This window comes from Microcaecilia unicolor, chromosome 2 (genome assembly GCF_901765095.1).
Source record: "Microcaecilia unicolor chromosome 2, aMicUni1.1, whole genome shotgun sequence".
NCBI classification, from domain to species: Eukaryota; Metazoa; Chordata; class Amphibia; order Gymnophiona; family Siphonopidae; genus Microcaecilia; species Microcaecilia unicolor.
Window position 1 is genome coordinate 338,619,981 of NC_044032.1, and position 288,358 is coordinate 338,908,338.

At 47.2% G+C, this 288,358-nt stretch overlaps 2 protein-coding genes across 6 annotated transcripts; both read left to right on the plus strand.

The window, feature by feature from the left end:
- The first annotated feature begins 34,375 nt into the window (after positions 1-34,375).
- LOC115463674 (CD9 antigen-like) lies at positions 34,376-43,697 on the plus strand. 5 transcript variants are annotated; one of them, XR_003941056.1, is made up of 2 exons: positions 34,376-34,638; positions 42,643-43,697. XR_003941056.1 is itself a non-coding variant. In XM_030194380.1 (2 exons), exon 2 carries the CDS (start codon positions 35,581-35,583, stop codon positions 36,415-36,417), a length of 837 nt encoding a protein of 278 aa, XP_030050240.1. In that variant the 5' UTR covers positions 34,384-34,638; positions 35,534-35,580; the 3' UTR covers positions 36,418-36,611. The 5 variants fall into 5 exon arrangements, 2 of the variants coding, with proteins under 2 accessions (XP_030050240.1, XP_030050241.1); XR_003941057.1 differs by lacking the exon at positions 42,643-43,697 and adding an exon at positions 35,017-35,056; XM_030194380.1 differs by lacking the exon at positions 42,643-43,697 and adding an exon at positions 35,534-36,611 and having other exon boundaries at positions 34,384-34,638.
- Positions 43,698-47,590: 3,893 nt separating this feature from the next.
- DCAF10 (DDB1 and CUL4 associated factor 10) lies at positions 47,591-224,461 on the plus strand. Its single transcript, XM_030194379.1, has 7 exons — positions 47,591-48,040; positions 64,578-64,691; positions 82,738-82,935; positions 120,526-120,728; positions 163,593-163,703; positions 209,762-209,907; positions 223,328-224,461. Exons 1-7 carry the CDS (start codon positions 47,697-47,699, stop codon positions 223,694-223,696), a joined length of 1,485 nt encoding a protein of 494 aa, XP_030050239.1. The 5' UTR covers positions 47,591-47,696; the 3' UTR covers positions 223,697-224,461.
- Positions 224,462-288,358: the final 63,897 nt, after the last annotated feature.

A 288,358-nucleotide genomic window follows, 5' to 3' on the forward strand; every position in this document is an offset into this window, starting at 1 on the left:
CAGAGGCTATTCCAATAAAATAATTACCACTCTCCTGCAAGCCCGCAAGCGGTCCACTTCCGTGGCTTATGCCAGGATTTGGCGCCAATTTGAAGTCTGGTGTGCTTCCAGAGAGATCACACCCCTGCGGGCTCCTGTCTCGCCGATTCTGGACTTTTTACAGGATGGTGTAAAAAGGCTTGGCCTATAATTCCCTGTGGGTGCAAGTGGCAGCATTGGCCTCCCTGCGTGGCAAGGTTGAAGGCGTGTCTTTAGCTGCTCATCCGGATGTGGCACGGTTTCTTAGAGGGGTGTTTCGGCTCCGTCCTCCCGTGCGTGCACCTTGTCCAGCTTGGAACCTGGGGCTAGTGCTCAAGGCCCTTCAGGGTGCTCCCTTTGAACCGCTTCTGCGTGCTTCAGAGAAAGATTTGACACTGAAGGCCGTCTTGTTAGTGGCCATTACTTCAGCGAGACGGGTGTCAGAGCTCCAGGCGCTGTCCTGTAGAGACCCTTTTCTGCAGTTTTCAGAGTCAGGGGTCACGGTTCGGACCGTGCCTTCCTTCTTGCCTAAGGTGGTTTCAGCGTTTCACCTAAACCAACCTATTTTCTTGCCCTCCTTTGTCGAGGAGGAGTTTCCAGAATCTTTTGGGCAATTGCATCTGTTGGATGTGCGCAGGACTCTGCTGCAGTATCTGTGAGTTACTAACTCTTTCATGACCTCTGATCATCTGTTTGTTTTGCTATCAGGTCCTCGCAGAGGGTCTCCAGCGTCTAAAGCCACTATTGCCCGCTGGCTTAAAGAATCTATCTTTTCAGGTTATTTGCTTGCCGGCCGGCCTCCGCCTGATGCCTTTAAGGCGCATTCCACTAGAGGAATTTCCTCTTCTTGGGCTGAAACTGGAGCACTCTCTCTTGAAGAGATTTGTAGTGCAGCAACATGGGCTTCTAAGCTCTCTTTTGCCTGACATTACAGGCTGGATGTGGCTGCCAGGAGGGACGCACATTTTGGAGCGCAAGTGCTGGCGCGTGGTGTGGCTTGTTCCCACCTTATCTAGGGATTGCTTTGATACATCCCATCTGTAATGATGACAAGGAAGGGAAAATTAAATTCTTACCGTGATAATTTTCTTTCCTTTAGTCATAGCAGATGCAGCCATGATCCCTCCCTGTCTGATGCTATCTGCTGTAAATCTATTTCAGGTTCTGTTCGTGTTTCCTGGAGATTCCGTCCTTGGTAGAAAGTTGGAAACAGTCTTCAGGATTCTTGTTCAATTAAAGGAGGATGACTTAATTCCCTCCAGTTTCATGTTTTGGAGGATGAGTTTATTCCCTCCGGGAGGATGAGTTTATTTCCTCCAGTTATGTCTCAGTGGAGGATGAGTTTATGCCCTCCGGGAGGATGTTTCATTCCCTCCATTCTGAGTTAATGCCCTTTGTTGTAGGGCCATTGTTCGCTGTGAGGAAAGCTCATGTTATTCCCATTGCGGTTTGCCATACTGCTTTGGAAGCTTCAAATACTGAAGAGAGGCAGTGGAGCAAGCTGGTATGAGGCACTGAAAAAAGTGTGCTCTCTATCTCCCTCTGCTGGTTGATGGACACAACCCATCTGTAATGGCTGCATCTGCTATGACTAAAGGAAAGAAAATTATCACGGTAATAACTTAATTTTCCCGTGATCTTTATCTATGATCATTTTCTATGGTTCTTTAATAATGTATTTATTTATGAAAGGGCAAGAGGAGATACACAGTGAAAGAGGAGAAAATGCAATTAAGAAATCTGAATAAATTGCAGTAATTAAGGAAGAAATTAAAAATACAGAAGTAAGAATGTTCTCTTCTCATTTCACAATATAATCGTTTTGGAAAATAAGGAGCAAACCATCTGCATATCTGAAATTGAATCAGGAGTTTGTCTGCCATAACTGTACAGCAATGTCTGAAATGAGAGGAGTATCCAAATAAAGTTAGTGAGATGAACAAAATTTATGAATGCTCTGAAAGAAGCAAACACAATGTAAACACTACAGAGCAAAAATGTTGTTTCTTATATATCACACAATAATGAACTAGAATTTTTTGAATGCGCTTATATTTCTTCACAGGACTATCACAGACACATAGGTCTTCTAAAAGGTTCACTGATTTTAATCATTGCACATTGGTTTTTTTTTTTTTTTTTACTTTTTAAATCCCAAACTTCACCATATCTATATTAATAAATCCCACCTTGAACGTTCTGAAGCTCACTCCAAGGCAGAGAAGCTCACTCTAAGGCAGAGAAGCACAAAACTCCTGTAGTCTTCATAGGCTAGGACCAGTCACCCTCAATCATAGACCCGCCCTCAGCCACGCCCCATCTGTACATAAAACGCTACCTCAACATTCTGAAGACAACCTGCTGAAGCCATCTGCAAAATCCCTAAACAGTTCATAAGTTCATGGTGGTGAAGTCATCCAACTCACCATGTCTCTCTGCCCCGTCCTCGAGGGCGGAACACAGAGAGTAAAGGGATCCATAAAGGCACCCCTACCAACTGGCAACCCCCTCCAACAAACAATGACCCAGGCAGGGGGAGTGTTTCCATACTCCTCCCCCTGCCTAGGAATCGCTGCAGACTGCTGGCAAACTCCCCAACCACACGACCACAAAAGCCACCCGCAACCCCCACACACACACAAACACACACATAAACACACACAAACGCAAACACACACACATAAACACACAAACACACACATACACACACGCAAACAAATGCAAACACACAAACACGCAAACACAAACACATAAACACATGCAAACGCAAACACACACAAACACACATACACAAATGCACACACACAAATGCACACAAACACACACAAAAACACACACACACACAAAAACACACAAACATACACACACAAAACACACAAACGCAAACACACACACACATAAACACACACACACATAAACACACACACATAATGACACACACAAACACACACACACATGAACACATACACACAAACAAACACACACACACACACACACATAATGACACACACACATAAACACAAACACACATATAAACACACACACATGAACACATACACACACACAAACAAACACAAGCAAACACACACAAACATACACACAAAAAAACATACACACAAAAAAACACACACAGAAACACAAACACACACAGAAACACAAACGCACACAAACAAACACACAAACACACACACAAACACACACAAACGCAAACACACACACAGCAAACACACACACATACAAACACACACACACACAAACAGCCTTGACGGTGCACCTCTAAGTGCCCCCCCCCCCGCCGCATCGCCACAACAACCCGTGCAACGGGGCATCAGAAAGCCCCTACCCCCCTTCCCTCCTCGCCGCATCACCCAACCCCTCCTCCGCTGCTTCACCAAGCCCCTCCCCCCCCACATCGACCGCCTCACCACCCGCGACCGCTAATACAAACTCTGTCCGGCGGCTGCTGCTGCTTCTATTCAGCAGCAGCCCATACATAAAGAAAACAAAAAAACAACCTCCTAAAACGCACCTCCGTGGAGAACCATCTCACATTGGCTGACGTCTCTACAGCCGCTCCTCCTCTCCCCTCAATGTCAGTGCCCTTGCCGGAAGACCCCGGAGAAACGCCGAGACGTCAGAGGGGAGAGGAGGAGCGCATGCTGAGACTTCAGCCAATGTGAGATGCTTCTCAACGGAGGTGCGTTTTAGGAGGATTTTTTTTTGTTTGTTTTCTTTATGTACGGGCTGCTGCTGCTGAATAGCAGAAGCAGCAGCCGCCAGACACAGTTTGTATTAGCGGTTGCGGGTGGTGAGGGGGTTGATGAGGGGGGGAGGGGCTTGGTGATGTGCCACGGTGGGGGGGGGGTCGGGTGATGCGCGAAGGGGGGGACAAGGGGCTTTCTTTGGGTGCTGCGCCGGCTGGGGGGGGAAGGGGGGGTCTCGCTGGACATGGGTGGCTGGAAGGAAGCAGGGGGAGGGGAGGGGAGGGTCGCTGCACATCGGTGGCTGCAGGGAGGGCAGGGAACAGAGAGATGGGGATGGGACTCCACACACCACATGGGTGGGTGCCTGCAAGGGGGACAGGGGATACAGGATGGACACTGCAGGGCGGGCAGGGGGACAGAAGGGTTGGTGGTCAGGGGGGACAGGTGGGTCGATGGACATGGCTGGCCACGGGGGGGAACAGGGAAAAGGAGAGGAGGGTCTTCAGACATGGGTGGCTGCACAGGAGAGGAGGGTCACTGGACATGGGTAGCTGCAGGGGGACAGAAGGGTCGGTGGACATGGCTGGCTGCAGGGGGGACAGGGGAGAGAGGAGGGACGCTGCACATGCGTGCCTGCAGGGGGACAGGAGGGATGCTGAGGGGGGAGCCTGAGACCACATGGGTGGCTGCAGGGGGAGCAGGGGAGACAGGAAGGACGCAGCAGGGGGAGAGGAGGGTTGATGGGCATGAGTGGCTGCAGGGGGATGCTGGACATGGGTGGCTGCAGGGGGAACAAGGAGAGGAGGGTCGCTGCACATGCCTGGCTGCAAGGGGGCAGGGGAGAGGGAGGGGGTGAGGGGGTTCCTCACACCACACACGCAGTCACTCATTCTCTGTCACATACACTCTCACTCACACACTCACTGTCTTTGTCCCGCTCTCTCACACAGTGTCACACAGAAACACAAACACTGTCTCTCACACACTCTCTCTCTCGCACAAACACATACACTCTGTCTCTCTCTCTGACACACACACTCCATCTCTCACACACGCTCTTTCTGAAACATACACTCCAAGGAAAACCTTGCTAGCGCCCGTTTCATTTCTAACAGAAACGGGCCTTTTTTACTAGTATATATATATATATAGTAAAAACATTGTTCCGAAAATACTTGCATATGCAGATGATCTTTTACTGATGCTGGACCCGGCTCACTCGACACTGAAGGGCCTATTGGAAGTGCTGAGGAGATATGGGGAGCTGTCGGGATTTAAGTTGAATCTTACAAAGTCACAGGGCTTACCTCTGGGTGGGAAAGTTAGAAGTAGCTGGGGAGATCGGTTTTCATTAGCTTGGGCGACAGACAGGATTAAGTATTTGGGGGTCTGGGTTCTGACAGATTTGTCTATGTTATACAAGGTAAATATGTTTCCGCTACTGGCGGAGACTCGTCGACTGCTGCAACTCTGGGGCGCCCATCCCATCACTCTGACTGGCCGTATAGCACTCTTCAACATGATGATAGCTCCAAAGTGGCTTTATTTGTTCCAGATGCTGCCGCTCTACCTGAGGCGTAAAGAAGAGCGGCTGTTGCATCGTCTAGTGCAGGGCTTCTTGTGGAGGGACAGGCGCCCCAGACTACCGATGACTGTGCTATAAAAGCCTAAGGCTCATGGGGGTATGGGATTGTTGAACATTAGATATTTGGTAGTGTCCTGTGTATTGAGGCATATTCGAGACTGGCTGGCAGGTACCTGGGACTTTACGCCCACTGAGATAGAAACTCTACTAGCCTCTAAAGAGCATCTGGGATGGCTGGTGCACACGACGAATCGTAAGCCGCACTTGAAGATTATGGAAAACCCGTTTATTAGTTCAGCAAGAGCTGCCTGGAGATGGCTGTGTAAACGACAACTTCTCGCCAGCGGCCACGCCTTTTTTGCCACTGCATAAAAATCCAGACTTTCCAGTGGGCACATCCTCAAAGACCTTTCGTGCCTGGCAGGCACGTGGGATTCACTACCTCTATCAGCTGTTGGACGAGGAAGGGAAATTAAAGGAGTTTACAGATCTGCAACATAGTAGATGACGGCAGAAAAAGACCTGCACGGTCCATCCAGTCTGCCCAAGAAGATAAATTCATATGTGCTACTTTTTTTTATTTGTACTGTCCTCTTCAGTGCACAGACCGTATAAGTCTGGCCAGCCCTATCCCCGCCTCCCAACCACCAGCTCTGGCACAGACCGTATAAGTCTGCCCAGCACTATCCCCGCCTCCCAACCACCAACCACGCCTCCCAACCACTAGCTCTGGCACAGACCGTATAAGTCTGCCCAGCACTATCCCTGCCGCCCAACCATCAGCCCCGGCACAGACCGTATAAGTTTGCCCAGCACTAGTCCCGCCTCCCAACCACCAGCCCCAGCACAGACCGTATATGTCTGCCCACACTAGCCCCGCCTCCCAACCACCAGCTCTGCCACCCATTCTAGGCTAAGCTCCTAGGAGTTTAAGATACCGGTCCTTGACTCATTTGCATACTATCAGATACGACATTATGTTGATTCGCTTGGCTGGGAGAACCTTTGCGAAGATGTTCAGGACACTTTAAACTCGGCCCTTACTTTAGGGTCTCAAAGCACAGTGCCACTGAGATTTTTTCATCGGAATCTGCTGGACACGACAGAAGACGTGGACTATGCAGGCTATGCGAGGAAATGGATGGTGGACCTGGAAGCAGAGGTCTCCGAGAGTTTGTTCATAGATTTCCTGAAAAGCATACTGAAGAAGGTTACTTTTTCGCGTGACTGGGAATTGCAATATAAGTTCGCCTTGAGACTGTATGTAGCGCTTAATAGATCGTTTAAGGCGCAATTCGGAGATTCAGGGGCATGCCCAAAGTGTAATATGGATCTGGCTACATTGGGCCACATGTTTTGGACTTGCCCTTCAGTAACAAGATTCTGGACGGAGATCCTAGGTGCTATGCGGACATACTGGAACAACACAGTGCCCTTGCAGCCGCTGCTATTGTTTGAAGAGTTTAAGCAAGGGGATCTTAGAGTGCCAGGGTTCAAGGATTTTTTGAGGAGAACTATTTTACAAGGAAAGAGAGTGCTGCTCCTGAATTGGGGAGAGTCAAATAGCCCAACTCTGGCGCAATGGAGGATACAAATGATTGAGAGATTGAAACTGGAGAAATGAGGAGTCCAAGACCTTGAAACTGCAGAAGGCAGACATTTGCAGGCGGTGTGGAGTCATTTTTGGGACACGTTGCAACCAGCAGCCAGAAGCAGTCTCCTCAATGGTTAAATGCCTCTAGATACCTTTGTTGAATGTGTCGTGTCTTAGCTTGAGGAGGGGTGGGGTGGGGGGGGGGAGGGTGGAAGGGGAAGGGGGAAAGTAAAAGATGTTACTGAAATGTTCTTTGCTGGATAGGATTGAATAGATGTTTACTGTTCACTGTTTTCCACTGTATTATGAATCTGTTCAGAATAAAAAAGATTTAAATATAAAAACATGGTTCCAAAAAAAATCACTTTTCTTTTATAGTTATGGACCAAGTTTCTCGTGTCGTTGTTTCAAGGTACCCAATAAAGCACAGTCTTTCAAACAGTCTGCAAGAGCCCCTGCAAATTAAAAAAACTACTGTAAGAACTCCAAAAATATTTTGGTCAAAGCTCAAAAAGCTATACAAAGTCAATAGACAAACTCCAATGGTGAAAAGAAACAGGCAGGAAACAACTTACTAGTTTATACAATCCAGCTTATTTTTGAAAGAGAAAGACGCCCATATTTCGACCCAAATCGGGAGATGGGCGTCTTTCTCCCGTGGGCGCCCAAATCGGTATAATCGAAAAACGATTTTGGGAGTCTCCAACTGCAATCTCGCGGGAACGGACAAAGTTGACGGGGGCATGTCGGAGGCGTGGTGAAGGCGGGACTGGGTCGTGTTTATCAGCCGAGGAGAGATGGGCGCGCTCGGTCGATAATGGAAAAAAGAAGGGCGCCAGAAGCGAGAATTTGGGTCACTTTTTCTGGACCCTTTTTTCTCACAAACAAGTCCCCAAAAAGTGCCCCAGCTGCCCAGATTACCACCGCAGGGAATCGGGGATGACCTCCCCTGACTCCCCCAGTGGTCACTAACCCCCTCCCACCCAAAAAAAAGAACTTTAAAACCTTTTTTTTTCCAACCTGTATGCCAGCCTCAAATGTCATATCCAGCTCCATCATAGCAGTATGCAGGTCCCTGGAGCAGTTGTTAGTGGGTGCAGTGGACTTCAGCCAGGTGGACCCAGGCCCACCCCCACCCCCCACCTGTTACACTTGTGCTGGTAAATGGAAGCACTCCAAACCACACCCAAAACCCACTGTACCCACATCTAGGTGCCCCTCTTCAGCCATTAGTGCTATGGTAATGGTGTAGAGTTGTGGGCAGTGGGTTTGGGGGGGATTTGGGGGGCTCAGCACCCAAGGGAAGGGAGCTATGGACTTGGGAGGTATTTTAATTTTTTTTTAATTGTTACAAGTGCCCCCTAGGGTGCCCGGTTGGTGTCCTGGCATGTGAGGGGGACCAGTGCAGTACGAACCCTGGCCCCTCCCACAACCAAATACCTTGGATTTGTTCATTTTTGAGCTGGGCGCCTTCGGTTTCCATTATCGCTGAAAAACGAAACTGCCCAGCTCAAATCTGCCCAAATCTGATGCATTTGCCTGGCACAAACCTTATTATCGAAAAAAAAGATGGACGCCCATTTTTTTCGAAAATACGGTCCGGCCCGCCCCTTCACGTACCCATCCTTGGAGATAGGCGCCCATGGAGATGGGCATTCGCGTTCGATTATGCCCCTCAATGTCTTTCAACTGATGAAAAATGTCGTCCCTAACCAGGAAGTGACCTCAGTACTGCATTTAAAGCTCTGAGAAGACGGGGTCTGTACCGGATGGGCATGATCAAAGAGTGTTTTGATAATTTTATAAAGATCCCAGTAGTCAAAGAAAAGCCCACTACTCCACCTCCCAATTTAAACCCTTAGGTTCCATGGTTTCCAAATTGTATGTCCATTTTTGTTCAAGACGCCAAAGATATTTAGCACTGTCACCGCCACAGCGAGTTTCCGGGGCTTGTATCACCACAAATTTCAAATCTTCCAACTGATGATTCATCATATGCCAATGCTGAACTAAAGGCGCCATGATGACACCATTGCAAATGCTCCAAAATCCATATTCGTATCCTGCAAGCCCTAAATATAGTTTTTGATATGGGCAAAAAATTAAGTAGGCTATCCAGCTTATTTTCGAAAGAGATCACCGGCCATCTTCCGACACAAATCGGGAGATGGCCGGCCATCTCCTGAACTCGGCCAAATTGGTATAATCAAAATTCAATTTTGGCCGGCGCCAACTGCGTTCCGTTGCGGAGCCGGCCAAACTTCAAGGAGGCGTTTCGGCAGGGTAGTGAAGGCGGGATGGGGTGTGGTTATGAGATGGCCGGCTTTGCCCGATAATGGAAAAAAGATGGCCAGCTCTTACGGGTACTTCGCCGGCTTCACTTGGTCCATTTATTTTTAGGACCAAGTGTCAAAAAAGTGCCCCAATTGACCAGATGACCACCGGAGGGAATTGGGGGTGACCTCCCCTTACTCCCCCAGTGGTCACCAACCCCCTCCCACACCAAAAAATAAACCAAAAAAACCAACTTTTTTCCAGCCTCTGTGCCAGCCTGAAATGTCATACCCAGCTCCCTGACAGCAGTATGCAAGTCCATGGAGCAGTTTTTATTTTTAAATCTTTTTATTAATTTTATCATAATTACATAGAGTGGAGGAGTGGCCTAGTGGTTAGGGTGGTGGACTTTGGTCCTGGGGAACTGAGGAACTGAGTTTAATTCCCACTTCAGGCACAGGCAGCTCCTTGTTACTCTGGGCAAGTCACTTAATCCTCCATTGCCCCAGATACAAATAAGTACCTGTATACAATATGTAAGCCACATTGAGCCTGCCATGAGTGGGAAAGCGCGGGGTACAAATGTAACAAAATAAAATAAAGATGATAGTACATCAAAATGTACAAGAAATTCACAATATCAGATAAACTGTAATACAATAAAGGAAAAAAAAAGGATTATTATAATTTGTCCACAATTGGGGGATCCAAGACTAGGAAATAAGTCAAGGTATTGAGATACACTAGAAAATAAAACATATTGTTAATCCACATTGACCGGAAGGATATTAGGATCATGCAGCCTAGACAGTACATTTAACTGGGAGATACCACTTCCGGGGTATCCCTCACACTCTCCTTAGCAGTAATAAATTCTTGTAATCTCTTGGGACAAGGAAAAAGGTAATTAACACCATTTAAAGAAATCATGCACCTACAAGGAAATTTAATAACAAAAGTTCCACCAAGGGAAAGAATTTTTGATTTAAAAAGCATTAATTCTTTCCTTCTGACTTGAGTTTCTTTAGCTAGATCTGGAAAAATCCTTTTCTCCCATGAAGATAGCATTTATTTTTCGGAAATAAGTACGCAATATCAAGTTTTTATCCATCTCCAGTGCAAACATGACAATCAACGTAGCTCGATCTGAAATTTCAGATTGCTCTAGAAACTCAGTTAAATTCAAATTTTGTGGAGATTCTGGTGCTCCATTTATTGATCGCAACGATTTTTTTAAGATATTGTGTTCTTGTCACTGGAGGGTGACTTTCTGTAGGCATATCCAGAATCTCAGAGAAATACTTTTTCAAAAGTTCAATAGGTGAAATAAATGAAGAAATCGGAAATTTCAAAAATCTGAGATTATTCCTTCTAAGCTGATTTTCTGTATATTCTATTTTACGTGCCTGGACTTAATTTTCCTTTATTACAGTCGCCACTATAGTTTGCAAAGATTTTAATTCAGAGTCAAAAGTCTCCAATTTAGTTTGATGGCTTTCAATTTTAGTGGATATCTGTAAGTTATTTGTCTTAAGTTGACTTATTTCACTCTGAGCAAAGTTAAATATCTGCTGTAGAGATGTGTTTACCCCTTGAATGGCCTCCCAGAGTGTGTCCATAGTGACTTTTTCTGGTTTTAAGGATCCACATCTTAACCCAGAAGATAAATCTCCTTGGGTTATACCTAGGGGTAAAAAGCCCCTTTCTGTTGTTAAAGTACCTGGGGTAGAAGCGAGAGCTGGTCATCCTACAGCCGACGGAAAGTCGCCAACTTCGGACGCTTCCTCATACGACCCAATCTCTGTCCCGCTTATCCTTCCAGGTTGTGGAGGGGTCAAACCAGAGGAAGGACTCAATGTAGCTCCCTCTGTACTGTGTTCAACAGTTGGCGTTGTGGAAGTTCTAGAAGCTTGAGCCAGCATTCCCGGTGGGCGGATTCTGAAGCTCTCCAGCGTGGGTTGCGACATGGTGGGATTACTAACTGCACTTGAGGAGGTAGGAGCTACAGTTTTACCTTTTCTCTTCCCCATTTCGCCTGGGGAGCGCTCCGTATTGTCAACCTGCAGCGGTGAGTTTCTGGAGGTCATGCACATACCTCCGGTCAGGCAGCCATCTTGGATCCCTGGAGCAGTTTTTAATGGGTGCAGTGCACTTCAGGCAGGTAGACCCAGGCCCATCCCCCCCTACCTGTTACACTTGTGGTGGTAAATGGGAGCCCTCCAACCCCCCCCCAAACCCACTGTACCCATATCTAGGTGTCCCCCTTCACCCATAAGGGCTATGGTAATGGTGTAGAGTTGTGGGGAGTGGGTTTTGAGGGGCTCAGCACCCAAGGTAAGGGAGCTATGCACCTGGGAGCAATTTCTGAAGTCCACTGCAGTGCCCCCTAGGGTGCCCGGTTGGTGTCCTGTCATGTCAGGGGGACCAGTGCACTACAATTGCTGGCTTCTCCCACGACCAAATGCCTTGGATTTGGCTGGGTTTGAGATCGCCGGCATTAGATTCCATTATGGGCGAAAACCGATGCCAGCCATCTTTGACATTTGGCCGGCCCCAACCGTATTATCGAAACGAAAGATGGCTGGCCATCTTTGACATTTGGCCGGCCCCAACCATATTATCTAAACGAAAGATGGCCGGCCATCTTTTTCGATAATACGGTTCGGGACTGCTTTTTGCAGCGCCGGCCAAATAGATGGCCGGCCATCTATTTGGCCGGCGCCGTTTGATTATGCCCCTCCACACTCCTTTTGTAGAACAGTAAGTCTCGGAGGATTAATTAATCCCACCATGCTTACTGGAATGTTTGACATACTGAGTGTTTAACGCATGTGGATACACACTGCAATGCCCACATGCCTTGTGTCCCATGATAATCTCAGCATTGGGGATGTCTTTGACATAGATTGTGCAAGTCTCTCCTGTAAATTCTGATTCCATGAAAATGCAAACCAGGGATATTCCTGAAACACTGCATGCTATTGTAATATATGCCAATATCCCTTGATAATATGTTTGATTTGGAAAGCTTTATTAGAATATGGCAATACACAAACAATATGAGACTCTGATGCTTGTTGAGTTGGAAATAACAGCAAATTCCTATGAGCATACAAGGCACGCTTATATGCTTTCTTAATAAATGTAAAGGGATAGCCATGCTCAAGGAATCTGGAAAATATTTATTGTATTGTTTGATTGATTTACCGCCTTTTTGAATGAATTCACTCAAGGCGGTGTACAGTAAGAATAAATCAAATGTAAGCAATAGACAGTTACAGCAGTAAAAATATTCAGATAACAATACAAAGTATGGCATAGTATACTACTTACGATGTCAACACAATATGTAATAGAACAGTTTAATAGATAGCATAGGGTATAAAGATGGAACATATAGATAGATAAGAGAGTAAGAGGAATGAGAAAATAAGGTGACTAATTTAAAGAAAGTTGCACATTAAGTCAGCAAAACATCCTGGTACAAGTAACCCAAATGCTAAAGGCACCCAGGCTATACACTTTGGTTCCGATGTTACTGAAGGATGACCTGGAGGCATATTTTCAAAGCACTTTGGGAGGCTAAGTTCCATAGGTTTCTATGGAACTTTGGGAGGCTAAGTGCTTTGAAAATAAGCCTCCTGGACTACTTTTTGATAAACTTTGAGAGAATCGCTCATCTGGCTGTAAGCATCAGAGATGGCATATTTAGGGAACCTGCTGACTGGTAAGTAGTCTATATTTCAAGATATCAACTTAAATGGGACAGCCACCTATGCAGAAGTAAAGGCTGTCATTCTGGACAGGGCAGATTGCACTCAAGAGGCCTATTGGCAACATTTTTGAAAGGGGTCTCTAAAAATAAAAGAGAATCCTTGGAGTTTTTTTTTTAACTTTAAATGTTTATTGAAAATAATTTTGGAAGTTACAACAACTCACATCAAAAAGGAAACATATCCCCACATGACTTCATATTGTCAAAACAATAACTATCTCCCAATCTCAAGGTAAACTGTCCACTACTTATACCATTCCACACTTCCAATTTTAGAATCCCCCCATAACCCCCCCCCCCCCAACTCCCTCCCTCCCCCTCTCCACCCCTCAAACTCGTATAATCTTGTAGTTTCTTATAGTGGCTCAAGGAGGTAGCCTGGAGATGACTCCAACTGGAGGGCAAGACTGGCCTGGAAATACCAAGAGTCATCCTCCTTGAACAGTTCCTTGAGGGGCTATCTCCATCCATGAGTGGGTGAGGTGACACCCTAAATTGATGCCAGAGAGCACTTTGGAGGCAGCTAAGGCCTTTTTCTAAGCCCAACTCAAACCTGAGTCCTACAAAGATAGAAAATGAGATGGGAGTCCTGGGAATAGAAGAGAGAAGGCAGGATCCAAGAATTGTAAGGACCTGAAACAATCTTCTAGGCCGGCACCCCAGAAAACGGGGTTGGAGCAATGGAGACTCTTGTCCCTACGTACCCTCCACCAACCCATTTGTGAGAACCGCTGTCTCTCACATGTTTCAGGTGGGGGGAGAAAGGCCACATGGCTCGGGACTGCCAAGAAGTAGATGAAGACGCCATGGATGTGAACATGGTAGCCTTTAATTTGTGTTGTTTTGTGGAGGCTTTCCTATTTGAGAGATGAAGCTGTGTGCTGCAATTTGAATTGAATGGGAACCCCTATCAAACACTGATAGACTCTGGTAGTGTAAGGGCACTGGTTTGGTGGGGAATAGCCACCTAACTCCAACTGAATGATGAATGAACTGTGAATTTGTTATGCATGCATGGATACCAGAGACAATATTCTACAGGAGAATTGTGAAAAATTACAAGAGGCCCTTACGAGACTGGGCGTCTAAATGGCAGATGATGTTTAATGTGAACAAGTGCAAAGTGATGCATGTGGGAAAGAGGAACCCGAATTATAGCTACGTCATGCAAGGTTCCACGTTAGGAGTCAAGGACCAAGAAAGGGATCTAGGTGTCGTCGTTGATGATACGTTGAAACCTTCTGCTCAGTGTGCTGCTGCGGCTAAGAAAGCAAATAGAATGTTAGGTATTATTAGGAAAGGAATGGAAAATAAAAATTAGGATGTTATAATGCCTTTGTATCGCTCCATGATGCGACCGCATCTCGAATATTGTGTTCATTTTTGGTTGCCGCATCTCAAAAAACATATAGTAGAATTAGAAAAGGTGCAGAGAAGGGTGACGAAAATGGTAAAGGGGATGGGACGACTTCCATATGAGGAAAGGCTAAAGAGGCTGGGGCTCTTCAGCTTGGAGAAAAGACGGCTGAGGGGAGATATGATAGAGGTCTATAAAATAATGAGTGGAGTTGAACGGGTAGATGTGAAGCGTCTGTTTACGCTTTTCAAAAAATACTAGGAGTAGGGCATGCGATGAAGCTACAATGTAGTAAATTTAAAACAAATCTGAGAAACTTTTTTTCTTCACTCAACGTGTAATTAAACTGTGGAATTTGTTGCCAGAGAATGTGGTTAAGGCGGTTAGCTTAGCGGAGTTTAAAAAAGGTTTGGATGGCTTCCTAAAGGAAAAGTACATAGACCATTATTAAATGGACTTGGGGAAAATCCACTATTTCTGGGATAAGCAGTATAAAATGTTTTGTACTTTTTTGGGATCTTGCCAGGAATTTGTGACCTGGATTAGCCACTGTTGGAAACAGGATGCTGGGCTTGATGGACCTTTGGTCTTTCCCAGTAAGGCAATACTTATGTACAGCTGACATATCCATCAAAACACCAGTTTGGCAGGTTCAGTTGGAGGTTGTGATTTTGCCGTGGCTACCTACCCAGTTGTTCTGGGTCAGGATTTTCCAAACTTTGGACTCCTCTGCTGGCCTGAAGAAGAAGGAGACTCCCAATGAGTATACAGAGAACACAAAACTGCCTAAAGCCTGCAATCAACAGCGGTTAGAGGATCTGCTGTGCCCTCTGAATTTAGGATCTACAGTGGATGAACCTCCTTTAAATAGTCTGCCTGAGTGGAACGGAGAAAGAACTTATTGTGGATAAATGACAAAGATGGAGGTCCTGAATTTGTCTGTAAGCAAAGGTACATCATTTATGGGAGGAGAAGGACCTCTCTTGGGTCAGCCAGTGGGAGTTCAGAACTGACCCTCAGGTGTCACAGAATCCAGGATGGTGAGCCCTTGGGCTGCAGCCAGGCTGCAGCAGACAAGTCCTCTGGGGAGGCGCAGACCAAAGGCGAACCAGGCACTGAATACAAATAGGATACCAGACATGGCAAATAGACAGAGCACACTCAAGAGAAGCAACAAGCATCACCAGAAAAGGGAGATAGACCACTCAGGCGGGCCGCAAGGCCGACCCAGAACCCACTCGTACAGAGTCCAAGCATATGGGCCTCACAGGTAAACTGGAACCGAATCATACCAGAGGGAAGGGGAAAGAAACGGAACAGAATATTTTTAGCAAGTACCACTCAAGCAGTGCACACACACTGCACAAAACAGAGCCACAAACAAGGGGTCAAAAGACCCTACACACAGGCACAAAGAAACTGAAAGGGAAAAGACAACCTCACGTAGACTCACATGGTAGAAACCACAAGTAAAAGATAAGAAAACCACACAGGAAGGCAGCACAGGACTGGCCTAGAACCACAGCTATAAATAAATAGTCTTAACCAAGTCAAACAGACATCACACAGAGAGGTAGTTCAAGGCTGAGCTAGTAGTCTCATCTAAACGGAAGAGCTGTCCACTTGTGCCACACAGAGAGGCAGCTCAAGGCTGAGCTAGTCACAGCAAACAGAAGAACCACCCACTCAAACAGAATCAAACAGCGAGGATGCACAGGACTATGCTAGTAGACACAGCTAAATGGAAGAACAGCCCACTCAGGCCACACAGAGAGACCACTCAAACAGAAATCACACAGGGAAAACTCAAGAGAAGGCCACATGAAGGAACACTCACGGCTATGCCATACAAAACAGCACTCAGGGAAGCCACTCAAAGGGATACTCAAGGGTGTGCCACCAGGTACTCAAGGAAAAAGGGAAGCCACTCATAGGAATACACGAGGCTGTGCCACGCAGCACTCAAGGGTAAAGAGAAGCCACCTATAGGAATACACAAGGCTGTGCCACAGACTGAAATAACAGACACTACAGACAAAGTGAAAAGCAAGCAAACAGGGAAAGCTGCCTTTATATACAGAAATCAGGTAAGTAGCAATGCTTACAAGAATCAGGAGACAAACACAGCAGAGAAAGAGTTAAAGCAGGCTAAAGGGAAGGCTGCCTTTAATACACAAGTCAGAAAGAAGCAGGGCTTACACTGCAGTCAAAAGTCTAAAGCAAACAAAGGGAAAAACAAACAATGTTCTTACCAGAACTCAGCCAGCACCCACAGCCAGGGAGGGAAAGGAACGGCAGGCAGAGACAGAGCACACCTAGCTGCATGGAAGCAAGGTAATCAAGGAAAGCAGCTGGGCGGGCAATAACCGGCTCTCTGAAAAGTGAAAGGTAACAAGGAAAACCACACAAGGAAACAGAACAGGCTTAAGCTGGAGAGCCTAGACAACAAGGAAAGAATCTATTCAGGTTCAAACCAGAACCACACACACACACAGAAAAACAGAACAGGGCTTTGCTTGGGAGCAAAGTTAACAGGCAAGTAATCCATACAAGTTTAAAAGAGAACAACACACACAGAGAAACAATAGAGGGCTTTGCTTGGGAGCAAAGTTAACAAGAAAGTAATCCATACAGATTCAATCCAAAACCTGTGCCACAGAGACACAGCTTAACAAGAAGACCAGTTCCCACAGAATCAAACAACAGTACAACAAGAAAAAGGAAAATAGACCTGTTGCAAAGGCAACGCAGGAAAGCTCCCTGTGTTCTTATAAAGGAGTAGGCTGATGATATCACAAGTAGGAAATGAAGCAGAAGCAGGGAGACCAAAGAGAGGCTTGGCTAACAGGAAGAACAACAACAGGAAAAAAGGCAGACTGGGGAGGTTACAGAGCTAGATACAGAGAAACAGTAGGTCTGGACATAAGGGCACGGCCACAACCGTGACATCAGGTTAGTACAGCTGTTACAAGAAATGATTTATTTTGGGGAAAATAGCTCTAGAGAGCACTCGCTACTGTTTATAATTTAAGAGCAGGTGCTGTATTTATAAGTTTTAGGATATTAATTTCTCCACCAATCACCAAAGGTGATAATTGCAATAAATTAAATAAATTAAGTATATATAAAAGATACCATATACTCAGAACACAAAGAGACCGTATTTTTAGCTTCAAAAAGGTTGATTTAATATGCAATTGCACACGAGAGGTAGGTTTTAAAAGGATCTTAGAACAGAGAATTTGTGCATAAAATAGAACAAAGTAGCAGGTAGGTTAACTTACAAGTCCTTGTTACAAGCATGCTGTGGTCCAGCTGATTGATGAGCACATGTTGAGGAGCAAGGCATCAGGGCTTCTGCAGTGAGTGGATCTGAGTTGCTTGCAGCTGAAGAGAATCTGACTCTTGGGAAACAGCTTTTGCTTTTATATCTTGCAAGCTGCAGGAGGATATGCCATGTGGATCTTTGTCCTGGTTTCCACACGACCCTTGGGCATTTGCAAAGCATTGTGGTATCTTGGTCTCATGTCTGCACACGACCCCTGAGTCTTGGTCTCATGTCTTATGACATCACAAGACTTGCTGTCTGGATTTTGCTGGCAAATGGTCTTTTGATGTACAGGGCTTCCTGCTCAGTCTCTGGAGCAGATACACATTACAAGTCCTTCCTTCCTGCACATGTCTGAAAGCTGATGGGAGGGGCAGGTATACCTTTGACAAGCAAATGTCCTGTTTATGGTTTTCCTCTGAGTTCTTTGTTTTCAATGGGGTATTCAGGTGCCCACCTTAGTCAAGCCTTTGTTAGGTGGAAGGGCAGAGGAAGCTCTTTTGTCTTTGTTAAGTGTTTGTAATTGACTATCCCTGCTCTCAGAAGTTCCCAGAAAAAGGGATGAGGAGAGAGGGGCTTGAAATGAAACTATTCTCTCTGCTGCAGTGTCAAATATATAAAAGCTGCACAAATATATTGGTGTATATATAATCCAGCAAAATATCATGCTACACATTTAATTCTGATGATTGGCTTATACCATAACACAGCAAGGCGGGGAGAACTAACTACTATATTGCTGAATTGGAGGAGGACTCAGAGCAAGCAACTAGATGTATAAGGAGACTAAGAGAAGGACTCCCTCCACATTCAACTGGCCAAAGCTCAAAGCCAGATTAGGAAGCAAGCTCAAAAAATGAAGGAATTTGAGGATAGCCTGAGAACCCTTATAAAGCAAAGTGGAAAATTTATGGCTGAAGTTCAGTCCATCTGGAATGCAGTTGAAGAAGAGAGAAAGGGTTGTTGGAGACCATTGAACAGCAAGCTGAAGAAATAAGGCAGTTGGGGACCAAGCCACTGGGAAGGTACCTTGCACAAGTAAGATTGAAGTTGGAATATGTTCCCGAAAGTCCCATTGGTATCCTGGATAAAGGAGCAGGACATTACAGAGTTAAAACCCAGTTTGGAAATCCAGACTGCAAAGGTGACCCAGTGCAAGAGCAACTGAACTCCATGAGACCATCTTGGAAGATTCTGCCGTAGGATGCCAAAGAACTGCAGGAAGCCAAAGAGATCACTAGGATTACCAAACAATATGAGAGTATTGGGGGCACATTAAGTAGCTGCAAAAGGAGCTGGTAGGCACAGTATCCCTGTGGCAGTACTCCAAGCTGCAAGGGCAGCTGATGGGAACCTGGTGAAGCTATAATTCAGCTCTATAATGAATCCACATGCTGCCCAGCATGAATACCATGCTACAAGTTCAAGAATTTCAGGGGAAAGCAGCAGAGCTGGACAACGGCACGAGTCCTATGGGAACAGCTGGTTCAGGTCCAGGCTCGACTGACCCAATCGGAAGCATCTAAATATGTGATGTACAAGGAGCTAAAGGGCTTAGCTAGCCAACTCAAGTAAACCTTCTAGGGGAGAGACCCCTTAAAGGAACAGAATCATAGGGTGGGAGATCACTTCAATTAAGTCCTAAGGAGTAATGGAGGAAAACCACTGGGAGTCAAGGATCATCCTAACCAGGAAGTCCAAGTGAATTGCTCCACTACCCGGAAGGGTTAACTAAGGTTTCCACTGGAGATGGGGAGATTTGCCTGATACCAGGGGTGAGAACCTGAGTGACCCGAGTCCTGCTTGTCCCCCTCTCTACACCACCTGGGCACATCTTCCCCTCCTCCTTCTGCTTGTCCTCCTTCCCTCATTCTCAGCTCCTCCACCCCCCCAAGGCACACACCCATTCTGCTCACCCTTCTCTCTGGCACAGTTCTCCCTCCCTCACAGCATACCTCCAGCTCTCTCTCACCTCTATAACACTCCCAACACATTCCCCCTACCCCCCCTGCCAAGCTTAACCACTCTTTTCATACCCTCCACCCCCACAGCCCTCTTTCCATGGGTTTCTCCACTGCAAACAAACTTCTTCTAATACATGACCTGGAGCCTAAGCTGTACAAGCCAGTGGGGAAGAAAGCAGCTGCATGCCAACCACATCTTCTTTCTCCAACCCCTGGGGCTAATTACAGTATTTGAAGGTATGGCAAGTGCAGAATTCTGCAATGTGAAGGGGCACAGAATTCCCCCAGGAGTAAATAGTGTAATGCAAAGAATAAAACTTTGAGCAGATTGCAGAGAAGGCAAGGTCTCCAATGCTGGAGATTTACCACCGCAATGCTGGAGATTGAAGACCAATGAGTGAAGTTTTTTTCATGGGCCCCAGTCATGTGTAAAACTAGTTCTGGCAGATGCTACTACTACTACTACTACTTAACATTTCTAAAGCACTACTAGGGTTATGCAGCGCTGTACAATTTAACATAGAGGGACGGTCCCTGCTCAAGGAGCTTACAATCTAAGAGACAAGTGAACGGACAGTCCGATAGGGGCGGTCAAATTGGGGCAGTCTGGATTTAGTGAACGGTAAGAGTTAGGTGCCGAATGCAGCATTGAAGAGGTGGGTTTTAAGCAAAGACTTGAAGATGGGCAGGGAGGGGGCTTGGCGTAAGGGCTCAGGAAGGTTGTTCCAAGCATAGGGTGAGGCGAGGCAGAATGAGCGGAGCCTGGAGTTGGCGGTGGTGGAGAAGGGTACAGAGAGGAGGGATTTGTCCTGTGAATGGAGGTTACGGGCGGGAACAGGGGGGGAGGAGAGGTAGTGAGGGGCAGCAGACAATGCATTTGTAGGTAAGAAGGAGAAGCTTGAATTGAATGCGGTATCTGATTGGAAGCCAGTGAAGTGACCTGAGGAGAGGGGTGATATGAGTAAATCGGTTTTGGCGGAATATGAGATGTGCCGCAGAGTTCTGGACAGATTGAAGGGGGGGATAGATGGCTAAGTGGGAGGCCAGTGAGGAGTAAGTTGTAGTAGTCAAGGCGAGAGGTAATGAGAGCATGGACGAGAGTTTGGGTGGTGTGTTCAGAGAGGAAAGGGCAAATTTTGCTGATGTTAAAGAGGAAGAAGCGGCAGGTCTTGGCAGTCTGCTGGATATGCGCAGAGAAGGAGAGGGAGGAGTCAAAGATGACTCCGAGGTTGCGGGCAGATGAGACGGGGAGGATGAGGGTGTTATCAACTGAGATAGAAAGTGGAGGAAGAGGAGACGTGGGTTTTGGTGGAAAGACGATGAGCTCGGTCTTGGACATGTTCAGTTTCAGGTGGTGGTTGGACATCCAGGCAGCAATGTCGGATAGGCAGGCTGATACCTTTGCCTGGGTCTCTGCATTGATGTCTGGTGTGGACAGATATACTGTAGCTGGGTATCATCAGCATAGAGATGATACTGGAAACCATGAGATGAGATCAGGGCGCCCAGGGAAGAGGTGTAGATTGAGAAGAGAAGAGGTCCAAGGACCGATCCCTGAGGAACACCAACAGATAGGGGGATAGGGGTGGAGGAAGATCCATGAGAGTGAACTCTGAAGGTGCGGTGGGAGAGATAGGAGGAGAACCAGGAGAGGACAGAGCCCTGGAACCCAAATGAGGACAGTGTGGCAAAAAGTAAGTCATGATTCACAGTGTCAAAAGCGGCGGATAGATCAAGGAGGATGACATATTCCAATCAATATAAAATAAAAATATTTTTTCTACCTTTGTTGTCTGGTAATTTAGTAACATAGTAAATGATGGCAGATAAAGACCTATATGGTCCATCCAGTCTGCCCAACAAGGTAAACTCATTTTACATGGTATGTGATACTTTACACCCAAGTTTGATTTGTCTTTGCCATTCTCAGGGCCCAGACCGTAGAAGTCTGCCCAGCACTGTTCTTGTACTAAGTTCTGAAGTTAACATCGAAACCTCTTAAAATTTACACTCTAGCCCATCCATATCTATTCAGTCACGATCAGGGCGTAGACTGTAGAAGTCTGCCTAGCGCCAGTTTTGCTTCCCAGTTACCAGCATTGCCACCTAATCTCCGCTAAGATTCCATGGATCCATTCCTTCTAAACAGGATTCTTTTGTGTTTATCCCATGCATGTTTGAATTCCATTACCATTTTCATCTCCACCACCTTCTGTGGGAGGGCATTCTACATATCCACCACACTCTATGAAAATATACTTCCTGACATTACTCCTGAGTCTGCCCCCCTTCAACCTCAATTCATGTTCTCTAGTTCTACCGCCTTCCCGTCTCCGAAAAAGGTTTGTTTGTGGATTAACACCTTTCAAATATTTGAACGTCTGTATCATGTCACCCCTGTTTCTCCTTTCCTCCAAGGTATACATGTTCAGGTCAGCAAGTCTCTCCTTGTATGGTTTGCAACGCAAATCCCTTACCATTTTTGTAGCTTTTCTTTGCACCGCTTCCAGTCTTTTTACATCTTTAGCAAGATACAGCCTCCAAAACTGAAAACAATACTCCAAGTGGGGCTTCACCAACGACTTGTAGAGGGGCATCAACACCTCCTTTCTTCTGCTGGTTATACCCCTCTCTAAGCAGCCTAGCATCCTTCTGGCCATGGCCGTTGCCTTGTTGCATTGTTTCTTCAACTTTAGATCCTCAGACACCAACACCCCAAGGTCTCCCTCCTGAGTGAAGCTTACTAATCTCTCCCCTCCTATCCGGTATCTCTCTTTTGGGTTTCTGCACCCCAAGTGCATCACTCTACGCTTCTTGGCATTAAATTTTAACTCCAGTTCACACAGGGGAACATAGCTTTATATTAGAGTATGATCACTGCATACGATCTACTGTTACTTAAACATTAACACTTTAATTATTGCCAATATATGTACATATATTATCAACAAACTTATTCAATTTCCATGGAACTCACTTCCACATGCCTTTCACATCGTCATCCACGCAAGCACAACAAACTTACACACACCACCCGCAAAATACAGCACACCGACAAGACATTGCAATGCTTGTACTTAGAGTTCAAATCCAGCGTCTTCCTTTGACTTTTGATGGTGTTATAAAATGCTCTTTCCTTGCATTGAGTTCAAACAAAATTCCAAAATAGCTGCCACGGGTGGCTTACTCAAAGCTGCCCGCAGTTTTATAATATGAAAGATAAAGTACCAGTTATTCCAAAATCATAGAACGCCACATGCAAATAATGAGTCTTAATATATAATCAAGCTTCACTTATATCCTTCGCCAGCTGAATATTGTGGTTGACTGCTTGCGTGGCAACACTGCGCGGCATAAAGAAGGCTTCCGTGAGAAACCGAAAAGGTCAACTTAATGACATGACTTTAGTTCCTCAATGCGAGACCGCATTTCGTGGTGTACTTCATCAGGAGAACCACTCCCAAAAACCATCGGGACAGAGTTTGGAAGGCGGAAATTTGGATTTCCCACTTAGACATCTGGCTTTGAGTAAGCCGCCCGTGGCAGCTATTTTGGAATTTTGTTTGAACTCAGTGCAAAGAAAGAGCATTTTATAGCACCATCAAAAGTCAAAGGAAGACGCTGGATTTGAAATCTAAGAACAAGCATTGCAATGTCTTGTCGGTGTGCTGTATTATGCGGGTGGTGTGTGTGAGTTTGTTGTGCCTGCGTGGATGATGGTGTGAAAGGCATGTGGAAGTGAGTTCCATGGAAACTGAATAAGTTTGTTGATAATATATGTACAGTGGGGGAAATAAGTATTTGATCCCTTGCTGATTTTGTAAGTTTGCCCACTGACAAAGACATGAGCAGCCCATAATTGAAGGGTAGGTTATTGGTAACAGTGAGAGATAGCACATCACAAATTAAATCCGGAAAATCACATTGTGGAAAGTATATGAATTTATTTGCATTCTGCAGAGGGAAATAAGTATTTGATCCCCCACCAACCAGTAAGAGATCTGGCCCCTACAGACCAGGTAGATGCTCCAAATCAACTCGTTACCTGCATGACAGACAGCTGTCGGCAATGGTCACCTGTATGAAAGACACCTGTCCACAGACTCAGTGAATCAGTCAGACTCTAACCTCTACAAAATGGCCAAGAGCAAGGAGCTGTCTAAGGATGTCAGGGACAAGATCATACACCTGCACAAGGCTGGAATGGGCTACAAAACCATCAGTAAGACGCTGGGCGAGAAGGAGACAACTGTTGGTGCCATAGTAAGAAAATGGAAGAAGTACAAAATGACTGTCAATCGACAAAGATCTGGGGCTCCACGCAAAATCTCACCTCGTGGGGTATCCTTGATCATGAGGAAGGTTAGAAATCAGCCTACAACTACAAGGGGGGAACTTGTCAATGATCTCAAGGCAGCTGGGACCACTGTCACCACGAAAACCATTGGTAACACATTACGACATAACGGATTGCAATCCTGCAGTGCCCGCAAGGTCCCCCTGCTCCGGAAGGCACATGTGACGGCCCGTCTGAAGTTTGCCAGTGAACACCTGGATGATGCCGAGAGTGATTGGGAGAAGGTGCTGTGGTCAGATGAGACAAAAATTGAGCTCTTTGGCATGAACTCAACTCGCCGTGTTTGGAGGAAGAGAAATGCTGCCTATGACCCAAAGAACACCGTCCCCACTGTCAAGCATGGAGGTGGAAATGTTATGTTTTGGGGGTGTTTCTCTGCTAAGGGCACAGGACTACTTCACCGCATCAATGGGAGAATGGATGGGGCCATGTACCGTACAATTCTGAGTGACAACCTCCTTCCCTCCGCCAGGGCCTTAAAAATGGGTCGTGGCTGGGTCTTCCAGCACGACAATGACCCAAAACATACAGCCAAGGCAACAAAGGAGTGGCTCAGGAAGAAGCACATTAGGGTCATGGAGTGGCCTAGCCAGTCACCAGACCTTAATCCCATTGAAAACTTATGGAGGGAGCTGAAGCTGCGAGTTGCCAAGCGACAGCCCAGAACTCTTAATGATTTAGAGATGATCTGCAAAGAGGAGTGGACCAAAATTCCTCCTGACATGTGTGCAAACCTCATCATCAACTACAGAAGACGTCTGACCGCTGTGCTTGCCAACAAGGGTTTTGCCACCAAGTATTAGGTCTTGTTTGCCAGAGGGATTAAATACTTATTTCCCTCTGCAGAATGCAAATAAATTCATATACTTTCCACAATGTGATTTTCCGGATTTAATTTGTGATGTGCTATCTCTCACTGTTACCAATAACCTACCCTTCAATTATGGGCTGCTCATGTCTTTGTCAGTGGGCAAACTTACAAAATCAGCAAGGGATCAAATACTTATTTCCCCCACTGTACATATATTGGCAATAATTAAAGTGTTAATGTTTAAGTAATATTGGAGTACTTTGGTAGTAGATTGTATTAAATTTTAACTGCCAGACCCTCGACCATTCTTCTAATGTTTGGAGATCCCTCCTCATCGTTTCTACTCTCTCCAGGGTATCCACTCTATTAGCTATTTTTGTGTCATCCGCAAAAAGGCAAACCTTTCCTTCCAACCCTTCAGCAATATCTCCCACAAATATATTAAACAGAATAGACCCCAGCACCGACCCCTGAGGAACCCCACTGCTCATCTTCCTTTCCTCCAAGTAGATTCCATTTACCACCACTGTCTGCCACTTGTCGGTCAACCAGTTTCCTATCCAGTTCACCACTTTCGGTCCTAAGTTCAACCCTTTCAGCTTATTCATGAGTGTTCTGTGGGGGACCGTATCTCCTCTTTCCTCTACACATTAATTGATTTGTTTGCCTTATTTTTTGTCTACTAGATTGTAAGCTCTTTGAGCAGGGTCTGTCTTTCTTCTATGTTTGTGCAGCGCTTTGTAGCACTATAGAAATGCTCAATAGTAGTAGTAGTAGTAGTTGATGAAATCAAAGTAGATTACATCTGGTGCACATCCTTCATCCAGTTCTTTGGTCACCCAGTCAAAGAAGTCAATAAGATTCATTTGGCAGGATTTTCCTTTGGTAAAGCCATGTTGCCTCGGGTCCTGTAACCCATTGGCTTCTAGAAAGTTAACCATCCTTTCTTTCAGCAGCGACTCCATTATTTTTCCTACCACCAACATGAGACTTACCGGTCATGTAATTTTAATTATGGTCATTTAATGTTTCTTATTGTGTTGGTCCTAGTCTCTGGTTTTGTTTTTCTTCTGTCTTTTCTTGCCACTGTAACCTGTCCATTTGATATTTATTTTTTTTCTCCGTGTATATCATCCATCTTTCCTGTGTCCCTATCCTCTACCTATGCTCAGCATCTCCCCTTTCTGTGTCCCTATCCTCTCCTCACATTCAGCATCTCTCTTCTGTGTCTATATCCCTCCTCCTATGTTCAGCATTACCCCTCTGTATCCCTTATCTCCCCATATCCATCATCGCTCTTCTTAGTCTCTGTCCCCCCCTTGTTCAGGATTGTTGTTATCCTCCTATGTCCAGCATTGGCCCTTTGTGTCCTTATCCCTCCCAATGCCTATCATCACTGCTATGTACCTGTTCATACTCCTTCTCTGTATCCAGCATTGTCCTTCTGCATACCCACCCATGCAACATCACCTTTCTGTGTCCATGTCCCAGTGCTCCCCCATGCCCAGCATCTTCCTTCTGTGTCCCTGTCCCTTTTCCCCACTCTCTGTCCTTTGGCCACATGGTCTCTCTCTGGCCTATGCTTCACCCACTCCACCCCCATGTGGTTCAGCATCTCTCTGTTTCTGACTTAGCCCAGCATCTCTTCCCTTCTCTTCCATCCATTTCCTCCAGGCTGGAATTTCTCCCTGTCTCCCCCCCCCCCCCCCCACAGTCCTCTCCCTAGTGCGGTATCTCCCCTCTCTAGTCCCTGATCCCTCACCTACTACTACTACTACTATTTAGCATTTCTATAGCGCTACAAGGCGTACGCAGCACTGCACAAACATAGAAGAAAGACAGGGGTAGAAAGGTAGATTTGGGAGTCATCAGCATAGAGATGGTAGGAAAAGCCATGGGATGAGATTAATGAACCAAGGGAAGAAGTGTAGATAGAAAAGAGGAGGGGACCAAGAACAGAACCCTGAGGTACGCCGACAGGCAGAGGGATAGAAGTAGAAGAGGATCCACCAGAGTGAACACTGAAGGTGCGGAGGGAGAGGTAGGAAGAGAACCAGGAAAGGACAGAGCCCTGGAATCCAAGTGAGGACAGGATATCGAGGAGTATGCTGTGATCGACAGTGTCAAAAGCAGTGGAAAGATCAAGAAGAATGAGGATGGAATAGGTCATTGGAGACTTTAGTAAGCGTAGTTTCGGTTGAGTGGAGAGGGCGAAAACCAGATTGTAGTAGGTCGAGAATAGCATGTGAGGAAAGAAAATCAAGGCAGCAGTGGTGAACAGCACGGTCAAGTAATTTGGAGAGAAAAGGGAGGAGGGAGATGGGTCGGTAATTAGAGGGACAAGTAGGGTCAAGCGAAGGCTTCTTAAGGAGAGGTGTGACCACAGCATGTTTAAAAGCAGTAGGGACAGTTGCAATGGAAAGTGAGAGGTTGAGAATGTGACAGATAAAAGGAATAAGAGCAGGTGGGATAGCATTAAGAAGGTGGGTGGGAATGGGATCAGAGGAACAGGTGGTACATTTTGAGGAAGAAAGGAGAAGTGTAGGTTCCTCTATAGTAACTTCAGGAAAGGAGGAAAAGGAATGAGGGGAAGGAGAGAGAGGGGAATGGACTAGTGGAGGGAGAGGTGGCGAGGTAGAGAATTCAAGGTTTATCTTTTGAACCTTGTCGTGAAAGAATTCAGCAAGGGTCTGAGGAGATAATAAAGGGGGAGTTGGGGGAGGGGGCACCTTGAGGAGAGAGTTCAATGTGGTGAAGAGAAGTCGAGAGAGAGCCAAGAGAGTTGGTCAGTTGGATATAATAATCCTGTTTGGCGCGTAAAAGAGCAGATTGGAAGGAGGTCAGCATGAACTTAAAGTGTAAGAAATCAGCAAGGGCCCGAGATTTCCACCAGAGGTGTTCGTCGGAGCGGGTACAGGAACATAGGTAGCGGATATTAGAAGTCAGCCAAGGTTGGGGTTTTGTACGCCTTATAGGGCAGGTCATCAAAGGTGCAAGAGTGTCTAAGGCAGAGGATAGAGTATTGTTGTAAGAAGAAACAGCCTCGTTGACAGACGTGGACGGTGCCACAGTAGACAGGAGGTTTGAAACATGGGAGGATAGAGATGAAGGGTCAATATCGTGAAGATTCCTAGATAAATTAGATAAGATAGGACGGGACTGGGAGGGAGGAGATTTAAGTGTGAAAGTTATAAGATGGTGATCAGAGAGGGGAAGATCAGAGGCAAGGAAACTAGAGGGTGAACAGTTGGAGGAGAAGATGAGATCAAGACAGTGACCATTTTGATGAGTGGGGGAGGTGGAGCATAGTTGGAGATTAAAGGAGGATTCCTCCAGGCTGGAATTTCTCCCTGTCCCCCCCCCCCCCCCCCCCCCCCACACACACACAGTCCTCTCCCTAGTCCGGTATCTCCCCTCTCTAGTCCCTGATCCCTCACCTACTACTACTACTACTATTTAGCATTTCTATAGCGCTACAAGGCGTACGCAGCACTGCACAAACATAGAAGAAAGAAAGTCCCTGCTCAAAGAGCTTACAATCTAATAGACAAAAAATAAAGTAATCAAATCAATTAATGTGTACAGGAAGGAGGCGAGGAGGGTAGGTGGAGGCGAGTGGTTACAAGTGGTTACGAGTCAAAAGCAATGTTAAAGAGGTCGGCTTTCAGTCTAGATTTAAAGGTGGCCAAGGGTGGGCCAAGACGTAGGGGCTCAGGAAGTTTATTCCAGGCGTAGAGTGCAGCGAGACAGAAGGCGCGAAGTCTGGAGTTGGCAGTAGTGGAGAAGGGAACAGATAAGAAGGATTTATCCATGGAGCGGAGTGCACGGGAAGGGGTGTAGGGAAGGACGAGTGTGGAGAGATACTGGGGAGCAGCAGAGTGAGTACATTTATAGGTTAGTAGAAGAAGTTTGAACAGGATGCGAAAACGGATAGGGAGCCAGTGAAGCGACTTGAGGAGAGGGGTAGTATGAGTAAAGCGACACTGGCGGAAGATGAGACGGGCAGCAGAGTTTTGAACTGATTGGAGAGGGGAGAGGTGACTAAGTGGGAGGCCAGCAAGAAGCAGATTGCAGTAGTCTAAACGAGAGGTGACAAGGGTGTGGATGAGGGTTTTGGTAGAGTGCTCAGAAAGAAAGGGGCGGATTTTACGGATGTTGTAAAGAAAGAAATGACAGGTCTTGGCGATCTGCTGGATATGAGCAGAGAAGGAGAGAGAAGAGTCAAAGGTGACCCCAAGGTTTCAAGCTGAGGAGACAGGGAGAATGAGAGAGCCATCAACAGAAATAGAAAATGGGGGGAGTGGGGAGGTGGTTTTGGGGGGAAAAATGAGAAACTCGGTTTTGGTCATGTTTAATTTCAGGTGGCGATGAGACATCCAGACAGCAATGTCAGACAAGCATGCTGAAACTTTGATTAATGAACCAAGGGAAGAAGTGTAGATAGAAAAGAGGAGGGGACCAAGAACAGAACCCTGAGGTACGCCGACAGGCAGAGGGATAGAAGTAGAAGAGGATCCACCAGAGTGAACACTGAAGGTGCGGAGGGAGAGGTAGGAAGAGAACCAGGAAACTAGAGGGTGAACAGTTGGAGGAGAAGATGAGATCAAGACAGTGACCATTTTGATGAGTGGGGGAGGTGGAGCATAGTTGGAGATTAAAGGAGGATTCCTCCAGGCTGGAATTTCTCCATGTCTCCCCCCCTCCACAGTCCTCTCCCTAGTCCGGTATCTCCCCTCTCTAGTCCCTGATCCCTCACCCATAGTCCATCATCTCTCCTGTCCTCCTCCTGCTCCCACAGGTGCAGGTCCAGAGCCTCCTTTCCCTCTCCCCCCTGTGAGTCCAACACCAGAACCAGAACCTCCTCTCCCTCCTCTCAGTGAGTCCAGCACCAGCACCTTCACTGATGAGTCCTGCACAACTCCTCCCCCCCCCCCCCCCCATACACACACATCCCTGGTGAGTTCAACACTAATCCGCAGATGCAGCCCTCCTCCCTCAGCGACCCTCGTCCTTAGACTTCAAGCCTTTCTTCGTTGTTGGTAAGAAGCTAGTGAAAATGCAGCCTGACTCAGCCTCGGTTTTTTCCCTGTGCTGCGGCCTGCCCTTCTGATGTAAAATCCTGTTTACGCTTGGGCGGGCCATAGTAGAGGGAAGAAGCTGGGCCAGCGCAGGCTGCATTTTCACTACCTTTTAACGGGAAAGAAAAACTTAAAGCCTGAGGGTCACTGAGGGAGGACGAGGGAGGAGGACTGCACCTGTGAGGGTTAGAAAGGAGAAACGCTGGAGTAGGGGAGAGAGACATCGAGAAACAGAAGAGAGAAGGAAAGAGTGAGATTGATGCTGCATCGGGCGGTGGAGGAGGATGCCAATGGTGAGATCAGACCCCTTAAGCATGTGAGCTGGAGAAGGGGCCCAATTGCATGTGTCACATGCCGAATGCATGTGACTTGGTATGACTGAGCAGGGCTGGTCTTAGCAAGTGTGGGGCCCTATGCAGACCAATTTGGTGGGTCCCCACCCTAGCCCTGCCCACCCTAGTTCCACCCCATTGATAAGATTATACCATTTTTAGAATTTTTTTTTATTTATGAAATTTCAAATAAAGACAAATGAAGCTAAACTTGTACAAAAAAACTGATTGAAATAATAAGCACAATGCTATCATGAAACCTCCCCTCCCCAGAAGTTATTCAGTTCAAGTCCACTACAATTAGTAGTTCCAATTCTCATAACAAAGGAGAATAAAGGAAAAATATTAAGAAAAGATCCAGTACTTTCAAATTCCCCTATTACTCTGTAACCCATCAAACCAGAGAGGCAAGTAGCCACATCAGTTACTAAAATAGTTTGAACTGATTGTACCTACTTTATATCAGATTTTGCTATTTCATGATTTCCATTCTCAGATTTTAGCTTAGTAATCTTTTCTTCCTGTGATTGCAGTCTAGCTTCCAAATGATTAATTCGAGGTGTCATATCATTAATTACTGGAAGCAGTGTTTTAGCTAAATCTGCTATTGCCATCCAAATTTTTATCAGGAGAAATATCTGCAGATCTATGTGAAAATAACCCAGATATGTTAGAAACAGCCTCTTCCAAGCCAGAAGATCTTACTTGCTCAGCTTCTCCAGCAACTAATGTTGTTGGGCCAAATTCCTCTCAGGGAGGCAGACATTTCCAACCCTTGCACCGTCCGCAAGCGTCGTTAGATGAGAGAGACACTTCTCCTGATTTCCTGCCTGCATGGAATTCGATTTCGATTTGGCATAAGTGCACAACTGTTGGCGTCAGCAACGATGGCTGACCTGACGTCCTCACCACCTCCGACCAGGCTCCAGCTTTTCCCGCTCAGTGACTCCTGCCCTCGCATTCCGGAAACAGGAAATACATCAGAAGGCGGGACATTGAGCGGGAAGCTGGAGCCTGGAGGTGAGCCGTCGTGCTGCAACTGTCTGTCGTCGCCGTCGGGGCCGTCGCTGCCTGGGCTGGCTCGCTGGCATCGATCAGTTAGTCGCCGGGGTCCGGGGACTCGGGAGCTGACGGTGGGCTCAGCGGGCCCAAGCCGGGGGTGGGAGCTGCGCCAGTGGTGGCGGGACTAAGGCAAGCAGCGGCGGAGGTCGGAGCAGAGGCACGAGCGAGGCAGAGTTGAGGCATGCCGCGTGGGGCCTATGCGGCCGCCTTGGTCACCTCTGCCTAAGACTGGCCCTGTGGCTGAGATTGTGATTAATAATCATGATCATAGGTCTTTACTGGAATTCTGTTAGCATTTTATGGAGCAAATGTATATCTTTTCCTCTTCTGTTCAGAAGAATTAAAGCAATATGTTCATGTGATTGCTGTAGATTATTTGAAAATACAGGATCTATTACATTTTTTTAAAGGTACAAACATGGGGATAAAAGTGAGCTGGCTAAGAAAGTTTCAGAAAGTATTTGACAAAATCCTTCATGAGAGACACCTAGGAGTAAATTGTGAGATACACAGAGATTCCAAAGGTGGCCTATCCTTTCACCACCAACGCACTGTGCGGGGATTCTGATTTGTATATGTTCTGACTGCAGCTCTATTAAAGAGAAAGATAAAGCACACAAGAATTTGTTCACCAAGTCGAGAGATACCAATTTACCCAGTTCCAGGTTGGAGTCTTTTTGACTAGACCTGTTTTTTTTTACATCCTAAAGCAGTGTGAGATTTATAGTGCCTGATCCTGCCCAATGAAACCAGTGCTGCAAGTTCCATAATGCACCAGGGTGGGGTGGTCAGTGTGAACTGGATAATTTGGCATCTCTTCAAATCTAAATAAAGTAACTGAACACTGATAGCCAGATGCACTAACTCCATGGAAAGAGTCCTTCCCTTACCGATCCCTTAGCTAAACGCGCTGTGATTGGCTGAGACCTGGAGGGGCATAATCGAAAGGGACGTCCAAATAGTTTTGATATGGACGTCCTTGCACGTTCCATTCCCCGATTCTCTCCGGCGGTGGTCATTTTGGTTCGAGCACCTTAGTCGTAAGAAAAACGCGTCCAAGAGAAGGACGCCCATCACAAAATCTGAAGAAAAAAAAACGTCCGTGTTCGTCAGGGATGTCCTTTTTTTTTGAGTGAAGGACGTCCAAGTGTTAGGCACTTGAAAGGATGTCCCTGACGAGCACTTGGACGTTTTGTTTTCTTCTGTTTTTTCGATGGGCATCCTCCTCTGCATGGGTCCCGCTCACAGCAGCCCCAACGAGAGGTGGTTAGGTTTTCCACGGTGCTTGGGGTCGGAAACGGTAGAGCATCGCCAGGGCCATGCCTAGGGTCTCTGGCGCCCCCCTGCAGACTATCAGTTGGCGCCCCCCCCCCCCCCGTGAAAATGATCACGCCCCCCCCCCCCCCCCAGTGAAAATGATCGCTCACCACTTGCCACACTGACAGGAATTGTCAGCAATATTCTTAGAAACAAATTGCTATACATTGCAAAATAAGATAGCAGATGTAAATTCTCAAAGTAGACATATTCCAAACGCTAAAATGAAAATAAAATGATTTTTTCTACCTTTGTTGTCTGGTGACTTTCTTTTTCCGATCATGCTGGCCCAGTATCTGAGTCTGCTGCTATCTGTCCTCTTAACTCCATTTCCAGGGCTTCCTTTCCATTTATTTCTTTACTTTCCTCCTTTCTTCTTTATTTCTTGCTCTATATCCATTTCCAGCAATTTCTTCTCTCTCCTTGGGTCCTGTCCTCCCATCCATGCCCATCCTTGTCCCTCTATGCCCTTCCCTCCTCCATCCATAGCCAGCAATCCTCCTCTCTCCCCCCTCCCCTCCATTTCCAGCAATTTGTCCTCTCCCTGGGCCCCCATGTCCATCCTTGTCCCTCTTTGCCCTTCCCTCCTCCATCCATAGCCAGCAATCCTCCTCTCTCCCCTCCCCTCCATTTCCAGCAATTTGTCCTCTCCCTGGGCCCCCATGTCCATCCTTGTCCCTCTCTGCCCTTCCCTCCTCCATCCATAGCCAGCAATCCTCCTCTCTCCCCTCCCCTTCCAGCAAATTGTCCTCTCCCTGGGCCCCCATGTCCATCCTTGTCCCTCTCTGCCCTTCCCTCCTCCATCCATAGCCAGCAATCCTCCTCTCTCCCCTCCACTCCATTTCCAGCAAATTGTCCTCTCCCTGGGCCCCCATGTCCATCCTTGTCCCTCTCTGCCCTTCCCTCCTCCATCCATAGCCAGCAATCCTCCTCTCTCCCCTCCCCTCCATTTCCAGCAAATTGTCCTCTCCCTGGGCCCCCATGTCCATCCTTGTCCCTCTCTGCCCTTCCCTGCTGCATCCATAGCTAGCAATCCTCCTCTCTCCCCTCCCCTTCCAGCAATTTGTCCTCTCCCTGGGCCCTGCTGCTGCCCTCCCATCCATGCCTCTCTGCCGTCCCATCCATGCCTGTCTCTCTGCCCTCCCATCCATGCCTCTCTGCTCTTTCCTCCGCGCCCTGGGGCCTTTAAATTTTTTACTTCCGGTCGCAGCAGCGTCAGTGAAAGCGGAGCGCTGCCGACGTCTCCCTTCCCTTCGCGCTCTTGGTTCCCTCAGTGTCCGCCTTCTTCTGACGTCAGAAGAAGGCGGGACACTGAGGGAACCAATGAGTGCAAGGGAAGGGAGACGTCGGCAGCGCTTTCACTGACGCTGCTGCGACCGAGGTAAAAGATTTAAAGTCCTCGGCGGCGCGGGGCGAGGGTAAGCACCACGGCGGCGCCCTCCAGAGGTGGGCGCCCCCCTGCGGCGCTTACCTCGCTTACCACATCAGCACGGCCCTGAGCATCGCATCGCATTATAATAGTAATTAGCTCATTTGCATTCTGTTTTCATTAGCTGCTACCGTGACAGGAAAATGGCTCGGAGAACCCTTTTGTGCATGTCCCGGTTTACTACCTGCGCGCTAAACTGGCTAGAACCAGTTTAAAAACCACGTTGCTGGCTCATTTAGTGCATCTGGCCCTGACTACTTATACTTGGATGAGAAATTCAGGCTGCAAACTCTTAGCAAGTTTCCTTGGGAAATTTTAATATCAACAGCAGACCTTGTGGGGAGGGGGGGCAGGTTTGTCCAGAGAGAGGAGGAAAGAGGCAGGGATTTATCCAATTACTGCAAAATACAACAAAAGTTTATTGACCTTATGATTTCTAGATGTCAGGAAAATGTAAGGCATTAGGACCCTAGGGTGCTGAATTACAGGAAATGTCTGTTAAGACTGGAGAAACGAAACTTAGCTTCATTTTTTCTTTAATATAGAAAATCCCTCTGTGCATGTTAGAACACACCCAGTACCACAGAGTCAGAACTGAACAATGGTTTCTTCAGTTTCCTACTGAAAGTCGTGCAAGAAAGCAGTTTGCAGAGGTAAGAGAGGAACATATCTTACTGTATTATTTATTTAGTTATAATTTATTTAATGCGTTTGACATATCGCTCGAGCCTACACATAAGCATAAAGCAGTTCACATACAAATAGGGTTCACATATGTCCTCTTTTAAGAGGACATGTCCTTCTTTTGGACTTCTTCAGATGTGTTTTCCAGGTTTTCTTTAATTTTTAGGAAAATGTCCTCTTTTTTTTATGTACCTATGACCAACACACAGTAAGTGAAACAATCTCATTCTGTAGCCTATTAGTCAGTTTGGACACGTGGGGGTGCTAATGAGAGAGAAAGGCATTGCTGATCTCCTCTCTGTTTCCCTGCTGGTTGAATTTACTACTACTACTAATCATTTCTATAGCACTACTAGACGTATGCAGTGCTGTACACTTGAACATGAAGAGACAGTCCCTGCTCGACAAAGCTTACAATCTAATTAGGACAAACAGGACAAACAAGAGGTAAGGGAATATTAAAGTGAGGATGATAAAATTTGTCAAAGGAATTTTGTTCTTGCAGTACAATTTTAAGCATATGTCAGGAAAAACCTTTCACACTAACTCAGAAGTCAGCCAAAGTTGTTGAAGGATATCCGCTTTTCTGCTAAATATGGTTGGGGTCAGACTCGGTCAAATTCAAATCTGGAAGTTTTTGAAAAGTAGATTAATTGTCTACTATTTGATGTGTGTTTATTAACGAAAAACCAATTACACATTTGCTATGATTAAATATTTATTTAGCAAAGGTAGCAACCATTTTAATTTTTTGTGTCCTCTTTTTTTTTGGTCTCCACAAATATGGCAACCCTACATGCAAATTTCTGTATAGGCACTTTCTGTCCCAAATGGGCTCACAATCTAAGTATTATATCTTATCAGGGAAAAAGAAACATCTACAGCAGAGCAATTTGCTCAGCATTGGCACCATGGCTGTACGAGGAGAAACCACATGCATCAAACATTATCTGGTGGTCTTTAATTGTCTTCTGTGGATCTGTGGGATGGTGCTTCTGGGTTTTGGCATCTGGATGTGGATTGACGATAATTTGGCAGAGGTCTTGGACCTGGAGTCGAGTAACACCACTTTCTATACGACTGTGTACATCATGATCGCAGTTGGTGTCTTCGTAGCACTGCTGGGTGGTCTGGGCTGCTATGGCGCAGGCCGAGAGTCCATGAGTTCTCTGGCAGCATATTTTGCCTTCCTCCTGGCTGTCCTTATCGTCGAGTTGGCTGTGGCTGCCGTGATCTATGCCAACCAGAATGGGGTGGTTTCTGTACTACAGAATCTCTACACCTATGCTTATGTAAAGTTTCTAAAGACAGAGAGGACATCTCTGGGACTGACCCTGAGAGTACTGCACCATGCGCTTGACTGCTGTGGTGTGACAGGGGTCCTGGATCAGATCATCACCAACACCTGCCCTGCAAGGTCAGGACTGGCCGTTTTCACACTGTCATCCTGCCCTTCTGCCATTTCTACCATGTTCGAGAAGCAGAGCCATGTTATTCTGGGCGTGTGTCTCGGGTTGGGTGGGGTAACCATCCTGACCCTGATCTTTACTGCGGTACTGCTAGCTGGGATTCGTGCGAGGAGGCACAGGAAGCAGCTGCAGCACAGCACCAAACCCATTGCCCTAACTTCCATATGGCATGGGCAACAGCACTGGCAGCCAATCAACACAGCTTTTCAAGAGCAGCAGCAGACGAACACACCTTTCTTCTACACAGCACCGGAGCCTGTGGAGTTTGGCAAAATCTAACACTGTCTGATATTCATTTTGGATTGATTGGAACAATGATAAATCCAAATCCCAGCATAAATTCCCTTTCCAACAAAAGTCACCCACCCCACCCCACCCCACCCCACCTAGTATATTTCATTCAGATGTACTAGTAGTTTGCTCTGTATTTATCTTTCCAAATTACATACATGGAGGGGCATAATCAAACGAAAACGTCTATCTCCATGGGCGTTTATCTCCGAGAATGGGTCCGTGAAGGGGCGGACCGAACCGTATTTTCGAAAAAAATAGACGTCCATGTTTTATTCGACAATTTGTGAGCTGGGCGTTTTTGCTTTTCAGCGATAATGGAAAATGAAAGCGCCCAGCTCAAAAACGAATAAATCCAAGGAATTTGTTCGTGGGAGGGGCCAGGATTCGTAGTGCACTGGTCCCCCTCACATGCCAGGACACCAACTGGGCACCCTAGGGGGCACTTTTACAAAAACAAAAAAAAAGGTAAAAGAGCTCCCAGGTGCATAGCACCCTTCCCTTGTGTGTTGAGCCCCCCAAATCCCCCTGAAAACCCACTGCCCACAAGTCTACACCATTACTATAGCCCTAAGGGGTGAAGGGGGGCACCTACATGGGTACAGTGGGTTTGGGGGGGGGGTTGGATGACTAACATTAAGCAGCACAATTGTAACAGGTAGGGGGGGATGGGCCTGGGTCCACCTGCCTGAAATCCACTGCACCCCCTAACAACTGCTCCAGGGACCTGCATACTGCTGCCAGGGAGGTGGGTATGACATTTGAGGGTGAAAATAAAAAGTTGTGAAACATCATTTTTTGTGGTGGGAGGGGGTTAGTGACCACTGGGGGAGTCAGGGGAGGTCATCCCCGATTCCCTGTGGTGGTAATCTGGTCATTTAGGGCACCTTTTGGGGCCTTATTCGTGAAAAAACAGGGTCCAGGAAAAGTGCCCTAAATTCTAGCTACAAATGCATACTTTTTTTCCATTATCGGCGAAAGGCGCCCATCTCTGTTTGGGTGATAACCATGCCCCAGTCCCGCCTTCACCACGCCTCCGACACGCCCCCATCAACTTTGTACGCTTTCGCGATGAAGTGCAGTTGAAAACGTCCAAGTTCGGCTTTCGATTATACCGTGTTATTCGTTTTTGTGAGATAAACGTCCATCTCCCGATTTAGGTCGGAACTTGGGCGTTTTTCTCGTTCGATTATAAGCAGGATAGTAACATAGTAGGTGACGGCAGAGAAAGACCTGTATGGTCCATCCAGTCTGCCCAACAAGATAAACTCACATGTGCTACTTTATGTATATACGGTGGTTGCCAGATGGGAAAAATTTTCCCCGCCCAAAATCAGCCTTAAACCAGCCCAAAACCCGCCCAATGTCAAACCCCGCCTCCAACGTCATCGACCCTGCCAACGTCACCGACCCCGCCCCCTGACGTGACTCTGACGTCATTTCCCCGCCCCAACGACACCTCTGGCGTCATAAACCCCGCCCCCGATGTCAACCCCGCCCCGGAAAAGCTTCTATTGGACCAAATTGGACCAATAGAAGCCCCGGAAAAGCTTCTATTGGACCAAATTAGACCAATAGAAGCCCCGAAAAAAGAGCCCACACCCTGCACAGCTGCAGTGAAAAAGAAGCCCAATTTCCCGCAGCCCGCAACCTTCGATAATTTCCCACATCCTGGCTTAAAAACCAGCCCAATTGGGTGGGAAACCAGCCCACCTGGCAACTCCGTTATATACCTGACCTTGATTTGTATCTGCTATTTTCAGGGCTCAGACTGAAGTCTGCCCAGCACTAGCCCCGCCTCCCAGCCACTAGCCCTGCCTTCCAACCACCGGTGCTTCCACCCAATCTCTGCTGAGCTTCTGAGGATCCATTTCTTCTGAACAGGATTCCTTTATGTTTATCCCACACATTAAAAAAATTAAACATCTTTTGCCAACTTTGCGGGATACAAGCATGTAATTCACAGATGAGGCATTTCGCTAGCTTTTGAACTTTAATTTCTGCACATTCGTCAGGACTTCAGCCCTTGGGCTGCTCCCTTCATCCTTCTGTCTGGCGTGTTTACCCCACTACTTCCCCCCCTCCCTGGCCCAGTCCAAGCCCCAGCACTGAATCTTTCACCTGTCTCATTCACATTAATATAGTAAAGCTCCCACTGTGCATTGCATTATTTGTCATTTTCTAGTCACAAAATGCAGTGTTCTTTTTATGTGTTAAAGCCTTGTTGTTGATACTTTACATTTGATTTCTAAAGTCTGAAATAAAATCAGAGTTGGAGAGGGTAAGGTATGTTCTCAGATTAAACTGACAATGGGATCACTGCACTTAGGGGGTCTTTTACAAAGGCGCGCTAATGTTTTTAGCAAGCGCTAAACACTAGAGATGCCCATAGAAATATATGGGCGTCTCTAACGTTTAGTGCGTGCTTATTTTTAGCATGCTTTAAAAAAGCTAGCACACTTTTCTAAAAGGATCGCTTACTTTGATCTAGAGTTGTTCACTAAAGGTCAGCGCACACTTTTTTTTAATGCAAGTATAAGACAAAACCTTTGCTCCTCGATACTGAAATCAAATACCTTGCAAAAATGTGCACTGACACAGGACAGCGCACTGGACACTTGCTCAAACAGGTCTGTGCTAGTAGTAACTATTGTAAACCCCCTAGTGGTAGAACAGGTAATTACAATAAGTAAAGAAATAAATATATAGGAATGTCAGTTTCAAATAGGGTTCCCAAATAAACTCCATGCAACCAAGGGATTTGACAAGAAAAAAAATATTAAATATTTTATTAAATGGTAAAGTAAATAGAAACACTTGCTTATGTTCCTTAAAGTTGGTACCAATTGTTAAAGTTTGATAGTATTAAATAAAACTAGTGTAAGGTGTTAAATACTTTGTGATAAGTTACAAAGGCAATAAGATGTTCAAAACTACAATTACAGTTACCAAGACCCCGACCCCACTTCTGCAATAACACAAACCATCCCAAACATGTACACCACCCCAATTATTGTACTAAGATCTGATATATATATATATATATATATATATATATATATATATATATATCTCCTACTATATAAATGATCGACTTGCCGCGCACAGGTCTCTCCCCACATTGTTACCAACCGCCTGGGATTGCCGCCCCTCCCCACCGACGTTGCTACCACTTCCAAGTTCACCCCTGAAGTCGCCGCCGGCCCCCCCTGACCTCCGAAAGCGCAGCAGGCAGTACCAGATCACCTCCGTTCGCCCTTCCTTCCCTCCCTGTGTCCCGCTCTCAACGAAGTTACGTCACACGAGGGCGGGACACGGAGGGAAGGAAAGGCGAAGGGAGGCGATCTGGCGCTACCTGCTGCGCTTGCCGCTTTCGGAGGTCAGGCGCTGTGAGTTTAATGGAGAGGGCCTGGCCCGGGTGGAGGGGGGCCGGCGGTGACTTCAGGGGGAAACTTGGAAGCGGTAGCGACGTCGGCGGGGCGGGAGATCCCGGGCGGTTGGTAACAACATGGGGAGAGACCTGTGACCGCGGCGAGCTCGGAGGGAGGGGAGGGACCCTGGAACTCGGAGGGAGGGGTGGGAGCCCTGGAACTTGGAGGGGAAGGGAGCCTTGGAACTCGAAGGGAGGGGTGGAGGGGGAGTGAACCTGGAACTGAGAGGGGAGGGAGAGGAGAGGGGAGGGGCCCTGGAACTTGGAGGGGGCCCTGGAACTCGGAGGGAGGGGAGCCCTGGAAGTCGGAGGGGAGGGGAGCCCCTGGAACTCGGAGGGAGGGGGGCCCTGGAACTTGGAGAGCCCTGGAACTCAGAGGGAGGGGGGCTCTGGAACGGGGGGAGGGAGGAGCCCTGGAACTCGGAGGGAGGGCGGGAGGAGCAGCCTCAAACTGGGAGAGGGGACCTGGAACTCGGAGGGAGGATCAGAGGCATGTCTGTCTCTCACTCACACACACATACACTCACTCTCTCTCTGAACTCACTTTCACACTCTCTCTTTCACACAGACACACACACTCTCTCTCTCTCTCACACACACACAGAGCGGGACAGCAATGCCGAGAATGGATCCCAGGCACACACACACCACACATACAGTGAACTCATTGAAGTCCAACAATACCACACCATACCCCATATAGGTTACAGGAAGATGTATGGGGGAGGGGGGGCAGGCTACTCAAAAACAAGCCCTGCTTTGCTGAATCAAACAACTGGCTATAAGGAACAAATGACCCTCCACTGTCACAGGGACTCCTAGCAGCTCTTTCACTCTCACACACACACTCTCTCTCTATACCCCCAACTTTTCCCCGCACCCTTTCAAGCACTACACATTATTTATCAAATTTTACATTATATGTCAGAAATAAAAAATCTTGCCCGTTTTAACAGGCTTTACGGCTTGTGTGTGTATATATATATATATATATATATATATTTCAATTTGTGCACACAATAATGTTACCAGTGTATCAAATCTTCGCTAGCATCGCTGCTTTCTTGCGTTGGGTACCTTGGTCTTCTCCACATCCATGTCTCCTCGGTTGGCGAGGTCAGCTCACCAGCTCAGGAACTCCAGGATACCTACTTCTCTGACTCAAAGAACTAAAAAAAAAATGAAAATCCTGACTCCCTGTGCTCGTTGTGTGTGCTAACCTCAATCAGTATTTTCTTTGGCAAGGGACCTTGTGGGCTAACTAAATTCAAATAAAAAGATAAGCAAGGGAAATTCCTCTCTAGCCCTCCCAAAACATGACCCCTTTTCTTTTATTTTGTTATACATCCTAACCAAAAGGTGTCAGTGCTGTTTCTGGGCTGCCAACGGTGTTATTCCTGGATATTCAATGCCAGGCCATGTCCGGGCTTCGGCATTGAATATCCAGTTTATGTGGCACCAGTTAATACATAGCTGGTTAAAACGCTATTCAGAACTTAACCGGCCATGGGTTGCCGCATAAAAATAGGACTGTGTTTTGTGGGGTCCCATTTATGCAGCTTCCCTGGTCGGTTAAGTGCTGAAAATCGTACTTAACTAGCCAAGCGCTGACTCTGCCCACAGAACACCCTCTCCCCCCCCCCCCCCCCCCCCCCCCAAATAGCCAGTTTTCATGAACTGCTAATTTTCAGTGGTGATAACTGGTTAAGTGCCGCTGAAAATTAGCAGATAGCCCCAAATAAGCGATTTAACTGGTCAGTGGCCATTTCTGGAAGGTTAAATCATTTTGAATATCGACCAGCTGATTTTTTTGCTTGCTTTTAAATCCACGCTAATAAAATAGATATTTATTAGCATGGATTTAAATGTGCCTTTTGCTAATGTCTACTTGAATTTCTGCACAGAGATTTTGTGTACACAAAGCTAATTTCTACATAGGGCAGACACAAAATCGTGTGCAAAAGCTGAGATAACCTGTGTGGAAGCCTACTGCATTTGCCCTAGTATGTTTAAAGAATGTATCTTTGAGTTGATGCATGCATCTGTATAATTTCTGGAAATTATACTGAAAGGGGAGTTCAGGTTACAGGACTTTTATCTGCAAAGTAACTACTTTTGAAAGAGAAACAGAACATCAGCCCACTGGCATAGCCACAGAGGGCCTGGTGCCCCACCACCACTTTGGGCTCAGGTCCCCTCCTTAACTGCAGCATCCTTGAATGGCTGACGGGGATGCCCAAGCCCTAGCTGAAGAGATCCACTGTCTGAACCCCCCTTTTTCCGGTGTTGCCTGAGCAGCAAGGAAGTTGGCAGTGTACTTTGAGCCGCCAACACCAGCATTCCTCACACATGCTTTTATGCATGAACTGCGCGTACACGAGGACTGCCAGCATTGGCGACTGGAAAGTATGACATCCCCGCCCTCCTTACTGCTGAGGCAGCATGGGGGAGTGGTTCAGGCAGTGGATCTCTTCAGCTGGCGGAGCTTGGGCATCCCTCCCGGCAAAAGTAAGATTTTCAAAGTGAGGTGAGGAGCAGAGAGGAAATGTGTCCCCCCCCCAAGTCTACCCCTGCCCCCCCCCCAAAAAAATGGGCTGCTGGCTACACCCCTGCATCAGCCTACTTATTCTATGTTTTGTGCAAATCTGTCTACAGTTTGCATGTTTAACCAAAATTAGAAATTCTGTTAGTGTATGGTTTCTGCTAGCAGTCTGGCATGTGTTTTTTTTTTCTTTGAAAGTGCATTGTTCTAACTTGAGTAATATTTCCAATACTGTCTTTAGGTGAGTTGTTGCTGCTTTGGTGCCAGGGATATCTGGGAACTGTCTGGAAGTTTTCATCAAAATTAGCTGGAAGGAACCCCAAGTAACATACTGACAGGTCAATATTCAGCTGCCGCAGTCTGTTAATTTTTAATCCCACGACCAATACAAAAAAAAATTGAGCTATTCGGCACCACTATCTAGATAGTGACCAACACTGAATATTTGGATAATGTAGTCAGCACCAGAACTTATTCAGACATGGGGATTGTTAGTCCATTATCCAGATAACTTCTGGAACCGTCCTGGTTCAACTAATGTCTGCGCTAATAGGCGGTTAGTGCCAGGTTTGGGTGCACATTAATGTGCATCAAATGGTTTCAAGATGGGAACTGTTGGAGGAGGCGGAAGGCCTCCAATTATTTAATATACAGAATTAATTCCTCATATTTTGGACAGGGAGAAATGAAGATTCCTCTCTTTCTAATCATGGGAACAGCTTGCTGGAATAGCAATTACTCTCTACCCCTCCTCTTGCCAAGTCAGGTAATTAAACCTGATTGCCCACGATCTCTCCCATTGAATATGGCCAGGCCTAAGGGAATTCAGGAGACAGAATTCTTTCCCATGCCCTTTGAAGTAAGGCTACTTCAGTCCAGGAGAGAATTACTCTTTTTGTTGTAACTATAAGAGGACATAACACATAACACTTGCAGAAGACATCTTTCTGTCTAAAACAAAAGATCAATACTGTATCTCACAAAGGAGAGGCAATTGAACTTCTCTGAGAAGCAGACTACTGGGGCCAGGCAACTGAAGCCCTTTTGTAGCTTTCTTTATTATGCATTTCCTTGAAAAACAAGAGAAACTATGTTCTGACATGTTTTCCATCAGGTGAGAAATATATCACATCTGAAGGGAAGCAGTTTTAACTCTTGTCTTTAGAATAAGAATGACCTGGGCTGTCAGAAGGAAAGTAATTAACTCTTGCCTCCTCTTTTTAGAATTAGAATAAAAGGGAAATACTAAGATAAATAGATCAAAGGTTCTGAGGAATATATTATTGTGTGAGAAAAGCTGTAAAGATGAATAGAAGAGATATAATATCCAAAACATTGGGACAAGAGACCCTGCATCTTCAAAGGGAATGTAAACAGATGTTATGTATTTCTTTATTGACAGGAGATCCTGACTGACTGTAAGATGCTAATTAAGGGGATGAGAGACACCCTCCTCCTTCTTGTGCTCCTTTTGTATTGAAAGGGAAAAGAAACCATATATAATATTTCTCTGCCAGATAGGAGGCTGGTCAGTGTGCAGCGCTCTTGGCCTCACGCCAGAGAACTGAGAGACTGCCCTGACCAACTTTCCATTGTAATTTCTATTTCTATAATATGTTCTTCTTCCTATTCTAGACTGTATCTATTCTATTTCTTATTTTTGTCCTAATTCTGGATAAAGAATAAACCTGTGTTTTCCCCCAACGGAAGCTTCTCTTGGTTTTCTTCTTTTTGTTTTTATTTGTTGTAGTGTAAATAGTCCTTAATCCAGCTGTCCGGTTTCTAAAGATAACAGTTGAGAGGATTTGTCTGCGTAGTACTGCTGGCCTGATTGGACTCCGCTGGCCGCAGGAACAGGCGCAAACAGAACTGAAACCATTAGCACAGACTGCATTAACATGCATTTAAATGAATGTTAATTGTTAAGCCAATGGAATATGCATAAGAATGAGTATAAAACAAATTAGCTTATATTGGAGCTCAATCTTACTCAGCTGCTAAAAACGTATAAAAAACCGTTAATAGAAGCTGAATTGTTTTATACTCGAGCATATTCCGTTGGCTTCACAGAACCCGACGAAGGCTTTGGTGGCAAAACACGGCTCATGTTAGGTTCAGTTTGTCAGCTTTGGTTCAATAAACTACTTCTCTGATCATTTTGAAGATTGTGGTGGCTTCTTCAGTTATTATGCACGCTGTAGCCACGCTAAGAAAAAAAAGGTTTCTCAACTGCGTTTAGTGCAGGAAACGTTCTGCTAGGTCCAGAGCAGCATTAGAAGAATTGGTTGAGAGGAGAGGTGTCTAGCGCACCCCTTCACTCCCTTTAACCTGACCACCCTGCTGCACCGGCCCCCAAAAAATACCCTGGTGGTCTAATGGCCCACCCCTCCCAACCCACTTTCAGAATCAACCCTTCACCAATATAAAAAATAAATATGCCACCATGATGGAAGAATGTGAAACCCTATGAACAGTGTGTAGTAGCAAAGGAAAAGTGTAACCAACAGGACACTTCCAAAAAGACGGGAGACAAAGATAATCACAAGGTTTATTCATAAAAAGACTCAACACAGCACCATGTTTCAGCAAGAGTGCCTGCCTCAGGAGTCTAAAAAAAAAAAAGTGAATGGGCTGTGTCAGCATTAGAGCGCGGCTTAGTAAAAAGAGGGGTAAGAGTCTAATATCAAGTGCAAACGGGAAGACTATTTACAAGCTTAAAACACAGCTTTTTGTGACACTGTTCTATTGAGTAGTAATTACTATACTTTTTATTTGATTTAATCTAATGAGTAATAATTGGATTATTTTATTTTTTTGTCTTGTTTTTATACGTATGTAACTTTGAAAACAACCTAGGTTTTAAGGTGATTATATATATATATATATATATAGTAACCAGGTCACCCTTCCAGGTGAGGCCGAGGCTGTTCCTGCTTAACTTCAACCGACTCTTCCTGACTGGATAAACCAGCCCAACTCTTGACCGGGACCTGCTCCTTCCCGTCCCGTGTCTCCCTCGGTTAGTCAGCACCATTCATGCTCACTCATCTTACGGTCCCCATGGACTCCAGCACACTCAAGATTCTTAGAAAACACTAGGCTTTATTGTTCAAGCTCTTTCATCACAGCATTAGTCTTCATTTGATCACCTCCTTCACCTAGAGGATTCAGCTTAACATTTACATTTATTTCCTTAACACAGTTCAGTTCTATTTCCAAACAGCAACTGCTGGTCTTGCTCAGAAACATATCATAACCCTCATCAGCACATAAGCAGACAGTTTCTGGGTTAATTGCTTCCACCAGTTTCTCCCCCACTGGCTCACTTTGGCTTCCCCCATCCTCCACAATCTAGGTAATATATAAGCCACCAAAGCTTTTACCTTTCCTCCTTGAGTTTGAGCAAGACCAGACACCTCCATACACTCTACCCCTTCTTCTTCCCCTACTTCCTCTTTATTGCATTCCATGTCCTGCTCCACCCTGAGCTCCCCCAGCTGATGCTCATTCCCTAAGTCAGAACTCATTTCCCAATCATTCATTTCTCCCTCCCCTTCCTGAGAGTCCTGCTGGAACCGCAGTGGCTTCTGGGGAGGGTAGTTCCTTCCCTGAACTAGTGGCTTCTGGGGGAAGTAGTTCTTTCCCTGAACTAAAGACTTCATCGGCATTTTGGCCAAATATATCTATATCTATCTATCTAGCTAGCTACAATCTCCTAGCGCCAGAAGTCAAATTTTGAATGTTCTGGGGGATTACTTAGGTCTTCATAGGTTAACATAGGTAGGATAGATACTGGAGAGTTGACTTGAGTTTGGACTTCATCGAGGGGGGAGGGTTGGAGATCTAGGGTGGGGGTGGGCATGGAATATTTTGGATTATTGAAGGAGGCTATAAGAACACATGCCGTCTTTATGATTTTTGATAATTTTTGGAATTGGTTTTGGTAGGTTGAGTTGGGGGGTGAGGTGGTTATAGATGTTGCCTGGTAAAAGCATTAAAGAGGGAATAGGGATTTCTGGGATGGTGTACCCAGGAGGATTTACAAATAATGTTGTATTTCAATGACTGTTTCTAATGTTAGCTTCTTACATTTGAATAAAATAAATTTTCATTAAAAAATATATGCCCTGGTGGTCCAGTGCCCCCCGCCCCGCAGCTAAGCTAAAGAAACTCTACTGCAAAGCTAGTGTAGAAAAATTGCCACGGCATGCTCAAAGTAATGCAAATTCATGACATGTGAAAATGGCAGCAGTAATCTGCTGCTCAGCATAAAATGTAATTTTTTCTGTTAGTGCCTGAGCAGTGTCTGGCTCAGGCATGACAGTCAAGTAGACGTTTAAAAAAAAAAACATGCTGCGATAAGCCCCTTACCTCCAACCCAATCCAACACCTCTTCCCATAAGTATTGCCATACTGGGACAGACCAAAGGTCCATCAAACCCAGCATCCTGTTTTTTTCAACAGTGGCCAATCCAGGTTACACAGTTCAATCCATTTTATGCTGCTTATCTTAGAAATAAGCAGTGGATTTTCCCCCAAATCTATTTTAATAATGGCTTATGGACTTTTCCTTTAGGAAGCTAGCCAAACCTTTTCAAACCCTGCTAAGCTAACTTATTTTACTAAGTTCTCTGGCAATGAATTCCGGAGTTTAATTACACATTGAGTGAAGAAATATTTTCGGATTCGTTTTTAATTTACTACTTTGTAGCTTCATTGAAGGTATTCCTAGTATTTTTGGAAAGAGTAAACAAGCGATTCACGTCTACCCATTCAAAATACATTCATTATTTTATAGATTTCTATCATAACTCCCCATAGCCGTCTTTTCTCCAAGCTGAAGAGCCCTAGCCACTTTAGCCTTTCCTCATAGGGAAGTCATCCCACATCCCCTTTATCATTTCTGTACCGTTTCTAACTCCAATATATATATTTTGACATGCAATTACCAGAATTATATATAGGTTGATAAAGGTGACCATTTAGACCAAAATTTGGAACAGGCTTTTTTTTTTTTATAGCAGTGTAGTTTCTTAGGAGCACTAATGGAGATGGGCTTAGGCGACGCGCCTCTTTTCTTTCTTCAGGTTTCCCGCCGGAACGCTTTGGCTGTGTAGAGCATTAAAAAAAAAAAAACAACAACAAAAAGCCAACGGAGAACTGGAAGCAGCAGTATGGAGTGGAGAGAGGCGTGGGTTCACGTTGGCCGCGCATGCGCGGTGACGACAGGCAGACGCTGGTAGAGCGAGGTCGGAGCTCGCGCTCTCCTCCCGCCCCTCAGACAGCGCCGGCAGCATGAGCGCGTCCCCTCCGCCGTGCCGGAGGATAGGGCCCGGGGCGGAGGGGGACGCGGCAGCCGAGCAGCAGCCTGATGAGCAGGGGGTCCCGCCTCACCCCTCGTCGGACTCTGACAATGTTCCAGAGTTGGCCTCCTCACCGGGGAAAGCCGCGGGCGGGCACGGGAAGCTGTTCCGCTGGTTGCGGGAGCGCTGCGTACGGCGCGGACTGTACGTGGACCCGGCCCGCGACAACTACCGGAGTATGACAAGCCTGTATAGTTCCATCAGCCCCACGGACTCGGTGAATCTGAGCACCAGGACCCACGGAGCCGTCTTCAACCTGGAGTACTCCCCAGACGGGTAAGAGCCAGGCGGCTGGTGAGGGGAACTGTACCCCGCTGGTCCCTCCCATCACTCGAGAAAAGGGTGGGAAGAAGGACCAAAACAGCCGCGGCTCGGGTGTCGTGGTCTGCACAGCTTTGTGGCGCGCGCAGTAAAAGTTCCTACAGCATAGCGGTGGCGCTTAACCTGCAGCTGGTGCGGCAACAAGTCACTTCCAGCGCGCTTTACCTAGTGTCCTCTGAAGCTCTGGGAACTGCCGTGGTGCAATTCCCTTTGCCTGTAATGACGCAAATAGCGGTGCTACCTTCAGTTACTAGTATATAGTGCTTGTGATATGAATGACGACATGCAGATTGTGTATTGTTTAGTGTACTTCAGTTTTTATTTTGAAGAACTTTTTTCAAGCACATTTCTTTTGAGTAGTTGCAGCACGCCAATTACTTTGTTTCACCTGGTAGTTCACAAACCTATCCCAGAGGACCTGGCAAGCTGTCCACAGGTCTACCATATTTGCAGGAAAGCCAGATTCTGTAAGCAGTGAAAATACTGATAATGTAACAGAAATGCATTTTCTGCTGTACACTTCCCAAAAAGCAAGCATCCATGAGCTGCATGTTCCATTCTCTTACTTTCCATCCCCTTCTATCTATTTATTTAGTTATATTTGTACCCCGCGCTTTCCCACTCATGGCAGGCTCAATGCACTTACATATACAAGTACTTATTTGTACCTGGGGCAATGGAGGGTTAAGTGAATGACATCCACCCCCAGGTCCGCAGTCCACTGTCTAGCAAGGGACTCCACATGTGGAATACCTTGGGCAGCTAGGCTGTCTTTATACCTAACAGATAAGGCATTAAATCTAAAGGGCAATGCCCAAAAGTCCTCATCACATTCATTCCACTGGAGACTAGAAGGGGATTTTTTGGAGCATTTCCTAATGTCAGATTTGCAAATAGTGGAAAAAATGTGTATGGGAAGGCTCCATTTGCACCTAATATCAGCAAAAGAGGGAAAGGTGCCCTCAGAGTAGCAAGATATCACCCAAAGTGGCACAACCCTTCCAGGACAATGTCTGCCAAAGATACCGCCACAAAACCCAACATGACCATCTTGAAAAGTGCACATCTCCTCATCAGAAACAGCAGGAAATCTTTCCAGCACTCACATAATTGTTTAATCTTCTCTAGATGAGCATGTACACTGAGATGGTACAAGCAACGTCTATTGGGAGCCAGGTGTATTCCCAAATAATGCATGGCCCCCTGGGCCTACGGAGGGGTACACCCAGGGAAGCCACACACAAGCCTTGACCACCAAGATATTCAGATTTATCATAATTAATATGCAACCCGGAGAAATGCCCAAAGGAGGTGATCAAATCAATGAGGGGCCCTAAATCCTCACTAGCCAGAAAAACCAACATGTCATCGGTGTATTTCCTTCTTTTCCCTTCCCCCTCCATGTATGTTCCCCTCACCACTCTTTTTTTCAGCCCCCGCCTGTACCTCATCAACCATTTTTCCAGCCCCCCTCCCTCCTGTTTTTATTTACCGCTTCTTATAGACCTCTTTCTGACTCCGTCACACGGGGGACTAAAGGTACTTAGTTCATATATCAGGTTCTGTATAGTTTCTCTAACCTCCATTGTCACCCAATCATAAGGGGGTCTGTTCTGGGGTGGCATTAGGAGCCGTAATTGAAAACTAATTCCCATAACTACAGCTTTCTGTCCAAAACTGAGTGTCACTTGTATGTGATCTACCTTAGGCTAAATGTTAGGTAAAGAGAAGATAGAATCAATAAAAATAGAGACAGAGATAGGTTTAGATAGATAGGTACATTTTATTTCTTACCCAAACACAAGTCTTCAAGTTGATACAAATACAGACATCAGATTCTGGTTTCAGCCGCACAGGGCTTCGCCGTCTGACTGAAGCTTTGGAGAAGACTCTCTAACCAAGCCAAAATCTTCCTTCTTTTATACTCTATCCTCTCCATAGAAGTGAATGGTGAGATACCTAGCTAATATTTCGCATTTCTGAGAGCATACTTTCCCATGCTGTCTGCTGTCGGATGTGCCCACCTCCTTCCGTTCTCAGCTACTGCTAATTATCAACATGTTTTGGGAAGCGTTGAGATAACAGTTTCACATCTTCCGGCTGCAATACTTTTCATACCATCTCAATACCTTTCATACCATCTCATGAACTCTGTATTACCTCTGTATCATTGTATCATCTGCTTTTTTTTTTTCAGATTCTATTAACTTGCAGGAAGAGCAAGTCCTTGCTCAGCCAGTCATAGATTTTTAAACCTAGCTGGTATTTTTACAGCCTGAGTCCTAAAATCTGGCCTTCCACCCTTCCGGTGGGCATCTTGCTGTAGTATAATTATACATTCCCCACTTGTCACCCCCTCTGAGGAGGGGTGACACAAAGCTCGTCAAGCTCGTCATCATCCATTCCAGAAGGTGGCAAGCTATCAAACGAGAGGGGGAGTTTTGTTCTTATGGATTGCTAGCAGATATTATGCAAGACAGAAAACTTCACTCTTAGGTGGTATTGTTTTGGGCATATGGAATTCCCTTTATATTACCCAACCCCTTGGGCCTTAATCTTGATGTTACCCCTCTTGAGGCGTACTCAAACCTGTAGTGAGAGAGGTTTTATGAATGAGTTCATCTACAAAATCCCATGAAGTATAGGTATGCGGGTAATAGCAATTTCAGGTGGATCATACTAATAAATACTTTCAAGTCTTGCTATGACTTCTATTGTATCTGTTGCATAGTACATGGGGAGATAATCTAATGTATGTATCTCAGTGGTCCTCATCCATCCACCTCCCCACCAGCCCTGAGTTAGGTGGCAGAGCCGGTGGTGGGAGGCGGGGATATTGCTGGGCAGACTTATACGGTCTGTGCCCTAAAAATGACAGATACAAATCAAGGTAAGGTATACACAAAAAGTAGCACATATGAGTTTATCTTGTTGGGCAGACTGGACCATGCAGGTCTTTTTCTGCCGTTATCTACTATGTTTCTGTGTTACCAGGCCCCTCCCTGAACCTACCTTGATGCGGCCTCGTGGCAGCAGGAAAGAACCCCACTTTTTCCTGCCCACTACTGCTTCTTTGAAATGGCTACAGAGACTTCAAGTGGTAGCCGAAGTCTTGGTAGCCTTTTAGAAGAAGCTGCGGCCTAGTCTTTCTTGGTTTACAGCCTGCAGAAAATCTATTTTACTGAATGCATATCCATGTCATGAATATACATTGTGGTTATCCTGAAAACCTGACTAGCTGGGGGTTTGCTAAGACAAACTGGGAACCACTGCAGTAGATATTTTTTTCTGGAGGGCTTACAGTCTGAGGGGCCCTTTTACTGAAGTGTGTTAACCAGTTAATGTGGCAATTAGCACACTGGGGCCCATGCAAAAAGCTTGCTGCATGGTTAACTTGATGTTTTCTCCGAGGACAAGCAGGCTGCTTGTTCTCACATGTGGGTCAGCGTCCACGGCAGCCCAGGAATGGAGATTTTCCAGCAAAACCTAAAAAAAGGTCTGCGACAGCCAGTAGGGCGTGGGACGGACGCACTGCGCATGTGCGGCCATCTTCCCGCCTCAGTTTTTTGTTTTCCGCGGTGGAGAGTGGCTGCGTGTTGTTCTCTCTCCCTCAGGTCCCAGGAAAAACTTAGGCGCCTACGCGTTGTAGTTACCGCTTTCTTTTTGTTTTACATTGCCTTTTTTTGTCTTTTTCTTTCCAGTTTAAAAAAAAAAAGGAAACCCTCTTTTTCTTAGTTTTTGTCCACTGTTAAGTTTCCTTTCATTTCCGTTGCGGCCTTCTTTGGCTGCACGTCCGCGGTACTCCTTTTTGTGCCCTTGGCACAATCGAGCCATTTGATTTCGCCACCGCGATTTTTCCGCTGATGTCATCGAAGCCTCCCAGCGGCTTCAAGAAGTGTGCTCGGTGCCAGCGGTCGATCTCGGGCACTGACCTGCACTCCTGGTGCATCCAGTGCCTTGGGCCCGACCATCGCCCAGATGCTTGCAAGCTGTATCTGAGCTTGAAAAAACGGACACAGGCGTCGAGAAGAGCTCTTCAGGACCGTCTTTTCTGAGCTCCGATGATTCGGCATCGACATCGGGGAGCGCAGGTAATGGCTGTCCGAACTTCACCTTTAGCTGGGAGTAGTGAGCTGTCCATTGGGTCTCCACCTGTCTCGAAGGACGGACCGATGTCAGACCCGACCCTGAGGAGGCGTGTGGATTCCACATCCTCCTCGGTACTGAGGAGTACCGGTGATGTGCTTCGAGCGAAGGCGAAGAATCATCGGCACCGGTCTCCCTTGAGACACGGTACTGGGAGCTCTGGGGAGTTGAAGGATTCAGCACTCGGAAAGCGTTGACGCCGGGACGAGCGCTCACCCTCCATACAAGAGGTGTCGGTGCGTCGATCTTCGGACAGCCCGGTACCACCTCCTAGACCATCACAGATTCTGACCGACTCCGGTACCAGCCCCACAGCCTTCCTCGACAGCGACTCTGGAGGAGAGCATCTGAGCCATTCTTCCAGACCTTCTGGAAGGGCTGCTGCATCAGTCTGTTCCGGTACCGGGGGTGCTTGCGCCCTCGGTACCGTCGATGGAAGCGGCAGATGGCTCCGTGCCTGTGGTGAGGTCCCCGTCGCCGATATTGCTTGTGGCATCGGCCTCGGCTGCCACCTAGGTCGACTCCCCGTTGACGTCGTTGGAGGGAGCTTCATCGCCACCGGCATGGGAGTTGACTTCTCATCATCGCCATAGGGGACATGGTTCCTCGGCGTCGAGACGGGTCCGGTTTCGGACTGCAGTCGAGAACTCTTGTCCGATACCGAAGAGGATGCCTCTGGGATGAAGGGGAAGATCCCAGATATTTCTCTTCCGAGGAGTCTTGTGGTCTTCCTTCTGATCCTACTCCTTCACCTGAAAGAAAGCTTTCTCTGCCGGAGAATCTTTCCTTCTCATTTGCCCGGGAAATGTCTGTGGGCATTCCCTTCCCTGTGGTTACTGAGGATGAGCCTAGGACTGAGATGCTCGAGGTCCTTGACTATCCTTCGCCACCTAAGGAGTCATCCACTGCCCCTCTGCATAATGTCCTTAAAGAGACATTGCTGAGGAATTGGATGAAACCGTTATCTAATCCCACCATCCACAAGAAAGCGGAGTCCCAGTATCGAATCCATGGAGAACCTGAGTTGATGAGGTCGCAGTTACCTCACGACTCTGCGGTTGTGGATTCCGCTCTCAAGAGAGCCAGAAGTACTAGAGATTTCGCCTCGGCGCCCTGGGGCGAGAAGCTAGGACTTTAGACTCTTTTCGGAGGAAGGCCTATCAGTCCTCTATGCTTGTGTCCAAAATTCAGTCCTACCAGCTGTATATGAGCATTCACATGCAGAGCTATGTTAAGCAACTGGCAAACTTGGTGGATAAGCTCCCTCCGGAGCATGCCAGGCCTTTTCAGGAGGTGGTCAGGCAGCTGAAGGCGTGTCGTAAATTCCTGTCCAGGGGTGCTTATCGCAGTGGTGTGCTGGAGCAGGCTCTCACAGGCTCTCGAGAGCCGTTTGTTAAGTTTTTAAGAATTTTGGGAGCCGGTTCTCTATGGCTACTTTAACAAATGGACATAATAGTGCCAGATTTGCAACTAACCAGCATCTATAACCGCCCTGCAGGATCTATTCAAAGTTGGCACTGTCAGCGCAAATGGTAAAATGTACCAAAGTTCAAAGCCAATTATTTAAAAAGAGTCTGCCTGAATCAGCTTGTGAACAGTATCATCTGAAAGAGAAAATTGTGCTCTACAACACTGATATGTTTTTGTTTTGCAATGCCACCATTAAGTAGCCATTTACTCAGGTCAAAGTATGTTATATTTCATACGCTTGATGCGCTAATTTTTCTTCACTTCTAGGAAATTGATTCTTAACAGTCGCTTAAAAGTATTGATATAATTATTTATTCATTCGTATTTTATTCGTTGACTGTCCAATCGTTTATTGTGCGCTGTTATGGTGGATTGGAAACGTTTGTGAAACGTCAGTTGAACAGAAAGATGCTTTCATAAGCTTTATGCATCCTCATGGTCCCGCTACTTCATTTTATTGGCCGGTAAAGGATGTTTCAATTGAATGTAGAGGGCGGAAGCCAGATTGAAGTGTTTCAGTTGAATGTAGAGGGCGGAAGCAAGATTGAAGTGGATCAAGAATAGCTTGAGATGAAAGTTCAAGACAAAAGTGGTGAATAGCATGTTCAAATAGCTTAGATAAGAAAGGGAGGAGGGAGATGGGGTGATAGTTGAAGGGCAGGTAGGGTCCAATGAAGGTTTTTTTTGAGGAGTGGTGTAAATATGGCGTGTGTTTTTTTTTTTTTTTTAATTATTTTATTCATTTTATATTACATTTATGTCAATACATAAATGGGAAAGAAAAGAGAAAAATATCAATTAAAACAAACATTAAGGAAAAATATCATTTTTGTTAGTCCACATTATTGTCCACAATTGGGGGATCCAAGATCAGGGAAACAATCTCGAAGAAAATAAGAAAAACATGGAATGGTTAAATCTTACAATTCATATTTTCTTGCGGGAGGAAGGTTAATCGGTAATTGCAGCCGTACAGTGATAACTTAAAGGAAGTTGCTGCAGAGGGTTCTTCATCTGTTCTTTTAACTCCACAAACTCTTATCATTTCCTGGGTTCAACAAATAAGTAATCAGGAAATAAAACACTTACAAAGGAATCGCTCTAGGAAGGTCCCACCTAGGGTAATGATTCTTGGCTTAAAAGCCAAGAGTTCACACCTCCTAGTCTGCGATTCCCTTGATAAGTCACGAAATATATTTATCTTTGAACCCAAAACAACTATCAGCCATATGTCGGAAATACAATTTCAAAACATTGTTCCTATCTAAATCAAAGGCAAAAGTCCCTAATAATATAACTCTATATATACAGGGTATTTTAGGGAAATTTATCTTTCTCAAGTTATTTTTCCTTAATTGGTTCTCCAGAAGTTCCAATTTTTTACAAGAAACATAATTATCCTTCATTACCAGATTAACTGATTTTCGTAGAGAAACCATTTCCGAAATCAAAGTCTTTATTTTTTTTATCTTGGACTTCCTCTTTGTTAGATAAGTATTGATATAATCACATATTTATTCCTAAAAAATTTTTGACATCTGAAGAAGAGAGTTATTCACACTGCAGCACTTCCCATAGTACGTCCATTGTGACATTGTTTGGCTTCACCAGGTCCAGTTTCTCCACAGAAACTGCTCCAGATATCTTCGGGGGGAAGAGCTCACTCTCCATTCCCCCAGTTGGTTTATTATCCGGAGTCAGTGCTGCGCCAGGACCTCCTCGGATTGCATGAAAATCCTAACCAACTTCGGGGTGTTTCCACTGTCGACCTCCATAGCGAAGTGTTACTGTTTCTGGGTCTTAGAGAGGTCATGCCAACAGGGGGACTCAAAGTCACTCCCTCTCCACTGAGATTCGGCAATAAAGCCTTGCTGTTCCCTGAAGCAGGAACCGATATCCCCGACGTTATGACCCCGTATCTCTCCAAAATAGACTGAGAAGTGGTGGGAACCCCAGCCGTGTTCGAGGAGGACAACACCACGGCTTTGCCTTTCTTCTTCCCCATTCTCTGGGGAGCGCGCCTACTTCAGGTATTCTGGTGTAAAACGGGAACTCAACTAACGTACATCCTCCCTCGACGCCATCTTGGATCCTCCAGTTTGGGACACTCTTTGTCTGGTTTCTCCTCAGAGGCCTGCTTGATATGGGTAACCCTTCAGCATAGCCCTCTGAGACATTGAAACACGGAAGCCCCTCCACCACTTACAAGGTGGTGTCCCTTCGAGGGGTAAATATGGCATGTTTGAAGGCATCAGGAGCAGTTGCAGTGGAAAGTAAAAGATTGAGGATATGACAGTAGGAGAGAGTGCTGAGTAGGTGGGTGGGAATAGTGGAACATGTCAGTTTGGTTGGAGGAGGAGGAAAGAAAATGTGCAGTTTTCTCTTCAGTGATTTTAGAAAAGTTTGAAAGAAGGTTGATAGTAGAGAATGACACGGGGGTGGGGATGGGGACAGAGCCCATGGGGACGGGGACAAACTTTGTCCCTGTTTCATTTTCTACTTTGAAGTCTGTTAATGAACCGGACTGCTGTTTATGTTTGAGTGATGCAGACAATGATATTTAGATTTTCTTGAAAAACAAGCAAACATGCTGGCCACAACCAGCAAAATTTGCATGGGGGATCTTGTACATCCTGCTACCAGCACATCTTCTATTGCAGGAAGGACTGTGGAAGACAGGAGAGCTAGACTGAACCTTGAGATTGTTTATGACATTAAAAAATCATAACAGTGCTTCATAGCTCATATTTCTCCCCTGTAGGGCATACAGAACGGGTTGTATTTTGTACCCCTGGAAATTTTAACAGGGTGGATTAGGATTCCTCGGGGTAGTAAATAGAAATAAAACAAAAGAAAATAAGGTGATACCTTTTTTATTGGACATAACTTAATACATTTCTTGATTAGCTTTCGAAGGTTGCCCTTCGTCAGATCGGAAATAAGCAAATGTTGGTAGATTTTATTTTTTATTTTTGTTACATTTGTATCCCGCGCTTTCCCACTCATGGCAGGCTCAATGCGGCGGGCAATGGAGGGTTAAGTGACTTGCCCAGAGTCACAAGGAGCTGCCTGTGCTAGGAATCAAACTCAGTTTCTCAGTTCCCCAGGACCAAAGTCCACCACCCTAACCACTAGGCCACTCCTCCACACATGACAGTATATATAAGTGAAACATCAAAGCATTTCAGTGACAGTCTAACACGATGGGGGGTGAATAGGTGAGAGACAGGAAGAGTCGGGTGGATGAGGGACAGGGAGATATGCATGGAGACAGGAGGGTGACAAAGTAGTACAATTTTATGGTTTATAATGGGCTAGAAAACCCAGATCTTTAAGTCCTGTCTGGTGGGTTTCAAACTATTTCATCATTCTGACTTCAAAGGTCTTAACGTTCCTGTATTGTTTTAAAGTTCCCTTTCAGGATTCTTAACTATGAAATCACTAGTACAGTGTTCTGGTTTTGTAAAGTGCTGCCCCACAGGCGTGACATCTTTATTGGTACTAGCATTTTTCATATGGTGTCTATGTAAATTAAATCTCTTCTTTAGCATCTGACTGGTTTTGCCAATGTAGCAGCCTTCATTGCTTTTTTTACACTGAATGATATATATATATATATATATATATATATATATATATATATATATATATATATATATATATATATATATATATACACCACATTAGAAGATGAGCATGTGAAAGATTCCTTAATGTTGAATATTTTTCCTTTGTGAATGACCTTGGGGTCCTGTGAAATGTTTTGGCATAGTTTGCAGCTGGATATATTGCAAGGATGTGTGCCATTCTTTTCTTTTTGAGTCCGTGTTGGGCGCTTACTTCTAATTAGCTTGTGTTTTTAAGTTGGGTGGCTGTCTGAAGGCCAGCACTGGTGAGGATGGGAATATCTCTTTCAGTAATTCATCCTGGAGTAGAGGCTGCAGATCTTTTATGATTTTTCTTAATTTTTCCAGCTCTGTGTTGTATGTCACTATAAGGGGAATTCTGTCTGTGGCTTTCTTTTCTTTGTACTGTAGCAGATTTTCCCTGGGTGTTTTGAGGGAGGAGGCAGTACTCTTCGAGATTATTTGGGGGTTGTAGCCTTTCTGTTCAAGGATGCAGTCAGGATTTGAAGGTGTCTGTCTCTGTCTGTTATGAAAATACACGGCCATAGTCTGGGAAGAAGGTGAAAGCACTCTTAGGAGAGAGTTCAGTATGGCAAAGAGACATCTGGGGGTTAGAGCCAAGAGGGTTTGTCAAGTGGATGTAGTAGTCCTGTTTGGCAAGTGAAGAGCAGACTGGAAGGAGGTCAGCATGAATTTTAAATGTATGAAGTCTGCATGGGCACAGAATTTCAGCCAAAGGCATTCAGCAGGTCGGGCATAGGAACGTAGGTAGCATCTAAAAAATCTTTGGTGTCTACCGTGACTCCTAATGTGGAACCTTGCATGACGTAGCTATAATTTGAGTTCTTCTTTCCGACATGCATCACTTTGCACTTGTTCACATTAAAAATCTGCCATTTAGACGCCCAGTCTCCCAGTCTCGTAAGGTCCTCTTGTAATTTTTCACAATCATCCTGCGATTTAACGACTCTGAATAACTTTGTGTCATCAGCAAATTTAATTACCTCACTAGTTACTCCCATCTCTAGGTCATTTATAAATATGTTAAAAAGCAGCGGTCCCAGCACTGACCCCTGGAGAACCCCACTAACTACCCTTCTCCATTGAGAATACTGACCATTTAACCCTACTCTCTGTTTTCTATCTTTTAACCAGTTTTTAATCCACAATAGAACATTCCTTGTCAGCAACAGCAGATGAAATCTTTAACTGTATCCGCCTACCAGCAGGTGGAGATAGAGAACACTGAAAGCACATGGTGTTCCTGGACACCCAGCCCCCTCTGCCTTCAGTATATCTCTATCTCCCAGAAGGTGTGGACATCGCTCTCTCAGCTCCTGGATTTCTGCCTGGCGTGGCTCCTGTGCTTTGCCAGTAGAGCGGGGGGTGTTGTGCCTGGTGATGCCCACTTTAAAGGCATATTTGGTTTACCCTGTCCCTGCCTTACCCCATTCCCCCTCCTCCTGGAGTTCCTTTGTGGCTGCCTGCCTCTAACTTTCCTCACAGTAAAAAAAAAAATAAAAAGAGAGAGTCTCGCTTTCTCAGCATGGCGATTTTTGAGGCTTTCTCCAGAGCTCCTGTTTCGGTGCAGCTTGATCGAAGCTCATTTGACTCGGTCTCCTGAGGTGAGAGTGGTGCCCAGCTCCTCCGGGGAGGTTCCCACTGACAGCGCTTTGTGCGGGGGGTTAAGCGCTGCTCCCTCTGTGGGAAACGCAGACCAGCAGCGGGGCTTTGCAGCACATGCTGCCTAGATGCTAATGCTGGCATGAGCATGGCGGGCAGTGATTCTTCCCGCCTGACAGAGTTGGTAGCGGGCGCCATCTTGGAGGCTCCGCATGACTGGACCCTCGCGGTTGCGGAGGGGTCTGAGTGCAGGGGGATGCCTCATTTCGAGGTTTCTAGAGGAGCTATTGCCTCCGTTTCCCCCAATGTGGGGGCAGAAGCACAGGGTGAGTTTTCTCCCCTGAATTTGTGCTTCTGATGCATAAGGCTTTTATGTTAAAAAGAGCACTGCCTGAGGCTCCTGACAATTCTTTTTGGACTGGGTTGCCTACAGTTCTTGATAGCCCAGCGTCTGCTGGAGACTTTATTTCTTCCCTCGAGCTTTTGGCTGACGCTAAGCGTAGACGAGTGAATACCCCTTGTGAGGGGGACTCTTCACCCTGTTCTCCCCCGTGGTCTAGTTTCGGTGAGTCTGAGGGGTCTGGCAGGCCCTCACGGACTGATGATCCAGACGAGGGTAGCTGCTTGCCACAGGAGTTGCATGACCCTAAAGTGGTTCAGATTTTCCACCGCGACGAGCTGCCAGCTCTCATTTCTGATGCCTTACGGGCCCTTTGTATTGAAGATCCTGACGAGGGCGCTGCCTCTTCTATTAATCCTCGGATGGCTAGTACTAAGAAGCCTTCTCGGGCTGTTCCCGTGCATGCTTCCATCCAAGAGCTTATTTCAGCTCAATGGTCTGACCCTGATGGTCCCTTGAAGGTGGCCAGGGCTATGTGTCACCTTTACCCTCTGAGTGAAAGTCAGCTGGCTCTCTTTGGGATACTTAAAGTGGATGCGATAGTCACGGCTGTGACTAAAAAGACTACTCTTCCGGTGGAGGGAGGGGTCACTTTGAAAGATATGCAGGACTGGCGGCTGGAATCCGCGCTGAAGTGGTCCTTTGACAATCTCAGGCCTGTCCTTATGGGCGGCTATTTGCAGTTCCTATGCAGCTCGGGCCTTCCTTTCCTGGTTGCAGCAGTCCGTTGAGCAGCCCGCCGATGGAGCGGGTTCCCTCGCTGAGGTCGGCCCGCGTATGGAGCCTGCCCTGTCTTTTTTGGCTGATGCCCTTTATGATCTGGTCAGAGCTTCGGCTAAGCAGATGTCAGTGGCGGTTGCTGCCCGCCGCTGCTTTTTGCTCCGGCATTGGGCGGCTGACATGGCCTCTAAACAAAGGCTGGTGAGGTTACCCTTTCGGGGCCTTCTTTTATTTGGGGAGGATTTGGAGAAGATTGTTAAGAACCTAAGGGACTCTTAAGTCCCAACGGTTGCCTGAAGATAGGCCATGGCTTCTTCCAAAAGTCCTTCTTTTCGCTCCTATTCCTGGCCATGTTTTCGCGAAGCTCGCAGGTATCGCCCGGGGCGCTCTGCGGGGTTTGGTCAACGTACCCGTTTCCAGCAGAGGAACTCCTTTCGTTCGGACAAATGCGCTGCAGCGTCCGGGCAACGTCCAGGAGTTCAGGGGCGTCCTCCACAATGATGGGACGCTGGTCCACTCGTCGGTTCCCGCAGTAGGGGGTCGTCTCTCCCTCTTTCTCGAGGAGTGGACCAGGATTACTTCGGATCAGTGGGTTCTGGACCTGATCAGAGAAGGTTACCGCCTAGAATTTGCTGCCCTGTTGGGAGACGCATTTTTGGAGTCCTGATGCGGCACGGCCGTCAAGCGGGCGGCGGTAAACGAGACCTTGCAGGTGTTGCTGAAGCTCGGAGCGGTGGTTCTGGTTCCTCGGGTCGTTCAGACCTATCCTTGACTTGCGCAGAGTCAATGAGGCCTTAGGAGTGCGACATTTCCTTATGGAAACCCTGCACTTCGTCATTGCGGCGGTACAGCCAGGAGAGTTTCTTACGTCTCTGGACCTCAAGGAAGCGTATTTGCATATTCCCATCTGGCCGCTACATCAGCGGTTTCTCCGGTTTGCGGTATTAAGTACATAAGTAATGCCACACTGGTAAAAGACCAAGGGTCCATCGAGCCCAGCATCCTGTCCACGACAGTGGCCAATCCATGCCAAGGGCACCTGGCAAGCTTCCCAAACGTACAAACATTCTATACATGTTATTCCTGGAATTGTGGATTTTTCCCAAGTCCATTTAGTAGTGGTTTATGGACTTGTCCTTTAGGAAACCGTCTGACCCCTTTTTAAACTGCCAAGCTAACCTCCTTCACCATGTTCTCCGGCAACGAATTCCAGAGTTTAATTATGCGTTGGGTGAAGAAAAATTTTCTCCAATTTGTTTTAAATTTACTACACTGTAGTTTCATCGCATGCCCCCTAGTCCTAGTATTTTTGGAAAGCGTGAACAGATTCTTCACATCACCTGTTCCACTCCACTCATTATTTTATATACCTCTATCATGTCTCCTCTCAGCCGTCTCTTCTCCAAGCTGAAAAGCCCTAGCCTCCTTAGTCTTTCTTCGTAGGGAAAGTCGTCCCATCCCCGCTATCATTTAGTCGCCCTTCGCTGCACCTTTTTCAATTCTACTATATCTTTTTTGAGATGCGGCGACCAGAAGTGAACACAATACTCAAGGTGCGTGCGGTCGTACCATGCAGCGATACAGCGGCATTTTCCTTGTCATCAAGCAGATGAAGCCATTACGTATGGGTTGTGTCCATCAACCAGCAGGGGAGATAGAGAGCACTCAACTTTTCACAGTGCCTCATGGCCAGCTAGCCCCACTGCCTCTTCAGTATTCTCTATCTCCCCAAGCAGGGTGGCTGCAGCTTCTTCGAGCTCCATCAAAAATCTGCCTGGGGGTGGCTCCTGGCTTGCCAGTTGTTAGCCGGGGTGTTAGAGGCTATAGCAGCTTCACTTTGAAGGCACATAGGTCAGCCCTTTCCCTGCCTTACCCATGACCCCGTGGATGTGGACATATTAGCTTGCTTTTCCCTGTCCTTTCCCACTCAGTGGATGCAGGCACATTGGTTCGCCTTTCCCTGCCTTTCCCACTTATCTGAACCTCCGGAGTGTTTTTATTTACCTCTTTTGCCTCTGCTTTCCTCAAAGCGTAAAAAAAAAAAAAATTAAAGTTGTGTCGCGCTTTAGCGCAGCGATCTTGGAAAAGAGGTTTTTTTTTTCTTGAGATTCTTCTGCAGATTCTGGACTTTTTGCAGGATGGTGTACACAAAGGCTTGGCCTATAATTCCCTGAGGGTGCAAGTGGCAGCATTGGCCTCCCTGCGTGGCAAGGTTGAAGGCATGTCCTTAGTTGCTCATCCAGATGTGGCACGGTTTCTTAAAGGGGTGCTTCGGCTCCGTCCTCCCCGTGCGGGCACCTTGTCCAGCTTGGAACCTGGGGTTAGTATTGAAGGCCCTTCAGGGGGCTCCCTTGAACCGCTTCGGCGTGCTTCAGAGAAAGATTTGACACTGAAGGCCGTCTTTTTAGTGGCCATTACCTTGGCGAGACGGGTGTCGGAGCTCCAGACGCTGTCCTGTAGAGACCCTTTTCTGCAATTCTCAGAGTCAGGGGTCACGGTTCGGACCATGCCTTCCTTCATGCCTAAGGTGGTTTCAGCGTTTCACCTAAACCAGCCTGTTTTTCTTCCCTCCTTTGTTGAGGAGGAGTTTCCAGATTCATTGGGCAGTTGCACCTTTTGGATGTGCGCAGGACTCTGTTGCAGTATCTGCGAATTATAAATTCTTCAGGACCTCTGATCATCTTTTTGTGCTGTTTGCAGGTCCTCGCAGAGGGTCTTCAGCGTCTAAAGCCACTATTGCCCGTTGGCTCAAAGAAGCTATCTTTTCAGCATATCTGCTGTCTGGCCGGGCTCTGCCTGAAGCCTTAAGGCACATTCCACAAGAGTGATTTCCTCTTCCTGGGCGGAAACTGGAGCACTATCTCTTCATGAGATTTGCAGTGCTGCAACATGGCTTCTAAGCTCTTTTTCACCCGACATTACAGGCTGGATGTGGCTGCCAGGAGGGATGCGCGTTTTGGAGCACAGGTGCTAGCGCGTGGTGTGGCTTGTTCCCACCCTATTTAGGGATTGCTTTGTTACATCCCATACTTAATGGCTTCATCTGCTTGATGACAAGGAAGGGAAAATTAGGTTCTTACCATGATAATTTTCTTTCCTTTAGTCATAGCAGATGGAAGCCATGAGCCCTCCCTGTGTGATTGTCTGTATTGCAGTGATTCTGATTTTAGGTGCTGTTCTTGTTTCCTGAAGTTATATTCCTTCCTTTGGGAGTTGGAAAACAGTCTTCAGGATTCTTGTTACAGTGATAGGAGGATGAGTTCATTCCCTCCAGTTCATGTTTTGGGAGGATGAGTTTATTCCCTCCAGGAGGATGCAAGTATTCCCTCCGTTTATACAAAGTGGAGGACGAGTTTATTCCCTCCAGGAGGATGAGTTCATTCCCTCCTTTTGTTGAGTTTATGCCCTTGTTAAGGGGTCATCGTTCGCTGTGAGGAAAGTTCATGTTATTCCCATTGCGGTTTGCCATACTGCTTTGGAAGCTTCAAATACTGAAGAGGCAGTGGCGCTAGCTGGCCATGAGGCACTGAGAAAAGTTGAGTGCTCTCTATCTCCCCCTGCTGGTTGATGGACACAACCCATACGTAATGGCTTCATCTGCTATGACTAAAGGAAAGAAAATTATCATGGTAAGAACCTAATTTTCCCTTTTACTAGTGAGACTCATAACATGATGTCTGCTTTAGTGGTCCTTTACCAGAAGAAAAAAAAATCTGCATGAATATAACACATTCTAGGGTGTCTCTATTACCAACCCCTCCAAATGACACACTGATTACGATTTAAAACTTACTATTACTCTACCTATGAAAAGTTACTCTGTTATTATACTTTCTTTGTGTACATCCATATGCTACACAAACTGACGTTTGAAAACATAAGTGAGGATAAATAAAAATGCTACCAAAAATAATAATAAAAAGATAACATGGATGCAGCATGTAGGTTTGTTTGTTTTTGTTTTGAGTGTATGCAGAATGATGACTGCGTGGGAAGGGGAAACGGAGATTAACCTAAGTGGCTTCAACATTTTGACGTCATGCCATCTCCTGTTCTAATTTGAACCTCCTTGGGTTGAACAGTACTAATCTAACCTGTTTTTTTGTATGCAACTGCCACATCATATGACTGGGCTGCTCATTATCAGTGGACAAATTATTAAATGGTGTGGTCTTTAGGTTGGGGTCACTTGCTTTCCTCACTATGTCATAGTTGTCAGCAGATAAAGAAAAGTTGTATACCTGTAAAAGATGCTTTCCATAGATATCCAAATTAATCAGGTACACAATTCCTGTCCCCTCTCCAAGAACTGCTTCACTTCATGAACTCTGGGGGAGCTGTTCCATCACAGTGCCACGAGATAGCGTCCACTTGTGTCTGATTAATCCTCCAACCTATGCGAAGTACTTGTTATTGGTCAACAACTTTGCTGTTTTCATATTTGCATGCTTATAGAAGAAGAAATCCACTGTGTAAATAAATCTATCTGTGATTATTTTTCCTTTAGATCTGTGCTGACTGTTGCATGTGAACAGACTGAAGTCTTGCTATTTGATCCTGTATCTTCAAAGCACATCAAAACTCTCTCAGATGCTCATGAAGATTGTGTCAATAATATCAGGTTAGTCCTTAAAATATTAACAATTAATAGTCTGATTTTCAGTATGGTATGACTCTGATCTTGGCCCTTCATAATGAGTTAGGATTTCTAAAAATTGTTAAATCAGGCGTATAGCAGCGTTTTTTTTTTTAATATATATCTGCATATTCTGTATTGTTTCCATATGACTAATAGCAATCACAACATGTAAATTGGTCTGATTTGATAATTTTGATAATGCTGTCATCATTTAAATCTACCCATAATCTACTAGTAATTGCTTCAGAACTACATGCTTGAGTTGCTAGATACCTTATGTTCCTGCAACCTAACTGCACTCCTTTCTGAACCTGCTGCGCCACTGATGAAGCACACACACTCCCATTATTCTGTGTCCTTGATCACATCCCAGGGAATTACATGATTATGAATGCACAGAATTTTGCACATGCATAATTCCACAAAATCGCATAATTCTCCAGATGCAGGCTTGGCCCAGTTGCAGGTACTTGTGCTGTCATCAGCAATTATTGCTTTTGTCCGTGTGGGCTGAATGGAATAGGAGAATGCTTCTTTCCACTGAAAAGCAGTCTATTTCTACTTGCTTTCAGTACTACCCCAGATGTACCTTTTCACCATCACACAGATACCCAGTCTTTACTGCTGCTGATTAGTACTGCTGTTCCCCTCTGCTCCAAAGCTATATAGTATACCACCACCACTTCAAGATTCAGTGCTTGAACCACTGGCAGTCATGGGCGCTCCCTCCCACTACATCCTGTAGGGATCTTAGAGGTACTTATATCAGATAACAATGAAATGAACTCATGTCTAGGTTGGTACCTCTTATAGCCCTAACGACATGCTAGCTTAGCTGTGCAAATAACCCAAAGCCCCAGTTGGAATATATATATACTAGTAAAGAAGGCCCGTTTCTCAGAGCAATGAAACGGGTGCTAGCTTGTTTGGGGGGGGTGACTCACATACAGAGAGCAGGAGCATGGCCATCCAAATGGATTTCTTCTGTCAGCGCTGTTCGTGTTGTCGGTTATGTCTTCATTGCTGCTGGCGCTCCGTTTCGTCCAGTATCAGTGCTCCGCCCTCGTCGTCATCACGTAGTGACGCGAGGGCGGGGCACACACTGATGGGAAAGCGGCTATCTCGACGCCTCAACTTCCGGTGGGGAAAGCTGATCTCGACGCTTCAACTTCCGGTGGTGGCTTCATTTAGAACATTGGGGTTGTGAATTATATAGATAGATTGTTTATTATAGAGAAAAGTATATAAAAATAATTCTGTAGCAAATGCCAAGCTAAATATAAAAGTACTTGTTATACAAATAGATTATCACCAGAATATATAATATAATATCATCCTACAGACTAACTAAAGGAAGTGATTATACAAATCACAACTGATTTCCTAACACCACAAAGAAAATGTTTTATTCAATGTGGAGACTTAAGCGAATAAAACCTTATTTTCCCCGTGATGTCTTCCGCAATCTGATACAATCTGTGGTCTTAAGCCAGGTGAATTACTGCAATGTTATATATGCAGGCTGCAAAGAATATCTACTCAAGATATTACAGACTGCTCAGAAAACTGCGGCAAGACTGATATTTGGAAAATCTAAATTTGAATCCGCTAAGCCCCTTTGCGAATTACTGCACTGGCTTCCCATCAAAGAGCGAGTTGCCTTCAAGGTTTGCACCGTAATTCACAGGATAATTTACGGGGAAGATCCAGAATATATGCTCAAACTGGTTGATTTACCACCTAGAAATAGATCCAGTCTCTCACGATCCTACTTGAATCTACACTACCCAGATTGTAATGGTCTCAAGTACAAATCCATTCATGCCTCCAGCTTTACATTCATAGGCTCAACTGTGAAATGCCTTACCCAAATCAGTAAAATCTATCCAGATCTACCTAAATTTCAGAAAATTATTGAAGTCCGTACTGTTTAAAGAGCTTACTCTCCAGGTTCAACATAATTTCGATCAACTCCTAATTTTTACCAAAGTCATGGACACTATTCTGTATTATCTTTTACATATTGTTTGCTTTATATGATACTATCTTTACTTTTTACTATGTAAGCTGCATTGAGCCTGCTCTATGTGGGAAAGCGCGAGGTACAAATGTAATAAATAAATAATGATTATTGTGAAAACTTCACTTGTCTTATGCAGAATACAAGTTAGCAGCTGAATAACAGACCAAAGTCCTGACGTAAACCTCTCTATTTCAAACACAACTAAAGACTAACTATCCCAGAACACAGGAATGTACCCTTGATCTCACCCTGCTGTCTGTCAGACTCCAGTGGGGGAGAAGCGGAACTCCTCAGAGTCTCTACCTGAAAGATTAAGCGAGTCTCTCAGTCCGGGAATAAGGTCCAAGATTTATGTATCTGAATGTAGATAGCACAGTCAGTAGATGAGGCCTTGTTGTAGCTGAGCTAACCTTGTCAACTGCTTACAAGGTATGCAGTTCACTGGTTTAGGAAAACAGCTCTGGCTCTTCAGAGCTTTCTATCCACCCGCCAGTCGTCTGGAGTTCTTCCTTCTCGTGTCTTCTCTTAACTCTCCTCCCCTACTGAACTTTCTTCAGTCCAATCTTTGGTATCCAAAAGGTCAGATGATACCTATGGACCAATCACTTATGATGACATCATGTCCAGCCACCTGCATGTTCCAAAAGCAAACCTTTGTTATAGATGTCATGCCATCTCCTTGTTAGCTCAGATCCTCCAGGATGATTGCATATTCCCGTAGCCGAGAGCTTCTCTCCCCCACCGTTCCCAGGAGATAACGGGGCTAATTGGCAATACAGAGAACATGTCCTTGGATGACGTAATCAGGCAATGCTATGCAGTAATTTTCCTTTGCAAGAAAGCTGGATTCTGCTAGTTACAGATGTATTCAGGTCATAGGTTGCAGAATCCATATTCTAAGAATGGCTCAGGCTTGTATAGGCCAAGACCAGCAAAGGTGAGATCTCAGGTAAATACCCTTACAATCCCTATGAGTAGCTGATTTTTCCATCAACAAGACAGGATTGAGTTGGTGACGTCATCTGACATTGAAGGGGTAGATTTTTAGAATCTAACTGGTAATTGTGCTTTCACAATGATTGGAACTGAGAGAAGGTTGGCTTTTTTTTAAGTCTTAAAGGGAATTTGATAAAGGGATGGGGGAATTAGTTTGAGCTGCTTAGAGTGGGGTAAATGTTTTTATTGATGATCGTTTGATTGTTAGCTGTTCTCTATAATTGTAAACTGAAAAAATGTGGAATGTGTTTGAATATTAAGTTATTCCAGTGTTGTCCTTTTGTTCTGTTTTGTTTAAAAAAAAAGAAATGCCAAAGTTGAGGTTACAACTTGGCAAGAAGTACAGCATAAAAGAACTTCAACACTCACTCTGGATTATATTCCAGAAAACAAGCATTGCGCTTCAAAGTCTTCCAGAGTGTGGAGAGATCTATGTTTCAACAATTTTTATTGATGATCCAGCATGTTAAACACAGCCAACAAGCTCAATATACAACAAATGAATATCAAAACCTATTAAAAAGAACAAGGTAATAAATTCCTTCATCAGAGTTTTAACAATTTTCTCCCCTCCCCACCCAGACCTTTTGGCCCCCCTGATTTTTTATGTTCATATCTGTTTAATGAGATTCAACAAATATCAATAACCAACACAAACTGAATCTCCTCTGGTCCCTTCCCCCCTCTCGATATCAAACATACCAAAGGAGCAGAAACTGTAGCATGAAAATATGTGCTGCAGATGGGGCCTCCACTCTTAGGACCCCTACCTGTCTAAAACAGAAAATGTACCCATTCCCAACAGTAATTGTATTCCCCCCCCCCCCCCCCCCCCCCAAAAGTGCTGTGCCTGACTCCCTCCTTAATTATTCATCATTGTCCCAGTGACAACTTGTTCAGAATCTGGCTACGTGCTGTTGCTGAAATCTTATGTAGATAGTTCTCCCAAACTGCAAGAAATCTCTGTTGCCTCTTAGGTGATAAGTGTGCTCCTTGTGATTCCCAGATCATAAGCTCATGGAGCTTATTCCTCCAGTACCAGAAGGAGGGTGGATGATCTAATACCCAGTGATTGAGAATGCATTTCCTGCCAAGGACAGAGGACTTCTCCAAAAATAACTTCTCACCCAAGGTGCTATCTCCCCATAAACTCGGGCGCTAAAAATTGCTCTCTCAAATGTGAAAACCAGGTGGCGCCCTAAAACAGACTGGAGAAACAGAAATACATCTCCCCATAATGATTTGATCCGTTGGTACTGCCACATCCCATGAAAAAAGGAGGTGTCTGTCATCGCACATTTCCTACAGCTTGGAGTGTCCTCTGCCCCTGCATGATATGCCTGTCGCTGAGAGAAATAGGCTGTATGTACAGTTCAGAAATGACACTACTGCAGCTCTGAGCTATGTTCTATGCGAGGGGTTCCTTGAAGAGCTACAGAGAGAAGCTGAGCCCGAACTAGTTGTCCCATGTCCTGTATCTAGCGGTCTGTAACTCCCTACAAAGCCATAGCTGGTGACCAGTGGCTGATTTCTTTATGGAAATACAAGATCGAGATTTGGCCCAAAGCGTCCCCTTCCAAGAATTCTTGCATGTGCCTTCCAAAGTCAGTCACAAACAGAAGGAAAAAAAACTTCACAGGTGAAATACACCAAGCATAAAACAGTAGAGGAACAAATGAGAAGAACCTCTCACAGATGGTGTCCGAAAATTCTTTATTACATTAGCCTTCAAAAAGGATAGATAAGGGAGATCCAACATGACTCGTGTTTCGTCCCACTGGCCTGTATCAGAGGACTAGAAAACTACAGAAAATACAAAATAAATGAACCTCTAACATATATGCTATACATAAAAACATAAATATATAAAAAATGTTTTAAATATGTGTGTATATATATGTATGTACGTGTGTGTGTATGTGTGTGTATACACACACACACTCACACGTATATATATATATATATATATATATATACACAGTGCGGTCCGCTTAAGTGCAAGGGTCTGGGACCAAAGAAATACATGGAGTTAACCGGAGCGTGCACTTAACCGTTGTGACCCAAAGAAGCTCGAAATCTGATAAGCACTTTGTACTGTTTATTATATGTACAGTATACAGTCTCCGTAGTGACACAAAGAAGCTTGAAATCTGATAAACATATGTACTGTTTCCCTATCATCAAGCCGATGAATCCATAGACTGGTGGGTTGTGTCCATCTACCAGCAGGTGGAGATAGAGAGCAATCTTTTGCCTCCCTATATGTGGTCATGTGCTGCCGGAAACTCCTCAGTATGTTCTCTATCTCAGCAGGTGTGTGCTCACACAGCAGCAGCTCTGGCTAGGTCTCCAAGCCTAATTGTTTAGGTTTTGTTGAGTACCTGGGGTTGAGGGCTCTTCGTGAGCAAGTGCAAACCTGGTGGTGCCAGTTCCCTCCTTTTCTCCCCCCTCCCGCTGGCTCCGTTAAAAAAAAAATAAAAAATTTTTAAACATTCAAAAAGGACGTCCATTTGCAGCTGCTCACTGGAACAAGTCGTCGCTGCTCGGAGCAAGAAGTAGGTAATTTTTACCTTTTAATAGCGGGCAGGGGGTTCCCCGAACGGTCTCCACGTGGCTATGGCCGTGGATGGCAATGGGCGCGAAAAGACGCTCCCGGAACGCGTTTGCGCGCCTAGTGGGAAAGCGGGGGGATCGAAGGTAGAGTCGCCATTTTTGGGCGCCCTTTCGGAACCGGGAGAGTTCACCGGTTTTTCCTCTGACGCGGCAGCCTTTCCCGCCTTAGGCGCCCATCCCCCGCTGGCCACCCTCTCGGTCATGACCGGCCACGCGGCTCGGTCGGCTTCTTCTTGGGCCTCCCTCGAGATGGGAGACGTTAACAGCATGGTCGCTCTTGAATCGGGCGGCAGTAAGAAGTCGGTGAAATTAAAACGCCCTTCTTCCCGCGTTGCTCCTTCTCGGAGATTCGCGCCGGACGCGCAACACGCCTCTCCCCCCGCTAATGGGAGCGCAGATGGAGGGCGCCTCTAGGGCCGCGGCACAGGTTGCAGAAATGCACAGACTGGGGGGTTTTCTCCCCTGAGTTAATTTTGCTGCTGCAGCAAGCCTTTCTTATGCAGAACCCTGCCCACCTCTCTGATCGGGGTGATGCGGCCTCTATGCTTAAGCGCCCTCGGGTGGATCTTCCACCCTCGGGGGACTCGGTCTCCTCTGATGTGGATGACGGCAGCGTATCTGAGTTCTCCCAGAGATCCTTAGCGGAATCGATGGAAGAGACTGATCCTCGCTCGGATGGAGCGGACGACCCCTCTGCAGCGCGGCTTTTTTCGCTCACAGGATTTGCCCAACCTGCTTGTGCAGGCCATGAGCATTTTGAAGATTGCCTCTCCGGAGGAAGGCTCTCTCTTAGCCTCTATTGGTTCCGCCATTATGCTGGGAATGAAGCGCCCGCCTAGAACCTTCCACGTTCATGAAGCCATGCAGACCTTAATTTCAGCGCAATGGGATGCCCCCTGAGGTGAGCCTGAAAGTAGCCAGGGCTATGTCCCGTCTGTACCCCTTTCCTGAGGGGGAACGGGAAGCCTTTGTCTGGGCCACGGTAGATTCCTTAATCACTGCCGTGACTAAGAAAACGGCACTGCCGGTGGAAGGTGGCACTGCCCTGAAGGACGCCCAAGACAGGAGAATGGAAGCGGCCTTAAAGTCGTCCTTTGAGGCGGCTGCTCTGAGTTTGCAAGCCTCGGTTTGCGGCTCCTACGTGGCTAGGGCGTGCCTGACTGTTTTGCAGCGGGCTTCCCCCTCAGACACCTTCCTGGAGGGCGGAATGGCCGACCCTGGAGTCGGGTTTGGCCTACTTGGCAGACTTGCTATATGATGTTTTGAGAGCCTCAGCCAAGGGCATGGCTCAGACAATCTCTGCGTGGCGGTGGCTCTGGCTTAAGCACTGGTCTGCTGACCATGCCTCTAAATCTCGCCTAGCCAAGTTGCCTTTTAAAGGCAAGCTGCTCTTTGGGGACGAGCTGGACAAGATCGTGACGGAGCTCGGCACGTCCAAGGGCAAGAGGTTGCCGGAGGTCAGGACTCGGGCCGACTGCCCGTCCTGGTTCCTCTAAGGGCCGGTTCCAGGAAGCCCGTCGGTACCGGCGGGGCAAGTCGGGCTCCTCCTACTCCGCTTCCTTCAAACGGAACTTCTCCCCCAAGCAGCATTCCTTTCGTAGGGACTGCCGTCCCGGAGGTTCGTCCTCCGGTCCGCCCCCAGGGTCGCGTACCTAATGACGGAGACCTGGTCCATGGCCCAGTGCAGATAGGAGGAAGGTTGTCCTCGTTTCTGGGAAGTGATGTTGTGGAATTGGTCTTGCCCTCTCTCTAATTCAGTTGTCAACAAGAAGTCAGAGTCCCAGTACAGAGTCCATGGTGAGCCTGTGATGGTGAAGGCCCAACTTCCTCACGATTCCATGGTGGTGGACTCTGCTCTCAGAAGAGCCAAGAGTACTAGAGACTATGCCTTGGCATCCCCGGGCAGAGAGTCTAGGACCTTGGATTCTTTTGGGAGGCGTACGTATCAGGCTGGAATGCTTGCCGCCAAGATTCAAACATATCAGCTGTACACCAGCATTCATTTACAGAACTCGGTCAAGCAACTGCCCAGTTTAGTGGAAGCTCTCCCTCCGGATCTTGCTGAACCTTTTCACCAGGTGGTCAGGCAGCAGAAGGCATGTCGCAAATTCCTGGCCAGGGGGGCTTACGACACTTTTGATGCCGCATCCCGAGTAGCTGCTCAGGGTATCGTGATGCACAGACTCTCATGGCTGTGTGTCTCGGACCTGGATCAGAAGACCTAGCAGCGAATGGCGGATGTTCCTTGCCGGGGGGATAATCTTTTTGGAGAGAAGGTTGAGGATATGGTCGATACCCTCAAGAAGCATCATGATGCTATGGATTCTCTCTCCCGCCTGATGTCTTCTGCTACTACCTCCTCCTCTAGGAGGTTTTTTGGAGGGAGGACGAATGCTCCCTATTCCTTTAATATGCGTAGGTACGCTCCTGCCTCTCGACAGCCTGTTCAAGCTCACTCCCAGCAGGCTCGTTCTCATCAGCAGCGTGCGCCAAAGGCCCCTCCGGCTCCCCAGCAAAGCAAGGGACGGATTTTTGACTGGCTCCAGAGCAGCATAGCCGAGATCAAAGTGTCCGTACCGGACGATCTGCCTGTTGGGGGGAGGTTGATATTTTTTCATCAAAGGTGGCCTCTTATAACCTCCGACAGGTGGGTTCTTCAAATAGTCTGGTCAGGATACGCTCTCAATCTGGAATCCAAACCTCCAAATTGCCCACCGGGAGCTCAGTCCTTCATTTCCTAGCACAAGCAGGTACTTGCAGAGGAACTCTCCACCCTTCTAAAGGCCAATGCGGTCAAACCCGTTCCACCAGGGGAAGAAGGGCTGGGATTCTATTCCAGGTACTTTCTTGTGCAAAAGAAAACGGTTGGGGATGTGTCCCATCCTAGACCTAAGGGCCCTGAACAAATTCCTAGTCCGAGAAAAGTTTAGGATGCTTTCCCTGGGCACCCTTCTTCCCATGATTCAGGAAAACCACTGGCTATGCTCTGTGGACTTAAAGGATGCCTACACTCACATCTCGGTGCTCCCAAATCACAGGAAGTACCTCCAATTTCGACTGGGAACTCAGCATTTTCAGTACTGCGTACTACCCTTTGGTCTCGCATCTGCGCCCAGGGTTTTCACAAAGTGCTTGGCAGTTGTTGCAGCATCGCTACACAGACTGGGAGTGCGTGTGTTTCCTTATCTCGACGATTGGCTGGTGAAGAACACCTCGGAGACAGGAGTTCTATGTTCCATGCTGATTACTATTCAACTTCTCGAGCTGCTGGGGTTTGTCATAAATTATCCCAAGTCCCATCTGATTCCCGTACAAAAGTTGGAATTCATAGGAGCTCTGTTGAACACACGGATGTTTTGAGCTTATCTTCCCCAGGCAAGGGCAGACAACCTTCTAGCCTTAGTGTCCTCAGCTCAAGCATCCCAACAGATCACAGCTCGGCAGATGTTAAGACTTCTGGGCCACATGGCCTCCACAGTTCATGTGACTCCCATGGCACGTCTACACATGAGATCAGCTCAATGGACCCTAGCTTCCCAGTAGTGTCAGGCTACGGGGATCTAGAGGATGTCATCCATCTCTCCACCGATTTTTGCAATTCCCTTCAGTGGTGGACCATTCGCTCCAATCTGACCTTGGGACGTCCATTCCAAATTCCTCAGCCACAAAAAGTGCTGATGACAGATGCATCCCTCCTGGGGTGGGGAGCTCATGTGGATGGGCTCCACACTAGAGAGTTGCACGGGGACAGAAATCCAACCCGTCCTCACTGGAATCCAACCCGTCCCCATTCATCCCCGTGGGGAATCTAACCCATCCCCGCCCGTCCCCACGGGGAATCTTACCAGTCCCCGTCCGTCCCCGCAAGAATTTAACCTGTCCTCACCCACAAGAATTTAATGGTACATTAAAAAAAATTCCTGTCAGCTCTCTCAATCTCTGGGTTTGAGCCGCAGCACTGCAGGCAAGGAAGGAACGGAAGTTGGAACACTCTGGTGCGCACATATAAGTCTTCTCTGATTCACTGGAACTGTGTGCTAAGAGATCACCACAGGCACGTGCCAGTAGGTCAGGTGACATCTGATACTCACGCTTATGTCAGAGCTGAGGTCTGCGCATCAGTCCAGAAGCAGAGAGGATTAATAGTAAATGACGGCAGATAAAAACCGGATTGGTCCATCCAGTCTGCCCAATAGTCACAATCATTATCAATTCATGATTAAATCAACAATGACTGTGATATTATATACGTGATTATGGTCTTTCTGTGGCGTTTCTGGGACATAGACCATAGAAGTCCACCTGGCCCTATCCTTATGTTCCAACTGCTGGAGTTGCCCTCAAAGCCCACTCCAGCCTATTCATCTTCTCATTTGTGGGACACAGACTGTAAAAGTCTGTCCAGAACTGTCCTCATGTTCCAGCCACTAAAGTTGCTGTCTAAGCCTTTTCCAGCCCACCCTAAACCAGATTGCCATATGAGAGACAGACCGTACAGGTCTCCCGGTATCAGCCCTAGTTCATCACAGCCAGAGTCACCATGTAAGTATCACACGACATATCCACACACATGCAGCCATTTAAGTTTAGGTTTTTTATAACTGCTATTTTCTAAATAGAGATCCTCTGTGTTCATCCCTTGCCTTTTTAAATTTCGTCAACATTTGTATCTCTACCACCTCCTTAATGGAGGCTTTCCACATCTGTGCTGTTAAAGCAAGGAGGAGGAGGAGACAGCACTCAAAGAACTTGGTACTCAGTAGGTGAGAGGCTGGCGCAAGTGCAGCATACACTTCCACGGGAACCCCACAGGAACTGCTTCCATCCCCACGGGAACCCCACAGGAACTGCTTCCATCCCCATGGGAACCCCACAGGAACTGCTTCCGTCCCCACGGGATCCCCGCAGAACTGCTTCTGTCCCCGCGGGAATCCCGCAAACCCTGTTCCCGTGCAAGTCTCTACTCCACACTCAAGGAGTTTGGTCTTTTCAAGAAACGCATCTTCAGATCATCCTCTTGGAATTATGAGCGATCTGGAATGCGCTAAAGGCTTTCAGAGACCGTCTCTCCAACCAAATTATCCTAATTCAGACAGACAATCAGGTTGTGATGTATTACACAAACAAGCAGGGGGGGCACCGGATCTCACCCTCTGTGTCAGGAAGCTGTCAGGCTGTGGCTTTGGGCGCACTAGCACTGCATGCTTCTCTAGGCTACGTATCTGGCAGGCGTAAACAACAGTCTGGCCGACAGGTTGAGCAGGATAATGCAACCTCACTAGTGGTCACTCAACATGGACGTTGTCCGCAAGATCTTCCAAGCGTGGGGCACCCCCTCGGTGGATCTTTTTGCCACTCAGGACAATCACAAGGTCCCTCGATTCTGTTCCAGACTTCAGGCCCCTAGCGTCAGATGCCTTTCTTCATTGGGGGACAGGTCTCCTGTATGCGTATCCTCCCATACCTCTAGTAGGGAAAGCTCTGCTGAAACTCGGGCAAGACCGCGAACCATGATTCTGATTGCACCTTTCTGGCTCCGTCAGATCTGGTTCCCTCTTCTTCTGGACTTGTCCTCCGAAGAACCGTGGAGATTGGAGTGTTTTCCGACCCTCATCACTCAGAACGAGGGGTCGCTTCTACATCCCAACCTCCAGTCTCTGGCTCTCATGGCCTGGATGTTGAGAACTTAGAAGTTGCCTCTTTAGGTCTTTCGGAGGGTGTCTCCCGAGTCTTGCTTGCTTTCAGGAAAGATTCCACGAAAAGGAGTTATTCTTTTAAATGAAGGAGGTTTGCCATCTGGTGTGACAACAAGGCCCTAGATCCTTTTTCTTGTCCTACATGGACCCTGCTTGAATACCTTCTACACTTATCAGAGTCTGGTCTTAAGCCTACTCAGTAAGAGTTCATCTTAGTGCAATCAGTGCTTACCATCAGCGTGTAGAAGGTCAGCCTATCTCTGAACAGCCTTTAGTTCGTTTTATGAGAGGGTTGCTTTTGTCAAAGCCCCCTGTCAAACCTCCGCCAGTGTCATGGGATCTCAACGTTGTTCTCACCCAGCTGATGAAGCCTCCTTTTGAGCCACTGAATTCCTGCCATCTCAAGTACTTGACCTGGAAAGTAATTTTCTTTGTGGCTGTTACTTCAGCTCGTAGGGTCCTCCGCACTCATCCTAAGTTCTTGCCAAAGGTGGTGTTGGAGTTGCATCTGAACCAGTCAATTGTCTTGCCAACATTTTTTCCCCGTCCACATACCCGCCCTGGTGAGGACAAGTTGCACACCTTGGATTGTAAGAGAGCATTGGCCTTTTACATGGAGTGGACAAGCCCTATTGACAGTCCGCCCAGCTGTTTGTTTATTTTGATCCCAACAGGATGGGAGTTGCCATCGGAAAACACACCATCTCCAGTTGGCTAGCAGATTGCATTTCCTTCACTTATGCCCAAGCTGGGCTGACTTTGGAGGGCCATGTCACGGCTCATAATGTTAGAGCCATGGCTGCGTCAGTGGCCCACTTAAAGTCAGCCTCCATTGAAGAGATTTGCAAGGCTGCAACGTGGTCATCAGTCCACACATTCACATCTCACTACTGCCTTCAGCAGGATACCTGACGTGACTGTCGGTGTGGGTAGTCGGTGTTACAGAATCTGTTTGGAGTTTAGAATCCAACTCCACCCACCTAGGCCCATTTCTGTTCTGTTCCAGGCTGCACTCTCAGTTGTGTTTGTTTTCAGGTCAATCTGAGTTATGTCGTCGCCGTTGCAAGACCCAATTGACCATTGTTCATTGTTTTGAGTGAACCTGGGTGCTAGGGATAACCCATGCGTGATGATGTCCAGCCTGCTTGTCCTCGAAGAAAATGAAGATACCTTACATACCTGTAGCAGGTAATCTCCGAGGACAGCAGGCTGGACATCACAACCCTCCCTCCTCCCCTTTGGAGGAGTTGTTCTTCTCGTTTGCTTTTTATATAACTGAGGAAAGCGCGCGGGCGGGAAGTCACTCGCGCATGTGCGGTGCGTTGTCCCCGCACGCACCTCGTCACTTCTAGAATTTTTAAAGTTTTTCTGTTTTAGCTTCCGGAGCTCCTGGGCCGTCGCGGACGACGACCCATGCGTGATGATGTCCAGCCTGCTGTCCTTCGAGAATACCTGCTACAGGTATGTATCTTCATTGTCTTGGCAAACCATCACTATGAATTCTTGGGTTCTGAGTATAATCCAGAACTACCATTTCAGACTTGTTAGGCGGCTTGCCAGATTGACCTTTGCACTGGATCCACCTCCCTCCCTCTTATGCCAGCCTCTTACAACAGGAAGTTTCTTTTTTGCTGCAGTCCAGTGCCATAGAACCTGTTCCTCCACAGGAGAGAAATAGGTTTGTATTTCAGACACTTCTAATTCTAAAGACATCAAGAGAGTTGCATCCAGTTATGGCCCCAGACCTCAACTTTTTTGTGTGCATGGAGAAATTCAGTGGGACCACATTCCCTCTATTTTACTATTTCTAAAGAAAGGGATTGGTTCTATATGGGAGTGGGCAAGAAGGAAGCCACTGCTGAAGAAAAGCCATACAATGTGCCATGTAGCATTTCCAAAGAAACACTTGGGGAGACGGTTTTGTGGTCTTAACGCTAAATGAGTATGGTGTAAAACACACCTCATCATCCTTGTAGTAAACATGGTGGTGATAGCAATATGGTTGGGGATATTTAGTCACAGCTGGGATAAGGAGGCTTGTGAAGAAAATTGAAGGAAAACTAAATGAAACGATACAGGCTAAGCTGCTTAATTTATTAAGTGCCTAAGACAAATAATTTTACAGCTGTGTGCAAAAATTTAGGCATATCTACCATATGTACTCATGTATAAGTTGATCTGTATAAGTCAAGTGCAGTTTTAGGACTAAAATGCTTTGACGTGTAAGTTAGGACTGGGTCCCACATTGCTCCCACTCTCTCTCTTCCCGTCAGCATCTCCTCTGCCTCTCTCAAACCTACCCCCCTTCCCCCATGGCCCACAGCTTTTCAGATTTCAACAGTGGTCAGAAAAGCTAATTCATCAGATTTCAGTATGTGAGGTTTATATATTTATCCCTCACTTATAAGTCTTCATTCAGTTTTATGCACCACTCTCTTGCTCTAAACTTTGGTAAGTTCACTAAAGCAAAATGTTGTAGAAAAATATTTTAACAAATCACCCTTCCTATTTAAGGAAAATGTTTTATTCAGTAATCCGTATTTCTCAGCACCCATACACACACCTTCTTTTCCTTTTACCAAAAACAAAAAAGAATCGATCAATTTCAATCAACAACTCTTTCCTCTTTGAACCTACAGCTTGAGCTATCAGCAAGCAAATGGCTTTCAGCTGTTTCCAGGTTTCCTGATAATTGTCATGTACACTTTCCAGCAGACATATGCTGTCCTCTAAATGTACATACTGAGCCCAAACTTTCAACCAGCCAGAACAGCTATAGATTTTTAACATCACTTTGCTTATTACTCCCCAGTCTCGCTTACACACCTCCTTCAAACCTCTCTAATTTGAACACACAAGCTTGGAGTTTTCCTTCACCAGGGAGAAATATAGCAGAGGCTCTGTCCCTCTAAAGCAACCTCAACATAGCCAGTCTGTCTACAGTACTTCCATGACGCTAACAATAGCAAGAATGCTATGGCACGGATGAGAATGACCCATATATAAGATGATCCTGGTTTATTGATGTGATTTTGAAGTCACAATTTCTCAGTTTATACACCAGCATATATGGTAATCAAATTGTTTGAATGAATCCCTAAATGAAGCTGTACCTTTACATGTTACAATGTTAAGCATGACATGGGCAGATTATAGAAAAACTAGTAAAAAAGGCCCGTTTCAGAAAGCAATGAAACGGGCGCTAGCAAGCGATCGCTGGTATCCGAGCCCTGCTCCCCGCCCCCACGTACCGCAGCGCGCGCCTACCTGCACCATGATGTCCAGTCGCAGCAAGTCGTTTGCGATGCTGTGCCCGTATTTCTCGTAGGAACTACGGCCGCTTGGCGTACTCGGCCCGGTAGACCTTCACGCCTGCCTCCTGGCGCTCTGTTCGGATTCCTGGGCAGGGGGAGGAGTAGGGAAACACACGTGTTTCCCTACTCCTCCCCGTCCACATTGGACAATCGCTGCTCCTCCCCTCTCCCTGATGTTTCCCTACTCCACCTCCACATTGGGCAGTCGTGGCTCCTCCCCTCTCGCTGAAGTCACGATTATCTACATGATTGACACCACCACCGGATATCTACTCCATGAGGGACACCACCACCGGAAGCCACCAGGCAGCCTCAGAACGCTGGAGGTGAACTTTATTATAGTAGATGTAGGCGTGGGGTGCTTTTTCATACTGGCCACTGGGGTACCAAATTATACCCCCCCAAAAAAATTAAAAAAATTTCTAGACTGCTCTTTGGGAGTGAGTAAAGCAGTGTAATTGAATAAAATTTAGAAGATTAAAGGTGGCGAGAGCAGGGAGGAAACCTGGTGTGAATGGGTGCTACCATTGGGGCTGACTTCAGAAAGTGCAGGCCTCGCTCTGGCTACCTCTGCTTGAATCAGCTTGGGGGATTGGTGCCCTTTAACATCTAGTGAAGCTTGTGGCGAGAGGTCTCAGGGTGTGCCCCTTTGGAGCACAGCAGGAGTGGCTAGCTCTGCTTTCCTAGGTTGGAAGATTTACGGTGTTGGAAGATCTTCATGGGGAAATGTAAAATCAAGAATAAAGGTACTGTTTGTTCTGTTTTAGTTGTGGATCCTATGGATAAACACTTGCTTTCAGGGGGGACGCTTTTGACTTCCCCTGATGGACCTCCTTCCTTGGAGGAAGCTTCGATTTGGTCTGGCAGCTGGAACCCCTCCTCCCCTTCTGCAAGTTTTGTTAGCTGATTCCCTAAACTGCCTGCTGCTGCTTCATTGCTGAAAGCTGAAGTAGCACAGGAGACTCTCAATATCTGTGACTCTGATATTTACACCTCCTTTGAAACCTATATTAATTTCTGCTGAGTCCACAGTTTTGGAATCTGGGAGACAATGTTTCTTTGCAGGATTTATGGCAAGCTATGTGTGTTCTGGAGAGTTGTTTCTGGTGTACTATTGCTCAAGTATGTGCCTTCTCTCAAGATACTGTCTCTTAAGATTTCCAATGTTGAAACAAATCCTGAAAGTTTTACAGATTTAAATGACCTTGAGTTTCCACTCTGCAGGCTGTCTCCTCTACTTCTATTAAAGATTCTCATATGATTCATTTAAAACTTGAAATGTTGGCAAAAATAGTTCACACTGATAGAGGAGGGTTGATCAGTCAGACTGGGTGTCTTCTGAGGTGCCCATTTAGTAAAACATGTGGTGTTTTTCATTGCATAGAGCTCAATCTTTTAGCATGATAGATGTGAGCCTAATAAGGAGCTGATTGAAGAGGTGGCAACATGAATTAGAAGTGGGAACCACTTCTGGTCCAATACCTCCCAATGTACAAATAAAGTACCCCCAATGGAAGACACATGGTGGGGTAGGGAGGGGGTGGATATTAGCTAGAGTTCTTAAGATCAACAACTGATTCAAGTTACCACTGAGGTAGTGTTGCAAAGAGGTAGGCAGAAGGCAGATCAAAAAATATGCACTTCAGATTAAGCGATATCTGTGTCTGTATCTCAGCAGTCCTTGTTTTCCAGGTGTGCCTTGCTGTTGATGAAAATATTACCAGATCCACACTGTCACATGTAAAGAGTAATGGTAAAGCATCATCAATTTTGATACACCGCCTTTCAGTGGTACAAACAAAGCAGTTTACATATATTATATGCAGGTACTTCTTCTGTCCCTAGTGGGCTCAATCTTAGCGATCACTCAGACATCTCCGTACAGCAGTTCCAACTCAGGCACAGCCCTTCAAGCACATTCTGTGCATGGTACAAACAGGGTTTAAAAATGCACAGTCATTCCACTAGAACTGCACTGAGCCTCAGCTTGTAGAATACTTTTGCACAGTTTTTGCAGGGGGAACCGTACTCCTGTTTGCATTTGGTATCGGAGCTAGCAGACCTAACCACTACCCCATGTCTCCCGTTATAGCTCAGGTGGAGTCAATGAGAAGTCCTTGGAAGCGGTGCTGAAGTATGATGAAGTCTCCTTGACAGTTCTCTGGGTCCTCAAAGTATCACCAGCATTAAAAATGATTCAGTTAGCTTATTTGCCCAAAAATTTAGACAAGGCTGCTCGGGTGCTGAGCACAAGCCTTAAGTACCTGCTGTGTTTGTGAGCACTTTAGTGGCCCCTCCCAAAATAAAAAAAACTTAGGGAAAATAGGCTGGCTTTTTTTTTAAAATCACAATAGTGTGCAAAGTAATACAGTGGCGCTTTTGCCAGTGTGACCTCAACACTTTTTAGGTACTTTTTACAGATACTGATGCAGTAAAATGTATGCACAAATGTGCAACTGGAAAAATAAACAGATCACAAGTAGAAGTCAAACAGCAAGGCTTTATTAATTAAGACCCAATGTGGCTACGTTTACCCCCAAAGGCTGTATTAGGGAAAGCATATAAAATGAAAATTAATTTTTATTTTTTAGTTTGGTTTTTATCAAATTAAAAAGTAAAACAAAAACAACAAAAGAAAGTACTTCTCAGTATATATGACAGGTGTGAGAACATGCATTCAAAGAGAAATAAAATTTAGTGCTCTGTGTGTAGTAAGCAGTATATAATCGTAATAAAAAACAAGTATCATTTGTGTATACCGAGAAACATACAGCAAATGCTTAAGATTATAATTTAAAATACAAGAGGTCCTTAAGAGGATAATTAAAATAAAATGTGACAAACACTTAAGAGAATAATTTTGAAATAAGAGATGGTATATGGTACAGTCTGGATTTAAAAGTATAGGATAAAAAGCTTTCTAAAATAACATAGCTAACTGATCAATAAAAAAGCCTATCCTCAGTTAGTATTTATTTGTAGCATTTGTATCCCACATTTTCCCAACAATTTGCAGGCTCAATATGGCTAACATTTGCCGTAATGGCGGTTGCCATTTCCGGGTAACAGAATTACAAATGGTAATGTGTTAAGTTGCATACATACATGGTAACATACATGTAACATAACATACGTGAACAGATCATGGTATAGATATAATGGTGTTTATTCAGAATCTAAAAGATAAAAATTCAAAATTGGAAGATGGAAAAAAAAACCAGAAGAATATCTTAAAATAAAAGTATACTCCTTCAGAGTGGCAGGCATAACTCATCTTAAACAAATGTTTTTTTAAATTGGGGCATTCCAGGCAACTAAAATGCCAGTTATAACTAGTAAGTTTTTTAAGCCATTGCATAGTCAAATTTTTTTTGAACTATTTTCAGGTTTCTTGACAATAGACTGTTTGCAACTTGCTCTGATGACACTACAATTGCACTTTGGGATTTGAGAAAACTGAACACTAAAGTGTGCACATTGCATGGTCACACCAGCTGGGTGAAGAATATCGAATATGATACAAACACAAGGCTACTGGTGACGTCAGGATTTGATGGAAATGTTATCATTTGGGACACAAACCGGTATGTTAAATTCCAGTTCTTGACTGATTTAGGTTTTTGCCTAGCCTTTGATTTCAAGTTGAAAAGGGAATAACTTTTTGTGTCCATAGATATAATTTTTTTCTTCTGATAGACTGCATAGTAAAAGACTTCACAAATTATGAGGGGGGGGGGGGGGAAGTGTCACAAAACCTGCTTTTGTGGTTATGACATTGGCAGGTTCTCTATAGAGACATCAGTTTGCACTTCCGGTGAGTTATATGCTTTCTATGGCATCACAGAAAGCACTGGCTTAGTATTGTGTGAGCAGTGAGGATTCTGTATCATTTAGCAACTATTTTGTGCACCCTTACCCTTACTCAGAACAAGGGCAGGGGTTTGGCACAATGAACTCATTCCCAACTCTGAGGATTTTTCCCCTATTTAACATTTTTTGTGCCCACCACAGCTAGTATGATAATTGCAATGATGCTTCTGGGCCAGAGTCCATGCACACAACTCCTCTTGGGACCCTGTATGGATGCTGATTCTGGGCAATGGGTGTCGCCCTTAAGTAGTGACCATGCTTATCTCTCAAGCCACTGGGCCAGCTCCTGCTTTAACTGTTTTAATATTAAAATAATATTTTTAATATGTTTTCAAGACACCACTTAATCTTTGTTGTAGTTTATAAGGATGCTACTTTCACTTTTTCAAAGGTTGCTTCTCGTGTCAAGTTTGGATTCCCTGTTGGTTTTCACATGTGCACCCATCTTGCAGTATTTTCTTGCCTTCAAAAGTGCTTCATTGATACGAGCACCTTCTGGGAGCCCAAAAAGTCCTACTCCAGTGGTTCCCAAACCTGGTCCTGGAGGTACCCCAGCCAGTCAAGTTTCAGGATACCAACAATGAATGTTTGTGGGAGAGATTTGCATGCATTGCCACCACTGCATGCAGATCTCTCATATGAATGTTCACTGTGGGTATCCTGAAAACCTGACTGGATGCCTTCAGGACCAGGTTTAGGAACCACTGCCCTACTCTGAGTGGAACCTCTTCTCTCCTCTGTGTCCAACTGTAACAGAAACGGAGGTAGCAGTATGGAGACAGCAAGAATAAATGTGTTGGATCAGCCCACCCAATGACCGCTTCCCATGCACATTTCCTTTTTGAAAAGGAATAGTTTGGGGGAGGGACCACACTAGGCTGGAACTTGATTTACTGTGTCTTTTTATTGTCATTTGCCAGGCTGCAGCACTTGCTGTGTGACTGAAGGAAGGTGAAATAAAGCAAAGAGGAGCACGAAGGAAGATCTGGTTAGAGGAGGAATGAGTGTGAGGGGAGAGAAATACGAGGAAAGGGCGACTTGATGGATGGAGAGAGAGGGTAAAAGACAAGGGGGAAGGAAGCGAAGGGGAAAGGAGGGACATCTGGCTGGAAGATTTGACTGCCCTTTTTCAGTAATTTTTATCAATAGAAATCAAACAAAATAAAACATGGAAAAGAAAATAAGATGATACCTTTTTTTATTGGACATAACTTAATACATTTCTTGATTAGCTTTCGAAGGTTGCCCTTCTTCCTCAGATCGGAAATAAACAAATAAGTAATTTTTGGAAGAGAGCACTGCCAGCTCTTTTCAATAACTGCTGAGAGCTAGCAACTTTTTCAACTGTACCCATTACAAGTGAGAGGCTTACAACTGGTTTTCTAAGCACAGGAAGCAAAAAAATTTATATTTTGGGAGTCGGTTGGGAGAAGGATCGTGTTCAGAGAGAGATGTGACACATGATTGCAACACTTTTCAGTGCTGTTGGGATGTTCCTTACATATTGGTAGATATTTTTACTCCAAAATACTCAAGAATATTGTTTAAAATAAAAAGGAAGAGCGAGGTACTGTATTTTCATGGCTAAGCAACCATTTGGCATTCTGATAATTTTTCTAAAATTCAGCAGTACTGGTGTTAGATAACATTGCATATGGCACATTTGAACTATGAAAAATATGTCCCCTGACCTGGGTGCCAGGGTTGCCCAGGGCCTAAAATTTGGTGTCTGCCCTGAGAGGGATGTCAAGACCAGAAAGTATGACTGGTTACAACGGACGGAGAAGAGCTGGGTCCAAAAAGAGGAGTCATAGTACTGGGGGTAGTGGAGGCTGCTGAGGCTGGGTAAGAGCAACAGTAGAGGTTTTGTTTACTTTTTGTCTGATCAAGTATCATCAGATGACATCACTCATCTATGAAGAGTAATATCCTGTTGTCCTTGGAGAGCACCTGTTAACTGTAATCTATGCTTACTACAGTTTCCATTTCTGCATTTTCTAAAGGTACACTTCATGTTGGAGTGCCTCTTAGAAATATATGGCCATTAATTTGAGAGGGTGTTGGATAGCTGGTTGATGCCTATTAACTCAATTTAGGTAATAATGGAACTTAAGCTGGTTGATGCCTATTAACTCAATTTAGGTAATAATGGAACTTAAGCTGGTTGATGCCTATTAACTCAATTTAGGTAATAATGGAACTTAAAGAAAACTATCATAAAGCTGTTAAGCCTTCAGTTCCCTGGTAAGCTCTTGTGCATCACAGCAAGGTTCAGCCCCAGGCCAGCTTTCAGTGTCATAAGTCATCTTCCTCTTTCCTTGTTTCACTGTCCTATCACAAGTGGTGCATAGAGGCTTCTAAAAATGGGAGCTTGGGTATAGCTGGGACCCATCAAAGCTTTTGCTGGCAATTTTCTATTAATGCACATTATCTTGCTCCCTAAGCAGTGATCCTGGGGCTCATCTCCCTGATTGAGCTGAGTGTCTAGTTAGTCTGTCAGAACAGCAGCCTGCAGGACATTATTCCCAGGGCTGAGTTCTCCCTCTTGAAGTGAGGCTTCAGTCTACAGAAAGGGAAAAAATATACAAACTAAGGGGTGAGGAAAAGGGAGGGTAGGATAATATATACACAAATAAGTGATACAAATAAAATTTAGACAAGGCTGCTCGGGTGCTGAGCACAAGCCTTAAGTGCCTGCTGTGTTTGTGAGCACTTTAGTGGCCCCTCCCAAAATAAAAAAAAAACTTAGGGAAAATAGGCTGGCTTTTTTTTTTTTAAATCACAATAGTGTGCAAAGTAATACAGTGGAGCTTTTGCCAGTGTGACCTCAACACCTTTTAGGTACGTTTTACAGATACTGATGCAGTAAAATGTATGCACAAATGTGCAACTGGAAAAATAAACAGATCACAAGTAGAAGTCAAACAGCAAGGCTTTATTAATTAAGACCCAATGTGGCTACGTTTACCCCGACGGGATTTGCTTCGATGTTAGTACTGCTAGATTTCTCAGCAGCTTTTGACACTGTGGATCATGATATCTTGCTAGCACAACTGACAGAAACAGGTATCAATGGAACAGTACTTGCCTGGTTCAGATCCTATCTATCAAGACAGGCAACAATCCATAATGATTGGCAGCAACTCATCACCACCATGGACACTGACCTGCGGGGTACCACAAGGATCGATACTGTCACCTATTCTGTTCAATATCTACCTCAAGCCACTAGCTGAGCTGATTCGGTCAATGGACACTCAGTTCTACATGTATGCGAATGATGTGCAGTTACTCATATCCATTGAACCTGACTTACCTACAGCCTTGTTAGACAAGTGATCAGTTTATTCATCAATTCAAGAATGGGCTAAACACAACAAACTTTGCCTCAACCCAAGTAAAACCGAGCTTCTCTGGGTCCCTAACACAAGTGGATACATACCTGACATCAAAATCCCTTTTGGGAAGTATGAACTCCCCCTCAAATCACAAGTCAGGAACCTTGGAATACAGCTAGATTCAACATTTACTCTGATTCCCCAAATCCAAGCAACCTTCAAGAGCTGCTTCTACTATTTGCGACAGCTACGCTGCCTCTCTCCTTACATCGAGAAGGTAAATCTTATCCCAGTTGTGCATGCCATGGTAACATCAAGACTGGATTACTGCAATGCACTATACAATGGTCTGACTACAAAGGGCCTGCCTTTTATATAATAAATTATTCTTTTTATTTATATTCATTTTTTATTTTATCCCATTATTTTCAATTTTTATCAATCATGGGTACATATATATATGTTTTTTATATATACAAAGAGCCTGCACCAGCTCCAGTTGATTCAGAATGCAACAGCAAGACTCATAGAAGGTTGCAAGCGACGTGACCACATCACACCATTTTTGCAAAAACTTCAGTGCAATACAGGGCTAAATTTAAAACTCTGTCTGATCTTCAAAGCCCTGAAAGGAAATGGCCCCGAGTATCTGAAGAATAGGATATTCCATTTCATCAAGCAGATCAATCCATAGACTGGTGGTTGTGTCCATCTACCAGCAGGTGGAGATAGAGAGCAATCTTTTGCCTCCCTATATGTGGTCATGTGCTGCCGGAAACTCCTCAGTATGTTCTCTATCTCAGCAGGTGTGTGGTCGCACAGCAGCAGCTCTGGCTAGGTCTCCAAGCCTAATTGTTTAGGTTTTGTTGAGTACCTGGGGTTGAGGGCTCTTCGTGAGCAAATGCAAACCTGGTGGTGCCAGGTCCCTCCCTTTCTCCCCCCTCCCGCTGGCTCTGTTAAAAAAAAACAAAAACCAATTTTTTTTAAACGTTCAAAAAGGACGTCCATTTGCAGCTGCTCACTGGAATAAGTCATTGCAGCTCGGAGCAAGAAGCAGGTAATTTTTACCTTTTACTAGTGGGCAGGGGGTTCCCCGAATGGTCTCCACGTAGCTATGGCCTCGGATGGCAAGGGCGCGAAAAGACGCTCCCCGCAACGCGTTCGCGCGCCTAGCGTGGAAGCGGGGGGGCTCGAAGGTAGAGTCGCCTTTTTTGGACGCCCTTTCGGAACTGGGAGAGTTCACCGGTTTTTCCTCCGGCGCGGCGGCCTTTCCCGCCTTACGCGCCCATCCCCCGCTGGCTGCCCTCCCGGTCGTGACCGGCCACGCGGCTCGGTCGGCTTCTTCTTGGGCCGCCCTCGAGATGGGAGACGTTAACAGCTTGGTCGCCCTTGAATCGGGCGACAGTAAGAAGTCGGCGAAATTAAAACGCCCTTCTTCCTGCGCGGCTCCTTCTCGGAGTTTCGCGCCGGACGCCATTTTGGACGCGCATCGCGCCTCTCCGATCTTGGGATCGCAGGTTGAGAGCGCCTCTAGGGCCGTGGCGCAAGCTGCAGAAATGCACAGGCTAGGGGGTTTCTCCCCTGAGTTCATTTTGCTGCTGCATCAGGCCTTTCTTATGCAGAACGCTGCCCCCGCTCCCTTGTCTGATAAGAGTGAGGAGGCCTCTGTGCTCAAACGCGCTCGGGTGGATTTTCAGCCACTAGGGGACTCGGTCTCCTCGGATGTGGATGATGGCAGTGTGTCTGAGTTCTCCCAGAGATCCTTTGCGGACTCTATGGAAGAGACTGACCCTCGCTCGGATGGAGCGGAAGACCCCTCCGCAGCGCACCTTTTTCGCTCGGAGGATTTGCCTATCCTGCTAGGGCAATCCTTGAGCATTTTGAAGATTGCCTCTCCGGAGGAAGGCCCACTCTCAGCCTCGGCTGGCTCTGCCATTATGCTGGGAACGAAGCGCCCGCCTAGAACCTTCCACATGCATGAAGCCATGCAGGCCTTAATTTCGGCGCAATGGGATGCCCCGGAAGCAAGCCTGAAAGTAGCCAGGGCTATGTCCTGTCTGTACCCCCTGCCAGAGAGGGAACAGGAAGCCTTTATCTGGCCCACAGTAGATTCCTTAATCACTGCCGTGACTAAGAAAACGGCACTGCCGGTGGAAGGTGGCACTGCCCTGAAAGATGCTCAGGACAGGAGAATGGAGGCGGCCTTAAAGTCGTCCTTTGAGGCGGCCGCCCTGAGTCTGCAAGCCTCGGTTTGCGGCTCCTATGTGGCCAGGGCGTGCCTGACTGTTTTGCAGCGGGCTTCCCCCTCGGATCCTTCCTGGAGGACGGAATGGCCGACCCTGGAGTCAGGCTTGGCATACTTGGCAGACTTACTGTATGATGTTTGAGAGCCTCGGCCAAAGGTATGGCCCAGACGGTCTCTGCGCGGCGGTGGCTGTGGCTTAAGCATTGGTCGGCTGACCATGCCTCTAAATCTCGCCTAGCCAAGTTGCCTTTTAAAGGCAAGCTGCTCTTTGGGGACGAGCTGGACAAGATCGTGACGGAGCTCGGCACGTCCAAGGGCAAGAGGTTGCCGGAGGTCAGGACTCGGGCCAATAGTGCTTGCCCTGGTTCCTCCAAGGGCCGGTTCCAGGAAGCCCGTCGGTACCGGCGGGGCAAGTCGGGCTCCTCCTACTCCGCTTCCTTCAAACGGAACTTCTCCCCCAAGCAGCATTCCTTTCGCAGGGACCGCCGACCCGGAGGTTCGTCCTCCAGCCCTCCCCCAGGGTCGCGTACCCAATGACGGGGACCTGGTCCATGGCCCAGTGCGATAGGAGGAAGGTTGTCCTCATTTCTAGGCGAGTGGACCAGGGTAACTTCAGACGCTTGGGTTCTGGAAGTCATCAGAGACGGCTACAAGTTGGAGTTCTGCCGGCCCTTGAGAGATGGGTTTGTAAACTCTCCCTGCAAGTCCCAGGTCAAAGCAGCTGCCGTACAGCAGACTTTGAACAACCTGATCTGCCTGGGTGCGGTGGTCCCGGTGCCAGTAGATCAACTTGGCAAGGGGCGTTACTCCATTTACTTTGTGTTGCCAAAGAAAGAAGGCTCTGTTCGACCTATTCTCGACCTCAAGGGAGTCAATCGGGCCTTGAAGGTCCAGCACTTCCGGATGGAGACTATCCACTCCGTAATAGCTGCGGTGAAAGGGGAATTCCTGGCATCCTTGGACATCAAGGAAGGTTACTTACATATTCCCATCTGGCCTCCTCATCAGCGCTTCCTGCGCTTCGCAGTCCTGGGCCGACAAGTTCAGAGCCCTCCCTTTCGGGTTGGCCACTGCCCCGCGGACCTTCTCCAAAGTGATGGTGGTCATTGCGGCTTACCTCCGCAAGGAAGGAGTACAAGTCCATCCCTATCTGGACGACTGGTTGATCCGAGCCCCCTCTTATGCAGAGTGTGGGAAGGCTACGGACAGGGTGATTGCCCTTCTGAGCTCCCTGGGATGGGTCATCAACTGGGAGAAAAGTCAGCTGCGCCCGACTCAGTCCCTGGAGTACTTGGCAGTTCGATTCGACACCCTAGTGGGCAGAGTGTTCCAGCCGGACAACCGGAACGGCAAGCTTCGGGCCCAGGTGGACCAGTTCCTAATAGCCTCCACTCTCCGAGCTTGGGATTATGTGCAGCTCTTGGGCTCCATGACGGCCATGATGGAAGTAGTGCCCCGGGCCAGGGCCCATATGAGACCCCTACAGCACTCCCTGCTGCGGCGGTGGACTCCAGTATCGGAAGATTACGCTGCACGCCTTCCCTTGGATCCAACGGTGCGCAAGACGCTGGGTTAGTGGCTGAGCCCAGACAAGCTGTCCGCAGGAATGCCTCTCACGACCCCGGAGTGGGTGGTCATCACGACGGACGCCTGCTTGACGGGCTGGGGGAAGCCCACTGCCTGGGAAGGACAGCTCAGGGGCTCTGGACGCCTGCAGAAGCGAAGCGGTCTATCAACCTCCTGGAACTCCGAGCCATTCGGTTGGCGCTTCTGGAGTTTCTCCCGGTCCTGGGGCTGAGGCCAGTACGAGTCCTGTCGGACAATGCCACGGCGGTGGCATATGTCAATCGCCAGGGAGGTACCAGGAGCGCCCCTCTAGCCAAGGAGGCCATGAAGCTATGCCTATGGGCGGAAGCGAACCTGGAACAGCTGTCGGCGGCCCACATTGCGGGAGTCATGAATGTCAAGGCGGACTTCCTCAGTCGCCATACTTTGGATCCCGGAGAGTGGCAGCTCTCGGATTGGGCGTTCTCGGACATCAGGAGGCGCTGGGGCCAGCCGAGCCTGGATCTGATGGCGTCCTCAGCCAATTGCCAAGTGCTGCGGTTCTTCAGCAGAGGACGGGACCCTCGATATCTGGGAGTCGATGCTCTTCTCCAGCAGTGGCCGGCACAGGAGCTTCTCTACGTGTTCCTGCCCTGGCCCATGTTGGGCAGAGTGCTAGGCCGGGTGGCAAAGCATCCGGGCTGGGTGATCCTAGTGGGTCCGGATTGGCCCAGACGTCCCTGGTATGCGGACTTAATCAGGTTCTCAGTGGACGGTCCTCTGAGGCTGCCAGCGGAGCGGGGCCTCTTGCATCAGGGTCCCGTGGTGATGGAGGATCCCTCCCCCTTTGTTCTTACGGCCTGGCTCTTGAGCGGAAGCAGCTGAGGAAGAAGGGCTTCTCAGACAAGGTTATCGCCACTATGCTGAGAGCGAGGAAGCGCTCTACTTCTACTTATGCCAGGATTTGGCGTACCTTTGCATCGTGGTGCAAGGCAGGCACTCTATCGCCCTCCACTGCTCCAATATCTTCGGTCTTGACTTTCCTGCAAGAAGGTCTGGAGAAAGGCCTGTCACTCAGTTCGCTGAAAGTCCAGGTGGCGGCTCTGGCTTGCTTCAGGAGCCGTCTGAAGGGTGCTTCCCTGGCGTCACAGCCGGATGTGGTGCGCTTTCTCAAAGGAGTTAATCACCTGCGCCCTCCTCTGCGCTCAATGGTGCCTACTTGGAACCTCAGTCTGGTGCTATGGGCCTTGCAGAAACCGCCCTTTGAGCCCTTGTCGATGGCATGGCTGAAGGACCTGACGTTGAAAGCGGTCTTTTTGGTAGCCATCACTTCAGCCAGAAGAGTTTCTGAGATCCAAGCACTCTCGTGCCGAGAGCCGTTCCTGCGGTTCACTGAGGCAGGAGTGTCGATTCGCCCAGTGCCTGCCTTTCTGCCCAAGATTGTTTCTCGCTTCCATGTGAGTCAGCAGCTCTGTCTACCATCCTTTCGTAGGGAGGACTACCCAAAGGAGTACCCTGCTCTCAAATGTCTGGATGTGAGATGAGTCATCATCAGATACTTGGAAGTGACCAATGACTTCCAGAAGTCGGATCACCTGTTCGTGCTGTTCGCAGGCCCTCGTAAGGGTCTGCAGGCATCTAATCCTACGGTAGTACGTTGGGTCAAGGAGGCGATTACAGCTGCTTATGGGGCTGCACGGAAGCCTCCGCCTATTCAGCTGAAGGCGCACTCTACTAGAGCACAGGCGGCATCGTTGGCAGAGTCCAGATCCGTCTTTGGAAGAGATTTGTAGAGCGGCAACTTGGGCGTCGGCTCATACCTTCTCACGACATTACCGCCTGGATGTGGCAGCTCGGGCCGAGGCCCAGTTTGGAGCTTCAGTGTTGCGTTCAGGGATTTCTAGGTCCCGCCCTGGGTGAGTACTGCTTTGGTACATCCCACCAGTCTATGGATTGATCTGCTTGATGAAATGGAAGGTAAAATTATGTATCATACCTGATAATTTTCTTTCCATTAATCATAGCAGATCAATCCATAGCCCCGCCCGGACATATGTATTGTTTTTTGTTCTGGTTATATTTCAGGTTCCAGTTTAACCTTCAGTTTCTGTTCAAGAAGACTTCGTGTTCAAGTTCCTCCAACTGGATTTTCCTTTAGTTGAAACGATTTTGTGTTACAGTGAGCTGCTGCATTCCTCTCCCCCTGTTTCGGCGGTGGCTGGATTGATAACTAAATTATGCCGGCGCTCCCTCCCGCTTCCTGCGGCAGTAGGGTAGCTTTGTATTCCTCCCGCTTCGGCGGTGTTGGGGTAAGCCAGCTCCTCCCACGGTTGCGGTAGCAGGATAAGCCAGATCCCCCCGCATCGGCGGGTGTGGTGTCCCTCCCCCGCTTCGCGGGGATGAGCTGGACGGATTCCCCTCCCCCGCTTCGGCAGTGGTGAGCTGGGCAGAGTGTCCCTTTGTGGGTGTAATTCTCTAAGTGCTGAGTCCTGCGGATGAAGCTTTGATATCGACATACTGAGGAGTTTCCGGCAGCACATGACCACATATAGGGAGGCAAAAGATTGCTCTCTATCTCCACCTGCTGGTAGATGGACACAACCCACCAGTCTATGGATTGATCAGCTATGATTAATGGAAAGAAAATTATCAGGTATGATACATAATTTTACCATGCATTTCTCGCAGTGCACATAATGTTCGAACATGTAACGCTCGGAGAGTGCAGCTATTATCACAATTGGGCAGATTGTAGCGACTCCATCGTGATCGTCTGTCTCATACTGCCACGACTAGACAACTAGCGGATTGTCAGAGAGCGATACGGGCGTTAGATTTGGAGTACATAGCTAATTCATTGCATTGAACGAGACGGGAGTATTTTGAAGGAGGTAGTAAGGCAGGTCGCTTGCTGGCAGCTAAACTTCGGAAGCGGTGGGATCGGAATATGATAATGCAGATCAGGGCTCCAGGTAGAGAGGTAGTATCAGGGGATTCTAGAATTGGCTCGACTTTTGTGAGATATCACTCTCAAATCTATGAGGCGGGGGTTGGGATTTCTGGCCGTGAGTTAGAGGCATATCTAGAGTCTGTCACACTTCCGCAATTACCTGAACTAGCCACACAAGATCTATCGGCTCCCGTTACCAGTGAGGGGGTGTATATGGTGATAGACCAGCTCCCTTTGGGGAAGGCCCCGGGCTTAGATGGCTTCTCGAACTTGTTTTATAAGAAATTTGCCTCCCAATTGGCAGATCCACTGGCCTCCTGTTTCAATTCTCTATTAATGGAATCACACCTTCCTCTGTCTATTCGCCAGGCTGGGGTGGCTTTGCTTCTCAAGCCTGGGAAAGATCCCCTTAGCTGAAGCTCTTATCATCCTATTTCGCTGTTAGGGGTCGACTATAAGATTCTCACTAGGATTTTGGCACTAAGGCTGCAACGATATCTTTCGGATCTGATCTATGGTGATCAGTCTGGCTTCACTCAAGGTCGGCAGCCTAAGGATAATATGACACTTGTTGGATTTGGTTTGCTTGGCTCGATGGGATAAGAAATAGGCAGTAGTTTTGAGTATTGATGTGGAGAAGGCGTTTGACCAAGTTTCGTGGCCATTTATGATGGGGATGTTAACGTCGATTTGGTTTCTCAGGCAATTTCATGAAGTGGCTATCTCTTATTTATGATTCTCCAGTTGCAAGTCTTCGTGTCAGTGGGACATATACAGAATTTTTTCTGATATCAAAGGGCACTAGGCAGGGATGTCCATTATCCCCACTGATTTTCGCGTTAACAGTAGAGCTGTTAGACCAAGCGGTAAGGGAATGGGATGACATTGGGGGGATTTGAGTAGGTTGTCAAGAACATAAAATTATGCTCTACGCAGATGATATACTTCTTATTCTAATTGAGCCTCTTCAATCTCATAGCTGTTCAACATAAGTTGATGCAGTATGGACATTTATCGTGATTTACTGTTAATGTTTCAGCATTGTAGTTGCTTAATCTCACTGTGGTGGAACCTCAGTTGTCAGAACTGCATAGCCGCTTTCATTATTGATGGGTACACCGATCTATTCATTATTTAAGGGTTCATATTCCGGATGATTTGGATCAGCTTTATGAATTAAATTATCCACCTTTGCTCTCTAAAGTAATAGATGACCTCAACCACTGGAAGGGTCAGGGAGTCTTGTGGTTGGGCCACATTAGTGCTGTGAAAATGAACGTGCTCCTTCTATATCTTTTTGCTCATCTCCCATTGCACACTCCCAAAGGATTCTTACTTAAGGTTTAGCGTAAGGTATTTCATTATATCTGGCAACATAAACCTCCGTGAGTATGTAGGGCTTGAATGCATGCTGGTCGGGAACTAGAAGGAATGGGGGTCCCGGATTTTGCTCAATATTATTGAGCTGCGCAGCTGACTATTTTTGATTCTCCTTTGAAATGCTGGGTACAATTGGAACAAAGCTGTGGTGGGCAGGATGCAGTTGACCTATTTACCTTGGCTTTCATTGTTACAGTTGCGTATGTGGATGGACTTGGCGCCTTACAGTATGGCCTGCATATTAGCTGAATGGTATGTTAGGAGATGGGCGCTGTTTCCAAAACAATGTTATTTTTTCTATACTCCCATTTTACATTCACTGGGGTTTTTAGCACCTACTCTTTCAGGAGTGTATAGAAGGTGGGAGTCTAAGGGGTTACGGACTCTGGGACAATTGCTAGTAAAAGACAGCTGTATCCCCTTTGAAGTTTTGAGAGAATGATATGGGTTGCCTGACGCAGATTATTTTTCATATTGTCAAGTGCAGGATTTCATTCACAGAAAGTTACTGCCGGATTGGCGACGGGGACCAGTCTGTACTGAAGCTATTTAAATTAGGGGTGGGGAAAGGGTTAATTTCTAGGTTATATAAAGCATTGTTTGTTGTATAGCAAACCTATCACTCAAAAATATGAAATTGGCTGGGAAGGAACTGTTAGGAATGCCTCTATCTGACTCACAGTGGCAATTGATTTACACAAGAATTACCAAAGTTACAATAGCTTCCAGCTATATTGAGCATGGGTTTAAGATGCTCTTTCAGTGGTACTATACTCCAGCACGTTTGAAAAAGATTTTCAACTGGTTCTGGCCTCTGCTGGAGAGAGTGTGGATTAGAGGGAACTTTTGGTCATATCTGGTGGACTTGTCCCAGGGTCCAGAAATATTGGGAGATGGTGTCCCAATTTCTACATCTTCTGTTGGGAGCAACCTGTGTGCCTTCTGCTCTTGTTTTTCTGCTTAATGGTTCGTCTTCATCGGAAGACATGTGAGCTACAAGATTGACTCACATAGTGGTAACTGCTGCTAAGCTATGCCTGGCAGTGGCTTGGAAAAAACCAGAAGTGCCCAGTAAGGACCAGTTGATTGCAAAATTGGACTATCTTTATTTAATGTCAAAACTAACCGCCATTAAGCATGGTCGGATAGGCTCCTTTTTCGCAGTGTGGACTCCATACAGAAAACTGTTAGGCCATTGTTAGCAATATGGTGGGTTTTTTTTTTTTTTGGGGGGGGGGGGGAGGAAGGGGGGAATAACGGGAATTGATAACTATGTGAATGGATCATTTGTTGGCATTCAGCCTGTGTAAACATTGTTGTTAATAAAATTAAAAAAAAAAATGGTCACCAAAGATGTCCTCTTTTAACCTTGGATTCTTCAAATAGGCTGGTAAGGATACACTCTCAGGGCAAGATGCACTAAAAAATCATTAAAGCCCTTCCCTTACCGATTCCCTTAGTGAATCGGTAAGGAACGGGCATGCATCAAGGAATAGGAATGCAAATGAGCCCGAGATCACTGCCGCTCCCCCCTGCATTGAAATGACAGCTTCCCGCAGCCCCGGCCTCCCCGCCTTGAGGTCGTCGCCGCCGTCGCTGCCCCCCTCCGTCTGCCACCGGGCCGGGCCCTCACAGCGCCTCTCACCTCTGTGAAGGCGCTGCAGCAAGCAACAGCTGATCGCTTCCCTTCGGACTTCCCTCCTTTCCTCCCTGGCCCGCCCTCCTCCGACGTAAGTTACTTATGTCAGACAAGGGCGGGCCAGGGAGGAAAGGAGGGAAGTCCGAAGGGAGGCGATCAGCTGTTGCCTGCTGCAGCGCCTTCACAAGGAGGTGAGAGGCGCTGTGAGGGTGCGGCCCGGTGGCAGACGGGGGAGGGGGGAGCAGCGGCGGTGATGACCTCAAGGGCGGGGGCGGGGCCATGGGGGTGCGGAGGATGGCGAGGAGGCCGAGGCTGCGGGATGCTGTCATTTCAATGCAGGGGGGAGCGGCGTCGGAAGGGAAAAAAGAAAGCCAGGTGCTCGTCAGGGACATCCTTGAAGGACGTCCATGTTAGGCAAGGACGTCCCTGACGAGCACTTGGGACACGCAGCTTGTTCTTTTTTTTTTTCTTTCTTTTTTTTACATGGGTGTTAGGCGCTTTTCCCACTGGTCTCTATGGGTCTGTTCACAGCAGCCCCAGCCTAATGAGAGGTGCAGACTGGGGGGCTCATGTAGATGGGCTTCACACTCAGGAAGCCTGGTCCCCCCAGGAAACAGATCTACAGATCAATCTCCTGGTGCTCCAAGCGATCTGGAACGCTCTAAAGGCTTTCAGAGATCGGCTGTCCAACCAAATTATCTTAATCCAAACAGATAATCAGGTTGCGATGTATTACTCCAACAATCAAGGGGGCAGTGAATCTCACTCTTTGTGTTAGGAAGCTGTCCAGATGTGGCTCTGGGCATGCCGTCATGGCATGTTTCTACAAGCCACTTATCTGGCAGGCATAAACAACAGTCTTGCCGACAGACTGAGCAGGGTAATGCAACCTCACGAGTGGTCCCTGAAGATGGTCGTAGCCTGCAAGATATTCCAAGCGAGGGGCACCCTCTCAGTGGATATTTTTGCCACTCAGTCCAATCACAAGGTCCCTCAGTTCTGTTCCAGGTTTCAGGCCCACGACAGACTAGCGTCAGATGCTTTTCTCCTGCATTGGGGGACAGGCCTTCTGTATGCTTATCCTCCCATACCTCTAGTAGAGAAGACTTTGCTGAAACTCAAGCAAGACCACACAACCATGATTCTTATTGCGTCCTTCTGGCCACGTCAGATTTGGTTCCCTCTTCTTCTGGAATTGTCCTCCAAAGAACCATGGAGATTGGAGTGTTTCCCAACCCTCATCACTTAGAATTAGGGGTCTGTTCTACATCCCAACCTCCAGTCTCTGGCTCTCACAGCCTGGATGTTGAGAGCCTAGAATTTGCTTCCTTGGGTCTTTCGGAGGGTGTCTCCCAGGTCTTGCTGGCTCCCAGGAAAGATTCCACTAAGAGGTGTTACTTTTTTAAATTGTGGAGGTTTGCCATCTGGTGTGACAGCAAGGCCATAGATCCCCTTTCTTGTCCTACAAAGACCCTGCTTGAATACCTTCTACACTTATCAGAGTCTGGTCTCAAGACCAACTCTGTAAGGGTTCACCTTAGTGCAATTAGTACGTATCAACATGTAGAAGGTAAGCCTATCTCTGGACAGCCTTTAGTTATTCGCTTCATGAGAGGTTTGCTCTTGTCAAAGCCCCCTGTCAAACCTCCACCTGTGTCTTGAGATCTCAATGTCATTCTCACCTAGCTGATGAAAGCTCCTTTTTAGCCACTGAATTCCTGCCATCTGAAGTACTTGACCTGGAAGGTCGTTTTCTTGGTGGCTGTTACTTCAACTTGTAGGGTCAGTGAGCTTCAGGCCTTAGTAGTGGGTGCACCTTATACTAAGTTTCATCACAACAGAGCAGTCCTCCGCATGCACCCCAAGTTCTTGCTGAAGGTAGTGTCAGAGTTCCATCTGAATCAGTCGATTGTCTTGGCAACATTTTTTCCCTGCCCTCATGCTCACCCTGGCGAAAGCAGCTTGCACATCTTGGACTACAAGAGCGCGTTGGCTTTTTACATGGAGCACACGAAGCCCTTCAGACAGTCCGCCCAGTTATTTGTCTCCTTTGATCCCAACAGGAGGGGATTTGCCATCGGTAAACACACCATTTCCAATGGACTAGCAGATTGCATTTCCTTCACATATGCCCAAGCTGGCATGACTTTAGAGGGCCATGTCACGGCTCATAATGTCAGAGCCATGGCTGTGTCGGTAGCTCATTTAAAGTCAGCCTTCATTGAAGAGATTTGCAAAGCTGCGATGTGGTCTTCAGTCCACACATTCACATCTCACTACTACCTTTAGCAGGACACCTGACACAACAGTTGGTTTAGGCAGTCAGTGTTGCAGAATCTGTTTGGGGTCTAGAATCCAACTCCACCCTCTTAGGCCCATTTTATTCTTTTCCAGGCTGCACTCTCAGCTAGTTTGTGTATAGTTTCAGGTTAATCTGAGTTATGTCCTCGCCGTTGCGATGCCCAGTTGACCAGTGTTTATTGTTTTGCATGAGTCTGGATGCTAGGGATACCCCACTTGTGAGAATGAACCAGCCTGCTTTTCATCGGAGAAAGTGAAGATACTTACCTGTAGCAGGTATTCTCCGAGAACAGCAGGCTGATCATTCTCACAATCCCGCCCACCTCCCCTTGGAGTTCTCTTTTTTTTTTCTTTATCCTTTTTTATTAAACTGAGGAGTTTGGTTGCTCGGCGGGCGGGAAGGCACTCCGTGCATGCACAGTCTAGTGTGGAGCTTGAATCAGAAGACTAGCAATTTTTTTTGTTTTTTTATTATGCCGGTTCCCGGGCCAGCGTGGATCATCGACCCACTTGTGAGAATGATCAGCCTGCTATCCTCGGAGAATACCCTCTACAGGTAAGTATCTTCACTTTTCTGTTTATATTCTGCTACATTGTCAATTAAGCCACTGATACATACTGTATGTTTTCTTAGTGACTGTCACTCTTATCTCTCCAATCAGTAATCCAATCTCTTATCTCACTGGTCGATTTTTCCCTTTCCTGAACAGCTGCTGAAAAACATATTACAGCAATGAATACTGTATGCTGAATATATACTGACGTGGGACATTGCCTTTTAAAATTAAAATATTTATATTTTACACTCTTGTGGAGCTTGACTAGTTAAAATAAACATCTTATTTCAATAAATACATACTCCAGCATGTTTTTTAAATGAATTACCATATTGCCTAATAGCAAATAGCACACACGGGGAAATGCACCAAGTTTTTTTTTTTGCACAGGTCGAAAACATTTTGCTCGTGGTGACGTAGTCCTTAGAGGGAACTCCATAGATGGAGGACTGTTTAGACCAGCTTCCTTGCTGGCATGCTCATTGTTAAGCGGTGAGTTCAGTGACATTAAACACAGTACCTCCACAGAATGGCCATCAGTGTCTAATGTGCTCAGCTTTTGGTTTGAGACACCTCTTAGAATTGTCCTTGGTATTCGAGTTTAATGGGTGATAACATCTGTATATACTTCAGTGCATTTTTTTTCCAGGTTATCTCACCAAGGCTGTGGCTGTTTTCAAGATTAGCTTGTTAATGGCATATTCATGAAAACATGCAGTAGTGATGTAGGGTTTGCCACAAAGGGGGGGGGGACCTAGAGATTATAAATTAATTAGATCTGCCTCTCCTATTTGGGCAGCGGAAGCCAGGGGCTCTCTCTAGTAAATAATTTGCGTGTTCCCACCAATTACTCTGACCTCATACTCCCCCAGACTGCTCTTTACACAGTCTAGGAATTAACAAACTCCATAATCAGAAGGACTCGCTGAGATATAAGGAGATAGTTTATTTCAATCTTACCAGTAGCAGTACAGGCAAATCAGGCAGTCACATGATGGAGCAGCATTACATGACACGTCTGTCACCTGCCTTCTCTTGTAGCCTTCCTTGTCCCTTCTCTGTTCTTCTGATCTAATACCCCTCAGACTGTTCCTTATATACTATTTTAACCCTATTCATTTCAATGGACCCCAGCTTTGTCACCAGGGTTCTTGGCCCTTATCAGTTTGATCAAAATGACTTCACATACTATCAAGCTCTAAGTATAAACAAGATATGCTCAGAGCGCATCTTATTAGATGACTTTGCATGTTCCCCAAACTCTCCCCTAGCCCCCTCCTTTGGATGTTCTCACCCGGGGTGCAGCTGACCCAGTACTATCTCTACTTAACCATAGCAACTCTTGCTCATGACGTCTTGTAGGTGCCAGTCTCCTCATTATCTACAGAGTAGATTCCCTCCACCCTCTGTCAGCTCTCTGAGCACTTACTTCAGCATTTGCTACAGTAAAATGTAACTGTGTCAAAGGTGATCTCTGATTTCTACAAGCTAGCTCTCTTTTGTATCAGAGATGATTTTTATTTTAAGAAGCCTAGCTCTTATTATGAGCCATTGGCCTGTATTTTACTGAGAGCAAGGGCTAGCATAACTCTTCAAGATCTTTGTGCTTGCCCAGTTTTGCTCTCCTTTGCTGAAGCCAGGTTTCCCCCAGCTATTTGATTTTGTAGATGTTCTGGGTGGTTTGTATCAAGTCAGGAAATTAGAGGTTGCTGGGATACCCTTAAACGGGTTACAGCTAAGCATTCTGTTCTTTAGGACTTTTAACTTGACAATGAACTCCATATTAGCTTCTGAACTGCTTGCTGTACTTTGCCAATACTGTACTCTTTCTGTCCTCTGTGTGATCTCTGCCCTTTCCATCTGGTTTCTCATCTTATACTAAGTAGCCTAGATCTTTTTTTCAAGTCCTGGAACTATGCTTTTGTCTATAGCACTGATGCACTCTGTTTTTCCTTATCGGGTTACTCCGATAGTAAAGGGAGCCACAAATACGTTTTTACATTATCTGCTATACTTCTTCCTCTCTGTTGCTAGGCCAGGGCCTATATAGAAGTCAATTGTGATCTCGCTCTGTTCTGCTGGTAAGAAGTGCTGTAAGATTGCTGAGAACATAAGTAAATTGTAGGGTTTGATTTACTCCATGAGAGCTGCTCTTTTCTCATGGTACCATTTGGTCAGGTGACATCATTTCCTCTTATCCTTGGAGTAATTCTAAATCCAGTTCAAAAGAAAGGGAAACAAAGTGGTCTTTCCTCAGCAATCCTCCAGACCGTTCAAGACGCTTGGGTTATGCACTCCTACCAGCAGAGGGAGACTGAGAACACTAAAACTCCTTATACAAGTAGCCTGTGCAGACCTTCTACTAACCAGTATTTTCTCAGTCTCAGCAGAGGGTAGATGTGTGCAGCCTGTGCAGTGTACTCAGTCTGGTAGGCCCGTTTGGGGTTTCTAGGTTGGGTTGTAAATGTTAGAGAACCCATACTTGGATCTCTATTACAGGGTGTAAGTCCTAAGGGGCTTCTTATTCCCTGTGGGGTGTCACACCTGGGTGGCCGGGTCCCTCCCCCTGTGCTCTTCCTCTGGAGGACTGCTTGACCTCGGCTACAGACCTTGTTCTGTACCCTTGAGGCATTTAGGTATCAGCAACAAGGTTTAAAAAAAAACGTTTTTAAAAGGCGGCTATTTTGGCCGTTCTTGTGGCAGTCCAGAGATAAAACGTCTTCAAGGGTGTTCTTACCTTAGGCGGTTTTGCCTATTAGTCTGTCAGAGCACAAAGCAACTGTTTGTTTTTATTGTGTTCGCAGCCATTATATCTAAGCCGGCGCGGTGTTGGTTTTGCGCGAAGCCTACGTTGTCAGTGCTCTTGCCCCCCATGCTTTCCCCTGAGTCGGTGGAGGTGTTGGGCGGCGATTTGACCGCACCATCTGGGCCGGCAATGGCGGGGCCGGTTTTGGTGGGAAACGCGGCCATTTTGACTGCGCGTGCCAGGTCCCTCCTCCCCCCTCCCTTTGGCTCCATTTAAAAAAAAAAAATTTGAACGTCCTTTTAAGGGCATTTATTTCAAAGTTTATATCAGCGTTTATTGCAGCTGCTCACTGGGACACCAGTTCGTTACAGCTCGGAGCGAAAAGCAGGTAATTTTTACCTTTTGTAGCGGGCAGGGGGTTTCCCGATCAGTCTCCACGTGGCTTATGGCGTCGGAGGGCGAGGGCGCGAAGAATCACTCCCCGGACCGCGTGTGCGTGTCTAGCGGGGGTTTCAAAGCCTGAATCGCCTTTTTTGGGCGTCAGTTTAGAGTCCGGTCAGTGTCTCGGTTCTTCCTCCGGTGCGGCGGTTTTTCCCGCCATAAACGCCCATCCCCCGCTGCTCGCCTCCCCCCCCCCCCCCCCCCATTTTGGCCGGCCACTCTGCTCGGCTTCTTCTTGGGCCGCCCTCGAGGTGGGAGACGTTAATGCTATGGTCGCCCTTGATTCGGGCGACGGCAAGAAAGCGGCAAAAGTTAAGCGCCGTTTTTCCCGCGTGGCTCCTTCTCGGAGTTTCGCGCCGGACGCCATTTTGGATGCGCAGCATGTTTCTCCCCTGCTCTTGCGAGTGCCGGTTGAGGGTACGTCTAGGGCCTTGGCCCAGGCTGCAGAAGTGCACAGTCTGGGGGGTTTCTCCCCTGAGTTCATTTTGCTGCTGCATCAGGCTTTTCTTATGCAAAACGCTGCCCCTGCTCCCCTGTCCGATAAAGGGGTTGAGGCCTCCGGAAGCAAACGCCCTCGGGTGGATTTCCAGGCCCTAGAGGACTCTGTCTCCTCTGATGTAGATGAGGGCAGCGTATCTGAGTTCTCCCAACGGTCCTTTGGGGATTCCTTGGAGGAGACGGATTCCCGCTCGGATGGAGCGGATGACCCCTCTGCAGCGCAAATCTTTCGCTCAGAGGATTTGCCCAACCTGTTAGTGCAGGCCATGAGCATTTTGAAGATTTCCTCTCCGGAGGACGTCTCTCCCTCAGCCTCTGCTGGCTCTGCCATTATGCTTGGGACGAAGCGCCCGCCTAGGACCTTCCACGTGCATGAAGCCATGCACACCTTGATTTCGGCTCAATGGGATTTCCCAGAAGCGAGCCTTAAATTGGCTAGGGCTATGTCCCACCTCTATCCTCTGCCTGAAGGTGAACGGGAGGCCTTTCTTTGGCCTACCGTGGATTCTTTAATCACTGCGGTGACTAAGAAAACGGCGTTGCCGGTGGAAGGTGGCACGGCCCTAAAGGACGCCGAAGACAGAAGATTGGAGGCGGCTTTAAAGTCGTCCTTCGAGGCGGCTGCTTTAAGTTTGCAGGCCTCAGTTTGCGGCTCCTATGTGGCCAGAGCGTGCCTGACGATTGTGCAGTGGGCTTCCCCCTCGGATCCTTCCTTGAGGGCTGATTGGCCGGCCCTGGAATCGGGCTTGGCCTACTTGGCAGACTTGCTGTATGATGTCTTGAGAGCCTCGGCTAAAGGTATGGCTCAGACAGTCTCTGCACGGCGCTGGCTTTGGCTGAAGCATTGGTCTGCTGACCACGCCTCTAAGTCTCGCCTGGCTAAGTTGCCTTTTAAAGGCAAGCTGCTCTTTGGGGTCGAGCTGGACAAGATTGTGACCGATCTCGGCACGTCTAAGGGCAAGAGGTTACCGGAGGTCAGGACTCGGGCCAGTGGTGCCTGCTCCGGTTCCTCCAAAGGACTGTTTCAGGAAGCCCGTCGGTATCGCCCGGGCAAGTCGGGCTCCTCTGCCCCCTCTTCCTTCAAAAGGAACTTCTCCCCCAAGCAGCATTCCTTTCGCAGAGACCGCCGTCCCGGAGGTGCGTCCTCCGGTCCTCCCCCAGGGTCTCGAACCCAATGACGGGGCCCTGGTCCACGGCCCAGAGCAGATTGGGGGATGCCTATCCTCGTTTCTGGGCGAGTGGACCAGGGTAACTTCAGACGCTTGGGTGCTGGAAGTCATCAGAGATGGCTACAAGCTAGAGTTCTGCCGACCCTTAAGAGACGGGTTTGTGCACTCTCCCTGCAAGTCTCCGGTCAAAGCTGTGGCAGTGCAGCAGTCTTTGGACAATCTGATCCGCCTGGGTGCGGTCGTTCCGGTGCCAGAAGATCAGCTTGGCAAGGGACGTTACTCCATTTACTTTGTGGTACCAAAGAAAGGAGGTTCTGTACGGCCTATCCTCGACCTCAAAGGGGTCAATCGGGCCTTGAAAGTTCAGCACTTCCGGATGGAGACTCTCCACTCTTATAGCGGCAGTGAAGGCAGGGGAGTTCCTGGCATCCTTGGGCATCAAGGAAGCTTACTTGCATATTCCCATCTGGCCTCCTCATCAACGCTTTCTGCGTTTTGCAGTCCTGGGCCGACACTTCCAGTTCAGAGCCCTCCCGTTCGGGTTGGCTACTGCTCCGCGGACCTTCTCCAAAGTAATGGTGGTCATCGCGGCCTTCCTGCGCAAGGAAGGAGTACAAGTCCATCCTTATCTGGATGACTGGTTGATCCGAGCCCCCTCTTATGCAGAGTGCGGCAGAGCTTCAGACCAGGTGATTGCTCTTTTGTGCTCCCTGGGGTGGAGCATCAACTGGGAGAAAAGCCAGCTGCGCCTGACTCAGTCCCTGGAGTATCTGGGAGTTCGTTTCGACAACCAAGTGGGCAGAGTGTTCCTGCCAGACAATCGGATTGTCAAACTTCAGGCTCAAGTGGACCAGTTCCTAGTAGCCTCTCCTCTTCGGGCTTGGGACTATGTGCAGCTGTTGGGCTCTATGACGGCCACGATGGAAGTAGTGCCCTGGGCCAGGGCCCATATGAGACCTCTACAGCACTCTCTACTGCAGCGATGGACTCCAGTGTCGGAGGATTACGCTGTGCGCCTTCCCTTGGATCCAGCAGTGCGCAAGGCGCTGAGCTGGTGGCTGAGGCCAGACAAGCTGTCCGCAGGAATGCCTCTTTTGACCCCGGAGTGGGTTGTCGTCACGACGGACGCCTCTTTGACGGGCTGGGGAGCCCACTGCTTGGGAAGGACAGCGCAGGGGCTCTGGTCTCCTGCAGAGGCAAGGTGGCCTATCAACCTCCTGGAACTCAGAGCCATTCGGTTGGCGCTTTTGTAGTTTCTCCCGGTACTGGCGGTGAAGCCAGTACGGGTCCTGTCGGACAATGCCACGGCTGTGGCCTATGTCAATCGCCAGGGAGGTACCAAGAGCGCCCCTCTAGCCAAGGAGGCCATGAATCTATGCCAGTGGGCGGAAGCGAACCTGGAACAGCTGTTGGCGGCCCACATTGCGGGAATCATGAATGTCAAGGCAGACTTTCTCAGTCACCATACCTTGGATCCCGGAGAGTGGCAGCTATCTGCTTAGGCGTTCTTGGACATCACGAAGTGCTGGGGCCAGCCGAGCCTAGATCTGATGGCGACATCGGCCAATTGCCAAGTGCCGCACTTTTTCAGCAGAGGACGGGACCCTCAATCTCTGGGAGTAGATGCTCTTCTCCAACGGTGGCCGACACAGGAGCTCCTCTATGTGTTCCCGCCCTGGCCCATGCTGGGCAGGGTGCTAGGCCGGGTGGCAAAGCATCCGGGCCGGATAATCCTGGTGGGTCCGGACTGGCCCAGACGTCCCTGGTATGCGGACTTGATCAGGCTCTCAGTGGACGGCCATCTGCGGCTGCCAGCGGAGCACGGCTTGTTGCATCAGGGTCCCGTGGTGATGGAGGATCCATCCCCCTTTGGTCTTACGGCCTGGCTATTGAGCGGCAGCGTCTGAGGAAGAAGGGCTTCTCAGACAAGGTCATCGCCACTATGCTGAGAGCGAGGAAGCGCTCTACTTCTACTGCTTACGCAAGGGTTTGGCTTACCTTTGCATCGTGGTGTGAGGCAGGCTCTCTTTCTCCCTTCACTGCTCCAATTTCTTCAGTGTTGGCGTTCCTGCAAGAAGGTCTGGAGAAAGGCCTGTTGCTCAGTTCCTTTAAAGTCCAGGTAGCGGCTCTGGCTTCAGGGGTCGCCTGAAGGGTGCTTCCCTGGCCTCGCAGCCAGATGTGGTGCGCTTTCTCAAGGGAGTTAATCACCTATGCCCTCCTCTGCGCTCGGTGGTGCCTGCGTGGAATCTCAATCTAGTGCTAAGAGCCTTGCAGAAGCCGCCTTTTGAACCCTTGTCGAGGGCATCTCTGAAAGACCTGACGTTGAAAGCAGTCTTTTTGGTGGCTATCACTTCAGCCAGACGAGTTTCCGAGCTCCAGGCTCTATCGTGTCGAGAGCCCTTCCTGCTGTTCACGGAGGCAGGAGTGTCTATTCGCACGGTGCCTTCCTTCCTGCCCAAGATTGTTTCTCGTTTCCATGTGAATCAGCAGCTCTGTCTTCCCTCCTTTCGTAGGGAGGACTACCCAGAGGAGTACTCTGCTCTCAAATATCTAGATGTGAGATGAGTCATCATCAGATACTTGGAAGTGACCAATGATTTCCGGAAGTCGGATCATCTGTTTGTGCTGTTCGCAGGTCCTCGTAAGGGTCTGCAGGCATCCAAGCCTACAGTGGCACGATGGGTCAAGGAAACCATTGCAGCGGCTTATGTGGCTGCGGGGAAGGTGTCGCCTATCCAGCTGAAGGCTCACTCCACTAGAGCACAGGCAGCCTCGATGGCAGAGGCCGGGTCAGTCTCCTTGGAAGAGTTTTGTAAGGCGGCAACTTGGGCATCTGCTCATACCTTCTCCAGTCATTACCGCTTGACTGTGGCTGCTCGGGCAGAGGCCCGGTTTGGAGCTTCAGTGTTGCAGTCAGGGATTTCTATGTCCCGACCTGGGTGAGTACTGCTTCGGTACATCCCACCATTCTATGGATTGATCAGCATGATGATATGGAAGGTAAAATTATGTATCATACCTGATAATTTTCTTTCCATTAATCATAGCTGATCAATCCATAGCCCCTCCCAGATATCTGTACTGTTTATATTCTGGTTGCATTTCAGGTTCAAGTTTAGTCTTCAGTTCCTGTTCAGGAGGTCTTCGTGTCAAGTTTATCGATTGAATTCTTCTGGAGTTGAGACGATTTTGTGTTACAGTGAGCTGCTGCATTCCTCTCCCCTCCGTTTTACGGGGCTGGATTGAGACCTAAATTCTGCCGGTGCTCCCTCCCGCTTCGTGCGGCAGTAGGGCAGCCTTATATCCCTCCCGCTTCGGCGGTGTTAGGGTCAGCCAGCTCCTCCCGCGGTTGCGGTTGCAGGATAAGCCAGATGCCCCACGCATCGGCGGGTGTGGTGTCCCTCCCCCGCTCCGCGGGGATGAGCTGGACGGATTCCCCTCCCCCACTTGTGTGGGGATGAGCTGGGTTGATTCCCCTCCCCCGTTTTGGCGGTGGTGGGCTGGGCAGAGTGTCCCTTTCTGGGTGTAATTCTCTAAGTGCTGAGTCCTGCGGATGGAGCTTTGATACCGACATACTGAGGAGTTTCCGGCAGCACATGACCACATATAGGGAGGCAAAGGGATTGCTCTCTATCTCCACCTGCTGGTAGATGGACACAACTCACCAGTCTATGGATTGATCAGTTATGATTAATGGAAAGAAAATTATCAGGTATGATACATAATTTTACCTTAAGTGCCCGCGGGTGGATATTTCGGAGCCTGTGGATATACTTTCTCTGCCTGGGTCGGACGTTTGGAGTGACCCAGGAGAGGAGGATCTCTTAGATGTGTCTGAGGATCAGAATGGGCTAAGGCCTGGGGAAGATTCTTCAGTGGTTCGCATTTTTCATAAGGAGGAGTTGTTAGAGCTCATTGATAAGGTGATCTCTACTTTGAAGTTTGCTCCGGCGGCCACTCCCTCTGCGGAGGGACTCCAGGTAGATCCCTTGATTAAGGGGATTCGGAGAGTCTCCCGTTCCTTTCCCATGAATTCAGACATTAGGGACATGGTTTTTCAGGAATGGTCTGTGCCGGAGGCTGCTTGTAAGGTGTCTAGAGCTATGGCGTGGCTGTATCCCTTGCCTCTGGAAAATTTGGACCTGCTGAAACCACCTACTGTGAATATGGTAGTTACGGTGGTTACTAAGGCTACGGCTATTCTGGTGGATGGCGGTACAGCCTTACGGGATTCTCAGGATAGGAAGCTAGAGTCCTTTCTGAAGCGCAGCTTTGATTTGTCGGCTTTGGCCTTGTAAGCCTCTGTGTGTGGGGGCTTGGTAGCCAGAGCTTGTTTCCGTTGGGCGGAGAAGCTCTTGGATGAGCCTGCATTAGATAGGACTGGTTTGGTTCAGGACCTGGCCAAATTGGAGATGGGGTCTTCGTTTTTGGCAGACACCCTTTATGATTTGCTAAGGGCTTCGGCTAAGAATATGGCTCTGGTGGTGACGGCTCGCAGAGCTCTTTGACTTAGAGGCTGGGTGGCAGATGCGGCCTCTAAAGCAAAGTTGTGTTCTCTACCTTTCAAGGTTTCTATGTTGTTTAGACAGGACTTGGATAAACTGATGAGTGGCCTTGGGGATACCAAGGTCTTGCGGTTGCCGGAGTTACGGCCTAAGGCGGCTAGTCGAGGTGGTTCGGCTAGAGGTCAGTTTAAGGACGCAAGGCGGTACAGGCCGGGCAGATTTGTGTCTCCTTCTAAAAGCTGGTTTTTCCAGCAGACGCAGTCCTTTTGGAGGGGGTCGTCGAGGAGGTCGTGACTCCTCCGGAGGTGCCAGAAATGGTAATAAGTCATCCTTATGAAGGTGTGCGCGTCCAGCCTCTGGTGAAGGTCGGGGTGCGACTTCGTCTGTTTTATCAGGGGTGGACCCAAATTACTTCAGATCAATGGGTGCTGGAGGTCGTTCACGACGGTTATGCGCTCGAGTTCGAGCACCCGCTGCCGGATCTGTTTCTTCCCTCTCCTTGTCACTCTTGAGTCAAGTTAAAGGCTATTCAAGAGACTCTGGGTCGCTTAATACAGTTGGTAGCTGTGGTACCCGTTCCTCGGCACGAGCAGGGAATGGGTTGTTATTCCATTTACTTTGTGGTGCCGAAGAAGAAGGACCAGTTTCGACCCATTTTAGATCTCAAGAGGGTCAATGGGGCGCTCAAGGTGCCATCCTTCTGCATGGAGACTCTGCGCTCGGTCATAGTGGCTGTTCGTCAGGGAGAATTTCTCACGTCACTGGATCTCACGGAAGCGTATCTGCACGTGCCGATTCAAGAGGCCCATCAGCGTTTCCTTCGTTTTGCTGTTTTAGGGAGGCACTTTCAGTTCTGTGCTCTGCCTTTTGGTCTGGCAACAGCTCCACGCACCTTCTCCAAGATAATGGTAGTGGTAGCAGCGGCTTTGCGGAGGCAGGGAATTCTGGTGCATCTGTATCTGGACGACTGGTTGATCCGGGCGAAGTCTCGGGCTCACAGTGTGGAGGCGACGGCTCAGGTGGTCGCATTTCTGGAATCGCTCGGATGGGTAGTGAATGTAGTCAAAAGTCAGTTGATCCCATCGCAGAGTCTGGAGTACTTGGGAGTGCGGTTCGACACGGCAGTGGGTCGTGTTTTTCTGCCGGATTCTCAGATCGCTTCTCTTCAGCAGCATGTCCGGCTGTTAATGTCCGTTCAGAGTTCGACGGTTCGAATGTACCTTCGGGTTCAGGGCCTCATGGCAGCGACAATAGAGGTAGTACCATGGGCCAGGGCGCATATGCGTCAGCTTCAGGCGGCTCTGTTGTCCCTGTCGTCTCCTCAGGTACACAGTTTGGAGTTGCGGTTGCCATTGAGGGGGGCTCCTTGGTGCAGTCTCCAGTGGTGGCTGTGCTTGGCCCATCTGAAAAAGGGCATGCCGTTGGAACCTCCTCAGTGGGTGATTCTGGTAACGGATGCCAGTCTGCTGGGCTGGGGAGCTCAGTGTCTCGGTCGGTCCGCGCAGGGGTGGTGGTCGATGGAGAAAGCTCAGTGGTCTATCAACCGGTTGGAGACGAGGGCGATTCGGCTAGCTGTGTTGGCGTTTCGCTCAAGTGTGGCCGGAAAGGCGGTAAGAATCATGTCCGACAACACGACAGCGGTAGCGTATGTCAACCGGCAGGGCGGTACAAAGAGTCCGCGGTTGGCAATCGAGACGGCTCTGCTCATGAGTTGGGCGTAAAGGCATCTAGTGTAGATTTCGGTGCTGCACGTGGCCGGGGTGGACAACGTGAACGTAGATTTTTTAAGCAGACACATGTTGGACCCCGGAGAATGGTCTCTGCACCGGTCGGTGTTCGACCAGATAGTTCTAAAGTGGGGAATGCCAGTAGTGGATCTCATGGCGTCGGCACAGAATGCTCAGGTTCCTCGGTATTTCAGTCGGCGTCGGGATCCGCGAGCAGAAGGGCTCAATGCGTTGGTCCTTCCGTGGCCTCAGCGGGTATTGCTGTACGTGTTTCCCCCGTGGCCCTTGATAGGTCGAGTCCTACAGAGGATAGAATGTCATGCGGGTCCGGTGTTGTTGGTGGCTCCGAATTGGCCGCGTTGGCCGTGGTTCGGGGATCTGATGCGCTTGTTAGAAGGTGAGCCTCTGCGGCTGGGGCGCTCGGTGCTGTTGTGTCAGGGTCCAATTGTCATGCCGGATCCGGATCGGTTCTCTCTTACGGTGTAGCCCTTGAGAGGGAATGGTTGAGAAGGAAAGGGTTTTCCCCTCAGGTGATTCAGACGATGCTGCAGTCTCGCAAACATTCAACGTCTTTGGTCTATGTGCATGTGTGGCGCATATTTGAAGATTGATGTGGGGACCGGGCGTGTGTCCCTTCGACAGCTTCTGTGTCGTGCATTTTAGATTTCTTGCAGGATGGTTTTGAGAAGGGCCTTTCATTGTCATCTTTGAAGGTGCAGCTGGCTGCTTTGGCGTGTTTTCGGGGTAAGGTGCAGGGCAGGTCGATTGCGTCTTCCCCGGATGTGGTCCGTTTTTTTGAGGGGGGTGAAGTTGCTTCATCCTCAGCGGCCGGTAGTTCCTCAGTGGGATCTTAATATCGTTCTTGACTCTTTGGTGGATTCTCCTTTTGAGCCCTTGGAGTCTTGTTCAATAAAAGACCTTACTATGAAGGTGGTCTTTTTGGTAGCTATATCGTCGGCTCGCCGGATTTCGGAACTTCAGGCTCGTTCATGTAGGCCTCAGTTTCTGTGGTTTTCTAAGGAAAAGGTTTCGCTGCATCCAGTGCCTTCGTTTTTGCCTAAGGTGGTATCCTCCTTTCATGTTAATCAGGCGATTTCGTTGCCGGTCTTGGGGGACCGGACGGGGGTGCTTCTCAGCGTCGTTTGGCGAAATTGGATGTGCGCAGAGTGTTGAAGGTTTACTTGCGCAGGTCAGAGGAATTCAGGTCTTCGGACTGGTTATTTGTTCTTCATGGGGGGGCCCAAGAAGGGAGCAGCTGCTTCTAAGGCATCTATAGCTCAGTGGTTGAAGGATGCCATCTCTTCAGCTTACATATTGCATGGCCGTAGGGTGCCGGTGGGGCTCAAGGCACATTCCACTAGGGGGATGGCGGCTTCTTGGGCAGAGAGTAGTTTTGTTCCACCAGTGGACATTTGTAGAGCGGCGGTGTGGTCCTCCCTGCATTCTTTTGTCAAACATTAGAGTGGATGTACAGGCAAGGGAGGATGCCAGTTTTGGAGCTGCAGTCCTGTCCTCTGGGCTTCGCAGGTCCCACCCTTAGATGTATTTACTGCTTTGGTACGTCCCAAGTGTCTTGAACGGTCTGGAGGATTGCTGAGGAAGGTGAAATTAGGCCTTACCTGCTAATTTTCTTTCCTCTAGATCCTCCAGACCGTTCAAGAGGCCACCCAGTGTATCGGACAGTTCGGTATGATATTTTCTTTAGACTTCAGTTGCTGATATTTCTATTAGCTCCTGTGATTTGGGTCCTGGAGTTTTACTAAGGGCAGTTTGTGGTACCATTTGTGCCCAACTGCAGTTGAATTCCCCCGTCTTAAGGGGAGGAGATCTGAGTGTGGATTCAGTGGTTTTGTTTAGGTGGAGGTGTTTTGTTCCTCTGCTTTGTTACTGTTTTACTGGTTAGTAGAAGGTCTGCACAGGCTACTTGTATAAGAAGTTTTAGTGTTCTCAGTCTCCCTCTGCTGGTAGGAGTGCATAACCCAAGCGTCTTGAACGGTCTGGAGGATCTAGAGGAAAGAAAATTAGCAGGTAAGGCCTAATTTCACCTTACTCAGGATAGGATCCAAACTCTTCTCCCAGACTCTGGGCTTTAGTACCCAGAAAACTCACAGAGGCATTTACCTTCAACTTAAGTGGTAATGTTTTTCCATCCTAAAGGTCTCTAGGTCACTTAACACTCTGATCACTCTGTTTTTTATAGTTAAACATTGAAGTAATACACATTCAGAAAGTGGTCATACTTACTAAATTCTAACCTACTATTAAAATATATTTCTAAGGTAGAATATTTTCCACAGTCACAACTCTGGACAGAGCCTGGGGCGAGAGCAGTGTTGCCAGGTGGGCGGTTTTACCGCCCAATTGGGCGGTTTTCCGCGACCCGCCGCGGGAAATTTTTGCCCGCGGCGGGTCGCGGTTTTTTGGGCTTCTTTTTTTTCTTTTCCGCGGTTTTTCGGGCGGGTTTTTTCAGCCGCGAGGGGCGGGGTTAGTGACATTTTGGGCGGGGTTAGTGACGTTTTGGGCGGGGCCGATGACGGGGGAGGCGGGGCCGGTGACGGGGGATGCGTGGGCCGATGACGGCGGGGGTGATGACGCGGGGGTGGGGGTGTCAGGGGCGGGGTTTGAGTTTGGGCGGGTTTTGGGCTGTTTTCACGCTGGATTGGGTGGGAAAAAATTTTTCCACCTGGCAACACTGGGCGAGAGCCCACATGAAACCATTCCATGGCTACTCGTCTCACTGCTTCCCTGAGTCACAAAATTACAATACTGCCGTTTGTTTTGCTTTTGGTGTGAGAGAGCTTACTCTAGTGGTGCTTCAGAAAGAACGTCTTGAAGGGAATGTATTTGGAGCCTTCCAAGTGGTTTGTGGTTAGTTTGGGTGCAAGCCTACAGGGTTAGATTGGCTCTTTTTTTGGGGGGGGGGGGACTAGGTGGCTCAGGGGTGATGGTCCTAGTAGGAAGTATCAAGGTCCTTAAACAGTCTGGAGACCATGGCTATCAGATTAGCACTGTTGTTCTCCGAGGACAAGCAGGCTGCGTGTTCTCACTGATGGGTGACGTCCACGGCAGCCCCTCCAATCGGAATGTTCACTAGCAAAAGTCTTTGCTAGCCCTCGCGCGCCGATGTGCACCGCGCATGCGCAGCCGTCTTCCCACCCGAAACCGGCTCGTGCCGGCCAGTCTTCTTTTGTCCGCGCTCGGTACGGTCATGTTACGCCGTTCGTGCCCCTTAAGTTGACCTCGCGCGTCTCTTTTGACTTTTCGCTACGAAAAAAAAAAAAAAAAGGATTTCGGAAGAGGACCTTTTCGGTCTTTTTCCCTTTCCTCTATTTTCAGTTTTTGCCCCGTTAAGTTTCTTTTCGTCTTCGGGGTAGGCCCTTTTGAGGCCTCGGGTCAAATTTTTTCTCCCCCCTCTTTTTGGTGCCTACCGCAATTACGAGTTTTGATTTCGCCGGCGTGATTTTTCCGCCCATGTCATCGAAGTCTCCCAGCGGCTTCAAGAAGTGCACCCAGTGCGCCCGGGTAATCTCGCTCACTGACAGGCACGCGTCGTGTCTTCAGTGTCTGGGGGCTGGGCACCGCCCGCAGGCCTGTAGTCTGTGCGCCCTTTTACAAAAGCGGACTCAGGTAGAGAGATTGGCCCAGTGGAACGTTTTGTTCTCGGGCTCTTCATCGGCATCGGCACTGGGAGTATCGAGTGCATCGACGTCGACAGCGTCCAGACCTCCGTCCTTGGCTGCGATTGCATCGAGGCATCGACCCTCTGCATCGGGGCTGAGACATCGGAAGGCTGCGTCGGCGTCGGTGGTACCGGGACCTCCACTTCTGCTGATGTCGTCGGACGGTGGTGCTTCGACTGGAGTGCAGGTGAGGGCTGTCCATTCCCCTGCTGGTGGCGGTGAGCATTCGGGTGGGTCTCCCCCTACCCTGAGGGCTCCTGCGGTACAGCCGCCCCCCCCCCCCCCCCCCCCGAGACCGACCTTCTTCGGCCTCGGCCCCGAGGAAGCGACGGCTGGATTCTACGTCCTCGTCGGTGCCGGGAAGCTCCGGTGACATGCTTCGTCCCAAAAAGTCGAAGAAGCATCGACACCGGTCTCCTTCCCGTATTGGCACCGAGAGCTCTGGGTCGCCGAGGGAGTCGGCACCCAGTAGGCATCGGCACCGAGAGGACCGCTCACCCTCTGTTCAAGAGGTGTCGATGCGCTCCACTATGGACAGCCCGGAACAGCCTCCACGCCCGGAACAGATTCTGACATCGACACCTGCATCGGCTTCCACGTCTTTCTCCACAGCCGCTCTGCACGAGAGTCTCCGGGCCGTTCTCCCAGAGATTCTGGGAGAGCTGTTGCGCCCTTCCCCTCCGGTACCGGGGGTGCTTGCGTCACCGGTACCGTCGAGTGAGGCGCCGGCTGGCCCCTTGCCCGGGGTGAGGTCTCCGACATCGGTGCCGCGTGCGGTACCGACTGCGGTCGCCTCCCAGGAAGGCTCCCCGACAACGTCGGTGGAGGGAGCTTCGCCGGTGCGGGCGAGGGAGTCTACCTCTCGACGCCCACACCGTGGACGTGGTTCCACGGAGTCGAGCCGGGCACAGCTTCAGACACAGGTCCGTGAACTTGGGTCTGATACCGATGGTGAGGCCTCGTGGGAAGAGGAGGAGGACATCAGATATTTCTCTGACGAGGAGTCTGAGGGCCTTCCTTCTGATCCCACTCCCTCCCCTGAAAGGCAGCTTTCTCCTCCCGAGAGTCTGTCTTTTGCGGCCTTTGTCCGGGAGATGTCTACGGCCATCCCCTTCCCGGTGGTTGTGGAGGACGAGCCCAGGGCTGAAATGTTTGAGCTCCTGGACTATCCTCCACCTAAGGAAGCGTCCACAGTACCCATGCATCATGTCCTCAAAAAGACATTGCTGGCGAACTGGACCAAGCCACTAAGTAATCCCCACATTCCCAAGAAGATCGAGTCCCAGTACCGGATCCATGGGGACCCAGAGCTGATGCGCACTCAGTTGCCTCACGACTCTGGAGTTGTGGATTTGGCCCTAAAGAAGGCTAAGAGTTCTAGGGAGCATGCTTCGGCGCCCCTGGGCAAGGACTCTAGAACCTTAGACTCCTTTCTTCTATGCTCGTGGCCAAAATCCAGTCTTACCAGCTCTACACGAGCATACACATGTGGAACAATGTGCGGCAGTTGGCAGGCTTAGTGGACAAGCTCCCCCCTGAGCAAGCCAAGCCATTTCAGGAGGTGGTCAGGCAGCTGAAGGCATGCAGAAAATTCCTGGCCAGAGGGGTGTATGACACCTTTGATGTTGCGTCCAGGGCAGCTGCGCAAGGTGTGGTGATGCGCAGACTCTCATGGCTGCGGGCCTCCGACCTGGAGAATAGGATCCAGCAGCGGATTGCGGACTCGCCTTGCCATTCGGATAACATTTTTGGAGAGAAAGTCGAGCAGGTGGTAGAGCAGCTCCACCAGCGGGATACCGCTTTCGACAAGTTCTCCCGCCGGCAGCCTTCAGCTTCTACCTCTACAGGTAGACGATTTTTGGGGGGAAGGAAGACTGTTCCCTACTCTTCTGGTAAGCGTAGGTACAATCCTCCTTCTCGACAGCCTGCGGCCCAGGCTAAGCCCCAGCGCGCTCACTCTCGTCAGCAGCGTGCGCCTCAGCAAGGCCCCTCGGCTCCCCAGCAAAAGCAAGGGACGAGCTTTTGACTGGCTCCAGCAGAGCATAGCCGACATCCAAGTGTCAGTGCCGGGCGACCTGCCAGTCGGAGGGAGGTTGAAAGTTTTTCACCAAAGGTGGCCTCTCATAACCTCCGATCAGTGGGTTCTTCAAATAGTCCGGCAAGGATACACCCTCAATTTGGCTTACAGCTTCCAACACAAGCAGGTACTTGCAGAGGAACTCTCCGCCCTTCTCAGCGCCAATGCGGTCGAGCCCGTGCCATCCGGGCAGGAAGGGCTGGGATTCTATTCCAGGTACTTCCTTGTGGAAAAGAAAACAGGGGGGATGCGTCCCTTCCTAGACCTAAGGGCCCTGAACAAATATCTGGTCAAGGAAAAGTTCAGGATGCTTTCCCTGGGCACCCTTCTTCCCATGATTCAGGAAAACGATTGGCTATGCTCTCTGGACTTGAAGGACACCTACACGCACATCCCGATACTGCCAGCTCACAGACAGTATCTGCGATTTCAGCTGGGCACACGTCACTTCCAGTACTGTGTGCTACCCTTTGGGCTCGCCTCCGCCCAGAGTGTTCACGAAGTGCTTGGCTGTAGTAGCAGCGGCACTTCGCAGGCTGGGGGTGCACGTGTTCCCATATCTCGACGATTGGCTGGTGAAGAACACATCCGAGGCAGGAGCTCTACAGTCCATGCAGATGACTATTCGCCTCCTGGAGCTACTGGGGTTTGTGATAAATTATCCAAAGTCCCATCTTCTCCCAGTGCAGAGACTAGACTTCATAGGAGCTCTGCTGGATTCTCGGACGGCTCGTGCCTATCTCCCAGAGGCGAGAGCCAACAACTTGTTGTCCCTCGTCTCGCGGGTGCGAGCGTCCCAGCAGATCACAGCTCGGCAGATGTTGAGATTGCTGGGCCACATGGCCTCCACAGTTCATGTGACTCCCATAGCCCTCCTTCATATGAGATCTGCTCAATGGACCCTAGCTTCCCAGTGGTTTCAGGCTGCTGGGGATCTAGAAGACGTGATCCACCTGTCCACGAGTTTTCTCAAATCCCTGTATTGGTGGACGATTTGGTCCAATTTGACTCTGGGACGTCCTTTCCAAATTCCGCAGCCACAAAAAGTGCTGACTACGGATGCGTCTCTCCTGGGGTGGGGAGCTCATGTCGATGGGCTTCACACCCAAGGAAGCTGGTCCCTCCAGGAACGCGATCTGCAGATCAATCTCCTGGAGTTACGAGCGGTCTGGAACGCTCTGAAGGCTTTCAGAGATCGGCTGTCCCACCAAATTATCCAAATTCAGACAGACAACCAGGTTGCCATTTATTACATCAACAAGCAGGGGGGCACCGGATCTCGCCCCCTGTGTCAGGAAGCCGTCAGCATGTGGCTCTGGGCTCGCCGTCACGGCATGGTGCTCCAAGCCACATATCTGGCAGGCGTAAACAACAGTCTGGCTGACAGGTTGAGCAGGATTATGCAACCTCACGAGTGGTCGCTCAATTCTCGTGTACTGCGACAGATCTTCCAGGTGTGGGGCACCCCCTTGGTAGATCTCTTCGCATCTCGAGCCAACCACAAAGTCCCTCAGTTCTGTTCCAGGCTTCAGGCCCACGGCAGACTGGCATCGGATACCTTCCTCCTGGACTGGGGGGAGGGTCTGCTGTATGCTTATCCTCCCATACCTCTGGTGGGGAAGACTTTGTTGAAACTCAAGCAAGACCGAGGCACCATGATTCTGATTGCTACTTTTTGGCCGCGTCAGATCTGGTTCCCTCTTCTTCTGGAGTTGTCCTCCGAAGAACCGTGGAGATTGGAGTGTTTTCCGACCCTCATCACACAGGACGAAGGGGCGCTTCTGCATCCCAACCTCCGGTCTCTGGCTCTCACGGCCTGGATGTTGAGAGCGTCGACTTTGCCTCTTTGGGTCTGTCAGAGGGTGTCTCCCGCATCTTGCTTGCTTCCAGGAAAGATTCCACTAAGAGGAGTTACTTCTTTCTATGGAGGAGGTTTGCCGTCTGGTGTGACAGCAAGGCCCTAGATCCTCGCTCTTGTCCTACACAGACCCTGCTTGACTACCTTCTGCACTTGTCTGAGTCTGGTCTCAAGACCAACTCTGTAAGGGTTCACCTTAGTGCAATCAGTGCATACCATTACCGTGTGGACGGTACGCCGATCTCAGGACAGCCTTTAGTTGTTCGCTTCATGAGAGGTTTGCTTTTGTCAAAGCCCCCTGTCAAACCTCCTACAGTGTCATGGGATCTCAATGTCGTTCTCACCCAGCTGATGAAACCTCCTTTTGAGCCACTGAACTCCTGCCATCTGAAGTACTTGACCTGGAAGGTCATTTTCTTGGTGGCAGTTACTTCAGCTCGTAGAGTCAGTGAGCTTCAGGCCCTGGTAGCCCAGGCCCCTCACACCAAATTTCATCATAACAGAGTAGTCCTCCGCACTCACCCTAAGTTCTTGCCAAAGGTTGTGTCGGAGTTCCATCTGAACCAGTCAATTGTCTTGCCAACATTCTTTCCCCATCCTCATTCCTGCCCTGCTGAACGTCAGCTGCACACATTGGACCGCAAGAGAGCATTGGCCTTCTATCTGGAGCGGACACAGCCCAACAGACAGTCCGCCCAATTGTTTGTTTCTTTTGATCCCAACAGGAGGGGAGTGGCTGTGGGGAAACGCACCATATCCAATTGGCTAGCAGATTGCATTTCCTTCACTTACGCCCAGGCTGGGCTGGCTCTTGAGGGTCATGTCACGGCTCATAATGTTAGAGCCATGGCAGCGTCGGTAGCCCACTTGAAGTCAGCCACTATTGAAGAGATTTGCAAAGCTGCGACATGGTCATCTGTCCACACATTCACATCTCATTACTGCCTGCAGCAGGATACCCGACGCGACAGTCGGTTCGGGCAGTCAGTGCTTCAGAATCTGTTCGGGGTTTAGAATCCAACTCCACCCCCCTAGGCCCATGTTTATTCTGTTCCAGGCTGCACTCTCAGTTAGTTGGAAAAATTGTTAGGTCAATCTCAGTTATGTCCTCGCCGTTGCGAGGTCCAATTGACCATGTTTGTTGTTTTGAGTGAGCCTGGGGGCTAGGGATACCCCATCAGTGAGAACAAGCAGCCTGCTTGTCCTCGGAGAAAGCGAATGCTACATACCTGTAGAAGGTATTCTCCGAGGACAGCAGGCTGATTGTTCTCACAAACCCGCCCGCCTCCCCTTTTGGAGTTGTCTTCCCTTCTCTTTGTCTTGCTGCATATGAGACTGGTCGGCACGAGCCGGTTTCGGGCGGGAAGACGGCCGCGCATGCGCATCGGTGCGCGAGGGCTAGCAAAGGCTTTTGCTAGTGAAGATTCCTATTGGAGGGGCTGCCGTGGATGTCACCCATCAGTGAGAACAATCAGCCTGCTGTCCTCGGAGAATACCTTCTACAGGTATGTAGCATTCGCTGTAACCCCCCCCCCCCCCCCCCCCCTCCCATCATATGCAGCAGTCTGGATCCTTTAGGCAGTACAACAATTGGCAGTAGCTTGTCAAGTGCAGTGGGGCATAAGGAGTGGCTTAGGAGGTGCACCTTTTATTTCATTGTGGACCGAGCAGAACTTTGATTTTGATATCGTACATAGAGGGCCTGGAAAACGAGGCTGACTTCAGTAAAAATTAGATCCAGGGGAATGAGATCTGGACAAAAGAGTATATGAGATAACAGATTGTTGGGGCTCACCAATGGATTTGATTACCACTCACCAGAACTCCAAAGCCGAAATTTTATTCAGCAATAGTAAAAGGAAATGCTAGTGTGATGAATACCCTCTTTATTGGGTTTTTTTTTTTTCTTTTTTTATCTCATGTGCATTCAGTAGTAAATCAAGTTACATTGTTGCATTAGATATTTTCTTGTCCCTGTCTGAGGGCTCAATACTCAAAAGCACTTATACACATATTGAGGATTGCCCTTATACAGAATGATAACCCCTACTGGTAGCACAACAAGACTACCACTAGGGTCATTGCTATCATTTTGAAACCTGGAACCAGATAGGGTAAGAGTGGAGTGGAGCAACTCCTGTCCTACTAGATAACTATATAGGGCCCAGAGGTGGTGATGGGGGTAGTGGAAGTGTTTGATTTAGGACATTAGGGAGGAGCAGCATTGTGCTGGCAGGGGCTTGGAGGGGGGACCAGATGAGGGGGTTATGATGTGTGTGTGGGGTTGTTTGGGCAAGTTCTTTATTTGGGGGCGGGGGGAGGGGGTTGACAGTGCCGTGCTGCCAATCTGCTGGTAGCATGGCTGCACTTAAGGTGGTGGTAAGTGCAACCATGCCATTTGCAGTTGTGACAACTTTCACATGGTACTGACTCTATTGGCACCCATTCTCTGTTGCTGCTACTTTTCTGCCCATGACCCACACCTTAACCCACTGTCTGCTTAGTGTGGAACTTTTACTGTGCTGGCTGGTTCTAGCATGCAGTAGTTGTTGACGTGGGTCCAAGCTCATAGCTACTGCATGAGCCAGCTGCTTAATACAACTTAGTTAAGCCTCCTCTTAATCTTTGTTCTATTTTCCTTTGAGCAGGTGTACTGAAGATGGATGTCCCCACAAAAAATTCTTTCACACTCGTTTTCTAATGCGGATGAGGTTAACGCCGGACTGCTCAAAAATGTTGATATCAACCTCCTCTGGGTACCTCCTGATCCTGCATGATCTTGATTTAACCAAGTCCTTAGAAGTGGGCAGCTATCCAATTTTAAGAGCAAGAAGAACTGCATCTGGTTCAGGTATTTATCATCTGATGAAAAACTAGTAGAAAAAGTTACAAGTGAGAGTAACCATTCATAATAATCTAGTATGTTGCAAACTTGCTCTGTTCGAGGTCTAGAATATTAAGAAAGCAACTAAATTTGTTTTTAATTTCATAGATAAAATATTTTTGGGTCCCTTTTTACTAAATTGCACTAAGTTTTTGCACTTAACATGTGTTAGCGTTCATTTGTTTTTGCAATTAAGTGCAAAGTCTGGTTAAATGTTGCAGGCATGATCAGCATCTGCCTTGCATCTACCACACAGAGCTGATGCCACAGGGTAAACGCATCAGCAGATAGCACAGTAAATGCATCCATGCCATCTGCCAATGCATTTACCAAGGGCTTGGGCATTAGTAAAAAAAAAAAAAAGAGAGAGAAACATTTCAGTCCCTAGTGTACCCCTATGGCATGATCACTATGCCAAACCTCCCAATAGCACACCCTGATAGCATCTCAGTTCCTCCCCTGAAGAGAGCATTTAAATCCTTCCCCTGAAGAGAGCATTTAAATCCTTCCCCTATGGTCCTCTTGTCCCCCTCACCCCTTTCAGGCATCTACTGGCAGCCTGACTCCTAGATGTAGTACTGTAAGACTATTGCTAGGGGTCAGACCCTCAATTTTGAACCTTGGAGGCAATGAGGTGGAACTGTCTAGGGATTACTTCTGCTCCTCCACATTTTTGGCAGGGATACACTCACGAAGAGATGGGGAGGATGAAGTGTGATACTGGAAGTTGGGGGTGGGGATGGAGGTTGGAAGGGTGAAGATGACACGGGGGAGATGGAGGTGTCGGGATGCCGCTAGTGGGAATGGATCTGTCCATTACATCACAAGGATCAGTCCAGACAACAGGGTTGTGATCGTTCGCCAGCAGGTAGAGATAGAGAATACTGGCTTGGTTGCTAAGTGCAGGAGCTTATGAGGCACAACTCATTAGAGTTCTCTATCTCCATCAGGTGGGATAGCTGCTCCTGTGCGCTGTGGTGACTTTGTGTGGCCGCCTGGCCTTGCTTGCAGGTTCAGTTGTTTGCAGTTGAGAATATCCTGTGTCTCAGGTGTAAACCTAGTGATTAGGTCCCTCCCTGCTCCCCCATTGCACTTTCTAGCTCTCTATCTCGATCTTCCCTTCTCTTTTTCTCCTGGTCGATCTGTCTGGAAAACTCTAATAGCCTTTCCATATCATCATGCTGATCAATCCATAGACTGGTGGGTTGTGTCCATCTACCAGCAGGTGGAGATAGAGAGCAATCCTTTTGCCTCCCTATATGTGGTCATGTGCTGCCGGAAACTCCTCAGTATGTTCTCTATATCAGCAGGTGGTGGTCACACACAGCAGCAGCTCTGGCTAGGCCTCCAAGCCTAATTTTTAGGTTTTGTTGAGTGCCTGGGGTTGAGGGCTCTTCTTGAGCAAGTGCAAACCTGGTGGCGCCAGGTCCCTCCTTTTCTCCCCCCTCCCGCTGGCTCCGTTAAAAAAAAAAAAAAAATTTTTTTTGGACATCCTTAAAGGCGTTTATTTCGACATTTATTTAAACGTTTATTGCAGCTACTCACTGGGACACCAGGTCGTTACAGCTCGGAGCGAGAAGCAGGTAATTTTTACCTTTTTTATAGCGGGCAGGGGGTTCCCCGATTGATCTCCACGTGGCCTATGGCGTCAGAGGGCGAGGGCGCGAAGAATCACTCCCCGGACCGCGTGTGCGCTCCTAGCGGGGATGCGGGGGTATTGAAGTCTGATTCGCCCTTGTTGGGTATCAGTTCGGAGGCCGGTCAGTGTCCCGGGTCTTCCTCCGGTGCGGCGGTTTTTCCCGCCATAAACGCCCATCCCCCGCTGCTCGCCTCCGCCATCTTGGCCGGCCACTCTGCTCGGACGGCTTCTTCTTGGACCGCCCTTGAGCTGGGAGACGTTCATGCCATGGCCGCCCTTGATTTGGGCGACGGCAAAAAAGCGGCTAAAGTTAAGCGCCATTCTTCCCTGCGCGGCTCCTTCGCGGAGTGTCGCGCCAGACGCCATCTTGGATGCGCAGCATGTTTCTCCCCCGCTCTTACGAGCGCTGGTTGAGGGTGCGTCTAGGGCTGTGGCCCAGGCTGCTGAAGTGCACAGTCTGGGGGGTTTCTCCCCCGAGTTTATTTTGCTGCTGCATCAGGCCTTCCTTATGCAGAACGCTGCCCCTTCTCCCTTGTCCGATAAAGGGGTTGAGGCCCCCGGAAGTAAACGCCCTCGGGTGGATTCCCAGGCCTTAGAGGACGCTGTTTCCTCTGATGTAGATGAGGGCAGCGTATCTGAGTTCTCCCAACGGTCCTTTGGGGATTCCTTGGAGGAGACGGATTCCCGCTCGGATGGAGCGGATGACCCCTCTGCAGCACGGATCTTTCGCTCAGAGGATTTGCCCAACCTGTTATTGCAGGCCATGAGCATTTTAAAGATTTCCTCTCCGGAGGACGTCTCTCCCTCAGCCCCTGTTGGCTCCGCCATTATGCTGGGGACGAAGCGCCCGCCTAGAACCTTCCACGTGCATGATGCCATGCACACCTTAATTTTGGCTCAATGGGATGTCCCGGAAGCGAGCCTCAAAGTGGCTAGGGCTATGTCCCGCCTCTATCCTTTGCCTGAAAGTGAACGTGAGGCCTTTCTTTGGCCTACCATGGATTCTTTAATCACTGCGGTGACTAAGAAAATGGCGTTGCCGGTGGAAGGTGGCACGGCCCTAAAGGACGCCCAAGACAGAAGATTGGAGGCGGCCTTAAGGTCGTCCTTCGAGGCGGCTGCCTTAAGTTTGCAGGCCTCAGTTTGTGTCTCCTACGTGGCCAGGGCGTGCCTGACGATTGTGCAGCGGGCTTCCCCCTCGGATCCTTCCTTGAGGGCTGATTGGCCGGCCCTGGAATCGGGCTTGGCTTATTTGGCAGACTTGCTGTATGATGTCTTGAGAGCCTCAGCTAAAGGTATGGCTCAGACAGTCTCTGCGCGGCGGTGGCTTTGGCTGAAACATTGGTCTGCGGACCACGCCTCTAAGTCCCGCCTGGCTAAGTTGCCTTTTAAAGGCAAGCTGCTCTTTGGGGTCGAGCTGGACAAAATTGTGACCGATCTCGGCACGTCTAAGGGCAAGAGGTTACCAGAGGTCAGGGCTCGGGCCAGTGCTCGCCCCGGCATCTCCGAAGGACGGTTTCAGGAAGCCCGTCGGTACCGCCCGGGCAAGTCGGGCTCCTCTGCCCCCTCTTCCTTCAAGAGGAACTTCTCCCCCAAGCAGCATTCCTTTCGCAGAGACCGCCGTCCCGGAGGTGCGCCCTCCGGTCCTCCCCCAGGGTCTCGGACCCAATGACGGGGTCCTGGTCCATGGCCCAGTGCAAATTGGAGGACGCCTGTCCTTGTTTCTGGGCGAGTGGACCAGGGTAACTTCAGACGCTTGGGTGCTGGAAGTCATCAGAGACGGCTACAAGCTAGAGTTCTGCCGACCCTTAAGAGACGGGTTTGTACTCTCTCCCTGCAAGTCTCCGGTCAAAGCTGTGGCAGTGCAGCAGACCTTGGACAATCTGATCCGCCTGGGTGCGGTCGTTCCGGTGCCAGAAAATCAGCTTGGCAAGGGACGTTACTCCATTTACTTTGTGGTACCAAAGAAAGGAGGTTCTGTACGGCCTATCCTCGACCTCAAAGGGGTCAATCGGGCCTTGAAAGATCGGCACTTTCGCATGGAGACCCTCCGCTCTGTTATAGCGGCAGTGAAGGCAGGGGAGTTCCTGGCATCCTTGGACATCAAGGAAGCGTACTTGCATATTCCCATCTGGCCTCCTCATCAACGCTTTCTACGTTTTGCAGTCCTGGGCCGACACTTCCAGTTCAGAGCCCTCCCGTTCGGGTTGGCTACTGCTCCGCGGACCTTCTCCAAAGTAATGGTGGTCATCGCGGCCTTCCTGAGAAAGGAAGGAGTACAAGTTCATCCTTATCTGGATGACTGGTTGATCCGAGCCCCCTCTTATGCAGAGTGCGGCAAAGCTGTGGACCGGGTGATTGCTCTTTTGAGCTCCCTGGGGTGGATCATCAACTGGGAGAAAAGCCAGCTGCGCCCGACTCAGTCCCTGGAGTATCTGGGAGTTCGATTCGACACCCAATTAGGCAGAGTGTTCCTGCCGGACAATCGGATTGTCAAACTTCAGGCTCAGGTGGACCAGTTCCTAGTAGCCTCTCCGCTCCGGGCTTGGGACTATGTGCAGCTGTTGGGCTCTATGACGGCCACGATGGAAGTAGTGCCCTGGGCCAGGGCTCATATGAGACCACTACAACACTCTCTGCTGCAGCGCTGGACTCCGGTGTCAGAGGATTATGCTGTGCTCCTTCCCTTGGACCCAGCAGTGCGCAAGGCGCCGAGCTGGTGGCTGCAGACAGACAAGTTGTCTGCAGGGATGCCTCTTGTGACCCCGGAGTGGATTGTCGTCACGACGGACGCCTCTTTGACGGGCTGGGGAGCCCACTGCTTGGGAAGGACAGCGCAGGGGCTCTGGTCTCCTGCAGAGGCAAAGTGGTCTATCAACCTCCTGGAACTCAGAGCCATTCGGTTGGCGCTTTTGGAGTTCCTCCCGGTACTGGCGTTGAAGCCAGTACGGGTCCTGTCGGACAATGCCACGGCTGTGGCCTATGTCAACCGCCAGGGAGGTACCAAGAGCGCCCCTCTAGCCAAGGAGGCCATGAATCTATGCCAGTGGGCGGAAGCGAACCTGGAACAGCTGTCAGCGGCCCACATTGCCGGAGTCATGAATGTCAAGGCGGACTTTCTCAGTCGCCATACCTTGGATCCCGGAGAGTGGCAGCTATCTGCTCAGGCGTTCTTGGACATCACGAAGCGCTGGGGCCAGCCGAGCCTAGATCTGATGGCGTCATCGGCCAATTGCCAAGTGCCGCGCTTTTTCAGCAGAGGACGGGACCCTCGATCCCTGGGAGTAGATGCTCTTCTCCAACAGTGGCCGACACAGGAGCTTCTCTATGTGTTCCCGCCCTGGCCCATGTTGGGCAGGGTGCTAGACCGGATGGCAAAGCATCCGGGCCGGATAATCCTGGTGGGTCCGGACTGGCCCAAACGTCCCTGGTATGCGGACTTGATCAGGCTCTCAGTGGACGATCCTCTGCAGCTGCCAGTGGAGCAGGGCCTGTTGCATCAGGGTCCCATGGTGATGGAGGATCCCTCCCCCTTTGGTCTTACGGCCTGGCTATTGAGCGGCAGCGTCTGAGAAAGAAGGGCTTCTCAGACAAGGTCATCGCCACTATGCTAAGAGCGAGGAAGCGCTCTACTTCTACTGCTTACGCCAGGGTTTGGCGTACCTTTGCAGCATGGTGTGAAGCAGGCTCACTTTCTCCCTTCACTGCTCCAATTTCTTCAGTGTTGGCGTTCCTGCAAGAAGGTCTGGAGAAAGGCCTGTCGCTTAGTTCCCTTAAAGTCCAGGTAGCGGCTCTGGCTTGCTTCAGGGGCCGCCTGAAGGGTGCTTCCCTGGCTTCGCAGCCAGATGTGGTGCGCTTTCTCAAGGGAGTTAATCACCTGCGCCCTCCTCTGCACTCAGTGGTGCCTGCATGGAATCTCAACCTGGTGCTAAGAGCCTTGCAGAAGCCGCCTTTTGAACCCTTGTCAAGGGCATCTCTGAAAGACCTGACGTTGAAAGCAGTCTTTTTGGTGGCTATCACTTCAGCCAGAAGAGTTTCCGAGCTCCAGGCACTCTCATGTCGAGAGCCCTTTCTGCAGTTTACTGAGGCAGGAGTGTCTATTCGCACAGTGCCTTCCTTCCTGCCCAAGGTTGTTTCTCGCTTCCATGTGAATCAGCAGCTCTGTCTCCCTTCCTTTCATAGGGAGGACTACCCAGAGGAATACTCTGCTCTCAAATATATGGATGTGAGACGAGTCATCATCAGATACTTGGAAGTGACCAATGATTTCCGGAAGTCGGATCATCTGTTTGTCCTGTTTGCAGGTCCTCGTAAGGGTCTGCAGGCTGCTAAGCCTACAGTGGCAAGATGGGTCAAGGAAGCCATTGCAGCGGCTTATGTGGCCGCGGGGAAGGTGCCGCCTATCCAGCTGAAGGCTCACTCCACTAGAGCTCAGGCAGCCTCGATGGCAGAGGCCGGGTCCGTCTCCTTGGAGGAGATTTGCAAGGCGGCAACTTGGGCATCGGCCCATACCTTCTCCAGGCATTACCGCTTGACTGCGGCTGCTCGGGCGGAGGCCCGGTTTGGAGCTTCAGTGTTGCGGTCAGGGATTTCTATGTCCCGCCCTAGGGTGAGTACTGCTTCGGTACATCCCACCAGTCTATGGATTGATCAGCATGATGATATGGAAGGTAAAATTATGTATCATACCTGATAATTTTCTTTCCATTAATCATAGCTGATCAATCCATAGCCCCTCCCAGATATCTGTATTGTTTATATTCTGGTTGCATTTCAGGTTCAAGTTTAGTCTTCAGTTCCTGTTCAGGAGGACTTCGTGTTCAAGTTTTTCAATGGATTCTTCAAGAGTTGAGACGAATTTGTGTTACAGTGAGCTGCTGCATTCCTCTCCCCTCCGTTTTACGGGGCTGGATTGAGACTTAAATTCTGCCGGCGCTCCCTCCCGCTTCGTGCGGCAGTAGGGCAGCTTTGTACCCCTCCCGCTTCGGCGGTGTTAGGGTCAGTCATCTCCTCCCGCGGTTGCGGTTGCAGGATAAGCCAGATCCCCCCGCATCGGCGGGTGTGGTGTCCCTCCCCCGCTCCGCGGGGATGAGCTGGACGGATTCCCCTCCCCCACTTGTGTGGGGATGAGCTGGGTTAATTCCCCTCCCCCGTTTCGGCGGTGGTGAGCTGGGCAGAGTGTCCCTTTGTGGGTGTAATTCTCTAAGTGCTGAGTCCTGCGGATGGAGCTTGGATATCGACATACTGAGGAGTTTCCGGCAGCACATGACCACATATAGGGAGGCAAAAGGATTGCTCTCTATCTCCACCTGCTGGTAGATGGACACAACCCACCAGTCTATGGATTGATCAGCTATGATTAATAGAAAATTATCAGGTATGATACATAATTTTACCTTGTGCTTCTTCGTGGGAGGGCCGGTGTGCATGCTCTTGGACAATGTCACAGCCGTGTCTTACATCAACAGACGAGGAAGAACAAAGAGTGTATCTGTAGCCCAGGAGGCGTGTCTCTTTTTCAGTGGGCGGAATTGAACATTCTGATGACTCGGTGTCTCTCATAGCGGGTCACTGAACTTGCAAGTAGATTTCCTCAGCATAGTGTCTCTGGACCCAGAGGAATGGCAACTGTCAAAGAAAGCATTTTGCCTCATTTCCACACAGTGGGCTTTCCGATTCTGGACCTCATCCATCCAGACTCAAAGCGCAAGTACACAGATTCTACAGGTGCTTCAGGGAGAGAAACTCCCTAGGAATGGATGCACTAGTACAGCCTTGGCCATCAGACGGCCTCCTTTATGTGTTTCCTCCATGGCCTCCTGTGGGAAGATTGTTGCAGAGGATTGCGCGTCATCCCAGGAAAGTCGTTCTTGTAGCTCCAGACTGGCCCAGACGTCCTTGGTATGAGGACTTCATCTTCAAATCGCTCCTCAGTTGACTCTTTCTCCACAGAAGGGCATATTGCCCCAAGGTCCAGTACTTATGGAGGATCCATCCTGCTTTGGTCTTACAGCCTGGCTCTTGAGAGAGTGTGATTGAGGAAGAAGGGTTACCCGGATGATGTTATTATCTTGCTTCAATCTCGAAAGCGGTCTACTTCTTATGCTAGAGTGTGGAGAACTTTTGAGAGCTGGTCTGCACAGAATGGTGTTTCTCAATTTTGTGCTTCATTGTCTCAAATTTTATCCTTCCTTCAGGAGGGATTCAAAGAAAGGTTGGCTCTCAGTTCACTCAAGGTTTAGTTGGCAACATTGGCATATTATAGAGGCAAGATACAGAATGCCTTGTTGGCTGCTCACCCTGATAATGCGATTCCTCAAGGGGGTCAGTCATCTGCATCCCTTCTCCGCAATATTTATGGAGTCTTCAAGTGGTTCGTAAGGCTCTTCAGTCGGACCCCTTTGAGCCCCTTTGTTCGGCAGCTATCAAAGATCTTATATTAAAGGCAGTATTTCTAGTTGTCATTTTGTTGGTATGGAGTGTTTCAGAGCTTCAAGCTCTCTCTTGCAGGGATCTCTTCCTCTGCCTTTCTGACTCGGGAGTTTCCATATGGATAGTTCCATCCTTTTTGCCGAAGATTGTATCTCCGGACTGTGTTCTTTGTTTTTTTCAGGGAGGTTTATTCTGCAGAATACGCTTCCTTGTGACTGTTGGGTGTGAAGCACATCGTAATGCGATATCTTACCACTATCAACGATTTCAGGCAGTCTAATCTTTTTGCAGGACCCCAGAAGGGTTTGCCGGGCTCCAAAGCAACAGTGGCTTGATGGCTTAAGGAGTCTATTTCTTCGGCTTACATTCTGAGGGGTAGATCTGCTCACATGCACATCATGGCTCATTCTACCAGGTCTTTGGTGACTTTTTTTGGCAGTCTAGGGCAATTTTGTTGGTGGAGATCTGTCGGTTAGCAACGTGGTGGTCTTCACATTCCTTTGTTTAAGCATTACTGTTTGGATGTGTCTGCTTGAGCAGATGCTTCCTTCGGGGCCACGGTTCTTGCTGCAGGGATATCACAGCCCCTCCCCTCTTGATTGCTTATGTACATCCCATTTGTCTGGATTGATCCTTAGAACATAATGGAAGGAAAATTAGTTAATTGATAATTTTCTTTTCTTTAGTCCCTAAGGATCAGTCCAGAGCCCGCCCTTCTGTGATGGTTTTGGTTTTTCCAGATTCTATGTAATTTCAGGTGTTTGTATTGTTCTTGTTCCATTATTTCTAAGGCATGTGCTTTGCCCTTTATTTTAAAAATACTAAATAGTAGTAGTAATATTTTGTAGTTCTTTTTCTATCTAGAGGCTGGGGTATTTTTTCTGGAAGTCACTCTGTCACTGCTTTGTTATCGAATACTGGCTTGGTCGCTAAGCGCAGGAGTTGAGGCACAACTCATTAGAGTTCTCTATTTCCACTGGCTGGTGTATGGTCACAACCCATTTATCTGGACTAATTCTTTGGAACTAAAGGAAAGAAAATTATCAGGTAATTTAACTAATTTTTCCATTGATTTTGTGGTGCAAGGGGCCTTATTAACTGCCATATCACTTATTGCCTCCTTTTTGAGGAAGTGTTGTGAACCTGCACAATAGTTTTGACAGCGCATGGTAACTTATTGTGTACTAACTGCAAGTACTGTGTTTGCCCTATCTCCAATCATAACCCACTCCATTCTCATCCAAATTGTTCTAAGCAGTTCTTGTGGGAATTTTACTGCATTGGCTGTTTATAGCTAAAAGTAGGTGTTAGCACCAGTGGTGTAGCCTTGGGGGGTGGGGGGTGGCTGGGCCTCCAAATTGGATTCCAGCCCCACAGGGTCTTCTGGTTTGGCTGGTGGGGTTCCCTAAGCCCCGCCAGTAGAAGCCTTCCTTCAGCGCTGTTAGCCGCTGCACTGCCTGGCCTGATCCCACCGCTTCCCTGCCCCTCCACTGCTTCCCTGACCCCCCCCCCCCCCCCCCCCCACATGCATGCACAAGGCTTCTCACATGCTCAGTTTCATTAAAACTGAGCATGCGCACCATGGGGGGGGGGGGGGGGGGAGCAGGGCAGGCGGCATGTGGCAGTGAACAGTGCTGGACGAAGGCTTCTGCTGGTGGGACTTGGATTCCCCCGCCAGCCCGGGTATGTGGGGATGCATTGGGGGCGGTGGTGGAGAGCAGCGGGGAGGCATGGCAAAATGTGCCATCCCCCTTTGAATTCAGGCCCCCCTCCCCCAAATGAGATCTGGCTACACACCTGGTTAGTACACCCTAAATCCCGCGCTAACTACCTAGTTCCTCTTGTAAAAAGGCCCCTTTGTCAAACAGCTTTTAGTCTTTCAACTATTAAACTACAAAATTTGTCAAATATATTTAAAGGAAGTGCTTATTAATAAACTATGATCCTTGTATTCTAACACACCTGTATATTGGTACAATAAGATTGCATGTCTTTAAGCATTTATATTGGACTTTGTGTTGTTTTATTTGATAATGCCAAAGACCTGTGGCATGAATTGTCGCATTTCTCTTTTTCTTATGTTCTTTTTGAATTCCAAATGCAGTCATTGATAATAGTAGCAAACATAGTGAGCTTCCTGCTTACCAATGAATCTCTGAAAAGTGAAAATTTTAATTTCATTACACAGGTTTGTAGCTATTATCTTTCAAATCCTACAGATTTGCTCAGTTTATTAAAAATTTCATAGACTATCCTCGGAACCCAACCAGGGCTTCCCAAAGTGGTGTACAATAATAAGCCATCTTTACCCTTATGGTCACTGTCTTATATAAATAAAAAGTTTAAAGTTTAAATGTATAGTATATTTTACAAGGACAGACATGATATAGATATAATCCTCACAGATCAGTGATGTCATCTGATGTCTCTCCCACAGGAACATTTCTTCAGCGCTAATACAGAGCTTTTTGAGTGTTCTATTACTCAAGTACACCTGTTTCCACTTGTTGCTGTTGCTCAGGATCATATTATTGCTTTCCAATGAACTGATTGTACACATTTTCGATAGTGGTTGGCTCATGGCTTTTTTTCTTCAGAATTCAAATTAGTCCATGTAGTCTTGTCGCTGTCTTATGATTCTCTTCCTGGTAGTTTCATTAGGGTTTATCAGTTTTTTGTTTTTTTTTTTAAGTTCTTTTATTATTTTTCTAATTGGTTCAGTGTAGGCCACAAGCATACTTCTGGGCACTTTTTCAGTATCAAGTCATTTGATTTTGCCATGACTATCTTTCTGGATGATATGTTCCAAAAGTAGACCCCCCCCCCCCCCCCCAACTCCCCAGCGACTTCAAGGGGTGTTCCTGGTGCAACAAGACCATATTGTGAGGACCTGACAATGATTCCTCTCGTATTCTGTGCTGACCGATGTGAGAGTTCTTCAAGGTCATGAAAAGCAGCGCAAAAAGATTTTTGGTGCAATGAGACTGATTCATCAGTGTTAGTATGGAAATATCAGTCTCCATGGTCCCCTTTGATATAGACCACTGAGATTGGTCATTTTCCGAAGCCTGACTGAAGAGGGTTCAATTCAAGACAAGTAGAGATTCAGACATCTTCTCTGGAGTCCTGAGGAGCCAGAAGCTGTCTTGGAGGAATTGTCCCCTGATCTCCCTTCAGATCCTCCCTGTGAGAGTAACAGCTGACACATCCCCTGTTAGGTAGTATATGAGACAGATGTGTAAATATTGGTACTAAATCTAGCGGGGACACATCTAATAGTAAGGTCCCAGAATACAGAAATCCCTCTTATTATTCACTGATAAGCCACAAGGACTGCACCTAACAAAAGATTTATTTACACAAATAAAGTACAAAGCAAAAGTGTAAACAGAAGTAAAAATTAGGATTTAAAAGTTCCAGATACAAATATGTAGAATGATAAAATGAACAGAAGTTAGACAGAATAACACACACTTCCTACAGGCAAACCACCTAAAGAGCCCAGAATGATCACAGACATTAGAATGAAAGGTATACAGCCTCAGTCTGTTGGTATCGGATTGTCTGTTCAGGTTGGCAGCTAGGGCAAATCATAAGCTTCTGTTTTGTGAATGTGTGACATAGTTCTGTTCTTGTGAATGTGTGACATAGAATGATGAGTGGTCTTGTGCCTTTTGCAGGTGTTATGATAATGTTATGTTTCTGTTTTGCTTTATTGTAAACTGCTTTAAAACCTTGCTGTATTGAGCAGTATATCAAATTAAGAAATAAAATCAAAGTTTAGAATCAACTCTCACTCATTGAGAGCCAATGAAGGTAGACCAAGAATGGAGTGACATGCTTAAACTGCGTAACCCGTATAATCAATTTAGTTGCAGTATTCTGCACAGTTTGCAACCTTTTTCATTTATCTAGGAGAGCCAATAAACAATGTTATAATAATTAATGTGATTCTGTAGCTTGAACTACCACTTGAAAATGTTTAGTTTCTAATAAAGGCTTAATTCGACAAAACATTTTAAGCTTAAAACATGCTTTACATACAATGCTAATTTTTCATTTCATTATTAATCCAGAATCTGTTCTAATATCTGTGGGATTCATATTCAAAGCTATTTAACCAGACAACAGCTCCTGGCTGGTTAATTCATTTTGAGTATTTATATACTACTTAAGCTCTTTACAGTTTCACTTTACAGGTACTGGGTCTTCCCCTGTTGGGCTCACTGTCTAGGTAGTACATTGTACTACTGTTGTACCTGGGGCAACGGATGGTTAAGTGACTTGCCCAGGGTCACATGGAGCTGGTTCCCTAGGATCCTAACCCACTACTGACAATCAGGAAGTACCGGGACGATCCCAGTTCCTCAGGTCTGCAACCTGCTACACTAACCATTAGGCCATTAAGGCTAACAGGTCATTTTCAATTCCACGTAACCAGTTAGTACTACTGAAAATGACTGGTTAGCACCTAAAGCAAAACTGGTTATTTTGTTGTCCTCCATAGCTGGTTAAATGCTGAATATCACGCCTAACTGGCTATGGTACAGCTGGCTCCAGAAATCCAGAAATTCAGTTCCAAAGCCTGGACATGGCCCTGCATTGAATTTCTGGGCATAATTCTGGCAGTAGTCAGCAAAACACTAAGGGGTAGATGCACTAAAAAAAACTAGCCATTAACGTGGGTTTAAAACTGGTTCAAGCCAGTTCAACGAGAAAGTATTAAACCGTGCCATGCACAAAAGGGCATTTTCCTGTCACGGTAGCAGCTAACGAAAAAGGAATGCAAATGATCCAAAAGGTATTATAATGAGCTGCACTACCGTTGCAGGCTATTATAATGAGATGCACTAAGGTATTACGATCCCCTTACCGTGGAAAACCTAACAGGAGGTCTGCACCTCTCATTAGGCTGGGCTGCTTTGAATGGGACCCATGGAGACCAGTAGGAAAGCGCAAACACCCATCTTAAAAAAAAAAAAAAAAAAAAAAGAACAAGCTGCGTGTCCCAAGTGCTCGTGAGGGACTTTAACATTTTTTTTTTTTTTAAAAGTTATGGCACCTTCGCTATGCTTGTGGCCATCCCTGCGCCTCCCTATGCTGCCCTGGAAAAGGAAGACACCGCTCCGCTCACCCGATTCACGGCCTGCTGCAGAAAGGCTCCGGGTGTTCCTTCCTTCCGTGATCCCGGCTCAGCCGCCACCCCTGAGAGCCCACCCCAGGCAAGAAAAGTGCAGGAGAGCGCAGTTGAGGACGTCCATCGTCCACATCTTCAACTCCCGTCCATGTTCTGCCCCTAGGTCTCTCTCAGCCAATCACAGCACATTTAGGTTGTTCTTTTTTTTTTTTTTTTTTAAGATGGGTGTTAGGCACATTTTGGACGTATTTGGCGTGCGCAGAGCAGCCAGCATAACGCTTGGCTGCTTTGCGCATGCTCGACTGGCCGACTGGCTTTTGAGGGACTAGAGAATGCAAGTGAGCTACAACGAGCAGCTCATTTGCATTCCCTTTCCTTGATGCATTCCCGTTGCTTACCGATTCGCTAAGGAATTGGTAAGCAACGGGCATTAACGATTGTTTTAGTGCATCTTCCCCTAAGTGCCACTGGCAAAATATTTGTTCCTGTATTTTTATGTCATTTTGAATTAGAACTCGACCCATAAGACATTACTCGTTTGGGTTGATTTTCAGTTTAAGTATAGACATCCAGTTGTAGATTACCTCAAAGACATTACTCATTTGGAGGTAAACAATTTGGAAAACAGATGACAATGGAAATAGTAAGAGAATGTCAGCAACATAAGAAAAATATTTAATCCATAATGGTTGCAATACCTTACCCATGTAACTCGGGTGACAAATAATATAGGGGAAAGGAGTGAACCCTATGTGATAGTGTCAAAAAGGGTGGAAGGATAGAAACCCAAGATGACAATCAAAATGAAATCAAGAAGTCCAATGCTTCTAAAATCATGAAAACTTTAATTCTTCAAGGTACACAACATTTGTAAACAGTGTTGACCTAACGTAGGCTGTGTTTCGGCTGCAAGCCCACCTACAAGAGTCTCATTGTCTACCACATATAGTAGAGAATAATAAAACACCACTGGAAACAAAAGACACTATCCAGTAATGTATATCATGCTGGCGCTTGAAAATGCGTATCACACAAGTAATCAGGATAGCATTCCAAGTCCAAAGACCATATGTAACCCCATGATTCATAATGCCATGAGGTTAATACCGTATTTTTCGGACTATAAGACGCACTTTTTTCCCCCAAAATTTGGGAGGAAAATGGGGGGGTGCGTCTTATAGTCCGAAGGTAGCGAGTTTTGGATCGCTGTCCCCTACTTACGCGATGCCATGTTCCCTGGTGGTCTAGTGATGTCGGGGCAGGAAAGAGCCCCCTCTTTCCTGCCCATCGCGCTGCTCTCTGTGCTCCTGACTGCTTCCTGACGGTCTCGGCGAGATTCAAAATGGCCGCCGAGAATCTCGGCGGCCATTTTGAATCTCGCCGAGGCAGTCAGGAGCACAGAGAGCAGCGCGATGGGCAGGAAAGAGGGGGCTCTTTCCTGCCCCGACATCACTAGACCACCAGGGAACATGGCATCGCGTAAGTAGGGGACGGCGATCCAAAACTCGGACAAGACGCACCGGAGCACCTAGGTTTTAGAGGAGGGAAAAAGGAAAAATTTTTTTTTCCTATTTCCCTCCTCTAAAACCTAGGTGCGTCTTATGGTCCTGTGCGTCTTATAGTCCGAAAAATACGGTAGTTCTTTCTGGCAGGAAACTTGAAAAGATCTATTTTTCCAAAATCCCATAATCCACTGTAAGACCCTGTCAGCAACACCAATTTCACTCAATCTATATCATGATTTAAGTCAAAAGTGGTTAACAAAGGACAGCAGGTATTTGTAATGCAACCTGATTTATCTGATTTCTGAAAGTAATGCTGCTATGACTGTTTCCGTACTAAATATCGACATAGAAATGTATTGGGTCATTTCTTTTAGGGGCGGGGATTGTGTATTTCTTTGGGAATCCCCTGCTTGTTTTGGCCCGTTTTTGAACTTGTGTCTCTTTACTGGCTTCCCCCCTTTCCAAGGGTCTTTCTGAAAGTAATTTTGACCCCAGATAGCCCGTTAGACAGACATTCTTGTCCTCTTTTGTATTATTCTTTCCCATCTCTGGTTGGAAAGAAAAGCCTGCTAGATTTTAGTGTAGTTTTCTCCAAGGACAAGCAGGCATAATTATTCACATTTGAGTGACCTCATTCATGGAGCCCGGTGTGGCCACTGCCATAGTGTACTGCCAGTTTAAAACTTTGAGGCGGGGAATCACGTGATGCCTGCCACCTGAATGGCAGCAGGAAAGTGAGCTCTGTCATATCTCTGCAAATATCTGCTAATTATCCGAGTCCTCCCCAGGTTTGCTGAATTTACTATACTTACAATTCGATTGGACACTGCTCGGGTATAGCTGAGCGTTTGAGGGAGCGTTTTGGGAGAAGGTATGCCCACGAGGAGCCAGAGAGGCCTGAATAACAAAAAAGCTCTCCCACTGAAAGCAACTAAGATGGCGGTGGGCCAAGAGCCTCAGCAGACGACAGAGCGGCAGCCAGGAGACTGGGCCAGGGAGATTTCACGGATGTTGGCAACGGCACTGAAAGACAGGTTAAATGAAATCCAGTCAGTGAAATATGTAAGTCTCCTCCAGAAAATATATTCTTTTCTGGTTTTGTCTGCGAGATGGCCCTGGCCCTACCCTTCAAATTAATGACTGAAGAACATCTTTCAGAGCACTCTGATGTAATCAAGTTTCATGTATTTGATATACTACCCTTAGAATACTCCTCAGAGCAGTTTACAATTTAAAAACATAATAGATTGACTCTCTCCCTAGAGAGATGTCATGCCACTGCCCACCTGAAGGTGGAAGCTGAGTATCCGTATTGCCGCCCACCCGAAGTTGAGGGCCGAATATCCTTGGAGATCTTTCGTTCTCTCTCTCTCCCAGGTTCAGCTCCGTCCCAAGAATAATCTTCCCGTGGAATGAGATAATAGATATGGAGAAAGAAGAAATGTCATATGGACAGAAGACCCTGGCAAGAAAGTTAAGAGAAGACTGAGGAAAGTAGAAACCAGAGATGGGACCAATAAAATTAGAAAAACAAACAAATGGCCAGACAATAAAGGTAGAAAAATAATTTTATTTCTTTGTTGGTGATTAGAAAGTATCAATTTTTGGAATGTACAATTGCCAGAGCTAGTATTGAACATGGCTGAGGTCCATGGCAGAAATTTGGGAGGAACCCCCAAAGCTCTGTACCAGGTTTTGCTTTTTTACAGGTTCAGGCAGGCTTGGCCAAGGAGTCATGTGCAATTGCCTGGTTGCACACAGCTCCTCACTCTATGAGGCTCATTTTCAAAAGAGAAAGTCTCAAAAACAGCATAAAGTGGCATTTGGATGTTTTTCTCTGAAAAAGTCCAAATCACAATTTTCAAAACTCAGCTATGAGACATTTATCTCTGTAGTGCATCCAAATCACAAGAGGGTGTGTTTGGGGCAGGATTTGGGCATTCCCAAAACTTAAGAACATAAGAATAGCCATACTGGGTCAGACAAATGGTCTAACTAGTCCAGTATCCTGCTTCCAGCAGTGGCCAATCCAGGTCACAAGTACCTGGCTGAAACCCAGATAGTAGCAACATTCCATTCTACCAATCCCAGGACAAGCAGTGACTTCCCCCATGTCTCTCTCAATAGCAGACTTTTCCTCTTGGACCTTATCCAAACCTTTTTAAAACCCAGATATGCTAATGCTGGATGTTTTTTCTGCCATAATGGATCAAATCAAACGTCCAAGGCTAAAAGTCAGATCTAGACCTCTTTCAATCATGACTGTGTCATAAAAAGGTGCCTTAAATGACCAGATGACCACTGTAGGGATTAAGGCATGACCCACCCTCACTCCCCCAGTGGTCAGTGATCCCTCCCCCCCCCCCCCCCAAAAAAAAAAAAAAAAAAAAAAAGTGAAAGGAACGGTAGTACCAGGCTGTATGACAGCTTCAGATATTATGACCAGTCCTATTAGAGCAGCAAGGAGGTCCCTGGAGTAGTGCACTATAGAGAAAGGGAAATGGGACTTCATATACCGCCTTCCTGATGTTTTTGCAACTACATTCAAAGCAGTTTACATATATTCAGGTACTTATTTTGTACCAGGGACAATGGAGGGTTAAGTGACTTGCCTAGAGTCACAAGGAGCTGCAGTGGGAATCAAACTCAGTTCCCCAGCATCAAAGTCCACTGCACTAACCACTAGGCTACTCCAAGGGGACCCAGGCCCATATCCCACTCTTGCTGGTACACTTGTGGTAAAAGTGTGAGCCCTCCAAAACCCTACTGTACCATCTGCAGGCATAAGGGCTGTTGTAGTGATGTACTGTTGGGTACAGTACATTTTTGGTAGGTTCAGGAGGGCTCATCATGCAATATAAGGGTGAGATGTGTATCTGGGACCTTTTATGTGAAGTCCACTGCAGTACCCCTAGGGTATCTCTCTGCTGTACTGTCTGTGTGGCCAGGCTACTAAGAATGCTGCCCCCTTCTGTCCCCCCCCCCCCCCCCCCCCAATCATCCCAATGGCTTGTTTTTGTGCGTTTTTCCCTTGGATTACTTTTTTTTTTTAATGGTCCTAAAAGATACACGCACAGAGCACAAAAACATGTAGCAAATGGCTATTTTCAAAACAAAAAATTGGACAAATTTTCTGGTTTGAAAATGGTCTCATTTGCTACTGGATTTTTGGACGTTGTTTGCAAAACGTCCAAAATCTGATTTAGATGTCTTCTTGAAAATGCTCCTGTGTTTGACATCTGGTATCTTTATATTTTGCACAGAGTAGGGGGAAATGCATCTCTTTCTATTTCTGTGATGGGGGTTTTCATGCAAGGTCTGGCTTTGAGGTTTCAGTTTAATTTCTGTCTACAGATTTGTATTTCTGGTTTGTGGTTAGTTCTGTATTTGGTGTTTGTGTTCTGTGTGCGTGACCAAGGCTAGGTATTCTATTTGCCTGAATTTTCTGTGTAGCAATCTATAGTAATTTGGCTTGTTTAGTACTCCCAGTCAGGGGCGTAGGTACGTGGGGCCTCGGGGGCCCAGGCCCCCCATTCCCTGTCAGGCCCCCTGCACCCACGCCTCAGGTATCGCTAGTTGCTTGGCTGGTATGCAACCCCCCCCCCCCCCCCCCTCCACATGCACTCTGGTATTTCTCTTCCTTCCCTCTCGCGATCTGGTTTCTGAAACCTTCCTGTGCCCACCCCGCAGCACTGCAATCCTCTGACTTTAAGCAGCGATGGAGATCAAAGCAGCCTCCCATCCTGCCAGCCCTAGAAGCTTTCGCTTTGCATAACTTCCTGTTCCTGCATAGGCAGCAGGCGGGGCTCCACTGAGGAAAACCTTCTGGGGCTGGCCAGAGGGAAGGCTGCGTTGATCGTCAACGTTGTCGCTGCTAAAAGGTAGAGGATTGCAGGGAGGGGGGCGGGCAGAGGATGGGAAGAGATGCTGGATCACAGGGTAGGGATTGAAAAAAATACCAGGCTTCTTCACTCCCTCTCTCTCCCCTGCCCACCCTCCACCATGCAGTATCTTTTCTTCCTTAGTGTATGCAGCAGATGAATCCAAGAACTGGTGGGTTGTGTCTATCTACCAGCAGGTGGAGATAGAGATTACAAAGCTGAAGGCAGTGATACCTGATGGCCAGCTCCTCCTTTACCTCAGTACATCTCTATCTCCAGCAGATGGTGGATGGCGCTTCAGCAGCTCCTGGATGTCTGTTGGGGATACTCCTGGATCCTATGGGCCAGTTGAGTTTAGGGGTGTCTGGCTGGTGGTGCCGACTTTGGGGGCATACTTAGTCTTCTGGGTCCCTGCTTCACCCTTCCCCCCCCCCCCCCCCCCCCCCCTTGCCTCCCGGTCTTTAGAGCTCTAGCCTTCCTCACCAGTTTAAAAAAAAAAAAAAAAAAAAACAACAAGAGAGCTCCTTTGCCTTCATTTGGTGTTAAAAAACCCCAAAACAAAACAGAAGATTTCTGACAGGACCGAGCAGTACATGGTTTCCCTGTCGTAGTGCTGTGCTTTCAGTCTGTGTGCGGGTTAGGCAGCAGGCTGCTGCGTCTGTGGGACTCTGCTTCTCCTCCGGAGATACCTGCTGTTCGGTGAGTCCCTGCCTTTCTCTTTTCGGCGTGGGGGTACCGTGCTTTAATGTGGGTGACGCTGGCATTTGAAAGCTGTTCCCACTGCGGTAGCAGATGCTCCGCAGTGGGACTCTGTGTGGTGGCGTGTTTGAACGCTGGGGAGGGAAGTGCTGAAGTTCCCCTTCCCTGAGCAGCCTTTTCCCCGCACTAAAATGGCGGGAATGCTTGCCTTTTTGCTGGCGCAGCCCTCTCTTTTCTCCTGATATCAGCTCTGATCCTTTCCCGCCCTGTGGCCTTGATATAGGCAGGGGGGAGGGGCGGCTTCTCCTAAAGGACCTTGTGTTCCATTAGAGACTGCTGGTACAGGGGATTCCCCTTAATTTTCTCCAGCCTTTGGTTTCCTTTAACAAAATCACTGTTGAATCAGAAACTGTTTGCATGTAGCTGGGGCAGTGGCACGGATTCTCCTCAAACTGCCCCCACTACGCAAGGGGATCCAGGGGAAGAACAGAACTACTTTAAGCTGTTTCTATATCTTCTGAGCAGGATGTCCTCTGCTCTGGGACCCTTAATTTGAACCTTTCTTCTTAAAAGAGCTTGGCCTCTGTAGCCCTTTTCATGATTGGGGGAATTTTTATGCCTATCTCAGACAGATGGGTTCTAGAGGGCTAAGTTTTCCAGAAGGAATCTGATGGTCCCACAATGTGTCTTGGTTTTTTTTTTTTTTTAGGATGCACGTCAGCCACTGGGGGCTTCTCTGGGGCAGGGGATTTCTGACCCCACCACTGAGCTGATTCTGCTGCTCTGTATGCCTATATGTTGCAGAAGTCTGGTAGGGGAACTGACAGCTTCTTTTTAGTTCAGCCTTTGGAGTTTTCTGGCTTGTTCCCTGCCTGTCTCTTCTGATGTACCCTGTCCCGAAGAGGGGATGTTTTCTCTCCAGCTCAGCAGTAGGGTCCATTTCTCCCCTGTCTTCCTCTATTCAGAGGGAGTCTTTTCAGGGCAGTCCCTTTCTGCACAAAGGCAGCAAGAATCACCTGAGCTATAAAGCCATGTTTGCCTAAGTGGGTACTTTGATAGCAATAGGCCTCACTGTCTGTGGTGAGTTTAGATTTTTAGCACAGCCATGCCGAGCTGTTTTTTTCTGCAATTTGCTGAGTCTGGAGTGACCTTGCTTTCGGTTCCTCCTTTCGTTTTTAGCTGTGGTTTGGCTTTTGTTTTTCAGCCTCTTTCTTCCCTCCATTTGGGAGGGGGATTTTCATGCGGAGTATACGGCGCTTCATCTTCTGGATGTTCAAGGGCTCTTCAGTGTTTGCAGATGTTGCATATTTTTCAGCGTTCAGATCTTCTTTTTGTTGCTGGGTCTTGCTGTGGGATGACACTCTCTGGTCTGATCTGATTTTTTTTCTCGTTGGATTGCAGATACTTTGTGGATTTTTTGGAAAGGTTGCATCCCTCTGGTGGCATTCCAGGCTCGTTTCATGAGTTTGCTATCTACTTCTAGGCGTAATGGGTGTACTTTCTCTATTCAGATGCTGCCTTTGCAGCGGCGGCTCTGTCTCAGGGAGTGTTGACTTCCCACCCTACTTAGGGATTGCTTTGGTATATCCCACCAGTTCTTGGATTCATCTGCCTCATACGCTAAGGAAGATAAAATTATGCCTTACCTGCTGATAATTTTCTTTCCTTTAGTAACAGCAGATGAATCCAAGATCCCGCCCTTTGTCAGCCGCGCTTGTTTTGCCTATCTGTTCTTGTCCTGGTCTTTGGTTTTTTTTTTTTGTTTGTTTGTTTTTTGGAAACTAAAGGAGAACAGAAACCACTGAAGAGGACTCCATTGCAGTCGTGGTTTCTCTTGTCAGACTGACAAATTTCTATTTTGTATGGTTGATGAGGAAGGCTTCCTGGTTTCTTGTCTGATTCTGCTTGGTGATGAGACATGCACTGAGGTGAAGGAGGAGCTGGTCATCTGGTATCACTGCCTTCAGCTTTGCAATCTCTATCTCCACCTGCTGGTAGATGGACATAACCCACCAGTTCTTGGATTCATCTGCTGCTACTAAAGGAAAGAAAATTATCAGCAGGTAAGGCATAATTTTACCTTTTCTCTTGTTGCCTCTTCCGTCGAGCGATGGTACTAAAGTGAGAGAGTGAGCGTGTGACCGTCCTGCCCAGTGAACATTAAGAACAAAAATAAGCCAGAGACATGGAGGTGCAGTAAAGTTCCACTCAGGTTCTAGCTTTCTAAAATATTGAGACGTGCTGAGTGATGCAGTTGAGCCTTTACGCTGCTTTTACTATGTAACCAGCGTTGACACGCCCCCACTGACAGTGGCTGATGGTATTTTCACTCGTGCTGACTTTAACCCCCTCTCTCCCTTTCAGAGCCTTGAACCCTGGTAGTGGTGTGGTCGCATCAATCAAGTGGAGGGGCTGGGATGGGAGGAGCTCTGCAGAAACATATGCTTTCTTTTCCAGGTTCCTGACAGGAAAGTTACAGTAAAGACGAGCGGGACCGCAGCTCCGCATGCGCTACTTCCTCAGGCAGCTCCACACCCCCTGAGAGAGAGGACCAAGGAGGTTTATAATTGAGGGGGTGGAACTGTCAGAGAAAGTAGCAGTATGTAGAGTCAGGATCCCGCTGAATGGAGAAGGCACCAAGAGAAAGGAAAGATACTGCATGATTGGTGGGTGGGAAGGGGAGAGACAGAGGGGTGAGAGAGGTAAAAGGGATATAAATGAGGGATGGAATGTTGGACTAGAGAGACTCAAGATAACGGCATTCTCCGAGGACAAGCAGGCTGCTTGGTCTCACATGTGGGTTCGGCGTCCACGGTGGCCCAGGAACGGAGATTTTTCCAGTAAAAATCCACAAAGCTTTGCGACAGTCCCCAGAGCGCGAGACGGACGCACTGCGCATGCGCGGCCATCCCCACCTCAGTTTTTCTTTTTCCACGGTGGAGAGTGGCTGCGTGTCGGTCTCTCTCCCTCAGGCCCAAGGAAAGACTTAGGCATCCTTTGCGTTGTTCTTTAGCGCTTTCTTTTTGTTTTACTTTGCCTTTTTTTGTCTGTCTTTTTTCCAGTTACCAAAAAAAAAAAAAAAAACCCTCTTTTATCTTAGTTTTTCCCCCTGTTAAGTTTCCTTTCGCTACCGTTGCAACCTTCTTGGGCCGCACGTACGCGGTACTCCTTTTTGTGCTCTCGGTCGGTACAATCGAGCCTTTTGATTTCGCCGCTGCAATTTTTCCGCTGATGTCATCAAAGCCTCCCAGTGGCTTCAAGAAGTGTGCTCGGTGCCAGCGGTCGATCTCGGGTACTGACCCGCACTCCTGGTGCATCCAGTGCCTTGGGCCCGACCATCGCCCAGACGCTTGTAAGTTGTGTCTGAGTTTGAAAAAAATGGACACAGGCGTCGAGAAGAGCTCTTCGGGACTGTCTTTTCGGAGCTCCGACTGATTCCTCGGCGTCGACATCGGCACCGGGGATGTTATCGACATCGGGAGCGCAGGTAATGGCTGTCCGGACATCACCACTAGCTGGGAGTAGCGGGCCATCGAGTGGGTCTCCACCTGTCTCGAATGCTCCTGCTGTGCAGGCCCACCGGGACCGACCACTGTCGGACCCGACCCCAAGGAGGCGTGTGGATTCCACGTCCTCCTTGTCGGTACTGAGGAGTGCTGGTGATGTGCTCTGAGTGAAGGCGAAGAAGCATCGGCACCGGTCTCCTTCGAGGCACGGTACCGGGAGCTCTGGGGCGTCGAAGGATTCGGCACCCGGAAAGCGTCGACGCCGGGAGGAGAGCTCACCCTCCATACAAGAGGTGTCGGTGCGTCGATCTTCAGACAGCCCGGTACCGCCTCCCAGGCCTCCACAGATTCTGACATCGACTTCTGTACCGGCCCCACAGCCTTCCTCGATAGCAACTCTGGAGGAGAGCATCCGAGCCATTCTTCCAGGCCTTCTGGAAGGGCTGCTGCGTCAGTCTGCCTCAGTACCGTCGATGGAAGCGGCAGCTGGCTCTGTGCCTGTGGTGAGGTCCCCGACGCCAGTACCACTTGCGGCATCGGCCTCGGCTGCCACCCAGGTTGTCTCCCCGTCGACATAGTTGGAGGGAGCTTCATCGCCGCCAGCATGGGAGTCGACTTCTCGGCATCGCCATCGAGACGGGTCCGGTTTCGGACTGCAGTTCGAGAACTCTTGTCTGATACCAAGGAGGATGCCTCCTGGGATGAAGGGGAAGATCCCAGATATTTATCTTCTGAGGAGTCTTGTGGTCTTCCTTCTGATCCCACTCCTTCACCTGAGAGGAAGCTTTCTCCGCTGGAGAGTCTCTCCTTCTCGTCATTTGTCCGGGAAATGTCTGTGGGCATTCCCTTCCCTGTGGTAACTGAGGATGAGCCCAGGACTGAGATGCTCGAGGTCCTTGACTATCCTTCACCACCTAAGGAGTCATCCACTGTCCCTCTGCATAATGTCCTTAAGGAGACATTGCTGAGGAACTGGATGAAACCGTTAACTAATCCCACCATTCCCAAGAAAGCGGAGTCCCAGTATCGAATCCACGGAGAACCTGAGTTGATGAAGTCGCAGTTACCTCACGACTCTATGGTTGTGGATTCCGCTCTCAAGGGAGCCAGAAGTACTAGAGATTTCGCCTCAGCGCTCTGAACAAATATCTGGTCCGAGAAAAGTTCAGGATGGTTTCCCTGGGCACCCTTCTTCCCATGATTCAGAAAAACGATTGGCTATGCTCTCTAGACTTAAAGGATGCTTACACTCACATTCCGATACTTCCAGCTCACAAGAAGAATCTTCGATTCCGCCTGGGAACACAGCACTTCCAGTATTGTGTGCTACCCTTTGGTCTCGCATCTGCGCCCAGGGTTTTTACAAAATGCCTAGCAGTAGTTGCAGCGTCACTACGCAGATTGGGAGTACATGTGTTCCCTTATCTCGACGATTGGCTGGTGAAGAACACCTCAGAGGCAGGAGCTCTACAGTCCATTCAGATGACTATTCGACTCTTGGAGCTACTAGGGTTTGTCATCAATTACCCAACGTCCCACCTTCTTCCAGTTCAACAACTAGAATTCATAGGAGCTCTGCTGGACTCTCAGACAGCTCGGGCCTATCTTCCCGAGATGAGGGCAGACAACCTTCTGTCTCTCGTTTCCATGGCCAGAGCGTCTCGGCAGATCACAGCTCGGCAGATGGTGAGACTGCTAGGCCATATGGCCTCCACAGTTTGTGACACCCATGGCACGCCTTCACATGAGATCTGCTCAATGGACACTAGCTTCCCAGTGGTATCAAACTGCGGGGAATCTAGAGGATGTGATCCAGCTGTCCAGCGATTTTCATGATTCCCTTCAGTGGTGGACAATTCGATCCAATTTGACCTTGGGACGTCCCTTCCAAATTCCTCCGCCTCAAAAAGTGCTGACCATGGATGCATCTCTCCTGGGGTGGGGACCGCATGTAGATGGGCTCCACACTCAGGGAGCTTGGTCCCTCCAAGAATCAGGTCTTCAGATCAATCTCCTGGAGTTGCGAGCGATCTGGAAGTCTCTAAAGGCTTTCAGAGATCGGCTGTCCAATCAAATTATTCAAATTTAGACAGACAATCAGGTTGCCATGTACTACATCAACAAGCAGGGGGGCACCGGATCCCGCCCTCTGTGTCGGGAAGCCGTCCAGATGTGGCTTTGGGTTCGCCGTCACGGCATGTTTCTCCAGGCCACGTATCTGGCAGGCGTAAACAACAGTCTGGCCGACAGATTGAGCAGGATAATGCAACCTCACGAGTGGTCACTCAACTCGGGCATGGTACGCAAGATCTTCGAGGAGTGGGGCACCCCCTCGGTGGATCTTTTTGCCACTCAGATGAATCACAAGGTCCCTCAGTTCTGTTCCAGACTTCAGGCCCACGACAGGCTAGTGTCAGATGCCTTTCTCCTTCATTGGGGGTATGGCCTTCTGTATGCATATCCTCCCATACCTCTGGTGGGGAAGACTTTGCTGAAACTGCAGCAGGACCGCGGAACCATGATTCTGATTGCGCCCTTTTGGCCGCGTCAGATTTGGTTCCCTCTTCTTCTTGAGTTGTCCTCCGAAAAACCATGGAGATTGTGAGTGTTTTCCAACCCTCATCTCTCAGAACAAGGGGGCGCTTCTGCATCCCAACCTCCAGTCTCTGGCTCTCACGGCCTGGATGTTGAGAGCGTAGACTTCGCCTCCTTAGATCTTTCTGAGGGTGTCTCCTGAGTCTTGCTTCCAGGAAAGATTCCATGAAGAGGTGTTACTCTTTTAAATTGAGGAGGTTTGCCATCTGGTGTGACAGCAAGGCCCTAGATCCTCTTTCTTGTCCTACACAGACCCTGCTTGAATACCTTCTACACTTGTCAGAGTCTGGTCTCAAGACTAACTCTGTAAGAGTTCATCTTAGTGCAAATAGTGCTTTTCATTATCGTGTAGAGGGTAAGCCTATCTCTGGACAGCCTTTAGTTGTTCGCTTCATGAGAGGTTTGCTTTTGTCAAAACCCCCTGTCAAACCTCCACCAGTGTCATGAGATCTCAACGTTGTCCTCACCCAGCTGATGAAACCTCCTTTTGAGCCACTGCATTCCTGCCATGTGAAGTATTTGACTTGGAAGGTCATTTTCTTGGTGGCTGTTACTTCAGCTCGTACAGTCAGTGAGCTTCAAGCTTTGGTAGCCCATGCACCCTATACTAAATTTCATCATAACAGAGTAATCCTCCATATGCACCCTAAGTTCTTGCCGAAGGTGGTGTCAGAGTTCCATCTGAACCAGTCAATTGTCTTGCCAACTTTCTTTCCCCGTCCTCATACCCGCCCTGCTGAACGTCAGTTGCATACATTGGACTGCAAGAGAGCATTGGCTTTCTATGTGGAACGGACAAGCCCCTTCAGACAGTCCGCCCAAATGTTTGTTTCTTTTGATACCATCAGAAGGGGAGTTGCTGTCTGGAAACAAACCATTTCCAGTTGGCTAGCAGATTGCATTTCCTTCACTTATGCCCAAGCTGGGCTGACTCTTGAGGGCCATGTCACGGCTCATAGTGTTCGAGCCATGGCAGCGTCAGTGGCCCACTTGAAGTCAGCCACTATAGAAGAGATTTGCAAGGCTGCGACGTGGTCATCAGTCCACACATTCACATCTCACTACTGCCTCCAGCAGGATAGCCGACGCGACAGTTTGGGCAGTTGGTGCTGCAGAATCTGTTTGGGGTCTAGAATCCAACTCCACCCCCTAGGCGCATTTTTTGTTCTGTTCCAGGCTGCACTCTGTTAGTGTTGCGTTCTCGAGGACCTTGGCATTCTGTCAGGCTTCTATCCCGGGAACCCTGGGTATGTGAGTCCTTGGACCACGGCCGAGGAGCTGCAGTGGCAGGCAAGATCACCTTCGGAGCAGAGAAGAGACAAGGCTGGACTGGAACCCCCGGACTGGAGTCCTGCACTGGAACACTCGGGACTGGAACGCACCGGACCGGAACACACTGGAGTAGGCTTCACCTACGCTTAGCTGCCTTTCCCTGAGGGTTGAGCCCTCCGGTTCGAGCAGCCGGTAGGGCTTACAGGAAAACCAGAACTGGAACCAGCAACAGGAACAACCGTAGTCAGGATCCAGCAGTGCTCCCAGGTACCTAGACTGACATGAGACAGGCAGGCAGGGAATGTCCGGGTTCTGGCAAAAGTCCGAGACAGGTGGCTGGCAGAGAAGATCTGAGTACAGGCAATAGGCAGAGACAGGTGGCTGGCAGAGAATAACTGAGTATAGGCAATAGGCAGAGACAGGCGTGGTCAGGTTCAAAGCAGGAGTCTCTGTGCAGGCGGCTAGCAGAGTAGTAGATAGGTACAGGCAAGGGTCAGAACCAATAGCAAGACTAGGGCTGGAGCTCCAGTAACAAGGAGAACCGGCAAAGGACAAGACTAGGGCTGAAGCTCCAGAAACCAAGGAAACCCCACCGGGGAAAACCAGAGGCTAAACTCAGGAGACCAAGAAGCTGTACACAAGCTAACAAGCAGAGCAGTGCCCAAGCTAACTAGGCAAACACTAGGAACTCACACAGAAGAACTAGTAAAGCTGTACACAGGCTACCAAGCAAGGCTGTGCCCAAGCTAACTAGTCAAACACTAGGCAATCAGAACTGGACAATGTAGCAGTGCACAGAGCACTCTAGCATACCAGGGACCTTATACGATGCAAAGGCAAAGGCTGCAGTCTCTAAGTGATTAATAAAGCCCTTCAACACCAGAGACACAGCTGCAGCAATCTCTAAGTAACTATGGAGGCTGTTCCGGCAGAAAGCACAGTGAAATACAGAGAGGCTTCCCACACCCAGGTGTAGTGTAGTGAAGCAATTAGAGTCATGCTGGAAGCAGCCAGCACACACACACACACACAGAGAACTAACCCAGGCAACACCCACAGGTGCAGTATAGTGAGACAATTAGTATCATGCTGCTGGATGCAGCCAGCACAGAGAGCCAGAGCTAGCTCAGAAAGGACAGACAGAAGAAACAGGAGCCAGCTAGGAAGCTGACCCCCAGGAACAAGGTAAGTCTGAGGGTGGTCACGGCCACAGACGTGACAGTTAGATGTTTCTTTGTAGGCCAATCTTTGTTATGTCCTCGCCGTTGCGAGGCCCAATTGACCATTGTTCACTGTTGAGGGATACCCCACATGTGAGAACAAGCAGCCTGTAGCAGGTATTCAAAGAGGACAGCAAGCTGATTGTTCTCACCAACCCGCCCACCTCCCCTTTGGAGTTGTTATTTTTATTCTTTATTTGCTTTTGATATAACTGAGGCGGGACTGGACGCCCGCGGGCAGGAAGATGGCTGCGCATGCGCAGTGTGTCCGTCCCGCGCTCTGGGGGCTGTCGCAAAGCTTTGTGTATTTTTACTGGAAAAATCTCCGTTCCTGGGTCGCCGTGGACGCCGACCCCCACGTGAAAACAATCAGCCTGCTGTCCTCGGAGAATACCTGCCAGGTAAGTATCTTCTCTATACTTGACTAGGGGAGAGAGTGAAAGAGACAGGTGGACTGATGCAAGAGATGGGATGGAAGAGAGACAGAGGCAATACTGAATGAGGGATGGGAGAGAGGCAAATGCTGGATGGGGGAAAGATAGGTGCATACTGCATAAGAGAAGGGGGAGAAAGATGGAACAATGCTAGATGGTGGGAGACAGAAAAAGAGATGGGAGGACAGAAAAAAAGGCAGTGCTGGGTGGGATGGAGAGAGAAAGGAGAGCAATCATGCATAGGAAGGAGAGAGAGAGATGCTGTGTGGAGGGAGAGACAGTGGTAGTGCTGCATGCCAGAAGCAGAGACAGACAGGGGCAATGGTGGATGGCAGGGGTAGAGAGAGAGAGAGAGAAAATGCTGGATGATGGGGGCATAGAGGTAGAAAGAGCCTGGATATCAGGGGGTGGAAGGTAAGGAGAGCTTAGTTGGCGGGGGGGGGGGGGGGGGGGAGAGAGGAAAGAGTTAGTTAAAAAAATACTGGGGAATAAGAGAAATGGGAATGGGGGGCTGGGATGAAGGGAAAATATGGAAAACTGTAGGAGGAAACAGTAAAAAGAGGGAGAATGAACACTGGATAATAAAAATTAATGAAATCTGAATGGATAGAGCAGCAGAAAAAAAAATGGAAGAAAGTTGAAAGGAACAAATCAATGTTGAAGCTGGAAGTAGTGCAGAAGGTAAAGACAGGAAGAGAGTAAAAATGACAGATGGACAGGATATCCTTGGAAAGAGTTATGACAAGATAGAAGAAAGCAGAAACCAGACAACAAAGGTAGAAAAATAACTTTATTTTAAATTTAGAATTAACCCTTGTTTACAAAGCTGTGCTAGCGTCTGGAGGTGCATGTGTTACTTCTGTGAGCTATTGGTGTTACAGTGAACTAGATTAGCTCTATAGGTCCTGAGTGATTTTTGTAGGTTTTGTATTACAGGTACTTCACAATATGCTTGGGACAGGAGAGAGTTTACATGTTTACAGACATTACACAAAAATCAGAACTTTTTTGTATTTTGAGTTCCTGGGAAATAAGGCATTTATATTTGTTATAAAGCAAAGTTGAAGGATATGTGCCATTGTGGTCATTTTGCAGGATACTGTGATGTATGTTGAGATATTGACCAGTCTCAAATCTACTATAATGCCAAAGTTTAAGTTATGGGATAATGTGACTTTATTTTAAAATGTCAGTGAACTTCCACGATTCCATAAGTGTGTATGTGGTTTATGTTGACGCAGGACAGACTGTTTACTTAGAAATCCATCGTCAAGTAAACTCTTAAGGCAATATGTAGGAGTATATGAAGCACTGTTCATGCCTAGTGCCCCCCCCCCCCCCCATGTTAACTCTGCCCCCCCACCAAACAAAATGCGCCACTGCTTACAGTAGATAATATTGATGTTTTAGAGCCCACTGTAATATTTGGAACACTGCCTTTTCAAAGGTAGAGTCCATGTTTTGGAAGTTACTGCAGTATGGTAGGCTTACGTTAGTGAGTTAACACCAGGATCAGAAATGTCTGTGTGGTGAGTTTTACAGGGAAAAACTAGTGCATGTATGAGATGGGGGGGGGGGGGGGGAGGTTGCTGCTTGTGTGGGGTGGTGGGGAGATTTAAAAAAGAAAGTGTTAGCTGGAGAAGGAAAAGAGAAAGGGATATGTTGGTTCTGAGGGACATGCTAGCTCTGTATCTGTGTAATGGGGAGGCACAAAGAACAGGCCAGCTGTGTGTGGTGGTGGTTGGGGGGGGGGGCAGGGAGATTTGAGGGGAATGACAGCTGTAGGTGTGTGTGAGGAAGAAAGAGATGGTAGTATGCATGGTGGGGACGAGAGGGATGGGCTGGCTGTTGTGTATGTGTGTTGGGGGGGTCAGAAAGAGGTGGCAGTTGGTTGAGAGGGGGCAGAGAGATGAACAGGCTGGCTGTATTCATTGGTGTAAGAGGGAGGGACAGGTTGGATGTGGTGGTGGGGTTTGGGGGCACAGGGAGAAATATTCAGTTTGTAGGTGTGCAGACATGCCAAGTCACATGCATTCAGGCCCCTTCTCCAGCTTACACGCTTAAGGGGCCCGATCTCACAGATTGGTATCCTCCTCCCGCCACCACAATCTGGTATCTCTCCTCCTCTTTTGCAGTTTTTTTTTTTGTTGTTACATTTGTACCCCGCGCTTTCCCACTCATGGCAGGCTCAATGCGGCAGGCGATGGAGGGTTAAGTGACTTGCCCAGAGTCACAAGGAGCTGCCTGTGCCGGGAATCGAACTCAGTTCCTCAGCTCCCCAGGACCAAAGTCCACCACCCTAACCACTAGGCCACTCCTCCAGCGCCAGCATCTTCAGCAAGAGCAGGAAACAGCTGAAGGAAGGCCCTGGATTGACTGAAACAGCCTGCTACGACTCGGCAATAGCTGCTTTAGCCAATCCCGGGGGCTTTCCTTCAGCTGCATCCCACCCTTGCTGCATCCCACCCTTCCTGAAGGAAGGCCCTGGGATTGGTTGAAATAGCTGCTACTCAGCAGTAGCAGTGTTTCAGCCAATCACAGGGGCCTTCCTGCAGCTGTGTTCTGCCCTTGCTGAAGGAAGGCCCCAAGACTGGCTGAAAAAGCTATTGCTGAGTAGCAGGCTGCTTCAGTCAATCCCAGGGCCTTCTTTCACCGTGGGCAGGACACAGCTGAAGGAAGGAACCCAGGATTGGCTGAAGCAGCCTGCTGTTACTGAGGACACTGCACAGATTATTTGCAGCAAGAAAAACGAGGAGAGGTACAGGATGGGGAAAGACAAAGAAGGAGAGAGGCACCTCATTGGGGGGGGGGGGGAGGCAAGGCGGGACACAGGTGCTGCATCATGGGGGGGGGGGGGAGGAGTGAGACAGGTGCTGCATCTTGGGAGGGAGCAATGAGAGACTCAGGTACTGCATCATGGGAGGGCAAGCAGGTGCATTGGGGGCAAGGAGGAAGGGAAGTGCTGAACAGGTGTTAATATGTGTCCCAGCTTGAGACCCATCCACTGGAATAGTGGTGGGCCGATTTACATAGCTTAAATTGCAGAAAAGCACTGACTAGGCCTGAGAAATCTGAAAATCTGATGGCCTTGTAGCTGGGTGCCTGCAGAAGCAGGGCTGCTTGGTAAGCCTTATTAGAATTTAGTGTGACATTCAAAAGCAGTGTAAAGGCCAAGATCAAGGAATTAATGGCTAAAATCCTAAAAAGTTTGGTTCAGAAAATGGAGTCTGTTGCAGTTAAGATGGCACCCAGCATCACAAGATAGGAAACTGATCTCTCCATATAAGAAAAGATGTTTACAAGACAGGAAACTGTCGTTATTAAGAAATATTATAGAGGGAGGGGGAAGAGGGAGCAGATGGGCACCTGACCTGTGGTTAAGTATGATTCACAGATGAAAAAAAATGAAAAAAAAGTGTCTCTCCATTGAATTGTATGGACAGCAGTTACTATATAAGATTTGCAAATCTGGGTGTGATTTGGAGTTTTTCCCCAACGCTACCCGGAGGCAAAGCTACGGTCGGTTGAACTGAGAATGTGACTGATGTGTGTACCAGCTTGAGGTTCCAATTGGTGAGAATAAAAATTATTTCCATCACTTGCTTTTCAAGTCTATGCCTTTATCTGTTTCTTGGAACATTCCTACACAAATAGTGTTCACATTATGTGGGAGAATAGATGCCCTAGGATGTCCTTGGGAATTAGGAGCCAGAAAACAGAGGTCATATTTAAGAGACTTATTATGAGCCTTCTGAAACCCTCTCTCCACCTCCGTGGGCAAGGGTCCTGCGGGGGTCTAGAGAGGGGTAATTAAAAACACAGGCAAGACAGATCTAATGAGGGGGTGTGGAAAAGAGGGGGATGCAGAGAGGGAAAGAGGTGCTGGATGGGGGGGGGGGGGGGGGAGGACAAGACAGGAGAGGTGCTAGCACCTGCGGGGAAAGAAGGAAGTGGGAGAGGTGCTGGTCCTACAACAGGGAGACAAAGCAGGAGTGAGGGAAGAGAGAGGAACACTTGCTGGACCCCTGGGGGTGGCAAAGGGAGGGAAGAGAGAGAGATATGCTGGCTAGGAGAGAGACAGGAGGGAAGGAAGAGAGAGAGATGTTGGTATGTGGGGGGGGGGGGGGGAGGGATATGGACAGAAAAGTTACGTTGGTCAGGGCAAGAATAGGGACACAGATAGATGCTCAGCATGGCAGGAAGACAGGAGCGATGCTGGCTCAGATAGATAAGGATGCAAAGAGAAGATGGATGGTGGATAAGGAGAGAAAAGAAGTGCCAAATGGACGAGGAGACTTTGGCAAGACAGTTAAGAGAAGAAAGAGGAAAGCAGAAACCAGAGAGTAGGACCAACACAATAAGAAAAATGAAATGACCAGACAACAAAGGTAGAAAAAAGAATTTTATTTTCTGTTTATTGTTTAGAATATTGATGAACTATTACAGAAACCACATTAGATAAATCAAAAATAAAGAATAGTGCTTATTTATGTAAAAATATTTGTTTGTGCTCAGTTTTTTTGGTGCATAGCAGTGAACTGGCAGCTCAAATCTTGTATGAACACCTCATATACATCATTGCACAACCTCCATTCTAACCATAGTGCTGTAAATCCTCTGCAAGCTTCTAATACTCTATTTATAAGAGTATTATGTATCAACCACTTAGCTTGGGTTAAGTTTGTGCAAGTCCAATGATCTTCTTACAGCTACTCCGTCACTGCTACGCTTTTTAAACATCAATCCGTGTTGTAAATGATCCTCCCCTCCACCTGAGGGGCCTCGGGATTTCCCCTTCACCCTTGCTACTCAACCTCCTGGTTCACTGCAGTCCACAGGGCAGGGCTCAAAGAAATCAACTTCAAAGCAAAACTAACAAGTTCTTTATTTTGCCTGGGATCCAACAGTTCAAAAAGACAAAATACTTGAAGCAAAAAAAAACCTCACAATTCCCCCTGTTGCCCCTCTCAGGAGTACAAACACAGCAAGGAAAAAAAACAGCTTTTAACTCCCAGGCTTCCGGCACCCAGCTGGGTTCCTTTCAGACAGTTTTATAGCCCTGGGTCTTCTTTCTCCCCCCTCTCCCTTTCTCTCCCTTGGGAGGGGGTAAAACACTGCAAGCAGTTCCAACAAAAAAAAAAAACCAAACACAGTTCTTGAGGCTTCAGTCCACAGCTCAAACCCCATTCAGCTTCTTTTAGGCTTTTTAGCCACAGTTACCCTCCACCTTCCTCCTGCTGGGGCTCAGCCCACTCCGAGCAAATCTCTCATCCCTCTTCAACCAGAACTCTTTAAACTCACAGTTCAATCACAGCCTGAGCTCTGGAAAATGAAAAGGCCCCACCCATCTGGGTCACTCTCTCTAAGTACTGACCCATCCTCCCACATGACCTTTCCTCTTTCCTCTCTTAGCCCAGTTACCATACCATGAGGTTACCTGCTCTCTTATTTTGTTACCTAAGGAGTGAGCCCAGGCTGAGAGGTCCATAGGCTCTTCCTCGCTCTCCTCTCTTTCTCTCTGCCCAGCTTCTTGATACTCCATGGGCTCCCCGTCCCACCCACGTTGCAGCTGTTCCTCTTTCCCTTGATTACCCTGCAGGGGCACCACCCTTTCCTTGTTAGAGTTCTCCCCCTGTTCCTGCTGGGGAAGGTAATCTCTGTACCAGGCTTTGCCCCGAGGTTGCTGGGAAATGTAGTCTCTTCCTCTCCTCCATTTTACAGGGGTCACGACCCTTTCTCTGCTCTCTTGGGGGATGCTGGGTAATGTAGTCCTTTTCTCTCCACCCTTTTCTAGGGGGCATTACTACTTCTCTCGCTCTCTGGGGATGGAATGGAGGCAAGGCTCTGTTCTGCCTATGTCTGCTCATGAGCCTCCTCCCTTCTTCCTCTTCCACTTCCATCTTATCTACCCCCAGGTCCTCTCCTTAACAGTGTGAACCTTTAATCAATAATTTTTAAAGTTCCTGGTTCCCAACATGGGCCATGTTTCGCCAAAATAGCGGCATCGTCAGGGGAATTGATCTGTAAAAATGAAATGTATCTCATATAAATGCTAACACTACACAGTATATAGAAAATAAAGCAAATATACAAAACTCTAAATATACCGATATCCTAAACTTGTTTTATTACTCACTGTTCAGCAAAACTCAGGGAGGAACTCCGCCCTGCCCAGTTCAAAAATTCTGCTAAAGAACGCCCATGCATGCGCACATTATAAAGGGATTTGTCAGCTGTTGGCCAACAGCGGAAAACTTGAATTAAATGAGCGCTTGCCACTCGATCTCTATTCAGACCGCTAGGGGTCACTGTTCACCGTGTGCTTTTACACATCAATTTACCTTTAGGTGGTGACGTTTCCTGTATGCTCCTTAGAAAAGAACAAGAGTTTATTTACCAGTGGCGAACAGTGACCCCTAGCGGTCTGAATAGAGAGATCGAGTGGCAAGCGCTCATTTAATTCAAGTTTCCTTAGCATCCCTCCAGACCGGCCCAGGATTGGACTGATGGGTTGTGCTCGCCTTCCAGCAGGTTGGAGACTGAGAAAAAACTCTGACTCTAGCGAGCCAGTAGGAGCCCTGGTCACGTGACCCTAGCCCCAGTATCTTCTCAGTCTCCCAGCAGGTAGGAAGTGAGCCCACTAGTCTCTCTTGGTTGCTTTTTAGCCTTTTCTCTTCTATTTTGGCTTTTGTCTGCTTTTTCTCTGTGCCACAGGAATTCTTTGGAGGCTTGTTAGAACTTTCAGCTTTATTAGCTTTCAGCCTCAGGGGTATACTCGGGTGTCCCGAGTCCCTCCCCCTTTTCCTTCCCACCTCTTTTCTGATAATTCAATTTCTAAGGGAAGGGTTGCCCTTTTGAATAGCAAAGGGTTAATACCTTTGGGAGAGGCAGCCAGGTTAAAATTAACTAAATAAATTAATAAGGAGTTTTCTTTCCCAATTTCTCTAACGAGCAGGCAGCTCTGGTTGTTACAGTTGTATGTGTGCTGGCTGTTTAAAAAAAAAAAAAAGAAAAGACACTGAAAGATTCAACAGCGTTACCTTGTTCTTGCTGGCCTGTTCGTTTTCGGGGGTGAATTTCTAGTTTAGACACTATTTGACAGAGCGGGGCCCTCCTTTATAAAAAAATAAAAAAGGATTTTTGGTGCGAACCGCATACGCGCGTGACCGCGATGTCCGAAAAACTCAAGCGATGCGCCGTCTATCAGCGTCGGGGGGGTTTCCTCTTCTGGCGCTAGGGGGAACGTCGGGTCCGGTTCTTTCTTCCTCTTCGGGAGGTCAGTCTGCGATTTTGGCCTCCTCACTGTCGCGCTCGGAGCCAGTAGTTGCGGAGGGGGCAGGCGCCCCCCCCCCCCCCCCCCGGACACTGGTACAGCGATTTTGGCGCGAACGGCGGCCATTTTGAATTCTTCTCCGTCTTCACAGATGCAAACTTCAGCTGTAAATGCTCCAAATTTGGATTCCCTTTCTTCGGGAGCTCTGGTGCAGGCTGGGCCTACTCAGGCAGGGGGGTTTCCTCCTGAGTTTGTGCTCCAGATGTACCAGGCTTTTTTGATGCACAAAGCTGGGGCAGGAGTTTCTAGCAGACCTGCTCCTCCACCTCTTAAAAGATTTAGAGAAGGTGTTTTGCATGATGATTTTTGGGACGATCAGGAAATGCCCTATTTGGAGGAAGAGGAAGATCTAGAAGAAAATGTTTGGAATGATCCTGATCTCTCCTCTGCAGATCCTGAGGCTGCATCTTTTGTCCAGGGGGATGATCCTTCAGTGGCTAGAATTTTTCACAAAGATGATTTGCAGGAGCTTATAGCTATGGTCTAATCTACGTTGAACTTTGAAGATCTTCCGCCGGTTTCTCAAACCCGAAAGGTAGATTCCTTGATTAAGGGGTCTAGATCCGCAGCCAAAACTTTTCCCATGCATCAGGACATTTGGGATGTTATTAAAGCGCAATGGGAGGTTCCCGATGCGGCTTTTCGTCCAACTAGATCTATGGCTCGTCTATCAGATTCCGGAAGCGGATAAGCCAGTCGTGGATGCAGTGGTGTCGGCGGTTACTAAGCGCAATACGGTGGATGGGGGAACGGCTTTGCGGGATGTTCAGGATAGAAGGCTGGATTCTCTGCTCAGGAATAGTTTTGATGTTTCTTCCTTGGCAGTGCAGGCTGCCATTTGTGGTTCCTTAGTCGCTAGAGCCTGCTTTAGATGGGCAGAGAGAGTCCTGGACAGGACTTCGGATGATCTGCAAGCTATTGATTTGGAGGTGGCCAGGATTGAGTCGGGGGTGGCTTTTCTGGCTGATGCCCTGTATGATTTGCTCCGAGCATCTTCTAAGTCGTTGGCTTTGGGGGTCGCTGCTCGTCGAACTTTGTGGTTGAAGGGTTGGTCGGCAGACGCGGCCTCCAAGTCAAAGTTGAGTAAGTTTCCCTTTATAGGTTCTTTCTTGTTTAGAGAAGAATTGGATAAGTTGGTTAATTCTTTAGGAGATGCTAAGGTTCCTCGCCTACCACAAGATAGGCCTCGTCTGTCTGGCCGAGGTTCTTTGTTTGCTAGAGGTTCAGGGAGAGTTTTCCGTAGGTTTCAGGCTGGTCGGGGTTTTCAACCTCACAGGTCTCGTTTTTACAATAGGATTCAGTCCTTTCGGGGTTCTCGCAGAGGAAGGGGTTTCTCCAATCCAGGTTTTAGATCCCAGACCCGTCCTACCCAATGAAGGTGCGAGGGCCTCTCCTCTGGTCCCTGTCTGAGCTCGGCTTTCTCAGTTTTATCAGAGGTGGGCCCATATCACTTCAGATCAGTGGGTCTTGGAGGTTGTTCGAGACGGTTATGCCTTAGAGTTCGCAAGGCCTATTTCAGACGCCTTTCTGGAGTCTCCCTGTCGCTCTCCTCTCAAAGTGAAGGCGGTTCGGGACACTCTAAAGAGGCTTTTAGATCTTCAGGCTATCTGTCCAGTCCCTCCTTCCGAGTACAGACAAGGCCGGTATTCCATTTATTTTGTGGTACCCAAGAACGAAGACTCTTTTCGCCCTATTCTGGATCTCAAAGCGGTCAATCGCGCTCTCAGAGTCACAAGCTTTCGCATGGAGACCCTGCGATCGGTCATAGTGGCTGTCCGCCAGGGAGAATATTTGACAGCCTTGGATCTCACGGAGGCCTATTGGCATATTCCTATTCGTCCGGCACACCACAAGATCTTGCGCTTCGCAATTCTAGGGCAACATTTCCAGTTTCGCGCCCTACCCTTCGGTCTTGCGACGGCTCCACGCACCTTTACCAAAGTTATGGTCATGGTGGCCGCAGCCCTCAGAAAAGAAGGGATCCTTGTTCATCCATACCTAGACGATTGGTTAATCAGAGCGAAGTCTTATCAAGAGAGTGGTCATGTCACGGATCGAGTAATGCAGTTCTTGCAGTCTCTAGGTTGGGTGGTGAATGTCGCCAAGAGTCGGATAGTTCCATCTCAGTCTCTGGAGTATTTGGGGATCAAATTCGATACAGACATCGGTCGAGTCTTTCTACCACAGGCCAGGATTGTAAAGCTCCGGAATCAGATACGGGACTTTCTTCAGCAGCAGCGTCCCTGTGCTCGGGATTGTCTTCAGGTTCTTGGGTCCATGGCAGCCACTATAGAGGTAGTGCCCTGGGCCAGGCTTCATATGCGTCCTCTTCAGTGGTCCCTTCTGTCCCGATGGTCATCTCAGAGGGACTCTCTACTGAGGCGTCTGCCTCTTCGCCACCGAGAACGCAGCTCTCTGTTTTGGTGGCTGCGGATGAAGAATCTCACAGTAGGAATGCCTTTGGAATCGCCTCGGTGGATACCGTTAACGACAGATGCGAGTCTCTGAGGCTGGGGGGCACATTGCCTAGGCAAATGGACCCAGGGACTCTGGTCTTGTCTGGAAGCAGTTCAGTCAATCAACTTTCTGGAGACAAGAGCGATCCGTTTAGCTCTGCAGCACTTTACTCCTCTCCTGATAGGCAAAGCGGTGCGAGTTCTTTCGGACAATGCCTCGGCAGTCGCCTATGTCAACCGTCAGGGGGGAACGAGATGCCGTCTCCTGTGTCGGGAGGCGGAGACTCTCCTCGCCTGGGCAGAGGTTCATCTCTCGGCCATTTCAGCTTCACATGTAGCAGGAGTGGAGAACGTTCAAGCCGACTTTCTCAGTCGCCACACTCTCGATCCGGGAGAATGGGCTCTCAGTGCTCAGGTGTTTCAGTTGATAGTGGATCGCTGGGGCACTCCAGTTCTAGATCTGTTCGCCACCAGTCCTATGAAGAGAGGCTGAGAAGGCTAGGGCTTTTCAGCTTGGAGAAGAGACGGCTGAGGGGAGATATGATAGAAGTGTATAAAATAATGAGTGGAATGGATCGGGTGGATGTGAAGCGACTGTTCACGCTATCCAAAAATACTAGGACTAGAGGGCATGAGTTGAAGCTACAGTGTGGTAAATTTAAAACGAATCGGAGAAAATTTTTCTTCACCCAACGTGTAATTAGACTCTGGAATTCGTTGCCGGAGAACGTGGTACGGGCGGGTTAGCTTGACGGAGTTTAAAAAGGGGTTAGATAGATTCCTAAAGGACAAGTCCATAGACCGCTATTAAATGGACTTGGAAAAATTCCGCATTTTTAGGTATAACTTGTCTGGAATGTTTTTACGTTTGGGGAGCGTGCCAGGTGCCCTTGACCTGGATTGGCCACTGTCGGTGACAGGATGCTGGGCTAGATGGACCTTTGGTCTTTCCCAGTATGGCACTACTTATGTACTTATGTACCTCGATTCTTCAGTCGCCAAAGGGATGCAAGGGCAGCAGGGATAGACGCTGTCTTGCAGCAGTGGCCCTCCGACCTTCTTTACGCGTTTCCTCCTTGGCCGCTCATAGGTCGCCTCCTTCAGAAGATCGAGGAACACGGAGGACCGGTAATTTTGGTGGCACCGGACTGGCCTCGGCGTCCGTGGTACGCGGATCTGCAACGTCTGTTGGTGGCGGCTCCTCTTCGGCTCCCAGTTCACAGGGCTCTGCTGGTACAAGGGCCCATTCTACAACCAGATCCGGCTCGATTTTGTCTTATGGCTTGGCTCTTGAACAAGCCCGTTTAACTAAACGAGGTTTTTCAGCACCAGTGATTTCCACCATGCTTCGGTCTCGTCGGCATTCCACTTCTCTAAACTACATTCGCACTTGGAGGATTTTTGAGGCATGGTGTGCAGAGTCTAGCATTCTTCCGTTTCGGGCGTCCGTACCTCAGATGTTAAATTTTCTTCAACGAGGTTTTGATAAAGGGCTATCTCTTTCCTCTCTTAAGGTGCAAGCGACAGCTCTTTCTTGTTTCAGAGGTCGGATTCGGGGAAAATCTTTCGCCAGTCTTCCTGATGTGGTCCATTTTTTGAAGGGAGTCAGTCTTCTTCGTCCTCCGATAAGATCAGTATTTCCATCTTGGGATCTTAATCTCGTTCTTTCGTCTCTGACGAAGCCACCTTTTGAGCCGTTGCAATCATGCTCTTTGAAAAATTTGACTCTTAAGACAGTGTTTTTGGTGGCTATTGCCTCAGCTAGGAGGGTCTCGGAGTTGCAAGCTTTTTCCTGTAGGGCTCCTTTTCTGGAATTTTCTAAGGAGCGAGTAGTGCTTCGTCCTGTTCCTTCCTTTTTGCCTAAGATATTTTCTCGGTTTCATCTGTCCCAGTCCGTTTTTCTTCCAGTTCTGGGATTGGCCTCAGGGATGCAGGAGAAGAGACGGTTGCATACGCTGGATGTTAAGAGAGTGCTTAAGCGATATCTCTGTTACTGAGGGCTTTCGGCGCACGGACCGTCTTTTTCTACTCATAGCCGGTCACCGTAAGGGGTTGTCGGCTTCTAAACCCACATTGTCAAGGTGGATTAAAGAGATGATAGCGTCGGCCTACCTTCTGGCAGGTAAAGCAGTCCCAGAAGCTGTTAAAGCTCATTCGACTAGAGGTCAAGCAGCGTCCTGGGCCGAGCGTTCCTTGGTACCGCCTGCGGAGATTTGTAAGGCTGCGACTTTGTCCTCTCTTCATTCATTTTCTAAACATTACAGACTCGATGTTCAGTCTAAACAGGAAGCGGTCTTTGCATCCCGAGTGCTCACGGCGGGTTTGCTAGGGTCCCTCCCATAGGACTACTGCTTTGTTACGTCCCATCAGTCCAATCCTGGGCCGGTCCGGAGAGATGATAAGGAAGTAGAAATTAGGCCTTACCTGCTAATTTGCTTTCCTTTAATCCCTCCGGACCGGCCCAGGTCCCTCCCTGTTCTAGCTTTCTGTCTAGGTTTGCATGTTCTATTTATGTGTTTGCAGAGCTGTTTTTTGCTAGTTAGTTAAAAAAAAAATCATTGATATTCTGTTAAGGCCATACCGCTGCTCTGGTTAGGGTACGTGGTGAGCCATTTCAGTGAGGCCATACCGCTGCTCTGGTTAGGGTACGTGGTGAGCCATTTCAGTGAGGCCATACCGCTGCTCTGGTTAGGGTACGTGGTGAGCCATTTCAGTGAGGCCATACCGCTGCTCTGGTGAGGGTACGTGGTGAGCCATTACAGTGAGGCCATACCAATGCTCTGGTGAGGGTAGTCGGTGAGCCATTACAGTTAGGCCATACCGATACTCTGGTAAGGGTTCTCGGTGAGCCATTAAGATAAGGCCATACCGCTGCTCTGGTGAGAGTTGTCGGTGAGCCTTTATTAGAGCACGTTCGCAATAGTGCTCCCTGGTTGCTGGAATTCCTTGAGGCACAGAATGTATTGTTCTTCTTCTTTCTGCTTTGTTATTCAAATACTGAGGCTAGGGTCACGTGACCAGGGCTCCTATTGGCTCGCTAGAGTCAGAGTTTTTTCTCAGTCTCCAACCTGCTGGAAGGCGAGCACAACCCATCGGATGAGTCCAATCCTGGGCCGGTCCGGAGGGATTAAAGGAAAGCAAATTAGCAGGTAAGGCCTAATTTCTACTTTCCCGCCATTGGCCAACAGCTGACAAGTCCCTTTATAATGTGCGCATGTGTGGGCGTTTTTAGCAGAAGTTTTGAACCGGGCAGGGCGCAGTTCCTCCCTGAGTTTTGCTGAACAGTGAGTAATAAAACAAGTTTAGGGTATCGGTATATTTAGAGTTTTGTATATTTGCTTTATTTTCTATATACTGTGTAGTGTTAGCATTTATATGAGATACATTTCATTTTTACAGATCAGTTCCCCTGAAGACGCCGCTATTCTGGCGAAACATGGCCCATGTTGGGAACCAGAAGCTTTAAAAATTATTGATTAAATATTCACACGGATTGATGTTTAAAAAGCACAGCAGTGACGGAGTAGCTGTAAGAAGAAGATCATTGGACTTGCACAAACTTAACCTAAGCTAAGTGGTTGCTACATAATAACTCTTATAAATAGAGTATTAGAAGCTTGCAGAGGATTTACAGCACTATGGTTAGGATGGAGATTGTGCAATGATGTATATGAGGTGTTCATACAAGATTTGAGCTAGCAGTTCACTGCTATGCACCAAAAAAACTGAGCACAAACAAATATTTTTACATAAATAAGCACTATTCTTGATTTTTGATTTATCTAATGTGGTTTCTGTAATAGTTCATCAATTTTGACAATAAGAACCGACCTCTACAATTTACCCAGTGTTTTGATCAGTATATTGTTTAGAATATGTCAGTTTTTGGATTGTGCATCTGCTAGAACTAGTTTAGACATGGCTGGGGCCCACAAGAAAAATCTCACTCATTGGCCGTAAATCTCCAGCATTGGGATGGGCCACCCTTGGCATCTCTGGGTACGTGTTTGAAATAGGAAGAGGTGTCAGTATACATTTGGGAAACAGAGAGTGGAGGGGATAGACTGGTCGTGTGCATTGGGGAGGGGCAGAGAGAGGAATAGGCTGGCTGTGTGGGGGGAGGGGGTACAGAGGGACATTTTGCCTGCTGGAGCAGGTGCAGAAAGAGTGCACGGAGGGTGTGTGGGGAGAGAGGAAGGGGCTGGCTGTATTGAATTTGGGGTGGGGGATAAGAGGGATGCGGCATGGCTGTATATGTGTGTTGGGGGGATAGTGTGCATTGTGTGAGGGGGGTAGAGAGATGGGAGAGGCTTGTCGTGCATTGGAGAACGACGACAGAAGGAGGGACAGGCTTGCTGTATTTGTGTGTAGGGAGGGGGAGAAGGATGGATATGCTGGCTGTAGGTGTGTTAAATGTGTGAGAAACAAAGGTGGCAATGTGTATTGGGAGGGGGACAAAAGAGAGGAACAGTCTGGCCATGTAAATCCAGTTTATAAGGTGAAGAGCATTGTTGGGGAAGAATTGGTATGTCTAATTCAAAAGATATGTGCCACTAGCTTCATTTTCTATATTTGTTTTGTTTAAACAGTGCTTATAACTTCAAATTGAAGCTGCTGATGTTTAATAGCATTGAGATCCTTTATATGTTGAACTTGTTTTATTTGCCTGTAAATTGTGTATATCCAATTTTATTAGAATTTGTTTTATCTTTTTCTTTACAGATGTGTCATCTACCAGCTCATCAGGCCCCAGGGTTTCTCGTTCACCTTGCCACCACAGTGACTTTGGTCCATTTTTAGAAAAACATATGTCTCGCGCCTCCCAGAGAGAAGGTATGCGAGTACTAGAATACTTTAGCTTAGAAGATGTTTAAAATTTCTTTAACAATTTGGTTATACTGAACATATGTTATCAGAGCATGAAAAATCTAAATTTTCAGTTGGGATACATGTAGTTTCAAAACGGGTGGATGAAAACATGCAGATCATAGCTTTTGGGATGTTTTGTTGCCTTTGCTTGGTGATATATATCTATCTTGACAGTTTTGAGCCCTGCACATAACTTCTTTACAGCATTTGTTGTGTTTTAAAGAATTATCTAGCCATTAGATGATACTCTCTTCTGTAGCTGCTGCACTTGCCTCTCCCAGATTTTTGGTGAGAGGAGGAATCCTGTTTTTGTAGAACTTTGAACTGGTCCATTTTTGAAATCCGCTTTTTCAGTTCTGTTTCAAATTTGGGCTATCTTATTTCAGTTTTCGGAGAGGAGTTTTCCTCCTAGATGGATGGATTCTTCAGGACCTATATATAATTTATTTTCATCCTTCCATGAGGTTAGAAAGAAAAAAATACTGCTCAAACTTTCAAATTTTGTAAATTTTTTTGACGGTTGGTTGATACCAAAATTATTGTTCAAAGAGCATTGTTGCCTCCTATTCGTAATTTAATTTTGTAACTCGACAGCTTTTCATTTGTGATTTGTCTTTAACTGTTGCATTACTGCTACTAGATTTGCCATTAAATTATGACATAAGGCAGAGCTAACCTTAGCTCAGTGTGTTTTGGGAAGACATTCAGTGAGTATTCACCCCATAATGCACTGAATAAGATTTTGGTTTAGTTCTTCAGCAAGTGAAATATAAATTGGTCTTCTGGTGGCAATATGAGGCAGTTCATTGAGCTTAAAGAATATCACTTCCTGTTTAAAAACTGTATAAAGAAAAGTCATGTTTAAAGCACATCTTAAATCCTTCTTTCTTTGTTTTAGTATGAAGAGAGAATGAATTGGCTTGGGGAAGGCACACAGTTTAAATAATCTAATTTGTAGACGTGATATAGTGAGTTGGGGAGGGACGCAGTTTCTTGCTGCTTCAAGGCTTGTTCTGTCATCTAAAGCCATTCTATAAAATCAAGCTTCTACCTCCTAAAACTTTGATCATCCCATGATTTGGAAACAATTAATGGACATATTTATAATCAAGCCAAGACACAGAATGGTCTCTAAACCTTTAAATAGGGCGAAGATAGAGTGAAAGTCCCTGAGAAAAAGATGGCAGAGGCTGCATGCATGCACCTGAAGCCAAGACATAGAATGGTCTCTATACCTTTAAATAGGGCGAAGATAGAGTGAAAGTCCCTGAGAAAAAGATGGCAGAGGCTGCATGGATGCACCTGATGACAACTGCTGGAGATTTGTTAATCCCAACACCTTATTCAGGTGGTGGTACAAGCGCTGGAGTCTCAATTTGAAAAACTCTTGGGCCAGCTTGAAACAGTGGCTCAAGTCGTCATCATTTCCCCGAGTACATTGGGAAAAGTGTGTCTTGGGGGCTGAGGATGAGCTATGCAGGATGCATGAAGAGATCATAACACTTACACATTTTAGCTATGCATGATAAGTTTGAGAACCTAGAAAGTAAGTCCTGCTGCAGTTAACGTCTGCAACTAGGCAATCTTGAGACACTCATGGGTGTTATGTAGCGCTGACTTGAAGTGGAACTGAAACCTGAGCCAAGCCTGGAGAAGATTCGTATTGAGTACATCTACTGTGCGGGTCAAAAGAGAACAGACACAAATTGACGAGTAATCATAGCAAAAGTTTTGAATTTTGCAGTGAAAACTGCACTTCTGCCAATGCTGTCCATGTGCCATTTCCTAAGCTACCGCATAGCAGGGGCACCAAACCTTCCCCACCTCCCTCCTTCCAACACCCCTGCTGCTGCCACTGCTTCTCTAGACCCACAGTAGCAAAACAAACTACAGCCATCATGGGGTCAGACGCTCTATTCGTTCAGTTAACTGTCGCGCCCCCTCAATGTTCTGTTCCAGGGCAGAGCCAGAAGCTGTGCGAATGGAGAATCCGGCCCTGCGATGGTTGTAGATTGTTTTGCCACCGCCACGAGCCTGGGGACCAGAGAGGGGACAGATGCTGGATTGAGAGGGGAGGGGGCAGACAATGGATGGAAGTGGGGAGTGAAGGAGGTCAGAGGAAGGATTGAAGGGGGAGAAGAAAGATAGGATTTGATGGGATGAGTTAAGGTCATAGGCTGGATGGAAGGGAGGACTGAAGGAGGTCAGAGGCTGGATGGGAGAGGGGTTAAGGAGGTCACACTGGATGGAAGTGGAGAGTGAAGGAGGGCAGAGGCTGGATGGAAGCGGGGAGTGAAAGAGGGCAGAGGCTGGATGGAAGGCAACAGGACACGAATGGGAAAGGGGACATGCTGAATGAAAGGGGGAAGAGGACACGCTGGATGAAAGGGGGTAGAGAGGATGGATAGTGAGAAACTGGAGAATTTGAGGAAAGGAAATGAGAGCTAGGGTAAGGGAACAAGATGGAATGCTGTAAAAAGAGGGAAATTGAAGACTGGATAGTAAGAGAATTAAATCTGGACAAAGCTGAAATGAAAAAGAGGGGAGAAATGAGATGGAGAGGAAGCCCTGGCAAGAGTTAAGAGAAGATGAGGAAAGCAGAAATCAGAGACCGGGAACCAAGATGTCCAGACAACAAAGGTAGAAAAACGAATTTGTTTATTTTAGGATAACGTAGTGTGATAGCTGTGTTAATAAACATTATAAAATGGAAATAAGGTGATATATTTTTATTGGGCTAATTTTAATACATTTTTGACTAATGTTTGAATACCAAAACAAACTTCCTCAAGTCAGGACAGGATACCGTTACAACAGTTTACTGTTCTGACCTGAAGAAGGTGATTTTGGCCTCTGAAAGCTATTTTAAATAAACCATAGTTGAAAAATGTATTTAGTCCAATAAAATGGTATCATATTTTTCATTATTTGTTTTATTAATTTCTAGAGTAGTTGGAATATGTCAGGTTTTTTTTTAAATTTACATCTGCTATCTTTATATTTTGCATAATACAGGGGGAGATGCATCATTTTCTCTTTCTCTGGTGTGCACTGTAATCAGATTCTGGCTTCTTGGGGGTTCAGCTTGATTTTTGTCTATGTATTTCTGTTTTTAGTTTGTGGCTACTTATGCTGTTCTGGGTGAGGGTCTATCTGTGTTCTGCATATGTGAAAGAGACATGGTTTTTTGTTAGCATTGACTCTGATCCTCTGTACTAATCTGGTTTGTTTCATTTTCCAATAGGTTTATTGATGTTCTAGTGCCCACTGCAGTGTTTGTGGCGCTGTCTTTTCCTAGGTAGGTCTTTGTTGTGTGACTCGTGGAAGTTAGTGCTATTGTGGTATGGTAGAATTGCTCTGTAGATCCTGAGTGGTATTTGTAGTGTTGTGTATTACTTCACTGTATGCCTGGTACTGGATTTTGGATTTGGATTTAGACCAGACCTTTCTCAGTAGTAGCTCAAAGCAAGTTACATTTAGGTACAGTAGGTATTTCCCTGTCCCTGGAGGGCTTAAAATTCAAGTTTTGTACCTGAGGCAGTGTTGGGTTAAATGATATGTCCAAGATCTTAAGGAGTGGCAGTGGAGTTTGTGTCCTGGCTTTCCTTGTTTCTCAGCTTTATGCTCTTTACCATTAGGTACAGATAATGCACCATCTGATCTGTATCAGCTGTATTTATTGATTGGTAACTTTAACTAAAGGCTAGCAGAGCTAAAGCCTGGTGGCCATTTGGCAACTTACAAAAAACATTGATATATTATGGTTGCTATTAACATCATTCTCCGAGGACAAGCAGGCTGCTGGTTCTCACTGATGGGTGACGTCCACGGCAGCCCCTCCAATCGGAAACTTCACTAGCAAAGGCCTTTGCTAGCTCTTGCGCGCCCATGCGCACCATGCATGCGTGGCCGTCTTTGCGCCCGAACCGGCTCGTGTTCGTCAGTCTTCTTTTGTCCGCGCTCGGGACGGTCGTGTTTTGCCGCCGTTTCGTGCCCCTCAAGTTGACCCTCGCGCGTCTTCACGATTTCGCAAAAAAAAAAAAGAGAGAGAGAGACCTTTCGGTCTTGTCCCTTCCCGTGTGTCCAGTTTTTGCCCCAGCGTAAGTTTCCTTTCGCTTTCGGGATCGGCCTTTTTTTGGCCTCGGTACGGGGTTTCTCTCCCTTAATTTTGGTGCCTTTCGTCATCATCACAAATTTTGATTTCACCGGCGTGATTTTTCCGCCCATGTCATCGAAGTCTCCCAGCGGCTTCAAAAGTGCACCCAGTGCGCCCGGGTAATCTCGCTCACTGATAGGCACGCTTCGTGTCTTCAGGGTCTGGAGGCTGGGCACCGTCCGCAGGCCTGCAGTCTTTGTGCTCTTTTACAAAAGAGGACTCAGGTAGCGAGATTGGCCCAGTGGAACTTGTTGTTCTCGGGCTCTTCGTCGACAACAGCACGGGACGTATCGAGTGCATCGACAGCACCTCGGCATCGACGGCATCGAGGCTTCGACCCTCTGCATCGTGTGTACCGAGAAATCGGAAGGCTGCGTCGACGTCGGTGGTACCGGGACCTCCGCTGTTGCTGATGTCGTCGGACAGTGGTGCTTCGACTGGAGTGCAGGTGAGGGCTGTCCATTCCCCTGCTGGTGGCGGTGAGCCTTCGGGTGGGTCTCCTCCTGCCCTGAGGGCTCCTGCGGTACAGCCCCCCCCCCCCCCCCCCCCTTCGGCCTCAGCCCTGAGGAAGCGACGGTTGGATTTTACGTCCTCCTCGTCGGTACCGGGAAGCTCCGGTGACATGCTTCGTTTGAAGAAATCAAAGAAGCATCGACACCGGTCTCCTTCCCGCCTCGGTACCGAGAGCTCTGGGTCGCCGAGGGAGTCGGCACCCAGTAGGCATCGGCACTGGGAGGACCGCTTACCCTCTGTTCAGGAGGTGTCGATGCGCTCCCCCTTGGACAGCCCAGAACCGCCTCCACGCCCGGAACAGACTCTGACCTCGACGCCTGCATCGGCTTCCCAGTCTTTCTCCACAGCTGCTCTGCACGAGAGTCTCCGGGCTGTTCTTCCAGAGATTCTGGGAGAGCTGTTGCGCCCTTCTCCTCCGGTACCGGGGGTGCTTGCGCCACCGGTACCGTCGAGCGAGGCGCCGGCTGGCCCTTTGCCCGGGGTGAGGTCTCCGATATCGGTACCGCTTGCGGTACCGGCTGCGGCTGCCTCCCAGGAAGACTCCCCGACAACGTCGGTGGAGGGAGCTTCGCCGGTGCTGGTGAGGGAGTCTACCTCTCGACGCTCTCACCGTGGCCGTGTTTCCACGGAGTCGAGTCGGGCACAGCTTCAGACACAGGTTCATGAACTTGTGTCTGACACCGATGGTGAGGCCTCGTGGGAGGAGGAGGAGGACATCAGATATTTCTCTGACGAGGAGTCTGATGGCCTTCCTTCTGATCCCACTCCCTCCCCTGAAAGGCAGCTTTCTCCTCCCGAGAGTCTGTCTTTCGCGGCCTTTGTCCGGGAGATGTCTACGGCCATCCCCTTCCCGGTGGTTGTGGAGGATGAGCCCAGGGCTGTAATGATGGAGCTCTTGGACTATCCTTCTCCACCTAAGGAAGCGTCCACAGTACCCATGCATCATGTCCTAAAAAAGACATTGCTGGCGAACTGGACCAAGCCTCTAACTAATCCCCACATTCCCAAGAAGATCGAATCCCAGTACCGGATCTATGGGGACCCAGAGCTGATGCGCACTCAGTTGCCTCACGACTCTGGTGTGGTGGATCTGGCCCTAAAGAAGGCTAAGAGTTCTAGGGAGCATGCTTCGGCGCCCCCGGGCAAGGACTTTAGAACCTTAGACTCCTTTGGGAGGAAGGCCTACCATTCTTCTATGCTCGTGGCCAAGATTCAGTCCTACCAGCTCTACACGAGCATTCACATGCGGAACAATGTGCGGCAGTTGGCGGGCTTGGTGGACAAGCTCCCTCCTGAGCAAGCCAAGCCGTTTCAGGAGGTGGTCAGGCAGCTGAAGGCGTGCAGAAAATACCTGGCCAGAGGGGTATATGATACCTTTGATGTTGCATCCAGGGCCGCTGCTCATGGTGTGGTGATGCGCAGACTCTCATGGCTGCGTGCCTCCGACCTGGAGAATAGGATCCAGCAGCGGATTGCGGACTCCCTTTGCCGAGCGGACAACATTTTTGGAGAAAAAGTCGAACTGGTGGTAGAACAGCTTCACCAGCGGGATAACGCTTTCGACAAATTCTCCCGCCGGCAGCCTTCAGCATCTACCTCTTCAGGTAGACGTTTTTATGGGGGAAGGAGGACTGTTCCCTACTCTTCTGGCAAGCGTAGGTACAATCCTCCCTCTCGACAGCCTGCGGCCCAGGCTAAGCCCCAGCGCGCTCGCTCTCGTCAGCAGCTTGCGCCTCAGCAAGGCCCCACAGCTCCCCAGCAAAAGCAGGGGGCGAGCTTTTGACTGGCTCCAGCAGAGCATAGCCAAGATCAAAGTGTCCATGCCGGACGATCTGCCGGTCGGGGGGAGGTTGAAAGTTTTTCACCAAAGGTGGCCTCTCATAACCTCCGACCAGTGGGTTCTCCAAATAGTCCGGCAAGGATACACCCTCAATTTGGCCACCATGCCTCCAAATTGTCCACCGGGAGCTCAGTCCTTCAGCTTCCAGCACAAGCAGGTACTTGCAGAGGAACTCTCCGCCCTTCTCAGCGCCAATGCGGTCGAGCCCGTGCCACTGGGGCAAGAAGGGCTGGGATTCTATTCCAGGTACCTCCTTGTGGAAAAGAAAACAGGGGGGATGCGTCCCATCCTAGACCTAAGGGCCCTGAACAAATATCTGGTCAAGGAAAAGTTCAGGATGCTTTCCCTGGGCACCCTTCTTCCCATGATTCAGCAAAACGATTGGCTATGCTCTCTGGACTTAAAGGATGCTTATACACACATCCCGATACTGCCAGCTCACAGACAGTATCTTCGATTTCGTCTGGGATCACGTCACTTCCAGTACTGTGTGCTACCCTTTGGGCTCGCCTCTGCGCCCAGAGTGTTCACGAAGTGCCTAGCTGTGGTAGCAGCAGCGCTTCGCAGGCTCGGAGTGCACGTGTTCCCTTATCTCGACGATTGGCTGGTGAAGAACACTTCCGAGGCAGGAGCTCTACAGTCCATGCAGATGACTATTCAACTCCTGGAGCTACTAGGGTTTGTGATAAATTACCCAAAGTCCCATCTTCTCCCAGTACAGAGACTCGAATTCATAGGAGCTCTGCTGGATTCTCGGACGGCTCGTGCCTATCTCCCGGAGACAAGGGCCAACAATCTGCTGTCCCTCGTCTCCCGGGTACGAGCGTCCCAGCAGATCACAGCTCGGCAGATGTTGAGATTGCTTGGCCACATGGCCTCCACAGTCCATGTGACTCCCATGGCTCGTCTTCACATGCGATCTGCTCAATGGACCCTAGTTTCCCAGTGGTTTCAGGCTGCTGGGGGTCTAGAGGGCGTGATCCACCTGTCCACGAGTTTTCTCAAATCCCTTTGCTGGTGGACGATTTGGGCCAATTTGACTCTGGGATGCCCCTTCCAAATTCCTCAGCCACAAAAGGTTCTGACTACGGATGCGTCTCTCCTGGGGTGGGGAGCTCATGTCGATGGACTTACACACCCAAGGAAGCTGGTCCCTCCAGGAACGCGATCTACAGATCAATCTCCTGGAGTTACGAGCGGTCTGGAACGCTCTGAAGGCTTTCAGAGATCGGCTGTCCCACCAAATTATCCAAATTCAGACAGACAACCAGGTTGCCATGTATTACATCAACAAGCAGGGGGGCACCGGATCTCGCCCCCTGTGTCAGGAAGCCGTCAGCATGTGGCTCTGGGCTCGCCGTTACGGCATGTGGCTCCAAGCCACATATCTGGCAGGCATAAACAACAGTCTGGCTGACAGGTTGAGCAGGATTATGCAACCTCGCGAGTGGTCGCTCAATTCCGGAGTAGATCTCTTCGCATCTCGAGCCAACCACAAAGTCCCTCAGTTCTGTTCCAGACTTCAGGCCCACGGTCGACTGGCATCGGATGCCTTCCTCCTGGATTGGGGGGAAGGTCTACTGTATGCTTATCCTCCCATACCTCTGGTGGGGAAGACTTTGTTGAAACTCAAACAAGACCGGGGCGCCATGATTCTGATTGCTCCCTTTTGGCCGCGTCAGATCTGGTTCCCTCTTCTTCAGGAGTTGTCCTCCGAAGAACCGTGGAGATTGGAGTGTTTTCCGACCCTCATCACACAGGATGAAGGGGCGCTTCTGCATCCCAACCTCCAGCCTCTGGCTCTCACGGCCTGGATGTTGAGAGTGTAGTCTTTGCCTCTTTGGGTCTGTCAGAGGGTGTCTCCCGTGTCTTGCTTGCTTCCAGAAAAGATTCCACTAAGAGGAGTTACTTCTTTTTATGGAGGAGGTTTGCCGTCTGGTGTGACAGCAAGGCCTTAGATCCTCGCTCTTGTCCTACACAGACCCTGCTTGACTACCTTCTGCACTTGTCTGAGTCTGGTCTCAAGACCAACTCTGTAAGGGTTCACCTTAGCGCAATCAGTGCATACCATTACCGTGTGCAAGGTAAGCCGATCTCAGGACAGCCTTTAGTTGTTTGCTTCATGAGAGGTTTGCTTTTGTCAAAGCCCCCCGTCAAACCTCCTACAGTGTCATGGGATGTCAATGTCGTTCTCACCCAGCTGATGAAACCTCCTTTTGAGCCACTGAACTCCTGCCATCTGAAGTACTTGACCTGGAAGGTCATTTTCTTGGTGGCAGTTACTTCAGCTCGTAGAGTCAGTGAGCTTCAGGCCCTGGTAGCCCAGGCCCCTTACACCAGATTTCATCATAATAGAGTAGTCCTCCGCACTCACCCTAAGTTCTAGCCGAAGGTAGTGTCGGAGTTCCATCTGAACCAGTCAATTGTCTTGCCAACATTTTTCCCCGTCCTCATTCCTGCCCTGCTGAACGTCAGCTGCACACATTGGACCGCAAAAGAGCATTGGCCTTCTATCTGGAGCGGACACAGCCCAACAGACAGTCCGCCCAATTGTTTATTTCTTTTGATCCCAACAGGAGGGGAGTGGCTGTGGGGAAACGCACCATATCCAATTGGCTAGCAGATTGCATTTCCTTCACTTAAGCCCAGGCTGGGCTGGCTCTTGAGGGTCATGTCACGGCTCACAATGTCAGAGCCATGGCTGCGTCAGTGGCCCACTTGAAGTCAGCCACTATTGAAGAGATCTGCAAAGCTGCGACGTGGTCATCTGTCCACACATTCACATCTCATTACTGCCTGCAGCAGGATACCCGACACGACAGTCGGTTCGGGCAGTCAGTGCTTCAGAATCTGTTCGGGGTTTAGAATCCAACTCCACCCCCCTAGGCCCATGTTTTATTCTGTTCCAGGCTACACTCTCTGTTAGTTGGATAAGTTTTTAGGTGAATCTCAGTTATGTCCTCGCCGTTGCGAGGTCCAATTGACCATGTTTGTTGTTTTGAGTGAGCCTGGGGGCTAGGGATACCCCATCAGTGAGAACAAGCAGCCTGCTTGTCCTCGGAGAAAGCGAATGCTACATACCTGTAGAAGGTATTCTCCGAGGACAGCAGGCTGATTGTTCTCACAAACCCGCCCGCCTCCCCTTTGGAGTTGTGTCTTCCCTTGTCTTTGTCTTGCTACATACGGGACTGACGAGCCGGTTCGGGCGGGAAGACGGCCGCGCATGCAAGGTGCGCATGGGCGCGCGAGAGCTAGCAAAGGCCTTTGCTAGTGAAGTTTCCGATTGGAGGGGCTGCCGTGGACGTCACCCATCAGTTAGAACAATCAGCCTGCTGTCCTCTGAGAATACCTTCTACAGGTATATAGCATTCGCTGGATTTCTGTTACAGTGCTGCACACTGTTCACATGGCCACTAGATACTGGACTGGGGAACTAGGGCTGATTGAGAGCCAAGTGTTAAAGTACTTGCATATATTTCCAGAATAATTTATGTTTCAACAATTTTTATTGATGACATGCCGAAAAGAACACGCTCAAAGCTTCTTACATAACTGACACAAGTGTAAAAACATCTATATAACAACAAAGAAACTAGCTTATCATCAAAAAAAAATGTCATTTCTCCCCTCCCCCCCCCCCCACCCTTTCCTCTCCGTCATCTCTCCTTTTACCATTACAAGTCAAACTCCATCACACTTTTTGTAATATTTTACATAAAAGAACATGATCAGGATATCTTAACCCTCCCTCCACCCACCCTCCCCCCTGAGGAATTGCCCGAATCTTCGATATTCATACCAAATGAATGGGTCACTCTATATATCGTATCTAAAGGGAGTTTACCACCAAGCTTCTTCCTCTGGCAGACAAACTTTGTATATACGGCCCCCAATCTTCCAGAAACTGCCTCCGCCGCCTAGGGGAAACTACCCACCCCCCTCTTTTCAAATAACATAAACTTGTGTAGTTTGTTCCTTCAGTGCCAAAAGTCCGGGGGGGGGAATCCCAACCCACTGACTCATAATAAGCCTTTTACCTATCAGACAAGCTTTCCGAATCAACTGACGGGCCGCTGTGCCGTATAAGAGAAAAAGCTCGTGTTGATCCAGCAAGATACCCATCGGGGATCCAAAAGTGATTCCAGGTATTGAACAATGGAATTCCAAAAATATCTCAACTTGTGAGACTCCCACAAACAATGAAAAAAAGATCCCGGGAGTCTTCCACATTTCTCACACAAAGGCGTAGATGTCCCTCCCATCTTAAAAATCTGAGTTTTTGTAAGATAGGCCCTATGCAAAATCCGGTATTAACACTCTCTGAGCCCCGCATTTCCCGTCAACCTAGGTATTCTGGATGTCAAGACATTGAAGTCCAAGGAAAGATGCGGCCTCAACAAATCTCCTGACCACTGCTGTTGAATTGGTTCCCAATCTTTATGAACTAGGCTTTTTCCCAACGCCTTGTGCAGACCCGAAATGGAAAGACGCTCCCCTGGCACCGAATGGAAAAACTGCCGCAAAAGATGACAATGCCTAGACCCCAGTGCCACTTTATCTAACGAGTCAACATAATGCTTCAGCTGATTATAGGCAAAGATACCTCCCATATCAAAACCCAGACCAAGGGCTCCTAAATTTAACATTGAACCCTGTAAGTTTAACACATGTTCTAACCTAGTTATACCCTGCCGTGCCCATATCCAAAATACCTCATTTTCCAGACCCGGCTGAAACGACAAATTCCCGTGAATGGGGAGGACATCCGACACCCAGCTTCTCAACCCCAACATTCGCATCACATCTCTCCACAGGTTCCGCAGAGGGACCAATAATATGCTATTTCGCAGTGTGTTCGGGAGCAACATACTGGGGGCTTGTATCAGAAAATGAAAGTGGCATGGTGCGTAATATTGGCCTTCTAGTCCCCTACATGTATAATCATCTCGTGCCAGAAACTAGTCCCCGAGATGACGCAAAAGGCACGCCCAATTATACCGCCTCAAATCTGGTAAACCAAGGCCACCTTCACCCCATGACCCTTGCAGCATACTCAGCATAAGCTTTGATTTCTTTCCTCCCCAACAGAAACGTCTGATCACCTTTCTAAACAAATTCAGGTCTCCCTTAGTAAGATAAATTGGCAACATTTGCATCAGATATACCCATCTGGGGAACTCCACCATTCTAAACAGCTGGATCCGCCCACTAAGTGACAGAGGCAAAGACATCCAAGCACGCAGCCTCTCCACTGTGGCTTTCAACAATCTAGATACATTTAACTGGTACAACTCGGAGACCCGCATAGATAGATGTAGACCCAGATACTTAAAAGATCCCTGTGCCCAGCGAAGAGGGAATTCCGGCCCCCACTCCTGTCGTATACTATCCACCGAAGGCAGCGCGAGAGATTTAGAGTAATTAAGGCAAAACCCCGCGAAATCTCCAAATTCCCGAAAGAGTTCTAATAAAGCGGTAAAGAGGTACGTGGCTCAGTAAGATGGACCAGCAAGTCGTCTGCAAAGGCCGAAAGGAGAAAACCCGAACTCCCGATTGGTACTCCCTTGATCTCAGGATGGTGTCTCATTTCACGGAGTAAGGGATCCAAAGACAAAACAAACAATAACGGGGACAGGGGATATCCCTGCCGAGTCCCTCTGAAAATCCAAAAGGACTCTGAACTAGAGAGTTGCACGGGGACAGAAATCTTACCCATCCCCGCCCGTCCCTGCTGGAATCTTTCCCGTCCCCACCCATCCCCGCCCGTCCCCGCAAAAATTTAAAGCATCCCAACCCGTCCCCACCCGTCCCCGCAAGAATTTAACCCATCCCCACCCATCTCCTTAAGAATTTAATAGTATATAAAAGAGAGTTCCCTCAGTCTATCTCTGGATTTGAGCCACAGCACTGTAGGCAAGGAAGGAACGGAAGTTGGAACTTGGAACACTCTGGTGCGCACATGTAAGATTTGTCTCTGATTCACTGGCAGTGTGTGCTGAGAGGTCGCCACATGCACGCGCCAGTTGGTCAGGTGACATCTGATTCTCGTGCCTGTGTCAGAGCTGAGGTCTGTGCACCAGCCTGGGAGCAAAGAGGATTAATAGTAACATAGTAAGTGACAGCAAATAGACCTGAACGGTCCATCCACTCTGCCCAATAGTCACACTCATGATCAATTCATCATTAAATCAACGAGTGTGATATTATATACTTGATTATGGTCTTTCTTTCGTGTTTCTGGAACAAAGACCACAGAAGTCTGTCTGGCCCCATCCTTATGTTCCAACTGCTGGAGTTGCCATCGAAGCCCACTCCAGCCTATTCATGTTCTCATTTGTGGGACACAGACCATAAAAGTCTGTCCAGCACTGTCCTCATGTTCCAGCCACTGAAGTTGCTGTCTAAGCCCTTTCCAGCCCATCCTACACCAGATTGCCATGTATGAGACACAGACCATACAAGTCTGCCAGGTATCAGCTCTAGTTCATCACAGCCAGAGTCGCCATCTAAGTGTCACTTGACATATCCACACACATGCAGCCATTTAAGGTTAGCACGCCTTTTGAATTCCATCATCATTTGTGACTCTACCACCTCCTTAATGGAAGACTTTCCACATTTATGCTGTTAAAGCAAGGAAGAAGAGGAGGAGAAGGAGGAGGAGACAGCACTCAAATAAATTGGTATTCGGTAGATGAGAGGCTGGTGCAGGTGCAGCTTACACTTCCACGGGAAGCCCACAGAACTGGTTCCATCCCCGTGGGAACCCCGCAGGAACTGCCTCCGTCCCCGCGGGAACCCCGCAGAACTGCTTCCATCCCCGCGGGAACCCCGCAGGAACTGCCCCGTCCCCGTGGGAATTCCGCGGGGACGGAAGCCGTGCAGCTCTCTACTCTGAACATTCCCCATTCACCCACACATATGCTTGCGGTTCCAAGTACAGGACCTGTATCGCCTCTATGAAAAATTGCTCAAAACCATAATGTCTTAACATTGCAAACATATAGGACCAGTTCACCCTGTCGAACGCCTTTTCTGCGTCAAAACTGACAAGAAGAGAGGAAAGACGCTTCTGGGCCACTACCTCCAAAGATGGCAAAATAGATCTAACATTTTTAACTGCTGTCCCGCCCCTTCACAAACCCCACCTGGGACACGTCAACCAAAGACAGGAGAACCATTGCTAACCTGTTGGCCAAAACTTTGGCATATAACTTCGCATCAACATTGAGAAGAGAAATAGGCCTAGAAGACTCCGGCTCTACCGTATTCTTTCCCACTTTGGGTATCATAACAATCTGGGCCACCTTAAAAGTGTCTGGAATCGACCGAGTAAGCACCATCGAATTGAACAACAATATTAACGGCATTTTGATCTTATCAAAAAACTGTTTATAAAATTCTACCCTTTACCCATCCAGTCCAGGAGTCTTATGAGAAGCACTCTGTTGTAGGGCCAACATTAAATCTCCCTCCGTAAAGGGCTCACTCAGCCATTTCCGCTGACGAACAGAGAGCTGAGGCAAATCCAAATTATCTAAATACATATCTCTGTCCAACTCTGCTTCCGGGTCGGTAGCATACAGCGCCTTATAATACTGACCAAAAGTATCTGCAATGTCCCCGTCTGTTTGTACTATCCGACCATCCTTTGTCTTCAACTGTAACACACAGTTAACACCCCCCTTTCCGTGCAGCATGCTGGCCAACAATCGCCCAGCCTTATTACCATGCTGAAACAAACGATACTTATAATACGTTTGGGTCTTAACCGCTCTATGGTGTAACAATTCGTTCAACCCTTTCTGTGCCTCCAACAAAGCCTCCCTACATCCCGAAATGGCAGAACGCCCGTATCTTCTCCTCATCCTCTGCACCAGAGCCCCCAAACGAATGATTTCCCCATCTCTTACTTTCCGGCGTTTCGCTGAATAAGAAATAATGTCCCCGCGTAACACGGCCTTTGCTGTTTCCCAAAAAAGGGCTGGCTGATCCACATGAACTCCATTATGATACATATAATCTTCCCATCTATCTATCAGATACGCGTGGAATCTCGAATCACGCCCAAGCTCCAACGGATAGCGCCACACCCTGCTGCACGGACCTCTCGTCTTATCAGTCAAGAGCAGCCAAACCGGAGCATGATCAGATATCACATATGGACCAATCTCCGCCTTTTGCACCTGAGAAAATAGGGATCTGGACACAAACAAATAGTCAATACAGGACTGAGAGCCATGTGCCCGTGAGAGATGAGTGAAGTCTCTCTCATATGGGCGCAACACCCTCAACACATCTACCAGCTCCAAAGCTTTACACAACGACGATAGTGACCTACACCCTCCCCCCGAACTCTGGGCACCCGGATTAGATCAATCCATTAGGGGATCGAACACTAAGTTAAAGTCCCCTCCCAAGATTAGTTCCCCTCCAGCGTGCGGAGCCAGTCTCCCAATCAGGGCCTGAAAGAAACTGCCATTAAAGACAGGGGCGTATACACTACATAGCACTAAGTGGCAACCAGCAAACTCCACATCAGCCAGAACCCATCTCCCATTATGGTCCGTCTTGACCGATTTAAACTTAAGTGGGATGCCTTTTCGAAAAAGAATCATCACCCCCACCTTCCTCCCTACCGCAGGGGCCTCCACTAAAGATCCCACCCAGCTTCTTTTGAATTTTGCATGTTCTCCTGAGGACAGGTGTGTTTCTTGTATAAAAGCCACATCGGCCCTCTGCCTTTGTAACGCTTGGAGTATCTTGGTACGTTTTATGGGCGAGGTAACCCCCCCCCCCCCCCCCCCCCCCCACACACACACACACACATTCCATGAAAAGATCTTAAGTGAGCCCATCAAGCCAGTAATCATTTACTTTCCTGATAAGATTCACCCATCTCAAAAACCCAGGAGGATGTCCCCCAGCCATTAGACACCCCCCCTGCCACCACCCATTCCAGTAGCCTCTCCATCGAGTTATACTCAGACATCTCCTCACCCTCCCAGCTTCTTGCCCATCCCACACATACCTCCTCGCCCCCCCCCCTCCCCCCGTCCCCCCCCTTGGATCCTCCCCACAGAACTACCGTGGTCCGGATCACATGAGCTCCCCCTCCCCCTTCTCCCGATAGCTTTCCCCCAAAGAGAAAAGAAAGCAGAAAAAGAAAAACCCACCTTCATACAGTCCTCTACCTTTATCTCTACATTGTTAGAGAACACACCACACTCTCTCCTCCACATGTTTCCATCCAAAATTACACACACACTTCCACTTCTCACCATTATCTCACCCATACCACTGTTCCACACACAGAACATACAGTAAGTTAAAACTCCCCCCCCCCCCTTGCCTTCAAAATACCTGGACATCATAACATATCTATATATACCCCATAACATCCACAAACCATATAACCCTGTATTACCACCCTGTAACTGATGTAAAATAGAACACTCCTCCCTCCCTACCACCCTAAAGGTAATATATCAGAGGACTTTACCTTCTATTTGACCCCCCCCCCCCCCCCCCCCCCCCATATTTATAACCCACCTCTTGCACTTTATGCTCAATGATACAAACAAAGGAATGAATATTAAGAACGTTACAACCAACCAAACTGCAAACCCCCCAACCATTTCCACAAACTTATACATCCACATCTCCTAAGTAGAGTAACTATTTCAGGTCCTTTCCAGTGTGTCCTGGATATCCAATCTTCATTCCGGTACCCTTAGGCCAACGCTGGCCCCTCAGCTGCCAAATCCCGGTTTACAAAGTGGAGTGCTTCCTCAGCCGAAGTAAGCATCTGCTGCTTGCCATTGTACCAAATCTTTAAGCGGGCCGGGTATAATAGGGCGAACTGTATTTTTTTAGAGAGTAACAGCTGACATACTTCTCTAAACACCTTCCGCTGCATAGCCAGGCCAGCTGAAAAGTCCTGGAAACAGCGCACCATCGTATTTTCATACTGAACAGTCCCCGCTTTCCTGAACGCTCGAAAAATATCTTGCTTATGGGCAAAGTTAAGAACCTTAAAGATTACCACTCTGGGTCACGAGTCTTTTGTATTCCCAGGCCCCAGCCTGTGGGCACGCTCTACTCTCAGGGGACCCGCTATCGGTTGCAGCTTCAATACCTTAGGCAGCCAGCCTTCCAGGAACTCCCAGAGCTCTGAATCTTTGATCTTTTCAGGCAAGCCCACCATTCTGATGTTACTTCTTCTGGCCCGATTCTCCAAATCTTCCAGCTTCTTCTCCAGCCGTTCCACTATGCGTTGTAAAGATTTTTGTGTTTCTTCTTGGTGCAGCATTTTATCCTCCACGTCTGATAGCCGCTGTTTATACTGGGAAAATTCCGATTGCATCAGTGCCAACAAGCTGATCAGCAATCCTCTGCAGCTTAGTATCTACCGAGGCCTCTAGCATCACCAAAACCTCCGCTGCCACGTCCGCCGCCCACGCGGAACTCACAGATTTCGGGCTCTCTCCCTCTCCGTCTGCCATCTTAGACTCAGCGACACGACTGCGGGTCCCATCTTTTTTTGCCGATTTGGCCGCCATCCTTCTTATCTCAGGCACTCCGATTTCACTTTCCTGTTCTCCAGCTGTTAAGGAGTATCTCTGTATCTTTTCCGCTCTCAAAAACACTGAAATGAGGGTTTGTTTAAATGATAATAATCTCTAGGGAGGCAGGAGCTCAGCACGACGGCAACCTCTCTCTAGCCGTGCATCACGTGATCTCCTTCCATAATATTTTAAATGCTATTCTGTTTAATATGTTGTCTTATTTTGCTGTGCATTATTATTATTATTATTTTGGTACATAAGTCCCTTGAGTGTATTCAGTGTGCTTAATGCCATCAGTAACAGAGGTACTGGGGGAGGCAGCTGGTAGTCAATGAAGAGGTTCTTCCCTGCTGTGTTCAAAAGTGCCCCATTGTCCTCCCCCCCCTCCCCCCCCATTTTTTTGTGGGCCTCATACAGGGCGAGTAATGTTCCCTCTAAGGTGTGCTAAATATCCAGTAGCTGAGTAAAATTGACTAGTTATAAACATATCTAACTACAGGTGAACTAGTAGGGAAAGCATGAAGAGTATGGTTTACGGAATTCTTTCCAACCTCCCCTCACAGGGTAATTTAATGGGAATTTTTTGCTCATGTCAACTCAGTCGTTAGAAGGGAACATTGCTTTCTGTGTTTGTATTAGAATAAAATAAGATCTCTGCTTTGAAAGAAGTTTGTTTACGCTCAACATGGGATGAATGATTCCTTTTCCCATTAATTAACATGCCTTTCATTTTTCTGTTTTTAGACTGTAAACTTCCTTGACCTATTTTATTAGTAAATGCAGTACAGTAAGTGTTTTAATAAGCAATAAAGTATTATTCCATGACTAAGTGTTGCTTGACTGTGGTATTGGATCCCTGATTACGTGCTGCAAAGTTTTGCAGACATTAAGGGGGCACGGAATGCATATTAGTCTTACAAGAACCATTTGGATCAGCTCAAACATCAGAAGTTGCAGGGGAGGGAGGTACTGGGTTGGGGCTGTCTATGTGGTATTCTCAGGGACAAGGAGGAAAGGAGTAGCCATTAAAGTGAGTAAAACTATTTTCCTTAGTGGTGTGAGAGATAATTGATCTCCATGGCAAGCATATCTTTATTTATGCAGAGTCCAGGGAGTAGGTGCTGGTATCCATTTATACCCCTAATCAATATGAGCACACATTGTTTTGTTAGTTTAATCAAAATACCCAGTTTTCCCATTCTATGTTGCTACTTGCTGGGGATTTCAGTGGATAATGGATCCTGAACTGAATAGATTGGGAGATACCACTAAAGTCTCGAGTACTAAGCTACGAGACCTTCCATACCCAAGTCATTAAACCTTAGAGGAGACAGGGATTTTATGCATGTTTCCCATGCCCATGATAATGTTATAGATAGATTATCCGCTGGTATCCATGTTGTGTCGGGTGTTTTGTGGAAATTGGCCCCCTGGAGGTTTTGGACCATATGCTGATTTGGGTGGGTATAGAGGGGCTAACCTTGAACAGGGCTTGGAGACAATGGACTTTACCTACTTATCTCTATAGAGATATAAGTTTTAGAAATTATCTTTGAGATGAATGGGCAGAATTTTGTGAGAATAATAAAGAACATACAGATCAACCCTGTTTATTTTGGGAAATAACCAAGATGGTACTTCAGGGGGATGTAATTTCTTATATGGCTAGGTGTAATAGGCACTTAGCTCAAAATATCCTAACTTTGGAGTGTCAGTTGAGGATAGATAAAGCAAACTATGCAAAATGCTCATCACAAAGCACTAGAGCACACTTTTTGGCTGTTCAGGTGGTCCGATCATAAATACTGCAATTCATGATCGGACCAAAGAAGATTGGGCATATTATAAGAGCAAGTTTATTAAGTTTGGCAATAAACAAGACAGGATGCTAGTGACAATCATGCAAGCATTGCATGTGCCTCAATGGTTTCTCTAGAGAATTCTGTAAAATAATGTAGCACTTGGTGACTGTTTTTCAGTTAGATCTATATTATAAATACTTGACTTCAAAATACATTTGGGAAGTATGAACTCCCCCTAAAATCATAGATCAGGAGGAATCATGGGATACTGCTAGACTCTTCACTCTGATTCTGCAAATTCAAACTGTCTACATATAATGGGCACCAGGACAGCACCCCAATATGCCAACCTCATTATGGCTGAGCTGGAAGAGACATTTCTGAATACATACCAGACCAAACCCCTAAAATACTACCGGTACATCGATGACATTTTTATGATTTGTACTGAGGGGGAAGAAATTGACTACTCCCCAGAAAAAGTCAATTTTTTGGACACCACAGTCTCAATCAGCGATGGCTATATACAAACATCCATATACAAGAAACCCACAGACAAATGCAGCTACCTCCACAACTCCAGCTTCCACCACATACAAAAAGATCCATTATTTACAGCCAAGCCACAAGATACCACCATATCTGCTCTGACCCAGGGGACAGAGACAGACACCTTGAAACCCTAACTGCATCCTTCAAACAGGCTACAACCCCAGAATAATCTCCAAGAATATTGCCTCCTCCCTCAAAACACCCAGGGAAAATCTGCTACAGTACAAAGAAAAAAAAAGCCACAGACAGAATCCCCCTTGTAGTGACATACAACCCAGAGCTGGAAAAATTAAGAAAAATCATAAAAGATCGGCACTGTACTCCAGGAGGATGAATTACTGAAAGAGATATTCCCATCCCCACCAATGCTGGCCTTCCGACAGCCACCCAAATTAAAACACAAGCTAATTAGAAGTAAGCTCCCAACACAGACTCAAAAAGAAAAGAATGGCACACATCCTTGCAATATATCCAGCTACAAACTATGCCAAAACATTTCGCAGGACCCCACGGTCATTTACAAAGGAAAAATATTCAGCATTAAGGAATCTTTCATGTGCTCATCTTCCAATGTGGTATATATCATTCAGTGTAAAAAAATGCAACAAAGGCTGCTACATTGGCAAAACCAGTCAGATGCTAAAGAAGAGATTTAATTTACATAGACACCATATGAAAAATGCCAGTACTAATAAAGATGTCACGTCTGTGGGGCAGCACTTTACAAAACCAGAACACTGTACCAGTGACTTCATGGTAAGAATATTAAAAGGGAACTTTAAAACAATACAGGAATAGAATGGGAGCAAGAGACAATCAAATATTTAGGAGTCAAAATACCTCAAGATCTCTCTCTAGTGTACGCCTGGAATGTGAGAAAGTTGCTGAATGATACAAGAGACAGCTTGCAAATGTGGCAGGGCCTCCCCATATCACTACTGGGTAGAATAGCCTTATATAACATGGTAATAGTCCCCAAATGGGTGTATGTGTTCCAGACCCTGCCACTATATTTGACCAAAGCCGATGAGCAGTGACTAAACAAGATTTTACAGATCTTCTTGTGGAAAAAGAAAAAACCCAGAACGGCTATGTCTAACTTACACCTCCCGGTGGAATTTGGAGGCCTGGGCTTGCTGAGTCTGCGCTATATGACAATATCCAGTGGCCTGAGACACCTGAATGATTGGATGAGGTGCAAGCAATACTTTACTCCATCCAGCTTAGAACTATCAGAGATCGAACAGAGACACATAAGCTACTTATTACACAAGAAAAGCACAGATGAAGCTAACCTACTGGACAAAACACAACTTTTGCCGGCAGCGCGGGCAGTCTGGCGCTGGCTTTGCCGACACCACCGATTTTCGCCTCGTACTACTCCATACCTCCCAATCTGCGGTAACCCGGAATTCCGGCCGGGTCAGCTTTACGAGGTGTTTGCCCGCTGGCGGGAGAAAAGGCTGGAGTACGTACTGCAGGCCATTGATGGAGATGACAGACCTAAATCATGGGCAGCACTCCAGGCCCAATTCTCCCTCTTCGTTGGATTGGTTTCATTATTACCAACTAAAGCACTATAGAGAGAGCCTACCGCCGACGGCACTGGCGGAAGATGTCCAAGAGGAGCTAGGCTCGGCGCTCTCCTTGGGGGCGCAACACAAAGTGCCACTAACGTTCTATCATAGACACCTTAAGGACATGGCGAAAGAACTGGATTTTGAGAGACTGTCCAAATTGTGGACCGAGGAATTGGGGACGGAGATTACCGCAGTACTACTGCGGGAGCATCTTATTGACTATCGCAGACACACAGACCAAGCCAACTATTGGTAAGTACAATTTAAGTTTACTCTGAGAGCGTATGTGCCTCCCAGGCGGGCATTCCACATGGGAGTATCGCCAGATGGGGCATGACCCAAGTGCGCTGCGGAGGGCGCAACGCTGGGCCATATGTTTTGGAACTGTTCGCGGATTCAGAAGCTTTGAAGAGATTTGGCTAAGCAGATGGCCCTTATTTGGAATGTAAACTGGCAGATGGATGCTCGACTTCTTTTTGGATATCTGCAAATTTCTAGACCCATGCCAGGGGGGGTGTCGAGCCTTTACCATGCGAGCAGTGATGGTGGCAAAGAAAACAGTACTGTCGGCGTGGCTGTCCGCAGAGGGCCCAACGATAGCTCAGTGGAGAGGGCGGATGATCTCCCTGCTACGCACAGAACGAACAAGTCTGCGAACTCGGAGACCATCAAGCGCCAGGACTTTTTGGAAATGCTGGACGCCGTTTTGGCTTACACTGACACCCTATGCCAGAGGGCACATAATGAACATGTAACCTACACAGGCACCAGGCGCTGCTACAGCAGTTAGAGTGAGAGGACTGTGACTAAATGCTGCATTGGGGGGGGGGGGGGGGGGGGGGGAGGAGAGGGGGGTGAAGCACAGGGGGAGAACTGTAAAAAGTTACGGGAGAGTCATTCAGGTAGACTCGATAGCTGAGAACCATTTGTTGTTGGATGAAGGGTAACGAGTTATACCGGTCAAAACATTCAGTATACAGTGTTAGTTAACTACGCAGACTCATTTGTATGTTTAAAAATGTTTTCTGCCTTCTCCAATAATATTTATGTAACCATAAAGGGGGGGGGGGGGAGGTGGGATATAAAATGATAAAAGAGTTGATGATAATGATTGGAGAATCAAAATGTGGAAGAATTTCTTCTTTTCTTGTGATTTGAATTTGACTGTTCCCTAAATAATTGTATTGGCTGATTTCTTAAGTCATCAATAAAAATGATTGAAACATAAAACAATACAGGAACGGACCTTTGAAGTCAGAATGATTAAATATTTTGACACCCACCAGACAGGACTTAACCAAGATCTAGGTTTTTTAGACCATTATAAACCATAAAAGTTGTCAGGGCCGGTCTTAGCAAGTGCGGGACCCTATGCAGACCAATTTGATGGGGCCCCACCCTAGCCCTGCCCACCCTAGCCCCGCCCCACCCTAGCTCTACCCCATTGATAAGATTATTCCATTTTTAGAAAAATTTTTTAATGAAATTTCAAATAAAGACAAATGAAGCTAAACTTGTACAAAAAACTGATTGAAATAATAAGTACAATGCTAGCATGAAACCTCCCCTCCCCAGAAATTATTCAGTTCAAGTCCACTACAATTAGTAGTTCCAATTCTCATAACAAAGGAGAATAAAGGAAAAATATTAAGAAAAGATCCAGTACTTTCAAATTCCCCTATTACTCTGTAACTCATCAAACCAGAGAGGCAAGTAGCCACATCAGTTACTAAAATAGTTTGAACTGATTGTACCTACTTTATATCAGATTTTGCTACTTCATGATTTCCATTCTCAGATTTTAGCTTAGTAATCTTTTCTTCCTGTGATTGCAGTCTAGCTTCCAAATGATTAATTCGAGGTGTCATATCATTAATTACTGGAAGCAGTGTTTTAGCTAAATCTGCTATTGCCATCCAAATTTTTATCAGGAGAAATATCTGCAGATCTATGTGAAAATAACCCAGATATGTTAGAAACAGCCTCTTCCAAGCCAGAAGATCTTACTTGCTCAGCTTCTCCAGCAACTAATGTTGTTGGGCCAGATTCCTCTCAGGGAGGCAGACATTTCCAACCTTGCACCGTCCGCAAGCGTCGTTAGCTGAGAGAGACACTTCTGATTTCCTGCCTGCATGGAATTCGATTTCGATTTGGCATAAGTGCACAACTGTTGGCGTCAGCAACGATGGCTCGCCTGATGTCCTCACCACCTCCGACCAGGCTCCAGCTTTTCCCGCTCAGTGACTCCCGCCCTCGCGTCCGGAAACAGGAAATACATCAGAAGGCGGGACATTGAGCGGGAAGCTGGAGCCTGGAGGTGAGCCATCGTGCTGCAACTGTCTGTCGGGGCCGTCGCTGCCTGGGCTGGCTCGCTGGCATCGATCAGTTAGTCGCCGGGGTCCGGGGACTCGGGAGCTGATGGTGAGCTCAGCGGGCCCAAGCCGGGAGTGGGCGCCGCGCCGGTGGTGGCGGGAGAGGAGCGGCTGAGCCGCGGGAATGGGGATCATCTCAGGCGACTAAGGTGAGCAGGGGCGGAGGCATGAACGAGGCAGAGTTGAGGTGTGCCGCGCGGGGCCCCCTTAGGCGCGGGGCCCTATGCAGCCGCCTTGGTCGCCTCTGCCTAAGACCGGCCCTGAAAGTTGTAGTGCTTTGAAAATCGTACTGCTTTGTCACCCTCCTGTCTCCATGCATATCTTACCTGTCCCTCTTCCTGTCTCTCACCTATCCACCCCCATCCTGTTAGACTGTCACTGGAATGCTTTGATGTTTCACTTATATATACTGTCATCTACCAACATTTGCTTATTTCCGATCTGACGAAGGGCAACCTTCGAAAGCTAATCAAGAAATGTATTAAGTTATGTCCAATTAAAAAGGTATCATCATATTTTCTTTTCCATGTTTTATTTTGTTTTATTTCTATTGATTACCTTTAAAAGTGGACTAACACGACTACCACACCTCTCTACTCAAACTACCTTTAAAAATTGTCTCTATCACCTATGGCAGCTATGAAATCTCTCTCCGTGCCATGATAATTGAATGCCCTATACGCTGGTGAAACCTAAAAGCGTTTGTATCGGCTTCAACTAATTCAGAATACTGTAGCATAACTGATAGAAGGCTGCAAACGGTGTGACCACATCACAGCCTTCCTGCAAAAATTACACTGGCTACCAGGCCTTTACAGGGCTAAATTTAAAACTCTTTGATTTTGAAGGCCCTCTGACAAAATGGGCCTTAAAGAATAAGTTAGCTCTTCACAAACCTTTGAGACCTCTAAGATCCTCTCAAGGAGCATCATCTGTCTCCTTATCAAAGGAAATTGTATGATGTGATACCCACCAGCGAGCCTTCTCAGGAGTAGCCCCCACACTCTGGAATTTACTCCCAGAGGGACTGCATATATAATACCTCTGAATTTCAGTGCTGTTAAATGGTAGTCCTATTTTTAGGTCTTAATTTTCTGCTTTCAAGTTTTCCTCTTTCATTCTGTCTCTTTACTTGTTTATTCTACTATTGTTATGCTGTTAACATTGTAAGTTTGATGTTAAACTGTACCTCCTGTATACTGCCTTGGGTGAATCTCTTCATAAAGATGGTTAATAAATACCAATAAATAAAAATACATAAAAGTAATCTCAGGCCCTTAGCAGCTGGAATTTTTTATAGTCCAGTTTTATTAAACTTTGATGCTAAGATGTTTGGCAAAGGTTCTGGCAAACTGCCTAATGGAATACCTTCTCTCCATGGAGCAGTTTGATTTTTGTGTATTGCGGAAACTCAGTGCTTCATGTGAGGTGAGTTTTGGCCTCCATTAGAATACTGTCAGTGATGAAGGATACCATTGCTTTTAGCTTTGATGATGAAAAAACATTTGAAAGGGTAGGTTGACCAGTCTATTCAGAATGCTAGTGACACATGGTATTCAAGGGAACTTTTAGGAAATTAAGGCTTTTGTATGTGGTCTATGGGCTCGGTGATGATAAATGGCTCTCTGTTTTTCCCATTGTCTTTGAGGGAGGAGGCAAAGTTGCACATTATCCCCCCCTGCTCTTTCTGCTGTTTTAGAGCCCTTGTTTCTCAAGACCATGGAAGATGTAGATGCAGAAGTGGTAGAAATGAATAATTCAGAATTTTGAGAGCCACATTTACAGTCAATATCCTTGTCCATCTTACTAACCCCATCAGGTCTTTAACAAAGATTCTTTTGGTGACAGATACGTGAATAAAATTGTCAGGATTTAAGGTGAATTATGCAAAATTGGAAATGTTGGCCCAGATATCTGCTATAAAAGATGGTTTGGTGGGTGGGGGGGGAGATTTCGTCTGAGATGGATGCCAGAACTTAGCCAAAATTTATAGGCTATATATTTGGACTTGGCTCATAGAGTTTTAGTACATTACATACATGGCAACTGATACTGCTTTCCTTTTCAGGAAGGATTTGTTTAACAAGATTATCCTGTCAAAATAGTTATATATAATTCAGATGCTGCCATCTTGGAATCCCTGTGGATTTAAATTCCATGTGTAAAGGGGAAAAGGATAGTGATAGGAGTGTACTACCGTCCACATGGCCAGGATGAACAGACGGATGTAGAAATGTTATCGTAAATTAGGGAGGCTAACAAACCGGGCAACACGATAATGGTGATTTCAATTACACCGATATTCTCCAGAACTTCGGATCCTTAAATGCGAAGGACGAAAACTGGAAAGGAGGTGGCGTAAATTTCGCCTGAAGACAGGCTAAACTGTAGGAAGCACACAGCAAAGTACTGCCAATCAAAGTAACAGGAACCAAAAAACAGTGTTTCCTTGTCATCAAGCAGATGAAGCCATTACGTATGGGTTGTGTCCATCAACCAGCAGGGGGAGATAGAGAGCACTCAACTTTTCACAGTGCCTCATGGCCAGCTAGCTCCACTGCCTCTTCAGTATTCTCTATCTCCCCAAGCAGGGTGGTTGCAGCTTGATCAAGCTCCTTAAAAAATCTGCCTGGGGGTGGCTCCTGTCTTGCCAGTTGTTAGCCGGGGTGTTAGAGGCTATAGCAGCTTCACTTTAAAGGCACATAGGTTAGCCCTTTCCCTGCCTTACCCATCCCCCCAGTTGATGTGAGCACATTAGTTTCACTTTTCCCTGCTCTTTCCCACTCTATACTTGGTGGATGCAGGCACATTGGTTCGCCTTTCCCTGCCTTTCCCACTGTTCTGTACCTCCGGAGTTGATTTGATTGCCTCTTTTGCTGTTTTCTCTACTTTCTTCACAGCGTTTAAAAAAAAAAAAAAAAAAAAGCAAGAGGTTTTCTTCAGTTTCTACAGCGTGACCGGAGCTTGTATACTCGGTCCAGTGAGGTAAGAGTGTTTTCTGACTCCTCCGGGGAGGGCCCGCGATCGGGACGTTTTTGGCGCGAAGCCGCCATTTTGAATTTTCCGCCGTTTTTTGGCGATGGTTGCAGAGAGTGTTAAGCGCTGTTCCAAGTGTGGCAAACGCAGATCAGCAACGGGGCTCTGTAAAGCGTGCTGTTCAGGCGTAAGAGCCGGCCCGAGCATGGCGAGCGATGATTCTTCCCGCTCGGTGGAGCTGGCAGCGGGCGCCATTTTGAAAGCACCACATGGCGTGACCCCCGCTGAGGCGGAGAGTCTGGAGACCGGAGGGGGCCCTCGAATTGAGGCTGGCCAAAGAGCTACTAGCCCCGGACTGCCCTCTGAGGCGTTTTTCCCTGATAGCTGGCCGCAAGAGAAGCGCAGAAGGGTAAATTTCCCTTCAGAGAGTGGCACACCCCCCATTCCCCCCTCTCTCCCCCCGTGGTCGGGATGTGGTGACTCTGAAGGGTCTGGCAGGCCCTCGTGGCCAGAGGGACACAGAGGAAGGTGCAGAAGGGCCACTGGATCCAGATGATCCGTCCGTGGTGAGGATTTTCCACCGCGAGGAGCTGCCAGCGCTTATTTCAGATTGTCTTACAGGTCCTCTCTATTGAAGATCCTGGGAGTGGCGTGGCCTCCTCTGGAAATCCGAGCATGGCAAGTACCAAAAAGCCTGCTCGAGCCTTTCCTTTGCATGACTCCATCCAAGAGCTTATTTCAGCTCAGTGGGCTGACCCCGAAGGACCTTTGAAAGTTTCCAGGGCTATGGGGCAATTATTCCCTCTGAGTGAGGAGCATTTGGCTCGCTTTGCAATGCCTAAGGTGGATGCCCTAGTCACAGCTGTGACAAAGAGAACTACCCTCCCGGTTGAAAGAGGTGTTGCCCTGAAGGACATGCAAGACCGTAGACTGGAATCAGCACTTAAACGGTCCTTTGAAATTGCTGGTCTTACTATTCGGGCGTCTGCATGCAGTTGTTATGCTGCTGGAGCCTGCTTGGCATGGTTGCAACAGGCAGTGGAACAGCCCAGTGATGGAGCGGAGCCCTTGTCTGAAGTGGCTCCGCGAATGGAGTCGGCATTGTCCTTTTTGGCTGACACCCTTTATGATATTGTCAGAGCTTCGGCTAAACAGATGGCTGTAGCAGTGGCGGCTCGCCGTCTTCTGTGGCTACGGCATTGGGCGGTGGACATGGCCTCTAAGCAAAGGTTGGTGAAGTTGCCCTTTCAAGGCCTTCTCCTGTTGGGTGAGGAGTTGGAGAAAATTGTGAAAGGCCTGGGAGATGCTAAACCCCAGCGCTTACCCGAGGATAGGCCGCGGCCTCCCTCCAAGGGTGCGGCGGTTCACTCCTCTTATAGACCTCGCTTCCGTGAAGCTAGAAGGTACCGCCCGGGGCATTCTGCTGGGTCCACTTCTCGTGGCCGGTTTTCAGCAGAGGAACTCCTTTCACTCGAAACGTTCCGCAGCAGCAGGCTCAAGACCTGGAGTTCAAGGGTGACCCTCTCAATCAGGGTGCGCCGGCCCCCTCCTCGATTCCTGTTATAGGAGGACGTCTTTCCCTCTTTCTCGAGGAGTGGGCCAAGATTACCTCAGATCAGTGGGTCTCGGACCTGATCAGAGAAGGATACCGAATAGAATTCGATGCCCCGATAAGAGACGTGTTTGTGGAGTCCCGATGCGGTTCTGCCGCCAAACGGGCGGCGGTAGAGGAGACCTTACAAGGCTTGATTCACATTGGGGCAGTTTCCCCCGGTGGCTCCCGCCGATTTTGGCTGCGGCCGCTACTCCATTTACTTTGTGGTGCTGCGAAAAGGTGGGTCTTTTCGCCCTATTCTGGACTTAAAAGAATTAAACAAGTCCCTAAGAGTGCGGCATTTTCACATGGAAACCCTGCGCTCCGTCAGTGCGGCGGTACAGCCAGGAGAGTTTCTCACGTCTCTGGATCTGAAAGAAGCTTACTTGCACGTTCCAATTTGGCCCCCGCACCAGAAGTTTCTGAGGTTTGCAGTGATGGGAAAACATTTCCAGTTTTGGGCCTTGCCTTTTGGCCTCGCCACAGCTCCCTGAACCTTTTCCAAGGTAATGGTGGTAGTAGCTGCTTTTCTCAGGCGAGAAGGTATCCGGGTTCACCCGTACCTAGACGACTGGCTCATCAGAGCGGACTCTGCAACAGAGAGCCATCAAGCTACAGCCAGAGTGGTCTCAGTACTGCAATCTCTGGGCTGGGTCGTCAATGTAGCCAAAAGTCACCTGACCCCCCTCTCAGTCTCTAGAATATTTGGGGGCACGGTTCGACACAGACTCAGGATATGTATTCCTACCCGAGCAAAGGCGGTGCAAGCTTCAGAATCAGGTCCGTCTGCTCCTGAGGATGCCCCGCCTGCGAGCTTGGGACATTGTCCAGCTGTTGGGATTGATGACGGCCACCTTGGTTTTGGTGCCCTGGGCGAGAGCGCACCTGAGACCTCTGCAGTATTCCCTGCTTCAACGATGGTCTCCAGTATCTCAGGATTATCAATGCAGACTCTTGGCTCCCTGCGGCCCGACTCAACATGGAGTGGTGGCTCTCAGACAGCATGCTGCGGCGAGGAATGCCACTGGCGTTCCCCGATTGGTGCCTAGTGGTGACAGATGCCAGCCTGAAGGGCTGGGGCGCACATTGCAAGGGGAAGCATGCCCAGGGTCTTTGGACACCCGACGAGTCGGAGTGGTCCATCAATCGCCTAGAGTTGAAAGCGGTGTTTCAGGCGCTTCTGGCCTTTCAAGTGACCCTGGAAGGATTGGCTGTCAGAGTGATGTCGGACAACACGACAACAGTGGCCTACATAAACCGACAAGGCGGCACTCAGTGCAGAGCGCTGGCCGCGCAGGTCGAACAGATTTGCCACTGGGCCGAGCTGCATCTACAGTTTCTGTCGGCAGCTCACATTGCAGGTCAGAGCAACGTGCAAGCCGATTATCTAAGCAGGCATCAAATCGATCCAGCGGAATGGGAACTGGCAGACAAAAGTATTCCTGCAGATATGTGCCAAATGGGGCAAGCCCGTAATGGATCTTATGGCGACAAGCTCAACTGCCAAAGTCCCGTGCTTCTTCAGCAGACGGACAGATCCTCGCTCAGCCGGGTTGGATGCCTTGGCTCAACCCTGGCCTCTGGTATGTGTTCCTTCCATGACCCTTGATAGGGCGTGTGCTCCTGCGGATTCGGCTGCACCCAGGAGAAGTGGTTCTCATCGCCCCGGATTGGCCCAGGGGGCCTTGGTATGCGGACCTCCGACAGATGCTAGTGGAGGCTCCCCTTCCTTTACCTCTGGTACCGAACCTGTTGTAGCAGGGACCGGTGGCCTTGGAGGACGCCTCTTGTTTTGGGCTTACGGCATGGCTATTGAGAGGGTGCAATTGAGAGGCAAAGGCTATTCCAATAATGTTATTTCCATTCTCCTGCAGGCCCACAAGCGGTCCACTTCCGTGGCTTATGCCAGGATCTGGCGCCAGTTTGAGGCTTGGTGTGTTTCAAAAGCGATCACACCCATGCGGGCTCCTGTCTCGCCGATTCTGGACTTTTTGCAGGATGGTGTACAAAAAGGCTTGGCCTATAATTCCCTGCGGGTGCAAGTGGCAGCATTGGCCTCCCTTCATGGTAAGGTTGCAGGCGTGTCTTTAGCTGCTCATCCAGATGTGGCACGATTTCTTAGAGGGGTGCTTCGGCTCTGTCCTCCCGTGCGGGCACCTTGTCCAGCTTGGAACCTGGGGCTAGTTTTGAAGGCTCTGCAGGGTTCTCCTTTTGAGCCGCTACGGCAAGCTTCAGAGAAAGATTTGACACTAAAGGCCGTTTTTCTTGTGGCCATTACTTCGGCGAGACAGGTGTCAGAACTCCAGGCGTCCGGGGTCACGGTTCGTACCGTGCCTTCCTTCATGCCTAAGGTGGTTTCAGCGCTTCACCTAAACCAGCCTATTTTTCTACCCTCTTTTGTTAAGGAGGAGTTTCCAGAATCCTTTGGGCAGTTGCACCTGTTGGATGTGCGCAGGACTCTGTTGCAGTATCTGCGAGTTACTAATTCTTTCAGGACCTCTGATCATTTGTTTGTTTTACTATCAGGTTCTCGCAGAGGGTCTCCAGCTTCTCCAGCGTCTAAAGCCACTATTGCTCGCCGGCTCAAAGAAGCTATCTTTTCAGCTTATCTGCTTGCCGGCCGGCCTCCGCCTGTAGCCTTTAAGGTACATTCTACAAGAGCGATTTCTTCCTCTTGGGCTGAAACTGGAGAACTCTCTCTTCATGAGATTTGCAGTGCAGCAACATGGGCTTCGAAGCTCTCATTTGCCCGACATTACAGGCTGGATGTGGCTGCTAGGAGGGATGCGCGTTTTGGAGCACAAGTGCTAGCGCGTGGTGTGACTTGTTCCCACCCTATGTAGGGATTGCTTTGGTACATCCCATACGTAATGGCTTCATCTGCTTGATGACAAGGAAGGGAAAATTAGGTTCTTACCTTGGTAATTTTCTTTCCTTTAGTCATAGCAGATGAAGCCATGAGCCCTCCCTGCATGATTGTCTGTATGATGTGAATCTGTTTTAGGTTCTGTTCTTGTTTCCTGAAGTTCTAATCCTTCCTTGGGAGAAAGTTGGAAAACAGTCTTCAGGATTCTTGTTCACTTATAGGAGGATTAGTTCATTCCCTTCAGTTCATGTGTAGGAGGTTGAGTTCATTCCTTCCAGGAGGATGTGTGTATTCCCTCCATAAATACAAAGAGGAGGACAAGTTTATTCCCTCCAGGAGGATGTGTTCATTCCCTCCTTTTGAGTTCATGCCCTTGTTATGGGGCCATCGTTCGCTGTGAGGAAAGTTCATGTTATTCCCATTGCAGTTTGCCATACTGCTTTGGAAGCTTCAAATACTGAAGAGGCAGTGAAGCTAGCTGGCCATGAGGCACTGTGAAAAGTTGAGTGCTCTCTATCTCCCCCTGCTGGTTGATGGACACAACCCATACGTAATGGCTTCATCTGCTATGACTAAAGGAAAGAAAATTACCAAGGTAAGAACCAAATTTTCCCTTCTCTCAATGCATTGCACAGGCTGCCAATTCAACCAAGCATTTCAGTATAGTATAAAGCCTACTGTAACCCCCACAACAGAACCAGCCTGCCCAGTCTAAACTGAACTGCAATGATTTTGCTGCATACTTTGCCATCAAAATTAAAAGTCTCCACCAGGATTTACAGGCAATCCCACCCAGTCCCCAACTGCTACTACTACTTATCATTTCTATAGCGCTACAAGGCATACGCAGCGCTGCACACCATACACAAAAAGACAGTCCCAACTAGTCAACCAGGGGTGCACAACGTTGCTCCCTCTTGACAGAGACAGATGGGATACTTTTAATCTAATGACAGAGGAGAGCTTTGACAAAATCCAAAGAGACCTTCGACCAACTACCTGCTCCCTTGACCCCTGCCCATCAAAGATAGTGGAGCAGGCAAGTATGGGCCTTATAGAAGGCGCCACAAAAATTGTGAACGCCTCTGGTTCTCCCTTCTGCTAAAGAAAAACAACCTTGACCAGGACAAACTTGAAGGTTACAGGCCAGTATCTAGCATCCCGTTTCTAGGGAAACTCATTGAACAAACAGTCTGTGTTCAACTTAATGATTGGCTAGAAGAGAAAAACTGGCTAGATCCATGTCAATCTGGATTCAGACCCAGTTGTGGAACTGAAACGGTCCTCGTATCCCTACTAGATGATCTTTACAGAAACAGAGACAAGGGATTTGCTTCGATGTTAGTACTGCTAGATTTCTCAGTAGCTTTTGACACTGTGGATCATGATATCATGCTAGCACCACTGACAGAAACGGGTATCAATGGAACAGTACTTGCCTGGTTCAGATCCTATCTATCAGACAGGCAACAATCCATAATGTTTGGCTGCAACTCATCACCACCATGGGCACTGACCGGGGTGCCACAAGGATCGATACTGTCACCTCTTCTGTTCAACATCTACCTCAAGCCACTAGCTGAGCTGATTCAGTCAATGGGCACTTAGTTCTACATCTGTGCGAATGATGTGCAGTTACTCATACCCATTGAACCTGACTTATCTTGTAAACCCCCAGGGGGTGCTTGTGTGTGCTGAGGCCCTCTAGGGGGCTCCTGTCCAGGCTCTCCATCAGTCCTTACTGGCCCTTGACTTATGAGCAGTTTGTACAGCTGCATGCACTTCCTGCTGTCCGCCCAGCCTCACTGGCCCCTGGGCTCCTGAGCAGGACTCTGGCTGGTCCTCTCCCAGTCACTAGCACGCACTATATCCTGGGCTCCTTCCTTACTCAGGGTGACTGCTCTGCCCTGCCTTCCTCCTGCTGGAAATCCTTCCCTGTTATGTCCAGAGTGCCCCGGTCACTCCTCTAGTTCACGGGCAGGGACCCACTGCACTTTTCCGGGGACTCTAACTAGGATACTCCAGACTTCACAAATATGCAAATAAGGCAATCATATGCAAACTCGCTTTATTAGTTCAGTCCTGTGGGGAACAAGTTCTTTCACACGCATCCTTTAACTTGTGCTGCTCCACTGAGCCCCCTTATTTGGGGAGACCTGGGTCTCAGTATCAAACAGCCAACTTAGTGTACAAGCCCCCAAACACAAAGTCTCGGCCCCCTGTCCTGAAGGGCTGCAATAGTCTTTTGAAAATCCTTCCTTTTCAAGTCAGTAGTAAGATCAGTACTTGCCTCTCAGCAGAATTTTCTCCCCCTCTCCAAACATGTCTTTCAAATTCCACAGAGTTTCCAACATAATCAGGGTAAGCTTTTGGGGAACCAGGTTTGTAATTCTTCCAGCAACCTCCCCCAACAGTCAGGGTTTCCCCACAGCAAACAGGTCTAACCCAAAAGAAAACAGGCCTCTCTCTTTAAGCAGGGTTCAATGAAAATAACTTTCAAAACAATATGGATTTTCAAACCTTCAGGTGCTGTTCTCCCCAGGCTCTGAAGCTCCCATTCCATTCTGGTTTCTTCTCTCTGCTCAGCCTGATTTACCCCCCTCTTCCATCCCATCCATCCAATCCTCCTCCTGCTTCTCACCCCACCCCTCCCTATTACAGGTGGGCAACATGATATACTGATTGCGGGTCCAGGGGAATTGGGCTCCTTCATTCTCCTTCCCTCTTGTGGTCAGAGACGGTATATGGCCAGCTTGCCTATCCCTTGGGCTCTCACTGCTGGGACTGGAAATGCATTCTGGGAGATGTAGTTTAGGGTTTTGCTGCTTCATTCTATACATCTGGGATGTACCTTGTCACAATCTACAGCCTTGAATAAACTGATTACTTGTCTAACATCAATTCAAGAATGGGCTAAACACAACAAACTTTGCCTGAACCCAAGTAAAACTAAGCTTCTCTGGGTCCCTAACACAAGTGGGATACATACCTGACATCAAAATCCCTTTTGGGAAGTACGAACTCCCCCTCAAATCACAAGTCAGGAACCTTGGAATACAGTTAGATTCAACACTTAAAACACAAAGCTTTATGAAAGTAAAATCCAAGCAACCTTCAAGGGCTGCTTCTACTATTTGCGACAGCTACACTGCCTCTGTCCTTACATCAAGAAGGGAAAGGGAAATGGGACTTGATATACCGCCTTTCTGTGGTATTTTGCAACTACATTCAAAGCGGTTTACATATGTACAGGTACTTATTTTGTATCTGGGGCAATGGAGGGTTAAGTGACTTGCCCATAGTCACAAGGAGCTGCAGTGGGAATCGAACCCAGTTCCCCAGGATCAAAGTCTGCTGCACTAACCACTAAGCTACTCCCATCTCAGTTTTGCGTGCCATGATAACATCAAGACTGGATTACTGTAATGCAGTATTCAATGGTCTGACTACAAAGGGCCTGCACCAGCTCCAGTTGATTCAGAATGCTGCAGCAAGGCACATAGAAGGTTGCAAGCGACGTGACCACATCACACCATTTTTGCAAAAACTTCATTGGCTACTAGTACAATACAGGGCTAAATTTAAAACTCTGTCTGATCTTCAAAGCCCCGAAAGGGAATGGCCCCGAGTATCTGAAGAATAGGATGATCCTTCCCACACCGCCAAGGACACTAAGGTCATCCCAAGGTCTATTACTAACCTCACCTTCACCAAAAGACATTACACAATGTGATACCCGCAAGCGAGCCTTCTCTGAAGTAGCCCCCACACTCTGGAATGCACTGCCTGAAAGGCTCGGCTTAACACAAGACTATCTCTACTCCAGAATGCAGGTGAAAGCTTGACTCTTCAGCCAGGCCTTTATTTATGGCCCCTATACACAATCTCTTCCTTGCCCTGTCCCTTCCTAATCTTTTCCCTCACCCCCTACAGGAACTCACTGCCCATCCATTGATTTCATCACCTCACCTTCTCTTTTACCCCCTTCCTCCTTCTCAGCTTTTAATCTTCATCTTTTTCTTCCCTCCATTGTGCCTTCCCCATTCTACCTGAGTACCTCTCGCCTTCGACGCCTTCACGGCCACACCTCTCCTAATCTCCTCCGCTCTCTCTTACTCCTTCTCTTACTCTCAGCTGGTGACATCAATCCCAATCCTGGTCCTCCCCTTCTGCCTTCTTCCTACTTATGCAGACCACATCGTGACGTCTCATTTCATCTCTATTCCTCTACTTCCCCCTTACCCTTCTCTTGCGCCCTATGGAATGCCCGCTCCATCTGCAATAAACTTCCCTACATTCACGACCTCTTCATTTCTCGTTCCCTCCATCTACTTGCCTTAACTGAAACTTGGCTCTCCCCTGATGACTCTACTTCTGTTGCAGCCCTTTGCCATGGTGGTTATCCTTTCTCTCATACCCCTCGCCCTGCCGGCCGCGGTGGTGACGTTGGATTACTACTCTCCCTCCTGCAAATTCCAACCTCTTCTTCCACCCCAGTCTCACTGCTTTTTGTCCTTTGAAGTCCACTCCATCCGCCTTTTCACTCCTCTGCCTCTCTGACTGGCAGTCATTTATCGACCCCCTGATAAGTCTCTTTCATCCTTTCTCACTGGCTTTGACGCTTGTCTTTCCTTCTTTCATGATCGTACATCCCCCTCCATTATCCTTGGTGACTTTAACATCCATACTGATGATCCTTTGACTCTTATGCTTCCCGATTCCTTGCCTTAGCGTCCTCATTCAATCTTCAACTGTGCTCCTCTGCACCCACCCACCAAAATGGTCACTGTCTCGACCTTATCCTCTCCTCTAACTGCTTTCCCTCCAGCTTCTGTTCCTCAGTTCTCCCCCTTTCTGACCATCACCTATTAACCTTCACGCTTAAGCACCCTCCTCCCCAGTCCCACCCAATCTCAACCCCCACATCTAGGAATCTTCAAGCTATTGTGAATCCCCTTACTCTGTCCTCTTGTGTCTCTAACCTTTTCTCTTCCACCACTCTATCTAAGTCTGTCAATGAAGCCGTTTCTTCCTATAATACTATCCTCTCCTCTGCTCTGGACACTCTTACCCCTCTCATGCCCCGTCCTCCTAGGTGTACCAGCCTTGGCTGACCTCTAAAATCCGCTACTTTCGTTCCTGTGCCCGCTCTGCTGAACGTTCTTGGCTTAAATCCCGCACCCTTGCTGACTTCATTTCAAATTCATGCTAAACTCCTTCCAGTCTGCCCTTTCACGGGCCAATTCACCCAATTGACCTTCACGCTTAAGCACCCTCCTCCCCAGTCCCACCCAATTGACAAATTCCCTTGGTGCTAACCCTCGACTTCTCTTCGCCCCGCTGAACTCTCTTCTCAAAGTGCCTCTGTCCCCAATTCCCCCTTCTCTTTCTCCTCAGACCCTAGCTGAGCAGTTCCACGATAAAATCCGTAAGATTAACCTTGAATTTTCATCCAAACCCTCCCCACCTCTCTCTCCCTTAGTCCACACCCCCTACTCTCCTTCCTCTCCCTCTTTTTCCTCCTCCTCTGAAGTTTCTACTGAGGAAACTGCCCTTCTTCTTTCCTCCTTTAAGTTCCTCTGATCTCATCCCCACTTATCTACTTAACACTATCTCTCTCCTACTATCATTCCTGTCATCTGGTCACATCCTTAATCTTTCACTTTCCACTGCAACTGTTCCTACGGCCTTCAAATATGCTGTTGTCAATCCACTCCTTAAAAAACCCTCACTTGACCCTACCTGTCCCTCCAACTATTGCCCCATCTCCATTCTCCCTTTCCTCTCCAAAGTACATGAACGCGTCGTTCACAGCCGTTGTCTTGACTTTCTTCTCAACCTATTCTTGATCCACTCCAATCTGGTTTCTGCCCTCTTCACTCTACTGAAACTGCACTTACCAAAGTCTCTAATGACCTGCTGCTGGCTAAATCCAGAGGTCTCTATTCTATCCTTATCCTTCTTGACCTATCTGCTGCTTTCGACACTGTTGACCACACCATACTCATAGATACGCTATCCTCGATTGGATTCCAGGGACCTGTTCTTTTCTGGTTCTCCTCCTACCTCTCACTTCGCACTTTCAGTGTTCACTCAGGCGGTTCCTCTTCAACTTCCATCCCGTTTTCAGTTGGTGTGCCTCAGGGTTCTGTCCTTGGACCCCTTCTCTTCTCCATCTATACCTCTTCCCTTGGTACCCTGATTTCATCCCACGGCTTTCAATACCATCTTTACGCAGACGATTCTCAGATCTACATCTCCACCCCTGAAATCTCAACCTTAATCCAGGACAAAATTTCATCCTGCTTGTCTGACATTGCTGCTTTAATGTCTCTACGCCATCTGAAGCTAAACATGACTAAAACTGAACTTCTCATTTTTCCCCCTAAACCCACCTCCCCTCTTCCCCCATTCTCTGTCTCTGTTAATGGCTCTCACATCCTCCCTGTCTCCTCGGCTCGTAATCTTGGTGTCATCTTTGATTCCTCTCTCTCCTTCTGTGCACATATTCAACAGATCGCCAAAACCTGTCGTTTCTTTATCTACAACATTAGCAAAATTTGCCCCTTCCTTTCTGAATATGCTGCCAAAACCCTTATCCACACCCTTGTCACCTCTCGCTTGGATTATTGCAATTTACTTCTCACTGGTCTTCCGCTCAGTCATCTCTCTCTCCTCCAGTCTGTCCAAAATTTTGCAGCACAGCTTATTTTCCGCCAAAATCGTTATACCCACACTAGCCCACTCCTCAAGTCACTTCACTGACTCCCTGTCCGCTTCCGTATACAGTTCAAACTTCTCTTACTGACCTTTAAATGCATCCATTCTGCAGACCCCCATTACCTCTCCACTCTCATCTCTCCCTACATTCCTCCCTGTGACTTCCGCTCACTGGACAAATCTCTCTTGTCGTCCCCCTTCTCCTCCACTGCTAACTCCAGGCTTCATTCCTTTTCTCTCGCGGCACCTTATGCCTGGAATAAGCTTCCTGAGCCTGTACGTCTAGCTCCATCTCTACCTGTTTTCAAATCTATGCTGAAAACCCACCTTTTCACTGCTGCTTTTGGCTCCTAGCCACTACTCATTTGCCCCCCCCCCCCCCCCCCCCCCCGTTCCTTCTCACTCAGTACTTCCCTCGCCCTTAATTGTCTTGTCTGTCTGTGTTATTTTAGATTGTAAGCTCTGTTGAGCAGGGACTGTCTCTTTGTCAGGTGTTCAACGCTGCGTGTGTCTGGTAGCGCTATACAAATGCTAATAATAATAATGGAAGAAGTAACTAACTTGTTAGTCTCACTCACACACACAAGGAGTGATTCAGGCTGCACATACTGCATGCAGCAGGACATGTTTATCCACTCCTGCCCTAGCTGAGATAATATTTAACCATCTCTCTGACCTCATGTGCAACTTTTTTTTAAATCAGTCACCTTACCTTCCAGCTCTCTTACCTATCTGTATGTTATATTCTCCGAGGACAAGCAGGCTGCTTGTTCTCACGACTGGGTGACGTCCGCGGCAGCCCCCACCAACCGGAAGAAGCTTCGCGGGCGGTCCGCACGCAGGGCACACCCACCGTGCATGCGCGGCCGTCTTCCCGCCCGTGCGCGACCGTTCCCGCCAGTCTTGTTTTTTCCGCGCTGGAGAGAGTCGTGCGTCGCCGCTCTCTCTTGTCAGCCCCGGAAAACCGTCGCGTTTTTCGCGAATTTTCTTAGTTTTTTGTTTCTGGTCCCCGCGCGTTCCGGACCCTTTTTCTTTTCTTCTTAAAAAAAAAAAAAAAAGTGAACGCGCTTGTTTTCCCTCGTTTTCTAGCGGGGGCGTCGCGTTGCGGCCTTGTGGCCGCGCGGTCGATTTATTTTTCGAGGTGTGATTTACCGCTACCATCGACGACTTTAATTTCGCCGACGCGATTTTTCCGTTGATGTCCTCGAAGGTCCCGAGTGGATTTAAGAAGTGTGGTCGGTGTGGCCGGCCTATCTCGCAGACCGACACCCACGCTTGGTGCCTCCAGTGCCTCGGGCCGGAGCACAATATCAAGTCGTGTTCTTTGTGTCTTGGTCTCCGGAAACGGACTCAGGTTGCGAGGCAAGTTCTACGGGACCGTCTTTTTGGAACTTGCGCCGGCCCCGACGTCGACCTCGACGGCATCGGAATCGACGGCCGGTTCTTCGGTACCGGTATCGATGCCCGCGAAATCAGCACCGATGGCATCGACCCCAGGAGCACAGGTCCCGTCGGCCCGCCGGTCCTCCAGTGAGGATAGGGGTGAGAGGCCGCGTGGGCAATCGGCCCCGGTCACTCCCTCGGCCCATGGCCCTCGGGACCGAACCCTGTCTGACCCAGTTCCTCGAGACCGAGGGGGATCGACCTCCTCCTCCTCCATTCCACCTGGCACCGATGACGGGCACCGCAAAAAATCAAAGAAGCACCGTCATCGGTCGCCTTCGATGCGTCCGGCTCTCGGTGCCGGCGAGGAGTCGACGCCGAAGCGTCCGCGTCGAGAGGAGAGATCCCCTTCGGTAGTGGAGGTACCGACGCGTCAGGGTCCCAGCACTTCGGTGCAGTCTCCTGGACCCGAGCAGCTTCCGACACCTCTACTGGCCCCCCCTCCCCCCCCCCCCCCCCCCCCCCCCCCCCCCCCCACCCCCCCCCCCCCCCCCCCNNTCCTTTGCCTCCTTGTAAGGGACATGTCTATTTGCATTCCCTGCCCCGTGGTTCTCTGTGGATGAGCCGAGGGCCTGAGATGCTCGAGGTCCTCGACTATCCATCACCACCTAGAGAGTCCTCCACGTGCCGTTGCACAATGTCCTCAAGAGACACTGCTTCGGAACTGGATGAGACCATTATCTAATCCCATCATTCCCAAGAAAGCAGAGTCACCAGTACAGAATCCACTCGGACCCAGAGTTAATGCGGGGGCCCCAATTGCCCCATGACTCGGCGGTCGTGGATTCTGCTCTCAAGAGGGCACGGAGTTCGAGGGATACCGCCTCGGCGCCCCCGGGGCAGGAGTCTCGCCACTCTGGACTCGTTTGGGAGGAAGGCCTACAATCCTCCATGCTCGTGACCCGCCTCAGTCGTACCAGCTCTACACGAGCATCCACATGCGGAACAATGTGAAGCAACTGGCGGACCTGGTCGATAAGCTCCCGCCGGAGCAGTCCAGGCCTTTTCAGGAGGTGGGTCAGGCAGCTGAAGGCATGCAGAAAGTTCCTGTCCAGGGTATCTATGACACCTGTGACGTGGCATCTCGTGCTGCGCCCAAGGTATAGTGATGCGCAGGCTCTCATGGCTGCGTCCTCTGACCTGGACAACCGCACCCAGCAGAGACTGGCCGACGTCCCTTGCCGGGGGGATAATATTTTTGGTGAGAAGGTTGAGCAGCTGGTGGACCAACTGCATCAGCGGGAAACCGCCCTCGAAAAGCTCTCCCACCGGGCGCCTTCAGCACCCACCTCAGCAGGTGGACGTTTTTCCCGGACCCGGCAGGCTGTGCCCTATTCTTTTGCAAAGCGTAGGTACACCCAGCCGGCCCGAAGGGCTCGTCAGGCACAGGGACAGCCCCAGCGCGCTCGTTCTCGTCAACAGCGTACGCCTAAGCAGCCCCCTGCGCCTCCACAGCAAAAGCCGGGGACGGGCTTTTGACTGGATCCACGGGAACATAGCCGCCCTCAAAGTGTCCGTACCGACGATCTTGCCGGTCTGGAGGGAGGTTAAAATTTTTTCACCAAGGTGGCCTCTCATAACCTCCGACCAGTGGGTTCTCCAAATAGTGCGGTGCGGATACGCCCTCAATTTGGCCTCCCTGCCACCAAATTGTCCTCCGGTAGCCCAATCCTTCAGCTCCCATCACAAGCAGGTACTTGCAGAGGAACTCTCCGCCCTTCTCAGCGCCAATGCGGTCGAGCCCGTACCACCCGGGCAGGAAGGGCAGGGATTCTATTCCAGGTACTTCCTTGTGGAAAAGAAAACGGGGGATGCATCCCATCCTAGACCTAAGAGGCCTGAACAAATTCCTGGTCAAAGAAAAGTTCAGGATGCTTTCCTTGGGCACCCTTCTGCCAATGATTCAGAAAAACGATTGGCTATGTTCCCTGGATTTAAAGGACGCATACACTCACATCCCGATACTGCCAGCTCACAGACAGTATCTCAGATTTCGCCTGGGCGCACGGCACTTTCAGTATTGTGTGCTGCCCTTTGGGCTCGCCTCTGCCCCACGAGTGTTTACAAAGTGCCTCGTGGTGGTGGCGGTGTACCTATGCAAGCTGGGAGTGCACGTGTTCCCATATCTCGACGATTGGCTGGTCAAGAACACCTCGGAGGCGGGAGCCCTCCGGTCTATGCAGTGCACTATTCAACTTCTGGAGCTGCTGGGGTTTGTGATAAATTACCCAAAGTCCCATCTCCAGCCAACCCAGTCTCTGGAATTCATAGGAGCTCTGCTGAACACCCAGACGGCTCAGGCCTTCCTTCCCGAAGCGAGGGCCCACAACCTCCTGTCCCTAGCTTCGCAGACCAGAGCGTCTCAGCAGGTCACAGCTCGGCAGATGTTGAGACTTCTGGGCCATATGGCCTCCACAGTCCATGTGACTCCCATGGCTCGTCTTCACATGAGATCTGCTCAGTGGACCCTAGCTTCCCAGTGGTTTCAAGCCACCGGGAATCTAGAAGATGTCATCCGCCTCTCCACCAGTTGCCGCACTTCACTGCTCTGGTGGACCATCCGGACCAATTTGACCCTGGGACGTCCATTCCAAATTCCGCAGCCCACGAAAGTGCTGACGACGGATGCATCTCGCCTGGGGTGGGGAGCTCATGTCGATGGGCTTCACACCCAGGGTCTGTGGTCCCTCCAGGAAAAGGATCTGCAGATCAACCTCCTGGAGCTCCGAGCGATCTGGAACGCACTGAAGGCTTTCAGAGATCGGCTGTCTTACCAAATTATCCAAATTCGGACAGACAATCAGATTGCAATGTACTACACCAACAAGCAGGGGGGCACCGGATCTCGCCCCTTGTGTCAGGAAGCCGTCGGGATGTGGCGTTGGGCTTGCCAGTTCGGCATGTTCCTCCAAGCCATATACCTGGCAGGTGTAAACAACAGTCTGGCCGACAGACTGAGCAGAGTCATGCAACCGCACGAGTGGTCGCTTCATTCCAGAGTGGTACGCAAGATCTTCCGAGAGTGGGGCACCCCCTCGGTGGACCTTTTCGCCTCTCAGACCAACCACAAGCTGCCTCTGTTCTGTTCCAGACTACAGGCACACGGCAGGCTAGCGTTGGATGCCTTTCTCCTCCATTGGGGAACCGGCCTCCTGTATGCTTATCCTCCCATACCTTTGGTGGGGAAGACCTTACTGAAGCTCAAGCAAGACCAAGGCACCATGATTCTGATAGCGCCCTTTTGGCCCCGTCAGATCTGGTTCCCTCTTCTTCTGGAGTTGTCCTCAGAAGAACCGTGGAGATTGGAGTGTTTTCCGACTCTCATTTCACAGAACGACGGAGCGTTGCTGCACCCCAACCTTCAGTCCCTGGCTCTCACGGCCTGGATGTTGAGGGCGTAGACTTCACTGCGTTGGGTCTGTCTGAGGGTGTCTCCCGTGTCTTGCTTGCCTCTAGGAAGGATTCCACTAAAAAGAGTTACTTTTTCAAGTGGAGGAGGTTTGTCGTTTGGTGTGAGAGCAAGGCCCTAGAACCTCGTTCTTGCCCTGCACAGAACCTGCTTGAATACCTTCTGCACTTATCAGAGTCTGGCCTCAAGACCAACTCAGTAAGGAATCACCTTAGTGCGATTAGTGCTTACCATTTTCGTGTGGAAGGTAAAGCCATCTCTGGAGAGCCTTTAGTCGTTCGATTCATGAGAGGCTTGCTTTTGTCAAAGCCCCCTATCAAGCCTCCTGCAGTGTCATGGGATCTCAACGTCGTCCTCACCCAGCTGATGAAACCTCCTTTTGAGCCACTGAATACCTGTCATCTGAAGTACTTGACCTGGAAAGTCATTTTCTTGGTGGCAGTTACTTCAGCTCGTAGGGTCAGTGAGCTTCAAGCCCTGGTAGCTCATGCTCCATATACTAAATTTCATCACAACAGAGTAGTGCTCCGCACCCACCCAAAGTTCCTGCCGAAGGTGGTGTCGGAGTTCCATCTTAACCAGTCAATTGTCTTGCCAACATTCTTCCCCAGGCCGCATACCCGCCCTGCTGATCGTCAGTTGCACACATTGGACTGCAAGAGAGCATTGGCCTTCTACTTGGAGCGGACACAGCCCCACAGACAGTCCGCCCAATTGTTTGTTTCTTTCGACCCTAACAGGCTAGGGGTCGCTGTCGGGAAACGCACCATCTCCAATTGGCTAGTAGATTGCATTTCCTTCACTTACGCCCAGGCTGGGCTGGCTCTTGAGGGTCATGTCACGGCTCATAGTGTTAGAGCCATGGCAGCGTCAGTGGCCCACTTGAAGTCAGCCACTATTGAAGAGATTTGCAAGGCTGCGACGTGGTCATCTGTCCACACATTCACATCACATTACTGCCTCCAGCAGGATACCCGACGCGACAGTCGGTTTGGGCAGTCGGTGCTGCAGAATCTGTTTGGGGTGTAAATCCAACTCCACCCTCCAGGACCCGAATTTATTCTGGTCAGGCTGCACTCTCAGTTAGTTGTTCTTCGTAGGTCAATTTCTGTTATACCCTCGCCGTTGCGAGGTTCAATTGACCTGGGTTCTTGTTTTGAGTGAGCCTGAGAGCTAGGGATACCCCAGTCGTGAGAACAAGCAGCCTGCTTGTCCTCGGAGAAAGTGAATGATACATACCTGTAGCAGGTGTTCTCCGAGGACAGCAGGCTGATTGTTCTCACCTACCCTCCCTCCTCCCCTTTGGAGTTGCGTTTTCATCTTTTTGCTTGTCATTCAACTGGCGGGAACGGTTGCGCACGGGCGGGAAGACGGCCGCGCATGTGCTGTGGGCGTGCCCTGCGTGCGGACCGCCCGCGAAGCTTCTTCCGGTTGGGGGGGGGCTGCCGCGGACGTCACCCAGTCGTGAGAACAATCAGCCTGCTGTCCTCGGAGAACACCTGCTACAGGTATGTATCATTCACTTCTTTGCTTTACCCTTCACTATCATTTAAAATGTTCTATTATGTATTGTGTTGACATTGTAAGTAGTGTACCATTCCATACTTTGTATTATTTGAATATTTTTACTTCTGTAATTGCCTATTGCTCATGTTTGATCTATCCTTACTGTACACCACCTTGAGTGAATTCCTTCCAAAAAGGCAGAAAATGAATCCTAATAAATAAATAAAATATGTTAGGCTGTCATAGCAAGTCTGACTCTTTTCCAGACTAACCCAGGTTGAGGAACTGGTGAATAGTGGCGCTATGTTGTAATCATTTTTTGAGGTTTCCATTTCATAAGGCTTTGTGTTTTAATGCGATGATGAGGGTGGATGCATTTTTAATCAAATGTTAATTGGTTCCTTTTATCAGTTTTGGTGGAACCTGATACTTTACACCAGCTAGGTAAACTGTCTTCTCCCTTGAAGATTTTTTGTGTCTTTTGGGAGCATCTAATGGTTCTTTTAAGATGAGGTGCTTAAGAAGATGCTTTTATTTTGAATGGTAGTGCATAATTTTTTGTGTAAATTTATGACATTGCTTTTGAATTGTTCTAGTGACCGTTTTATGTTATGTCTTATTAATAATTGTTTTGTATTGTTTTAGTATTTATTGCCCTTGACATAGCCATCTGGTGAAACATGACCATGCCAGGCAATATTGTTTGAACCTGGGAATTTTAAAGAGCTAATAAAGGCTGCTTTTCTGGAAAGGTCTGCTTCTCTTTTGTTTTCCATTTTGGATTTCATGGACCATTTGCCTTGTTGCTTTCTGATGTTTGCATAAGACAGCACAGTGGATCTTTAAGTTCCAAGACTAGAGTGCATCTATGTCACAGGATTCTGTCAGTGACTTTCCCATGCAACCCTTCCAAATCTCTTCTTACCAAACTGTTCTTACAACATATGCCTCAGACCTGGAATGGTTGCTTCAACTTCTAAAGTGAATGTGCTCAAGTCCCTAGTGCCTTATCAGCATTAATCTTCATCATAACATTGGTAGTGTTCTCTTAATCCAGTTTCTGCTTACAATGATGTCATGTTTCCAACTTTGCTTTCAGCATCCTTTCTCCATAGTGTTCTGCATTCCTCCATTTTGTAGTAGCCCTTTGGATGTTTCCAACTTCACCAAGTCAGTTGTCCTTCCAGAGTTTTCTCACACATCTTAATAAAGGTGAACCAATGCTGCACAGTTTAGATTACAAAGAGCCACTGCCATTTATCTCAAGATGAGTAAGCTTCTAAAAGGGCCACCTGATACTGCTGTATATAGTAAATGTCGACAGATAAAGACCTACACAGTCCATCCAGTCTGCTCAACAAGGTGGTCAGTGTTGAATCTAGCAGTCTGAAGAGATTCCATTTCTTAATAGTTTATCTTGTTGGGCAGACTGGATGGGACCGTTCAGGTCTTTTTCTGCCGTCATCTACTATGTTACTATGTTAATGATTAAACACTGGAACACTTAATCTGTCTCTCCTTCCAGTTTTGGGGCACAAACCATAGAAGTCTGCCCATCACTGGTCCCTTAAACTCTATAATTTGTTATACTTAGGGAGGTCTGAGTCTAGGAGATATGAGTCTAGAAAGCAGGTCTCTAGCTGTTGACGCCTAAAATAACAAATATGGTCTGTTGGTCTGTCTAATGAGTAAAATTCCCTTAGCATTTCCCATGATCCCATTATTTTGGGCTTTTTTTTTTTCAATTTTTTTTAAAGTTAAACGTAAACAACTCACACACACACAACAAAATTCTGAGCATCTATGGCTTTGTTGTTGCACTCTTTCGGGGTGGTGGTCTGGTGGCAGTGGGCTGCGGATGTTCACTGTCCCTTAGGGGGAAGGAGTTACGGCCATCACTTAAGTGTGACACCTAGTGGCTAGATTTAGGAATCTGGATTGCAGGATTCCAGAAGGAACTCCGGTGCATAGCTCTGAATGCTCTACAAAGATTTGTTGTACTGTCAGATGACATCATCCACTGGTGCAACTGATTATCCTGCTGTCCTCAGAACACCTGTTACACATAAGCAGTTTTGTGTGTGAGTTACAAATGGAGTTTATAGCTGTCTATATTCTTCTCCAGGTGCGTCACCTCGTAATAGTCTAGAAGTACTAACACCAGAAGTACCTGGTGAGAGGGACCGTGGTAACTGCATCACATCATTGCAGCTTCACCCAAAGGGCTGGGCGACCCTTCTCCGTTGCTCAAGCAACACAGATGACCAGGAGGTAAGAACTGAACAGTTGGTTGATTTGTACACATATTGTCTGTGGTTTACTAGCTTTATGTATCTTAATACCTCATAGAATTTGATGATTTTGGTCTGTAAGTTTGTAAGGTTTCAAATGTATATATTTTAATTTTGCAGTAGTACGAGAAGTGTGCCCAGTCCCAAGTATGGAAATTGATTGAAGTTGTACTTGTCTGTAGGTTACCAAAATCATACATGCCCGTATCTTTGTCGTCATGTTTGATTTTGCTTTTAAATTTTAGTACTGTACTCATGACTGTCTTTGAACTTGTGGAACATTTTGTCACTCTTTAGTGCACAGTCCCTTTCTAGAAAGAGCCCCTGTCGATTATTTGTGTGGTAGGAACTTCCTAATAGTCTACAGTTCCTCAGGTTTCTCAAAATTTAACTTCAGTTTATTGTAGATAGCCATGTAACCACAGCATCCAAGTAATAATCCAAGTTTTCATCAACTGCTGTTGCCAGCTCAGTATCTTTAGCATAAAAATAGAGACTTAATCCCAAATCTTTGATTAATATAAACATGCATAGAAATATAGAATGTGATGGCAAAGACCATACAGCTCATCCATACCAACTACTAAGGTTTATAATCTCTTTATTCTCATTTCGAGCAGCTCATCTTTAAAAAGAAGTTATAACCCTACTGCTCTCTGCATCAAACTATTTACAATAACGAAAAGCTATAAAAATGTATTTCAGAAATGTGTTACTCAATTTTTATATAGATTCCTAGACATGAGCTGCTTCTTTTATTGTGGTGTGCCTTGAACTGTGAGGTACAGGCAGAATATAAGTTATATTGTTATGTTATATTCCTCTCTCTCAGAGAGCCTCTGTGCCTTATTGAATTCAAATATACAATCCTCATTTGCATTTTCACTAATCTCTCTATATAAAAGGCAACACCAACGTTCTATGAAGCCTCCAGCCGGAAGTGTGAAGGGGGCGAGATACCCGGTTTCCCTATGAGTGTCTGCCCCGCCCTCTCTGTAACACAGTCAGTGAAGGAAAACAGCAGAGCACGAAATCAAATCGCTGGCTCTGTAACAGTGAAGGACTCAGAGGGGGGAGGGGAGAGAGGCCAGAGGGCAGGGACACACACACTCCCACATGCACACAGAAGAAAACATTGCTAGCCCCCGTTTCATTTGCATCAGAAACGGGGCTTTTTTACTAGTTTCATAATAAAATCCTCTATAATTGAGAGCAAAGGATCTGCTTTTCAGGAAGGAACTGAACCAGTTTTAGAAAAAAATTACTTAATCCAGTCTCTCGCAACCAAGAAATCAGGATGGTGTGGTTGTCCAAAGCAAAATGCTGCGGTAAGGTCTAAGTTCACTGTAATAAGCCACCTTACTACTGCCCAGAAAGATCCTAATTTTTTTAAGCATAGCCACTAAAAGCTGATTCTGTACTGTAGCTTATATTGTGGGTGTGAACTAAGATGCAGCGTAGCTGATCAGTATCTACCTTCTCAGTTTTCCTAATATTGGGTAGGTTGGATACTTGATGGGAAAAGGCCAAGCTCTGTGAACTTGTCTCGCTTCAGTAAAGGATGAATGATTGCCTGTTTCCAAAGGCATGGAACAAATTAAGCTGCTGTTCACTGTAGGAGAGAGAAAAGGTTGAAAGTCTAGATGCAAAAAACTTAATGAGCAGATAATAGAATCCCGTAAAGTTCTCAGTTCTACCACTACAAAGACTTTTGCTAAATGAGCTATTGGAAACAAGGCAAACATTTTTTTCAAGTGCTAATCAAACAGGGCAGCTGAACATCATCCAGACACTTCAGTGAATCTGGCCTAATGTACTAGTTACTGAATTCCTTTCTAATATCTCCAGTCTCTTATAGAAAAAAAGAGGCAAAATAATCAGCAGCAAAATTAGAATGGGTATTGGAATTCATGAAGACTGGAACTGATAGCTTATTGATGAGATTTACCACTTATTTTTGAATATTTCAATGAAGAGTCAGTACACTTGGAGAAATAATTTTTCTCTGGGGAGATAAGCAGGATAGCAAGTCCTCTCATCATCCCACTACATGGGAAACTTCTCCAGCTTACAGAACATTCCAACTTTTGAGATGCTCCGTTGCACGTGTGCACCACTTCTCAATTGCCACTGTCATGCCGGGTCTACCTTAGTTTTTGTCTTTTGTGGATCTGGTCAGATTCAAGATGACATTTATATTTTAAAATTGCAGTTTTTGTAAGTTTTCTTGTATCTTGTTACTGTCACACATTGAAGTCTTTTGAGAGAAAATTCTTTCAGAATGATATGCTTCCCATATCTCTTCTTACCTTCTCTTCATGAGCATATGCTTATGGAACATTGTGCACTGTATTGGTGAGTTTGCAGATGTACTCTTTATTCTCTGTTCAGATTTTGGAATACTGCAATTCATGCAAATATCAAAGCAGTTTAGAAGTCATGGTATGAAATTAATATTAATAGAGCACTAGAAAAAGCAAAAAACAAGAAAAGTATTGTTAATCTCAACTGTCCCCAGAGGAGACCCTGCTCAACTAAACACCTGGGTGAAAAAGTGACCCTTCAAGGACTCCTTGAACCTAGGAAGTATGGTTTCAAAACAGATATATTTGAGAAGGGTATACCATAACAAAACAACCAGTACAAAAAAAGTGCTGAATCCCTTGTGGTTTCCCACCAGGCCTGCAGTGAAGGAGAGCTAACTTAAGAGTCTCTTGTTTGAACAAAGCTAGCAAGTGTAGATTAAGGGAAGTAATGAATTGAAAGTGATACAGGGTGATCCAGCATCATGGCTTATAGGCCATTACCAAACTTTTTAATTTGATTCTGTAACAGATTGGAAGCTAATGGTAATGACAAAAAAGCTGGTGACATGATCAAGTGATTTAGCATGACGAAAGAAACAAATAGCAGTTTCCATATCATCAAGCTGATCAATCCATAGACTGGTGGGTTGTGTCCATCTACCAGCAGGTGGAGATAGAGAGCAAACTTTTGCCTCCCTATATGTGGTCATGTGCTGCCGGAAACTCCTCAGTATGTTCTCTATCTCAGCAGGTGGTGGTCACACACAGCAGCAGCTCTGGCTAGGCCTCCAAGCCTAATCCTTAGGTTTTGTTGAGGCCTGGGGTTGAGGGCTCTTTTGAGCAAGTGCAAACCTGGTGGTGCCAGGTCCCTCCTTTTCTCCCCCCTCCCGCTGGCTCCGTTTAAAAAAAAAAAAAAAAAAAAAAAAAAATTTTAAACGTCCTTAAAGGCGTTTATTTCGACGTTTATTTAAACGTTCATTGCAGCTACTCACTGGGACACCAGTTCGTTACAGCTCGGAGCGGCAAGCAGGTAATTTTTACCTTTTTATAGCGGGCAGGGGGTTCCCCGATTCTTCTCCTCGTGGCATATGGCGTCGGAGGGCGAGGGCGCAAAGGGTCGCTCCCCGGATCGCTTGAGCGCTTCTAGAGGGGATGCGGGGGTCTTGCAGCCTGATTCGCCCTTGTTGGGTGACAGTTTCGTGACCGATGAATGTCCCGGTCCTTCCTCCGGCGTGGCGGTTTTTCCCGCCATAAACGCCCATCCCCCGCTCCTCGCCTCCGCCATCTTGGCCGGCCACACGGCTCGGACGGCTTCTTCGGGGCCGCCCTTGAGGTTGGAGACATTAATGCCATGAACGCCCTTAATTTGGGCGAGGGCACAAAGCGGCTAAAGTAAGCGCCGCTCTTCCCGCGCGGCTCCTTCGCGGAGTGTCGCGCCGGACGCCATTTTGGATGCGCAGCATGTTTCTCCCCCGCTCTTGCGAGCGCCGGTTGAGGGTGCGTCTAGGGCTGTTGCCCAGACTGCGGAAGTGCACAGTCTGGGGGGTTTCTCCCCCGAGTTTGTTTTGCTGCTGCATCAGGCTTTCCTCATGCACAACGCTGCCCCTGCTCCCTCTTCTGATAAAGAGGTTGAGGTTCCCAGAGGTAAACGCCCTCGGGTTGATTTCCAGGCCTTGGAGGACTGTGTCTCCTCCGATGTAGATGAGGGCAGCGTGTCTGAGGTCTCCCAACGGTCCTTTGCGGATTCCTTGGAGGAGACGGATCCCCGCTCGGATGGAGCGGATGACCCCTCTGCAGCGCGTTTAGCCCAGAGGATTTGCCCAACCTGTTAGTGCAGGCCATGGGCATTTTGAAGATTTCCTCTCCGGAGGACGTCTCTCCCTCAGCCCCTGTTGGCTCTGCCATTATGCTGGGGACGAAGCGCCCGCCTAGAACCTTCCACGTGCATGATGCCATGCACACCTTAATTTCGGCTCAATGGGATGTCCCGAAAGCGAGCCTCAAGGTGGCTAGGGCTATGTCCCGCCTCTATCCTTTACCTGAAAGTGAACGTGAGGCCTATCTGTGGCCTACTGTGGATTCTTTAATCACTGCGGTGACTAAGAAAACGGCTTTGCCGGTGGAAGGTGGCACGGCCCTAAAGGACGCCCAAGACAGAAGATTGGAGGCGGCCTTAAGGTCGTCCTTTGAGGCAACTGCTTTAAGTTTGCAGGCCTCGGTTTGCGGTTCCTATGTGGCCAGGGCGTGCCTGACTATGGTGCAGCGGGCTTCCCCCTCGGATCATTCCTTGAGGGTTGATTGGCCGGCCCTGGAATCGGGCCTAGCCTATTTGGCAGACTTGCTGTATGATGTCTTGAGAGCCTCAGCTAAAGGCATGGCTCAGACAGTCTCTGCGCGGCGGTGGCTTTGGCTGAAACATTGGTCTGCTGACCACGCCTCTAAATCCCGCCTGGCTAGATTGCCTTTTAAAGGCAAGCTGCTCTTTGGGGTCGAGCTGGACAAAATCGTGACCGATCTCGGCACGTCTAAGGGCAGAAGTTACCAGAGGTCAGGGCTCGGGCTAGTACTCGTCCCGGTACCTCCAGAGGACGGTTTCAGGAAGCCCGTCGGTACCGCCCGGGCAGGTCGGGCTCCTCTGCCCCCTCTTCCTTCAAGAGGTTTTTCTCCCCCAAGCAGCATTCATTTCGCAGAGACCGCCGTCCCGGAGGTGCTCCCTCCGGTCCTCCCCCAGGGTCTCGTACCCAGTGACGGGGCCTTGGTCCACGCCCCAGTGCAGATTGGAGGACGGCTGTCCTCGTTTCTGGGTGAGCGGACCACAGTAACTTCACAAGCTTGGGTGCTGGAAGTCATCAGAGACGGCTACAAGCTAGAGTTCTGCCGACCCTTAAGAGACGGGTTTGTACTCTCTCCCTGCAAGTCTCCGGTCAAAGCTGTGGCAGTGCAGCAGACCTTGGACAACCTGATCCGCCTGGGTGCGGTCGTTCCGGTGCCAAAAAATCAGATTGGCAAGGGACGTTACTCCATTTACTTTGTGGTACCAAAGAAAGGAGATTCTGTCCGGCCTATCCTCGACCTCAAAGGGGTCAATCGGGCCTTGAAAGTGGAGACTCTCCGCTCTGTTATAGCGGCAGTGAAGGCAGGAGAGTTCTTGGCTTCCTTGGGCATCTAGGAAGCGTACCTGCATATTCCCATCTGGCCTCCTCTCCAACGCTTTCTGCGTTTTACAGTCCTGAGACGACACTTCCAGTTCAGAGCCCTCCCTTTCGGGTTGGCTACTGCTCCGCGGACCTTTTCCAAAGTAATGGGGGTCATAGCGGCCTTCCTGCTAAAGGAAGAAGTACAAGTCCATCCTTATCTGGACGACTGGTTGATCCGAGCCCCCTCTTATGCAGAGTGCGGCAAGCTATGGACCGGGTAGTTGCTCTTTTGAGCTCCCTAGGATGGATCATCAACTGGAAGAAGAGCCAGCTGCGCCCGACTCAGTCCCTGGAGTATCTGGGAGTTCGATTCGACACCCAAGTGGGCAGAGTGTTCCTGCCAGACAATCGGATTGTCAAGCTTCAGGCTCAGGTGGACTAGTTCCTAGTAGCCTCTCCTATTCGGGCTTCGGACTACGTGCAGCTGTTGGGCTCTATGACGGCCACGATGGAAGTAGTGCCCTGAGCCAGGGCTCATATGAGACCACTACAGCTATCTCTGCTGTTGCGCTGGACTCCGATGTCGGAGGATTATGCTGTGCGCCTTCCCTTGGACCCAGCAGTGCGCAAGGCGCTGAGCTGGTGGACGCAGACAGTCAAGTTGTCTGCAGGAATGCCTCTGGTGACCCTGGAGTGGATTGTCGTCACGACAGACGCCTCTGATGGGCTGGGGAGCCCAATGCTTGGGAAGGACAGCGCAGGGGCTCTGGTCTCCTGCAGAGGCAAGTGGTCTATCAACCTCCTGGAACTCAGAGCCATTCGGTTGGTGTTTTTGGAGTTCATCCCGGTACTGGTGTTGAAGCCTGTACGGGTCCTGTCGGACAATGCCACGGCTGTGGCTTATATCAACCGCCAGGGAGGTACCAAGAGCGCCCCTCTAGCCAAGGAGGCTATGAGTCTATGCCAGTGGGCGGAAGCGAACCTGGAGCAGCTTTCAGCGGCCCACATTGCCGGAGTCATGAATGTCAAGGCGGACTTTCTCAGTCGCCATACCTTGGAGCCCGGAGAGTGGCAACTATCTGCTCAGGCGTTCTTGGACATCACGAAGCGCTGGGGCCAGCCGAGCCTAGATCTGTTGGCGTCATCGGCCAATTGCCAAGTGCCGCGCTTTTTCAGCAGAGGACGGGACCCTCGATCCCTGGGAGTAGATGCTCTTCTCCAACAGTGGCCGACACAAGAGCTTCTCTATGTGTTCCCGCCCTGGCCCATGTTTGGCAGGGTGCTAGACCGGGTGGCAAAGCATCCCGGCAGGGTAATCCTGGTGGGTCCGGATTGGCCCAGACGTCCCTGGTATGCGGACTTGATCAGGCTCTCAGTCGACGATCCTCTGCGGCTCTCAGTGGAGCAGGGCCTGTTACATCAGGGTCCCGTGGTGATGGAGGATCCCTCCCCCTTTGGTCTTACGGCCTGGCTATTGAGCGGCAGCGTCTGAGGAAGAAGGGCTTCTCAGACAAGGTCATTGCCACTATGCTAAGAGCGAGGAAGCGCTCTACTTCTACTGCTTACGCCAGGGTTTGGCGTATCTTTGCAGCGTGGTGTGAAGCAGGCTCACTTTCTCCCTTCACTGCTCCAATTTCTTCAGTGTTGGCGTTCCTGCAAGAAGGTCTGGAGAAAGGCCTGTCGCTCAGTTCCCTTAAAGTCCAGGTAGCGGCTCTGGCTTGCTTCAGGGGCCGCCTGAAGGGTGCTTCCCTGGCTTCGCAGCCAGATGTGGTGCGCTTTCTCAAGGGAGTTAATCACCTGCGCCCTCCTCTGCACTCAGTGGTGCCTGCGTGGAATCTCAACCTGGTGTTAAGAGCCTTGCAGAAGCCGCCTTTTGAACCCTTGTCGAGGGCATCTCTGAAAGGCCTGACGTTGAAAGCAGTCTTTTTGGTGGCTATCACTTCAGCCAGAAGAGTTTCCGAGCTCCAGGCGCTCTCATGTCGAGAGCCTTTTCTGCAGTTCACTGAGCAGGAGTGACTATTCGCACAGTGCCTTCCTTCCTGCCCAAGATTGTTTCTCGCTTCCATGTGAATCAGCAGCTCTGTCTCCCTTCCTTTCGGAGGGAGGACTACCCAGAGGAGTACTCTGCTCTTAAATATCTGGATGTGAGACGAGTCATCATCAGATACTTGGAAGTGACCAATGATTTCCGGAAATCGGATCATCTGTTTGTCCTGTTTACAGGTCCTCGTAAGGGTCTGCAGGCTGCTAAGCCTACAGTGGCAAGATGGGTCAAGGAAGCCATTGCAGCGGCTTATGTGGCCGCAGGGAAGGTGCCGCCTATCCAGCTGAAGGCTCACTCCACGAGAGCTCAGGCGACCTCGATGGCAGAGGCCGGGTCCGTCTCCTTGGAAGAGATATGCAAGGCGGCAACTTGGGCTTCGGCTCATACATTCTCCAAGCATTACCGTTTGACTGTGGCTGCACGGGCGGAGGCCCGGTTTGGAGCTTCAGTGTTGAGGTCAGGGATTTCAATGTCCCGCCCTGGGTGAGTACTGCTTCGGTACATCCCACCAGTCTATGGATTGATCAGCTTGATGATATGGAAGGTAAAATTATGTATAATCATACCTGATAATTTTCTTTCCATTAATCATAGCTGATCAATCCATAGCCCCTCCCAGATATCTGTACTGTTTTTATTCTGGTTGCATTTCAGGTTCAAGTTTAGTCTTCAGTTTCTTCAGAAAGACTTCGTGTTCAAGTTTTTTTCACTTGGATTCTTCAAGAGTTGAGACGAGTTTGTGTTACAGTGAGCTGCTGCATTCCTCTCCCCTCCGTTTTACGGGGCTGGATTGAGACATAAATTCTGCCGGCACTCCCTCCCGCTTCATGCGGCTGTAGGGCAGCTTTGTACCCTTCCCGCTTCGGCGGTGTTAGGGTCAGTCAGCTCCTCCCGCGGTTGCGGTTGCAGGATAAGCCAGATCCCCCCGCATCGGCGGGTGTGGTGTCCCTCCCCCGCTCCGCGGGGATGAGCTGGACGGATTCCCCTCCCCCACTTGTGTGGGGATGAGCTGGGTTAATTCCCCTCCCCCGTTTCGGCGGTGGTGAGCTGGGCAGAGTGTCCCTTCGTGGGTGTAATTCTCTAAGTGCTGAGTCCTGCGGATGGAGCTTTGATATCGACATACTGAGGAGTTTCCGGCAGCACATGACCACATATAGGGAGGCAAAAGTTTGCTCTCTATCTCCACCTGCTGGTAGATGGACGCAACCCACCAGTCTATGGATTGATCAGCTATGATTAATGGAAAGAAAATTATCAGGTATGATTATACATAATTTTACCATTTTGGGCAAGTTGAAGTCAACTCAGTGCTGATTGTGGTACCCATTCAACAGAGAATTGCAGTAGTCCAATCTACTAGTCACAATTGTATATTGATGAGTAGACATTCTCTGTAGAAAATAAAGAATGAACTGACTGAATTTGATGTAGAGCATAAACACAGGATCTTGCAACCTGGGTAATATGGGTTTTGAATGATAATTCTGTATTGAAAATAATCCCTAATGTTCCATAAGATTAGGAGAAACTACAGGTGCAGTAAAAGACCAGTCAGCCAGATAGCCAGGCATTGGATAGTTGAGTTACATATAGTGTGAGAGAAGTCAGGGTAGTGATCTTCTGCAAGGTTTCTTTCAATAATGAGAGGTCAAAAGACTTAAAATCAGTATGGTATAGAATCTGAAGGTCATCAGCAAATAAGTATGGACTAAGATTTAGGGACTGGATTAGTATTGCTAGGGCTCTGAAAAATGTTAAACACCACAGGAGCCAACACAGAACCCTGTAGAACACCAAGAGTTAGGGAGAAAGAAATAGAATTCTGATTATTGGAAGCATATATACCCAACTGGGCATTTAAGTCTGTCCTTTAATGATGCCACAAGTTTAGAAATCATACCCATAAGTATAGACAGTTATTCAAATATTATCCTATTCATACACCAGGACAGGCAAAAGTAAACAACAGCTTCTACAGAGTACATCCAAAACTTAATTTTTATTTTCTCTTTTCCATCTTCCAAAATTCCAGACAGCAGATATACAGATCAGCAGGACCCAAAGTAGACCACAAGTCAGAAACATAGTTTATAGTTACACCTAATTGTTCAGCCACCCTTAGAATTCACCTTTGAGTTTAAACAGCAAAACCATGTGCATATAAGGTCTGGATAAGCAAATTAAAACAAAGTTTAAAGCAAATGCCCTTAATTTGTAATACTTGGTAGCAATAATGAAACAGTGATGGAATATTCACATAGCAAGCAGCCTGAGTCAACAGATTTATTTTCCATTGAACATAATTAACTTTTTATGAACTTGGCGGCTAATAGTGTGCTGAACTGGACAATGTTGGCACATTTAGATTGACTCTAGACTTCTGCATGAAGGTGGCTCTGCTCTTATTCAATATCTGTCTTTTAAATAATAGTAATAAAAAAATATCAAATGCACAAATATAAATCTCTGCACAAATATAACACATGCTAGGGTGTCCCTATAACCAGCCCTCCAAATGACACACTGATTATGATTTATAACAAATTACGAAAGGTTATTCCGTTATTATACTTCCTCTGTGCACATCCGTATGCTGCACAAGCTGGCATGTTTGAGAATATAAGTGAGATTAAATAAAAATGCTACCAACCATAAAGAATGACAACATGGCTGCAACAGCTCATAGGTTTGTTTGCTTTGTTTTATGTGTACTGGGATGACGGCTGCAGGGGGAAGGAGAAACAGAGGCTAACCTGATTGGCTTCAACTTTTTTACGTCATCCCATCTCCTATTTTCATCCAACCTCCTTGGTTAAAAACTACAGAATGTTTGCTTAGCTTTTTGTTTCTATCTGCTGGCCTAGTAGGCTGGGCAGTGTGGTAACAAAATGAACTGTTGGATAGCCTGTTATGTCCACGCAAGCCTGATCTTAGAGCAAGGCTTCCCAAACCTGTCCTGGAGACCCCCCCCCCCCCCCCCCGACCAGCCAGTTAGATTTTTAGGATGGCCTTAACAAATATGCATGAGATTTAGCTTAATATGCTGCATCAGAGAAAGTTGTAAACAATTAACTGTAAGAAATAAGACTTTTATTATGCACATAGCCCACTGAACCCTAGTGTCTTATTTCATTAAAATTTGCAATATACACTAATGGCTGAAACCTACTAGTTCAAAAATACTTGACTCATAATACTAGGAAGAATATCTTCATTATCTTTTCTTCAGCCTGTTTTATGCACTAGTCAGAGCAAAGTGTCTTTAATGGACAAATCATAAAACTAACCTGCCCACTGAGACATTTATCAATCCTTCTTGTATTGAATCCATCAGCTGAGAGATATTTACTGCCTAAATATCTTTAAACCTAGTGAATTTAATCTTTCTATTGAACAGAATGCTTTTTTTTTTCTTTTAATGTCTAAAGACATCCATGAAAATCTGAGGAAGAATTTGAATAAAGATATTTTTGCTTTATTTTTTGACTTGTAATATCAGTGCATGGGATACTTGGAAAAGAAATATTAGGAACTTCTCTGTAACTTCATATGAAAACAGTGGTTAATTTTGATTGTGAGCCCACTAGGGACAGGAGTACCTGAACATAATATATAAACCACTTTGGTTACGTGCCAAACAGGATTATTATATCCAACTGACCAACTCTCTTGGCTCTAATCCTCGACTTCTCTTCACCACATTGAACTCTCTCCTCAAGGTGCCCCCTCCCCCAACTCCACCTTCATTATCTCCTCAGACCCTTGCTGAATTCTTTCACAACAAGGTTCAAAAGATAAACCTTGCTTTCTCTACCTCACCAGCTCTCCCTCCACTAGTCCGTTCCCCTCTCTCTCCTTCCCCTCATTCCCTTTCCTCCTTTCCTGAAGTTACTATTGAGGAAACTACACTTCTCCTTTCTTCCTCAAAATGTACCACCTGTTCCTCTGATCCCATTCCCACCCACCTTCTTAATGCCATCTCTCCTACTCTTATTCCTTTTATCTGTCACATTCTCAACCTCTCACTTTCCACTGCGACTGTCCCTGCTGCCTTTAAACATGCTGTGGTAACACCTCTCCTTAAGAAGCCTTCACTTGACCCTACTTGTCCCTCTAATTACCGACCCATCTCCCTCCTTCCTTTTCTCTCCAAATTACTTGAGCGTGCTGTTCACCGCCGCTGCCTTGATTTTCTCTCCTCACATGCTATTCTTGACCCATTACAATCTGGTTTTCGCCCTCTCCACTCAACCGAAACTGCGCTTACTAAAGTCTCCAATGACCTATTACTGGCTAAATCCAGAGGTCAATATTCCATCCTCATTCTTCTTGATCTTTCCGCTGCTTTTGACACTGTCGATCACAGCATACTTCTCGATACGCTGTCCTCACTTGGATTCCAGGGCTCTGTCCTTTCCTGGTTCTCTTCCTACCTCTCCCTCCGCACCTTTAGTGTTCACTCTGGTGGATCCTCTTCTACTTCTATCCCTCTGCCTGTCGGCGTACCTCAGGGTTCTGTTCTTGGTCCCCTCCTCTTTTCTATCTACACTTCTTCCCTTGGTTCATTAATCTCATCCCATGGCTTTTCCTACCACCTCTATGCTGATGACTCCCAAATCTACCTTTCTACCCCTGATATCTCACCTTGCATCCAAACCAAAGTTTCAGCGTGCTTGTCTGACATTGCTGCCTGGATGTCTCAACGCCACCTGAAATTAAATATGACCAAAACCGAGCTTCTCATTTTCCCCCCCAAACCCACCTCCCCGCTCCCCCCGTTTTCTATTTCTGTTGATGGCTCTCTCATTCTCCCTGTCTCCTCAGCTCGAAACCTTGGGGTCATCTTTGACTCTTCTCTTTCCTTCTCTGCTCATATCCAGCAGACCGCCAAGACCTGTCGTTTCTTTCTTTACAACATCCGTAAAATCCGCCCCTTTCTTTCCGAGCACTCTACCAAAACCCTCATCCACACCCTTGTCACCTCTCGTTTAGACTACTGCAATCTGCTTCTTGCTGGCCTCCCACTTAGTCACCTCTCCCCTCTCCAGTCGGTTCAAAACTCTGCTGCCCGTCTCATCTTCCGCCAGGGTCGCTTTACTCATACTACCCCTCTCCTCAAGACCCTTCACTGGCTCCCTATCCGTTTTCGCATCCTGTTCAAACTTCTTCTACTAACCTATAAATGTATTCACTCTGCTGCTCCCCAGTATCTCTCCACACTCGTCCTTCCCTACACCCCTTCCCGTGCACTCCGCTCCATGGATAAATCCTTCTTATCTGTTCCCTTCTCCACTACTGCCAACTCCAGACTTCGCGCCTTCTGTCTCGCTGCACCCTACGCCTGGAATAAACTTCCTGAGCCCCTACGTCTTGCCCCATCCTTGGCCACCTTTAAATCTAGACTGAAAACCCACCTCTTTAACATTGCTTTTGACTCGTAACCACTCGCCTCCACCTACCCTCCTCTCTTCCTTCCCGTTCACATTAATTGATTTGATTTGCTTACTTTATTTATTTTTTTGTCTATTAGATTGTAAGCTCTTTGAGCAGGGACTGTCTTTCTTCTATGTTTGTACAGCGCTGCGTATGCCTTGTAGCGCTATAGAAATGCTAAATAGTAATAGTAGTAGTAGTAGCTGTATATCAAGTCCATTACCCTTTAATCATGCAATTGCCAAGTCTTTTGTGTGAGGCATGAGAGGTGCAGAAATGGGGAAAGGAAATGATAATCCAGTAAAATATAAACAGTGGAAACTCTCATTGAAAATCTATACATTTCATAATGTATTCAAAAGAAACTAGTGTTCATGATGCAGTATTTATGTGGTTCAGGTTGAAATCTGTATACTAGTATATGAAGACGATAGTTTTGTGAACATGATTGAACATACTGTTTTATTCTTGCTTTTATAGTGGACTTGCGTCTATCAATTCCAGGAAGGTGTACCTATCCGTCCTGTTTCTCCTCGCTGCTCTCTCCAGTTGACTCATTATATTGAAGAAGCCAATGTAGGCCGAGGCTACATCAAAGAACTTTGTTTCAGTCCAGATGGCCGAATGATTTCATCTCCATATGGCTATGGGATTCGCTTGTTGGGATTTGACATGCAGTGCGCTGAACTTGTTGACTGTTTGCCCAAAGAAGCTAGCTCCTTGCAAGAAATCCGTGCACTGTATTCACACAATGATGTAGTGCTGACAACCAAGTTTTCTCCCACACACTGTCAGATTGCCTCAGGGTGCCTTAGTGGACGCGTTTCTTTATATCAACCAAAATTTTAGGCATGTGACATCAAAATAGAGAAGAGGCGGAGGAATTTCAAGACATTTTTGTTCGTAAATTAAACTGAACATGCTTTCTTTATCAAAAATAAGTTTAAAGAAAGCAAGAAAAAAAATCTCCAGAATGAATTTTTAAATTTGGACCAGATCTTGTTTGCATTGCTGAAGGTGGCAATGAACTGCAGTGGTTAGTCTAGTACTGTAAGGATCATGGTGCTGCACCTGTCCAGGTCAGACTTTCTCCATTCTCTCTCATTTCAGCTTTCCAAGGAAGCCTCAACACCTGCCACCTTCTCTATATTTGGTCATAATAGAACAAGAGCTATTGTTGATGTAATTTTTAAAAAATTGTGGATTATTATCTACACTTTCTGGAAAGGGAGAGGCTATCACTTGTTATCAGAGAGGGGGAATTGTTCAGTGAAACAAACACTTGATGTAAGTAAGATATGAACTCTCCTTATCCCAGGAGAACTTTACTTTTTAATTCATACCAGTTGCATCCAGAAGTATTTATTATGCACACTTCTTAAATATTACAAATCAATTAATTTGTTGTATGTTAGGACAGAGGAACCTTGCCAGATGACTTAAATTGGAAAATATATTGAGCTCACCGTCACAGTGTAATTTATCCTGCTTCCATTGTGATTGGCTAGAAGTGTTACTGCTTTTTGTGATATTGCTTTTGATGCAGTTAACTTTTATTTGATTCCCTTACTGTGTTTACTTTGTGCCTATTAAACTGTGAGAAATTGTCCTAGATTGAAGATGTGATAAATTTGTACTTGAAATGGTAAAGCAAAACTACCAACGGGTATAGCAGGTTGAATCCTATACATAAGACTACAGTGGAAAAAACATGGTATCAGTATGCTTCTTGATGAGGTCCGCAACCTCCTCTGCTTTGTCACCAAAGAGATTATCACCACAGCATGGGACATTTGCCAGTTGCTCTTGAACATGTGGCTCTAGGTCAGAAGCATGCTGCCAGGCAAGTCTGCACATTCCTGTACCCATAACAGAGGCCCTGGATGCCATGTCAAAAGCACCATAAACAGCATTGCTACATGGATTTCATATGTAAAAGCACTCTATTTTTGTTTGACCAAGGAATACATAATATTTCAAGTGCATGTGTTTATATTTTGGCATTCAGTTGATTTCATCTGAAGTAGGTAGCAAAGAGACACCACGTTAAGCCAAATCCTTTGCATTTTGGGTAAGAAAATTGCTTTCTAAAATGATAGATTTATCACCTTTTGAAAATTAATAATTTAACATGTCAGCTACTATTTCAAGATCATACATGCAGCTACAGTGTCTTCTAAAAGCCTTTATACTTGTACATTTTTTTATATGCTGTCTAAAAAAGTTTTTTTTTAAATTAAAGTAGGATTTTCACCGATGTACACAACATAATCTGTACTTTAAACGTGACAATCTTAGAAATCTAAAAAAGTAATTATACAATCAAAGCTTTTTGGTTTCTTATGCTTAAGTTTGCACACCCTATGTTATAGCAAAATCAAATTAGCTTTGGTTCCAAAAGTTGCTTTAGCAAAGTTAAGTACAGCTTATGTGTGTCCAGTCACAGTAGTGGAACTGATGCCAGTAATCTTGGATGAAGAATCTTGCTGTTTCTGTTTTATGAATTAAATTTGTGTTTGGCATGTTTAGACCATTTCTTCAAAGTTGCTGAAAGAACTCTGGGATAATTATTCAAAGCTATATAAATTGGGAGAAGACTATAACAGAATTTTGATGTATTTGAATATCCCTGTAAAATGGAAACAGTTTGTCATTAAGCGACAGCCTTTATCACACTGTCCTTCCAGAGTCAATATTGGGGCTAAGGAAAATGCTGAGGAAGGCCACCACTAGGCAAAAGATTACTTCAAAGAAATAGGTATCTGGCTGAGACTGGGAATAATATCATTTGCTCAGCAATTTAAAGATCATGCCTCAAACAAAGCCTATAAGAGATGGTGGCAAGTCTCTGCTGAAGGAAAGCCTTGTCATTCTATGTAGCATTTTTAAACACTTCGGAGATGCTGCATACACATGGTCTAATGAAACCAAGATAGAACTTTTTTGCTATATTTTTCTGACAAGCAGGACTGATAAATCCTCACATATGGGTGATGTCACTGATGGAGCCTGGCATGGGAAGCACTACCCCAGCAACTTTTCTAGAAGCCTTTGAGAAGGCTCACCATGCATATGCCTCTGTTCCCACTTGCTGCTGTAATGCGGGACCTTTTCAGTTTTTTCTGCAGAGTTGATCAGACCGTCACAGTTGCCTCAGCACTGAATTCTGCAATTTTTGCTTAATGAGTTCCCTGGTAGTTCAAGTTTTATTTCTTTTTTCATTTCAGCTCCGATACCTCCTGTGGATCTGACCACACCGACTGAGCTCCCACCTTTACTAATACCAGTCTCTGAGGAATGGTTCTGGGCCATGCTGCAGGAGGAGCTGGGGTCACTTCTCGCCAGATATGACTCTGTGACATTGAGGGTGTCGGCATTTGACCCGATATTGGTCCAGCCCATACTGGAGACCCAAACTGTCAATGTTGGCCAAGCATCACACCAATGTCCAAAGTGTGTCAGGGTCAGTTTCAGTTTAGACAGTGTGAGTGTCCTGTCCCTCGGGGAAGAGACTTCCTCAGTGTCCGGTTCCCATGCTGTTCATTGTCGCTCCCATGTGGAGCCTGCCCGTTGATCTAGTAGCTTGAGGCAGGTGAGAACTTGGATAGAGGAATATTTTCCTGTGTCTGATACAGACCACTCCTGGGTTTCTGAGGAAGAACCTGAACTTCCTTCAGATCGCTCCCCACCATTTTACCTGTCTCCACCCCCCCCCCCCCCCTTTTTCTTTTTTCTCTTACTGTCCTATCAAATGTAGTTCCTGTCTTTATCTTGGCGTTTGTTTTTTAGATTTGTAAACTGCCTTGATTCACTCTCTGAAAGGCGGTATATCAAGCATAAAAGCATAAGAAGGATTCCGGATTTGAAAAGCTCCAAGTGCCGCACTACTTTATGGTTGTCGAATCTGTTCTCAAAGGGCCGAATGCTCCAAGTCTCACTTCTGAGTGCCTGTGGGGAGAGATGCTAAGACTTTGGATTCTTTTGGAAGGAAATTATTCTAGAATTCCATGCTTGCTTCCCACATACATTTTATTGGCTCTTCATGAGCATGTACTTGAAACATTTGGTGAACAGTGTGGTGAATTTTGCAGACCTCTACCACCTGAGAAAGCTGCAGAGCGCCATCAGTAGCCAAGCAGCGGGAGTGCTAAAAGCACACGGCAACAGCAACCTATGGTGTTTTTGACATGGCATCCAGGGCTTCTGCTATGGGTATAGGAAATGGCAGACTCACCTGGCTGCATGCTTCCGACATAGAGCCCAGGTTCAGGAGCAACTGGTGGATGTCCCATGCTGGGGGGGGGGGGGGGGGTGATTTCTTTGGTGAAAGGGTGGAAGAGGGTCATTGACCTCATCAAGAAGCATATAGATACCATCAAGTTGCTATACCAGCTCACTCCCACTGTGTCCTCTTCAGGTGATATTCGGGCTCTGATCAGAGGAGACCCTATTATTCTGAAAGGCGTAGGGGCCAGCCTACTTTCTGCCCTCAATCAACCCAGTCCTGTCCGAGCAGCAGAGGACTCAGACAGCTCCCCAGTCAAAGCAAGGGATGAGCTTTTAACTAGCTTCACAAGAGCATAGCTGCAATCAAAGTAGCCATGCTGAACAACTTGCTGGTAGGAGAGAGGCAGAATTTTTTCCAAGAAAGGTGACCCCTTCTAATCCCAGACCAGTTGGTTCTCAAAATAGTCCAGATGGGTTATGCTCTTCATTGGCAAACACTCCCTCCACATTGCTTCCCAAGAGCAACAAGCTTAAGCTCTCAGTACTGGAAATTGCTTCTACATGAGCATTCTTTCCTTTTGCAGGCCAGAGCAGTCAAGCCCATTCCACCAAGGGAAAAAAGGGAAGGGATTTTACACCAAGTACTTCCTGTTCTCTAGAATACAGGAGGATTCCATTCCATGTTAGATCTCAGGGCCCTGAACAAGTACGTGGCCAAAGAAAAGTTCAGGATGGTTTCCCTGGGTATCTTAATCCCCGTGATTCAGGAAAAAGATTGGAATGCTCTCTGGAATTAAAGGATGCTTATACCCACATTCAGATACTTTCCAGTCACGGGAAGTATCTAAGATTCAAAGTAGGGAAGCACCACAACCAGTATTTTGTTTTGTTTTTGGTCTCACATCAGCTCCCTAGACCTACAGAGTGTCTCGCAGTAGTCAGAGTCCACTAAGACTGAATTCATTTGTTTCCCCTATCTGGACGATTGGTTGGTAAAGAGACCCTCAAAAGAAGAAGCTCAAGATTCTGTCTGCAAAACTATTTGGGTGCTGAAGTTACTAGGGTATGTTATTAACTACCCAAAGTGCCATCTGCTTACCATCCAAAAATTGGAATTCAAAGGAGCCCTGCTAAACATGGTTCAGGCCAAGGCCTTTATTCCAGACCAGTGAACAGATATTCTAGTCCACATTGCACTGCAAGTCAGCCAGAGCCAGCAAGACACAGTTCAGCAGATGTTGAGATTGTTGGGCCACATTGCCTCCACTGTCCACATGACACCTATGCATGTCTCCATTTGAGACTGGCCCAGTGGACTCTAGCTTCCCAGTTGTTGCAGACCTGGGAACCTAGCGGATATCACCACCATCACTCCTGTACTGCAGGAGTTGCTGTTGTGAATAATTTGACAAAGAGACTGCCACTCTAAAATTCCTCATCCCCAAAAGATAATGATGAGTATGTATCCAACCTGCAATAGGGAGCTCATGTGGATGGGCTTCACACTCAAGGTCAGTGGTCCTCCCAGGAGACTGTTTCATATATACCTCCTGGAGCTGCAAGCAGCATGGCAGGCTTTTAAGGCTTTCAGAGTTTGGCTGAATCACAAAATTGTGCTCATTCAAACACACAAACGGTGCAAAGTACTACATCGGCCAGCAGGGAGCATGGGATTGTACCTCTTGTGTCAAGAAATGCTTGGGTTATGGAGCTGTGCCAGGAAGAACATTCTGGCAGAGAGACTGAGCAGGGGATTGCAATCTACGAGTGGTCTCTCAACACAGGCATAGCCTAAAAGATCTTCCAAGAGTGGGGCACCCCCTTGGTGGATCTATTTGCCACTCATCTAAATAACAAAGTGATTTCAGTATTGCTCCAGACTAAAATCACACAGCAGATGAGCCTCAGATGCCTTCCTCTTTCACTGGGGGGAGGGGGGTCTTTTGTATGTGTATCCCTCCTATACCTCTTATAGTGAAAACGTTTTGCTGAAACTCAGGCAGGACAGAGGAACCATGATGCTCATTGCACCCTATTGGCCGAGGCAGATATGGTTCCCTCTATTTCTGGAGTTGACCTCCAGAAATCAGTGGAGACCGGATTGTTTTACAGCCCTAATCACTGAAAATGAGGGGTCGCTTCCCAGCCTCCAGACCCTGACCCTCATGGCTTGGATGTTCAGAGGTTAGTAGTTGACTCTCTTTACTTGCATGAGGGTGTCATCCATGTTCTGCTTGCTTCCAGAAAAGATTCCACTGGGATGTCATACAATTTTAAATGGAAGAAGTTTGCCTTCTGGTATGAGGGCCAGGGTTGCCAGATGGGAAAAATTTTCCCCGCCCAAAATCAGTCCAAAACCAGCCCAACGTCAAACCCCGCCTCCCATGTCACCAGCCCCGCCTCCCACATCACCAGCCCCGCCCCCTGATGTCACCCCGCCCCTGTCGACCACGCCCCTCAAAAGCTTCTATTGGATCACATCGGACCAATAGAAGCCCTGGAAAAGCTTCTATTGGACCAATAGAAGCCCCGGAAAAAAGCACACAGCGGCCACAGGAGAAGAGCCCAAACCCGCACCCCGCAGCCGCCGAAATTTTGCCGCAGCTGCTCAAAGAAAACCCGCCCAGTGTTGCGGGAAGACCGCACCCTGGCAACAATGATGAGGGCAAGGTCCTAGATCCTTTTTCTTGTCTACACAAAATCTATTTGAGTACCTTCTGCACTTGTCAGAGTCTGGGCTTAAAACTAACTCTTTTTAGGGTTCATCTCAGTGCTGTTGACACTTATCAGTCTGTGGAAGGTAAGCTTATCTCTGTATAGCCTTTAGATGTTCACTTCATGAGAATTCTGCTGTTACTGAAGCCCCCTTTCAAATCTCTCACAGTGTCATGATAACTCAGTGTTCTTACCCAGCTGATGAAAGTTCTATTTAAGCCACTTCATAACTGCCACTTTAAGTTTTTGACGTGGAGGATTTATTCTTGATGGCAGCCGCTTCATCCTCCAGAGTCAGTGAGCTCCAAGCCCTAGTAGCGGATCTAGCTTACTCAATATTTTTCAGACCCCCCCCCCCCCCCTTCCTGGTGAAAGCGCACTGCTTGGCCTTCTATCTGGAGCAGACTAAAGCCCATAGATACTCCACCCGGTTTTTTGTTTCTTTTGAACCAAACAGGATGGGATTGCCATCATAACTGTACTTGATCCAGTGGGCTAGTGGACCGCATCTTACATATGCGGAAGCAAGTCTGACTCTTGAGGGTCATGTCACAGCTCATAATGTAAGAGCCATGACTGTGTCAGAGCCCACTTGAAGTTGGCCTCAATAGAAAAATTTGCAAGGCTGCAATATGGTGATTAGTCCACACATTCACAACCACTACTGCTTAGAACAAGATTCCCAACATGATAGTCAGTTGGTCCTCCAGAATCTATTTGTGGTCTAGAATCCAACTCCACACCCTGTCCCATTTTGTTTCTGTTCAAGTGATCCAAAAAAAAAAGTTTAATGTTCTAGGCTTTTGCCTATTGCAGGTCTTGTTTTTTTTTTTTTCCCCCCTCCCCTTGTTTTGTTGTCAGCCTGGTAGCTATGGATTCCCACATGTGACATTCTGATGTCCTGCTTGTCCTTGAAGAAAGCAAAGCTAATCACCTGTAGTGGTACACATGTTCTTATATACCCGCTCATCTCCCTTAGGAGTTTTATGCTATTAGCTATTGTAATAGACTACTTGGTTCTACGTGGTGATGGTGGGCAGGAAGTCACGCACATATGCTTGGTGGCTATTCCAAAAGCTTCCAGAAAGAAGCAGGGAGATTGCTCTGCACCGGGCTCCGTTTGATGATGTGGCCCACGTGAGAATGTGTCCTGTTGTACACAGAGAACATCTGCAACAGGTGAGTAACTTTGCTTTTTGTAAACAAGCAGAAGGGGATGGGATTGAACCAACTGTGTTAGGAAACCTCAGAATATGGAAATGGGCCATTCCTTAGCCTCTGCAGCAGATGAATCCAGAAACTGGTGGTTGTATCTGTCTACTAGCAGTAGGTGGAGATAGGGAAACTGAACTGAAGGGAGTTATATTCGACGGCCAGCCCCTCCATCAGTTAATCTCTATCTCCAACAGATGGTGGACTGCTTCTTACCAGCTCCTGGATTTGACAATTTTAGGGGTCCTCCAGGGCTTAATAGCCAGTTGAGGGCAGGGGGTGTTTGATCACTGGGACCACCTTTGGGGGCATACTTGCTTGTCGGGTCCCTGCCTCACTCCGATAACCCCCTTCTCCCAGTGATTCTCAGGCATCTTGTGGCTCTGTAAACTTCCTCACCAAAAAAAAAAGAAAATCAAAAGAAAAAAAAGAGTTCAACCAGCAAAGAGAGCTATGTTTAGCCTTTCGTCTGTAAAGTAGGGGGTGCCTGGGTGATTTGGAGCAGAGCTTACTGCCGGCCTCAGATGACCAGGCTTACATGCTCAGACACTAGGACTCCATGTTGGGTGGTGTCTTTGGGCCCCCTTTCGCTTGCCCCTTTGCTGGCAGTGGGTTCAGCTCTTTGAGGCCCTCGAGGATGGAGGTAGAGGAGGGTGAGATTCTGCAAGAGGAGCCAGATGATTCCACGGCGGTACACATTTTTCACAGAGAGGAATTGTCCTCTCTTATTTCCAGCGCTTTAGAGGCGCTGCACATTGAGGATCCCAAGGCGCAGGCAGCTGTAGTGATAAATGTGAGGGTGGCTAGCACCAGTAAGCCAGCCAGGGCCTTCCCCTTCTGATCACAGTGCAATGGGCTGATCCTGATGCGGCCCTTAAGGTGATCAAAGCTATGTACCGACTGTACCCAGTTGGAGTGGACCATACTGAAAAGTTTGCTCTGCCTATGTTAGATGCACTGGTGACAGCGGTCACCAAAAAGACTACCTCCCCCCCCCCCCCCCTGTTGAGGGAGGTGTAGCATTGAAAGATATGCAGGATCGGCATCTCGAAACTTCTTTGAAGCGATCTTTTGAGGTATCTGTTCTGGCATTCCAGGCCTCTATTTGTAGTTCTTATACGGCCTGGGCTTGCCTCAGCAGGCAGTGGAGCAGGACCAGAATGTGACTCCCTCAGTGGTGGCGGCGGTGATGTCCTGGATGTAATGGGGGTTGGCGTACCTGGCAGATGCTCTATATGATCTTGTGCGGGCTTTGGCAAAACAGATGGCCTTTGCAGTTACTTTGTGCTAGTTGCTGGGGCTATGGCATTGGGCTGCAGATATGGCTTCCAAACAGCATCTTAGTTGCCTTTTTGGGGCAAACTTCTACTTGGAGAGGACTTGGAAAAGATAGTTAAAGGTTTGGGGGATTCCAAATCCCAATGGCTTCTGGAGGATAAGCCCAGGATGGCTGCTCAGGCCAGTTCCTCGAGACCTCTGTTTTTGGAGGCTCGCTGATATCATCCGAGTTGGACGACTTCATCTTTCCAGTGTCTCCAGTTTCAACAGCGTTCTTCCTTTCCAGGTGATAAAAAGAGTTTGGGTGCGGCAGCCCAGCAAGGGGCTGCAGGCTGTCCCTCGCAATGATGGGGCACTGGTCCACTCTTTAGTGCTTCCAATAGGGGGTCAGCTGACGCTTTTCTACTGAGAGTGGGCCAAAATTACTTTGGATCAGTGAGTCCTCGAGGTTATCAGAGATGGATAAAAGCTATAGTTTGTTTCTCCCATCAGAGATTCTTTCTTGGAGTCCTTGTGCGCTACTGCTGCCAAACGGGCAGCGATCAAGACCATGTTGCAGGATCTAGTGGCCATTGGGGCCGTGATTCCAGTTTCTCCTCTTGAGATTCGCATGGAATGGTATTCTGTCTTTTTTGTGGTGCCAAAGAAAGGCAGCTCCTTCAGGCCTGTTCTAGACCTCAGGAAGGTCAGTCAGTTCCTAAAGGTTTGACATTTCCACATGGATACGCTGTGGGTCGTTATAGCTGTGGTACAGCCGCAGGAGTTTCTGACGGCCCTGGATCTCAAGGAGGCTTATACATATCCCAATCTGGCTGCCACATCAACGGTTTCTTTGGTTCGCTGTGTTGGAATGACTTTCAGTTTCAGGTGCTGCCTTTGGGCTTGCTACAGCCCCTCACACCTTTTCCGTGGTGGTGGCGGCCTTTTTACAGAACAAAGGGATATAGATGCATCCCTATCTCGACAACTGGTTGATCTGGGCGTCATCAGAGTACGAGAGTCAATTAGCCACCAGTCGAATGGTGGCAGTGCTCCAGTCCCTAGCTTGAGTGATCAACTTCTCCAAGAGTCACCTGAATCCGTCCCAGACGTTGGACTACATGGGCGTTCAGCTAGACATGGCGCAAGTCTAGGTTTTTTGTCGGAAGGCAGAAGGATCAAACCGGTGTCACAGGTGTGCAACCTCTTGCAGTTGCTGAGCCCTTGAGTTTGGGACTGTGTTCAAGTGGTGGGGTCGATGGCAGCCACGCTTGATGTGGTGCTGTAGGTGAGAGTGCACGTGCGCCCGCTACAGCACTTGCTCCTGAGCCAATGGTCACTGGTGTCTCAGGACTATCTTCGACTTCTCCCATGGTTACCGCAGGCTCAGCATGGCCTGGTGGCTCCATGTCTCCCTCTTGCAGCGGGGGATACCCTTGGCATCACCGCAGTGGGTGGTGGTGGTGATGGATGCCAGCCTTATGGGCTAGGGAGCCTATTACCTCCAGCACTATGCTCAGGGATGTTAATTTCCGGTGGAGGCGGCATGACCCATCAATTGGTTAGAGTTGAGGGCAGTGACAAAACGCGTTGCAGGACTTCCAGGAATTCCTTCAGGGCACTGTGGTCCAAGTGCTGTTAGACAACACGATGGCAGTGGCATACATTGATCGGCAGTGTGTAACACAGTCTCTTTCTGGCCTATGAGGCACGCAGAATCCTGAAGTAGGTGGAGGCCCACATACAGTGTCTTGTCAGCAGCTCACATTGAGGGTCAGAGCAATGTTCAAGCGGACTTTCTCAGTTATCATCTCCTGGATGCAGCGGAATGGAAGGTGTCAGATCAGGCATTTATCCAGATTTGTCAACGGTGAGGAACACCAGCAATCGACCTTATGGTGTCACGACAGAATGCCAAGGTAGTTCGGCTCTTCAGAAGAAAAGAGGAGGAGTGGCCTAGTGGTTAGGGTGGTGGACTTTGGTCCTGAGGAACTGAGTTCAATTCCCACTTCAGGCACAGGCAGCTCCTTGTGACTCTGGGCAAGTCACTTAACCCTCCGTTGCCCCATGTAAGCCGCATTGAGCCTGCCAAGAGTGGGAAAGCGCGGGGTACAAATGTAACAAAACAAAAAAAAAAGAGCTCAGATACCTGGATGCTGTATTGTAGCCATGCCCGGAGGCGAGTCTGCTATATGTCTTCCCACCGTGGCCTCTCGACTGGGTGCTGCACAGAATCAGCCGGCACTGGGGTCTTGTGATGGTGGCTCCGGATTGGCCGTGACGCCCTTGGTACGGATGATGGTGGAACCTCCTTTTCAAGTGTTGCCGGTGCTGGTGGAGGAACCCTTCCGCTGTGGTCTTTTGGCTTGGCTTTTGAGAGGTCCAGATTGGGAGAGAACTATTTGGATGCAGTGATCACTACTTTACTTCAGGCTTGTAAGCGGTCTATGATGACAGCGTATGCTAGGGTGTGGTGCGCCTTCGTGGCATGGTGTGGGCTGCGTGCATGGTCACCCTTGGAGGCTTCAGTTTTCTAGATGTTGGACTTTCTACAGGAGGAGCTGCAGAAGGGTTTGGCCTATAACTCTGTGGTTTCAGGTGGCAGCTCTCGCTTACTTATCGGGATCTTCCCTAGTGGTTCATCAGGATGTGGGGCGGTTTTTACAGGGGGCTTTTCACCTACAGCCTCAGTGTCACCAGCTGTGCCCGGCCTGGAGCTTGAATTTGATGCTGAGGGGAATGCTAGTGTGCTAGTGGTGCCCTTTGAACCATTGCACAAGGCATCGGATAAGATCTTACCCTAAAAGCAGTGTTCTTGGTGGCCATGGTGTCGGCCTGGCGAGTCTTGGAGATTCACGGGATCCTTTTCTGCAATTTTCGGAGGCTGGTGTCACCATCTTTTCTGTCAGTGTTCGTTTCGGCATTCCATCTTAGTCTGTCTTTCTTCCTTTGTTTCAGAAGGATGAGCCTACGGGTTTTGTGATTCTTCATTTGCTGGATGTTCGGAGAATTCTTTTGCGGTATTTGCAGATGACCAATGAATTTCCACACTTGGATCATCTCTTTGTGCTCCTTTCCAGTTCACTATGGGGTCAATGCTGCATCAAAGCCGACAATTGCTCACTGGCTCAAAGAGGCCATTGCGTCGGTGTATATAGGGTCTGGGCGAACACCGCCAGAGGGGCTATGTGCCCATTCTACTTGGGCCCAGGTGGCTTCTTGGGCAGAAACGGGTGTTAGATGAGTTATGTCGGGTGATTTGTTGTGCAGCTAGACTTTGTTACATACCTTTTTGAAGCATTACAGAATAAATGTGGCTGCACGGGCGGATGCTCACTTTGGAACAGCAGTTTTGTCTCGGGGGGGGGGGGGTGGCAGCTTCCCACCCTATTTAAGGATTGCTTTGGTGCATCCCACCAGTTTCTGGATTTATCTGCTGCTGACACTAAGGAAGGTAAAATTATGTCTTACCTGATCATTTTCTTTCTTTTAGTCTCAGCAGATGAATCCAGAATCCCACCCCGATTTCAGCTGCGTATTCTTTCATGGGCGGTGTCTGGTGCCTGAGGATTTTGTGCACAGTCTCTTTCAGGTTCAGCGTTCCCATACAAAAAAAGAATGAGAAGAAGATATTGATTGAAGCTAACATGCTGTTCCATTTATTGGTGTTTCAGACTGCTGTTTTGCGGTTCTGGGTTTGTGAGGAAGGATTTCAGTGTTCATGTTTCCTTTTTTTATTGACTTCTGCATTGTGATGAGACATATACTAACTGATGGAGGGACTGGCTGTCTAATATAAATCCCTTCAGTTTCTCTAACTCCACCTGCTGGTAGATGGATTCAACCCACCAGTTTCTGGGTTCATCTACTGCTACTAAAGGAAAGAAAATTATCAGGAAAGGCATAATTTTACCTTTCTCATGGAATATTTCTTAAGGCCACATATCTGGCAGGCAAAGAGAATGACCTGGAAAACAAACTGAGTTGAGTTCTCCAACCTTAGTGGACATTAAACAATGATGTTCATAAGAATATAACAATAGTCATACTGGGTCAGACCAATAATCCGTCTAGCCCAGTATCCTGTTTCCAACAGGCCAATCCAGGTCACAAGCACCTGGCAGAAACCCAAATAGTAGGAACATTCTATGCTACCAATCCTAGGGCAAGCAGTGGCTTCCCATTGTCTATATCAATAGTAGATTATGGACTTCTTGTCCAAACCTTTTTTAAACCCATATATGCTAATCGCTGGTATCACATCTTTTGGCAATGAGTTACAGAGCTTAACTAATTGAGTGAAAATATAATTTCCTCCTATTTGTTTTAAAAGTATTTCTATGTAACTTCATTGAGTGTACTTTTTAAAACATTGATTCACCTCCCTGTTCTGTACTACTCAGGATTTTGTAGACCTCAATCATATTTCCCCTCAGTCATGTCTTTTCCAAGCTGAGGAGCCCTAATCCTTTTAGCCTTCCCTCGTACGAGAGGAGTTCCATCCCTTTTATCATTTTGGTTGCTACTGTTTATTTTTTGAGATTCGGTGACCAGAATTGAATGCCATACTCAGGTCGCATCATGGAGTTATAGAGGTGGCATAGTATTCTAGGTCTTTACCATCCCTTTCCTAATAATTCCTAGCATCCTGTTTGCTTTTTTGGCTGCTCCTGCACGCTGGACACAAGATTTCAGCATATTGTTACAATGACACCTAGATCTTTGTCTTGTATTCCAACTCCCAAGGTGGACTCTAGCATCAGATAACTATGATTTGAATTATTCTTCCCAATGTGCATCACTTTGCATTTGTCCACATTAAATTCCATCTGCCATTTGGATGCCCAGTCTTCCAGTTTCCTGAGGTCTTCGTGCAATTTTTCACAGTCCGAATGTGTTTTAACAACTTTGAATAGTTTTGTGTCATATGCAAATTTAATAACCTCACTTGTTCTGATTTCCAGATCATTTATAAATGTATTAAATAGCACCGTTCCCAGAACAGATCCCTGCAGCACTCCACTATTCACCCTCCTCCTTTGAGAAAAATGGCCATTTAATCCTACCATCTGTTTGCTGTCCAATAATGAATTTCTAATCCACGGAAGGCCATTGCCTCCTATTCCATGACTTTTTAATTTTCTCAGGAGTCTGTCATGAGGAACTTTGTCAAAAACTTTCTGAAAGTCTAGATACACACTACTGGTTCATCTTTATCAATGTGTTTATTTATGCCTTCAAAGAAATGAAGCAAATTGGTGAGGCAAGACTTCCTTTTGCTGAATTCATGCTGACTCTGTCCCATTAAACCTTGTTTGTCTGTGTTCAGTGAATTTATTCTTTATAATAATTTCCACTATTTTGCCTGGCACTAATGGGCTTACTAGTCTGTAATTTACCTGATCATCCCTAGAACCCTTTTTAAAATCGGTGTTATATTGGCTACTGTCAATCTTCAGGTATTATGGACCATTTTAACAGGTTGGATATCACAAACATCAGATCAGCTATTTCATATTAGGATTTTTCAGTACCCTAGGGTGCATGCCATCTCATCCAAGTGATTTACTACTCTTTAACTTGTTGATTTGGCGCAATATGTCATCCAGGTTCTCTCTTTTTTTCCAGTTCTTTCGCATTGCCACCCTTGAAAACCATTTCTGGTACAGGTAGATCTTGTACATCTTCTTCATAAAGACTGAAGCAAAGAATTCATTCAGTCTGGCTGCTATGGCCTTGTCCTCACTGAGTGCCTCTTTTGCTCCTTCATGATCTAAGGGTCCCATGGATTCCCTCACAGGCTTTCTGCTTCTGATGTACCTGAAAAAGTTGTTACTGTGAGATTTTGCCTCTGTGGTCTATGGTGTAGACCATAGAAGTCTGCCCAGCACTGGTTTTGCTTCCCAATTACCGGCGTTGCTTTCTTTGAAGCCAGGAGAAGTGAGCAATTTCACCGGTTGTCCTTTTTGAAGTTACAAGCTATGGGAGCCTCTATGTCTGGCCTCCTTTGTTCTCAAAGAGAGCTCTGCTGATCAAGAGCAATTAAACCCAGGGCTATTTAGGCCATTTGGTCCATGTCATCCTCAATGGTTCCTGAGGGAGGGGGGAGAGTTCTCAGAGGTCAGAAGCTGGTTTAATATTATGTCAAATTGTTTTCATATTAATATAAGTATGTCCAGCAATAATTTTGACCTCCCGCAATCCTGACATATATGTTCAGTAATTTTGTTCTTTATAATGGCCTTTACCATTTTGCCTGGTACCAACATCAGGCTCATTGGTCTATAATTTCCTAGGTTACCTCTGGAACCATTTTTTAAAATTGGTGTTACTTTGGCCATGCTCCAATTTTCAGGCAACAAGCTTGATTTTAAGGATAAATTACTAATAATTTGCAATTTTATGTTTTTAGTTTTATCAGTACTGTGAGTTGTATGCCCACTGATTTGCTATTCTTTAATTTGTCAAGTTGCCCTATTACATCTTCAGGTTTACTGAGATTTGTTTCAGTTCTTCCAACTTATCCCCATTAAATTACATGGATATCTCACCCACATGTTCCTCAGTGAAGACCAAAGCAAAGAATTCATTTAGTCTTTCGGCTGTGGTTGTCTTTCCTGAGTGCCCCTTTTACCCCTCAATCATCTAATGGGTCAGCTGGTTCTCTTACTGGTGTCTTGCTTCAAATATACCTTAATTTTTTTTTTTTACTGAGGGTCACATGACACCATGCCAGGGAGAGGACTCTGATCACTTCTTCTCCTGACTCCTCACCCCTCAAACCCAGATAGTTTAAAGTGTCTCTTCCACCAACCGTAATGGAAAGCTTGAACATTGTGAGTGGGTAGCAGTGTAGGAGTTGAATTTCAACAGATTGGCCTCTAAATCAGTCCACAAGGAGAAAGACTGGACAAGGGCGAACAAGACAAAATTGTGGCTCTTCATAGCCTCATGTGCCCCTTTACTGAGTTCTGCTTGGGTTGTGGAGGTAGCGGCAGAGGTGGCCCCTGTTATGTAATCTATGTTAGACAAGCGATTTACGCCCCTTGAGGAGAAGCTGAGTAAGGTTCACAACACATTGGAGGAGTTTAGTCGGGAGTTTGTCCAATATCGGCAGTGAATGGGTGAGCTTGAGGATGGGTCATGGACACAGAGAAAAGATGGTGAGCTTGGAGGGAGCATAGGGACAGGCATACAGAGGGGCAATGTTAGACACAGGAGGAGAGAGAGGGACACTAAGAGGATAGATTCAGAACATGGGTGGGAGGGGAAAGAGACCGGGACATAGAGGGGAGAGATGCTAGACAGGATGGCTAAGGGACAAAGGGACGAAGGATGGTGGACACAAGATGGACACCCACACCATGGACAGACCACCATAAAGCATATGTCTCCATCCACTGGCGAAAAATACACAAAAACGCAGTCAACAAACATGAACGAACAACATACACCACGAGAGGAAAAATAGACCCCACAACATTCTGGCAACAAGTTTACCAAAATAAATGGTCAACAAACACAGACACCATTCAATTCCTCCAAGAATGGGATGACATATGTAAAACAACATTAGACACAATTGCCCCAATCCAAACCAGAACATCACACAGGAAAAAATCAAATCCATGGTTCACCGAAGAGCTGAAAGACCTCAAAACACAAGTCAGAAAACTAGAACGCGCATGGAACAAAAAGAAAGATGAACACACACTAAATGCCTGGAAATCACTTCGGAGGAAATACAAATATACCATAAAACAGACCAAAAGACTACACTACAAAACAATGATTGGCCCTAAATACAAAGACACACACAAACTCTTCTACCTTGTAAATAAACTGCTGGACACCACACCAGTTACAAACAACAGCAATGATACTCCAGGGGTCGACGACCTCGCGAAATACTTCAAGGAGAAAATTATACAATTACGACTTAAAATACCCACCAGCCCCACTGAATATGCCACACTCCTAAACTGTCTAGACCCAGAAGACGGAATATACCCAGCAGACAGAACCTGGACCGAATTTGAATCACTGTCAGAGGACCTCATCTCCAAAACGCTCAAAAGATTCGCCAAATCCCACTGCAAACTAGATATCTGCCCAAACAACCTCATGAAATCAGCTCCTCAACAATTCATAATAGACCTAACAAACCACGTGAACTTCATGCTACAAAACGGACTTTTCCCAAAGGATAAAGGAAAAATTCTACTCACCCCAATACCCAAAGACACAAAGAAAAACGCAAGCGAAATAACTAACTACAGACCAGTTGCATCCATACCACTAATAACCAAAATAACCGAAGGGATGGTAACCAAACAACTCACGAACTATCTCAACAAGTTCTCAATACTGCATGATGCCCAATCAGGATTCCGGTCAAACCACAGCACAGAAACAGTACTAATTACCCTAATGACCAAATTTAAGCAAATGATTGCAACCGGCTCCAACATACTCCTCTTACAATTTGACATGTCAAGTGCCTTTGATATGGTTGATCACGAAATCCTATTACACATACTTGAATATTTTGGCATCGGAGGCAATGTCCTAAACTGGTTCAAGGGGTTCCTAACCCAGCGTTCATATCAGGTCACATCAAACTCAACTGCGTCTGCTGCATGGACACCTGAATATGGAGTACCGCAGGGATCCCCCCTCTCACCAACCATTTTCAACCTAATGATGATTCCCTTGGCAAAACTTCTATCGAATCATAACCTTAACCCATACATATATGCCGATGATGTAACAATATATATTCCTTTCAAACAAGACATTAATGAAATCTCCAACGAAATCAACCAAAGTCTACACATCATGAACACCTGGGCAGATGCATTCCGATTGAAACTGAATGCAGAAAAAACTCAATGCCTCATACTTACGTCCCAATACAACACGAATAAATTCACCGCTATTAACACACCTAAACTAAATCTACCAATCTCAGAAACTTTAAAAATCCTTGGAGTCACTATTGACCGCCACCTAACACTTGAGACTCATGCGAACAACACAACCAAAAAGATGTTCTACTCCATGTGGAAACTGAAAAGACTAAGACCATTCTTCCCAAGATCTGTCTTCCGCAGCCTAGTGCAATCACTCGTACTCAGCCACCTGGACTACTGCAATTCACTATACGCAGGCTGCAAAGAGCAAATACTGAGGAAACTTCAGACTGCCCAGAACACAGCAGCCAGACTCATCTTCGGAAAGCCAAAATACGAAAGTGCAAAACCCTTACGTGAGAAACTACACTGGCTCCCACTCAAGGAACGTATCACCTTTAAAATATGCACCTTGGTTCACAAAATCATTCACGGTGAAGCCCCTGCATACATGTCTGACTTAATAGACCTACCACCTAGAAACGCTAAAAGATCATCCCGAACTTTCCTCAATCTCCACTTCCCGAAGTGCAAAGGCATAAAATACAAAGTACTGCATGCATCAACCTTCCCTTATATGAGCACGTACTTCTGGAATACACTACCACGCAACCTGAAAATGACCTATGAACTAATCGACTTCCGCAAACTACTGAAGACTCATCTCTTCGAAAAAATCTATTGCAAGGATCAGAACACATGAATTCCATTCACACTAATAGAAATGCATCAATACACTCTCTTCTGAATTCTCTTCCCCGTACTTTCACCACACTTAAAACTCTACCCTCAGATAAAATTGCTATACCCTAATGCTCTCTTGCTATTGTTCTATTGCCCTATAATTTCCCCATCGATACACTGCATTGTTCTATCCACAAATGATATTTTGTCCATTGATACATTCCACTGTTCTACTTCCAAAATTACATTCTATCGCCCTATCATTTCCCCATTGATACATTCCACTGTTCTATTTTCCCAAATGACATTTTGATTTTGACTTTGTCTTCACATAACTCCTCACTATGTAACCACAACAGTACTGTAACAAATTGTATTTCCATCATTCACAATGTATTGTAACCATAACAGTACTGTAACAAATTGTAGTTCCATCATTCACAATATATTGTAAGCCACACTGAGCCCGCAAAGAGGTGGGAAAATGTGGGATACAAATGCAATAAAATAAATAAGAAATAAATAAGAAATGTGAAGTGGATAGGAGGACCTGGTAAGAGAATTAGAAAGACAACAGAGAAAAGCAGAAATGAGCCACTGGGACTAAAGCAAATGGAAAATGTGCTCCAATGACAAAGATAGAAAAATATTTTATTCTGAATTTTTATTAATTGGAATATACCAAGTTTGGCAAATGTGTATCTCTGATATCTTGCATTTCTGTTTGTTTGTTTTTTTTCATTTAGTATTGCTGTATATGAAAAGTCTGACTTAATGAGCCATCCTGTTCAGTTTTTTACCTTCCTATCTCCATTCCTGATGTGTGGTCCCTTGTTTCATGTTTGTTGAGGGTCTCTCTGTGTTTTGTGTGTGTGATATGCTAGTGCAGTGGTTCCAAACCTAGTCCTGGAGGCACCCCAGCCAGTCTGGGTTTTGGGATAACCACAATGAATATTCATGAGTGATATTTGCTTGCACTGCTTCCACTGCATGCAAATCTCTCATGAATATTCATTGTGGATATCCTGTCTGGGGTGCCTCCAGGATCAGGTTTGGGAAACTCTGTGCTAGTGTTTACCTTCTGTGTAGGGATATTTAGCAGTCTAACTTGCTTTGGGGTTTCCCCCCCCCCCCCCCCCCCCCCCCCCATCAGGAAGTATATTGCTATTGTAGGGTGCTGCCCTTTTTAATAGATAAGGTTTTTACTCTTTGATTCCTTGATGTTTTCTCTTTCTAGTCTCTGCTGCCTGCAAGCAGCAACCTGTGAAAGACTTATGAGGCTGCTGCAAGTATAATAGTTTTGATGGCAGACTCTAAAAAGTGTGAGGTTGCCAATGCCACTAGTGGCTATCCCAAAGCAATGGAGGTAAAGTGGCTGGCCTAAGACCACAAGGAGTTGCTGTGAGATTTGCACTTGGACCCTCCGATTGCCAGCCTGCTGTTATAACTATTAAACCACTTCTCTACCCTGTCCTGGACATTAGTGCTGCTTTATTATGTGAGGGTTTTTTTTTTTGTTTTGTTTTTTAGTACAGTGTATGTCTGGAATTTGTTGCAGTTATGTTACTGGAGTTCTGTTTCTATTATGTAACGTTTGTGAAATTATCATTGAATGTACATTCATGTGGCAGTTTTTTCTTCTGAAATGGTAACTCTAGTGTGGACAGTTGGTTGTAGAAACATAGGATAGGGGAAGGGTGCTACAGTAGGTGGTGCATGGGGGCAGAACAAGGGAGGGGCATGGGTAAGGCATGTGTTAGGTGTTTCTTAATCAAAAAGTGGTTACAGACACACTACTACTACTACTATTATTTAGCATTTCTATAGCGCTACAAGGCGTACGCAGCACTGCACAAACATAGAAGAAAGGCAGTCCCTGCTCAAAGAGCTTACAATCTAATAGACAAAAAATAAAGTAAGTAAATCAAATCAATGTGTACAGGAAGGAGGCGAGGAGGGTAGGTGGAAGCGAGTGGTTACAAGTGGTTACGAGTCAAAAGCAATGTTAAAGAGGTCAGCTTTCTGTCTAGATTTAAAGGTGGCCAAGGATGGGGCAAGACATAGGGGCTCAGGAAGTTTATTCCAGGCATAGGGTGCAGCGAGACAGAAGGTGCGAAGTCTGGAGTTGGCAGTAGTGGAGAAGGGAACAGATAAGAAGGATTTATCCATGGAGCGGAGTGCACGGGAAGGGGTGTAGGGAAGGACGAGTGTGGAGAGATACTGGGGAGCAGCAGAGTGAGTACATTTATAGGTTAGTAGAAGAAGTTTGAACAGGATGCGAAAACGGATAAGGAGCCAGTGAAGCGACTTGAAGAGAGGGGTAGTACGAGTAGAGTGACCCATGCAGAAGACGAGATGGGCAGCAGAGTTTTGAACCGATTGGAGAGGGGAGAGGTGACTAAGTGGGAGGCCAGCAAGAAGCAGATTGCAGTAGTCTAAACGAGAGGTGACAAGGGTGTGGATGAGGGTTTTGGTAGAGTGCTCGGAAAGAAAGGGGCGGATTTTACGGATGTTGTAAAGAAAGAAACAACAGGTCTTCGCCCATCCCCCCACTCCACTGATCCACTCCTATCCGTCCAAATAGGCTACACTAATGCGAGATCAGTGGTAAATAAAAGCGAAACCATCACAGACTGGATCACCTCAGAGAACCTGGATCTACTTTTCATCACTGAAACCTGGATCCGTCAACCAGAAGACCCTATCATAAACGATCTATGTCCCCCAAACTACAAAATGTCACACTGGCCAAGGAAAGACAGAAGAGGAGGTGGAATTGCACTCATCTACAGATCACACTTCTCCGCAGAACCCACATCAGAGTCCATCTCAACTCAACTCGAAATAGCCTCTATAAAACTATATAGCCCCATGCTATACGACCATTTAACATGCATACTGTTTTACAGGCCTCCCAATAACTGGAACTATAACCAAACCACATTTATGGACTTCGTATCAAACGCATGCGTCAACAATTCCAATATACTACTACTAGGGAACCTAAATCTCCATTTAGAAGACTCCACCTCTACTCACACCCGGGATTGTATAGACTTCCTCCAACTCTGTGAATTCCACCTTCCACCAACAGAACCAACCCACAAAAAAGGCCACTCACTCGACATCATAACACTCAAACATTCTACAGATCAAAACTTCCTCCTATCAGACATCCACTGGACCACATCTCCCTGGTCTGACCACCACAAAGCAACCCTATCCGTACAATGGCGAAAAAAAGGCCAACCCAAACCACCAGAACCCACAACAATTAAAACCAGAGAACGAGTAGAAAAGGATACCTTCTGGCAACTTATCTACGACAACAAGTGGTCGATTGACCCAAACTCAAACCAATTCCTTGCAGATTGGGACCACAGATGCAAACTCATTCTAGACGAAATTGCTCCGCTACACTCCAAAACACTATACACAAAGAAAAAACCCTCTCCATGGTTCAATGAAGAATTAAAAATACTGAAGAAGGAAACCAGAAAACTTGAAAAAACTTGGAGCAAATCGAAAGACAACATCACCCTAAATGCGTGGAAACAAACACAAAAGAAATACAAGAATGACATTAAACGAGCCAAAAGAACATACTACACGAAACAAATCACAGCCACTGGAACAGACATAAAAAAACAATACAAAATCATAAAGAATCTTCTTAACACGAATCCAGTAACAACCTCACCCTCAAACTGCCCATCAGCCGACCAGATGGCCAAATACTTTAACGATAAAATCACAAACCTGTGTAACACAATTCCCCACGACGATACCAATCTTGACACTTTCCTTGATGAACTAGACCCCGATACCGAAGAGATCCCAGCAGATCGCTACTGGACAGAATTTGCCCCCCCCTCAACACTAAAGAAGTCTCCTCAACACTATCCAAACTCTCAAAGTCTCACTGCCATCTGGAACCATGCCCGAACTATCTTGTGAAAAAGGCCCCAGAACGATTCATTACTGAACTCACCACCCACTTAAACCTCCTACTCCTACAAGGCTCCTTCCCAGCCGAATACGGCAACATTCTACTCATACCAATACCGAAAAACCCTAAGAAACCAGCGAATGACATCACCAACTATCGACCTGTGGCCTCCATCCCTCTTCTAACCAAACTGATGGAAAATAGAGTAACCTCCCAACTCAACGAATTCATACCAAAGTTCTCCATACTACATGAATCACAATCGGGGTTTCGACCCACACACAGCACAGAAACAGTATTACTCACTCTGGTTTCCAAGTTCAAACAAGAAATTTCAATTGGCAACAAAATACTTCTTCTGCAGTTTGCCCTATCCAGTGCATTCGACATGGTAGACCATGAAATTCTCACAAAACTACTGGACAAGCTAGGAATCGGCAGAAACATCATTAAATGGATAAAAAGTTTCATCACCACCAGAACTTATCAAGGTCAAATCAACATCTTCAATATCGCCTGCATGGCCATCAAAATGTGGAGTTCCCCAAGGCTCACCCCTATCCCCGATCCTCTTCAATCTCATGATGATTCCTCTGGCCAAATCCCTATCTAAATCTGGCCTAAATCCCTTCATCTACGCTGATGACATCACAATATTCATCCCCTTCCAATCCAACCTCACAGAAATCTTGGATAAAATAACCACTGCCATGAACATCCTAACATCCTGGGCCAATGCTTTCAAGATGAAAATGAACAAAGAAAAAACTCAATGTCTAATCCTTTCATCACAACACTCTACTCTGCTTCCAACTACCTTGAACACTCCAGACGTTACAATCCCAATATCTGACAACCTAAAAATTCTAGGAGTAGCATTAGATAAACACTTAACTTTAGACACTCATGCAAAAGCCACGATGAAGAAGATGTTCAACATGATGTGGGTACTGAAAAGAGTGAAACTATTCCTCCCACAGAAAACTTTCCGCAACCTAGTACAATCCACAGTACTTACCCATGCCAACTACTGCAACAGCATCTTCATCGGTTGCAAAGCCCAAATCATGAAAAAACTCCAAACTGTCCAAAACACAGCAGCAAGACTCATTTTTGGCAAATCACGATTCGAAAGCGCAACACCACTTCGAGAAAAGCTACATTGGCTCCCTATCAAAGAATGAATAAACTTCAAAGCCCACTCTATGATTCACAAGATTCTCAATGGTGAAGCCCCAAGCTACATGCCCAACCTGATCGATCTTCCAGCCAGGAACCGGTCCAACTCTTCTCGAACATATCTCAATCTCCATCTTCCCAACTGTAAAGGCCTCAAATACAAAACCTACTACGCATCCAACTTCTCTGTTATAGGCAGCCAACTCTGGAACGCCTTACCTCGACATATCCGAAAAAACAGTGAACACCTACCCTTCCGAAAGCTGCTGAAGACTCACCTATTCAAACAAGCCTACCCAGACGACCCTACAAAGTCTTGGACCTAACCCACACCACAGACAATGCCCACACTCCAATCCTTCCCCACATCGCACACTACTGTCCCACTCTTTATAAATGTGTTATCTCCATGATACTTTGTACCATACTTTGTATTATCTCCTTGTAACTTTGTACCATATTTTGTATTATCTCTACGATACTATGTGCCATACTCTGTAAGCCGCACTGAACCTGCTATTGAGCGGGAAAGAGCGGAGTATAAATGCCACAAATAATAATAATATGAGCAGAGAAGGAGAGAGAAGAGTCAAAGATGACCCCAAGGTTTCGAGCTGAGGAGACAGGGAGAATGAGAGAGCCATCAACAGAAATAGAAAAAGGGGGGAGTGGGGAGGTGGGTTTGGGGGGAAAAAATGAGAAGCTCGGTTTTGCTCATGTTTAATTTCAGGTGGTGTTGAGACATCCAGACAGCAATGTCAGACAAGCACGCTGAAACTTTGGTTTGGATGCAAGGTGAGATATCAGGGGTAGAAAGGTAGATTTGGGAGTCATCAGCATAGAGATGGTAGGAAAAGCCATGGGATGAGATTAATGAACCAAGGGAAGAAGTGTAGATAGAAAAGAGGAGGGGACCAAGAACAGAACCCTGAGGTATGCCAACAGGCAGAGGGATAGAAGTAGAAGAGGATCCACCAGAGTGAACACTAAAGGTGCAGAGGGAGAGGTAGGAAGAGAACCAGGAAAGGACAGAGCCCTGGAATCCAAGTGAGGACAGGGTATCGAGAAGTATGCTGTGATCGACAGTGTCAAAAGCAGCGGAAAGATCAAGAAGAATGAGGATGGAATATTGACCTCTGGATTTAGCCAGTAATAGGTCATTGGAGACTTTAGTAAGCGCAGTTTCGGTTGAGTGGAGAGGGTGAAAACCAGATTGTAGTGGGTCAAGAATAGCATGTGAGGAAAGAAAATCAAGGCAGTGGTGGTGAACAGCACACTCAAGTAATTTGGAGAGAAAAGGGAGGAGGGAGATGGGTCGGTAATTAGAGGGACAAGTAGGGTTGAGTGAAGGCTTCTTAAGGAGAGGTGTGACCACAGCATGTTTAAAGGCAGCAGGGACAGTTGCAGTGGAAAGTGAGAGGTTGAGAATGTGACAGATAAAAGGAATAAGAGCAGGTGAGATAGCATTAAGAAGGTGGGTGGGAATGGGATCAGAGGAACAGGTGGTACATTTTGAGGAAGAAAGGAGAAGTGTAATTTCCTCTATAGTAACTTCAGGAAAGGAGGAAAAGGAATGAGGGGAAGGAGAGAGAGGGGAACGGACTAGTGGAGGAAGAGGTGGCGAGGTAGAGAATTCAAGGTTTATCTTTTGAACCTTGTCGTGAAAGAATTCAGCAAGGGTCTGAGGAGATAATGAAGGGGGAGTTGGGGGAGGGGGCACCTTGAGGAGAGAGTTCAATGTGGTGAAGAGAAGTCGAGGGTTACTACTACTACTACTACTACTACTACTACTACTACTTAACATTTCTAAAGCGCTACTAGGGTTACACAGCGCTGTACAATTTAACATGGAAGGACAGTCCCTGCTCGAAGAGCTTACAATCTAAAAAGACAAATGTACAGTTAATCAGATAGGTCAGACAGATTGGGGCAACCTATATGTTCAAAAGGTTAGGTTCCGAATGCAGCATTGAAGAGGTGAGCTTTAAGCAAGGATTTGAAGATGGGTAGGGAGGGGGCTTGGCGTAGGGATTCAGGAAGACTGTTCCAGGCATAGGGTGAGGCAAGGCAAAATGAGCGGAGCCTGGAGTTGGCAATGGTGTAGAAGGGTACTGAGAGGAGGGATTTGTCATGTGAGCGGAGGTTACGGGCAGGAACGTAGGGGGAGATGAGGGTAGAGAGGTAGGGTGGAGCAGCAGAGTGAGTGCATTTGTAAGTAAGGAGGAGAAGCTTGAATTGGATGCGGTATCTGATCGGAAGCCAGTGAAGCGACTTGAGGAGAGGGGTGATATGAGTATATCGGTTCTGGCGGAATATGAGACGTGCGGCAGAGTTCTGAATGGATTGAAGGGGGGATAGATGGCTGAGTGGGAGGCCAGTGAGGAGCAAGTTGCAGTAGTCGAGATGAGAGGTGATGAGAGCGTGGACGAGAGTACGGGTGGTGTGCTCAGAGAGGAAAGGGCGAATTTTGTTGATGTTGAAAAGGAAGAAGCGACAGGTTTTGGCAGTCTGCTGGATATGCGCAGAGAAGGAGAGGGAGGAGTCGAAGATGACCCCGAGGTTGCAGGCAGATGAGATGGGGAGGATGAGGGTGCCATCAACTGAGATAGAGAGTGGGGGAAGAGGAGAAGTGGGCTTAGGTGGAAGGACGAGGAGCTCGGTCTTGGACATGTTCAGCTTCAGGTGGCGGTTGGACATCCAGGCAGCAATGTCGGATAGGCAGGCCGATACCTTGGCCTGGGTCTCTGCGGTGATGTCTGGTGTGGAGACATAGAGCTGGGTGTCATCTCCAAGAAAGCCAAGAGAGTTGGTCAGTTGGATATAATAATCCTGTTTGGCGCGTAAAAGAGCAGATTGGAAGGAGGTCAGCATGAACTTAAAGTGTAAGAAATCAGCAAGGGCCCGAGATTTCCGCCAGAGGCGTTCGGCGGAGCAGGTACAGGAACACAGGTAGCGGATATTAGAAGTCAGCCAAGGTTGGGGTTTTGTACGCCTTATAGGGCGGGTCATCAAAGGTGCAAGTGTGTCTAAGGCAGAGGATAGAGTATTGTTGTAAGAAGAAACAGCCTCGTTGACAGACGTGGATGGTGCCACAGTAGAGAGGAGGTTTGAAACATGGGAGGATAGAGATGAAGGGTCAATATCGTGAAGATTCCTAGATAAATTAGGATGGGACTGGGAGGGAGGAGATTTGTGTGAAAGTTATAAGATGGTGATCAGAGAGGGGAAGATCAGAGGCAAGGAAACTAGAGGGTGAACAGTTGGAGCAGAAGATGAGATCAAGACAGTGACCATTTTGATGAGACAAAGAGACAGTCCATGTTAAGTCCACAGTTGGACACTGAGGACAGATTTGGATTTAAACTGATTCATCTTATAGACAGTGGGATGCTAATTATTCCTTTACAAGCATGGGTCACTGATATAAGACATAAGAACTGCCATACTGACTCAGACCAAAGGTCTATCCAGTTCAGTATTCTGCTTCAAGTGGCAACCATGCCAGATCACAAGTATCTAGCAGAATCCCAAAAAGTTAGAACAGCAAAAGGGAATGTTATTAGCAAGCATCAATGGTGAAAAAAACAAATAAGACTACTCAAGTAGTAGACAACAATTATATGTGGAGGGGCATAATTGAACGCGAACGCCCATCTCCATGGGCATCTATCTCCGAGAACGGGTACGTGAAGGGGCGGGACAGACCGTATTTTCGAAAAAGATGGGTGTCTGTCCATCTTTTTTTTCGATAATACAGGTTGTGCCGGGCAAGTGCACCGGATTTGTGCAGATTTGAGCTGGGCGGTATCGTTTTTCAGCGATAATGGAAACCCAAGGCGCCCAGCTCAAAAACGAACACATCCAAGGCATTTGGTCGTGGGAGGAGCCAGGATTCGTAGTGCACTGGTCCCCCTCACATGCCAGGACACCAACCGGGCACCTAGGGGGCACTTGTAACAATTAAAAAAAAAAAAAAGTAAAATACCTCCCATGTCCATAGCTCCCTTCCCTTGGGTGCTGAGCCCGCCCAAATCCCCCCCAAAACCCACTCCCCACAACTCTACACCATTACCATAGCACTTATGGCTGAAGGGGGGCACCTAGATGTGGGTACAGTGGGTTTTTGGGGTGGTTTGGAGCGCTCCCATTTACCAGCACAAGTGTAACAGGTAGGGGGGGGGGGATGGGCCTGGGTCCACCTGGCTGAAGTCTACTGCACCCACTAACAACTGCTCCAGGGACCTGCATACTGCTGTGATGGAGCTGGGTATGGCATCTGAGGCTGGCATACAGGCAGGAAAAAAAAGTTGTTAAAGTTGTTTTTTTTGGTCGGAGGGGGTTAGTGACCACTGGGAGAGTCAGGGGTGGTCATCTAGTCATTTAGGGCACTTTTTTGGAACTTGTTCGTGAAAAAAAAAAAGGTCCAAAAAAAGTGACCTAAATTCGCGCTAAAAACGCCCTTCTTTTTTCCATTATCGGCCGAGGGCGCCCATCTTTCCTCAGCCGATAAACACGCCCCAGTCCCGCCTCCGACACGCCCCCGTCAAGTTTGCCCGTTTCCGTGACAGATTGCAGTTGAAGACGCCCCAAATCGGCTTTTGATTATACTGATTTGGGCGCCCACTGGAGAAAGACAATTTGGGTTGAAATATGGGCGTCTTTCTCTTTCGAAAATAAGCTGGATAGTGTGTCAAGTCAATAAAATGAGTGCAGCATTTCCAAATATCCTCTATGGAGGCTTATCTCGTGGGCTACCGACATAGCCATAGCTCTAACAGGGCTGACTCTTTGAGGGTCATGTCATGGCTCATGATGTTAGAGCCATGGCTGTGTTGGTAGCCCACTTGAGATAAGACTCCATTCACTTCCCACTACTGTTTAGTTCAGGACACCCGACACAACAGTTGTTTCAGACAGGCGGTTCTGCAGAATTTGTTCTGTGTCTAGAATCCAACTCCACCCTCCTAGGCACTGTTTTATTCTGTTTCATGCTGCACCTACACCTAGTATGTATATAGTTTAAGGTTGATTGAACTTTTAGTCTCAATGTTTCAAGATTCAATTATCCTAGCATTCTTGTTTTCAGTGAGCCTGGTAGCTAGGGATTCTCAAATGTGAGAATATAAAGGCCTGCTTGTTCTTGGAGAAAGTAAAGATACTTACCTGTACCTGGAGTTTTCAGAGGACAGCAGGCCAATTATTCTGACATACCCTTCCACCTCCCCTAGGAGCTGCCTTTATTTATAGGCTTTTTGCTTTTTCACCTTACTGGAGGACCCATGCTCGTGCGTTGGGCGGGAATGCACCAGCGCATGCACGGTGGGATGTTGCTAGAACTTTCTACCTTACTAGCTAGTCAGCATCCGCACTGGGCTCCATCATGTGATGTCACCAAGATGTGAGAATAATTGGCCTCGGAGAACACCAGCTACAGGTAAGTATCTTTGCCTTCCAGTACACTGATTGGAAAATTAAACTAACATTTTATAAAAGGATCAGAATAATTCAATGACTAATAAGAACCTTAGATGTGCCACACTGGGTTGATCAAGCTCTGCATTCTGTCTCAACTTTGGCTAATCTAGGTCCTAAATACACAGAAGACTTCCAAGTAGATTTGTTCCTTCCTTATTACTTAAACCCATCCATAAACAGTGGCTTTCCAAGCCTATGTAGCCTACATGAATATCAATGGATTACAGACTTTTCTTCCAGGAACTTATCTAACTCTTTTAAAAACTCAGCTATGTTAACTGCCTTCACCATAACTGCCTTCCAGCAATAAATTCCACAACTTAACTTTATATTTAAATCATTTTTATTGAAGGACAACAAGGAAGTTACAAAACAGATCCAAACTTCTCACAATAGCATAATGGCTCAACAATCATTTTTCACAATCATACAAATTCTATCCAACACCCCCCCCCCCCCCCACCCCCAAAACCCTCTATTCGACACACCGGTATAAAATTGTACCTTGTCAAAATTTCTCTCTGCATATTGTGCCCTGCCAAAATCTCTCAACCTATTGTTATATATTGAGCAAGTGGTTACAAGCCTGTGGAGACAGTCAGCCAAAATTTCTCCCAGGTGTCTTGAAAGTGAACACCATTAGAATGAGAAAAATCATGAATTGGTAGCTGCTCCAAAAGCATCTGAGCAATCATTAAGGCTTGTCACTGTTGCACTGTAGGTCCCATATTAAGCAGCCAATGGAGCAAAATCATTTTAACAGCGAATATCAAGGTTCTACAAAAAATTGTTTAAAATGTTTGGGAATTGGGGCATTAACGGTGCAATGGCCAAAGAGCAATGATGGATCCAGACGTATTGTTCATGACCAGAGCTTCTGAAGCAACCACCAAAAGTGTGCCACCACTGGGCAGTACCAAAACATATAGCCCAGGGTAGCATCTGCTTGTAGACATTTAGGGCAGTTTCCGTAGATGAGAGTCCTGCTCGATGAGGTGATATGTAAAGCTGTAGGGCAAACTTATATAGTTTCCCTGTGTATATTCTCTGTATGCTTATGGATTCCCATGACAAAGTCTCTAATTTCTTGAAATGCTAGGGAAAATTGTAAATCTATAGACCACAGTGTGGCCAGCTGGGTATAATGAAAGTACAACTTAATTTTATATTGAGTGAAAAAATTACTTTCTTAAGTTTGTTTTAGATGTGTTGCCTATCAGTTTAGTGGGCTATCCCTTCATCTGAATACTATTTTTTTTTTTTGTTACATTTGTACCCCGCGCTTTCCCACTCATGGCAGGCTCAATGCGGCTTACATGGGGCAATGGAGGGTTAAGTGACTTGCCCAGAGTCACAAGGAGCTGCCTGTGCCTGAAGTGGGAATTGAACTCAGTTTCTCAGGACCAAAGTCCACCACCCTAACCACTAGGCCACTCCTCCATTCTATTTAATAGGTAAACAACCATTCCACATTTACCCATTTCATCCTACCCATGATTTTATAGTCTCTTAATTATATCTCCTTTTAGTCATTTCTTCTCCATACTGAAGCGCCTAAACTTTTTTTTAGCCATGCTTCATTGGGAAGCGGTTCCATCCCCTTTACCAATTTGATGGTTCTTCTCTTGTTCTCCTCTCTCTTTTGAGATGAGGTGGCCTGAAAGACACATAGGGGCTCATTTATGTAACTTTGCAAGTCTAAGTGCTTAGAAAATATGCCTCATACTATACAAGGTGTGGTTGCATCATGGAGCAGTACAGAGGCATTATATTTTCCATGTTATTCTTCATCCCTTTCTGCATAATTCCTAATTATATTTGCTTTCATGACAACCTCCCTTACTACTGCACTGCATAAACTAGTTGTCTACTCCAAAAGAGAAACAGCTTGTTTTGTAATTGCCCTGGGCAATGAAAGGACTCTTTGATAAATTGTTACACCTACCATGAAATATTCTATGATTTAAAAATAGCTTTTGACAAGTATTAATCCTGATTATGACATTAGAGTCCCTGAAGTTTCCAAGAGCACATACATTTGGTGTAGGTTTCAAAGCAATATTTGGAACAGAGGCATATTTTCAAAGCACTTAGACTTACAAAGTTTCATAGTAATCCTATTGAACTTTATAAGTCTAAGTGCTTTGAAAATTAGCCCATAGTAACCTATGGAACTTTGTAAGCTTTAAAAATGAGTCCCAAAGTATGTCAGGAAGGGAGGGGAATACTTTGGTACTAGTTATACAATACAATAGTACAATATAAAAACTCATACACTGTCAATTCTGAAAGCTCTAGATGACTTACAATTTTTAAAAAGAAAATGGAGAACAGTCCTCTACTGAGCTCAGTTCACATATTTTGAGAATAACCAGGTTTTCAACAGTTTATGAAATTTCAAATGATTACATACATTCAATTCTCAATAAAAATGGAAGTAACTGCTTTAAACATTCTTTTTTTTCCTTTCTTTTTACAATTGGATGCTAACCTAATGGAAGAAGCAGAAGAAATATCTGCTGAATTTATCTCCATCTATCATTAAAAAAACAGATTAAAATTTTTTTCTTTTCACTTGCAGGGATGCTGGCCTCTAAATTACTATATCTCTGGGTCACAGTAGGCTCTGATAGATTACGATCTATAATACAGAGGCATTCACCCTCCCAACCATTGCCCTTATATATAATTCCTTTGCTGCACTGGCATATTATGATGCTCAGAAAAATGCTGATGTGGGACCAGAGAGAATCATCACCAAACATGACAGATCAGTGCAAAGCAGAAAATTCTTATTGCTAGGAGACTCCATTATCAGAGGCATTAATTTAGGAACAAAGTTCAGAAGACTCAACCTAGTGAAGTTCCTTCCAGGATCCTCAGCTACGAGAAGTACCAACTAAATACTGAACTTCATCCGAGAGGAGAGTAAGGATTCTAATACTGAGGTTGTAATCCACCTGGGGATAAATGACCTGGCCAACACTAACAAGTTTAGAACATGTGTTCCAGAAGCTTGAGGAGGGACTGAAGTCTTTGGTTTGCACTGCAGCTTTTTCTGAAGTGATTCCTACATATAGGAAGGGAGAAGAGAGACTGCATAAAACAGAGGAATTCAATAGGTGGCTCAAAGTTTGGTGTGAGGAAGAAGGTTTTAGATACATAGGAGGATGGGGCAGTACATGGCAAAATCATGGGCTTTACTGTAATGATGGACTTCATCTTTCAGTGAGGGGAAAAAGGATCCTTGGGAAGAAATTCAGGCAGCATGTTTCTAGACATTTAAACTAGAGGGTAGGGGTGACAAATGGAAACAAAGGAAGTCAGAAAACCTGATGGCAGAGAGAAAGGTCATGTAAATAAAGAAAAATTCTAACTCAATTAGCACATGGAAAGCAATGAGTACAAATGCTCGTAGTCTAAGTACATAAGCACTGCCACGCTGGGAAAAGACCAAAGGTCCATCAAGCCCAGCACTCTGTCTCCGACAGCGGCCAATCCAGGCCCCAAGAACCTGGCAAAAAAAACAAAATTTAATAACGATCAATGGACTTTTCCTTCAGAAGTCTGTCCAGACCCCCTTTAAACTCAGCAAGGCAGCTGCCGTCACTACCTTCTCCGGCAATGAGTTCCAGAGTCTAACTACGCGCTGAGTAAAGAAAAACTTTCTCCGATTTGTTTTAAACCTACCACATTCTAATTTCATCTTGTGTCCTCTGGTTCTATTATTGTTAGAAAGCGTAAACAAACTCTTCACATCTGTCTGCTCTATCCCGCTCATTATTTTGTAAACCTGTATCATATCACCTCTCAGTCGCCTTCTCTCCAGGCTAAAGAGTCCTAGCCGTCTTAACCTCTCCTCATAGGGTAGTCGTCCCATCTTTTTTATCATTTTTGTCGCCCTTCTCTGCACCTTCTCCAATATCTTTTTTGAGATGAGGCGACCAGAACTGAACAGAATACTCCAGGTGCGGTCTCGCCATGGAGCAATATAACGGCATTATAACATCCTCATGCTTGGTTTCCATCCCTTTTCTAATAATACTCAACATTCTGTTCGCCCTCTTAGCCGCTGCAGCACATTGAGCTGAAGATTTCAACGTCCTATCCACGATGACGCCCAGATCCCTTTCTTGGTCCGTAACTCCTAACGCGGAACCTTGCATAACATAGCTGTAGAAAGGTTCAAGATCTGCAAGCACTGATGTTTGAGGAAATCTTGGATATTGTTGTTATTACAGAGACATGGTTCAATGGTTCCCATGAATGGGATGTGAGCATACTGGACTGTAATCTTTTTAGAAGGGATAGGGAGGGCCAAAGCAGTGGAGGAGTGAAATATGTGAAAAACAATATTAGAGTGGCTGAAATGTGGGGAACTTGGGGACAGGAAGATGCTATATGGATCATCCTGGAAAGAGAAGATGGAACCTGTATCCACACAGGCATTATCTATAGACCTCCAGCACAAATGGAGAAGCTGGACAAGGACCTGATAGAAGATATTTATAAGCTTGGTATGAAAGGGGAGGTGCTATTGTTGGGAGATTTCAACTTGCCTGATGTGGATTGGAATATCCCGTTAGCAGAATCGGAAAGAAGTAGAGAGATCGTGGATGTCTGTCAAAGTGCTTTGCTCAGACAACTGGTGACAGAACCCACGAGGGAAGGGTCAACGTTGGATCTAGTGCTCACAAATGGAAGAAGTGTTTCCAGTGTCCATGTGGGTGCCCCCCTAGGTAATAGTGATCATCACACTATATGGTGTGATGTAAGAACAAAAGTGGAGTGCAGACTCACAAAACTCAAAGTACTGGATTTCATACATACTGATTTTGGTAAAATGGAATGCTTGAAGAAGGAGCTGACGGCAGGGGTAGGAAATGGAGAAGTGGAAGTGCAATGGACCAAGCTGAAAACTTCTATAAATATGGCAACTGATCTTTACGCAAGGAAAGTAAATAAAAACAAAAGAAACAGGAAGCCTATACAGTTCTCCAAACAAGTGGCTGAAAAAATAAGGGTAAAAGAGGCTTTGTTCAAAAAATACAAAAGAACTCAATTAGATGATCATGGAAAAGTTTACCAGATTAAGCAAAAAGAAGCTAAGAGAGAAATTTGGCTAGCAAAAGCATGGGCAGAAGAAAAAATGGCTAAAGAGGTACAGAGAGGTGATAAGACCTTTTTTTAGATATACTGAGGAAAGGAGAAAATAGGAATGGAATGGCAAGACTGAAAGAGAATAGCTATGTGGAGAGTGATCAGGATAATGCAAATGTTCTAAACAAATACTTCTCTTCAGTGTTCATGGAAGAAAATACTGGAGATGAACCATGGTCAGTGGCAGAGGGTATATCTGGGAATGGAGTAGATATTGATTGCTCCGTTCACGGAAGAAAATGTTTATAAACAGCTTGAAAATCTGAAAGTGGACAAAGCTATGGGACCGGATAGGATACATCCCAGGGTACTGAGGGAGCTCAGAGAAGTCCTGGTGAGGCCTCTTAAGAATTTATTTAATAGATCTTTAGAGATGGGAGATGTACCAAGGGATTGGAGACGAGTGGATGTGCTCCACAAAAGTGGAGACAGGGAAGAAGTGGGAAACTACAGGCCAGTAAGCCTCATGTTGGTAGTAGGAAAAATAATGGACTCGCTGCTAAAGGAAAGGATAGTGGGCTTTCTAGAAGTCAATGGGTTACAAGATCAGAGGCAACATGGCTTTACCAAAGGAAAATCTTGCCAAATGAATCTGATTGACTTCTTTGACTGGGTGACCAAAGAACTGGATGAAGGATGTGCAATAGATGTAATCTACTTGGATTTCAGTAAAGCCTTTGATACGGTCCCTCACAGGAGACTCGTGAATAAGCTGAGAGGGCTGAACTTAGGACCCAAAGTAGTGAACTGGATCGGAAACTGGTTGACAGACAGGCAGCAGAATCCGCTCAGAGGAAAGGAAGATGAGTCTGTGCTGGGGCTGATTCTGTTTAATATATTTGTGCGAGACATGACTGAAGGGTTAGAAGGAAAATTTTGCCTTTGTGCACATGACACGAAGATAGCCAACAGAGTGGATACCCTGTAGGGAGTAGAAACCATGAGAAGGGATCTCCAAACATTAGAAGAATGGTTGAGGATCTGGCAGTTAAAATTTAATATGAAGATCCTCTGTTCCAGCTCTATAGCTGCAACACTACAATTGTAGATAAATGCACCCAATGCGACTCAGACTTCCCAGTGCAACCCAGCCTCACCAAGGTGGAGAAAAAAAGGCTTCAGTAATACCACCCAGCCAGCCTGTATCATCAGCTATAAGGCATGGCCCCGGTACACCATTATCTTGCCAAAAAAACTCCACGGTTCCTTAATGCTTGAGTATGCGCAAAAAAAGTATGAGCCATTTTTGACTCAGCGGTCTGGGCACAGGAGCGGAACCCCTGATTCAGCTTCGGCAAAACGGGGACTCCCTGTTGGGTAATGATGTGGAATTGATCTGGTGATGATTTTGAACAGTGCGGCACTGGAAGGAGTGGAGACGTGTCGGAGAAAGTGGTTGGATCTCTAGATAAGTGTGGATCTCCAGATAAGTGCTGGGAGCTGTTTCACCTTAAATATTGATTGGTGAGACTGGGTTGCACTGGGAAGTCTGAGTCACATCAGGTGCATTTATCTACAATTGTAGTGTTGCAGCTATAGAGATGGAACAGTGGATCTTCATATACAAATTGAAAGCTTTAGTATACTGGAGTTAAAATTTAATGCCAAGGGGTGCAGAGTGATGCACTTGGGGGTGCAGAAATCCAAGAGAGATGTACCAGATAGAAGGGGAGATTGGTAAGCTTGGCTCAGGAGAAGGACCTTGGGGTGAAGGTGTCTGAAGATCTCAAGGTGACGAAACAGTGAGACAAGACGGTGGTCATGGCCAGAAGGATGCTAGGCTGCGTAGAGAGGGGTATAACCCGCAGTAGAAAGGAGGTGTTGATGCCCCTATGCAACTTGTTGGTGAGGTCCCACTTGGAGTATTGTGTTCAGTTTTGGAGGCCTTATGTTGCTAAGGATGTAAAAAGACTTGAAGTGGTTCAGAGAAAAGCAATGAAAATGGTAGGGGGTTTAGGCTGCAAGACATACATGGAGAAACTTGCTGACCTAAGCATGCATACATTGGAGGAAAGAAGAAACAGGAGTGAGATGATACAGACGTTCAAATATTTCAAAAGTTATTAATTTGCAAGCAAACCTTTTACAGAGATCAGAAGGTGGTAGAACTAGAGGGCATGAATTGAAATTGAAAGGGGGCAGACTCAGGAATGTAAGGAAGTATTTTTTCACTGAGAGGGCAGTATATACCTGGATTGCCATCCGCGGGAGTGGTGGAGATGAAAACGGTAACAGAATTCAAAAATGGGTGGGACGAACACAAAGGAATTCTGTTTAGAAGGATCAGATCCAAAGAAGCTTAGGGGAGATTAGGTAGGAAAACCGGTGTTGGGCTGACTTCTACAGTCTGTGCCCTGATGGAGGCTGAATAAGTTTCAGTGGGATGGAGTGGATCTTTTCGGGTGCTTTGACATCAACTTCAGAAATTTTAGAATAAGGCCAGTGCCAGGCAGACTTCTACGGTCTATGCCCTAAAAATGGCAAGGATAATTTAAGAACAGGTATACATATGATGTAGCACTTCATACTAATATGTAATGAGTTTGTTTCAATCATTTTTATTCAACTGTAGTACAAGAACATGTATATCGTAATAGCCAACATCATCTACAGTATTAAACTCCCATTTCGTTCCCCCATTCCTTCTTCCCCAGTCCCCCCTACACACCCCTGTGTCCACCTTCACTTCCCACCCAAACCTCCCTTCTCTTCCCACTCTCCCCTCCCCTGTAGCATTCCCATAGTTATCATTAATCACCTTAAGAAGACATTGATTCAATCGATTAAGAATTCGACTGCATGCTACTGGTTGCAAAGTATCCCAAAAATGTTCCCATGTTCGTTGAAACTGTTTCCCTTCTTTTGAAGACATATTCTGAATTCTACAGCGCTCCAACTTCAGCAGCTCTATCATGTGTGTCCGCCACATGTGAACGGTTGGTGCCCAGGTCTCTCACCAAACAAAGCAGGATAACTTTTTCCCCCCATTAAAGTTACTTTCTTGAAAAAGTAGCTAAACTGAGCTGGGACCTGGGAGGCATACTGATATTTGTTGAACAAAATCAGAGGATTCAGCGTCACTCGACATCCCCAAAGATCATAGACTACTTTAATTAGGTAGAACCAAAAACGAGCAACATAGGGGCATGTCCAGAACATGTGGCCCAGCGACGCTTGTGTCGATTTGCACTTTGGGCACATTCCTGAAGGGCTTATTGTTGCTCGGTGGGCACGACTTGGGGATATGTGTAGCCTTAGTGCAAATTTATATTGTAATTCCCAATATCGTGGAAAACGTGAGTCTCGCTGTATGTTCAGCACATGGCTCTGAACCAGTTCTGCTGATATGTTCACATTTAGATCAGTGGTCCACTTTTGTGCTAGCCTCTTATAGTCCAAGTCCTCCGTGGAATCTAGCAAGTACCGATGATGATATTTCAAAGGTACTCTATTATGAGATTCAAGAGTCAATGCTCTATTCAAAGTGTCTTGTACGTGCTCACTCAAATTACTCCATTCCAATGCGGTAATATAATGGTGTAGCTGCATGTACAGTGGTGGAAATAAGTATTTGATCCCTTGCTGATTTTGTAAGTTTGCCCACGGACAAAGACATGAGCAGCCCATAATTGAAGGGTAGGTTATTGGTAACAGTGAGAGATAGCACATCACAAATTAAATCCGGAAAATCACATTGTGGAAAGTATATGAATTTATTTGCATTCTGCAGAGGGAAATAAGTATTTAATCCCTCTGGCAAACAAGACCTAATACTTGGTGGCAAAACCCTTGTTGGCAAGCACAGCGGTCAGACGTCTTCTGTAGTTGATGATGAGGTTTGCACACATGTCAGGAGGAATTTTGGTCCACTCCTCTTTGCAGATCATCTCTAAATCATTAAGAGTTCTGGGCTGTCGCTTGGCAACTCCCAGCTTCAGCTCCCTCCATAAGTTTTCAATGGGATTAAGGTCTGGTGACTGGCTAGGCCACTCCATGACCCTAATGTGCTTCTTCCTGAGCCACTCCTTTGTTGCCTTGGCTGTATGTTTTGGGTCATTGTCGTGCTGGAAGACCCAGCCACGACCCATTTTTAAGGCCCTGGCGGAGGGAAGGAGGTTGTCACTCAGAATTGTACGGTACATGGCCCCATCCATTCTCCCATTGATGCGGTGAAGTAGTCCTGTGCCCTTAGCAGAGAAACACCCCCAAAACATAACATTTCCACCTCCATGCTTGACAGTGGGGACGGTGTTCTTTGGGTCATAGGCAGCATTTCTCTTCCTCCAAACACGGCGAGTTGAGTTCATGCCAAAGAGCTCAATTTTTGTCTCATCTGACCACAGCACCTTCTCCCAATCACTCTCGGCATCATCCAGGTGTTCACTGGCAAACTTCAGACGGGCCGTCACATGTGCCTTCCGGAGCAGGGGGACCTTGCGGGCACTGCAGGATTGCAATCCGTTATGTCGTAATGTGTTACCAATGGTTTTCGTGGTGACAGTGGTCCCAGCTGCCTTGAGATCATTGACAAGTTCCCCCCTTGTAGTTGTAGGCTGATTTCTAACCTTCCTCATGATCAAGGATACCCCACGAGGTGAGATTTTGCGTGGAGCCCCAGATCTTTGTCGATTGACAGTCATTTTGTACTTCTTCCATTTTCTTACTATGGCACCAACAGTTGTCTCCTTCTCGCCCAGCGTCTTACTGATGGTTTTGTAGCCCATTCCAGCCTTGTGCAGGTGTATGATCTTGTCCCTGACATCCTTAGACAGCTCCTTGCTCTTGGCCATTTTGTAGAGGTTAGAGTCTGACTGATTCACTGAGTCTGTGGACAGGTGTCTTTCATACAGGTGACCATTGCCGACAGCTGTCTGTCATGCAGGTAACGAGTTGATTTGGAGCATCTACCTGGTCTGTAGGGGCCAGATCTCTTACTGGTTGGTGGGGGATCAAATACTTATTTCCCTCTGCAGAATGCAAATAAATTCATATACTTTCCACAATGTGATTTTCCGGATTTAATTTGTGATGTGCTATCTCTCACTGTTACCAATAACCTACCCTTCAATTATGGGCTGCTCATGTCTTTGTCAGTGGGCAAACTTACAAAATCAGCAAGGGATCAAATACTTATTTCCACCACTGTATGCAAAGTTATCTGTGGGCTGAATCTGGAACTCTCGCTGCAAGTCCACCAAAGATTTCAGCTTTCCTTCCTCATTGAGGAGCTGACATAAATATTGAATTCCTAGTCTTCTCCATCGGGCGAACACTGAGGAACTGGTTCCTGCTGGGAAATCAGGGTTATGAAACAACGCTAAAAAAGGTGTGGCTGCTGCTGTAAAATTGTGATGTCTGCATAACCACCTCCAGGTTGCCCTCGCCAATAAAAGGAAAGGGTTATCATGTAACACCTGATCAGTTTTCCCTGGAATGGTATGCAGAAGCCAACTAATATGCGCTGTGGGAGATAGCGACACCTTTATATGGGTCACCGAGAAGGACACCCCATCTGTCAGCCAGTCTCATATATGTCTTATGGAACTAGATATGGTCAGATACCTCATATTGAGAAGAACCAAGCCTCCATGCGTTCTGGGCTTCTGCAAAATTGACACTGGGAGCCTGGGACGCTTCCCCTTCCAAAGGAAAAGTTGTATCTCCCTGTTCAACAGTTGTTTCACTCGCCTTCTCAAATATAAGGGAAGCATTTGAAACACATAAAGCCAGCGAGGAGCCAGCATCATGAGATACGCCCCAGCAGAGAGAACACATGGGCCCCCCAAAGCTGCAACATCATTCGAGTTTCAACCAAGAGGGGGGAAACATTCCTATAGTACAATTTGGACAAATCATTCAAGATGATAACCCCTAAATATTTTATATGCTCAGAGGCCCATTGCAGAGGAAATTGTTCATGCCAATTGTTTTTAATGTTTACATTCAATGGGAGTGCTATCGATTTGGTGAAATTCAGTTTGAAGCCTGAGAGCTTTCCATAGTCTGCAAGCACCCGAATGAGACATGAAAGAGAGCTTTGTGGATCCTTCATAATTAGCAGTAAGTCATCTGCGTATGCCAGAACCTTCAGTGTATGATCTCTAACTTGCACTCCATGGATTCCCCCATGATTCCGAATCACCTCTAGGAGTGGTTCCAGTGCCAGCAGAAATAACAGAGGGGACAGTGGACACCCCTGCCTGGTTCCCTTCCTGATGGGAAAATCTTCTGTCTTAATTCTGTTTACTAATAAAGCCGCCCGGGGGGGGGGGGGGGGAGCATACAATGCCCCAACTGCCCTGAGGATCCAGCCTCTCATCCCCACCCAGCGTAAGATGGAGAATAAGAAAGGCCACAAAACCCAATCAAAGGCCCGTTCTGTATCCAAACTCACTACCATGAAAGCCTGCTGAAAGTAAAGTGTAGGCTCAAGATCTACCCAGACAGGGGCATGATCAGATATTTCCTCCGGCCCTATGTTGGCCGACAGAATCTCCGGAACCAGGTCCTGGGACAATAATATGTAATCAAGACGAGATTGTGTCCAATGTGCTCTAGAAGTGTGTGTAAAACCTTTGGCTCCTGGATTCAAAAGTCGCCATATGTCTACCAGATCCAGCGTCATGCTGAAGGATTCCAACACCGAGGGACCCACCGATCTTCGAGTCTGTGTGGGGCCGGATCTGTCTATATTAGGATCAAATACCGCATTCATGTCTCCTGCCAGGATCACCTGCAGACTGGAATATTGTTGACAGCGGGAGAGCAAATGGGAGAAGAAAGTCTTATCATACGTGTCTGGGGCATGCACTGCTACTAACAAAAGGTTTCTCCCTTGTAGATTAAGTTGTAGACCTATGCATCTTCCTTCACTGTCTTTAAACAGCAGTTTAGCTTGGCATGCCAGAGACTTGTGCAACAAAATTGTAACCCCCCCCCCCCCCCCCCCCCGCCTCTGAGCTATAAACCTCTCCCACCCACTGGCGCTTTAATTTCATATGTTCTTCCATAGATAGCCTAGTTTCTTGAAGACAGGCTATATCAGCCTTATGTCTTCTCAAAGCTGTTAACATTTTGGCTCTTTTAATAGGCGAAGTAATCCCACACACGTACCAAGAGACTATCCGAGTCCGGCGTCCTACAGGCTTAGCCATGGCTTCTGACTGAAGGAGTGGAACGCCGAATACTACCCTAATACTGCTGAACAACAGGACAACCTCATGTTTTGTGCCTACTGATGGACTTATGCACTCTACCTCTGCTTTTGGCTGTTTAGCCACACCTTATTACTGCACTGGACATTTGTGCCTTATCCAGTTTTACTGTTTACTAACCAAGAAGGTTGTTGTTTACTAATGTAAGGACAGAATGCAGGACTATTAGACATATAGCTTGTAACAGTAGTTTGCAAGGCCTATACAAGACCAGCTTGCATGTAGCAACGCGACCTTGGAGGGTGCTGACACCCCCTGCATTCCTGAGCCGAACCTTATCTCCTGTGCTAGAAAGGAGCATTGTGTGTGTGTGAAGAATAAGCTGCTAAGTTTCGTTTTTCTTGCCAGTATCATTTCAGTGTTATGACGTGAGTATGTACTGGGACTACAATTTTGTACTGTAAGAACTACAGAAGTTTACTGCGCATGCCAGTTGTGATGTGTAAGGGGCCAAATGCGCAGGCCCAGTAGGGAAGTATAAATGTAAGTGTCAGATGATTTATGACACACAGTGTCCCGAGACTACTCGGTGCTGTTCACTTGCTAGCAATAAAGTTGCCTTGTTTGGTACCAAAGTTTGCCTTTCGTCTCCTGATTTCCCACCTGTTTCATTGGCGACCCAGATGGGACAGAAGTAGAAAGGGGAATCGGATTATATTCTTCCCCTCCCCCACTGTGGTCGGGTCAGGTTATCGATCCCCACCCGAGAAGCTGGTGAGTGGCCACCGCTGATTTCAGCGTCCATCTCCCGGAGGAGGGTCGATCAACTCCGCCTGACTGTAGAGGGGGCTGTGTGGTTCCGGCAAGGCACCTTTTCTATTTCAGAAAGAAGCGTACGACGGCGCAGCCTGCGACCCCGGCGGACAGGCGAGTATACTCTACGTAGTGACCGGCCCAGTAAGGACCGAAGAAGAGGCGTGATCACCCTCTTTTAGCCAGTGACTAATACGGACTATTGGTATACGACTAGGTCCCGAAACTCACTAGGCTCCGGCGACGAAACCGAGCGGCGAACGGGAGGGTTTCTTGTGGTGTATGAAAGTGTGTGAATGGGCTTGCAGTTCCAGGCCGGGCGACCGCGTCCTGGTCAGGCCGAGTGTTGACCCTTTTGTGTCTGGTGGAACGAGACCCCTTACTCCTCCACCTCCCCTTTCCCCTTTGTCCGTCACCTGTCCTTTGGCACTCAGGTTAGGATGGGCGGGGGTGGGTCTTCACCGTTAGACTTAATGACGGAACACTTTAGCGAAGTGTTCGACCTAGATAAATGTAGCAGGGCCGGGATGATACAGAGATGTCAATTTATGTGGCCAGGGCTAGGAATTGCCGGGTGGCCCCCAGGAGGGTCATTCGAGTATGAAAAAGTGGCGGCGGTCATGAATATTGTTATAGTTGAGGGAAACCCAGGCTGTCCCGAGGACATCCCATACATAGAAGCGTGGTTGGATGTAGTCCGGGACCCGCCGGCTTGGGCCCAACGGAAGGTAGAAAAGGCCGCCCTCATGGTGGTAAAGCAGAGAAAGGGCCGGAAAACTAAACTTAAGGCCCTGCCGACCCATGCCTTCGCTCTCCAAAGCTCGGCAACCGCTGCCGTTCAGAAGGCCACAGGGCCCGCCCCCATACGGCCTACCGCCCCTAGCGCTGAAGCCACTGAGACCACGCCCCCTGCTACCATTGGTAAGGTAGGAGCTACGCCCAGTACGACCAACACACTTTCTAGAATGAAACCCCCAAAGGAAACCCTAGGGAAAGTTCAGGGTTTGCCCAAAAAGAAGCCTCCGAAGGCCCCGATACTTGCTACGGCGGAAGCATACGAAGACGACATCGCGCCACCGCCGTATGCCCCGATATACCCCGACATCGCGAGTCTGGAGGAGGGCCCGGATAACGCTGATGCTTCCGGGTCAGAGTCGGAGGCCGGAGAGACGTCCCGTCCAGACTCACCTGAGTCACCGGGCCCCGCAACCATACGGAAGAGTAAACGGGTTGTGAAGAACATTACTCGGTTCCCCCAATCGAGTCCGCGCAACGTCCTCCCTTCGAGCAGGAAAGAGGGAGCCACTAACCTATTCCCAGTTCGACAATCCACCACCTATACCCCTAACCCGGCGGAAGGGGGGGGCCAGCCCATTGAATCAACAGTTTATAGCCACGTTCCCTTCTCAAGTGCCGACCTGTATAACTGGAAATTGCATGGGCCGTCCTACGACCAGAAACCCGAGCAGTTGGTGGAGCTGGTGGAAGGCATTATATACAGTTATAATCCGACTTGGGGGGACCTTAGGCAGTTGAGCGCCCACATCCTGACCACTGAAGAACGCCGCCTTTTACAACAAAATATGGAGCAAGCTGTCCGGGACGCAAACCCCACCCATGCCAACTTACAGAATCTAATAGAGACGGAGGCGCCCCTCGCTGCTCCTGCGTGGGACTACCGAACCGCTGAAGGCCAAACCCTTATCCGCCGATACCAGCAGGCGTACCTGGCCGCCTTAAAGAAGGGGAAACAGAAGGTTACCAATATGGGGAAAATTCACAGTGTAGTCCAACAAAAAGACGAGAGTCCGGGGGATTTTCTGGAACGGCTTATGGAGGCATTTAGAAGGCACAGCCCGATAAACCCCGAAGACCCCAGGAACCTCCCAACCGTAGTTATGAGTTTTGTTAGCCAGTCGGCACCGGATATATGAAGAAAGCTACAGAGAACGGAGGGGTTCGAAGGGATGAGCCTCAGCCAACTGAAAGCTATAGCGGATCGCGTATTCGGATATCGCGACCAGGAAGAGAAGACGGAGGCCCGAAAGGAATCGACCAGGCGGATGCGGGAGAAGGCAGATGTGTTGGCCACGGTGCTGGAAGAACGGATGAGGTCTAGACCAAAGGGGAGGGGCAGAAGGACAAGAGGAACGCGGTCCCCCATAGGACGTAACCAGTGTGCAAATTGTCGACAAGAAGGACACTGGTGGGCTGATTGTCCAGAGGAGATACGGGACAGCCCGAGAGAAGATGAACCATGGGACCGGCAGAGAGAGGAGGAGACGGGCGACCGTACAGGGGCCCCCAGACGAGGCCGGGGAAGGGGCCGAAGAGATAGAGGACGGGATGACCGGAGGGAATGGCAGATGGCTATGGAGGCTACCCGAGACAGTACCGCATGAAGAGACCGGGAGGGCAGAGTCCCCACTGACCCTCTGGTGGAAATTCGGGTGGGGACAGAGTCTATGAAGGCCTTACTAGACACGGGGGCCCAACGATCTGTTATCACCACCGCCATAGCCCCAGCCACGAAAGAAACTATACCAATTGTGGGAGCCTCCGGGAAATCCCTTGCAGCCCCCCTCCTCAAGGAACGCCAAGTCCAGATCGGAGGGACAATGGTGTCTCATCAGTTCATACACATCCCTGGATGTCCAGTCCCCTTGATTGGTCGAGACCTACTCTGTAAGCTCCAGGCCACCTTGAAGTTCAAGACCACGGGTGAAGTGGAAGCTCGCTTTGAAGATCGGCCAGTGACACTTATCTGCCCGGTAAGGGAAGAATGGAGACTACACGCTCCCCCAACCGTAGGGCCTGGCAGCTGCCGTTACGACCAGAATACCCCTTTTGCCCAGCAGAGGCGAGCCATAATGGATGAAGTGTCTGGTGTATGGGCAGAAGTGAACCCCGGAGGACTGGCCGTTAACGCTATCCCCATCTGGATTGAACTCAAACCAAATGCTCAAGTTGTCAACCAAGGACAATACCACATCCCCTATGCAGCCCGGCATAGTATGCAAACTCATCTACAGAAACTCCTCCAACAAGGGGTCCTTAAACCGATCAGATCCGCGTGGAATACCCCATTGTTGCCCGTTAAGAAGCCGGGAACATCCGAATACAGACCCGTCCAGGACCTGAGGAAAGTCAACAACCAGGTGGCCGACATAGTTGCTCTCGTACCAAACCCCTACTCCATCTTAGCCCAAGTGCCATCCCAGACCAAGTGGTATAGTGTCATTGATCTGAAGGACGCCTTCTTCTCCATCCCCCTCGCCGCCGACAGCCAGAAATTGTTTGCCTTCACGTGGGAAGACTTACAGACTGGTAATAAGCAGCAGTTTACCTGGACCCGACTCCCCCAGGGATTCAAGAACTCCCCCACCCTCTTCGGCGACCAACTCGCCCAGGACCTGAAGACGTATCAGGACGAGTATGGGCCGGTCGTCCAATACGTGGATGACTTATTGGTGGCCCGTGAAACGTTCACGGAATGTGCTGACGCCACCCTCTACCTCTTGAAAACCCTGAAAGCTCAGGGGTACCGGGCCAGCCGCAAAAAGGCCCAGATATGCGAGATCGAAGTCGAGTATCTGGGGTTTCGCCTCCGAGAAGGAACCCGAAGGCTCGGTACCCCCCGAACCCAAGCTATCCGCAACCAAATGAAGGAGTGGAACGCCGAATACTACCCTAATACTGCTGAACAACAGGACAACCTCATGTTTTGTGCCTACTGATGGACTTATGCACTCTACCTCTGCTTTTGGCTGTTTAGCCACACCTTATTACTGCACTGGACATTTGTGCCTTATCCAGTTTTACTGTTTACTAACCAAGAAGGTTGTTGTTTACTAATGTAAGGACAGAATGCAGGACTATTAGACATATAGCTTGTAACAGTAGTTTGCAAGGCCTATACAAGACCAGCTTGCATGTAGCAACGCGACCTTGGAGGGTGCTGACACCCCCTGCATTCCTGAGCCGAACCTTATCTCCTGTGCTAGAAAGGAGCATTGTGTGTGTGTGAAGAATAAGCTGCTAAGTTTCGTTTTTCTTGCCAGTATCATTTCAGTGTTATGACGTGAGTATGTACTGGGACTACAATTTTGTACTGTAAGAACTACAGAAGTTTACTGCGCATGCCAGTTGTGATGTGTAAGGGGCCAAATGCGCAGGCCCAGTAGGGAAGTATAAATGTAAGTGTCAGATGATTTATGACACACAGTGTCCCGAGACTACTCGGTGCTGTTCACTTGCTAGCAATAAAGTTGCCTTGTTTGGTACCAAAGTTTGCCTTTCGTCTCCTGATTTCCCACCTGTTTCATGACCACACATGAATCTGAACATAACCTTGCTTCTGTTTTTGTATCCCGGGGCACCCAGCCTTCCCCAAGGAAAATCTCCTCTCCCAGCGCTAACCAGCAGCCAGTATGAACTGGAAATTCATATATATTATTACAAATGCACAGTCATATACTTATAAGATATCTCCTCATGGCAAATTTTACAGTATCTCTGTTTCCCTTCTTTTCTCTTCCCGCCCCTCCCCCACCCCTCCCCCACCCCTCCCCTCCATCCCTGCCCTTACAATCCCTCGTACATCTCCATCTCATTCCAGAAATGGAGGTCTAAACCACGTTTAATGCTTGAGGCCCCGTGCCCCTGAACAACCCAGTTTCCATACCAAATCAACAGATTGAAGTATTACCACAACATATCTCCCTTTACAATAATGCTTGAGGCCCCACGCCCCTGAACAACCCAGTTTCCATACCAAATCAACAGATTGAAGTATTACCACAACATATCTCCCTTTACAGTGTTTGCTATGAATACATTAGCGTTAACACCTGCTACTTATCTCAGTCTCCTGGGGAGCTGTTCTGCGGCTCAGTGGCAAGTTCCAATATAAAGTCCTGTGCCTTCTCCACTGAGTTAAAGGTTTGCCAGCAGCCATTTTGGTGCACTTTGAGAACCACAGTGTAAAGAAAGAGAAATTTAATGTTCTTTCCTTGTAGTTGTTTGCAGAGTGGAGTAAATAATTTTCTTCACTCTTGCAGGGCTGCCGAGTAATCTTGAAAGATTTTTATGTGGTGCCCTTCAAATTGTGTGGTGTCTCTTTTCAATCGATATCCCCTCAATATTTCCTCTTTATGAATGTAATTGTAAATCTTCACTATTACCACTCGAGGAGCCTGGCAGCCATCTTGCACTTGTCCCATGCGGTGCACTCTTTCAAGGCATAACGGGCCCATCCAGTCTGAAAGTGCAAATTCTTCCGCCAGCCAGCTCTCCAGTCTGGGCAGCTGATTTCTCTCCCCCAGCGACTCTGGTAGGCCAATTATCCGCAAATTTGCCCATCGTGAACGGTTCTCTAAATCGTCTACTCTGCTGCTCACCTTGTCCAGAGCCCCTGTAGTCAGAGGGGACGCGTCTTCTAACGCTGAGACCCACTGTTCTAATTCTCCCGTTCTTCTTGTCACATCTGCTTGTAGAGTCTCAAAGTGTGAGATTTGATCTATTAAATCTGTGAATTTAGGCTCCAGTGCCTTCTCAATCGCCATTGTCAGCTGAGAAACTTGTTCAATCGAGAAGCAGGGTCCACCAGGCGCCATCTTTTCTTCTGCCCCGCTCTCCGCCACACGTGTTTTCTCTTTTCCTTCTCTTTCTTTGTTCCTTTCCCTACCATCACACCTGGTTTGACTTTTATATATTTGTCCATCCAGCAGGCACTTTTTCCAAAGAAGATCTGTTGATTTGGCTCGTTTTTATTTATTTGGAGCGCCGGGGCCTCAGAGAGCATGAATTCTGCATCTCTCTCTCTCTCTCAGTACATCACGTGATCTCTCTGTAATAAGTTTATATTGTTGGGCAGACTGGATGGACCGTACAGGTCTTTATTTGCCACTATCTACTATGTTCCATCTCCTCCCAGTCCTTTTGGATATACTAGAAATGAAGCAGCACGTGGTTAATATGCTTCCTTCCAGCTTTGCTTACAAAAGTGAAGATGGTTTTCCTATAGTTGATATCACACCCAACCTAAGATGGACAGAAGCATGGGACAATCACACCAATATGACCTGAGTGCATTTTTTTTCCATTTCAATTTTGAGGAAATTGGGTAGGCTCTTCCAGTGCATCAGGTTATCCTTGTGTTGATCAATGTACACTGTGAGAAATTGTAGGATGGAAAAAAATTGGTTAATATATGTGCTATAGCTGCCATTGTGGAACAAATGTTTCACTAGCAGCAGGGTTTAATTTCTAGAGGAATGGCCTGGGACACATTTCCACCACTTCTTTTAGAATCCAAAGCAACAGAAAGAGAGAGGAGAACAGAAGAAGAAAGGGCCCATGAAGGACAGACAGACAAAATATTTTGGGTTAAAAACTAGCTTTTCTAATTTTGTCTTTTTTTCTTCTAATGAAGCCAACGTGGAAATTATAAAAATGGGCCCTCAGGGCAATGGAAATGGGTCCTAAACCTCAAAAAGATTCTGAAGGACAGACTGAAAAGGGATTCCAGGCACAAAAGTTGAATATCTACACAAAGTAGCTGTATATAATATATGTAAATTGCTATGCTTGTACCACAGAAAGGCAGTATATCAAATGCATTACCCGCTACTCATTACCCATGTGATCATTGAGAGGGAAACATATGAACTGGACTGAAGTCCGTATTACCATTCTGCAAGTTTCCACACAAATTCTACCAAGACCCAAGCCTAGTTATGAGTATTTGCGCCAGATAAGTTCTTGCCATTTGTCTGTATTTTTTAACAGTGCTGGGGCTTTTTTTTTTTTTTTGACATGTTGCAGAAAAAAATAGCTATAGTGAAATCAAGATGATTGATTTTATAAAAAAAAAGTCAGGCTGGTTTACCTAATAGTGAAAAGAGTGGTGAAAAAACAAATGCAGCTAATTGCAATACAACTTCAAAGGTGGCAGGAAAAAATGAAAAACAAGGCAAATGAAGAGGGAACTGGTGTGTACAAGTGTGATAGAAGAACTCTTAGTATGGAAAGTTTTGTTACTGTGGCAGGAAAAACAGCTGGTCAGTTCTGTGGAAAACAAGAAAATGCTGTGCCTGTACAGTAGAACCAAACATACATCTAAAGTTTTCTATGTTAGGAAGGTTTTCTCCCAGTGGCTTTGTTAGTTTGCATCACCCAAATGTGAGGAATTGACATCCTGCTCATCTTTGCAAAACAGCAGCTAGAGTCCATCTGACAACTCTCAAGATTCTTTGCCACTTGTGAGTAAAGTTTAGATTTTTCAGTAAGGTAGGATTGGGGACTTTCCTGATGGTTTAATATGTTTCAGATCTCATATTCATCAACACCCTCTTCTTACTGGCATCCTGAATCAATCTATTCTCAAGTGCAAGTACCATGTCTTGCCTTATGTGTACATATGGGAATTACCAAACCTTATCGAAGATGTGAAGAGGAATTAAGACATCCAGGTCAGAAAGTGGAACATTTTCACAGTATTTTACAAAGCCTCTGCCAAACACAGAGTCTCTTGTAAAGTATGTTTAAGGACATACAGGACTGCATACCCATGTCTTGCCTAATCCTGTGGGAGCAACAAATTTACAAAGCTATGGCAGGGGGAAATGCCTAGCCCCATAGGAGCAGCTTTGTAAAATCACTGCACCCAACAGCATTCATTTCCTTCATACCCCACCCTAAGATGTTAGAACCCCTCCCCCCCCCCCCCAGCAATCAACACTCCACCCAAGGGTCTCCAGTCAACTGACCCCCTAATCCCAGCCCTGGCTTCTACTGGTGTTTCTGGTAGTGGTGAGGGAGCAGAAGCAATCCCCCATTGCTCCTGCAACTGTCTTTTAAAAAAATGCCTCACAGTACTACTACTAAATGTCCAAACAACCTAATAAGGACAAGGGGGGGGGGGGGGGCACAACCTGTGGGTCTTCATGATGTGGGGGACACCATAAAAGGTTGGTGGCATCAAGTTTTACACCTATACCTATGAGCTGACACTAATATATGCCTTGGGGCAGGTGTAAATGTCATTTTTAATTTTTATATTAACTTATGCTCCCCTTTTATGATGGAAAATGAGGAGTAGCTTATTGGTTAGAGCAGCAGGCTTAGAGCCTGGGCATCTTAGTTCAAATCCTACTGCAATTCCTTGTGATCTTGGGCAAGTCACTTAATCTTCCATTGCCTCAGGTACAAACCTTGATTGTAAGCCCTCTGGGCAAAGGAAAATACCTACCGTATATGAATGTAATGTGCTCTGAAAAGAATGACCTAAGTCCCAAATCCCTTCCCATTAGTGGTGGTATAACACTGTTCAGAAACTTTATAAAGTTTTGCAAGAATGTGTTCAAGGCAGCACCTACACAAGTCACAATTCTTAGATACTTCAGACTGCTTATTTCTGCGGTGCACAGAAATAAAAATGAAAGGCAATATCTTTTTATTGGACTAAATACATTTCTTGACTAGCTTTTAGGTGCTAAGATTTCTTTCCTCGGCCCAGAATACATTTTAAAAAATAGCATTATCAGAAATTTTTTTTTCTAATTTTCCCATCAGGATCTGTTTCTGAGGTGATCATTGGTCAGAAGTAAGCTGAGACCAGAAAAGAGCACTCAAAACAAATCCAAATTGAACAAAAGGATTAGTTCATACCACTTGCATTTTCATCTCATAACTTGTCATAATGCACTTGAAGTAGTTGAACCTGCTACTCTGGTTTGATGACTACAACAAAGAGACAGAGCTCTACACCATACTTTGTAATAATCTTTCTCTAAGACTATCTATTTTGTATAGATTAGACACATTATCAGATGGTAAATGGTGATGAAACATTCCTCTTCTCTCAAAAAAGCCCATCCTTCCTCCTCCAACATCTTGCTAAAGGAAGTATGGAGAAAGGTTGATAGTGAGGTTCCACAGGTACGGTATCTGTGTTGGGACCGCTGCTTTTTAAACATATTTAGAAGTGATCTAGATATGGGAATAAATAGTGAGGTAATTAAATTTGCCAATGGCACAAAGTTATTCAAAGTTGTTAAATCACAAGAGGATTTTGAAAAATTGCAAGATGACCTTAGGAGACTGGGCATCCAAATGGCAGATGATGTTTAATGTGAGCAAATGCAAAGTGATGCAGATGGGAAAGAGGAACCTGAATTATAGCTATGTGATGCAAGGTTCCGTGTTAGGAGTCACCGAAAAGGAAAAGGATCTAGGAGTCATTGTTGACGATATTTTGAAACCGTCTGCTCAGTGTGCTGCAGCAGCAGCAAAGAAAGCAAATAGAATATTAGGTATTATTCGGAAAGGAATGTAAAATAAAAATGAGGACATTATAATGCCTTTGTATCGCTCCATGGTGTGACCATACCTTGAATACTGTGTGCAATTCTGGGCACTGCATCTCAAAAAAGATACAGTGGAATTAGAAAAGGTACAGAGAAGGGCGATGACAGTGATAAAGGGGATGGGACGACTTCCCTATGAGGAACCTTCCCTATGAGGAAAGATTGAAGCATCTAGGGCTCTTCAGCTTGGAGAAGAGACAGCTGAGGGGAGATATGATAGAGGTCTATAAAATAATGAGTGGAGTGGAATGGGTAGACATGAATCGTTTGTTTACTCTTTCCAAAAATACTAGGACTAGGGGGCATGTGATGAAGCTACAAAGTAGTAAATTTAATACAAATCAGAGAAAATTTTTCTTCACTCAACATGAAATTAAACTCTGGAATTTGTTGCTAGAGAATGTGGTAAAGGCAGTTAGCTTAGTGGGGTTTAAAAAAGTTTTGGATGGCTTATTAAAGGAAAAGTCCATAGACCATTATTAAATTGACTTCGGGAAAACCCACTGCTATTTCTGGGATAAGCAACATAAAATGTATTGAACTTTTTTGGGATCTTTCCAGGTATTTGTTACCTGGATTGGCCACTGTTGGAAACAGGATGCTGGGCTTGATGGACCTTTGGTCTGTCCTAGTGTGGCAATACTTATGTACTCTAAGGTAACTGCATCTGGTACCTCTTTGCAGACTATTGGAGTCTATTTTCTATTGGTCAACCCTTCCAGTCCTGCACTCTTTTCTTGCTGTGCTTACTCACCAGAGTCTTTTCTCTCATCAGGCCCCCAGGGCTGACCCTTACACTTCCAAATCACCCTGGCAACCTTTCCTTTAACTGATTCTGGACTTAGCGCCCTATGCTCCAACTTTGCTGTTTTCTAGACAAAATTAAAGTTAATGCGCTATGCTCACAACAGTTTAGATTATAGGCCAGAGCTTAGCTTAGAAACTATACTGATGGCTATGTTCAGTAAAATTAGGGGTGGCCTTGATTCTAGTAGTTTAGTCCTTTAAATTTTCTTAGACCTTATGGGCAGCTTTTGATGTGGTTGATCTTTTATCTCACTTTAGCAATTTGGAGATCAAAAATCAGGTTCTTAGATATTTTATTCATTCCTGTGTAATTGAACCTTTTCCATGCCCATTCTACATAAGTACATAAGTATTGCCATACTGGGACAGACCGAAGGTCCATCAAGCCCAGCATCCTGTTTCCAACAGTGGCCAATCCAGGTCACAAGTACCTGGCAAGATCCCAAAACAGTACAATATATTTTATGCTGTCTGTTCTAGAAATAGGCAGTGGATTTTCCCCCCGTCCAAGTCCATTTTAATAATGGTCTATGGACTTTTTCTTTAGGAGGCCATCCAAACCTTTCTTAAATCCCGCTAAGCTAACTACTTTAACTACATTCTCTGGCAACGAATTCCAGAGTTTAATTACACATTGAGTTAAGAAATATTTTCTCAGATTCATTTTAAATGTACTACTTTGTAGCTTCATTTAGTGCCTCCTAGTCCTGGTATTTTTGGAAACAGTAAACAAGTGATTCATGTCTACCCGTTCCACTATACTAAGTATTTTATGTATCTCTATCATATCTCTCCTCAGCCGTTTCTTCTCCGAGCTGAAGAGCCCTAGATGCTTCAGCCTTTTCTCATAGAGAAGTCGTCCCATCCTCTTTATCATATTCATTGCCCTTCTCTGTACCTTTTCTAATTCTACTATATCTTTTTTGAGATGCGGTTATCAGAATTGAACATAATATTCGAGGTGCGGTCGCACCATGGACTGATGCAAAGGCATTATAACTTCCTCATTTTTGTTTTCCATTCCCTTCCTAATAATACCTAATATTCTATTTGCTTTCTTAGCTGCATTCTTTGTGGTGTATCACAGGATAGACTGGCTTCTGTTATTTTTAGTCTTTTTTTTTTTTTTTGCCTATTGGCAGAGTTCTTTAATCCTTTGGGCTTCAGGGTGTACAAGTACACTAATGTCCAGCTACTTGCCTTTATTAATTCTGTAGCACTTTACTCTAGCCCTTTGAATGGCTGCCTTGAAGCAGTTGTTCACTGGTTAACTATCAATCAGCTTATATTAAAACTGGGTAAAACAGCTCTCAAGTAGCTCATGAATAGACCCCTTCATTCATCAACTCTACCTTTAGTACAAATCCTTTTTATTTGTACAATAGCCAAGTACAAACATTCAACTTATGCCTCTTCCCCCCTCCCCCCCCCCCCAATTTAACATCAACTCTGCCTTTAATTACTCTGGGTGATTCCATTATAATTCTTGATGTTGTTATTGATAATCAGTTGGCGTTTGTGGACCAGGTTTTGCTCCCTGGAGACTATGCTCCGTTAGACATCTTTTGGAGTTTCCAGCTTTGCACTAATTAGTTCATGTTTTTGTAATCTTTAGAGTAGATTATTGCAAAACTATCTATAATGTTACTAGATTACTTTAGAATTAATAAGACTTCAAATATGTTTATAATACTGACATTAGATTTCTTTGTCAGCCAAGAAAGTTCTATCCTGTGAGAAAGTTACTTGCCCAACAGCACTGACTTCCAACCGTGTTTAGGATCAGATTCAAAATTTTGCTGTTGGTCCATAAAGCATGCTGTATAAAGTTTCCCCGCTCTCTTGCTTCACTACTTATTCCATATAAGCAGTTCATTCATTACACTCTCAAAAAGAATCTCCTTACGCTCCGCACTACAACTCATGCTTAACAAGACATCAAATGCAACCTTTTCCCCCTTAGGTACATCATTATGGAACTCCTTAAATTATGCTTTGAGACTTGAGAAAGCATAAGAAATTTAAACAGCAGGGCTTCTATGTATTCCAATTGGCAAACTGGTTGAAGATGGCATCATTTATGACAAACCCCAGTAGCTCTAGCGCCTGAAGAGGCATCCGTATTGATTCCTCTGCTCCCTCCTGAGATGTGCTCTTGATCAACCAATCGTCCAGGAAGGGAAACGCATACACTTCCAGGCTGTGAAGATAATGCTGCAACTACTGTGCACACACTTGGTGAAAACTCTGGGGTCAGACACCAGGCCAAATGGCAGAATGACATACTGGTAGTCGTGTTTCCCCACTTGAAATCTGAGATACCTTCTGTGACTTGAAAGTATTGAAATGTGGGACCCACATTAACTTCAGCGAGCATAGTCAATCGTTTTTCTGAATTAGAGGGAGCAGCATGCCCAGGGAAATCATCATGAACTTTTCCTTTACCAAACGTTTGTTCAGGGCCCTTAGGTCTAGGATGGGGTGGAATCTTGATCACAAGTAAGTACATGGAATACAATCCCTTCCCTTCTTCCCCTGGTGGTACGGGTTTGACCGCTCAGGCCTGCAGAAGGGTGGAGGTTTCCTCTACAAGTGCTTGCTTGTGCTGAGAGCTGATGTAAGATGCTCTTGGTGGGCAATTTGGAGGTTGTTGATGCCAATTCAGAGCATACCCATGATGGACTATTTGAAGAACTGGTCTGAGGTTACAAGGGACCATCTGTGTTGGGAAAAGGTGAGCCTCCCTCCGACCGGTAAGCCATCCGGGATGGATATTCTGAGTAGCTATGCTCTGCTGGAGTCAGTCAAAAGCCCCTACCCTGCTTTGACTGGGGAGCTGGCTGGGACTTCTGGGGATGGTACTGGCGAGGCCTGGGACTTGTTGAAGATGATGCAGATGGAGGATGCCGAGAGAGAATATGGATTGTGTCTGTATGCTTCTTACTGAGGTTAGCAACCTCCTCCACTTTCTCTCCAAACAAGTTGTTCCCTCGGCACAGCATGGTCACTAGTCCCTCTTGAACAGCCTGTTCGAGGTATATTAGATTGTAAGCTCTTTGAGCAGGGACTGTCTCTCTTTGTTAAATTGTACAGTGCTGCGTAACCCTAGTAGCGCTCTAGAAATGTTAAGTAGTAGTAGTAGTAGTAGGCATTCAGCCAAAGAGTCTGCGCATCCTCATACCCATAGCAGAGAGTTTGGATGCAACATCAAAAGTATCATAGGCGCCCCTGACCAGGTAATGCCTGCACTCTGTCTACTTGTTGTCCAACTAGTGAAGCTCAGTGGCCTGCTCCGAAGGGCATGAGTCTGCCAGACTAAGTGTACTGTTTATCACAGACTCCCCGTAATTGCTTGTGTAGAGCTGGTAGGACTGGATACAGGCAATGAGCATCAAGGGCTGAAAAGTCTTCTTCACAAACAAATCCAAAGTTCTGGCCTCTCTTCCATGGGATGCCGAGGTATGAGACACAGAACTTTTGGCCTGTTTGAGAGAAGATTCGATTACCATGGAGCAGTGAGGCAGCTGGGTCCTCTTGAATCCACTGTTAGGGGAGATTCCTATTTCTTCAACCGTACATCTTTAAGAATAGGGTGCAATGGGACAGTGACCCCCTTCTTTAGGAGGAGACTTATAGCCCAGAACAGATAACATCTCTGCCTTGGGCTCCTCTTCCATCTCCAACTTAAATGGGACAGCTGCAGCCCTCACAAAAACTGGAAAAAGAGCACCTCTGGAGGAGATTTTTGTCTCTCTTGAGGAGATGAGGGTTCAGATGGGATTCCATATGGCTCCTCCGAGTAGTAATGTGAATCCTCATCTGAATCCCAAGAGCGGTCCCAATAAGATTCTTCCTCCTATTGAGGATCATGGGATTCAGTTTGCACCGGACTTGACCTAGTGGAATGATATCCATGCTCCAACGAGCCTCAAGGTGCAGGCCTTCTCTTAGACTTGATGTAGGAGGGGGCACTGCATGCCCAGACCTAACTCTGACACCTTGTGAGACGTCAGCATCTAGGATCTGGGCGCTGGCATCGATGGAGCCTCGGAGAGGGCATGGGGCAGTTCTGCTGGGGGTGCAAGCGTCCTGGATGCCAAAGCAGGAGCTCCCTGCAGTAACCACCAACATCTCTCACAGCATGCTTCTGAACTGCTCATTGAAGGTGGGCAACGGCAAAGGCATGGGAGCTGGGGCAGAGGCAGCCTGAGAAGGTGCCAGTGCCAAACTGGTGGTGGGGACCTGGCTGTTCAATGACAGGTGCACCACTTCCACAGAAGGGGAGTGGTCCTCTTGATGCCAGTGCTTCTCAGGTATCGGAGAGTCCGATGCCTTGGTGCTTCTGGCACCATGCGTCGATGAAGACATATGCTTATGCTTCCCCCGATGCACAGAACTTCGGTCCCCCAGTGCCAATGAGGGCGCCACCAAATCTAAGTGTCTCCTTGGAGTTGGGTCCAATGTTGACCAGTCCTGGGGCCTACTAACAGCGCCTGGTGTTGAGGTGGAGACCCACTAGATGCCGGTGTCAGAGCAGCCATGGAGGTTGATGCTGCTTGTGCCAAAGATGATGGTTTGGCCTTCGAAGAGCCAAAAAGACGCTCCATTTGAGTCAGTTGCATCCTTTGGGTTCTCACCTGCATATGCAGAAATCACAAACAGAGGGGTCATGATTTGGCCCAAAGCACCCAATGCACCAGTTGTGCGGGTCCATGACAGAAATCATGCACCTACACTTGGCACACCTCTTGAATCCACTAGGGGTCTTCTTGGACATCAAAAAAAGAAACTCGGCTAAATTAAACTCCTCAATCCTGAACTGCAAAACAAGGGGAGTGTTTAAATTGAGCAAAGCAAACCGAAAGGAGGACCAAACCTCACGTAACCGTGAGCTAACAAATAAAACAGTGAGTAGATCCAAGGAGGATATAAAATAGTCTTTATTGGGAACAAGTAAAGGACGACCTGACACGGCCATGTTTTGGCCTGAAGGCCTGCCTCAGGGGTCTGTTGTATCTCTGACGTTATAGCAGAGGTGCTTAACAACAAGAGTATAGTCAAAGTCCTGGCTGTGTAGTCCTTGTGATATCCACAATTTGATGGAAGTGCTGAGTTGTAGTGGCCATACTCGCATCACCGACTTTTGCCAAAACACAGCCATGTGGGGTCATCCTTTACCTGTTCCCAATAAAGACTACTTTATATCCTCCTTGGATCTACTTCACTGTTTTATTTGTCAGTGTTTAAATTGAGGACAGGGCTGAAGCCACTCACGAAAAAAGAAGGAAACCTAAAAATGCCAACAAAGAACTAAAAAGAAAAGTAACAGGATGATAACTGAAGGAGGGAAGAACAAAAAACACCTGCACAGGAAGGCACTCACTGAAATCGAGAGCACAGTGTGAGGGAGAACACAAAGTGCGTCCTTTCAGCTGTGCAGAAAAATGAAGACTGGAGGACCTATGTTCCCACGTTGGTCAGGAAGGCAACAGCACATGCGTGGTGGGACACTGCTAGAAAATTCTATACTGTAAGCTAGTCAGCATCTGCACCGGGCTCTATCGGGATGATGCCACCCTCACGTGAGAATAGGAAGGCCTGCTTGTCCTCGGAGAATGACAATATTCACTCCACTACCTAGATAGCTTACTGGGTAGCAGGATGAAAATCAGGGGGATGGAAAGTTACTTTTGCTGATTTCCCCATAAACTCTCAAGCTCTCCCAACACCCCCTTCCCCAAAGCATCCACCTTTTGAAGAGGCCATCCAGAATTCCTTCCAAAAAACTGATCCCAGGAGCTACCCTACTTTAAGGATGCTCCCTGGTAGTCTAGGGTAGGGCAGGCAGGCTCATTCCTCAGTCACTCCTGCCCATGCCAACTTTGGGTGCAAAATGGTGGTCGCAGCCTCTAACGGTAGTTTCGCAGTCCTACCACTTGGGTCCTGAACTCTAGTGGTAGTACCATGAGACTACCACTAGAGGTCACAACTGCCATTTTGAGCCCAAAGCCAGCACGGGAAGGAGCAACTAGGGACCGCTCCTGCTCATAATACCCTAGACCCACCAGAGTATCGAAGGTAGGTGAGGAGGATGTGCACCTCTCATGTCAGTAATCACCATTAAGGTTTATGCATTGATCACACATATTAATAGCAATCAACAGCACTAGTCTCAAGACAATTACTATGAATTACCTTTTGTGCGTTACTGCTTGGAGTGGATCAAGTGAGATTGCACAACCTTATTATAGCTAATTTTGCTTTACCTACTATGCTGGTCTTCACTCCAAATCCTCAAGGACTGCCAACAGGCCAGGTTTTTAGGATATCACTAATGAATATGCAGGAAAGAGATTGCACACAATGGAGGTTGCTGACATGCAAATCTCCTTCATTTATATTCATTAGGGAGATCCTGAAAATCTGACCCATTGGTGGCCCTCGAGGACTGGGTGTGACGATCACGATACATTTCATTCACTTATCCTCTTCCTGTCAAAAATCAACTACTGCAACATAATATACTTAGGATCCTCTTACATATAAATAAGTATTGCCACACTGGGACAGACCAAAGGACCATCAAGCCCAGCGTCCTGTTTCCAACAGTGGCCAATCCAGGTAAAGATCCCAAAAACGTTCTATACATTTTGTGCTGCTTATCCCAGAAATTAGCAGTGGATTTTCCCCAAGTCAATTTAATAATGGTCTATGGACTTTTCCTTTAGTAAGCCGTCCAAAACTTTTTTAAACCCCACTAAGCTAACCGCCTTTACCACATTCTCTAGCAACAAATTCCAGAGTTTAATTACATGTTGAGTGAAGAAAGATTTTCTCTGATTTGTATTAAATTTACTATTTTGTAGCTTCATCACATGCCCCCTAGTCCTAGTATTTTTGGAAAGAGTAAACAAATGATTCATGTCTACCCGTTCCACTCCACTCATTATTTTATAGACCTCTATCATATCTCCCCTCAGCTGTCTCTTCTCCAAGCTGAAGAGCCCTAGATGCTTCAGTCTTTCCTCATAGGGAAGGTTCCTCATAGGGATTTTTTTTTTTTTTTTGGTTACATTTGTACCCCGCGCTTTCCCACTCATGGCAGGCTCTATGCGGTGGGCAATGGAGGGTTAAGTGACTTGCCCAGAGTCACAAGGAGCAGCCTGTGCTGGGAATCGAACTCAGTTCCCCAGGACCAAAGTCCACCACCCTAACCACTAGGCCACTCCTCCGCTCCATCCCCTTTATCCTCTACCAACATCACTATATGTTTAACAGATAACCCCTCGCTGCTGGCGTTAACGTTTGCCAAAATGGGGCCCATCTCTGTTCAAATTGCTGTCCTCTTTTATTGCCCAACTGCACTATGTCAAATCTCTCCATTCGCATTAGGGTTATCATCTGAGTCCTCCACTGTTGTAAGGTTGGAGCTTTCGATGCCATCCATTCCAACAGGATCACCTTCTTGGCTGCAATGACCGCCCTGTTTGTAAATTCTTTCAATCCTTTAGGCTGTGGAGCCACAATTTTAATGTGTCCAAACAGTAACTTGTAGTCCAGGATCCAGTGGGTGCCCCACATCTGCGAAATTTTTTGTAGAAGTTGCCTCCAAAATTGTGCAATGTGTGGGCAAGTCCAAAACATGTGCCCCAGTGTGGCACCCACATAGTTGCATCTGGGGCATTCTCCTGCCGGAGACAAGCCCATGTGGAAGGCTCGCCTGGGGGCTATATGCATTCTGACTGCAAACTTGTATTGTAGTTCCCAGCACCAAACAAAGCCTGTCAATCTCTTCAAATTCAAGACATGAGCTTTGAAGATGTCTGGTGCCAAAGTCTCCCCCAGTTCAACTGTCCATGCCTGGGCTAGCCTTTCATAGGGCAACTCTGCCGCGGTGTCCCGGATATGTCTATGGTGGAATGATAAGGAAACCTTTTGTTGAGCAGTCAAGGAGTATGCTGTGGCCAATTCCTCTTGTACATCTTCAGTCAAGTTTTGCCAAGCCAGGCTGTCCGTGTAATGCTTCAACTGGCTATAATGGAAAAAAATCTGCATTTGGAAGGGAATACTTGTTTTGTAGTTCCTTGAAAGATAACAAACATCCCTCTTCATTCAGAATCTGATACACATACTGGATTCCTCGCTGTTGCCATCTCCTGAAGACATTATACATATCTCCAGGTGGGAAGGACGGATTGCTGCATATAGAAAGAAATGGGGTTGCTTTCGCTTCAAACTTGTAGAGCTTGCAGATCCATCTCCAAACTTTCTTCGCTGTAGGTAATATCATTGATCGTCCAAGTTCGTAAGGCAGGGCTCCCCCTGCTTCGTGGAGCAAACAACTAAAATGTACATTGTCAGTCAAGGCCAATTCCAGCGGGGTGGCCGAAAAATCTTATGTGTTCTTGTACCAGTCCGCAATGTGTTTCATCCCACTTGCAATTGTCATTTGCCTAATGCTTAATAGGCCTAGGCCTCCATACTCCACCGGCACTTGCAATGTCACCAATGAGAGTCGGGGTTTTTTCCCATTTCATAAAAATCTTTGTAACTGCCTGTTGAGCTGATTTTCGTCCCTATATTTCAAATACAAGGGCAAGACTTGAAAGACGTACAGCCAGCGGGGTATTATTGCCATATTATATAAGGCAATTCTGCCCATCAATGACAATGGGTATCCCTGCCATGCAGTTAATCTATCTTTTGTATCCCTTAACAGCTTTTGGACATTACTATCATAAAGTTGAGTTAAATTCTGTGGAATGTATACGCCTAAATATTTTAAAGATTTCCCCTCTGGCAGCACTGGTATCTCCCTTCCTCCCCTTTCAGGTAGTGCACCATGCACTGGAAGTGCTTATGACTTTTGCTGGTTCAGCATAAATCCAGAGTATTTCCCATTGATTCTATCACCTGTAGCAAACTTGGTAAGGAGGTTCGGGTGTTCCAGAGAAGCACCTATAAATCATCAGCAAATGCTAGAGTTTTTACTACATGGCATCCCACATCTACTCCCAAGATATCCTCACTTAAGCACAGCCTCCGCAACAACGGTTCCAAGGACAATATGAACAAGAGTGGGGAGAGCGGGCATCCTTGGCGTGTCCCTCTACCTATGTGAAATAATGGTGTTTTTACCCCATTTACTAGTACAGCGGCTGTTGGATCTTTATATAATACTAGGAGTGCTTTGATGAACCAACCCTGGAATCTCATCATCTGGAGTGTAGCAAACAAATAATCCCAGTGCAGCTTATCAAAAGCCTTTTCTGCATCTAGGCTTATTGCCAGGGATTGTTGCTCATATCGTTGGCACGAGGCCATTCCCAACAAGAGCCTACGGACATTTCCCACCGTTTGTCGTCCTTTAACAAAGCCCACCTGCTCTGTGCTAATTATCCAGGGTAATATCTTGGAAAGGCGATTTGCCATTATTTTAGATAGCAATTTTAAGTCTACGTTTATTAAGGATATCGGCCTGTATGAGTCCGGGAGTTCCTCTGCTCTACCTGGTTTTTTTATTAGAACTATCAAGGCTTCATTGGCGTGATCCGCTACCTGCACCGCCTGCTCATAATATAGTGCCAATGGTTTAATTAGCTTATTGTTTAACAATTTGTAAAACTCTCCTGACAGTCCATCCAGGCTGGCGGCCGAATTTAATTTTAATGACTTTATACATTCCTGTAGTTCCCTGCCCGTGATTGGACTGTTCAAGGATTCCAATTCCTGCGGAGTTAATCTGGGCAGGCAGGCCTGTCTCAAATGCTGGTTTATTACCCCTTCATCACCCTTATTCGGAGCTGCATATATCTCTGAGAAATGGTGTCTAAGTATTTCTGCTATCTTTTCACTCGTAAGGTGTAATTCCCCTTGGCCGTCCTTCAATGCTGTAATTGCCCGGTGGTTCCCCCATGCTCTAACCATCCCCGCTAGCATTGGGCCCGTCCTGTTCCCAAATCTCTGGAGCCTATATTTGTTATATAAGAGTCCCCTTGTGGCTCGCTCATGTAAGAGAGAGTTAAGCGCCACTTGCACCGCCTGCAGATTATCTCTATTTGCCCCTGTTGGTGATCTTATAACTTTCCGTTTTGCTATCCGTAGTTTCATTTCTAAATCTATAATTGCTTTGGAAAGTTTCTTGTTTCTGCCATTTACATATGCGATCACCTCGCCTCTCATCACCGCTTTTGCAGTGGCCCAGAACAGAGTGGGGTTGTCCCTGTGCTGCCCATTAAATTGCTCATATTCCTCCCACTTTGCCCGAATGTGCTTTGCAAAATCTTGATTTTTATAAAGATAGGCCGGGATCCTCCAACCCCTTCCTTGCTGCTGATAGTGTTTTGGCGCCTCTAAATCCAACCAAACCATGGCATGATCTGATATATCTGCGACCCCTATTTCTACACAGAGCACATTCGGGAACAAGGAGCGGGCCACTAAGACATAGTCTAATCTGGAATACGTCCCGTGGGCTCTTGATAAATGTGTAAAATCTTTCTGTCCCGGATGTAGAGTTCTCCAAGAGTCAACCAAATTCAGGGCTCGCATAAATGATGGTAATGTTCTAGCCTTTGGGCCTCCTCTATGGGCCCGACTTGGGTCTGAGCAATCTTCCGTAGGTTGTGCCACTAAATTGAAGTCTCCCATAACCATAAGCTCCAGAGATCTATACGGCCTGCATAGTTGCACCAGGTCATAATAAAAGTTTTTATCGTAAGTATTGGGCCCATAAAGGGCTAACAACAATATTTCTCTGCCCTACAGCCATATGTGTAATAATACATATCTCCCCTTTGAGTCTGTCATTAATAATTCTGATCTCGATACCAGCTCTTTTCGTATGAGAACAGTCACCCCTCCTTTGCGGCCCTCTGCTGGGGAGGCATAAACTTCGCCCACCCAGTTTCTTTTTAGTTTCTTAAGTAGAGAGGTGTGGTAGCTGTGTTAGTCCACTCTTAAAGGTTATCAATAGAAATCAAACAAAATAAAACAAAGTAATGCTTTGATGTTTCTCTTATATATACTACCTGCTACCACATTTGCTTATTTCCGATCTGACGAAGAAGGGCAACCTTCAAAAGCTAATCAAGAAATGTATTAAGTTATGTCCAATAAAAAAGGTATCATCTTATTTTCTTTTCCATGTTTTATTTTGTTTGATTTCTATTGATAACTTTTTAGTTTCTGATTTTCTACTTGGGACAGGCAAGTTTCCTGAATGCATGCTATATCTGTTTGCTTCCTACGTAGCGCTGTCAGCCCTTTAATGTGTGTTGACAGGGGAATTAATGCCTCCTATGTTCCAGGTATTAAATCTGACCGATTTGGCCATTATGTAGCCCCTATCACATGTCTGTGTGCAAGAATCCAGTAAAGGAGGATCGGGCGCCCAGCCTCGCCCTGATCCATTTTGTTTTGTGTTACGTGATCTTGGACCTTCTGATTGTGCCGTATACCAAAATGAATATTCAGAGGACAAAATAATCCCTGTTTCTTTGAAAATAGTCCCTGCTTGTTCTTATCCTCCCCCCCCCCTCTACCCATTACCCTTCCTCCCTCCATCCCTCTCTTCACCCTCCCTCCCCTTCCCATGAAAAAAACTCCCGATCTTCCCCTATTCCCCACATTACCCTTCTCATCCCCCCATGGAACCTGGGAGAACATAGGTCATAGTGATGTCCCCCCCGGTCCTCCCCCCAACTCTTGTGCTCTCATCATGTGGTCACAAACATTCATATACATTTCTTATGCAATTGCTCTAATTGAACAAAATAGCATTGCCATTTAACTCTATCATTTGGAGTACCCTTTGTTATATTCCTTCAGCGTACTCGGTCCTTTTGCTCTGGGGATTATTTTGCCCCACCAATTCTCCCCATTGAGAGGTAGCAGGGATAGTTGTTAATGTTTTTGAGCGCCCCTGAAGCAGCTGTTCACTCTCATGGCTTCTTCATCCTGGACCCATAAAATGTGCTCCTAATATCAACTTTTTGTAATCCACGTGGTCCACCTTTCTCGGGCGCTAAAACCTTAAATCCCGTTCTAGTCTTGATTGGATTCCGCTTTTACATGCATTGCTTTTTGAAAAACTGCTGCTTCCTTAGGTGTTGTAAAAGCATGCCACTTTCCGTTATGATGTATCTTAAGCGTGGCTAGGTATACCAACATAAACGTGTCCTTTCTTGTATGTAGCGCATTGCAAATAGGATTAAATTCTCGGCGACGCTGCTGTAATGCCCATGAATAATCCTGAAATATCTTCACTGTATGGCCCTCGTAACTGAGATTGTCCTTTCTCTGTCGTGCGCCTCGGAGGATTTCTACCTTGTGTAGGAAATTGTGAATCTTTGCTATAATCACTCTTGAGCGCTGCACTCCTTCTTGCTTACGGCCCAGCCTATGGGCCCGCTCCAAGCAAAGTTTCCCTGTGCTGTCCGTCAGTGCCAGCTCCGTACTGAACCATCGTTCCAGAACCGTTGACAAATTTTGATCTGGAACGGACTCCGGGAAGCCCACGAGCCTGATGTTTGATCTGCGGGAGCGATTTTCCAGTTCATCTATCAGCTGGCCTTGCTCCCTTACCAGCTTTTGTAAGG

Excerpts from the sequence above, each read along its gene's own strand:
- DCAF10 (XM_030194379.1), top strand. The coding sequence starts at position 47,697 with ATGAGCGCGTCCCCTCCGCCGTGCCGGAGGATAGGGCCCGGGGCGGAG. Across the intron at positions 48,041-64,577 it reads CTGGAGTACTCCCCAGACGG|ATCTGTGCTGACTGTTGCAT; the intron begins GTAAGAGCCAGG and ends TTTTTCCTTTAG. Across the intron at positions 64,692-82,737 it reads GATTGTGTCAATAATATCAG|GTTTCTTGACAATAGACTGT; the intron begins GTTAGTCCTTAA and ends AACTATTTTCAG.
- LOC115463674 (XM_030194381.1), top strand. The coding sequence starts at position 35,500 with ATGGGCTCACAATCTAAGTATTATATCTTATCAGGGAAAAAGAAACAT.